This window comes from Muntiacus reevesi, chromosome 4 (assembly GCF_963930625.1).
Source record: "Muntiacus reevesi chromosome 4, mMunRee1.1, whole genome shotgun sequence".
Classification (NCBI taxonomy): Eukaryota; Metazoa; Chordata; class Mammalia; order Artiodactyla; family Cervidae; genus Muntiacus; species Muntiacus reevesi.
In genome coordinates, this window is record NC_089252.1 from 67,638,272 (window position 1) to 67,902,449 (window position 264,178).

Genomic DNA, 264,178 nt, shown 5'->3' on the forward strand with positions numbered 1-264,178 from the left:
CCCCTGACAAACACCACTGTATTAAAACTTTCTGTCTCCAGGTACCTCATACAGGTGGAGTTATACAGTATTTGAATATTAAGTTTTTAATACTTTTCAACAAACCTCAAGGCCATTCTTCAGAGTCTCCTGTTATCCACACCGCTGCACACCTAGAGAAAACCTGGCTGTATGGAAATTCTCCGATCTCAAGAGCTAGAAATCAGTTCTTAGAAATAAAAATCACCATTTCTCTTACAAGAGCAAAATGCGAAGGACTACCCTAGCACCCAAGCACTAGACTGAGACTTCAGAATGGAGTAGGTGGCAGGAGAAAATGAACAGAAAATAGTTTGGACAGAATTGGGGATCATCAATCATTTGTGTTGAATGTTTGGCATGTGAGCTCATATGTATTAAAACATGGGAAAATTTATCCTAAAATTCAGCTGGAAATGAGTTCTGGATTCTTCACTTTCTATTCAACGTTAGTGTAAAAACCTGATTCAGCGTTTTTAAACAGGGCTGTATTGCCAGCGCAGCTGTCTACGGAAACTGCTTTGCTTTGACGCAAGGTCTCTCGTCCTGGGCATTACTGACATCTGGGGCTGCATACTTGTTTTGTTGGGGGGGGGGGTTCCTGGAGGGGGCAGTCCTGTGCATGTAAGATGCTTGGCACCATCTTTGACTTACACCCACTAGATGTCAGTAGCACTTCCTTACCAAGTTCTGACAACCAAAAAAACCCTCAGACACTGCCAAATGCCTTCCAGGGGGCCAAATCATCCCAGAGAACCATGGTTTTAGGAGGATGGAGAAGAAAAAGCACATTTCTTGCTTTGTTGAAGTAACTCAACTGTAAGTCTCTACTTTGACCTGAACTTTGATAAAAATTAGTTATAAATCTGGTTATAGACTAAAACCAGCGAGCACTCTCTTTTTGCACTGACTTCCAATAAAACAGTAGCTCAGATGGTAAAGATTTTGCCTGCAATGAGGGAGACCTGGGTTCAGTCCCTGGATCAGGAAGATGCCTTGTAGGAGGGAATGGCTAACCACTCGAGTATTCTTGCCTGGAGAATCCCATGGACAGGGGAGCCTGGCAGGCTAGTCCATGGGTTGGTGACACGACTGAATGAGTTTCACTCACTCCAAAAATATCAGATTCACTTTCTTTGTGCATGCTCAGTCATGTCCAACTCTTTGTGACCCCACGGACTGTAGCCCACCAGACTCCTCTGTCCATGGGATTCTCTAGGCAAGAATACTCGAGTGGGTAGCCATTCCCTCTTACAGGGGATCTTCCCAACCCGGGGATCAAATCTGAGTCTCCTGCATTGCAGATGGATTCGTCACCACTGTGCTACCTGGGAAGCGCTCACACACTCTTAAGGAAAAAAAAAATATACTGGGAGACTGGGGCTGCACTCATAGCTAGCTGGTCAGGACGGTTTGCACACAGCAGCACGCCTGGGCACTTTCTACCCCGAGTTACAGGCCGACTCGTCCTATACCAATCACATTTCTGAAAGCTTATTAATGCATTTCTCCCATTACCAGATCCATAGCTACATATTAACAGCAGATAGATTTTAGAGGTGTCAGATATATAGCTGGTGGCTATATATACACCTGGTGGCTCAGCTGGTAAAGAATCCACCTACAATGCAGGAGACCTGGGTTCGATTCCTGGGTTGGGAAGATCCCTTGGAGGAGGGAAAGGCTCCCCACTCCAGTGTTCTGGCCTAGAGAATTCCAGGGTCTTGAAGAGTCCATGGAATAGTCCATGGGGTCGAAAGAGTTGGACACCACTGAGTGACTGTCACTTTCAAATGCACAGCAGGTGCTCAAATATTTACTAGGTAAAAAAAAGATAATCAGAACCAGATTCAAAGAGACCAATCTGGAAAAAAAAAATTGTAACCTGAAAACCAACTCACTTCTGAAGTTTTCAGAGTATGTAAAACTGAGGTGTTTGTGATGTTAATTCTATGATCGTGTTGCTTTTCAGCTTGTTTTCCCGTGAGCGCCTTCATCCCGTCAGATGAGTGCTAGCACGCAGCCAGGTGCCATTCTCCACTGGCATCCCATGTTCCAGCTAAACCAAGCCAGGTGGGCAGATATAAACGCTATATTTAGTCTGGAACGCAGAGGCAACATTGTAACTTTGTACGGAAAGGAAAACTTCAGAACTAAAACCACTGAAAGAAAAGCTACATCCAAGTTTTTTTTTTTTTTGATTGTGAGAATGCACAGATTTTGGGGGAGAAGATCTTTTATGGGAATTTTAGGAGAGAATGAATTTTTTTTTCTTTTTACATTTATCAAACAAACCATGGTTTAAAAAGCTCTAGTGATAACACCCTAATGCTACTTACTTCACACATAGCCCTAGCATTGCCTTGCTCTTTGGCTTCCCTCTGCTGTTCTGGTCCTCTACCCCAATGAGTCTCAGGCCCATTTAGCTCTAGACAAAGTTTAAGCATCACCTCTTCTAGGAAGCCTTCTGCGATTACACCTTATGTGCGCCGTCACCCCCATTCCCTACCTCCCATCAACACCTTGTGTGTTATTCTCTACAAGAGCACTAATCACACTGCATCATGGTTATTTGCTCTACTTTGCATCACTGAAGGCAAATACTCAGATATCTTTTGCATGAATGAATGTAGGTAAATCTGAGATACTGAAATTCTTACACATATAAAGATTTCTTGTATTTTCTTGTTCTACTTTTGATTACTATCATAAGAATAATTTAAACCCAGCTAGAAGAATTTAGACACAGCTATTTAAGTAACTAGTAAATCTTTAAATAAGCGATGTCTTTCTACATTTGGCAATTTCATATTAAAGACATCTATAAAGTTACCTAGTATGAAATAATTAGAGATGTGCCATAGATGTAGCAATTTGTTACAGGAATATTCAGCAAAGGTCTACAACCCAGGATTATGCTGCACACATACCAAGGAATATTTCGCTGCCATGAGATGTCATCCTATAGAAAAACAAACAGAGAATATTTTCAAAATGTAAAGTTAAAATACATGCACAGAACAGATGCATTCAAAACCTTAGTTTTGAATTCTAAACTTTTCATTCTCTGGTTAATAAAACTGAATGTTCCTTTTTGGAGAAGGAAATGGCAACCCACTCCAGTACTGTTGCCTGGAGAATCCCATGGACAGAGGAGCCTGGTGGGTTACATACAGTCCATGGGGTCGCAAAGGGTCGGACACGACTGAGTGACTAACACAACAACAACAATGTTCCTTTATAGTTTCCAGCATTAAGTCAAATTGATTATCTTAGCAACCCACAAAATAGCAACACAGACCATCTCAAGTGGTGCTATTAAGAGGTAATTTCTTTTGCAAATTTTCCAAATATTCCACAATAGCAATGGACAACTTTTTAACTGACAAGGTTTTTTAAAGCTTAACTCTGGACCTTGCATTTGCATGGCTATAAAACTATACTGATTAACTACAATAAAATGAACTAAAACAATACAGGAAGCAAAGATGTCAAAGGTTAAGGGAAAAAAAAAACCCTTATGGGGGGAGGGATAAATTAGGAGTTTGGGATTAGGAGATAAAAACTATTTATAAAATATTATATATATATATACACCATATGGCACAGGGAACTATATTCAATATCTTGTAATAACTTATAATGAAACAGAGTATGGTAAAGAAATATGTATTATAACTTAACACTTTGCTGTACACCAGAATCTTACACACATTGTAAATCATCTATACTTCAATAAAAAATAGTTTCAGAACAAAAAATAAACCCTCATATATTCTGGAGTAATATTACCAATTCTCATTTCTATTTACTGTAAATGTTATCTAAATTAACAATAAGAAACACTTGAATTTACAAATAGATCTGGCCTGAAGATTTGTTTTCTTCTGTTAGATATAACTCGGTGAAAAGCTGTTTTGACCTAAGTTTATAATAAAATGTGAAGGAATAGAGTGAATTTACTCCAAATTTGAAACCTCAGATACAAACCGTATCTTACTTGAAAATGTCAGAAGTCTATTAAAGATTTTGAAAAGCCACAAGAAACAAACATGTTTTAAAACATGGAATTACATGCTTTTTAAATTGGTTTTCAGCAGCGTGGGTAAATGAATGACACTGATGCTTAGGGGAGAAAATTAGAAAGAAAAAAAAATTAACCAGTAGCTTTTTATCACCATTCTTTAATAGCTGACATATTAATATGTTTCTGATGAACAAATTAAAGGTATTGTAAATAGCAATCTGAATAGTCAACAGTAACTTTCTTATAGTCTTATCAACTGAAATAATAGAACTTTAAACATGACTTAGCTTTCACCGTATCACATTAAACCATAATCTTCTGTTACCCATTCATCTCGTGAGTGCCTGCCTTTACGCGCCAGGTGTTTGATCTAAGTTTTCAAGTAGAGTTATTATTCAGGCTGTGTCACTCTATTTAGTTGTCAACAGTAGTTAGAGCATGACCTTAAAGAGGTCAAAATTAAATTAATATTTCGATCCAAAATGATTATAAAACATACCAAGGTCATGAAACATAAAACATTACTGAGACAAGTTCAATGCTTAAAATACCTTTTCTTATTAAGGATAAGCTATAATATATACATGCATTTAGAGCTATATACATTGGATTGTGGTTGCTACTCCTGACAAATCCTTTCCCTTCAGATGCACTTATAAATTCATGAGAACACCACTGATATAGGACTTCCTAAAAGTTTTTAAAAACCTAGTTAGGAGATAAGTGACTTGTCACACAGTAAGACAGAAAAACAACCGATATACATCGTTAATTTTTTCAAGTAATGTTATGTACAGTTTTATTGCCAGTATATGCACAACAGTAAGCATAAAACTATAAATACACAATGTAATTAACAGTAGAAAACAAAATTGTTACAGGTAAGGGGGGGTGATGTAGAGAAACTATTTTCCTGCTGCTAGAACAAAAACAAAGGAAGGTAAAAGCCTATGACAAATCATCCATTCAGTACTCTTGTCTTAAATTCTTTACATACATTTCTACATTTTTTTTTCAATTAAACAAAGAAAGTACAGATAACTCTGTTAACAATAGCAAATTGCTTCCCTAATAGCCATTTGCCTTTCCAGTCAAATTCACTTTATGTTAAGATTAAAAAAAAAAAAAAGTCAAGGTAAGAAATCATTAGTATCCTGGTTCCATAAGATCTAATCTGCCTTTCACCAAAACCAGTAATTTTTGAAAGTTGGCTGCACGTGAAAATAAGAGGTGTAGCAAAAGGTGATTAAAAAATTTGTTAAAAAGTAACAGAAGATCACCCTTTTAGTAGTTTTCCAAAAGATGCTATATAGGTAGCAGCTCAGTTAAAAGTATTAGCCCTGAAGAGGTAGAGAATTTGAGCCCATTACATGAAGATAATAATAGCCTTGGCACCATCTTCTCTCTCATCAGGATCAATGTTTTCAAGTAAGACAATTTCATGGCAAAAGGAAACCAGGTTCCACCATTTAAAGAAAAGGTGCTGGTTGACTCCCATGTCGTAAGTTTGTTTCATTAAATGAGAAACAGAAGACGGTCAAGGACACACATGCACTTGCTTTCTTTTTGTCTGTTTCCATTATCAAGTTTATTCATAAGTGAATTTGATATTAATAAATAAAAAAAGCATCATTCACAACCAAGATAAACAAACCAAAAAACCCTGCAATGAAACCTTCTACTTGAATAAGTAACAAGAAAAACACAGGCTGATGATTTGGTGCAGCTTTCTTAAGGGATCAGAGAGGGGACATGGTTTTAAATAAACGTGGCAAGGTCAACAACCAACGAACGATACCAGCTTTACAGAACTGGCTGGTTCTGTAACGTTTCTTTGAGGTCTTAGTTTTAAACTACAGATCACCCCAAAGAAGTTGCAACTAATGACATGTATCACCATCACACCAACAGAGTCCAGCTGGAGTTCAAATTAGTCCTGCTTTGTTTCACATCATTTCAATATTTCTAGCATAGGACATGATACGGAACAAAACTCAAAAGTAGCAATAAAAATATTATTCTGCATTTGAATAAAGGCCAAAAAAATGTTTTAGACTGTTAAACTTTAAAGCTTTAAGCATTCCTGTTTAACCAGCATTAAAAAAAAAAAATTTATACAGTCGTAACACTGGCAAAGGTTAATGGAAAGACAAAGAAGTACAAACATGTGAAATGATGAATTAGATTAAAAATTACTTTGTATTGATCAACTGATGTTAATACTGCTTCTTCTTGAATTTGGAATAACTATTGTAAAAGTTACATGCAGACTGAGGACAGTCCTCTGTTACGGAAAATACAAAACAAAACAAAAAACTGAAACTGGGAAACAATGGTAAGTTTCAAAAGCTGTATTTGAAAATTTCCTTTCATTGATGAGGGTGGTCTGTCTGTCCTTTCTTTGAGAGACCTGGTTCACTTCTGTCAGCTTCACTAACTTTGTCCGGAAACATCAGTAGTGGGGTCAACTCCTCCAGAACCTGTCTGTGCACGTTTGATGTAAAGATTCAGTAGCTTCATCTGCAGATTCAAGCCAAACACATGTCATTTAGGCAAGCTGCTCTAAATTATCCTGAGATGCTCATTAAAAAAAATTATACACATATGTGAGCTTTAAAAGGTATTTTAGACTGAGGGGTTACTATAATGCAGCAGTTATTGTTGATAATTAAGAATTTAAAAAAAATTTAAGTCTTATTTTTGTTTATGACTGAGTATTCTAGCATGCCTTTTCAAAAACTGTTAGAGTAATTAACATATAAAACTTAAAGAAGTCACCATTAGGACAAAAATGGTAAACATTTGGGCATTATGTGCTATACAATATATGCTGCCTTACATTGTATCTTTTTATCTTCACAACATTTTAGAGATGAGGAAATCAAGATTCCAGATGTACCATCCCTGCCTAAGGTCAAAAGGGTAGAGAGAAGTGGGCCAGGAGATGAAATTAGGCTCTTGGGTTCCAGAACCCAAGATCAAGACAACTATGTCACTACTCTCCTAACAGGAATATTTTTTATTTCTCTGTCATTTTGCAGTCTGTACTGTATGAGATCATATTATTATAGTTTGGAATCAAAGCACATCCAATTCTGTTTTCTATTTTTTTTTTAACCTAATGTTATTCTCAAATATTTTTCCCACCTTCTTATTGTCTTCACATGCAACATTACTACGGGCTGCCTAGCATGCTGATAAAGTGATGAATTTTAATTCTTCTACAGATAACTCTGGATTATCAGGACCTAACTTGTCACAAAACTCAGAAAACTTTTCCCTCTGAAAACCACACAGTTGTTCAAAATTTGCTTTTCTTAACATTTACTCTTTGACCCAATGGTTTAACCTAGCATCCATGGCATTCAGCGACTCACTGAACCCTGTGAAACTAGGTGTAAAATTTTCTGTATGAGTTTATTTTTCTTGAGATGAGATTACACCCGAAGCTCAAAGTGGTCTGTAATACAGAAAAGGTTAGGAATCACTGCTTTAATCTATCTATAACTTGTATAGGTTTTAATGTAAGGTATACACTTGAGTTCTTTTTCTTTTATATGTATTTCTTATTCCCTTTTGCTAAATACTTAAAAAATAATTTTGATTATAGTAATGACAATTGTTAGGATTTGTGGAAACTTTTTAAATGAAGGTGAGTGTCCCGCTAACTGGTTCATAAACCATAATTCAACAATCATAGTTTATCCTCACCCTTTAGAACAGATTTAAGGTTTTGATGATACCAAAGAAATGAAGAAAACAAGACTAATGTTTTTTACATCTTAAGGACTAACTGTAAAATTTATTTTAACATATCAAATAAAAATTAAACATTTATGGTGATCATAATAAGAGCAGAAAGAGAATGAGAACAAATATTTGATTATCATAATTCACAGGGGAGAATTTTCTAAATGTTCTCGTGTTCCATAATTTGGTACATGTAAGTCCATGAATATATAACCACAATTTATTCTTTTTTTCAGCTGTACTATGTGGCGTGTAGGATCTTAGTCGCCCAACCAGGGATAGAACCTGTGTCCCCCTAGAGTGGAAGCACAGAACCTTAACCACAGGACAACCAGGGAATTTCCAACTACTATTTATCATTTTCTCTCTTTTCTGTTTATTTTTAAACAGCCACAGGGGTAAGAACTGAGTGTGAGAGTGGCAGAGCGAGTTGGTGATCAGGAATAACTGGAAGCAGTAGACATTTTTTCACAGCAGTCTACCAACCATCCTACCAAACCGCTGACTTCACTTGAGTGACAGAAGTCAAAGTACAGATAGCTAAACTGCAAATGGTAAGAGGAATTAGGTTGGACGGTTAAGGCCTAATTAAAAGTCAAGTAACAAATTACCCTTCAACACACACAAAGAAGTCTATTTTGAAGAACGACCCATGGCCACCATCTTTGGGAGAGAGCAGCCCGACTTACTTTACTGCCAGTGAGCTGACTGAGATGTGGTTTTAGTTCATCACCAATTACTGCATGAACAGCCACCAGGCAGAAGACACAAGCTTTCCGAACACTGCTCTCCGAATTATCATAACCCTGGGAAGAAATCCTTGTTAGTACTCCTGCGGGATCTTAGAAAAGCACCGTTGCACAGAAACAGAAGTGCAACTCAGAGAGGAGATGTCACATGTGCTGACGAGAGAGCGTTTTACTGATTGGGTAAAGTTAATATCTCACCTTTTTAGGCAGAGACGTCCCTTCCCCTCCTCCCTTTCCCCTTAAGCACCCCCATTCCACTGTCAGCCTGTTTTATCAGGGTCTTTCTTATTCAGCCTGGTAAGCTACAATCTCTAGCTGCAAAAGTCTCTGAATTAACCTGCCTAAAGCCTTCAGCTTTTGGGTATTTAGCAGCTCCTCACGAATGAATAAAACCAAACCTCCCTGGCCTGGCAGTCAGGGTGCTCCTCTAATCCAGGCTGAGTTAGATTAACATCTGGACCATCCCTACCATTACTCTAAGTTATTTATCCAACAAACATTTATTCATGTCCACTACTATATGTGTGACACATAACTATTATGTATATTCTGTTCTTAGCACCAAAGCACAGATAAAGAAAGAAGACATTTGGATCTTATCTTCAAGGACCTCACAACTTAGTAGCTGCAGCTTAGAACAGTCACAAACCTAATACTATAGATGCACAAAGAAATGAATGATGGCATCTTACACACACACTATTTAATATCGGTCATTAAAATTATACTATAGCATATTATTTATTAGATTGGAATAGGAAAAGGTTCCATTCTATAGAAAAGGTTCATAGTCTTTGATTAACTTAAGCAAAGCATGTCACAAAATAAGATCCCATTTTTCTTAAAGAGTTTTTCATATGTCTGGGTTTGTATGCATAGACAAAACCACATTACATGCTCAGTTACTACACTAAACAGTAAGTTTTGTGTTATGTGTATGCTACCCCCCGACCCCTACACACACACACACACACACACACACACACACAGCTAGCTATGGGAAGTCTTCACACACACACACACACACACACACACACACAGCTAGCTATGGGAAGTCTATGGGAAGTCTACACACACACACACACACACACACACACACACACACACACACACACACACACACACACACACACACACACAGCTAGCTATGGGAAGTCTATGGGAAGTCTACACACACACACACACACACACACACACACACACACACACACACACACACACACACACACACACACACACACACACACACACACACACACACACACACACAGCTAGCTATGGGAAGTCTTTTGCTCTGAACACCTAAGACAGCAGGAAGGTTTGGTCATGACACTGGTGTTGCCTGGAAAGTGCCTAAAATAACTGAATCCCCAGTGTATCAACACAACTTCTTTCTGAACCAAGTTTTACTGCTTACCTGTATTAGGCCTGGCATGATCTCTGGCAAAAGCAGGTTAAGGGTTTCCTTGGACACTCTCTCGATCACTTTTGTTTGCATTTTGATGGCAGCCAGGTTGATGGGGTAGTCTGCAGTCTGGATGATGGGACACAGCACTTTGATGCACTGCTCTGGGCTGATAGAAGTGGCCAACACTGATGCGGCCTCCTCAGCAGATCTCACCACCTAGGACAGAGGGCAATGCTGAGCAGGGAAATGACTCTGTAAAATGTATGCTGTGTCCTCGATGTGCACATTTCATGAAATACATAATACAACATGGGATCTGGAGTTTTCTTTGAAAACATGAAAGTAAATAAATGGATACATGGGGCTTTATCATGTCATTCTTCCTTCTTCTGTGTTCTCTCTCTTTTTAAAAAATAATCAGCATGTATTTATTGGGTAACATTTTGCTCAGTGCTGTAATATAGAATGTATGGGGATACCAAAAAGCATCTGCAATCAAAAGGTTTCTAGATATAAAATTTGTAAGAATTTTGTGAGTTTGGGGACCATGTCTTTATTTTTCTGTATTCTCTTAATGCTGGCATGGTTTAACGATTAAAGCAGTCTGACCACGATATTGTGGTCGAGTTCGCAGGGGAGCAGGGGCTCTGTCCACCTAGACTATCCTGTCACTGGAGTCCTTAGCATCAGCCATGAGAGACCCTGCTCACTGTTAGGACCCTCAACTCCAGGATGGCTCATGTCCCTTTTATCACATTATTACAAAATAAAAATCATTTCATTAATATGTTATCAAGTTAACAATCTAGTTCCCCTACTGCTCATAATGATTTTCCTTCCTTCTATACTGGACTTGGGGAGGTAAGATGCTGGTTTTGCAAGAAAAAGTTATCTATATTTTTATTGGAATCTGTAATCTCTAAAGATGCTCTTGAAAAGATGTAAAGATTACTGCCCCTGTGGCTATTTTTGGTGTTGTCTCACTCATACTCTCCAGCTGAGAGGTTTGGGAAGGAGCAGTGGGAAATCCGCTGGAAGTCAGAAGCTGCTGTTTGGTTGCTAAGTGGAGTCTGTCTCCTGCGGACCCGTGGACTGCAGCCCACCAGGCCCCTCTGTCCATGGGGTTTCCCAGCAAGAATGCTGGAGTGGGTTACCATTTTCTCCTCCAGGGGGTCTTCCTGACCCAAGATCAAACCCATGTTTCCTGCACTGGCAGGCAGGTTCTTTACCACTGAGCCACCAGGGAAGCCCCTGGGAAGTCAGAAGATCAAGGGCTAATTTTGGCTGGAATAGCTGAAGGGTATCAATTTTATCTTTTGTAAAAATTGGTATGCTGCCTTATTTGGCTCAGATGGTAGATAACTAAACTACAAATATTATGTAGTTGTTTTTTTTTTAAGGCTTCAGTAAGATGCTACAGATGTACCATTCAAACACCATCTGGATTTTTTACAACTGGATTAAAAATCCAGGTAGATTTAAAAGTTATGGCGCGTAATACTATATGATTCAGTCATAGCTTCTGAAAGGTGAATAAGCCAGATGGTTTTGATTTCTTCATAGCATCACCAAGATCTTCTTATTGTCATGTATGTGAAATGTGGTGTTTCACTTGGTTTTAGCTGCATTTCCCTAAAGATGAATGAGGCTGAGAATCTTCTCATGTGCTTATTGGCAATTCGTATATCTTCTGTGAAGAAGTGTCAACTGATCTTCTGCTCACTTAAAAACCGAGTTATTTATCTTTTGATTGTTGAGGTATAAGAGTTCTTCATATATTACGGTTGTTATCAGACATGATTGCAAAAATGTTCTCCTATGTTGTGGGCTGTCTTTTTACTTTCTTGAGAGTGTCCTTTGAAGCGCAAAGGTTTTTAATTTTGATAAAAGTTCAATTTACACTTTTTCCCTTGTTATCTCTGCTTTTGGCATTATGTCTAAGAAACTACTGCCTAATCCAAGGTAACAAAGTTTGATACCTATGCTTTCTTCTGGGAGTTTTACAGTTTTGGTTCTTATGCTGAGCTTTAATCTATTCTGTCTCATTGCTGTTTTAACTTTCTTTTTTTGACTTGTCTTTTGCTTATGTCTTAGAGACACCTAATGCTCTCTCTTAGAATTGCAGTCCCTATTTGAAACTGGCTTTTCTAATTATTTCTAAGATTTTAATAAAAGTCCTTATGATTGTCTCATTAATGCCACTGGTTATGGTGGGGATATCCTAACAATGAAGTAATGAGAGGTTTACAGGACTTTTTCAGGAAAGGTGTCCTCAGTGTTTTATTGAATAAACTCTTAACAGATACCCAGCTCTTAAAGGCAATTTACCGCTTTAAAATAACAATGATTCTTACTTCCATTAGTTACTAAAAAAAACAAATCCTATCAGTAAATGGAAAGTGAAGTTAAGACTGGGAAACTCTAAGTAGAAATCTAAAAGTGAATGAAAGGAGAAAATGAAATCAGATAAATTATATCCTGGAGTTAGCCTATTTTGGATAAAATGCCATGATATCAACATAACTAATTTAACAGAAAAGAACATATTTTTGCCTTTCAATCAGATACTACCTTGAACATGAAGTGGTCGTTAAGAAAACGCTTGCCAAGGGCACTTTCCGAACACATTTATATGTTTCATACAATAATATCAAAAGTATTGAGAACAAAATAATAATTTATTTGTTAGATAACTCACCTCCTTATGAGGGTCTTTATGTGCTTCCAGTGTTTTCATGACAGTCAATTCTGCATAGTTTTTAAATCTTGCTGGTTGATGCCTTAGGATTTCTCTTAAAACTTTCAATGCCAAAGCCCTGATTGTAGGCTAAAAAGAAACATTTTAATGTTGTAATGCAAGAAAAGTTATGACCAACCTAGACAGCATATTAAAAAGCAGAGACATTACTTTCCCAACAAAGGTCTGTCTAGTCAAGGCTATGGTTTTTCCAGTAGTCATGGATGGATGTAAGAATTGGACTATGAAGAAAGCTGAGCGCCGAGAATTGATACTTTTGAACTGTGGTGTTGGAGAAGACTCTTGAGAGTCCTTTGGACTGCAAGGAGATCCAACCAATCCATCCTAAAGGAAATCAGTCCTGAATATTCATTGGAAGGACTGATGCTGAAGCTTAAACTCCAATATTTTGGCCACGTGATCGAAGAGCTGACTCACTAGAAAACACCCTGATGCTGGGGAAGACTGAAGGTGGGAGAAGAAGGGGACGACAGAGGATGAGATGGTTGGATGGCATCAGACTCAATGGACATGAGTTTGAGTGGACTCTGGCAGTTGGTGACGGATAGGGAGGCCTGGCGTGCTGCAGTCCATGGGGTTGCAAAGAGTCACACATGACTCAGCGACTGAACTGAATGCAAGGGTCTTAATAAAGGTTGAGGGAACTGTAGAGAACTGCATAAAATATGTGGTATATTACGTAATCAAGCTTTCACATCTCCAGCTGAAAACTTACACTTCTCAAAGAAATAAAGAACCACTATTTCTATTAAAAATTTTTTTTTACTTCTGAACAACTGATTCAAATATGCAAAAAAAGTTGCACATTTCAATCAAAATTTATGTCAGCAATGTTTTATTTTTCCTGCGGTCAATTGCTCAGAATCATTGATCTACTTGGTTGAGAAGAAAAAGTATTTTATGGTGAAAATTTCATGCAGACTGAAGCAGCAGCAAAGACTCATTTCCCCAATTGCCAGATATGTGTAATGTTTGATTAATAGGCAATGACAGGCAACCCAAGACACAAAAATAGGCTATTGTTTATATGCTCTGCCACTTACCTCTTTATCCCCAAGGGTTTCAAGCAATAAAAGTAATATTGTTTTGAAGTGTTCATCCCAAACACTGAAAGATTCTTCCTGTGTCAGTTTCATGAGTTCATACAGGGCGATTTTTCTTTCTTCTACGCGTTCATTATGGTTAGACAACTCCTTCAACAACTCTGCAACCAGGTCAGAATGGTCTAGGGAAAGATCTGTCATAAGGACATGATGTTAATTCTTTGACTTTAGAGGGCAACTTTCACAAGGATAGGGATGATAACTTTATAACATCATGAGACACAGACAGAAAGTTAGTTATAAAAACAGCAAAGAAAAATGACCAAGATTCTTTTCCACTTGTCATCCCCAAAACCTCAACACTAGCTTAAAACTGGTTATGATAAAAATTCATGAGAGAGAGAACTGTATAATGAACCCCCATATATAACGAAACCTCAATTGCATAACGAACCCCCATCACCAGACTTAAAAATTAAGATTTTCCCATTCTCACATCATCTTTGCCCCCACCCCCACTTAGTTTTCTCAAGTATTTCTAGCAAATCCCAAACGCGTCATTTCATCCTTACTCACTTCAGCATGCATGTCTATGCTGTCATGCCAAGGGGCTCACAGGGTTTGGGCACTCCATTTTTAGCGATACCAATAGTGATCCCTGGATTTAACTAGTAACAACTTGATCCCACCACTGGGATCTTCTCTGTCAATCTTTGAACTAAAGATTTCACTCACTGATGGGGCTAAATTACTTTATTAGGAGTTAAAAATGTGTTGGAATTTTTCTGAGAGTGAGTTTGTCAACTAGTGCTATTTTGATTACCCTGAAAAGGAGTTTAATATTTCCCCTTAAATTTCAGAGTCAAGAGTTTGGGCCCAGTGGTTATCAGAGAGTATTCATTTGTTTCTGTTTTTTAAAAGTGTAATTATGAACTCATTAATTTTATGGATGTTAAAGGGCACCCTGCTGATTTTTCAACAGTCATCAGATAATGCTTTGTGTCATCTTTGTAGGAAAGACGATTCAATCCAAAAGTTCACTTCAGAACATTACAAAACACCAGAGTTCTTCCTAAATTCTTTTGATGATAAAAGACATGTTAAATTCAGGTTTTAAGGGACTTGGACAGGCATTTGTGTGAGCAGAGCTTGTGCCACAGACTCCTTTTCCTTCTAACCTCATCTCTGGAATAAAATAACCACAGACCATGGTGCCTGAGCCTAGAAGGTCCACCTGGGGTCACTGCCTCTCCAGGAAAGACGGCTGTCAGTGTGGAGCTGTATGCTCTGTGGCTCTGCTCCGCATGAGCATTCTGGTCTTCAGGAGAGGGTCATAGCCAACAAAAGGAAAGGTTCAAGAGGAAAGTGCACGTTTCCCAAAAGTGAACCTGGAGGTTGTAGTTTGCCAGATGACTCACTACTGGTCCATAAAAATACACACTGCTGTGCACATCCTGCTGGTGAATAGCCACAGACCTAGAGATACCAACGACCTGACCTTACAGATCTCAGGGAATCAACGACTACAGAAAGAAAAGCTCTAGTTCACTTAAGAGGATTCAGAAATCTGAAGAAAGAAAACCAAGCTGAACTACCAAAACAGATGAATTTTTTCCCCCCTTTGGGCTGTACCCCATGGCATGGAAACCTTAGTGCTCAACCAGGCGTTGAACCCATGGAAGCGCCGAGTCTTGATCACTGAACCTCCACAGAAGTTCCCAGATGACTTCTATTGGAATAAAGCTAACAATGATAGGGAAGGGAAACTGAACCAAATAAAATGACAACACTTACTGACTATAAAAAAGGAAATGTGTTAGGACAACTTTTGTGGAACTATAATAAGAACACTAAGAACCTCTGATCCCTAAACACTCATATATGACAGCACAAAATGTGACTATTGAAATTATAACTTGAGGTAATCTGGAAAGAATGAGTACTGAGGAGAACCAAATTAGGGTTTTGGAAAATTGAGAAGAATTTTTAAGAAATGCAGAGCAAAATCATGAAAAATAAGAAATTTCAGTTTAAAGATCTTAATTTGGAGAATAAAAGTAAACTTATAATAAATTCATCTGTTATAGACCAACAATAGAACAATGTTGCTGGTTTAACAAGAACTACTGCAGCAGGATAAATCTCTACAAACTCCTCAAGAATCACTCCTGAGAAGGTACATTATCAGAAAATCATTCTGATTAAGAGTGTATTTTATTTCAGTTGAATAAAGGGAAATCTCAAGAAAATGCTTTGTTTCAAAGGAACTTTCTCTTCTTCATGAATATAGGCTTTGTAATGACTCTAGAAGATAATTAGAAACAACTTGTCATATATAATGATCTGGACAGATGACTGACAGGAAAATAATTTCTGCCAAAGAAAGCACAAACTATTTGTTGATAAAGTATAGTCAACTGTATTTCCTCTTCTAACACAGAGAGGCATTGTGGCTTTGTGAAAAGAACAGAGGCTCGGGAGTCTCACCAAGCCTCTCTCTCTCTCAGCCTTTGTGGGACAGGAGCACACTCTTAATTACTGTGGAGGCTGGGTTTTCTTGATCAGTAGAACGGGAAAACGGCACCCACCTCCTAGGGTCAGAATGAGAGTCTGGGTTTAAAACATGAGTTTCTCTTGAATAACAGTATTATCCTCATCAGAGATAGTATATATTCTGGAATATTACAGTCCCTGGTGAATTTTACAAAGGTCATAATTAGAAGTGGCTATGAGTGGGTTTGACTTGTTATTTTGATAAATCTATCACTAATGTATGCATCTGTGACATGTACAGAAACATCTGAGTAAGAGAGATACTTAATAACAGTATCTCAGAGTTTTAAAACAAATTTTCTTTCGTAGAAACTCCCACTTGAAGAAAACAGTAATCTCCTAAAAAACGTCCGTCTAGTCAAGGCTATGGTTTTTCCAGTGGTCATGTATGGATGTGAGAGTTGGACTATAAAGAAAGCTGAGTGCAGAAGAATTGATGCTTTTGAACTGTGGTGTTGGAGAAGACTCTTGAGAGTCCCTTGGACTGCAAGGAGATCCATCCCGTCCATCCTAAAGGAGATCAGTCCTGGGTGTTCTTTGGAAGGACTGATGTTGAAGCTGAAACTCCAATACTTTGGCCACCTGATGCAAAGAGCTGACTCACTGGAAAAGACCCTGATGCTGGGAAAGATTGAGGGCAGGAGGAGAAGGGGACGACAGAGAATGAGATGGTTGGATGGCATCACCGACTCAATGGACATGGGTTTAGGTGGACTCTGGGAGTTGGTGATGGACAGGGAGGCCTGGCGTGCTGCAGTTCATGAGGTCGCAAAGAGTCGGACACAACTGAGCGACCGGACTGAACTGAACAAAAGTTTTAGATTGTAAAAACCAAAAGAAGAGGAGAAATTTTACTTGGGGCCAGGGTATAAAAGAAAAATCAAAACAGCAAAATTGAGGTCAATATATTAAACAGGATAATGTTAGCAACATTCACAATAATGTCAAAGTCACCTCAGATTTTAAAAAGAAAACAGACAATAAGTGAAAATAATTGTTGCACAAAGTCTGAAGAAACTATTTTGATTTAATAGGAGGCTTATCCATCTTTGAAGAGTGTTTACTCAACATAAAAGGTCTGGCTTGTTTCAGAAGTCAATCAAGTATTATGCTGTGAAGAAATAATGTTCTCAAGTTCAGAACTATTCAACCCAGTTTAGGTTTCAGCTAATTTTCAGAGATATTTTCCTTTAACAAATAGGAAATAAAAGATCTTTAGTAAAGGAGAAGGAAATTAGAGTAGGGGTTATCTTGCTATATTGTCACAGTTTTGGCTTTGTGATGTGATATTTGTGATATATCGAATCTCTCTCTTTTTTTTTTTTTTGCATTTTTAAAAATATTTATTTTTAATTGAAGGATAATTGTTTTACAATAGTATGTTGGTGTCTGCCATACATCATAGGTAATCGTTTTTGTTTCAATAAAATCTAAGATGTGTTTTACCCTACAGGTCGAATCTCTTTTAACATGAGAAGTTGGTAAAAACACAATTCCTCAATCGCATAAAATGAAGATATTTTTTCATTCATCAAAATTACAGGCCTGGGGACACATTCATGGGCAGAGTAAGGAGGGTTTCCACATGAGGATGGGAAAGGTAGGGTTTCAGAGTTCAGCCAGAATAAGAAGCGAGTCCCGTGTAGTGGCAACCAGGTGTGATCTGCCAAGAGCCCAAGCAGAAGGGCACTGGGTATCAGTGTCCATGTGGAAAGGGGAGCCCAGCGGGCTGAGGCATGCATGTGTGCAAGTGAGGAGGTGGTGGTAGGGATGGAGAACTGGTTGCACACAGGAGCGGGGATCAAATAAGCAAATACAGTAAAGATAATGGACGTCAGGTTTCTCATAGGGGTTATCAATATGTAAAGAGAGAAACTAAAATTAATCTCATGGTGCTAGACTGGAATTGGAGTTATTGGTACAAACACACAGCTTTTGACAGATACAGAAATAGATATATATCAATGCATACATACTCCTTAGCTCTAGTCACTTAGAGGAAGTTTACCAAGTGTCCAAACTTTAGTCTTAAAAGATCATTTCCTATTAAAAGAAACTAAGGATTGATCCTTGGAGAAATGGTTGGTTACAGAACCGAAGCAAGGACAGTATAAGATTATGCTGTGTCAGAACGTAAGGATGGGGACCTGTTAAAAGGACACAAAGCCAGCTTAAATGGGATCCTGGTGGTCAAATCAAGGACCACTTGAGCATCAAAACAAATGATGATAATTAAACATTATAACCCACTGAATACAATATGAAATTATGTGTCTATACATAAATTATATGTCTATACTTATAGTTATAAGAAGGTCATGTTGCATTTAGTCTTCATGTCTCCTTCAGTGTTCAGTCTTTTCTTGGCTTTCATGACCGTGGCACTTTTAAAAATTAAAGGCCAGTTATTTTGTAGCATTTCCCTCAATTTAGGTTTGTTTGATATTTTCTTATAATCAGATTTAGATTATATGCTCTTGGCATCAGTATCACAGAGGAGATACTGCATCTGTTGACTAACACACAATTTCACTTTGCCCCAAGGTTGGTGATATAACTTTGATCGCTTAATTATGGTGCTGCTCCTAGGCTTCTCCACTGTGGAGTTACCCATTTTGGAATTAGTAGGGTTTTTTTGGAAAGATACTTTAAAACTGTAAATATCCTGTTTCTGATTTGTTGCTGTTCATTCATTCAGTGTGGTCCAACTTTTTACAACTCCATGGACTGCAGCACTCCAGGCTTCCCTGTCCTTCACCATCTCCCAGAGTTTGCTCAAACTCATGTCCATTGAGTCCATGTTGCCATCCAACCATCTCATCCCCTGCCATTCCCTTCTCCTCCTGCCCTCAATCTTTTCCAGCATCAGGGTCTTTTCCAGTGAGTTGGCTCTTCACATCAGGAGGCCAAAATATTGGAGCTTCAGCATCAGTCTTTCCAAAGAATATTCAGGGTTGATTTTCTTTAGGGTTGACAGGGCTTGATCCTTCTCAAGAAGAATGAACTGTATTCACAACTTTTAAGCTTTTGCCTGTTTTGAAATAATACTTAAAAAACAAACAAACAAAAAAAAACCCTACACACAGACACACAGATGGCAGACGAAGCAAGTCATGTCAGTTGTGACCACTGTGCATAAAAAACAATTAAAGTTGTTAAAGCTAGGTCTCAATCACCAGGCTGCTGGTATGACTCACGGATCCAAGGACACTTTGCTGCTGTGTCCAGTTTATTCACACACTCCTGTTATGCTGCTATTGTGACTAAACCTCAAGAGCATAGTCAACTACATATGACAGATTAAAACAGACCAAAGTGCATAATGGTCACAATTTTATAGACTCTTATGTAATTTAGAGAATTTGGCACATTGTCATAATTTTGCCTTTGTGATATTTGTGATATATTAAGTCACTCAATATGACATGTTGGTAAAAACATGATTTATCGACTGCATTAGTGAAGAAATACAGAAGTAAAGAGATTTTTCTACTCTTCCAAATCACAAAAATTTAAAAAAAAATTGAGAGCTAATTTTTCAGTCTTCCTAACAATTAAAGAAATGCTCATTAGGATATCTATTTTATACCTATCACAATGACAAAACATAAAAACACTTAAACATTCTGGGTTGCTGAGGAAATCTGTACTATTTAAATTTGCCATGTGTTTTGAGTTGGTAACTGGTAGTAACTCTGAAAACTTAAGACTTACATATCCTTTAATTGAGCAATTCTATCTCTAGAACTCTCTTAAAATTATCTGCATATGTGCACAAAAGTTTATGCAAAAATAAGTTCACTAACAGCAACACTGAGGGAATAAAGGAATACCAGAAACTATTAATACCTAATTATGAAATCATGAGGCAGTGTTGAGGGGGAGACTTTCAAGTTTATCTACATATAGTTACATATTACTAAAGATTACTTAAGCCTTTAGTTCAAAAAAGTAATGAATCATGTAATTTACAGAGGAAATGTGCAATTCCTTATTAAAAACAAAGAAAATACTATTTGCACTGTTTTACACTTTATAATCAGTTTCTACATATCTTATCCAAACCTCACAGCATACTATGATCAGAAGGGCAGGTAAGACGGCATCTCCAACCATGACAGGTGAAGTTCAGGAAGGTCAACCAACCTCCCAGGTGATGCAGCTTATTTAGTAAGTGTTAAGAGCTTAGACCCAGACTTCCCTGGTGGCTCAGATGATAAAGAATCTGCCTGCAACGCAGGAGACCTGGGTTCAATCCCTGGGTTGCGAAGATCCCCTGGAGAAGGAAATGGCAACCCACTCCAGTATTCTTGTCTGGAGAATTCCATGGACAGAGGAGACTGGTGGGCTACAGTCCACGGGGTCACAGAGTTAGACACGACTGAGCGACTAACATACACACACACACAGAGCTTAGACCTAAGCCAACTCGAAATCTTAATTGTACCTTTTCCCATATTCAATCCTTGAATTAAAGAGTTTGTAACTTCACACTAAAGAATGGGTATCCCTTTAAAGGGTTTTGTCACTCTGTATAAAAATTAATAACTAAATGAAAATGTAACTGGTTTCAGTTGTTCCTGGGAAAACTAAAGTTTTCTTGATTTCAAGGATGATCTTAGGATGATTAATCTGTCTTTTATTCTGGAGGAGAAAACTACTAAACCAACAGAAATGAGCTTCTAGAAGATGGCAGAGAACATTCTCACTCTCAAAGAGGCTTACTTTTTAGAGAATTACACAAAAAGAACATGTATCTTCTTTTGCATCACTGATTACCAGTCCTCTGAACACAGACAGGACATACCGTCAGGAAACTGGTCAGCATCATCATCAAACATGGCCTCCTTGAGGGCAGACTTGTTGAAGGGACTGATGCTATCTGAATAGTTATACGGATTATAGTCTCGGGAGCGTGGAGAGGAGTGAGCAGGCATCGAATGGAGCAGTGAAGCCTTATTATCAAGGGCTGTTTGGCTTGAGTCAGTAGCATCACCTCCTGCTCTTGGGTCAGACATCCCAGGACCACCACACATCTATTAATGGGAAGAAGAAGGCACAGCAAATTAAATCATTTCAAATATCTGTTTGAAAGTCTAGAGAGGTACTTCCCTATTGCTTGAAAGTCTATTTTGAAGAGATAACAAAAATCAGCTGAAAAAAATTAAGTAATGAAATCCACATGATGATGAGCTAAAACTTGCGTTCACAAAATCAAAGTTTACTAGAAAAGATGTAAAGAAACCACAGCTGTAAGGGTGAGTAAGAACCATGAAAGAATGCTGTCTCTAATGATTCCTACAGTTTCCTTATCAAGGACAGGATCAAATATGTACAATGTCATCAGCAATGCCAGTAAAAGATCCAAAACAACTTTCATTAGAAACACAGAACTAAAAGCTCCCAGATTTCATTATCAAGGCTGTAAATTCTATAATGACAGTATATTAATAAAGTATAAGAAAACAAAATTTTAAAAGGCCTACTTAAGGAAAAAAAGGCCACAGAGGGCAGCATAACTTTTGGAAGGCTGCACGATGGAGTTTGGGTACATTAACATAACCTATCAAAATACCGGTTACCACCATCAACATCACTGTTACCACCATCTACTGACAACCATGTGCTATGCCAGTAGCAAGGTGTTTTACAAATATTCTTCAAATGTTTACTGTACATGGAATACTTTACATATTCCATGCCAGGCATCATTACTGGCATTGAGAATATATTAGTTAACAAATGAGAGAATGCTGTCTATCCTCACGAAGCTGACATTGTAGTTGAGGGACAGAGACATTAGGAAAACATAATGAGTGAGTTACGTAGGAGGTGAATCTCACATGGCAGGCGAGTGCAGCATTAAAGGGATCTGAGGGCCAAAGCTGCAGATGAGTCAATGTGGCTGGAGCAAGACTCACTGGGAAGTCACTGCAGCAAAGATCTGGGGGAAACGAGGAAACTGGCCGTGGGTATCTGGAATAAGAATGTTTAGGGCAGAGGGGGCAGCCAAGACAAAGGCACTAAGGCAAAAAGCATGCCCTGTACGTTCAAGGAACAGCAAGGAGGAGTGTGGCTAGAGCAGAAGCGAGCAGTAGGGGATGAGGCTGGAGAGGTAACAAGGGAAAAAGTTCTACTGTGTAGACTGCGGCTTGTATTTGAAGAGAGACGAAACAGATCTCCTGATGGACTGAGTAGGGAGGATGAGAAACGGAGACAAGATGAGGACAACTGTTCTGTCCAAGGTTTTTGGCTAAGCAACTAGCACTGTATCAACTGAGAGAGAAAAGAACAGTTTGGGGAAAGATCTGGAGTTCAAACAGGAAGCTAGATGTATGAAATCTGGAACTCAGAAGAGAGGTCTGAGCTGGATGGAATCACATGATTTATTATATGCATAATAATTTTTAAGGTATGCAGTAACATCCCTATTTTCCTTAGGCAGACATGAGGTTTACAAATGATAATCTGACTAGTGAGTACATGGCAAACTTACTCACTCCTGCCAAAATCCACTACTTGACACTGCAGTGATGCTTCCTAACTTCTTAATGCTATCACACTCAACTTGTGAGGCAGGGAACCTCAAATACCAGTAGTAAGCAGGGGTTTGGCATTCTGTTTATTAGGCCCATCTGCTATGTAGGCACGGGGAGAAAAACAATAGCAGGAAAGACGTCAGGAGGCAGAGTAGGGAGCCCTTTAGAGATCTGCTAAAGTACTGCAGTGTTCTACAATTGTGCAAACACTGAGAAACCACAGATTCCACAGGAAATGGTGGGATAGCTTGTTCTTAGAAAAGTCTAAGATGTCAGAGAAAAGTCGAAGAAAAAGTAGAGTAAAAAAATCAACAGCTCTTTATATAGTGGCAGAAATAACAAACTGAACAATAATATTCACAAATGTTAGAAAGATGGGTCGTAACATTCTTAACTGGAACCACATAAACTAATGAAAATATCACCACACTGAACAGGAATTTTAAAGAGCCTGAACACTTTATTTTGTCCTACAAGAGCCATGGGATCTGGCCAATGTTCTAGGCCTCCGTTCTTTCATAACGCACATGCTTTCATAACTTCACTGGCTTTCGTCCTGGTTCTCAGTAGGACAAAGCCTGCTCCCACTAAGTGTCTCTGTGCCTGCTATTTCCTTAATGGAATTCTCTCCTAGACCTCGTATGGCTCGATTAGGGTCTCAATGCAAATGTCATCTTTCCTATAGCATTAATCTGTATCCAAAACTCCACAAGGAACTTGAAGGCAGCATCTGTGCCTTGTAAATCTAAGACTCTGTTAGAACAGAGACTGGAGTATGGTAGGTACTCAGTAAATACTGAGTAATTGACTCCTGGAAGTTTATATCTGAAAGTGACAGAAAGCAAAGTTTAAAAACAAAATTAAAAAATCTTAATGAAAACATGTGCAATGTAAGAATATTCAAATACTCACTGAATCACCATCATCTTTTTTAGAATCTCTTTTCAATGGTTCATTCATATCTTCTTGACTACGGAAGCTGAAATTCTGAATTGCTTCAGTGACACCTCTAAGAGAGCTATAAATATCTTCAGAGTTCATATTTTCTGTGTCATAATCAAAAGCACTATGAAAAAGACAACAATTAATTTTTGTTTATGTGCAGTTTTAAAATACAAATACATCTGAGGAAATGGCACACGATATTTATAAAGACAGAGTTAGAGAATGCATATGTTCTAAAGCATAATTAGCAAAACAAAACCTGACAGCTACAAATGGCTAAAGAGCATGTTCCCCTGTTTGCTCATCAAGGGCAGTTTATAGTGACTCTGGAAGGCACAGCCCTTGACAACTGGTTTTTCTTTTCACCTTAAGAACTTTTTTTACATTTTTAAATAGCTGAGAAAAAAATCAAAACACATCTCACGACACAGGAAAATTATATGAAACTCAAATTGTGTGTGTGTGTGCATGCTCAGCTGTGCCCAACTCTTTGCAACCTCATGGACTGTAGCTCGCCAGGCTCCTCTGTCCATGGAATTTTCCAGGCAAGAATACTGGGGTGGATTGCCATTTCCTCCTGCAGGGGATCGTCCTGAAATTGTTTCGGAACATAGCAAGGCTGATTTATTTAGCTATTGTCTATGGTTATTTCACCCTACAACAGCAGAGTTGAATAAACCTGACAATGACCACCCTGCCTGCAAAGCCTAAAATATTTACCATATGACTCTTTACAGAGTTTGCTAACCCCTGTGGGTTAAGTCACAATAACGGTAATGCTGGAAGAGGAGATAAATACATTTTACACAAATATGTAAGACGATTGAGAATTTTTAACATAGAATATAAGTTTTACTGATATGAATTCTTTTTTTTTGGCCACATCATGAGGCATGCAGGATCTTACTTCCCTGACCCCAAGGATAGAACCAGTGCCCCTTGCAGTGGAAGCAAAGAGCCCCAAGCACTTGGCCGCCAGGGAAGTCCCACTGAAATATGAATTCTATGATCAGATTCTAAAATTCAACTCAGTCTGGAATTTAGCCATCATAATTATCACATATGCATAGGCATGGAAAAAATATGATGGTAAGTTTACAATATATAATAAAACATCTTATGTAATTGTAATGAATATGATGAAGAATATGCTATTTGGCTAATAACAAAAATCAAGCTGATAAGGACAATAATGGCTACTAAGTCATTTTTTTAAAGACCAGGAGAAGGGAAAAAAATGTTATTCCATTAATGAGTTAACTTATAACTTCTCTGAAGTATAGCTCATGTGGGGAGTGGTCAAGTGTGTGAAAATTTCACACGTTTCATGAAGGATCAATCTCAAGATCACATTTTTTCCCTAAGAAGTATACATATTGCCAATTTTATATTTAACCCTTCCCTATTTTTCTTTATTTTTACTTTTTTTTTTTTGGTCTATAAACTTAATTTTGTTTTCTATTTTTAAGAGGTGGTTGGCCCATATTAGATTTAAATTTTCATTATAACTTATCTCATCGTTTATATCAACCATTATAACTGAAAGACACAACTGGAAATTAATGGATTTACACAGCTTATCTGAGAAACAGTAACTATGTTATTTAATGTTTAATTACTGCTTGCTTTTCTCCAAAAGCTGTGTCCAAAGTTTTCCTGTCACTTACAAGAAAAAGAATTTCATATCCTATATATTATGATCATCTAAAGGGTTCATTTTGAAATAAACCTAACATTGTTTTAATTTGCTAAGTTCCTATGTGTCCAAGACATTTTAGTTAAGTAGTAATCAACTGGATTTATATTAATGTCAGCTTTTCTAAGAATGGGAATCTGCAGATACAAACCATGATGGAAAACAATCCTTTTATTACCTTGGAGATAAAGTATTCTGTGATGTATTGGTAGGAGAAGTAAGAGGACTGGACCAGTTGGCTGGTGACCGTGGTGTTGGTCTTGTCAAAGGACTTCCCATGGAACCCTGATGGACAAAAGTCAAATAAACATTAACATATGACAGGCTCTTAGGGAGGCCGTTCAGTCAAGATGTTGAGCACATGAAACAGTCAGATTTATACTAACAGGTCATTATTTTGTGTATTTTAAAAAATACTTTGTCTATGTAGTGAGACATGTGGGATCTTAATTCCCCAACCAGGACCAAACCCACACCCCTGCACTGGAAGCACAGAATCTTAACCAATGGACCACCAGGGAAGTTCCCAGATCATTATTTTACTTTTCTCTTTCTTTTTTAAAATTTATTATTAAAATTTATTTAGCTGCAGTGGGCTTTAATTGTGGCATGCAGACTCAGTTCCTCCAGGGTATGTGGGATCCCATGTTCCCTGACCAGGGATTGAACTCATGTCCCCTGCATTGCAAGGCAGATTATTAACCACTGGAACACCAAGGAAGTCCCCACTAGGTCGTTATTTTAAAATACTGATGTACTTATCTCTAGTTTCTGTGGGGAAAAACTTTCTTTCTATTCAGCAATCTAGCTCTTTTAAGTTTTTTTGGTTGTTGTTGTTCTCCTCACCTACTTCTTTCTCCTAAATATTACCACAACAATCTTTTTTCCTCAATAATTAAACAAGATTCCAAATTATCAATCTTAAATTAGCTTCCTGCCCTAAGCCAGTTCCTTCCTCCAATCATTACAATCACTTAAATTTTGTTCCTCCTTCAGTCTGATTTACAAATGACTTTTACAAAGACATCAAAGAAGTAAAATCTGGTCATATTAGCAATTTGCCTATCTCTCAAGATAATAATAAAACAATGTCTTCTCCTTTTATTTTTTTAATTTTTAGTTGTTACCCCACATAGCTTGTGGGATCTTAGTTTCCTGACCAGAAAGTCAACCCACGGCCCTGGCAGTGGAAGTGCAGAATCTTAACCACTGCACCACCAGGGAATTCCGCCTTTCCATTAAAAAAATAATTGACTGGTCCCAAGAAACGGTTCTCACATTGTTTTATGCTTACACTTTACCTTACTCCTGCCGTAAGTGCATCTGCTTTCTCCCTTATGCGTTATCAAAGGTACTGCCCTCTTTGTCTTTTTAAAACCCAAGTTCAATTCTTTGGCATATTATGCAACTAGTTCAATACCATTTAGATATAACACTAACGCTTCACTTACTCAGATCTTACTTCTCCAAAACAAACTCTTGTATTATTCAAGCACCTATAGACTGACAAGCCTGCACTACCCTCCTTGGGCCTGTCATTCCTGGAATAAGTCATCCTTTCTGGTTCTCCAATAAGGACTGGTTCATCTAAAGAGCATGTTCTCATTCTCATAGCTTGCAAGGCTGATGCCCTCATCTAAGTTCTGCTATATTTCACTTTCCTTGTTCATACCGTGGTTACCATTCACCACCACCCTAATGCACACCAAATAATAATAAAAAATTAAAGGCCTAAGGGCTATGTTTTCCAGGACAATATTTAATTCTGCTCAGGAAATGCTGCCTAATGCAGATGTAAAATTACATATTAGGATCAAAGTTTACTTCATGCAAAAAAGAAAGCAATTACTGTTGTTAACCATCCATCACATTAAACAATGGCCAAAAAAAAAAAAACAAGTGAAAAAAGACCTGGGTTCCATTGCCAGTGTTTCGAAGGTGATTATGGAGAAGTTTGGTAGCACCATCCTGAAAAGTTTTTGGTAAAGCTCCTAATAACATTGTAAACTCTGGGGTATTGAGTTCAAATAAGGAAATCAGGACTGACTGCGCTGCCTAGAAAACAAAGACATACAAGAAGCAGATGAATATATTTTGGTTACTCAAAGGAGACCATTTTCTTCATTCAACATTTCTGTTCAATAGTGCCAGACCAGCTTTCCTAGGGAAAAAGACGTTCCTATATGCTTTCAAATTTCTTTGCTGAAACAATAAAAATTTTTTTTGACTTACCTTTTTTGAAAGTAAGAAGGGATTATGAAAAGTATAACAAATATGGCCAACCAAGGGCAATGGTCTTGGCACCCTTATTGAAAATCAATTGGCCATAGACACAGGTTTCCTCTGGACTCTCAATTCTATTCCATTGAACTTTACGTCTATCCTTAAGCCAATACCACACTGCCTTAATTACCACTACTTTGTATGGTCTGGGTTTGTAAGATAAAACTGCCCTCATAGAATGAGTTGGAAAGTGTTCCTACCTCTTATGGTTTTTATTTTATTTTCTTCCTCTTACGGTTTTTAAAGAAGAGCTTGAGAAGAATTGATATTAACGTTTCGTAGAACTCACCAGTTAGACCATCTGAGCTTGGCTTTTCTTTGTGGGTGGTTTTTTGATTACTAAATTAATCTCTTAACTTGTTCTATTGACTTTTACAGTTAGTTTCATTAGTTTGTGTCTATCTAGGGATTTGCCCATTTCATCCAAGTTTACTACTTCCTGGCATACAATATTGAAGCATTTCTTTATAATCATCTTTATTTCTGTAAGGTCAGTAATAAACTTCTCTCTTTCATTTCTAATTCTAGTAATTTCAGCCTTCTCTTCTTTTTTCTATCAAACTACAAGTTTGTCAATTTTGTTGATCTTTCCAAAAAACACAACTTTTGGTTTCACTAATTTCCTCTATCACTTTTCTACTCTCTATTTTATTAATTTATGCTTAATCTTTTTTGTTTGTTTGTTTGGTCTGATTTTTAAAACTGAAGTACAGTTGCTATACAATGTAAGTTACAGGTGTACACTATAGTGACTCATACATTATAACTCATTTATACTTAATATTTCTCTTGTACAATATATCGTGACTGATTTTATACTTAAATGCTTGTACCTCATCATTCTCCACTCCCATATTAGTCCTCTCCTGCTGGTAACACTAGATTGTTCTCTATATCTGTGAATGGGGTTCGTTCTTATTACATTCACTAGTTTGTTAAATTTTTTAGATTCCACATATAAGTGATATCATACAGTATTTGTCATTGTCTGATTTATTTCACTGAGCATAAAGGTCAACCATGTTGCTGCAAATGGCGAAACTGCTTATTTTTACAGCTTAGTAGTATTCCATGGTGTGGGTGTATACTTATCAGCTCCTCTTTGTCCATTTGTCTGCTGATGGACACATGTTGCTACCATCTATACCTTGGCAACTGTAAACAATGGTGCTATGAACATCACTGGAGTACGTGCATCTTTTCAAATTAATGTTCTTGCTTTTTTTTTTTTTTTTTTTTAAAAGATATATACCCAGGAATGGAATTGCTGGGTCATATGGTAGCTCTATTTTTAGTTCTTTGAAACTAGGACCTGTTTTCACAGTGATTGTACCAATTTACATTTCCAACACCAGTGTATGAGGGTTCCCTTTTCTCCACATCCTTGCTAATACTTGCTATCTGTGTTCTTTTTGATGACAGCCATTCTGACCGGTGTGAGGTAGTATCTCTCTGTGGTTTTCATTTGTATTCCCTTGATGATTAGTGATTTTCAGCATCTTTTCATGTGCCTGTTGGCCATCTGCATTTTCTCTTTGAAAAATAGTCTATTCAGTTTTTCTATTTTTCAATTAGGCTGGTTTTTTTTTTTTTTTTTAATGTTGAGTTGTACAAGTTGTTTATATATGCTGGATATTTATCCCTTATCAGTCATTTGCAAATATTTTCTCAAATTAAATAGGCTGTCTTTCTGTTTTGTTTATGGTTTTCTTTGCTCTGCAAAAGCTTTTTTTAATTAGGTCCCATTTGTTTATTTTTGCTTTTATATCCTTTGCTTTGGGAGATGGAACCAAAAAACACTACTGCGATTTATGTCAGAGAGTGTTCTGCCTATGTTTTCCTCTAGGATACTAACAGTGTTTGGTCTTACATCTAAGTCTTTAATCCATTTTGAGTTTATTTTTGTATACGGTGTTAGAGGACACTCTAATTTCATTCTTTTACATGTAGCTGTCCAGTTTTCCCAGCACCAGTTATTGAAGAGATTATTTTTTCCTCACTGTATATCCCTGGTTACTTTATCATAGGTTAACTGACCATTTGTGTACGGGCTTATTTCTGGGCTCTCAGAATTCTGTTCCATTGATCTGTGTGTCTAATTTTGTGTCCATACCTTGTTGTTTTGATTACTTTGGTTTTGTCAGTACAGCCAGATACAGGATGTAAGAAATGAGTGATTAGGGTTGAAGAGGAACCTCAGGAAGATGGTGATGAGAACAGAGGGTCTAGAAAGGGACACCCCAGAAAAGAAAGAACCAGTGTTTTTGAGCATATGGAAAATCTCAGCCATGAGCATGTGGCAGAGATGTTGAACCTATTAACACTTAAAAAACATGTTGGGGGGAGAAACAGGACAATGAAAAACAAGGCAAATTATTAACACTAGGACAAATAAAGTTTCCATAAGGAGGGAGGCAGTAATTAACCACTTGGTGAAGGAATTAATACTTTCACAGTCAAAATTAAATCTTTTCTATTGATTACCAACAACTGATTCATAAGTATTTTGAAGGTTATGGGGAAAGACATAGGATAGGATACTGGAAACTAAAATCTTCATTTACAAAGGCAGACAGACAGATACACAATGACTGAATCTATCAATAGGTCAGTAAATAATGCCTAAAACTAATACATCAAGAAACAGTATAAACTCTTATTATTATTATTTTTTTTAAAGATCTTTATATCACCAGGTAAGTAACTCTATGCTAACTGGTAACATCCTGAAAACATTAGCTTCCTTAACTGGCAATCTAAAATGACTGCTTTGTTTTTCTAATTTATCTTCTGAATCTTAAACTAAAACATACCTTCCGAACATCAGAACTCTTGGGTTCTGTTGTCCAAGTGATGACCCGAGACACTGCCAGACGAGTTTCACTGGAATTTACAAAATCTCCTGGATCCATCTGTTTGGCCAGAGTTTCTATGTATTTGAGGATAGCAACCTTCACCTACATAGGGATGCACAAAGAGAGATGACAATCAGCTGGGCATCATCAGGCAATAAGAACATTTCAGAAACAGTTAGGTAATAGTTTGTTTGTTTTTTTTTTCTTACAAATACAAAATGAAAAAGCATCAACAGCAAAAGAAAAGTTATACATACAACCACCTACCTATCAGAGGTACAAGTATATGATAATGTGGCTTTTTTCCCACACACAGCAGACTTTATAAATTTCATTACCCGTCTTTGAAGAACTGCTGACACTCTCTTGATAAGATTAGACACTTCTTTAGTCTGCCTTCAGAGCTTATAGCTGACTCTTGTCTAGATCTCCCCAGGAACCAGTCTTTATACATCGAAGGACAATTTGCCTCTTGGGGAAATGAACCAAAGAGCTTTGGAAATAAGCTATTATACATCCCGTGGGTAATCAAGTGAATAATCAAAGTGGGCAATACAGATAAATATACATAAGGCTCCAATGAGACCAGGATTCTTAATAGGTCCATCAACTGCTAGAACCACCTCTCAAAATAAATGTGACAAAAAAGCTTTACAGAAGGACCACTGGGGAAGAGACAATAATTATTTGCATAAAAGAAGTATAATATATGAGTTTTAAAAGTCTTACTATTCTCCTAGAAATTCCTGATATGTGGGTGGCGTGGTAGGTAGGAGTGTGGTAGGATGCAGGCTTCAAAATCAGCAAGAGGTGGGGCAAAGCATACATGCTTCTCTCTTAGATGCAGCCTTCTCTATCCTTAGAGTAAGCCATTATTAAATAATCTCCCCTTTCTTGGTATGGCAGGGTAGAAAAAGTTAGAGAGCCACTGTTTTTAAAGTCACGTCTAACATTCTAGATTTCTAAATAATGATTCTCTAAGACTTTATCAGTGTACTTTAGAAATGCCAGCTGGCAGAGTGCACAGTCTTGGATACAGCAGACTCTAAACACATACTAAATGCTGATTTGCAGACTTAGAAAAAGGAAGGTTTAAATGTATGATTAAAATAGCAACTTTGAAAAAATATTGTCAAAGATTAAGGTAATCAGGTATTCTGTACTCCTTCATCCCCAATTACTGATCTTATTATTGATCATTTCTCTCACTCAGTCCAAATAAGGTCTCTGGGAAGTACTATGTCAAGTTAATATATAGAAGTGATAAGTTAAACTTCTATTTTTTTCCCCCACAGCACTAAGTTAAACTTCTGACTCTTGAATATCTTCCCCTCTCTGCTTCCAGTTTAAAGAAGATAGAAGGCATCAATTTATTGTCTTCATTTCATAATAAATGATTTTAAGAAGTAACTATAACTTTAAGAATTTTTTTTTTTTTTTTAAAGAGTTAGCCCATCACCATCCTGAGTAAATCATATAGTGAAGAGGGAAAGAGATGTATGGCTAATTCTGAGTAGCAGGCCCAACTAAATTATGGCAGCACATAACATTCTGGATTTTTAAGCCACATCACCTTCTATTGGTGAGACCAGCCAAAAGAAAGCTAAAGTAAATCAAAGAATAAACAATGCATTTTGTTTTTTGAATATATTTATTTGCACTATGTGAGATTTAATTACTACCATGTCTTGGCAATTTATAGAGGCATGTAAAGTTTCTAAAGAGTTTCATAGAATAGGTGTGTTTACTATACAAATAAGCAAAACAACCATAATACATATATAATCATTTGAAAATTTATATTTTGGTAGTATATTTCAAAAGGTTATAAACATAGTATTTTTAATAACATAAACATGCATTCTTCAGAGAGGAAAAACAATATAGTTGATAATGTGTGTATAATTCTAAACATATTTCTGAAACTCAGGAAAAAAAAAAGTCAAAAAGTTCCACGTATTTAAAAAATATTACTCAAATAAAATCATCCTGTATATCATCTTTGTCTATTTTAATGCTTCCATTTTGACATCTGGCTACATGACAGTTTGTGGGAAATATAAAATATTATCTGAAAGATCCAGCACTTTTTAAAGAATTTTGATAAATCTCATACTCAAGTTATTTGTGTTTTTCTATAATCTGTTAAATTTTTAATTCTTAATCCTGTCAACCATCTGAAAGTTACTTTTATTTTCAGCATAAGGTACAGCTCCAATAGAATTCCTTTTTGCTATCATAAGACATCAGTTTGTGGGTTGAAGAGTGATTTTCCCCTACAGCTTTATATGTATGTGTGTGTATAATATATGAAAGCCACACATATGTCTGTATTATAGATTATGACATATACATATATAATACATTTACATAGATTGTTTCTCTGAAAGTCATATACACATACACATACCCTCATAAATATGAGGTAAATATTCTTTACCTCAGTCGGTAAAGAATCTGCCTGCAATGCAGGAGACTGAGGTTTGATCCCTGGGTTGGAAAAATCCCCTGGAGAAGGAAATGGCAACCCACTCCAGTATTCTTGTCTGGGAAACCCCATGGACAGAAGAGCCTGGCGGGCTATAGTTCATGGGGTCACAGAGTTGGACGCGACTTAGCGACTAAACCATCACCACGTACATATGTGTATGTATGCATGTATGCCTTTCAGAGAAACAGTCTGTTGATTCCAGTCTTCAGTATGACATTTCCTAACAGGGAAACTAATTTTATACTTCCCGTTGTCTTTCTCTTCAGGTCTTTAGCAGCTCATATTTTGAAAACTAATGATTCAGACCTCCATTTCTACTGGCCCATGTAACAACTCTATATATGTTTTCAATAGCATTTGAATACCCACCACCAATACCTAAATCATAATTCTTTCCACAGTTTACAGTTCATCATGTATTATAAATATTAATGACAGAAAATTATAAGAAATACGTAGCACAACGGCTTGGACAAATAACAAGTTTAAATAATATCCATCAATAATATCAAGTAAATTATTCTCCTTCTGCAGGTCACTTTTAAAAATCAAAACAGATGGAACCTCTTTCACAAAGCAGCTCTGAGAAAATAACATATGTTGAGTACATGTTAACTCTGGTAAGAAATATAATTGTGACTTTAAGGCAAAATCATATTCAGAAACTTAAAAGGAAAATCAGTCCAAGGCAATAATGCTTATAGAAACATTTCGTGCAGAACAGAGCAGAAAATACAAGGCTTGTAAATGTACATATGCTTGTTATTTCCCTGACATTAATCTCATTTAAGAAAACTTAATAAAACCATTTTTAGTAAAGAATTCAGGGGTGCATATTATATTTTCTTCTATGTTAAATAATTATTTTTAACAAAAAATTGGTATCTACCTAATTTCCACATAAATTATTAGAAAACGTGTGCTAATAACAATTGAGAAAGCTAATCCCAAATCTAAAGCTTATGCACACATCAGAAATATCACATTGTAAGAAGAAAAAAAAGCTACTGTTTCAATTAAGAAGAACTGGAGAACAGTTCTGAGATTAAACTTAAAAAAATTTTTGTTAATTGAAATACATAGGCAAAACTGATATTCTGCCCAGAATACCTATTCAAACTCCTAAACTTTGAAGGAAAAAAAAAAGGACTGGGAAATCACAAACATAAAATGAGAAAAGACTTTATAGAGAGAGTTTTGCACAACAGCTTAGGGTTAGACAGCCATACTTGTGTTGCTTTCTAACTATGAGTTCCCAGTAAGCTTCTCCGGAAGATAATCTGGCACCGAATAACAATTGAAATCAAATCCGTGCATGCTTTAGAGGCTTATAATGGTTAGTAATTGAATATATAGATGCATACAAACATTATCGGAAACACTGCAGAGTTTGAAAAGAGAGTTAAGAAAAGAAATAATGCAGATTAAAACAAAACCAATAAAACCTTGGAGCTCCAAAAAGAGTGAAGCTGGTCCCGAAGTGCTGGCTTGACTGTCTGAAAGTTTATAAAAACAGAATCCACTGATTGAACAGCTTCTCATGTGACAGAAATACAAACATTAACTTTATGAATAAAATACTTGAATTCCTTACAATGTCTTCAAAAGACCTCAAATTTTTACCTTCAAGCTTGGTGTCTGGGTCTGATCAACTGTAAATCTCATTAGAATATTGAACTGAAGATCATTTGGAAAAGATTCTCTGAAATAAGGAAAGAACAAAGCAAAAAATTAAAAATTAAGTCACCAAGTAAGCTTTTAGCAAACTTAACAGATTATGTTTGATACCAAAACATAATGTCATTTAGAAAGCATGCATGAAGCAGTATCTACATGTGGTATAGTCTATGTGGTAAAGAATATAATAAAAGCTATTCCCAGAAGAACCAGAACGTTTGAATTTATACCCTGCAAGTATAAATTTAACCCCCTGTAGGGGGTTAAAAAGCAACACTAGAGCAAATAATGATCTCTTGCCTCGGTTACAGATTTAATCAGAAAATGTATTCAGGGAAAAGTTCAACAGTATCAGAGATGTTTCCATACCTAATATCTGAATTCTAGACTCACCTCAACTTAGTAAATGGATATTTGAAATAAGTCACTTCAACAATCTACACAAGAAAGTAGAAATGTACCATTGGTTCAAAATCTTCTGAAAAAAGAATGCATAATAAAACATTCTTTTTAAATTTAGCAAATATTTTTATCTTTATATCAGATTGAATAAAATCCTTAACTTTGCAGTTACATCTTAATTACAATAAATTACTACCTTGAATTACTCAACCGTTGTTAATGAAATTTTTTATAGATTAAATGCAATGTTTGAACTAAGAACCTATGTTGTATCAAATTATACCATGTAAATGACATCATTAACAATTTTCAAATGGAGCTCATGCAGTCTTGATGGTTTGAAAGGACTCAGAAATCTGAACTTTCAATACAAAAACTAAGTATTCTTAATTACTACTGGGTAAACTTGAAATATATGAAGAAAAATCTTACCTTGTAACATCGAGGGCTTTCTGAACTTTTGCTTGAACAGACCCAAGCAAATCAGCACCCATTTTTTTAAGTAGTTGCGTCAGCAGTACAAACAACCAATCCTGAAGGTCGTCTTTGTGGACTTGTATGAAGTCCACTAGGGTCTCCAAAAACATGCTGAATACCTACAGTGGGTAAATGGGGGGAGGAGAAGAAAAAGGAGGAAATATTGACCTCTATGATCAATTCAAAACTGAAAGAGAAAGGAATACAGGAATCAGAGGCACAGCGATTGGCAGCCAAGCGGAAAAACAACCTCTCTCGCTTTTCATTGGACTCTGTGATACAAGAGTACATTTTAACTGTTATCCAACTTCTGCTGAAGTTCGACAATTAGCTATTCCATGCAGCATCACTTGGTAAAGAAACTTTGGCCATAATGGCTGGCACACCTAAGGTTGTCAATGATGCCACAGCTTAAACTGAAATTCGTTTTATCTGAATTTAGGGCAAGAAACTACCTATAGTCTCACCAGCCCCCAGCTCTCTGAAGTGTCAGTGAGTTAATCAGAGGAAGACTATGCTGACAGCTACCTTAATATATAAGATGATTTTTAACATAATGGGCTAATTGGAGACTTCTTAGTTCTCACAATGTTAGTGGCCACAAAATTCTTTGGTATAAGATGTTAAAAACTGCCCCAAAAGTAATTTTAAATGACCTGTGTGCTCAGTTGCTCAGTCATGTCTGACTCTGCGACCCTGTGGACTGTAGCCCTCCAGGCTCCTCTGTCCATGGGATTCTCTAGGCAAGGATACTGGAGTGCGTTGCCATTTCCTCCTCCAGGGGATCGTCCCAACTCAGGGACAGAACCCACGTCTCTTACGTCTCCTGCATCAGGCAGGTGGGTTCTTTACCACTAGTGCCACCTGGGAAGGCTTAAATGACCTGGGACACCTGCGCCTAAATAAATAAAATCAGGACACAAACCTACATCTACATTTTAATGATTTCTACAAAGAACCAGATGGCATGCTATTAGTCTCCATTTCTCCATTTTATACTTGTCTCCAATATTAATCTACTAGTTTTAAACTCCTTATAAGATTCAAGAAAAATTAAAGGGGAGGGAAGCTAAAATTCCTAAGTGATTTATCTCATTAAAAATACGACAAGTGACAAACAATAAGGTTATATCTCTTCAATAAATTCAATATCATACTGGACAATTTATTTCAACATAAAGAGGGAAAAGTTCTTAAGACAACATCAGTCATGTTGTGTTAGGAGACAATTTATAATCCCAATGGATTATAAAATCTATGGCTTAAAAAAGTTAGGTCCAATGTAACTATGCTAATTTAAAACTAAGAGTTTTGCTCTCAATATATATTTTACTTCTTCTACTTTGCTTTATGTAGTTATACACGAATTCCTGTTTTTTCACTGTTAGAAATGAAAGGCTTTTTATCTATCAGAATTATAACTAAGCTTTTTAACATCTGAATTTGAGTTAGAAAAAGATGTGATTGTGTGTATGTGCTCAGTTGTGTCTGATTCTTTGCAACGTCATGGAATGAATGTAGCCCAGCCAGGCCTGTATGTCTATGGAATTTTCCAGGTAAGAATACTGGAGCAGGTTGCCATTTTCCTACTCAAGTGGATTGTTCTGACCCAGGGATCGAACCTGCATCTCTTGGATCTTCTGCACTGGCGGGCAGATTCTTTACCACTGTGCCACCTGGGAAGCCCAGAAAAAATACACTTTGCTCAAGACGCTATTTGTAAAAGCAGAAAGTATGACTGCTTAAAATTTCTGTTACTTCTGATCTGAAGGCAGTAAGTACATGTGCCTCAACACTGTTCTTAATCACAATGCAGATTCATTAACTCCAGTCCTACCCTACCAGAACCACTTGGACACAGCTTTACCGAACTGTCTCTGGCTCCCTCCTCAGGGCCTGAGGAACTTCAACAGACCTACTCAGTGACAAATACATGTATCTAACCTAGTACTCACCCTGACTAGCAAATCTGTCCAGTGACGTCCTGGATTTAGCCAGTACCTGCCTTAAGTCAAACGTTAAATATTCAGGAATTTTGTGAGATGGTTGGTGGCTTGAAATCAGTCATTTGGGACTATTTACACCTCAGGAATTATAACAAACATGACAAATCAGGGCTTCCTGCTACTCCCTTAAACCTGGTGTACCAGCACAACACTCTCTAATTCTCTGGTTCACTTTCACTCTTACTGTTTCAACTATCGCCTATTTTCCTTAAGATTCCAACTTTAAGCTTTCACTATACCAAAATCCATTTTGAAAATCAAAGGCATTAGAAAGCCTAAGTCAACTCTCTCATTTTATCTGATTCTCAGAAAACTGAGAACTAGAAAATTAAGGGACTTACTTGCTCAAGGTTTCCACAGCTCATCAATGGCAAAGTCACTTGGCTTTTAATTGTGTTCAATGCACTCTATTACTGGACAACTTCCTCATCTACTTGACCGCCATTCATGATAAAATTCTCCACTGACTTTCCCCTCATTTTGATGTCTTCTATAGCTATCCTTATAATAACTCTTTCTCCAAGGAAGAGCCAATTTTATTTCCAAGACTAGTCTTTCTATCTGTATTCTTGCTCTCTAAAGTATGGTCTCCTCTATCTTTACTCTTCTATTCTCAACCTGAATTATTTGTTTACTGATGCAGAAGACACTGTCTCAAGAATTTCTCCTTCAATTTCCAGCCTATTGCACCCATCAATTACCTTCCAATCAAGAAATGTCATAGCTTTTTCATGAGCTTAGTATGCCTGGCCATTCCATAGTTTGACATTGTTTTTCCTCTTCTTATCTCCCTTTTATCATTGTTACCAGGCATTTTCCTTTTCTATCCTGAATGTGGGGAGATCTCTTAGATCTTCATCCTGATTCTGTTTTCATTGAAATTATGACTTCCTTGACAGAGCCTCTCTGATCTAGCCTTTTAGGCCGCATAATAACCTCTATAATAGCTCTCACTTTTGGCCTTACTCAAATCTGTCGATCACAACACCACTGTAGGCACCAGGCCTTCCTGACCTCAAGTCTGGATTTCTCTAACAGGCCAGAAAGCAGATATTCTAGGCTTTGCAGGTCATGTGATGTGGGTCGCACTCTTCAACTCTGTCATCACAGCATAGCCACAGACACTATGCAGACAAGTGAACACAGTCTGTTTCAATAAAATTTTATTTACAAAACAGCAGACCAACTCAGACTTCTTTCTGTCAGACAGTGACATCACTCTTTTGACAGAAACAAGATTCTTTAATGTCCCTTCACTGTCTATAGAAGAATGTCTCAAATGCTTAGACGAGGCTCTAACTCTTCAGGCTGATGTTGGACTATTTAGCAACATAAAGTCTTCATCCCTAAACACATATCACGCACACTCCTGATTTCCTACCACACTCTCTAATCCCTCTGTTTACATAAAGTACATGACTCCTGACAAAGCTTACCACTCAAGTCCCAGCCAAAGAGCTTCTTGGATATCTTTAGATAATAGCCACTGTCCATCCCTGTTTAAAACTGGTACTTGGGCTACCTTTATGGTGCTCTTTAACTTTTTCTGTATTTATGTTATTTTCCTATCTGGAATATATAGCATTTGAGAACAATGGCTCTATTTCAGTCTTATGTCACCAGTTAGAACCAAATCTAAAGTTATCAGAGTTTGAGGATGCAATTAAAAAGTTGTCTGATGAAACTGTAGGAAAAGTTCTCTTAAAAGTAAGAATTTTCTTTTAGTTGAGTAAAATGTACCTTGGTAACCAACCCCTTTTCTCAATGCAAGGGAAGATACGGATGACCTTCCTTTCAATACAGCCAAGGTTTTCTTCACTGTAAACTTTCTGACATCTCCCACTTCTCTGACTCAGGGTAGTCATTTGTAGGAGGCCCTTTCTTCTCATCCTGACATAATCCAAAGTTTATGTTCCTGTCAAGATCTGAACTGCTATTTTCTGTAGGAAGACGTGTCTGAGTCTCCTAAGTAGAAACTTCTTTTGATGAGATAAAATGTGAGTATAGCTGAATAAAACTGTAAATGTGTACTTATAGTACTTTACATATAGAATTATACTATTATTTTTCAAAAGGCTTATATTCTATCAACAGTACTTCCTAAATGATACACATATGCATATATATACACATACATATATATATATATATATCTTCATCCAAAATATACATTGGAAGTTTGCATAAAATTTCATGTGACTGCTGTATCATAAAGAGTTCACTGTCAGACAGATGTTGCTATTCTCCAATTTCCTTATCTATGATTAAAGGAGAAAGAGAAAAGTGGATATGCTAATAAAACGTTGGGCTAAAAATCTGATTTCAGAAGAGAAAGCTGAGATCACTGCTCCTTAAACTGCTCTGTTTCCTTTAATGGGATACCATTAGCAGAATAGTAAAAGTACATATGAGGAGGTTAGAACTCAATTTAAAAAACTGATTGTGAAACTTGGGAATAATTCAATGAAATCAACCTTCAACAGACTCAATGCATAATCCTACATATTTTACAACTCTAGTTCATTGGGAAAAGCACTGTAATATTCGTGTTATTACAATTGAGGCAGACTTTTCTTCACCTTGCTATATCAGGTGTATCAGTTGCTCAGTTGTGTCCACTCTTTGTGACCCCATGGACTATAGCCTTTGGGGCTCCCCTGTCCATGGGATTCTCCAGGCAAGAATACTGAAGTGGGTTGCCATTTCCTTCTTCAGGGGATCTTCCCAACCCAGGAATCAAATCTGGGTCTCCTGCGTTGCAGGCAGATTCTTTACCACTGAGCCCCAGGGAAGCCCCCATATCTTAGGTGTGCCAGTCATCAAATATAGAACAGAAGAACATAATCAAATTAGATTAATTAGTAGATTAAAAAGCACATCTCCAAACAGAATGACAGTTTGCGTAACTGCAAATAGCATTTCGTGGATTGCAAAGGTTCCAACACTGCATGAACTCTTTGGGAGAGAAAATAGAGAAAAAGGGTTAATTTCACAGTCATGCAGTAAAGTTAGGTTTCCAACAAATATTGAACCAACTTACTCTCTATTGAGAGTTCCAACACAGGGGACAGCATGCAAAAGGAAAAAAAGAAAAAAAAGAAAAACACACAAATTAGTCGCCATCAATGCCAAGTTCCTGTATGGAAGAAAAACACTTAGAAAATAAAAATGACAAATGTTTTCCAAAGTTTTATGATAAACTCAAAAGAGCTTTTAACACAAGAGCTAAATGAATGGTATGGGAGAAGAGTATGTGGTTTTCCTGTATTTCTCTCTCACTTTCTTGCCAAGAAAAGTTACAAACAAAAAAAAAAGAAAAACTCCCTTCTTTTCAGACCCTACTATCCTTGAGGTTCAACTTCTGGAAAGAATCTAAGACTAACAGACACCTGCCAACATTTCTGAACAGTGCCAACATTTGCTTCCAAAGCATGGTATCTAAGAATTTTTCGTTTATTTTTTCCCCCTCTTGAGAAGCAATGTATTCACAAGTTAAATTATTTCTGTGAAGGACTGGAGCAATTACTATTGTATGGAGGTTAAAAATACTACAACTTTTAGTTTTCCCCAGGTACGATGCATGTTTGGTCTCTTGATTCTAAGACCTGTAGGCAGGTAAGACTACACAGACCATAATATGTCAAATCAAAGCATGTTCTTCAGTAAAGGTAGCACTCCTCAAGTAGTTCCTTCTGAGTCGACTGTCAGAATCACAGGGGATAAGCTTTCTGACACACCTTACATTTGGAGGAAAAAGTGTGTCTAGAGCAATCAAAATAAAAATCTGCCCTGAATTCCTTAATTTTTCAAACTTACTTATTTTTAAAAAAGCATATGTAGTGCTTATTGTGTTGTAAGGACTTTACATACATTAACTCATTTAATCATCACTGCAATCTTATTAACTCTATTTTACAGATTAAGCAATGCACACACTGCTAAAAAGTAATGGAGGTGGGATTTGAACCAAAGCAATCTAGCTCCACTACTCATATTTGTCATCACTGTGTTATACTGTCTCTCTCAGGAAAATATTAAGAGGCTTTAAACTACACATTTGCAGCTTTATAATCTAAATTACTGTCATACAGACACCATGACTGAATCAGTAGTATATGAAAATTTAAAAAGTTTATCAAGTTATGAACATCAAGTAATTTCAGCTTGTACACTGTAAATGTCAACCACATTACTCATGTCACAGAAAAAAAATCCAGCATCTATTTCAACTGTACTCAAAAAGAGCTCTTTTCCAGCCCTTCCTTTCTGGGATGTCTTTACTGTATAGTGGAGTTCACCTGATATTTCAGCTGGACTCAGATACTTAATAACACAAGAAAGAGAAACATTCTAGGGGTTGGAGGTGATCCTGGATGAAAGGAGATGGGGCTGCTGCTCACACCCTGGTTCTCTAAGTCTCCTATTTCTGCTGGGGACAGCAAGTGGTCTACTGCTACTTTTCAGATGCTATTAAAATAGATTGAAATGTTGAATTCAACTTAAAAGGACACGGGAAAGTCCACTCAACCAATCTCATGATAGGAAGTGTCTCCGAAACCCTATGGCCCATGCTGGGGCAAGGTTTCAGATGGTTTCTGCCCTGTGAGCTCTCAGGATGGCTGAGGTTACAGATAAGTGATTCCAATTCAGAGTGGAGAGCATATTTGAGGAAAGAAAGAGAAGTGGCTTTGATGATCTGTTTCGAGGCTATGAGGAAAAGTGCAGGGCACATTTGGGGAAATGAACATGGTTTTCAGGCTGGATGGAGAGTGAAAAGGGAATAACAAGCAAAAATGACAGGCTTTGTTTGAATATTTTCTTGAGGGTAATGAGTAGTCACTGAAGAGTTTTAAGTCAGGAGAGATTTACCTTTCAGAAAGATTATTCAAAGGTGCAGAAAGAGAATTTAGGGATAGGAGGTGGGGAGGAGGTACAGCAGGCAAAAGACAATTGTGCCAGGAATGAGTAGTGAGAATGGAAATATTTAGAAGGTTGAACCAACCAGGACTGAGTAAATTTCTAGAATGATGCCCAGTGAGGGGATGGTGGCTTCATCTAATGAGATAACGTGACACAAGAGAAAAAGTAGTTTTAAGGTTTAAGATGAGCCAAAGGCATGTAAGTGAAGGAGAAAAATATGGGCTGGAAGTACCATTTGAGAGTCATCAGGATAAAGTGGGTGACAAGCTTCAAATAAGGTACAGAGTGAAAAAGGAGGGCCTAGGGCAATGCTCTGAGCTACAGCGACACTAATAAAACAGAGACAGGTGTCTGAAAAGAGAGGCTGTCTGTTGCGAGGAAGACTGGATTAGACAAAACAGAAAACAACCCTTCTCCTCCTCTTCCACACCACATTCCTTAGAGTGTCAGAAAAGATAAACTGAGTACACTTACAACAAGGCTGAAAATAAAAAGGGATGTCAAAGAGCAAGTTGAAATTTATGAAAAATTCCTGGAAGACCAAGCCGATGAGGGTATATTAGCAAAAAAAAATAGAGTACAAGTTTATGTGGCTGCTAACAGCTTCAAGGTAAGACCTCCTGCCATTTCCATAGGAGAAAAGGTAGAAAGAATGGGCTTATGTGAAATTAATTTTGCTGATGTGGAGGCAGGAAATGGAGTTTCTGTTGCATGGCTTCTATTTTCTTGGTAAGCCAAGAGGCCAGGACAAATGCTCAGGATAGGAGATGGGTGGAGAGGGGAACAGGGCTGGAGTTAAATTTAAGGAGAGACTATTTGACAAAGTCTCTACGGCGGACAGAAGAGAAAAGCAAGAGGTACAAGAAAGGCAGGACAGAGCTTTTAGAGCAAAATCACAGATCAGAAATGGACAGCATATATAGGAATAAAGGTTGATTTAACCCACCAGGGACCGGTACACTGTTTCCCCTCCACAGTCTTGACTTCAACCAGTGGCATGACTATGAGCAGAGGTTCTTGAACACGTTTTTATTTTAGTGTCAATCATTAAAGTTGATTGTATACAACAGGGGTTGGGAGACTATAATCTGCAAGCTAAGAATGGGTTTTACATTTTAAAATAGCTTTTTTTAAAATCAAAAGAAAAGGCTATTTAGTGACCCAAGTTAATTTTATGCAAATTAATATTTCAATGTCATAAGTAAAGTTTTATGGACTAGCCATGGTCACTCGTTTAGATTCTGTCGATAGATGTCTTTGTGCTATAATGGCAGAGCTGTAACAGAGATCATTATGGCCCACAAAGCTGAAAATATATACTGTCTGGCCCTTTATAGGGAGGGGGAAAGAAAAAAAAACAACTCTTGATAGACAGCAGTTGGGAAACTAAAACTAAAATTTTACTTCGAAGGAAAAGAAAACATCAAGAATAGCTACTTGATTCAAATAACTGGACTATTAGTACTTTATAAAATTAAAAAGGAGGGCTACCTACTACTTGAACAATATAAAAATATGCAAAAACTCAAATCAAACCCTGATATTTTTAAATCCCCACTATATGGTGATCTAGCCAGTCTATTCTTAATTAATTACATTATTGGCAGTCTCTGATGGACAATCACCAAATAAAAGCTGAGCAAAAGGAGTTAACAAAAATCTTCCCTTTATATCTGTATTCAGTGAAATAACTTAAAAAAAAAAAAAAAACAAAGCCAGATGGATCAATAAGAATTGTATGCTGTCATAAAACCCCACAGGAAAAAAAAACAGAAAGTCTCCTTCCTGACACCTCTAGGGAAGATCGTGGCTGATTCTCCATATTTACTAAGGGAGGCCAAACACCTATGTTTTCACCAACATCAAACTCAGCTTTCCTATTTGATCTTCAAGAGACTTTAATTTTAAAATTTACTTCATTTAAAAAATTTTTTCTTCAAGAGACTTTTTAAAAAAAGTCTCTTTATTACTGTTAAATCCTAGGATCCAACTAAACTGCATTCTGTCCTAACAAAAAATAAAAAACTATGACTTCAAGAAATAATAATGGCCTCACTCTCATACCTTCCAGTACAGATGAATTATACTACTTATTGGAAGATGTTTTAAAACTCTATTTTTAAAAGTTGTATAGATTATTAACAAAATATTATTTAATAAAACAAGTCCACCCAGATCCTGTCTTGTTCTTTGACTCATACTGCTAACAAAAAAAATGTCAACAGTTAATTTGTTTAGGATTTATAGAAATTCTTCCATTATAATGATTCCTACAGTAATTAGTAGTAGTAATATCAGTATAAAATGGTGTAGTTATCTACATGTTCATTTGAAAATTATATAAACTTAGTGTGCTTTTTGTCTTTAATGGGATCTTGAATTCCTGGATAAAATAAATATACCTTCAGATAAAAGGATAATTTTTGGAAGTTATTGCTTTAAAGTTAAGACAGTTTATTTTCCTTAGCCATATTTTAGTTTATGAAAAGAGTGGGATTTTAGTATCTTTAAGTAGTGTCACAAGTAATGAAAACACTGAAAACAGAAAAAAATGAGGAGAAAGAAAATGTGCAACAATAAAGTGAAGACAATAAAAAAAATGAAGCAAAATTCATTAATATTTTTATGATTTCCCTTCCACATCTCCCTCTCACTTAGGTTAGAAATTCTCATGTAGACACCTGGTGTCCTAAAGGAAGATATTGAATAAAATTTCACCACTGTCAAACACACTGCTGAAAATAGAACAAATGAGTACATTTTACAACAAAACTTTACACTTTAAAACAAAAATTCCACAGTACACATGCAGCCTATACATAAGTACTTACATAAGATTTTAATCAGCATTAAAAGCTGAACAAAGTTCTAAAGATTTTTATGAACTCTTTCAACATATGTAATGTTTCTCTTTTATTACTCACAAACTGCAGGTGAAACCGTATTTTGTGCTTTTGTGGTTTTTTTTTTTTTTGCTTTTTGTTTTTTAATGGCAGTTCTTGTCTACAAAATTGCTCTTTTAAGAATATATTTATGTTAAAAGAGAAGAAAACAATAAAAAGTTAGAAACTTTTTCCAACTTATCCCAATTATTTCTTTTACAAATAGTAATATGTTTTTAGTAATACAAATACTCACCCTGACTAATTGTAGAAGAGTTGTGCATGTGACTATATCTTCTTCAGTTTACAGCCTTACATAATCTCTCTCTCTTTTGGAGAAGCTTAAATAGTTATCAGAGAGCAACTTCTAAATTATGTATGATATCAAATACTCAATTTCAATTATGTTGAAAAGATCATTGCCACTTTAGGGTAATAAATAAATAAAAATGGCTTATAGTTTTTTGTTATTATTTACTTCATTTTGGGGGCAATACAATAATGACACCTTATAGGAGTAATCTTAAATACTAAAACATACCTTGCCATGAGGATCAGCAAACATTCTTGTGAAAATTTCACATAATCTTTTCAGTTCAACTCGACTGTCAAAATAATAAAGTGGCTAATTAATACAATGCTGTAGAAAGAAGTCATTTAAGTGACTTACATATATATTTGAGCTTCTTTTTTTTTAAGCCAAAAAAAAAAAAATCAGCTCTCAAAATTGAGAAATTTGTAGGATTTACTAGTCAGGGCTAAATACAATTTATCAAAAGCAACAATAACTCTGTAGTAACATACACAATATTTTAAAGGTTGAAAGTTATATGAAACTAAATACAACTGTACTTTATTAATGTAGCACAGCAGAGTAAACTATACAGATGATGTTCTCAGCACATGAATCTTACCCTTTTAAATGCTTTTCTGTTTTCTTAAATTTTGCCACCTGAGGGCTAAAATCTTTCTAAACTACGACTACTTCCTTGCCATTTAAAATGATACACTGAACCTAACACTAATCTAATCTTGGTGGGGTTGGAAACAACATTATGATGATTTATTGTAGTGATTCATGAACTGTAATATGTAATATTCATGAACTGTAATAATATGTAATATGAAATTTAAATATATTAGGAAGTACATAGATAAACACTTATTGTAAATTATATAGTTCTAACACCTCCTAAAATCAAACCCTAATTTCAGGTATTAAGGCAGGAAGTAGCCCTCTATTTTCCACCATACTGAAACTTACGAATTTTCTGAAACTAAGTTCTTAAAGGGATAGACTGTAGAGATTTAAAACACTACACAGATAAAAACGATAGACTTTAGAGGGGAAAAGCAAGCAAAAGCCAGTAGGACAGGAAACCGAATCAAACCCAATTAAAAATCAATATAAACTTAAAAAAAAATTATTTTATTTAATTATTTATTGGTGACATCTCATGACATGTGGGATATTAGTTCCTTAACTAGGGATCAAACCCGTGCCCCCTGTAGAGGAAGCATGAAATCTTAACCACTGGACCACCAGGGAAGTCCCTAAACTTCAGTTCTCAAGAGAAATTCACTCCAAATCCATTTCATACTATACCAAAATTCAAATATCACATGAACACCACAAGTATACCTTCATTTTCAAGTGAGCATAAATATTCTTTCATCTCAATGAAAAACTTATCAGGAACGAATTTTAATGAATGAGTCAACTTTAATATTATGTTATACTTTACTATTTATTTTCATTTAATTAACATTTTTATTTAATAACTACTTATGAAAAAAGTTTCCTTTAATAATGTTTCTTTAAATAGAGCAAGATAGTTATAATTTAAAAAATAACAATAGTATGGATGGTCCTAAAAAAGGATTAAGGCTTGGGATAATATTCTGATGCCACTTTTTGAATTCAGGACATATATGAGCCCACACTAGTATCTTTAAAATTATGAAAAAGTCAAGTAAAAAAATGCTAACTCCAGGGCCTTCCCTGGTGGCTCAGTGGTAAACAATCTGCCTGTTAATGCAGGAGAGACGATCCTCAGTCCAGGAAGATCGCACATGCCATGAAGCAACCAAGCCCCTGCACCGTAACTGTTGAGCCCGTGTTTCAGAGCCTGGAAACCACAACTATTGAAGCCCACGCACCACAGCGACTGAAGCCTGAGTGCCCTAGAGCCCATGCTCTGCAACAAGAGAAGCCAGCGCAATGAGAAGCCTGTGCACTGCAACCAGAGAGCAGCCACGCTCGCCACAACTACAGCAAAGCCTGTGCAGCTCTGAAGACCCAGCACGGTACCCCCCATCAAAAAAAAAGCGCTAAACAGACACGATAATTATTTTGAAGACAATATAACTCACCTTAGCGTTCTCTGATTTTTCAGTAAGTTCTGCAGACCCAGGAGGCCTTCTTTCCTCTCTGACCAGTTGGAACTAGCACATCTGTTGAGGACTTCTGCCACATCTTCTGTCTGCCTCATGTATGTAGGAATACTACCATTCCGAGAGCTGTAGGAGCGTTCTGAACAAGCACTGGATGCATCACTGTTGGCATCATCATCTGAATGCATCCCATATGATTCGTATCTTCTTCGAGCAGGTTTTTTCTGTTATACATAAAGACTCTCATTAGTGGTAGCTAAAATAACATGCCGGTATTTCACGATTTCTACTGACCAGAAAAGGACTGGTTTTTGCATAAAAATCATTGTAAAGCATGCTGCTAACCATTGTAATAATAAAATGTCGAATTTTAGTTTTTTTCAGAAAACATGTTTTAGGAGTTAGTAGGAGATGAAATATTCTTTAACTATGGGGAGTGGTAGAAGCAGAATAAGACTACTATATGGAAGTCAGATATGTAAAGTGGGGAGTGCTAAAAACATGAGGTTCTTACTTTTCTTTTTTCTTTTTGTGGAAAACCAAGACCTACTACTAGAGTGTAAACGAACAGGCTCTGTACTAAAATTCTGAGTTGTTACAAGAAATTAAAACCTTTTTAAAGGATGAGAATGTGTCAGAAAAACATGTTTCCTGTGTAAAGTTCTATTTTTTCTGTCTCTCTACCTCCCCTTTCCTCTGTTCTTTCATTTCCATTATCACTTCTTTGCCACTCTTCCTTCACTTGCACCCATCCCTGATGTTTCTTCGAGAAGAGAATCACAGAGAATGACGACAGCCCCTTTGGCTTACTCTCACTCTGGGGAAGCAAGCTCCCGAAGGGCTCTCCATGCCTTCCCCAATGTGCCTAAACTACCTCTTTCAATATATGTAAGAAAGTACTACTTTGATTTCTTCACATCTGAGGTTATTATTTAATAAATAAAACTGCTAATTTTACCTTGAATATTAAAAAATGAAATGAGACAGAATAGATTATTTGAGATTTCCCTGAAAGAATTAGAAATAAATCTTTATGTAATCTGATACTTGAATTCAGGCTGGTGAGAGGTGAAGATGTTTCTATGAAACACTGCAGAACAATAATTTTACATAGCGGTGACTTAAACTGTTCAAGTTTAAAGTCTAAAAGAAATATAACCTGAACTTAATTAAAAATAGTTTTTCAATGACTTCCCATCATTAAATTGATCTGATTTGGAGGCACCAACTTAATTTAGAATGGCAAAAACATGATACTTTTTGTATTAGACTCCAAGTCTTGTTATAGACATAGTGTCAATGACATCATTGCATTTGTACAAAGTAGTCAGGCTAAAAGGATGAGAACCCCCACAGGACACTATTTAAGCACTATCTCCCTACTGCTAATCATATAATCATATGTACAGAAAACTGATGTATGTCTAAGGGTTTTATTACTTCCACTTGAATTTTTCATAGAAGACTATCATCTGTTAAACTGATGAAGGAAAGAAAAAGACGTTATGGTACCACAAGATGTCAGAAAACAGCAATGTCTATACCTTAGTCCGCATGTCTCCTAAGAGCTGAGAGCAGTAGATTTTTAAAGAGAAAAATTGAAAATAATGAAGAACATTTTGCTAAACAGCACAGTGAAGTAGGCATAAACAATGCCCATAATCAGAACCATTAAGCTTTTAAATATATAGATACATAAGAACTGCTTATTAGCAGGCTATATCTTTAATCTTGTCAATATCCTTTAGTCCAAAGAAAAATACTTAAGTTACAGAAATATTCACATAATCAATTTTCCCAAAGAAACTCAAGTCTTCTTCCTATTTGGATCCTTTTGTCATTCCTAAAGTTAATTTTATTTCTATGATTTTCCCTAGGTCCAACCAGGCTTAATAGTTGGATAGTCTTTTCCTAAAAATTGATAGTTATAATTGGAGTATCTATGTTATGCAAATAATGGAAGTAGACACAAATTATTGGGATTCAGCTTTTAGCACTGGTGGCTAAATATTCCTCATATAAACCAAATACATCTTATTATAAATAATAGGATAAAGATTACTCAAGAGTAATCCAATCAATTCATAAAATTTGTATGAATAGAATTTAACTAGTAACTTAACTAGTATCCTTCACATAAAGGAAACTAGAAAATGTGATTTGAGAAATACACTGATCAAGAAGAATAAATTTAAAACATATGACTAATTTAATACCATCAGAATAAGGTGTGATCAATATATCCCAAGCTCAAGAGAACAAAGTTCTTATTTAGTTAATACACTGATTTATGAAAAAAATCAGATGGCTGAGGTAAAGAGAAAAATTCAGCACACACAGACTGTCAGAGCAGAACTACACATATGATTAAATTTAATACGTTATAGCTATGACCAATGAATATTTTTAAAAACTTGCTTATCAAATATATGTGGCAAATAGTGTATCAGCAATGGTTAAGAGCTGGCATGCAGGTTTAAAAGGCACAATGTATTTTCTTATTTTAAAACAAACATGATGCCTTTGTAAATTCTGTGTAAGAAAATGAGTAGATGCTTCTCAAAAACAGGATTAATATCATAATTCGAGAGAAACTGTCATACTGAATTGACAGGGAAAAAGGCAAAAGCCAATCATCACCACTGTCTCAAATACTTCCTTCATAATTTTAAGGGAGAAAAACTACAGTGATACCTGTACAGCACTCTTCTGACAAAACCATCACGGATCTGTAGATTATGTTTTCAAGCCTCACTGTGTAACATTTCAGGTTTAAAGAGCTAAAAAGATACCTTAAATATAATTTGTTTTGAAATTGTACTTTCTCTCAGCTCAGAAAATACAAATAAATAAAAGACTATATAAACTTTTACTCTAAACTAAAACAACCCCTAAACACGCAAGGTTAAGCTAGCTTTGAAATTATATACTTGCAGTGTACTTATTTATATACTAATCTATCTGCCTTTATTCTCAGTGTACTACAGTGTATAAAAACACCGTGTTAACAATATCAGTATTTACATTCCTGACATTCCATCGTGGGCAATGGCTTAAAAATCTGACCAATTAATAAGGATCAACAATAAATTATACTGCTTTGCTTTTTATATGGACACATTTGATCTTCCTAGATTTAATCCACAAGACTCTTCCACCTCCTTTCCCATACTTGTGGACTGGCTTACTCGAACATTAGTTTCATTAACTGGAACATCTACAGTGATAAGAAAATGGACAAGAGTACCAAGGCATCTGCCACTGCCTCCTCCACGTCGGAACCTGTGTTCAGGACTCGCATGGCACTGACCGAGGATGACAGTCGGCTTGATTGGCTGATCCCATACCCCGGACCTAATTCATCAGAAGAAGGAAAACAGCTTTGAGAGAGCTGTAAATGTAACATGGTCAGGCTGGAAAGTTTGAGATCCTTGAGGAGGGGGAAAAAAAAAAACCAATGGGGCAAAGCATTTTAAAAGCAATATTGTATTCTCTGGGTACATTTAGTTTTGGTTAAATAAAACGGTAAAAGCAATTAAAATCACTGACAATGTGTGGCAAGTGAATTTAATGAACGGTCGCTATGATACATTTATCACCAGAAGACAGAAGAAAGTATGGCTGGTCGACTAAGGGCTTGGAAGTTGGTAGCCCTGTAATTAATCCAGTTTTATCAGTCAGGCAAATTTCATCCATGTGGGTGAGCCACAGGGTGGCCCAGAACAAAGATCAATCCTCCAACCAGTAATGATTAGGGAGCTCAATGAAGCCATGCCAAGAATTTACAAGGAAAAACTCCTCCAATGATTCTCTCTTCTCCTTCAAGATAGGCTGATTCATTCCATAACTAAAAGACATATCATTTGATATTTGTTAAGCACCTACTATTGCCTGACACTCTGAGGTATGTATAGACAAACCACAGTTGGGTTCTTCTCCTCAACTACTTTTTACAATATATCATCATTTACAATTAAAACACTTCATCCACCATTTTGGTTTTTTTTTTTCAAACATATATACAAAGGATGAAGTATGCAACAGAGAACATAAAACAATTCTATTCTATTTTAAAATGATATAACTTAGGTTATACAAAAGAAAAATGTCCATCTCCAGTGAGAAAAATGCTCAAGTAAGATTGCTGAAAGGAAAAAAGTTACTTGGGGAGAAATTAATAACAACAACAACAACAAAACACACAAATGACTTATTCTTCAACAAATTAAATAAAAACAAAATCAATTTTAAAACACGATTATTTAATGGGAACTGAAAAGGACAAAAAACTGAGATGAATGCACAGATGATAGTGAAAATGTACTCATCCTTCACCTGAGACCCCATACACATCGGGGGCGTAGAGGGCACCAGTAGATCTGGAGTGGTGTCTGGAGGCTGGAATAACAGGACCATACAAACCTCATCTATTACCACAGAAAAAGGTACAGTGGCAGCACTAGAGTCAGGCAAGGAGAGTTAGTTAGCAATGGTATTATACTGCTAAATACTTAGGGATCAGAATAGTGCCTTAGATAAGGGCAACTGAACACTGCAGTATCATCCTGGACACACAACAGATCTTACACCTAAGGGGACAGACATAAGCCCACAGGAGACAAAGAGGCAGGTATTCAAATGGAAGGAAATGTCAAAAGTACAAGCATGAAACAGAAAAATGAACACTGTAATTTAAAAAAAAAACCACTATGGTAAATAGTAACCAACAGTAATCTTATCTCCTCCAATCCTGAACTCAGGGAGGCAGTTGTTACTATTCAATTTGACAAATGGCTAAACTAAAGCACAGAGAAAGGTTCATTAATTTGATCAAGGCCACACTCAGTAACTGTAGTTTTTAGGGTCTTTGCTCTTGAACAGTACACATACCAACTTCAAAGATAACATACCTCATTTATATTAACATAAACATTTTTTATAATGGTTTATACAACCTAAGTTCTGAATTCAGTAGATTTAAATATCAAAGCACATTTGAACACCAAAAAGGGAATATTAATAATTTAATTTAAAAAATCTAAATTAATTTAAAAAATATAATTTAATTTAAAAAATGTGTGACTTTTCCCTATATTTATGACACCTCTCTAAATCTAAATTTAGTATATTTTAAAATTTTAGATCTTAAAATCCTTATTTTCATAATGTTATAAAGTCAGTCTTATTCTTAAATACACAAATAAGGGAGGAAAAATTCATTTTATTATTTAATGAAACATATTACCCTTATTTTAAAAGTTACTCTGCTTCAGATATATTAGAACAGTTGAAGTACTTTTATTATATGAATTACTCTTTTCTTTTTCACAGGAATGAATAAGAAAATGATCAAAAAGATTGAAAGGCAGGATTAAAGACAGAATGTTGTATAAAATGTTTAATCAGACCCTGAAAGGTGACCGGTATCATTAGTAAAACATACTAGTATACAGTTGGTTTTAATTTTACCCAACAGAATAATTAATAAAGTGATAAGGAAGAGTTGAACCAATATGGAAATGGTTTAATAGATAAAAAACCTTTTGAAATCAAGTTATCTGTGGCTGAGGATAACACTCACATGCTTGTAATAACGTAGCCTTTCTTTTTCAATCTTAGTTCCAGAAACAGATGGAAACTAAGAGTGCAAGTTTCAGAGTTTATCTTTGCCTAGCTCTGATTTATCTCTGGTGTATCAGGGCCCTGACGCTGGCTTTGTGCTACAACTGAATAAATGGCAAACTATGGGATTCATGTATTGAATGGCCATATTCAAGTCAGAGGCGACAGAAGTTTTCACCAAATGAAGGAAGACAGCAAAATGTAGGCAAATATATCAGAAAATCCTGATCTCTGGGAATGTTATTTTTATCCCTGTTTAATAAATAGGGCCAATCTCCTATCTTTGCAATGCAATATCCACATGTAAGCAAAAGGCTATAAAATTTAATTTTTCTAAAACTGTATGATAAAAAGGTTTAACCACCTCTAAACCAAATAGGATGTTTTATCACAACTGAGAAAACTGCCTCCTTTAATAACAAAATTCAAATGATCTCAATTGCCAAATGGAGACTGAGATAAATCTAGAAGATTAATGACTAAACAATATCTTGCCTCCTAGCACAGCCTGTAAAGTATCTGCCTTCAATGCGGGAGACCTGGGATCAATCCCTGGGTTGGAGAGATCCCCTGGAGAAGAAATGGCAACCCAACTCCAGTTTTTTGCCTGAAGAATCCCATGGACAGAGGAGCCTGGTGGACTACAGTCCATGGGGGACACAACTGAGTGACTAACACTTTCACTTTCTCTTTAAAAATAGGCATATTAACATGTTTATAACTAGAAGTTGGTTATAAATTTCCTCTAATCTCTATTGTACAGGTTTAAAACAGTCTAGAAACATATTTTGTTCTTGCTATCTCATGTTTCTGCTGCTGCTGCTGCTAAGTCACTTCAGTCGTATCTGACTCTGTGCAACCCCACAGGTTCCTCCACCAGGCTCCTCCGTCCATGGGATTTTCCAGGCAAGAGTACTGGAGTGGGTTGCCATTGCCTTCTCCATGCTTTCAACTAATTCTACATTATACAGGGTATTATACCATTTAAAAAAAAGTCGAAGATCCTTGCCACTAACATGTAACACAACTACCTGCAGGTGAGCAAGCACTGTTCAGGGCGAGAGGTGGAAGAGCGGGGGTGGCAGAGACGACAGTCCTGATGAGCACACGCTCACTGTGTGCCAGCACTGCTTGGGGATCGTTTCCGTGGCATCTCTGCTTTACAATGTCTTCAGATCAATGCTAAGAGCTACATGCTGTTGTTATCCTCATTTCACAGATAAGGAAGCCCTGGGACACCACAGCTACAGAGCTGGGATATCAACCAGACCACCCGACCCTAGAACAGACGCTCTTAAGCTACCACAAGCCCACTCCAACTCTTAAGGTGATGTGCTTATTTTACACAAATATAGGATTTATTTCATTTTTAAACAGATATGCATGAGGATTAACCAATATATATGTACCTGTATGTGTGTCTGCACATATACACACATATACACAGATACTCTACAACCTACTGTTGTACATGAACTACATGAACTAAACCTATCTCTGGCAAAGTACAGAAGGAAACTCTTTGGCACCTGGAACTGGAACAGAAACAAGACTTGAGGATACCCCTGTCTGTGTTCCTAGCTCAAAGGGTCAGGAGAGGATAGTTTAGTAGTTGAACCAAATGGCCCAAAAGAAACTTAATTTCTTAGAAATTCTATACCAAAGTGTCTACTGAAGGAAATAATACTTCCAATAGCTAATGAGTGGAACTGTGTTCTATTTAAGTGTCACAAAATCTGAAGTGCAACTCTCTTAAGTGTTACAATAACCTACACTCTATGGAATTAAAAGAAAAAAATATGAAATGACTTTAGGTAAGTGCATAAAAATAAAGCACTAGTTAAAATGCTGAGGACCACAAAGAAATTCTAAAGATTTTCAACATAAAAAAATTCTGCCTCTCCAATTACTCTAAAATACGAAAAGTTTTAAAAGATCATTTAACATTTTATAACTGAGGTAAACATAGTACTACAGTCAAGGGTACAGTACAATCTCTATAATAAGGAACAGAGAGGCTGCACAGCAATGACATGATGAAAGTTAACACACGGGAAATGCTATTAAACTGTAAAATATATAGACATATCAATCCCTTCCATTTTAATAGTTCATGTATTATTTTGCAGCCTTCTTTCCAGCAATCTTAACTTAAATATCTAAGGTGAAGAGCAAATATTTCTGCTGAAAAGCATAAATGTCTTTATTCTTATCAAACTACATAGTCCACATTTCACTTAAGAGTAATTACTTAAATATCATCTTTAAATTTAATAGGGATATTTATTAAGAAAAAATACTGAATTCAATATTATGTAATCTAAATCTGTATGATATTTACTTGACTATGAAGGCAATTTGTTTATCTAATGTCTAATTTGCTTATTTAAAAGAGGTAATTGTCAAAGGAACTTCACAAACATGTAACTTCCCTCTGTCCTTAAAAAGGCAGAAAAGAGAGGCAAAGATCCAGTTGATAAAGCTAAATCCAGGGTCTTTTGAGGTTATCAGATGGTGCGAACACAACAGGGAAGCCCAGACACTCACCAAGGGGCTGGAAAGAGCGCACAGGACTCGTATCCCTGCTGCTCTCCCGGCTGGCTTCCCGGCTGCACCCTTGACTCACGCTTGGCCGAGGAATCCGACTGCTTCGGGCTGGTATGAAGCAACGGCAGCACAGAAGTGGAGTAAACAGGAGAAGGGTTTGTATTTTTGATATTTTGGTTTTATTCTTTTCTTTCTTATAAAGCTAATAAATAACAAGTTCTGCTAAGGATGAGAAGAAATGATTCTTGATGAAGCATTACCAGGAATACCGTTAAAACTCTTACTTATACTCTTCTAGTTTATATGTGATTAGAAGGGCAAACTGTATTTTACTAAAATTCAACAGCTGCAAAGAAAAAAATGGATTTAAAATAGAAGTAATACTTCCAAGATAAGGTATCTAATTTCACTTTTAAACCTATATTTCAATTCTCCTTGAATTTGAAGTTGTTTTCCTCAAACTCAGAAGACCTAAACAAGGTCCTCAACGGTGCCGAGGCCTGAAGCACAAAAGAAATCCAAGGCCCCACGTCTGACACGACAGTCTTACCCACAGAAAGTCGGGACGGACTGGCCTCTCTGCTGCAGCCCTGGCTCCGGGGAATCTTGCTTCTCTTCTGCGCGGAGGCGGAGTTAACCAGGACTCTCTGAACGCCGGAGCTCACCGTGGAGAGGGCTGTTGTGGTCAGAACTCTTCCTGGAGACCCAGACCGGCTGCCAGCTGAACACCAAACACACGTATAAATGTTAACCTGTGAACTCTAAGAGATCTTTGTCGAAAGGATAGAAATTCAAGAAGTACATCTGAGAAACCTGTGATACAATGGCAAGTTCTAAGTTCCAAGGAAATAGATTAAGGAAGCTTTATATATACTGAAAACCTGGAATAAAAAGATATACCATATATATATATACACACGCATACATATATATATATATGTATACACACATACTAGGATTGAATGGTAAATCATGTAAATATATTTTCAGTTTTGGGGAATATAAGATGTTATGTTTAATAAGGAAAACACTATTATGATTTCAGAACATAAATAGTAGAAAAGGTTTCCAAAGAAATAACTTATCTAACAATACATTTCATGTAACTAGAGCTATATGTTAAAAAGCTATTTATTAAAGCTATACATTTATAAGGAAACAATAATTCTATTATTGATAACATTCTTGTTAAGAATATAATAATGAAAATTTGCTTCCTGTTAAAACAGTTTGCCTGTTGAGATGCCTTGAAATGGGCATAACAAAGTTGTCTATCTTGTTACTTACATATATTTTAAAATTTTTACAAGATTAAATTTTATTTATTTATTTTGGCAACACTGAGTGGCATACAGAATCTTCATTCTCCAACCAGGGATCGAACAGTGGAAGTGTGGGGTCTTAGCCATTAGAAAGCCAGGAAAGTCCCAAGATTAAATTTTAAATGTTTACAAAGTTGGGTCAGCTAAAAAAGAAACGGGTTTTGCTATTTGCCTTCAAATAAAAAAGGGGTCTTGGGTGGCCAAAGTCTGGCATGAAGATGTGTACTAAGGGTAGAACAAGATTAATGGGCAAATAAATGTCAAAGAAAGTCGATTCTTTCAAAACTAGTAATTTTCAGTCTTGGAAGAGAGAATATGTGGTCAGGTAGAGAGAGGGAGCTGGATAAAATCTCAGAGACGGGCGTAAGACTTTTAAAAAAAGAAACGTGTTTAAACTAGAACTGCATAATTAGTTTTTAAAGGGGTAAGCTCCTTGTCAATCAGAGCATTTTGTGTCTGCATTGAAAAGGAAAATAAACTAGGTAAGTCCAAGGTATAATTTAACTAGATTCTGGACAGTAGCATTATAAAAGTTAAACCTGCACTTAAATAAAACTTCATGAAAGCAATGTTTCCTCTTTGCTGGGCACTTCTCCACAGTCACTGCTCACCTTGTATCATCTTACCCAGCCATGCCTCACTTCCACAGAGCAAAGATTAAAGACTCAAAGTCAATGGGGTGAAGCGGGGAACATCACTGAGGAAGGAGTGCTGAGTTCAAGGGAGGGAGTGGTGACTTTTTAGGTCAAACCAGTCCTGTCTTGAGGACTGTCCTGGCCATATTTTTGGATTTTTTTTTTAATGGAAGCTCTGACGTTTTCTGATTTTTATCATGTTGTATAGAACGAATAATACATGAATAGGGGCAGATTGGATATGATCCATGGGTTGCTGATCTGCGACCCTTGTTACTGTTTTCTTGGCACTGTGTTCCTGAATACACTTTAAACTCAAGCTTAATTCCTAAACTTTACCAGTATACAATATGAAACGCATCTTCTGCTGTTTATAGCAATACTGTAAAACAAAGCAGTGTTTATGATGAAATTGACAATTTATTATTTGTGTAGAAAGAATTCTAAATTATTGCAGGGAAATTACACAAGTGTACTTTAAAAATGATGGTTCATTTGAATTGTTCCATGACATTTCAGGTGAAGAATCTTTAGATGAGGTTTCTTTCAGTCATAACCTTAGGGATACTCACAAGGCACCTATTTTCTCCATGCAGCATCTAAACTAAACATACACACCAAAAACACCCAAACACCCAACATGCCACAAACTCACAATGCAAGGTAAGCTGATGGAATATTTTATGGGAATGTGACAATATAAAAAGTATAGATAATGAACTGACCACATACAACATGTTATTCTGTTAAAACCAATATAAGTTTAGGAGGTGAAGGTGTTGGTAGGAAACTGGAGAATTCCTTGAGATATGGATCTATTCAGCAGAGAAGAAACATGCAGTATAGAAGCAAGAGTAACCACTCCATCTATTCTAGATTTGTTCAATTTATCAAAACTATGCAAGCTCACTCTCTATATATTTGAATTGATTCATGCCCTGTCCTAGGAAATGCAATTGGCAGTGTTAATCATTTCATGCTCTTCTCCACTACTGCCATGAACAGCATGATAATCCAGTGCTACAACCCATCTTGCAATCATTCATACTTAGAAGAAGAAAATATCACAGCTCTTTCCCCAACAAAAGACCTACAAAGGTTAATTACATCTTCAAGGAAAACCACAGTTGATAAAAAAGAGTATGATGCACCTAGCAATATCATGCTACTAGAAAATATTCTAATTTCCAAAATTTGAAATTGGGTAACTAATTTCTCTTGTGCTGCCTAAAGTTTTCAAATCGTCATTTTGTACTTTTTATGAGATACTTTCAAGGCATTAGTAAAGCTCCCCTGCTTTGGGATGTTTATTGGGATCAACATGGATAATTTTAAAAAACCAGGGTTTTGGTAACAAATAAGGACAGGTCACAGGAAAATCATAATTGGGAAATTTTACCCCAATGATGGCTACAAAATGATAGAATATTAAATGTTAAGAATTTCTGCTGAATAGAACCCATTCTTGATAATGAAAATAGATGATCAAACAACTGATGCACACATAAAGTCTATAGATTCTTACCACCAATGGTATTAGCAGATTGTGATCCTGAACAAGTGTAAAGGCAGAATTAGGGTAAGGGTTATAATCCATGAAGAGGGAAGGAGCAGATTTAAAATGCATGGCAGATGGAAATAAGAAAGCTTTAGTCAGTTTTGAAAATTAAAAATCCTAAAGCAAAAAAAGCAAACTTTAACAAAAGCAGAACACTGAGTAGTTTTTACAGCTGATAACTGAAATCAGACACTAATGTACAAAGCAGATGAAATGAAGGTGTAAAAGTGCAGATTTTTCAGCTTTTCTTCTGATAGGCCTAAAATCTAAATAATTAAATGTTTAAATTTTTGTTATTTAAACATTTAATTTGAAAACATAGGTAAGGAAGAATTACAGCATCTTCTAGCTGAAGAAAAATTACATGAAAAAGCTACAGATTTTATCTTTCTTAAGACACTGAGGGGAAAAAACTGAACAGTAGCAGGGTGGGTGGGGAGACAAAATTTCTGACAGGCTGTACAATCATTTGTACATAATCAGTCACTACCAACAACAAAAGACACACTCTTTAAGTAAATAATTAAGTCTGGAAGTCCCTCCATTGGGTCTGTTTTCAATTTACTTTTGGTTAGCCATTAGAACATACCTGCTTTGACTCAAGAGAATTTTTTTTCCCTTAAATGGTGATATAAAAATATGGAAAGACCATGCAAACCCTAGTGAATTACTTCACAACAAAGTGAAGATGGAGATCACAGTAATATTTCTGTGTAGATGTGTGTAAAGAGACTTGAATCAAATTATATAAAGCTGCAATATCTTTTTTCAAAAGAATTTGAAATGAAACAGTTCTTCAAATAAATATATAAGCAAGCAAATAAAAACCTCACCAGTATGATTTAAAACCCAAGTGATTTTACTGTGGGAAAGTTATCTGATCTTAAAATCTTACTGGGCCTAAAAGTCTATTATTATGTTCTCACACTCTAGAAGAGGATTTGAAGTACCGTGCACAGGGTTTCAATGTCAAAGACCAAATATAAAAAAATTATTGTATATTCTCGATATGATCAGTAGTTATGATATTCTTAAAATGGAGGTCCTTAAGTAGTATATTAAAAAATCATACACAAAGCACTTTGAATCTCTGCCATGAGTTCAGTCTTAGTATTACTTTAGAAGAAAACTCAGTAAAATACCTCACATGAAATTGAGTTTTATCCTTAAGATACCAGATACAGTCTCTGGTTGCTATCTTTACTTTTCCTTATGCTTTAAACTTCCTTCACCATTATTTTTGTTTCCTGAAGGCCATAAGACTAACAAGGTATAGAAAAGTGCACAACAGGAGTATAAAATTCAGTTGACATTGCAGTAAGAAAAACAAGGAGATCAATTTTATCAGCTAAAATATAGAGCATGTACTTTATGCTCAGGCAAATATACTAATTTAATCCTCACAACAATCCTGTTAAGATTATCCTCTTCATTTTACTGTTTATATTAGAAGTACACAGAAATATAACAACTTTAAATAACCTGGAATAGCCATGATCAACTCTGGGAAGTACGGCTCCAGATACCATGATCTAAATCAATACTTCTCAGATTTGACTGTAACAGAAATCACTTAATGATCTTGTTAAAGACTGAATTCAGTACACCTGTGGTGAATTTCTCAGGTGTGCATTTCCCAGGTGATGCTGAGGCTGGTTTGGGCATCACATTTGGGATAGCAAGGCTCTAAACTTCTGTGTTACACTGCTAAAGATTAAGTTACCTTAAACAATTACTCTAAAAATACACAAGATCAGGGAAGAATGTGATGTGATCTACTCCTAATTTGGTTGGGGAAAGAGCCCTTACCCAGAAGGCATTTGCCATTTTTCCTATTTGTAAATAATCCTCAATTTGCAGACCAATTTTACTGGAGCATTCCTGCTTCTTTTTAGGAATGTTGTTGAGTGCTCCAATCTTTACCCTGACTGGATTTTTTGACTGTGGAAAGAAGAGAATCTGCTAGGCTGGACTTGTCTAATCATCTCCTGGCGCCCTCCAAGCCCAGCTCCTTTCCCTAATACCAAGACTCAAGAATCAAGTTAAAAAACAGACAAACTAGGCATCTGTATCCTGAAATATTATCTAAAGAACAGTAGAAGATAGCTACATGTATTTCTTTCTAAAATGGCCAAGTATTGATATCAAGAAGAACCTCCCTAGAAAAAATTCCTGTTCTAAGAAAGATCTCTTTTAAATTAATTATGCCATAAATGTATATACTACTATTTAGGAACATAGAGGAATGGATCCTTCATTTTACCTAGAATTCAAAATTGTGCTTTTTAATAGCTGTGCTTATGAGAAACTCAGCTTCCAGTGAAATTGCAAAAATATAAATCTTAAATTTAACAAGGAATATTAACAAAACTGGTCATTTCAATTTGTTTCCTCTTTATGAATCAGTATATACCTGCCAAAAATGCTGACTGTATTCTAATGGATTTTAGGGAAAGTACAAAGATACTACATATCTGTCCTTGAATAGTATTAGCTAGATGCAACCAGATTTGATGCTAATATAAAGCAATTATTTTGCCCCTAAAAAGCACAATTTTCCACATTTACAAGTTTCTGAGTAGACTGTGAAAACCTTAATGCTAAAAGATTTGTGTTATTTAAAATATCTCCATGCAAAAGTCTGTATAACAGATGAAGTTTCTCTTTCTAAGTGGCAGGGATCAATGATGCAGCCCTAATAACACACCAAAGACAAGACAACACCCACTCCAAAAGTTCGAAAACATGCACAACAACTGACCCAAAACATTGAAAAAAAAATACCTTCATTTTTGTCAGGTGATGATGAACCTAAAGTACAGAACAAGAACTCAGTATGTGGCTTGTCTTTTTGGGAATTAGTTTTGTCTTTTTCCACTGGTCAATCTCCTAATACAGTAACATACAAAGAACACGCTTATCCTAACACAGTAGAAACACGAGAGAACTAATAGGTAATACATACGCTGTGACTGAGACACCATCTTTGTTCGGCTTCTTCCTCGGGAATCTGTCTTGGCATTTCCCATACCAGCAAGTGGTGCTGAAAGCTTTGCTCTCACCCGGCCTAAAGAACAAAATGATTTAGATAACTACAGACATTTTTCTATAATATTTAGTAACGAGGGGAAAAAAAACCTCACTTTAATTTTCTAATAGGGTGTGCTTCTCAAGTATTGTTAAATTCTGTAACACTGTAAAATTCACTTTAGAGTTCCCTTGAAATTTTAAAAATATATACTGTTTTTTATGTGTTGCACCATAAACTAACTTTCCTTTAAGGGTAAGAGTAAAGTCAAGCTAAAAGATCTCCATTCTCGGTTTGATATTATTAGTCCAGTAGTTATAATTAAGATAATTACCACAGGCATGCACTTCTTCAGTTTCCATGAAATTTAATTTATTCTCAAATTCAGCCTATAGTTTAAAATACAAGCCTAAGCTTTGAAACAACAACACAATCTTTTTGACTGAAAACGTACTTCCGAAGGGATTTGCAAGAAGATACAATACTAGCTAAAATATCTTTTTTTTAAATATCTTTTTTATATACTGTGCTAAACATCAGAGTACTACAGATGTACATGGACACGTTTACTATTCTTTCCCCAAGCAATCAACTTCCATTTATAAAATTATTTGAGGAAACAACAATCACAGAGGAGTTGGCACTTTCTCTACACATTTCCTTCTCTACCTCCAATCAGTATTCCTTCCTTCTTTATTACTGTTTCATCCCCCTCCATGAAACCAAGGCGCAGAAATGTTTCTAGAGTTCTTGAACCAAAGGAGAGAATGCTTATTTATCGAAGTGCTTAAGTAAACTGTCATTAGAAAAAACAAAAATATATTACTAGTACTAGGTACCTCAGTGTTCTCGAGCAACAGCCTCAATCACTATCACATTGGAACCCATACCAACGTGGTCGTGAAGAAGGATTCCGAATTGTTTTCATTTAAAAGGAACAACTTGAAGGGCAATCGCGATCTAAAGGCTAGCCTGATACAGCAATATTAATTAAGAAAACATATCTAAAGGTAAGGAAAATTTCAAAATTATGAAATGAGTGAGGGAAGAGAAGAGAATAACTAAGAACAAGGAATAAAATGAAGCAAAATGAGAAGCACAGGTGGTAGATCTTTTCATTCTATCAACTTCTTCAAGGCCCCTAAAAAGCTCATGATTCGGGACTTTCACCCTTTTACAGTCTGCTTAGAATAGAACATGATGTTCTCCTGACTAAGAAGTAAAATAGAAAGAAAATTATTATTTTTGAAATGCAAAATTTATCCGTTATAATAAAGAAATTAGGATAAATTATTAGGATAAATTATTTTTTATATTACCATCTAAATTATAATGATACAGTGCCAGAAACCATTTCTATAAAGTATTCTAAAACTTAAAATATGAAAATATTTCAAATATGTCAGAGTAAACATGAGACCATCAAAATGTCAAATCTACTTGGTTGTATTACAAGAAAATGCCACTCGTAAAATTTAGGAAAAAAATTATGTTTCATATCAGAGGCTTAATTAATAAGATAGCCTTCAAGTAGGATAAATAAAAACACTGAAGTTTTTCCTTTCTCCAAATTGAAAAGTAATAAATATTTTTAAAAAGGTAAATTGGCTCAGTAAAATAAAGTATTATATCTAGCAAGGTTTCTGTATTTCCAAATTCAAATCATATGCAATTCCCCAGGCACTGATTCAAAATCAAAGATACATTTAAAAGCTGACAAAATAAATGCATTTAAATGGGATGATATTTAAACTCCAATGATAAATCAATGGTGTGTGCACTCACAAAGTATAAATGAATTGGCAAAAATTAAAAAACAAAAACACAAAAGAAAAGCATTAATGTCACTACAGAAAAAATGAAACTATGTAACTTTATACTAGGTATTATTAAACATGTGAAGCAATTATGTTTTCTCCAGCATGAGATAATGCAAGATACACAGCAAAACTCCAGGATGAAGAATTAAAAAAAAAATCTGCATGAATAACTAACACAACCAAACACAAAATGTAGAAGCAGCACAGCTGGCAAATTATGGATTTGCAAAGAAAGTAGCCTATTTTAGTTTTTAATGTTTAATTCCTAATAATGAAAATATTAATATTTTTGTGTTACTAACAAAATGTTTAATTCTTACCATCTTCAGATGCTGTTCCTAAATAAGAGAAATAAAACAATAACATTTCAACAAAGTCTGCTAATGTTGATATTAAGACTTTCCTTGTGCCTCCCACCCAAGATGAAAATAAAAGGGCAAAAGAAAAAAGTACCAGACTTCTAGTTTGATAGCCTTAAATTAGCTTTTAAAAGGTTTTGAGATAAAACAAAATTTGAGGTAACCTAAAGATTCACAGCACAAAAAAGTTAAAACTAGACAACTGAAAATAGCAAAATTCTGTAATAAACCAGTTTGTCTGCTGTATTTCATACTGAAAATTTTAAATGAAGAAAAGTAACAAAACTAATTACTCGAGAATGATACAACTCTGTCACTGATCTCTTTGAAACAAATGTTTCAATATATCTTTCCAGTGTAAGAATACTTGCTGAGCATTTTCAAAAGGGAGTCCAAGAAAGAACTAGAAACTGACAAACATGGGAATCAACTCCATGACCTAGGCTGTATTATTTTCATCAAAGCATTGACTGTGACTCTATCAGCTGTTTAGTCAAGCTTCTTTGTACTCCCTAAGATGTTGTAAAAGCTAGCAAAAAGATTATCAAGTGAAGAAAACCCTGGCTAGGGCTCCACATTTTACTGCTAAGGTCTGGGGGTTCACTCCCTGGCTGGGGAACTGAGATCCCACAAGTTGCACAGCACAGTCAAAAAACATCGAGGATGAACCTCAGAACTCACTACTGTTACAGAGCAATGACAGATGTTTCTCTCTGTGTGCGCATATAGATTTTTTTTTTAAACGCAGGACTAAACATCAGTTAGAGTATCACATTATATAACACAGATGATTTCTCAAATAGGCTGATGTTTCTGACCCAAACAAGAAAAATTTTGATCTGGAAAGTGAGCATAATTTGTTTTTCAAGGATCCAGACTCTCAGTGATAGAAGTGATATCACATGGTCTGAAATATAGAAACTATCTCTTGGTGGGTTTTCTTTCATTTAATAATTTCTTAAATTTATGAAATACATTAAACATGAAGAGAAGCACAGAGACCAATTATAAATAACACTCATGTACCCAAGTCAAGATTAAATAAATCATCAGAGTGGAAGATATGCCAGTTTCAGAGTTTATGTAATAATTGATAGAAAAACCACAGCTTTCCATTTTTCCTAGATCTCATACTGTGACTTACAGATTCATGATCTTCTTACAAATTCTTACAAAAAGTTCAAGTTCCTAGATAACACTGTAGTATCTGATGATGTGAAGGGAAAGTATGGATAATACAGTCTAGTACTAGACAAAAATATCATACAGATAAAAATTATCATATTGGATCAAGCAACTAAAGATAAAACTAAATAATGAAATTTAAAAGGTGCAGCTCAAAATAAGTTCAATTTTGATTAAATGTTCATTTGAAATACACTCTTAAAAAGACAGCATCTGTACCTAGCATTTCATTTTCATAGATGACCACTGTTATTGTTGTTTAATTGCTAAGTTGTGTCTGACTCTTTTGCAACCCCATGGACCATAGCCTGCCAGGCTCCTCTGTCCCATGGAATTTCCCCAGGCAAGAATACTGGAATGGGTTGTCAGTTCCTTCTCCAGGGGATCTTCCTGACCCAGGGATCGAACCTGAGTCTCATGTGTCTCCTGTACTGGTGACAGATTCTTTACCACTGAGCCACCAGAGGAGACATGAAACTGTATAATATGTCATCTGTCTCTCTCTATAGCAGAGGTTAGTAAATTAAAGAATCGAATCATGTTACTTATGAAACTCCTTTCTCCTGAATCTAGTATTTCTGAGAAATCCAGAATATTCTAAGGGCTCAGGTTAAAAGAAGTTAAGAAAATTGATTTAACTTATAACAAACAGTAATCTAGTATTTGAATAAACTGAGAAACCCAAAATGGATATGTCTAGCCCCAAATTCAATCAGAGAATTATGGAACCATTTTCACATTAAGACTGCTGCTAAATAAGCAGTCTATTTTCAGAAATTAAGAGAACAAAGATATTCATAGAATCCAAGAACCATAAAATTTTTTAGTAGAATTAGAAAAGGAAGTTCTTACCATCCATCTTGTCAGAAGTATCCTCTTTGATGAAAGAGCAAGCAAAGAACAGAGGAAAACTTGGTATATTAGAAAAAGATTTTATAACCCCTAGAAAACATTATTTTTAAGAAGACAGAATTCATAGCACAGACATGAACCTTTTATTCAATTAAAACACACTAGATTAAATAAGATGAGTTTTCCTTTGTGAGACAAAGATACCCCCCCTCCCAAAAAAAAATGAATTGATAATAAGTCTAATTTTTATTTGCCTAGAGAAGTTAGAGAAGCCCATGTTCCAACCTTGGACGCCTCCATCATCAGACAAACCTCCTGCTTGGGTCTGCTGAGCCTCTCATAATCTAAGACAATTCGCCTCGCTTTCTTTCTTTCTCTATAGACTAGAGCACACCCCCAAATTCCACTCTAAATTTATCTTCCTTCTACTGCCTTGCTGCTTCCCCAGCCCATCCTCTCCCAGTACTTTCGGTCCTGTAAGCTCTGAAGTACGGATAAATCAAACAGCTGTAATTTTCTACCCCACTACACTGAGGTGCCCCAACAGAGACAACTATAAAACCACAAAGCCATGCATAAAGGCACTGCTAGAAACCAGGGTAATCATCAGGCTTGGCCTTGAGTGACTCTGCAGAAAATTATTAACATAGCAGACCTGATACTCTTAAGAAGAGCCTAGTTACAGGGCTGGCCCTTAGCTGGCTGTTGGGAAGTTAGTTCTGGATCCTGATTGTTTCAGTGTTGGGGACAAGGTATTGAATTGCTGTTAAAGGAACATGCCTGAACTGTTTTTGCAGATAATGTGATTATGGGGAATACCTGCTCTCTTTTTGGGAGAACAGATGCTGGTAATTGTGGCTGGGTGTAAGGCAGTGCCCTTTTGCCCTCACCCTGGGCTGAGTCTTAAGGGAGTCTGTCTGGGCAGAAACAACATGCACATATTCTACAGTCACTGCTGGAGGAAGGAGCATGTTTCATACAGCCCGTCATTTTGCCTCTGGGAGGGATAACTCTGAAAGCCCGTGCCTCGATGCCTCCAGAACGCCCAATGGGTTGTCTTCCCTTGCTGACTCTGAGGCGTGTCCTTTTGCTTTAATAAACCTCAGCCATGAGTACAGCCAAGTCGTGTGAGTTCTTCCAGCAGGTCTCTTAAATGTGTGGGTGGTTGCAGAAGGCCAGAAGAGCACCCCACCTCTTATGACCCCTCAACAAGCTGTTCCACACCTCAACTCACCTCTCAGACATCCTGCTTTTTATTAGCACGGTATCCTGACTGTTCCCTCAAACATGAAAACACAGACACCACAAACTCCTGATGACATGGGTTTGCCACGCCCAGCTGCTCCAAAGACATGTGAATCTATCTCCTCCTTCCTCTTCTTCCCCCTGCCTCAGTGACGCTGATGACCCTTCAACATCCAAGGCTAACTCCCTAGCGCTATACACCCTATTCCTTATGCCTCTCACAAGAATTCTGGCCATAAGCAATTTCTTCTCATTCTTGCATTTTAACTTTTTCTTCTCTACTGATCCTACCAACTTAGTATACAAACATGTGTAACTCCCTCAATTTAAAAAAACCAAAAGTTCATTAACCTTTATGGATAATTCCTACAATGTTTTTTCATTTCTTCTCAACTATTAAGCATAGGGATAATTTACGCAGACTCTCCTTCCAACTTCTTCCTCAATCAACAGAAGTCTTACTTCTGTCACATGACACCATTTACTTTTTTTTCCCTTTAGGCAATTTCACAAACCTAGCCATTGAGAACAAATACTCATAAATTTGGCATAGATATATCAAGGTTTCCTTAACAGAAATTCCTGCCTCCCATTCTACCCAACTTCTTCAGGATAAAGTTTTAAAGGGTAAACCTCAAAACACTCATCATATCCCACTGTCAAAAGGATTCAGTACTTTAGTGGAGGAACAGCCCAGTGACAACTGCTTTAAGTAATGTATTGAGTTTAATATTAAAGATTATAATAAGAACAATCTCTAATCATTTCCGGATCTAATCTCAAGCACAGATCTCTCTCCTGAGCTTTCTGCCACTGTATATGTAATTCTTTCTCATACACTATTGTGCCCCAAAACAATTCCATGTTGATGTCTTGGTGATGTCAAACTCAAAATGCATAGAACTCAGCAAGCTTTCAGCTGCTCATCTTTTAGCAACCTACTGATGGACTGAGAGACTATTTCAATACAGAAGCATATCATCTCTGGATCCATAAATGTTCAGCTATAATAAACAAGAATCAAAGTGAAGGAAACGAAGAAAACACAAGTCACATCTGTATAAGAAAGGTGAGTAAGAGGGGAGGAGGGTGTCTAGGAAGGAGGAAGAGAGGAAAGGAGGGAGGGAAGGAAGAAAGGAAGACAGTACAGAAAAGAGAAAAAGACACAGAAATAGAAAGGATGAGAAAATCTATTCTCTAAGCCCTGTAAAGAGCCACAGGCAAGTATCTCATTGTCCCTGAGGGTAAGCCTGGGTCAGAATGAAAAAAAGAGGAGAGAGGGTACCTTTCCCTTCTGTAAGAAAGCAAACATGCCCTTCAAACCTTAAGGAACCAAAGAAACAAATTAAGGAATCTCATGGCACTGTTATGACTTTCTTATGAAAAAAACATTGCAGCAAATGGCTTTCAAATTCATATTAAAACATTTCACATTCAGTATTTTCTTCCTAATACTAAAAAATAAAAGCTATGAAATATGTTTTTATTGTTGACTCACAATGAGTAAATTTTATTATGTTTCCCATTTTTCCCCACTTAAAAAATTAATGTATAATTCATGTACCATAAAATTCACTTTCATAGTACACAATTCAGTGCTTTTAATATATTCACAAGACTGCACAACCCTCATAAATATCCAATTCCAGAACACCTTCATCACCTCAAAAAGAAATCTTACATCCACTGATGTCACCCTCTATTTTTCCCAACTCCCATCACTTAGCAACAACTAATTTATGTTTCCGTGGATTCACCTATTCTAGGCATTTTATGTAAATGGAATCATAAAATGTGCCAGTTTGTACCTAACTTTATAATGCTTTCAAGTTCCATCCATCTTAGAGGATGCACTAGTATTTCATTTTTATGTAATATGACCCTTTTTATGGCTGAGTAACATTCCATTTCATTGTATCTACATATCTGCTTAACCATTTACCAGCTGATGAACATTTGAGTTGTTTCCACTTTAGGACTGTTATGAATAATGTTGCTTGAACATTTATTCATGTATATATTTTAATGAGAACATATGTTTCATATGTCTTGGGTAAACAGCTAGGAGTGGAACTGCTAGGTCACATCATAACTCTATGTTTCACTTTTTGAGAAACTGTGAAGTTGTTCCCAAGATCATTTCACCTATTCTGGATCCTTTGCATTTTCATATGAATTTTAGGAGTAGTTTGTCAATTTCTGTAAAAAGGCAGCTGGACTTTTGAAAGGGATTACATTGAATCCGTAGGTCAATTTCCTATCTTAACAATGAATGTCTTTCCATTTATTTAGATCTTTAAATTCTCTTAACAATGTGTTATAGTTTTCAGTGTACAAATGTGAAAGAAAACACACATATGGCCCTGATTCCTGGCACAGAGCTCCTAACTCCCTTGTAATTTCTTTGGTGGTAGGATGGAGTGCCTTTTGCTCTAATATTTACTGCTGGTGACCTGGTGCATAACCCTGGTCTCCGGCATTGCAGTCAGACGCTTTACCATCTGAGCCACCAGGGAAGCTTGGTATGTGACAGAGCTCCTAAATTCCGTGGAGTTTCCTGGGTGACAGGAGTGTTCTTGTGTTCTTGTGGGCTCCTGGATAGCTTTAGGATGTGGGATGGTCCCAGAAAGAGGAAACCATGGTCTGAAGCCTGGAATTTTCAGCCCATTCTCCATCCTCTGGGAAGGGGCGTGGAGTTGGAGACCATGTAAATGATCAATTAAGACTGTGTGATGAAGCCTCCATAAAGTGCCAAAAGCACAAGATTCAGAGGTTCTGGCTGGTGAACATAGCCATACACTGGCAGAGTGGCACACTGCAACTCCACAGGCAAAGACGCTCTGGGCTTCAGACTTTTCCAGACCTCATCCCCGATATCTCTTCATCCAACTGCTCATTCATATCCTTCAATACCCTCTGTAAAGGAGGGGGACAAGGGCACCTCTGACTTATAGCCATTGGTCAGAAGCACAGGTAACAACCTGGACTTGGCAGTTGATGTCTGAAGTGTGGGTGCGTCAGGGCGGGAGCCTTTAACCTGTGAGGCCTCTGTTAATGTAGATTATGTCACAGGTGAACTGCATTGAAGGATACCCAGCTGTTGTCTGAGAACTGCTTGGTGTGAAATTCCACACATTAGTGTCAGCAGTGTGTGAGAGTAAAGGAGAAACACAGGAGTGGTTATTCCTAGAGAAGTCTTACAGTTCTTCTGTTATATAGATTCCTAAGTATTTTTTCCTTTTTGAGGTTATTGTCATTGGAATTGCTTTCTTTATTTTTAGATTGTTCACTGCTACCATTTAGAAATCCAACTGAGGGCTTCTCCCGTAGCTCAGGCGGTAAAGCGTTCTACCTAGAAATCCAACTGATTTTTGCACATTGATCTTATCTTTTACAACTTTTGCTAAACTCATTAATAAGTTCTAATAGTTTTTTGTGAATTTCTTAGGATTTTCTATATATATGATCATGTTTTCTATACGTAAGATCAAGTTTTACTTCTTTTCCAAACTCGATATTTTTTATTTCTTTTTCTAGCCTAACTGACCTGGCCAGAATTTCTACAGCAATGCTCTTACGAAGGGCAAGAGTGGACATCCTTATATTGTTCCTGATTTTCAGGGAAGCATCCAGTCTTTCATCATGTCATATATGATAGCTGTGGATTTTTCACAGATATCTTTATCAGGCTCAGAAAGTTTCCTTCTATTCTAGTTTATTGAGTATTTTTATCATGAAACGGTGACAGAATTTGTCAAATGCCTTTTCTGCATCTAATGATCATGTGATTTTTGTACTTTGTTCTACTACAAGGTATATTGTATTGATTGATTTTCATATACTGAAATAATAATGCATCTCTAGCAAGGTAATGTTTCAAATACAGAAAAGTTTTATGAAAATTAAAAGTAGTGATCAACCCACTGTTGACATCTTTGTCAACATTTTTGTCCAGTCCTATAAATAAAAATGTTCCTAAGTATTATTCATAATAACAAAAAAAAACAGTAAACAACCAAGATGGCCACCAATAGAAAACTAAATTATGATATATTCAGTCAATATAACATTGTATATAGAAATATAAAGGAACTTTAGCTACATGCAATGATATAGAATCTTTGAAGATCATAAGATATATTAATCTTACAAAAAACCGTATTTGCCCAGTCCTTCATCTATGTATAATTTTAGACAAAATGATGAAATTATCATACATTTTTTGGTAGGATATATCACTTGATCTTTATTAAAAATATGACTTTGTCAGTGACTGCATGGCATATATAAGTGTATACCATAACTTAAACATTTCCCCTTTTAACATATCAAACTTGAATCTAATACATTATTAAAAACATGATAAATGTTCTTTTTATTTCTTGGCATAGTTATCTAAAACCACTGGACTACAGGCTCAAACATTGAACATTTTTTTAAAAAGTTTCATGGGTATCATGAAAATGCCACTCAAATAAAACTGCTCCATGATTATTTCACATCTGTACTTTTAACCACGTTCTTTATGACTAGCAATCATTAACTTAAACTTTCTTGATTTACAGGTCAATTTGCATCTGTTTGATTACAACTGAGGTTCAATATCTGTTCTGGTGTTTTGGTGGCAACTCTGAAATATGATTTTCTTGATATATATAAAAAATTTTTTTCTATAAAAATAAGCTCATCTGTTTTCTCAAGATGTATAAAACTTGGAGACATTTTAGCTTTTTTTGCAGTATGTGGCAAAACCTTTTTCCCTTTCTGTTTTCAGCCACTTGTTTTATATTTTTACACTCAGATTTCAATCTGAGGGACTTTTCCCTTATGGTTTTTTGGCTTTTATGCTTAGAAATGTCTTCTTCAACCTGAGACTAGATGAATACTCAACTATTATGTTTTCATCAAGTTGCTTTATATTTTTGTTCAACTTTTTAGTCACCTGGAATAAACTGTTATACAGTGTAAAATGTGATTCGAACTTAGTTTTGTACCAGATTGCAAGCCATGTGTCTGAACACCATTTAATGAATAACATATGCTTTCCTCACTGGATGCAGCTATGCCACCTTTATCGTGTGCCACATACACACCCAGAACCTCTGCACTTCCTGCGGACTGCCAATGGTTTGCCTGCCTAGTGTTCTACCACTACTACTCAAGAGAAAGAAAAATGAAGCACAAAAGTAAGACAAGTAATACGGCTAACCAACCTGAAACTTTTAAGGTTGGTGGATATAAAAAACAAACTCTGAATGGCTTTGGGGATGTATGTTTTAAGCTTTAATTATGATTAAGCTTTGCAGTTTTCCCACATTCCCAAAAGGCTTTACCTTCTTGGGAAGGGAAAAAGAGATAGGAGAAAGGAATGGAGAAGCTGGGTACTAGGCCAAACTTCCTCAGTAACCAGCAGCTGAAAGTGGCAGTAGTGCAGAACTGTGAAAATTCTACAAGGCAAATCAAGGAATCAAGAACTGTTCCTCTGATCAAGATGATTAGGAAGAGAAGGAGAAATAGGGCATTTTAGACATCTCAGAACTACATTCCAAGGACAGAATCATATAAAGTGTATGGACTACTCATAATTAGAAAGAATGAAATAGAGATGATAAAGATATCACCATGATGAGTTACTGAAATTGATGATGGTTCACTAGTTTCCTGAGACCAGGGAGAAAATGCAGTGCAATTTTCTATAGTGAGCTGTCTTACCTAGCGATGCATAGGAACCTGGATTCAGGGCCCCTGCACCTAGCCGCCCACTTCGCACAGCCTGTCCAGCAGCGTGATGTGCCTTGGCGCCAGCAGCAGCATTCACATCGATGTCACTTCGTGAACGCTGCAGGCTTCCAGGAAGAGAACTGGCTTTGCTGCTGCTTGCTGATACTATGAAAAACAAAGGAAAGGTAACCTGTATTATTTTCATCAATGCAAATGGCATAAAAATTATATAAACTTGAAATCACCACAAGCTAATGAACAATGATCCAAAAAGGAAATAGTGGCCATATTGATACTAGAAAAGTACTTTATTTTCTAGATACTAGAAAAGTACTTTAAAATCAGGATGCCTCAGTTTCAATGTTGTTGCAAGTAAATCTTCTTGGACAATTTTCTCAATATTTCTCTGCCTCATTTCCCCCTTCCAAAAAAATGGGAAAAAATAACCATACTTTGTAAAACTTCCTAGGATTGTTTGGTAAATGAAAAGATGATATTTACAACTGATTCATGAAACTGAAGTGCTACACAAGATATATAGATGACAGCAGAGCTACTGTTTGACCATAAAAATAATGAAAGTAGAACTAGTCTGGGGATAAGATAATTCAGAAAATAATTCAGGTCTGTCACTCTCAGGCAATGCAAATTAACTCATTAAATTTCTGGTGCTTAGTTTTTCAGTTTTAATAACGAGTTTTATAAACTCTGAGTTATGACCCATTCATAAGGCTTTGAAATTAACTGAGTGGGTCAGGATAGCACTTTAAAGAAATGAAATGAAACAGAAAAACAGAGTGTGTCATAAGTAAAGGTAAGCAGACTTCCTGGGACTTCAGATTATACTATACACATATACTGACATATAATATACTACATATTACAGGTATGTTCTAGGTATAAAATTACATACAATACATTGTATGTAGTATATGTATATGGTATACAAACACAGGTAGTAAAGTGTATATGTGTGGTATTTACTATGTAAAATGATTTTCTCCTTGTGGGTCACATTAAAACAGTTTAAAAGCTATTGTTTTTAACTGTTTAGCTTTTAAACAGTTCTAATGTGCTTCAAAAACTTTTAAGGAAAACTTTATTAATTCTTGATGACACTCTGAGTGAGAAAAGCTTTTTACACAGTAACTTTAATTTATAAAGTCACTTTTACTTTATTAAGTAAAATATGCTATGACTCTTAAAAAGGTAATTTACCTCTTCCAGCCACAGCAGATGGGTTTGCTGTAGACCATTTTGCAGAAAAAGGGCGACTGTAAGGTAAAAAGAAATACTTTTAATAATTTATCACTCTTCTGACAACACTTAATGAAATACCACTGAGATTTCTGAAGAGTTGAGAATTTGATTTCAATTTTTCTTTTACAAATCACTTCAGAACAGTTGTTGTCGTGTATGAATGGTATCTAAATTAGCTGTGAAGCAAAAATGAAATAACTAGCACTGAATGAAGATTGTAAGCTCTACAGAATTCACTCCTGTCCTCAGCACACATATTATAACAGGGAACTCAATAATGGCACTCTCCAACAATTTTATTCTGAGGTATTTTACTTAGAAGGAGAGAGAGGGAGTATTATTACCAGTACACAGGGAGCTCAGTGAAATCAAAGCCTCCACCACCTAAGTCATAACAGTTGTGGCCACTGGCAAGTCAAGCAATTACTCTGTAGATATCACACCATCTACAGTGGTGCTATTAAGTGTTACTCTCTGCGGCAAGAGAAACAGAGCTACAAACTACTGCTGAGGGTAATATGTATTAATATGATTAGAATCATTTCAAAAGAATCCACTGCCTCCTTTAATATCTTTTCTGATTATTTACCTTTAACTACAATGGTACTCTGAAGCCCCAAAATAAACATATCTAAGTATGTAGTAGGGTCTGGAAAGTGTATCTATGAATTTTATTTTATTTTATTAATCGTTTATTCATTTGCTTGTCATGCTATGTGGCTTGTGGGATTTTTAAAAAATTTTATATCTTTGGCTGCGCTCGATCGTTGTTGCTATGCTGGCTTCCTCTAGTTGTGGTTCAAGGCATTCTCGTTGTGGAGGCGTCTCTTGCAGAGCTCAGGCTCTAGAGCACGCGGGCTTTAGTAGTCGCGGCTCCTGGGCTGTAGAGCACAGGCTCAGCAGCTGTGGCCCACGGGCTTAGTTGCCCTGTGGCATGTACAATCTCCCCAGACCAGGGATCAAATCTGTATTCTCTGAATTGGCAGGGGGATTCTTAACCACTGGCCCACCAAGAAGTTGGCTTGTGGGATTTTTAGTTCCCAGATCAGGGAATGAACCTGGGTCCATGATAGTGGGTGCATACAGTCCTAACCACTGCACTGTCAGGGAATTCCTTATCTACAAATTTTAAAGGTGAGGGGAAGAGAGGTTAATGTCAGACTACTGAAAATATTCTTAAGTTATTATTGTATGTAAGTTGCTCGGCTGTGTGTCCAGCTCTGTGACCCCACGGACTGCAGCCCACAAGGCTCCTCTGTCCATGGAATTTTCCAGGCAAGAATACTGGAGTGGGTTGCCATTCCCTTCTCCAAGGGATTTTCCTAGCCCAGCGATTGAACCCGGGTCTTCCATATTGCAGCCAATTTTTTACCGTCTGAGTCACCAGGGAAGCCCTAAGTTATTATTATTAAATGGTAAATTTGGCATTTCGTTATCAAACCCAATATTATTTTTATAACTGTCTCCTAAAACCATTATGTTGAGGCAGATTGATTCAAGTTCACAGATTTCAAAGTTGTTTATGTTTAAAGATGTTCGACTAGAGTAAGATAAAATATCTTATTTAGATCTTTGCTACTCAAAGAATGGTCCATAGACAAAAAGTAATGACATCACCTAGGAATGTGTGATGCAAAAAATGCAAAAATCTCAGGTCCCATCCCAGATTTACTGATTCAGATTCTGCATTTTAACAATGATCTTTAGCCAACTCATATACAAAGTCTGAGTAAAGCAAGTAAAAGTAAAGGGGAAAAAAAGCAACAGAGTTCATTCAAGGTGAAGGATTCATCACAAATTTAAAGAGAAGTTTAGGTACAATTACTCCTACAATAATTTTTTAAATCGAACCGTATCTTCTTTTACTCTGAAAACTTGTAAGTCACTGAACTCTTATTTACTACAGTACTCATAAGCTCCTGTGAGTACCTCCTGCGATTGTGCCCCAGACACCTCTCCTGCCCACCCTGGTACCTGTCCTGGACCAGGAAGTTGCCAAGGCAACTAGCAATCTTTCTGGGGGCAAAGACCCTAAAGACACAGCAACTACAGAGAGGCAGACTGATGTTCTGTGAACTGCTCTTCCCTGGAGAAATCTGCAGATATCTGTGGCCACTGCTAGGCATCTTAGCCATCTTATAGGGCTAGAGAAACAAAAAATAGGATATAACTGCCAAGGCAGCAAAGGTTTGAGGTGGCCAGCATAATGATGAGAGGGGAGTCACAGAGAAGTCAGTCAGACACTATAGATAGTTTTGTCCCCTGGAGGGAGTCGCTGAAATCTCAAACTATGCCAGAGGCAAGGAAAGAAAGTAATGGTGTTTTTACCAGTCACACAGTGCTGTGTAAAAGTTCTAAAGACGATTTCTGAATCTCCATTATAATTCTTCCACAGCAGTGCCCGAGAAATGGGCTACTTACTATATGGACTATTTTGGGTGTATTAAAAAAAAGTATACAAATTAGTGCTTTCCAGTCTTTCTCAAAGACATCAACATATTCTAACAAAACATGTCTGAACATGTTCGCACAAACTTTGAATTCCTAAACTCAACCCAAAGAGAAAAAGTTATACAAGCATGTAACCCAACCCCTGAGGCAACAGACTAAAGGAAATAAGCACATTCAGTCACCATTCTTTCAAGGCTTTAAGAAGAAAGCAATCAGATATTCAATCATTCAACTTAAGGAACTCTGTGGAGCTGAAAAGAGGAAGTAATCAGTAATGTTCACTTATGTGACCTTACTTGAGGCTTTCTTGGGAGCTAGATGAGGACCTGTCTGATTGTGGAAGAGATGCTACACTGCCAGAACTCTTTAAGTAAGTCTGAAGACTCTTCTGATATGACGGCTCGAGGGAATTATACAGTGTTTCAGCTTCACCAGGGAAATGGTTTCTAAGGCCCATATATGTCCTGTAAAAAATAAACAACAAAATTTAAGGGTTTTTCCTAAAAAAACAAGAACACGTTAAAGAAATAACTTTGCACGATTACACATTAACTGCAAACTGTGTATATTCAAAAAGAGCAGAAGTTTTTAACACCAAAGGTTTTTAATACAGCCACAATGTGCCACGTGAATACTTTCTAAATTAAACAAGTTTTTGGAGGAAGACAACAGGCTTTTGAGAAAAGGAGATCTCAGTTCAAAACCTGACTATAATCTTTACAATTTAGGTGGCCTTGTGCAAACTTCCAGATCTCGAAACTTCAGTTACCAAAGGAGATAGCACCTTCGTTGGATCATTTCAAGGATTAGAAAAGAACATATACCTACTGCCCTAGAAAGTATCAGGTACATAACAAATGCTCAGTAAATTAGTTATTTTTATTCACAACAAAAGTGAATATGTTATGATGTAATACAAATACTGATGGATATATAAACAACAAGGCTAAATGAACTGTTAAGACAACCAGTACAGGTTTAATGGAGAAAAATCAATCTCCATTTCACTAAAGAGCGAATCAAATACAATACCTGGGACACTTTCAATATTTTCATTCTCCCACTATAATTTCTGTTGGAAAAAAGACCAAAGTATGTTTAAATCACCACAAAAATACCTTATAGACTTACTTTCTTGCCTCCACTCTGGCCTCAGCATCAGCATCATGAATTCCCTTTTTAATAGTTTCAACCAAGACAGCTGCATGCCTATAAAATAAAGTACCTTTAGATTCATGTATAAAACTATCTATTTCACCACAAATGATACTGCCTATATACTATAAATTACACATCAATCACAAATAGGCAAAGGAGAGAATAAAGGTAACTAGTATATAATAATGAATCTAAGATAGTAAGATTTCCTAATAATCCACCTGACATATTTTGCTCATGTATGGTTTCCTTCTGACAAGTCAAACATTATAAACCTGAACATAATTATTTTTATATGGAGTCCAGATAAACAGTACTAAAATTTTAAATTTCTCATGAATTAAAGAAAATCTTTTGTGCATTTCCTCACTAACCTACCTGTGTAGAAATGTGGTAATACTACAATCAGTTACAATCTAACCAAACTGGATAGCAGCTGCCATGAAAGAACTTAAAGAAAACTTGGAATTATATCATGCCTGCAGTAAACAACATATTCTATTTTTTAAAAGTGGGTTGTGAATAGATTTAATGCTTTCCATAAGAATGGAAAATCAGCAATGTATTCAACATAAATACATGTATATCCCAAGCTTCATATGTGAAACAAATGAGAAATACAGCCATACAAATAGCCAGTGACTGACTAGCTGCCCATATTTTCCTTTTTCTCACTGCAGAGCTTCATTAAACATTGCCCAGGATATACATACCTAATGACACCTGACAGCTGGTGTGGAGAAATCTGCCAACAAACCTCTCTCACGTTTTTTATCTCTTTGCTCTGAAAAGAAGTGCCTTTCTTCTATCCTAAATCATTCATTACTTGATTAATTGCACCTTGGGAAACCTATCTTATATGACTATAGAGATACATTTTAAAATACTTGCCCAATTTAACCTGGAATTTCTTATATAACCTGGAATTTCTTATATAACCTGGAATTTCTTGTCCATTTACCTAAGAGACCCTCATTCATCACACAAAGAAGAAAATCACAGATGCGATGAGTAAGAGGAACACCTCATCTTTAAAGGAAAATAAGTACAAATAACTTTTAAAGGAAAATGAGAAAAAAAATAAAGGAAAATGAGAAATAATGCAAAACCAATACCATCAATTTCTAAAGAACTGATGACAAAGGGGAGGGGAGAGTGGTGGAAGCGGAAGAGTCCATGCATACCTTTCCAATGAGTGAGTCTGCCACTCCTGTAACAATAAATCTAAAAATTCAAATGAACGCCTGAAAAATAAAAATTAACTATTAACTAAATGTTGCAACATTAATACTCAGTTATATAACTTTACAACTAAATGTTAATTAATACTTTCTTCTATAATACTGCATTCTGTCTTCTGAATTAAAGTATAAGACATATTTTTAGATATCTTTACTCTCAAATACTTAATTTTTTTTAAGACTCCAACTATTCCTATGCTTAATAGTTCAAAAAGACCTTAATCTTAACTTGAAAATGTTTGTCAGATATAAAATTTAACTTAATTTAAAAGATACTTAAATTTTAAAGACACCTACTATGCACTGGAAACTGCAGACACAGAATGGTGACCAAGAAAGCCATGATGTCAACTCAAACACTACATACAAAGCAACACATTAATCCTTACCCTCGCAATCTACTCGTGGAGTCCATACAGTACAGATCACGAAATAACACGGAGGTTAAATTAATTTGCCCACAGTGACAGAGCTGGGACTTAAACCCAGACATTCTAACTCTAGCGATCACAGCTTGAAGCAGTTGACATCACCTCCCTCATACACATCCAATAATCACGTCTCAATTCCGTCTGAAATCTCTAGAATTTACTGAATAAAACCTCCTTCAGTCAATCATCACAAATACAGTTCCAGTTTTGCACCGTCTCTTCCATGAGATGTAAGAAGTCCCACTTAACTAAACCAATGCTTCTCATTGTCCCTTTATAATCACTGTTCACAGCTGGAATAGAAACTAGGATGGATGACATTACTTCTCACCAAAAACTGCTTATGAAACAATATCGGAATTTCTCTTTCAGTTGTTCAAAGCCCTCTATACCCTGACTTCTACCTATTCCCTTCTTCCCTGTACTGAAACCTCCCATTTATCACATCTTCTGGCCTCAGTGGCCTCTTCAATGGCTCTGCAGCCTGCAGCATAGCTTTCCATCTCTGCCTACACCCCACTTGCCTCCCTTACAGGTACTGAAATGCTCCCCGTTTCCAGGATAATTCTATGATGCATTTCCTGACTTCCTCTTCTCTGTTACATTCCTAATTTTTCCAATTACCAGTTTATTCAGTGTAAGACAGTGACTGATAAATCTTTTCTGTAAAGGGCCTGAGAGTAAATATTTCAGGCAGCAAATATTTTAGGCTTTGAGAACAACACAGTCTCTATCTCATTTTTTTTCCCCACCTTTTAAACCACCTTTCAAAAATGTTAAGATACAGTCTTAGTTTGTGCCTGTACAAAACTAGACTGTTGGACAGATCTGCCCAATGGACTGTTATTTGCTGACCCTGATATGAGAGAGAGGTAATTAAACAACTGTCCCCAAATTCCAAATCACTTACAGGTAACAATGATGTCTTATTTTTCCAAACATTCAAAGTACTTAAATAAACATACTTATCAAACAAAAAAGGGGAAAGAGTTGTGGGTTTTTTTGTTTTTTTTTTTTACAATTTCCTTAAATATCCAATACACAAATCTTGCTTTTTGTCTTTAATATTAATGGTGCTAGTGGTGATGCCAGTGATATCAAAGACTGTAGAAATAATGAGACAGATATTGAGGCTGACGTTATGGCTGTATACTCTGTGCCAAAGACTATGTTCCTTCTTCTAGTGTCCCTCTCATCTAACCCTCACAGCTCTATGGGGTCCACATCATTAGACCCACAAGCATCATAGACACTGAGGTTTGCGGCAATTAGATGACTGCCCAGGGCAGGAGAGTCAATCAAAGCTGTAGGATTCTAGGTGAGGACTGACTCTAGACTCCAAACTCTCCGAAAACCAAAGAAATAGTGGCCCAAATAAACCAAAACGTGGGGGTTTGTTTCCTGGGTTCGGAAGGTCTCTGGGCGAAGGGAACGGCTACCCACTCCAGTATTCTGGCCTGGAGAATTCCATGGACTGTATTGTCCATTGGGTCGCAAAGCGTCAGACACGACTGAGCGACTTTCACAGACACACTTTAATACAAAAAGGCCAAGAAATGTGGATAGTCATAAGAAGCACTTTGTTCCTTTTTTCCTTACATAAAATAAAAAACTTTAATAAGGTTTCTAGAAGGCAAGAAATTGATGACAACTAAATTTTGTACACAACTAAGAATCAGACATAATGCAATATTCAACATAAAGCTATACTAAGTTTTTTCAAAACTTACCTCCTTACAGGAACTGATTTCGATGTGCAATTGCTTGTTATTAAAGGTATAAGTCTGGGTACATGAGTATGCTGAAAAAGACAGTTTAGAAGAGGTTGAGAAATACCATGTACCTTACATAATCTCTTCCTCTACTTGCTTTGCATTCAAGTATTTAGCTATATTAGAAAAGAACAAAAATAACCATAAAATCAGATTTTGAAAGAAATTAAGACCAGTCAAAAGGTTTTCCCAAATTAAATAGTAACGATACAATTTCAGAGGGGCAGATGTGGGTGTAATATTAAATAATAAGGACAAGTTAATTGATAACTACAGAGAACTGTTAGGACAGTGCACTCTGGGGGGAACCAGACACATACTGGTCTTATTTTTTGATGTATCACAGCTACTGTGGGAGAGCACAGTAACTGCTATGTCATCAAAGCGGGTCATCAGAGCGAATATGCATAATTATTAAGAATGCACTTTGAAATGGTGATTTTAACTGAACTTTCATCCTGGCTGAACCACAGCTCTCTAGATTTCAGGTATATAATCTTCTGATTTCTATTAGTAATTCTTATATTCTTCTTTAGTGAGAGTGTTTGTGTGTTAGTCGCTCAGTTGTGTCTGACTCTCTGTGACCCCATGGACTGTAGCCCACCAGGCTCCTCTGTTACTGGGATTATTCTCCAGGCAAGAATACTGGAGTGGGTTGCCATTCCCTTCTCCAGGGGATCTTCCCGACCCTGGGATCGAACCAGGGTCTTCTGTATTACGGGCAGATTCTTTACTACCTGAGCCACCTCTTCTTTAGTAAAGCAAACACTAAAAACTTCACAAGGGACATTAACATAAAACAGTAACCTAAGGATACATATTTGACGCTTTAAATCTATTTTTCTTCTGAACTGATGGTACAGGCCGGGTTACCTAGGAAGCAGGCTGTGAGATGGAGTTCAGCCTTTTTAATGTTAAGCAGTGCTTTGGGGATCAACACTGGTGGAAGTGAGAAGGAAGCAGGAATAGGCAAAGGAGAAACCAATCTGTGATACAGTCCAAGGACGTCTTTACCCAAAGTCACTGGGGCGCTCTGGAAGATAGTCTCAAAATGGCCTAAGATGGCCAAAACTCTACTCTTCCGCGTCCATCAGTTTACTGGGTATGGGCCACAACCAGAAAGGGGCAAGACTTCAGGAAAGGCAGATCTCTGCAAGCTGAGGAAGGCCTTGAAGAGGCTGCAGCTGAAGGCTGTCAGCCCACAGTGCTTCCACACTTGTGAGGAAACAAGTCTTCGAGTGAAGGAAAAAGTGAGTGGCCACAAAGAACTCAACCAATGCAGAGGGAAAACTTTTTTCACCTCTGACAGAGGGAAGCCACCCACAGACCTGAAGTTGTTCAAGATGAGGATAATGTAACACAGTGCTGATCTGCATATTATCCAACTGCTATATCCAGTATGGAAGGGCTCTGTGGACTTGCTCCCCTAGCACCATGGACTGGTTTTGTAGATGACAATTTTCCCATGAACAGGTTGGGTGGTGCGGTAGGGAGGGCAATGGTGGGGGGGGTGTATGTGTGATGGTTTTGGAATGATTTGAGCGCATTACATTTATCATGTACTTTCTATTTGAGCACCCAGAAGAACTCATCCCCAAACATTACTGAGGAGTTAAAGAAAGCCCAAGGGGACTTTCTAGCCACAACATACCACATAGCAGGTCTCACCTACCTTCTTCCTCCTCTCTCTCATGATCTCAAAATCCTACTGCTGCTGATTAACTCTTAAACATCACAGTGGCAGAGATGGGGCTAGCGACTAACCTATTGCTACACCATATTCAGGGGAGCTATTCCAAAGGAAAATAAGTGATCCTCACAATTACAGATGATGCATTCAATCAAATACAAAATCAGAACAACTTAGAAGCAGTCCCCTGGGAAACAAACAAAAATATAGAAAACAGGAAATAATGTAAAACAACAACAACTTGATTTGTATTTTCTGAGACAATGGGACATGTTATTGTCTCAATAACATGAGACAAGCTCATGAAAAATGAGCAATTTGAAAACAACACATAAAGTATAAACAAATCTAAAAATGGCAAATTGGGTACTGTCAAGTGTAAGTAGATTTTAAAGGATTTTTCCTGAGAACATATACAACTGAAAGACAGGAAACAAACAGAAGCAATAAATAAATGATACACAAAAACTAACATAAATTTGAAGAAACTTCATTTCAGTCAGAAATCTTGCTCCTCTTTATAAAGACAGCATAAACGAAAGATGATCAACTCCTAGAACTGCTGTGAGGGAACTCCTAACAGAGAGAATCTTCTACAAAGCTTCCTAAGGCGGAGGTGGTGCTGTTTTTAAATAAAAGAATCAAATAACGTCTCACTATAAAAATAATAGAGTTAAGAAAACAATTCTTTGTGAAAAGGAGATAATTCTGAGAGAAAACAAATGTGAACCTGAAGTCCAATTTTTGAATCCTTATATAATGGCAAAGCAAAGCCATTTGGAAATATGAAAAGATAAATATCTATGAAAACTGAGAACACACTAAAATCAAGCAAATATTTTTAATGGTTAAGAGTCCTAATAAAGACTGGGCAGGAATAAAAGCAGAAAAAAAACCTCACCATAGTCAACTTTAGTTGCTGGAAGTTAATTTAGTGGTTAAGAGGAAAAAAATGACATGAATAAGATAAAAATATATACTTTTTAAATTTTTTTTTAAATATATACTTTTTAAAAGGCTGGGGGATTAAAAGAGAATTTATTCTTGACACTGTCAAAGAACAAGAAACTTCTAAGAAAATAAGACTTTTAAAAAAAATGAGACCATAAAGAACTGGAATATTATGAACAAACTAGATTTAGCAATGAATAAAACACTCTATAAATAAATTCCATATTTTGCAAATACTAAAAAAGACTACCTATCTAAATATATGATGTACTTGGATACTAACAAAATTCAGGTTATTCAATGAAGAAGAAATTGTACTACCAAATTCTCTGATCGGAATGTAATGAAATTACAAAACAATAAGAACAAAAGAACCATCTGAAAGTGCAAACAATATCCTTATGTAATTCAATGAGAAAGTTGAAATGGAAATTACAAATGACTGAGAAATATAAAATAGAGTGTGGTAAATCTAAATCGTTGGATGCTGCTAATGCCAAACTCAGAACAAAACATTATGATAAGACAGTCTTATGCTATTAAACAATAAAAACTATGACAAACTGAGAATATACCACAAAAATCGAGGGAAAAAAAGAAATAAGCCATAGCAAGTCAAATAAAGGAATTAAGAAACACAAATATAGGAATTAAACAACTAGAAAAAAAAATCAAAGAACCCCACTGGTACCAATGTAACAAATTTGAAGCTTATAAAAAAATCTCTTAACAATACCTCTAGCAAGTATTTTCTTTTCTTTTTTGTAAAAAAAAGAACATATAACAATATAATACAAAATGGTAATATAACCATGGTAGAAGAAACTTTTTGTAAATTAACAGTATACATCTTCATGTCAAACAGTCTTCTTAAAGTATTAGCCAACTGCATCTAGCAGTATCATAATGTAAAATGGCCAAGCAGAATCCATTTCATGAATGTACAATGGATAAATGAAGAGAGACAATTATTTCTAAAAGGATAGCTGACAAGATTCCACATCTACTACTGACCAAAATTTGGCAAAATATAAACTGGAGGAAATTCTCAGGCCTAATTCACAATATCCAAAAACTCATCCCAGAGGTCATATTTAAGGCACTCCTATTAAACTCAGAGAAAAAAATTAAGATTTCAATCATTTCCACTAGTTTTGAACTCTGCTGTGAAGGTGCCAGGTTTAGTGAGGCTCATAAAAACATTAAAACAGAAGGTAAGGGACATTTTCAGAGACAGATTCACAGATCTCTTCACAGGCCCTAGATCTCACTGCTGAAAACGCCTGGTACAGCAGCATTAGAGAAGCACCATGTAACAGGAGAGGACAGATTGACCAAAGAAACAGAAAAGGCATTTAAAAACAGGCCCGTTCACTTATGGAAATTTACTACAAGAAAACAGTGGTAGTTTAAGAAACGACTGAACTATAACTTTACTACACACCACTGGGTCAACTGGTTTTGTATTTGGGGGAAAAAGAAGTCAGATACCCGTATTTTACACACAAAAAAAATTAAGTTAGATCTGAACCTAAGAAACAAAATCATAAAAGGTTTAAAAACTGATTATTTTTATAACTGAGAAATGGGGAAGGTTGTTTTAACTAAAACAAAACCTACAAAAATAACATTGTCTCAAAACAGAAAAATTTCCGATTTCTAAATATATCAAATGATAGCTTAAACAATATCTGAAGAAATGACAAACTGGTAGAATATATTTACAAATAAAATTAATATACAGTTGTCCTTCAGTGTCCATGGGGGTGGTTTTGGGACCCTTTGAGGATACCAAAATTTGGGGATATGCAAATCCCTTACATAAAATGGTACAGTATTTGCATAAAACCTACACTTTTTTTTCCTGTGTATTTTGTCATTTCTAGATTACTTAGTTAATATAATGTAAACGATATACACATAGTTGTAATTACTATAAATGTTATAGAAACAGATGTCAGCAGAAGGCAATGCAAATTTTGCTTCTTGAAACACACTAGAATTCTTCCCCCCTCAAAATATTTCTGATTTGAGGTTGGTTGAATCCACAGATGCAAAACCCATAGATAAGGAGGCCTTAGGAAAAAAGCGAGGAAAAAATGCAGACTACAAACTGGCAATCCTTAGAAAAACTATTAAAGGAAAAAAATACCTAATGTTTTCTAATAATCCAAGAAACGCAAAGTGTAATATGAAATAATATTTCAATTATTAAATTTTAAAACCTTTAAGATACTAATAATACAAAGTGTTGGTAAAGGATGGAGAAGAAGAATTTCATAAACTTCATGGAGAAAAATGGTGAGGACAGCTTAATATTATGCCCTTTAACTGAGAACTGACTTAGACATTAAAAAGAATGAAACAAGAGAAGCTGCCTGAGTACATGAAGTTTAAAAAGCAAGAGTAAAAAAACATTATTTTTACATATATATAAAATATAAATGCTACACTTACATTCTGTAGTAAATATAGTTTGTATAGGCACAAAATAGAGGTTTGGAAAAGTACATACTGAATGGCTAGAGTGGTGAGTTGTAGAAGAGCAAAATTTAAAAATTAAAGTGGGGAAGTTTTATGTTTTTAACTCTTCTTCTGGCACCTTCAAGAGGTGGATGATGAGAAATATTAAGAATCTGCTGTCATCGTTTACCACTGCTTGTAACATTTTTACTGTTTAACATTTGCCTGTTACTTCCTGTAACATGATTCACACACACACTCACACATGCACATGCATATTGTGCCTATTATATTCTGTATACAAACATCTTTCCTTTGTAATCCTCTTTACTATTTAAATTTCATTAATTCCTGTGTATTACTTTTATTATCAGAAAAATTATTCGAAAGTAATTTTTTTCTTGGGGTTTAAAAAAATTCCAATGATTTATTTAAGTACACTGAAAGAGAGAGACAGAGATAGACAAATGGACAGGCAGACACAAAGAGGAAGACAGAAAAAAAAAAAAAAGAAAGGAAAAGAACCTACCCGAATTATGAATCTGATTGCTGCACATCCAGAAGTCGCCATGACTTTTGCACTATTGGGGACGAGATTAAAAAGCGTAGGTACAATGGCTTCAGCGCCATGATCAAACTTGTTTCCCAAAACTGTCGAAAGATGGCTATAAAGGAAGACAAAAAAATACTGTTTTAGAAAAATAGTTTAACATTAAATATAGGTAGGACCATATAATTTTAAAATATTCTTTTACTGAATTAACTTAAAATCTTTATTTTAACCAGTTCTAATATGGCAGAAAAACAAGAGAGAGAAAGGGAAGTGCAGGTATTACATATTTCTTTCTTTTCCCTGACCTTTTACTGTCTAGTGCAAAGTTGGATTTTGGCATTTTAAGCATCTCTCTGCAATAGAGAAGCCATCTGATCTCAGAATTTAAGCATTAACACGACAGGTAAAACATTCAGCTCTGCCTGTCCTTATGTCTAGTCTTTATCCATCAGCTATTTTCATTCTGATGCCACAGTATCAATCTTATATTCAACATATTGTACAAACAAGTAAAATTTTACCCAAATCAGTATTCTGCCATTTATATTAACGGTACCACTACTATTTCAGTCACAAATACTTCCTCACACCTTTGGTGTAGGATTTCAGAATTCTCGATTGAAGACAGAACTCTACCATACACTGGTTACCAGCTTCCCTGGTAAACAATGGTGGTTCAGACGGTAAAGGATCTGCCTGCAATGCAGGATACCCAGGGTCAGTCCCTGGGTTGGGAAGTTCCTCTGAAGAAGGAAATGGCAACCCACTCCAGTATTCTTGCCTGGGGAAACTCCATGAACAGAGGAGCCTGGTGAGCTACAGTCCAGGGGGTCATAAAGAGCTGGACACAACTGAGCAACTAACACACGTTGACTGGAGCTTCCCAGGTGGCACTAGTGGTGAAGAACCTGCCTGCCACTGCAGGAGACGTAAGAGACAGAGGTTTGATCCCTGGGTAGGGAAAATCCTCTGGAGGAGGGCATAGCAACCCACTCTAGTATTCTTGCCTGGAGAATCCCATAGACAGAGGAGCCTGGCGGGCTACAGTCCACAGGATTGCACAGAGTTAGACAGGACTGAAGTAACTTAGCGCGCACACACGCACTGGTTAGTTGGGTGACTCTGAACAAACGTGTCTTCTCTTTCCAAATTTGCAGTTAAACAACTAATTCAGCCTAATTAATTTAATATGGTTTAGTATGATTTTGGGTAAAACACTTAGGAAGAATGCTGTAAATATATTTCTGACAAGGTGCAGAACTGGTTAATTTCTATATAGTTATACTTTATTTAGAACACAGTTAGCTCCAAAATATCAGATTCCTGATTCAAAGCGATACTCAGACCTACTTACTAGTGTTCAGTCATACATTCAGTTTTCCCTTGTGAAACTCAACTGAGATGCAGGGCAGGCTACCTGTGCCCTGATGTTGCTGTCGTCCTTTAAAGTGTGAGCCTTTTGTTCTGGTCAGCAGGTGATGTCCTTTGGAAGCAGCCTGGTCTTTCCAAGCTTATTAGGAGGGTAGCCTGAGAGTACTCAGCTTCCAGAGTAGCCTGAGCAGTACGATTCCTACACAACAGCCTTTCTGGGGTCTCAAATGCATGCCCTGGGTGTCTGACAAGGTCGCGCCAGTCTGGCTCCTCAAAACTTGAACCTGCCCCAGCCCATGCAAGTTCTGGGAGTTGTTTACCTCATAGCTTCCAGCAGCAGGTCTTTCCTGTCCCCAGGGAGTTGTACCTTTCACATGCACAGATTAGTATTCAACTAGACTCATGGATCCCCTATGCAGACTTCTATAGCTCTTTCTCTGTGTAGCTCTCTTCTCCCCAGTATTCTGCACTGAAAAGTTTAGTCACTTCAGCTTTCAGAACCTCCCATCTCTTCTCTTGTTTCTTCTTCAGCTCAGTGAGACTGTCTTGCTCTGCCTGGGTTCTCCCTCCCCCTCCATGGTTCAGAAATGCATCCAGGTCAAAACTGTGCTGATGGTACTGTTAAATTGATTTGTTTCAAGAATTACAGTCCTGCCTGTCTGCTGTCCATTATCTGTACACAGTTGTCTTATACACTTTCTCCAGTTTTCTTCAAGGGGGCTAATCCTATACCAGCTATTGCATCATGACAAAAAGCAGAATTCTCATCATGGAGTATTTTTCAAGGTTACAATTTGCAGATTTTTGTTTTGTTTTGCTATCAAGAGATATCAAGATATCAAAATTCATTGATATCAAGATATCAATTATTTTGGTATATTAACTTGTATCTAGCAACCATGCCATATAGTTCCTTAACTATAATCATTTATTAATTCTTTTCTTTTTCTGCATGGATAATTATATCATCTGTTAATAAGGGCAGTTTTGTTCCTTTTCTTGCAATCCTCATAGTTTTTATTTCCTGAGTTTTTTAGTTTATTTTTTTCTGTTCTGACTAGGACATCTAATATGATCCAGATTATAAATACTAATAGTATGTATCTAAGTGCTCCCTCTCTTCAAAGGAAGGCTTATACAACAATATATACAACAAATTTTTTTTGGTCAGGAGCAGCCATAAAAGGAGTTCAAGGGTTCTAACATCCTTAAAATGTAGAAAAATATAAACATACTGAATAGGTTTAGACTTTGATAAGTTAATGATGTACGTTACAATTCGAGGACAATTGCTAAAATGTCAGAAATAAAAAGCTTAATATCCAAATTAGCAAATAGAACGTTATATAAGAGCCAGTTCTTGGACCCATTCATTTTTTTCTTACACTCAGAGTTAGTGACCAAAAACCTACCAGTACACTTCTGACATATAAACACACTGCAAAGTTGGTATAAAGTACTATTAATAAAGGTTTTTTTTTTCAAATTGCACAAATTTAACCCTTGTGCATATGATTTTTGGATCATGCTTTAGGGGGGTTATCCTACTAGTGCTTTACTGAATGAGCAACTCAATCAATGAGCACGAAATTCATTCATAAAAAATACTTATCACAAAAAGAATATACTTACGCTACAGTAATGCAAGCTTCTCTAACCACTTGGGATCTAAGATCCTTAGCTGAAAGTTTAAGTGCTCCATCCAACAAGCGTAAATGCTGGAAAAAGCAATCATATTGTGCAGCTCCAGCAACAAGCAATGACCGAATTTTCTTTAGCTGAAATAAAGAAAATTTTCATTACTGACATTAAAAAGTAAAGCAGTGTAAAAAAACAAACAACTGCCTAAACATTATTTGAACAAAAATTTTTACATTTTCCTTAGATTTTATAACTATATTAAGACATTTTAACAGCATTAAACATAAAAAAACATGTGAAGAAACAAACAAACCAGCTCTCTGGAAAAGAACATTACAGATTTAGTTATATGTATAAGAGACATATATAATGTTTGACTATATAAATAAATCTTAAAGTTTTAAGGGAGTCTATTTAAAATTGTGACAAAAGACACACTCAGGTGCAAGTCTGAGTTCACACACAGAAGTTTAAAGTTTACCTAAATAATACCCATTATTGTGTAGAATCTCATATTAATTTTGGAGAAGGCAATGGCAACCCACTCCCGTTCTCTTGCCTGGAAAATCCCATGGACGGAGGAGCCTGGTGGGCTGCAGTCCATGGGGTCGCTAAGAGTCGGAAACGACTGAGCAACTTCACTTTCACTTTTCACTTTCATGAACTGGAGAAGGAAATGGCAACCCATTCCAGGATCCTTGCCTGGAGAATCCCAGGGACAGGGGAGCCTGGTGGACTGCCATCTATGGGGTGGCAGAGAGTCAGACACGACTGAAGTGACTTAGCAGCAGCAGCATATTAATTTCTGAGGTCTTCTAAATTTTTAAAGATATCTTTAAAAGTTAAAAAAGATGAACTAAAGATGGAAAATATAAAAATAAAATATTGTGGATATTAAAAAAATAGTTGAAAGAATATTATATAAACTTCTTAAGTGTATATAAGGAAGGGAAACTATTGCAAGCAAAAATCAGGAGGCATCTAAATGAGTAACTAAAAAAATCACAATATGGTAGGAAAAAATTATCTGCAACACAACAGTACAATACACAAGGAATGGCAGTAAAGTAAAAAAAAAAAGACAACCAAATATTACATTGGTTAAAATAAATACAAGGAAATGTGTTCAACCTTACTAGTGATAAGCAAATGCAAATTACAACAAAGACACACCATTTTCCTTCATTAGATCGGCAAAAGTTAAGACTCAATAACACCCAGTACCAGACAGAAAACAGATATTCTTACTGTTAAGTAGATCATGAATGACTAATATCTTTGTTCAAAATATTTTGGCAATGTCTATTGAAATAAAACTCAATCTATTCTTTACCTGTCAACCTCATTTATAAAAATTTAACTTACAAAAATAAAACCACCACAGTTATAAATACATGCAAGGATGTTTATTGCAATATTGTTAATATAGCACAAAACAGAACAAGTCCATCTTACTTTCTAGAAACATACAGCCCACCAAAACTGAATGAATAATTAACAGGCAATCTGAACAATCTGATCACTGATCATGAAAAATTTACAGAATCTGCAATAAAAAAAAGTTCCCTGCAAATAGAAGTCCATGACAAGATGGTTTCACTGAGGATTTCTACCAAACATACAAAAAAGAACTTACACCAAGCCTTCTCAAACTCTTCCAAAAAGAGTGACTTACCTAGTGGAATGGCTAAGATGCTGCACTCCCAATGCAGGGGGCCAGAGTTCAATCCCTGGTCAGGCAACTAGGTCCCACATGCCACAACTAAGATTCCCCATGCCACAACTAAGACTTGGTGCAGTCAAATAAATAAATAAAACAAAAAGAAAAATTTGTCCAAAAGACTAAAGTAGAGGGAACCATCCCAAAGTGATGAAGCCACCATCACCCTAACACCAAAACCAAACATGCTACCAAAAAAGAAAATTACAGGCCAATATCTTTGATGAATACAAATGAAAAAATCCTCAACAAAATACTAGCAAACTGAATCCAATTACATATAAAAAGGATCATACACCTTGATCAAACTGGATTCATCCCAGGGTCACAAGGATGGTTCAATATGTGCAAATCAAACAATGTGACATAGCACATCAATAAAAGAAACCACATGATCATCTCAACAGATGCAGAAAAAACATCTGATAAAATTCAACAACCATTTATGATAAAAACTCTTACCAAAGTGGGTATAAAAGAAACATATCTCAACATATCTCAATAAAAGCTATTTATGACAAACTCACAGCCAATGCTTTATGACAAATCCAAACCCAACACTCAATGGTAAAAAGCAGAAAACACTGCCATTAAAATCTGAAACAAGACAAAGATGCCCACTCTACCACTTCTGTTCAACACAGTATTTATTAGCACTCTTAGTAACATGAATCAGGCAAGAAAAAGAAATAACAGGTATCCAAATTGGAAGGGAAGAGATAAAATTGCCATCGCATGCAGGTAATATGATTTTATAGAAAACCCTAGAGATGCCACAATAAACTGATTAGAACTACTAAATGTATTCAGCAAAGCAGCAGGATGCAAGATTAACATACAGAAACCTGTTGTGTTTCTTTATACTAACAATGAAATATCAGAAAGTTAAAAAAAAGACTTTAAAAATTGCATCCATGATGGCTCAGACAGGAAAGGATCTGCCTATGTTTGATCACTGGGTTGGGAAGATCCCCTGGAGAAGGAAATGGCAACCCACTCCAGTACTCTTGCCAGAAGAATTTCATGGACAGAAGAGCCTGGCAGGCTAAAGTCCATGAGGTCACAAAGAATTGGATATAACTGAGGGACTAACACTTTCATTACATGTATATATATTACATACACACACACCTAGGAATAAACCTGACCAAGGAGGTAAAAGACATTCACTGAGAACCGTAACACACTGATAAAGGAAACCGTAGATGAATCAAAGAAATGAAAAGCTATCCCATGCTCTTGGACTGGAAGAATGAATATCGTTAAATGGCCATACTACAAAAGCAATCTACAGATTTAATGCCATTCCTACCAATTTAGATTCCTACCAACAGTGCCCAAGGGTTCCCTCTACCCCACAGCTATGTAACCCAAAGGAAAGCCAGGGCACTGGGGCATTAGTGAAGCTCAACAAGTAACAGAGGTGAAGACACTAACAAATGGATGAGATAGACTCTTCCTGAACAGCAAAACAGAAAAAAATGCACCCTGAAAAAGGCCTATTATCTCAATTTGTTTTCCAGACTGAAATACTACTTATCAGACTCTATTTCAAAAGCAAATACCAGATAGTACTACTACTAAATTTCCAAGTTTTTGAAAAAGAACACTGGGGGGAAAAAAACAGAGAGAGAAGAAAATAAAAAATAGAACACTTACTGCATTGGCACGTTGATCCCAGTCATGTTTGTCATCTGACAAAATTTCCCTGATTTTATTTAATGTTTCTTCAAGTTCTCGACTAGAATAGATCTTCAAGAAAAGATGCAAAATGATAACATTAATATTTCTTGCCACAACAAAACAATGCCCTGATGTTTAAAACAATCATTTAAGTAACAATATTTTTCCCTTTTTAGCACCATTTTTTAAATGAAGAATGGAAATACATTATAAACAATAATAAAATAAAATGCTTTGTCTTCCTTACCAGTTACGTAGGTAAGGGTATTTTCTCCACTCATAAGTAACTTCAAATATACTCTTAAAATGCTTTGTCATTTAAAAACAAAATACAAATATCCTACAGATTAGGAAAAATAGGGATGATTCCTCAAAATGACTTCAGGTATATAAAAAATCTATTACATTCATAGAGAGTGAAAAAGTTCACTTAAAGCTCAACATTCAGAAAACTAAGATCATGGCATCCAGTCCCATCACTTCATGGCAAATAGACGGGGAAACAGTCTTTAGACAGACTTTATTTTGGGGGGGCTCCAAAATCACTGCAGATGGTGACTGCAGCCAGGAAACTAAAAGACGCTTGCTCCTTGGAAGAAAAGCTATGACCAACCTAGACAGCATATTAAAAAGCAGAGACATTACTTTGTCAACAAAGGTCTGTCTAGTCAAGGCTATGGTTTTTCCAGTGGTCATGGATGGATGTGAAAGTTGGACTATGAAGAAAGCTCAGCACCAAAGAATTGATGTTTTTGAACTGTGGTATTGGAGAAGACTCTTGAGAGTCCCTTGGATTGCAAGGAGATGCAACCAGTCAATCCTAAAGGAAATCAGTCCTGAATATTCATTGGAAGCACTGATGCTGAAGCTGAAACTCCAACACTCTGGTCACCAGATGTGAAGAACTGACTCATTGGAAAAGACTCTGATGCTGGTAAAGATTGAAGGCAGAAGGAGAAGCGGATGACAGAGGATGAGATGACAGACGATTGTTGGATGGCATCACCGACTCAATGGACGTGAGTTTGAATAAACTCCAGGAGTTGGTGATGGACAGGGAGGCCTGGTGTGCTGCAGTCCATGGGGTCGCAAAGAGTCAGACATGACTGAGCGACTGAACCGAACTGAACTAAATTGCATTCATATATTGATACGTATTTGTTTTAGGTTAATACCTCCTCCACCCCTGTCCATGCTGGACAGCAGCCAGGAGAGATGCTGACTTTTTTTCCCTCTGGAGCTAACCGCCAAACACCTTTCACTCACTTAACAAGTGTTCACAAAACAAGGATGCAATATTCTAGGCATAAAGGACCCTATGGTTAGCAAAAAATAGGCATGGTTTTTGCCTCAGCAGCATATAATCTAGTCAAGAGAGAAAAGAATTAATCAAATGATATAAAATATGAAATTACAAATAGAAAGTACCACCAAGGAGAACTACACAGTTATGAAAGTACATATGAGAGGGAAGTGAACTAGTGAGGAAAGTCAAACTTGAACTGAGGCAGGTATCATCAGACAAAACAGATCGGTGAACGGCATGTGCAAAGGCCCCGAAAGAAACTGAAAGAAGGGTGAGTACAGCAGTAAAGAGTGCAGAGGGAACCAGGCAAAGAGCCAGTGACCAGGCCTAAGTCAGTCACACACAGGAGTTCTCCACATCACTCAAGGCTCAGAGGTGGGCATGTGACCCAAGTCAATTCGATGAGCGTGAAACACAAGTTTTACATGGTCAACCAGGAAAAGAGGAGAGTGTAGCAAGGATGTGAGGCTCAGACAGCTGCAGGCATACTGCTGACCACAAGGGAAGACAATGTAGAAGGACCCAGAAATAAGGCCTAACAAAAAACAGGGCTCTGGGTACCATCTGAGTGGTATATATGGATACCTCAAAATGGCCCTGCTTGTATTTTTCACTTTTAGCAGCCATTAAATTCCCCTTTCACTTAAAACAGAAACTTGCCAGAAACAAGAGTACAAAGGGGAGCAAGGCAGGAGACAAGGTTGACGAGGTCAGAGGGGGACCAGATAACACTCTGTTAGAGAAGGATCACTGGAGTGTCTAAGCCTTTCCTGCCTCCTGCGTTCCCTGCTAAGTTAGGAGTCAGTAGGAATAATTTCTAGGTGTCTGACTCTTGTAACTGATTAAGTAATGGTTTCCACAGCAAACACTGAAAGAGTACATTTGAAAGGAGAAGATCATGAATCCAGTTGTGCACAGGTTGAATCTGAGATGCCTCAGAGACATCTAAAAGGAAATGTCAAAGAAACACTCAGTGGAAAAATTACTTTCACAATAGAGATGTCTGGCTGAGAGATAAAAACCTAAGCATTATCTATGTAAAGGCAGGAACTAAAGCCATAGATTTGAAGGAAGCGACTTAGTAAAATGGATACTAAGAAGAGAGGCCTAAAACTAACCCTTAAGAAATCTCAAATATTCAACAGTCAAATAAAGAAGGATGTAGCTATAAAGGAGAAATAGATGACGCAGACAAAAAAAATAGGAGGGAAAAATGAAAGAACACTGTTCACAAGCACCTTTAAAAAAAAACAGTGGATATACTGAGACACTGTAATATAATATGACTCAACGATATGGATTTAATTTTATGTCAGCCTCACTGAAAAATCACTTGAACATCCAATTCTACCAATAAATACTAACTTGATAATAGTAAGTCAAGTATTTTATTTATGCAGTCAATTCAGGAAAAAAAGGATTTGAAAAAAGGGACAAAAACAACTGATTATAACAGGGAATATGCAAGGGGAATGCCACATTACTGGTACCCTTACCTGAACAGAAGGGACATCTGTAAAAGCTTTTATAAAATCATCTTCATCAACTGCTCCGGCACCTCCTTCCTTAGAAGCACCTGATAATTAAAAAGAAAAAAAAAATTTTTTAAGTTTACTTTTAAGCATTTTAGCACCATGAATGCCATGAAAAAATTAACTCTTTTGATATGAAAAAGGCATAATTTTGAGACATTCCATTTCATAAGAAGATATTAAAAACTCTTCAACTTCTCAGAAAAGAGAAGGTACTTAGTAGTAATTGATTAATTATAAGGTACTAGACGAGGCTGGTAATAGAATCCAAACTATACGAACAGAACCCTCTCACCCTTCATTCAATGATACAGCAAGGACACACAAGAACTACAGGTAAAAGGATAAACATTTAAAAAGAGGAACAGTTTAAGTGACAATGTCACTATCAATGGCAAGTAAGTGAGGCAGAGGATCCATATGTGCTGCAGTGTCAGGAAAGCAAATGTGAAAAAAAATGAGGGTCTTCAAATGAACTTCAAACAAAGTAAACTGAATAGGCAGTACTTATTTAAAAGCCACTAGTTAAACTAAAAAGAAATACAAAAAGGCAAAATGGTTGCCTGAGGAAGCCTTACAAATAACTGAGAAAAGAAGTGAAGTTAAAGGCAAAGAAATACCCACTAGAATGCAGAGTTCCAAAGAACAGCAAGGAGAAGTAAGAAAGCCTCCCTCAGTGATCAATACAAAGAAATAGAGGAAAACAATAAAATGGGAAAGACTAGAGATCTCTTCAAGTTCAGAGATACCAAGGGAACATTTCATGCAAAGATGGACACAATAAGGGACAGAAGTGGTATGGACCTAACAGAAGCAGAGATACTAAGAAGGGGTGGCAAAAATACACAGAAGAACTGTACAAAAAAAGATGTTCAAGACCCAGGTAACCACAAGGATGTGATCACTCACCCAGGGTCAGACATCCTGGAATGTGAAGTCAAGTGGGCCTTAGGAAGCATCACTACTAATAAAGTTAGTGGAGGTGATGGAATTCCAGCGGAGCTATTTAGAAACCTAAAAGATGATGCTGTTACAGTGCTGCACTCACTATGCCAGCAAATTTGGAAAACTCAGCAGTGGCCACAGGATTGGAAAAGGCCAATTTTCATTCCAATCCCAAAGAAAGGCAATGCCAAAGAATGTTCAAACTACCACACAATTGCACTCATCTCACACACTAGCAAAGTAATGCTCAAAATTCTCCAAGTCAGGCTTCAACAGTACGTGAACCATGAACTTCCAGATGTTCAGGCTGGATTTAGAAAAGGCAGAGGAATCAGAGATCAGATTGCCAACATCCGCTGGATCAGAGAAAAAGGAAGAGAATTTCAGAAAAACATCTACTTCTGTTTTATTCACTAGACCAAACCCTAGATGGTGTGGATCACAACAAACTGTGGAAAATTCTTCAAGAGATGGGAATATCAGACCACCTAACCTGCCTCCTGAGAAATATGTATGCAGGACAAGAAGCAAGTTAGAACTGGACATGGAACAACAGACTGGTTCCAAATTGGGAAAGGAGTGCGTCAAGTCTGTATATTGTCACACTGCTCATTTAACTTCTATGCAGAGTACATCATGCAAAATGCCGGGCTGCATGAAGCACAAACTGGAATCAAGATTGTTGGGAGAAACATCAATAACCTCAGATATGCGGATTACACCACCCTTATGGCAGAAAGCGAAGAACTAAAGAGCCTCTTGATGAAAGTGAAAGAGGAGAGTGAAAAAGCTGGCTGAAAACTCAACATTCAGAACATGGCATCCAGTCCCATCACTCCATGGCAAACAGATGGGTAATCAGTGGAAACAGTGACAGACTTTATTTTCTTGGGCTCCAAAATCACTGCAGATGGTGACTGCAGCCATGAAATTAAAAGATGCTTGCTCCTTGGAAGAAAAGCTATAACCAACCCAGACAACATACTAAAAAGCAGAGATTATTTTGCCAACAAAGGTCCATCTAGTCAAAGCTATGGTTTTTCCAGTAGTCATGTATGGATGTGAGAGTTGGACCATAAGGAAAGCTGAGTGCTGAAGATTTGATGCTTCTGAACTGTGGTGTTGGAGAAGACTCTTGAGAGTCCCTTGGACTGCAAGGAGATCCAACCAGTCAATCCTAAAGGAAATCAGTCCTGAATATTCATGGGAAGGACTGATGCTGAAGCTGAAACTCCAATACTCTGGCCACCTGACTTGAAGAACTGATTCACTGGAAAAGACCCTGATGCTGGGAAAGATTGAAGGCAGGAGGACAAGGGGACAACACAGGATGAGATGGTTGGGTGGCAACACCAACTCGATAGACATGGGTTTAAATAAGCTCGAGAGCTGGTGATGGACAGGGAAGCCTGGCGTGCTGCAGTCCATGAGATCGCAAAGAGTCGGACACGACTGAGCAACTGAATAACTGAACTGAACTGAATTAACCTACTGTCTCATAACTCTTTTATATTCTGTGATACTGGGCCTAGAATCAAGCAAAACACTTTTTTCTGCTAATTCTAATGGTTTAGAATGGTTTCTTATTAAACTGTGTCAATGCAGGTATTGAAAGACCAGAAGCTGAAGGGAGAAGGAACCTGTTCCTTCCTAAGTGTTTCCTATTCTTGTCAGCAAAACCCTAGCAACCCTGGTGGGACACTCACTTCAGTAGCAGTTGCAGGCCGCAGTTTGTCTAACAGTCACTGAACCAGCTCATCACGCCTCTCAGAGACACAGGACGGCTACACCTGTCCCTCAGTGGTCTGAGTCACAGCTCGGCAGTGCCTCTCCTCCAAGCCGCTACAGTTTAATCATTTTTACCTCCTCATTTTATTCTTCCAGCTTCAGGGGTAGGAGCTATGTACTGTGATTAACTATCTCCATGATACTTTAGTGTTTCCTTTTTGCATTCTTAATCCATCGATATTCATTTAACAAATTATATTAAATTCTCTCTGTGAAAATAACTTGTGGATTCTGTCTTCTGACTGAACCTTGGCTGGTAACACTACTTATTATTTATTTCTTCATGGTAAAAACCCAACACATGAAATGACTTTCAAATACATAAGGTATATATTCCAACGGAAAATTATTTAAAAATCTCTGATTAAAAAATTAAATAGAAAATATCTCTCCAATGAAGTTTATCATCTACCAAAGGAAATATTAGTATTTCAAAAGTATATTTTAAAAAATAATATCATTCAAATAAAAAAAAACACTCAGGATTTCCAAAGGTATGTTAAAAAGTGCCTTATCTTAAAAAAAAAAAAACTCTGAAGATTTTTAAGCGTTTTAACAGCAACAAGAGATGGACCACAGAACAGAATAACATAAAGTTTAAGGCAATATAAAACTGCAAATTAAAAGTAATGACAGCTGAATAAACTAAAAGAGAAATAAATGCATGCTTACCATTGGAAATTCAATTACAAGAGAAAATAAACTATATAATTTCTTAGATGTTAAAAAGTTCAAGAAAATAAAATCCTCAACACATGCCCATAATTAGTACAATTAAGTAACTGATTACCTGAAGATAATTAACAAAACCAAAGAAACAAAAAGTATGATACCAACCATATTATTTTAATATCTTACAACATGCATTCATTTACAAATCTCTTAATATGGCAGGGAAAATTGTTTCTGACAATGGATCCCTTGATAGTAGTGCACAGACATGAACTTCTACAATTTTTTCTCAAAAAAAATTTTTGGCCATGCCAAAAGGCATGATAGATCTTACTTTCCCAAACAGAAATTGAAGCCATGTCCTCTGCAGTGGAAGCACAGACCTCTAACCAAAGGACTGCCAGGGAATTTCCCGCCAATCTATCACAGTTGTCTGTCTAAGTCACTGGACAGAAATGTCTTTAGGGACTTGTCCTTGTCCAGTGATGGATATTCAAGGTGGTGGAGTAGAAGGATGTGCAGAGTAACAGGCAAATTTAACCTTTAGAGGACAAAATGAAGCAGGGCAAAGGCTAACAGAGTTTTACCAAGAGAATGAGCTGGACATGGGAAACACTCTATTCCAACAACACAAGAGATGACTCTACACATAGACATCACCAGATGGTCAATACCGATATCAGATTGATTATATTCTTTGCAGCCAAAGATGGAGAAGCTATATACAGTCAGCAAAAACAAGACTGGGAACTGACTGCGGCTCAGATCATTAACTCTTTATTACCAAATTCAGACTTAAGTTCAAGAAAGTAGGGAAAACCACTAGGTCATTTAGGTATGACCTAAATCAAATCCCTTACAAGTATACAGTGGAAGTGAGAAATACATTCAAGAGATTAGATCTGACAGACTGTCTGAAGAACTATGGACGGATGGTTCCTAACACTATACAGGAGGCAGGGATCAAAACCAACCCCAATAAAAAGAAATGCAAAAAGTCAAAATGGTTGTCTGAGGAGGCTTTACAAATAGCTGAGAAAGGAAGAGAAGCGAAAGGCAAAGGAGAAAAGGAAAGATATACCCATCTGAATGCAGAGTTCCAAAGAACAGCAAGGAGAGATAAGAAAGTCTTCCTCAGTGATCAATGCAAAGAAATAGAAGAAAATAACAGAATGGGAAAGACTAGAGATCTCTTCAAGAAAATTAGAGATACCAAGGTAACATTTCATGCAAAAATGGACAAAACAAGGAACAGAAATGGTATGGACCAAACACAAGCAGAAGATATTAAGAAGAGGTGGCAAGAATACACAGAAGAACTATATTAAAAAGATCTTAAAAAAAAAAAAAAGATCTTAATGACGTGGATAACCAAGATGGTGTGATAAATCACGTATAGACAGATATCCTGGAGTGTGAAGTGGGCCTTAGGAAGCATCACAACGACCAAAGCTAGTGGATGTGATAGAATTATAGCTGAGTTATTTGAAATCCTAAAAGATGTTGCTGTTAAAGTGCTGTACTCAGTATGCCAGCAAATTTAGAAAACACAGCAGTGGCCACAGGACTGGAAAAGATAAGTTTTCATCCCAATTCCAAAGAAGGGCAAGGCCAAAGAATGTTTAAACTACCACACAATTGCACTCGTTTCACATGATAGCAAGGTAATGCTCAAAATCCTTCAAGCTAGGCTTCAACAGTATGTGAATCAAGAACTTCCAGATGTCCAAACTGGATTTAGAAAAGGCAGAAGAACCAGAGTTCAAATTGCCAACATCCACTGGATCACGGAAAAAGCAAGAGAATTCCAGAAAAACATCTACTTCCGCTTCCTTGACTATGCTAGATGGTGTGGATCACAACAAACTGTGGAAAATTCTTCAAGAGATGGGAATACCAACCACCTTACCTGCCTTCTGAACAATCTGTATGCTGGTCAAGAAGCAACAGTTAGAACTGGACATGGAACAACAGACTGGTTCCAAATTGGGAATGCAGTACGTGAAGGCTGTATACTATAACCCTGCTTATTTAACTTCTATGCAGAGTACATCATGCAAAATGCTGTGCTGCATGAAGCATAAGCTGGAATCAAGATTGCTGGGAGAAATATCAATAACCTCAGACATGCAGATTACACCACCCTTATGGCAGAAAGTGAAGAGGAACTAAAGAGCCTCTTGATGAAAGTGAAAGAGGAGAGTGAAAAAGCTGGCTTAAAAGTCAACATTCAAAAAATGAAGATTATGGCATCTAGTCCCATCACTTCATGGCAAATAGATGGGGAAACAATGGAAATAGTGATAGACTTTATTTTCTTGGGCTCCAAAATCACTGTAGATGGTGACTGCAGCCATGAAATTAAAAGATGTTTGCTCCTTGGAAGAAAAGCTATGACAAACCTAGACAGTATAATAAAAAGCAGACATTAGTTTGCAGACAAAGGTCCATATAGTCAAAGCTATCATTTTTCCAGTAGTCATGTACAGATGTGAGAGCTGGACCATAAAGGTGGCTGAGACCTCAAGAATTGATGCTTTTCAACTGTGGAGTTGGAGAAGACTCTTGAGAATCCCCTGGACTGCAAGGAGATCAAACCAGTCATTCCTAAAGGAAATCAACCCTGAATATTCAGTGGAAGGACTGACAATGAAGCTAAAGCTCTGATACTTTGGCCACCTGATGCAAACAGCCAACTCATTAGAAAAGACCCTGCTGGGAAAGACTGAAGGCAGGAGGAGAAGGGACGAGGACAAGATGGTTTGATGGCATCACCAACTCAATGGACATGAGTTTCAGCAAACTCCAGGAGATGGTGAAGGACAAAGAAACCTGCTCTGCTGCAGTCTGTGGGAATGCAAACGGTCTCAACTGAGCAACTGAACAACAACCTTATCCAGTAGTTCCTAAGCATTCAACACAGTTTTCATAACAATTTTCTTTCCACAATTATTAATATATTTTGTCCCTTTATATATTAATACCATTTCTTGCAAAATACTTTGTTACAATATTAAGAGCAAGCAAGCAACCATTAGGGATGTCTGAGAACCAACATCTGACTCCTGGAAAGTACACATCTCAACTGGTACAGGAGACCCACACAGAAATACCACACAAGTGCCAGTTAACCTTAGTGTGCTCAAGACTGGAAAACAGAAAGTTCCACAGACAAATGGAGATGTGAAGGGGGAGCTCAGTATGAAGAGTCACTACAGTGTATATGCAACTTCCTCAAGTGTCATATGAACAGCAGAACGCTAATGCCCATACACCAGCCCGCCAGCCACAACCCTTGCCAAAGGCCTCAAGGGAATGCAGAGAAGCTGACTAAACCCTGATAAGCCCAGTGCCAATGACTAAAGACATACACAGAAGAGTCTGAGCTTCAAAGTCACAATTTACTCCAATCATAATGTCTTGATTATGCAGTAAATTCTGTCTTACTAGAGTAGGGCCAAATAAGCTAGTGGACAACAGAGGGGGAGCAGAAATTAAATGGCTTTTAGAAGTCCTACAGAAAAGGGACTTCTCTGGTGGTCCAATGGCTAAGTGTCTGTGCTCCCAATGCAGGGGGCCCAGGTTTGATCCCTGGTCGGGGAACTAGATTCCACATGCTGTAAGAAAGAGTTCACATGCTACAGCCAGAAAATCCCATGTGCTGCAATTAAGACAAATAAATAAATTTTTAAAAAGAAGTCCTACAGAGATACAGAGACAAATCAGCCTTAGAACTGTCTCAGATATGACAGTTAGGTCTCTAAACCTGGTCACGAATACTACCAAATTTGCTAAGGACCTGCATAGTTTGAAGAGTTGACCCTAATCTACCTTACTCTTACCTCTGAGAATCACTGTGGTTAAGCAGAAGTGCTGCTAACAGTGTGAAGATCGAGGCCATGCTGAGCTCTGCATTCTAACCTTTCTTATACCTCACATGTCTTACAAGGACACCTTTTTATAAACCTGGTTTGCCTAATGTTTTCCTTCACCTTCATTTTGACTGTTGGCCTACAAAGTATTATAGGAAAAGGATCTCTACATAGGAAATAAACTGTTGAATCAACTGTTTCATTTCACATTCATCATTCCATTTTCTGATACAACTTTAAGAAGTTCACCTAAACATACTACAGAATCCCTTTAGCACCAGCAAGGAAATGAACTACACAGAAGAAAGTAAAAAAGAGTAATGGGCTTTGATGTCAAATATTACTGCAAGAAAAGGAGAATGGGCATGCACACCAAGAGGAGACGTATTTAGATAAATTAAGTTTGAAAGCAGGAACACAGGTAGAGGTTGGGCTGAAGGGACAAACAAAGCTGGCTTCGAACTTGACTAAAGCTCTTTCAAATATAAATGGGTTAACAATCACACCATAAGATGCTAACGAGGTGAAACAGAACAGAGGAGCTTTGCCCAGCTGTCTGGTGGTGGTGGTGGTGGTTTGGTCACTAAGTCGTGTCCAACTCTTGTGACCCCATGGACCGTAGCCTGCCAGGCTCCTCTGTCCATGGGCTTCTCCAGGCAAGAGTACTGGAGTGGGTTGCCATTTCCTTCTCCAGGGGATCTTCTCGACCCGGGAATCGAACCCAGGTCTCCTGCACTGTAGGCAGATTCTTTACCAACTGACCTACAAGGGAAGCCCGCAGAGTTGTTTAACCACTTTAAAACAGAGGTCAGTAATTTTTTTCTGTAAAGGACTAGAGAGTAAATATTTTAGACTCTGCGGGCCATGTGGTTTCTGTTGCAATTTCTCAACTCTGGCATTATAGCCTAAAAGCAGCCACAGACAATATGTAAATAATGAACAAGGCTGTATTCCAATAAAGCTCTACTTGTGGACACTGCAATTTGAATTTGATACAGTTTTCACGTTTCATACAATATTCTTCTTCTTTTGAATATTATTAATCATTTAAAGATACAGAAAACATTCTTAGCTCACGGGTGAAATAAAGAGAGACAGCTGGCTGGACCTGGCCTGGGTACTACAGTCTGCTGACCCCTGCTCCAGAATCCACTCTAAGCTGGTAATCGCCTGCACGGGGAGGCACAGGGAGGGAAGGGGGCTAGGAGCACTGTCACTCAGGAGACAGACGGCCTCACCTGCGCCAGATTGGCTAGAGCAGGCACTCTCAGAAACCCTCAACTGCTACTTCTAGACGTTCACGTACAAAGAGAAAACTCCATTCCTGCCAGTCTTTAACTAAGCATAAAAAGGTGAATGAAGCCGAGGGTAAAGTAGTATGTTTTAGATACAGGAGCAAGGAGAGCAAAGTCTTAGAGGTGGAGAGAGGCAGTTCTTCCCATGCGCCAATGAAGCAACTAGCACTGAAGAGAAAGATAAATGCAGGAACCTTGACAAAATTAATAGAACATCCATAATTTCTCAAGAGAATTACGCTACTGAAACAACTATGGGTGCTTTTGAAGCATGCTATGAAAAGACAGAAGAACTTTCTGGATCCTCAACTTTTAAGGGAAGTAGGCTGAAAAAAATACTCAACTGAAAGCAGAAGACACTGGTAGGCAAAAGAAGAAAAGATCTTGGGAGGCAGAGCCTAAGATCCAGGGCGCAACCAACAAGAGGAAAACAATGGTCTAGAGAAGCACACCCAAAGAGAGAATGAAACCTCCCTGACAGAACACTTATGACGCCTGAAGTAAGGGAACCTGACAGCAGACTCCCGTACGACTTCAAAATGCTATAAATCAGTGACTTATGAAGTTTCTGTTCCTCCCCTTTTTAAAACGAGAGTGTCTACTATGGTTTTTCCATGCTGGTACCACCATTATATGCTGACCATGTGGGGTGTAAGTAGATGTCTTTTTAGTTCAGAGGCCTTAGGATGGAGAGGACCCACCCAGCAGCTCACATGCATCTGGACCTGATGCAGATCACAAGATGATGGACTTTAAGCCTAATGGTATAATCAGGATGAGACTTTTAGGAAACGTCCACGAGTACCGTTTTGTATGTGGGAGACATATGAATTACTGTGGTCAGAGGGCAAGCTGCAGGAGACTGCACAAAGAGCTATAAAAGCTGCTTTCGTTGCTGAAACTGCACATTTTACAATACAGTTTTGCAGCTTTCCCTACTGAAAAGTGAAGTTCCCAGGAAAGAGGTGGAGAGGCGTAACTGAGAATTCTAGTTGAGACAAGACCTAGGATAGGCTGAAGGGGTCCCTATCTGGTGATTCTCTCGTGTGTAGCATAAATTTCCTCTGAAGAAAGCTTCTGGAGTCTCCAATTTGGACCTGAAGGACCAATTCAATTGAAGGACCAAGTTCAAGCAATCAACTGACAATCAAAGTTCAAATATGGTGAATCCTTGAACAAAACAGAATTGAACTGCACGGGTCCACTTACATATGGTTTTTTACAATTTATTTTTTTAAAAACACTGAATTCTACACTTTGTTTTATTTACTTATTTTTTTGGCTGCATGGCATGCAGGATCTTAGTTTCCCAACCAGGGACTGAACTTGTACCCCTGGCAGTGAAAGCATAAAGTACTAATCACTGAACCATGAAGGAATTACCCTAGGATTTTTTAAGATAAATAATGCAGTACCACATAATGCATGGTTTGCCAAATCCATGGATGTAGAATTGCAAATAGGGAGGACTGGCTAGGGGATCTGAGTATCCGAGGACTTGGGTATTTGCGGTGGGTCCTGGAACCAATGCTCATAGTTACTGGGGGATGACAGTACACAAGAGGGTAAACCATTAAGAACTAAGTCACAGAGAACAAAGAATGGAATTTTAGAAGTTTAGATATGAAAACTGTCTAGTTACAAACTACAGAATATTAATATATGTGGGAATAATATTTAAAGAAATAATATGGATAGAATCACAAAGATGCCAATCAACAAAAGATAACAGGAATAAACAGGTTATTTGGGGGGAGGAGAATGCAGTAATACAACTATTTAAATTAAAATAAAACAAAGCCAACTCTGACTGAAAGATTAAACAAAAGAAATATTTAGAGAACTAGAAGATACACCTGAATAAACTACTCAGAATGTGGCAGAGAGAAATAAGGAAATGGAAGTATATGAAAAGATATGGAGGACAGCATGAGAAGTTCTAATCTCTATCTAATCAGACTGCCTCAAAGAGAGAGAGAACGGAAATGTTCACAAAAAGATAATGGCTGTGAACTTTCAAGATTCATGAAAACCAGGAATCTATAGACTCAGGATGCACAACATAACCCAAATGAGATAATTAAAATGAAACCCACACCTAGAACTCTGTGGTGTAACTGCATAACACCAGTCAGTCACCAAAGAAAGAAGAGATCACCTAGAACGGAATAACAGACTTCTCCAAAGCAACAGTGGGAGCCAGAGAGAATACATTAATATCCTCAAAAGTTTCAAAAGAAAAAACTGTAAATCTAATTGTGTACTTAGGAAAATTAATCTTTAAATATGAATACAAGTGGAAAAAAGTTAATGCACTGAAAATGAAGAAAACAAAACTACCTAAAAATGGTCTGATTGTCTAAATCAGAGGTTGGCAAACATTTTCTGAACAGGGCCAGATAAAAAATATTTTACGCCTCACGGTGTGTGGTGCAATTACTCAACTCTTCACAAATGAATGAGTGTGGCTACATTTCAATAAACCTTTATTTCTTAAATCAGACAGCAAGGCCATATTTGGCTGCTGGCTATCATTTGCCAGACTCTGGGGCAGATAGAAAGCTCAAAACAATATATAGCAAAATCATTTAAAAATTAAAATTTACCTAGGTGGCTAGTTGTAAAATCAAAATGTAATTAATTTAGTTTCCATGCTTCAAGCAACAAAGTTAGAAATTTTAAATTAAAAACTACTATGCTGAGGAACCTTGAGGGCAATTACACCGAGTGACAAATACTATGATCTCGCTATTTGTGAACTAAAAAAAAAAAAAAAAAAAAAGCACAAATACAGAGACCAGACTGGTGGTTGCTAGAGGCAAGGGGTAGATGAAATAGGTGAAGGGAGTAAAAAGATACAAACTTCCAATTATAAAATAAATTAAGTCATGGTATGTAAAGTACAGTATGGTCACTACAGTTAATATTATATCACATATTTAAAAGTTGTGGGACTTCCCAGGTGGTCTAGTGGCTAAGACTCCGAGCTCCCAATACGGGGGCCCAGGTTCAATCCCTGGTCAGGGAACTAGACCACACACACTGCAAGACCTAGTGCAGTAAAATAAATAAAACTAAGTTAAAAAGAAAAAGTTGCTGAGGGAGTAAATATCAAAAGTTCTTATCATAAGAAAAAAACATTCTGCAATTATGTATGGTAAAGGATGTTAAATCGACTTATTATGGTGATCATTTTGCAATATATACAAATCTTGAATCATTATGCTATACAACTAAAACTAATCTTATATGTCAATTATACCTCTATTTTTTAAAAAAGAAAATGCACTGACTCTGTAGATGAATCTGGGGAGAACTTAACATCTTTGTAATACTGTTTTCCTATCCAGGAATGTAGCATGTCCATTTATCCATGCCTTTTAAAATTTCTTTCAATAAAGTTTTATAATTTAACAAAATATTATGTTTTTACCATAAAAGAAAAACATTTTCAGGTATCTAGAAATAAACCAAACCAAACAAACAAACAAACAAAATAAAAAAACTTTGAGGGAAATAAAGATAAAATTTTAATAAGACATTAAGGAATCCTAAAATTAGAGGACAGATACTCTCTGTTCATGGACAGAAAATCTCAGTATCATAAACATGTCCAGCCCTCCCAAAGTACTGCCATGATCAAGCCTCAAACAGGATTTTTTGTGGAAACTGTCAAGCTGATTCTAAAATCTATTTGGAAGACCAATGGGCCAAAAACTGTTGAAATAACCCTTGTAAGTAAAAGGTAGAAGTTACCTGCCCAACCAGAAATCAAGACTTACAAAACTAAGATGAAGATGACAATTAGGTTTTAGTGCAGGGATAGACCAACTAATCAAACGACAAAATACACACCTCAAAAGTAGATCCACAAATGTATAAAAAAAAATTGAAAGATGACAAATGATTCAGATTAACAGGGAAAGTAATTCAATAATAATGTCCTCAAATTCAACAAAAGACTGAGATAACGGATTACCTATTTTTAAAAAGTTATTTCCTTTTGAAGGGAAATTTTAAAACTTTCTAAAAAAGCAATCTTAAAACTTAACAGTAGACATTCTGATTCACACAGTAAAATGGTAGTCATCCAATTTCAAAGCAAATGTTCTACGAAATACTCCAAAACACAATGACCAAAAAAAAAAAAACAAATAAAACTGCCCAGAGCACATAACTTGTTATACACGTTCTCACTTCAAACTTCAACTGTCTCTTTATAGATAAATGGGGAATATAAACATCCTACAACCAGCAATGTCAACTACAGGAGCCCGTGCTGGACAGAAAATTCCAAGGAATTTGTATGGAAGAGGAGGATCCTGTCAGTGGAGCATGCAGGTATCAAGTATGCGTCCTTGTAGAACCAGGGATAAGCAGCACCTAGACGAGGGAGGTATCCCTTCAAAGCCTGGTGGATAAAGGAAGGGAAGATAAATGTTCTCCTGAAACAAGATGGTGTCATAGAATCAGAAGCATAATAGAAACCCCCCTTGTATTAATTAGAAAAGAAGTTGCATTTCACTATACCAACAGAAGAGGGCATTCCTGAACTAAGAAACACTATATTTTTCTTTCAGGCGCCACAGAATCACTTGTTATTTGAAAATATTCTTAGGATATTTGAAGAAATTTGAGTATAGAGCAGAAATGCTTAAAAGGAGGTGTATAATTTAAAAGAATAAATTTATAGAAAATAAAAGGGCTCAAAGGAACAAGTTAAATATCACCACAAAGAAATCAGACAAATCCACAATATGGAAAAATCTTAAAAGACAACTGGCTTAGACTCTTTTTTAAAAAAGTCAATGTTGGGGTATAAAAATTGGTAAAGGAATTGTTTTATACATAATACTATGAAATATTCCGGCATATGATAATGGTATTATGGTTATAAAGAAGACATTTTTAAGAATTAGAAGTTTCATATTAAGTACTTATGGCTGAAATGTTGTAATGTCAACAATTTACTTTCCAACTATTAAGTTTTGAAAAAAGTATGTGTGGGAATATATCTATATGGAGATGATTAAAACAAATATGGTGAAATGCTAGCTGTTAAATCTGGATGACGATTATTTGCTGTATGCCAACTTTGCCATAGCTAAAAATTTTTCACAAATAGCTACATAAATTCTAGCTCACTAAAAAGCTACAGTAAGTATAGATTAACATCAGGGAAAAAGGAAAGAAACTACAGGAATCAAAACCACACAGTTAGTAGTTATCTCAATTCAATGGAGTAAAGAATGTTTCATCTAATTGCAAAGACAATAACTTGCCCATGCTTGAGGAAAAAATTAAAATGAATATACTGTCACCTTATACAAAAGAATTTCATATATACTGAACAAACTAACATAAAATAATTTTATGTTTTAGAATAAATTAGACTATTTGTATAAACTTTGGGACTGGTCAAAATAGTCTTTATACAATATAGGAAATGTGAAAGTAAAAAAAAGGACAGATATTTTACCTTCCAAAACAAAATTTTAAAATTTTGATATAAAAATGCCACAGACAAAAGAGAGACTGAGGAAATATTGGTGACTTATAATAAGAGCATAAAAGGCCTAATATTTTAAAAATTGTAACAAATTGTTGAGAAGATAAAAGAGTCCAATTGTTAAAAATAAAATAATAAATTATAACTCACACAGAGGATATGCTAATTGCCATTAATAAATTCAAATATTCCAAATTTAACTGGAACATAAACTCTAGGAGGACAGGTCTTGGTTCCATTCCCTGATGTCTCCTAGAGGTTACACAAGTAGCAGCAGACTGCAAAAGTTCTCAGTAAACACTTGCTCACTGCTGCCCGGGTGGACAGGTAGACGCGAATTAAAGAAAGAGGGACCAGGCGACATTCGCCAAATGTCATTCACCAAAATGACCATTAATGAAGCTGCTATACTCAATGCAGGAGAAGGTAAAATAATGTCTTTATTAAAATGAAAAACAAGCAACCTCATTGAAAGGAGTCTAGAAGGAAATGGTAACCTAGAGTATTCTCTTCAGAAGACACTGGCAGGCTACAGTCCGTGGGGTCGCAAAAGGGTTGGACATGACTTAGCGATTAACAACAACAAACAAAACAATTCTACAGATTAGAAGTACCAGAAGGTTCAAATATATAAGTACATGGAGACCTGCATTCTTAATAATGGCATTAAGTTGTGAACAATGTGAATGACATTGACACTGAAAAGGTTTATTAAATCATGGTATATCAATAATGTGGGATACTCTACATTATTAAAAAAATGTGATAGCTCTCATTCTTGATGTTTATAAACGAAAATATGTTTTGTGGTGGGAAAAAAAGCAAGTTGCAAAGTAACAGCACGTTTAATGTGAGCAAAAATAAAATCTAATCTGAACACCTACACAAATAAACATGGAATAAGATATGGAAGGAATATCATAGATAATACTGGCTACTTAGGACAAAGAGATTAGAGAGGCAAGACATTATGAATTTTTTTTTTCTAAACATTTCTCTAATGTTAGACTTGTTAACAATCAGTAAATGTTTCATGGGCATCCCTGGTGGCTCAGCAGTAAACAATCTGCCTTTAATGCAGGAGATGCAGGTTCAGTCCCTGGGTCAGGAAGATCCCCTAGAGAAGGAAATGCAACCCACTACAGTACTCCTGCCTGGGAAATCCCATGGACAGGGGAGCCCAGCAGGCTCTACCTTCCACGGGGTGGCAAAGAGTCGGACATGACTCGGCAACCAAACAATAACAACATGCCTTTTAGGTAAAAAAAAAAAAAAAGAAAGAAAAAAATCAAACAATGCATTGCATTACTAAGAAACACAGAAACTGATTCCAAACAGGAAAAATGTCTGTGCATAACACAGATAACTACTAATAACCTATGGTAGAGCACAGGGAAATTGACTCGGTATTCTGTGGTGACCTAGATGGGAAGAAAACCCAGAAAAGAGGAGACACACATATACGTATGGCTGAGTCACTTTGCTGAAAGCAGAAACCAATACAACATTGTAAAGCAAACATCCTCTAATAAAAATTAATTCTAAAAAAAGAAATTTAAAATTTTAATTAAAAAATTAAGTGTACAACATGGTCATCATAGAAATAATGCTTATCAATTCAATAATATAATGTGATAAATATAAGCTTGGAATTCTAAGCTATTACTATTGAAAACTTTTACTTTATATGGACCAAGTATAACAAGTCTAACTAATGGAAAAAGTCCCTCCCATGTGTGATCTATGTTAATGATACTGCAATCTTTTCTGAGACAAATTTTGAAATCAATTTGCCTACCTATATGACACTATAGTTTTCTAACATTTAAATCTCAAGTCAAAAAGTACAGGCAAATGAAGTGTGGAAAGGCCAAAACACTAACAAGCATTAACACTAGTTGGTGGGATAATGAGCATGGACAGATATTGTCATTTCTTTCCCATTTTTTTTTTCTTTAGCATTCTGATGGTTTGCTCAGTGGCTGATGTGAAGCCCTACACATAGTAGGCTCTACACAAAGATGTAGCTAAGAACAGTAACTTATCTGTGAAGAGAGTGGGTTTTCAATATGCCTACTAATTTCAATCAAAATAGTCTGGCTGTATATACTACTTCCTCCCTTCTCTTAAAACTTTCTGAATGCTTCATAAAATAAATTTTGCACAATGAAATTTTTTTCAAGTTTTGCACAACAGGTAAAATGAAACAGGTCAGAGAAAATAACTGTAGTAAAACACATATATTTTTAGACATACCAGGCAATTAGGCAGCTTATTGATTTATATTTAACTACTTACCAGTTAATTATTCAAATCATATTTATCTTAAAACCAAAGTTAAGAGAGAGCGCACTAGGGCATCTTATGAATAAATGAGAGGGGATTCACAGCAATTTAAGACAGAATCAATCCCTAAATTTCAAATGTAATAGTGTTTTGCTACATGGGATAAAAATAAGAAATACGTATCTCATGTAGTATGAAGGAGGAGATGACCCAGAGATGATCCAAAGAGCCCTTGACAGTGGGCCGAACACTGGGCTCTTGTCTTGTCTCTGCTAATAACTAACTGGTCTTGGATATATCATTTACTTTCTGAGTCTCTTCATCTGAACTGGGGTTGTACCATCTTTTAAGATAACTTCAGGGCTAAAATCTTCTGGGTAGTCATTCCCAGTCATTAAGGGGAAGAAAAGAGGAAGAAAGCAAGCAAAACAAAATAAGAAAACAGAAAAGTTACTTGGCTTTATATAATTTCAAAAACAAGAGACTAAGGTTTACAAATTAAAAATTCAGATTTCAAGATTAAACAAATTCTATGAGATTTGTTTTATTAATTATATACCAATTTTCACAATCTTGATTTTGTTTAAAAGGGAAAACAACTCTGCTGTTTGCATGACAAGAATAAATGTGAATGATTAGCATAATCTGTAGAAAATAGATATTTGGACATAAATAATAAAACAAGTAAGACAGGTAATACTCAGTGACAAATTACTAACCTCAAAATCTGGTATGAATTATAAACAAAATCACTAACCTCAAAATCTGGTATGAATTATAAATAAGAGCAATTATATCATCATCTAACTCTATTTTTATTTTTTAAAAAGCCAAAATAATTGGTACAGGAATAGGGACATTTTAACTAAGAAGATAAGGTTTAAAAAGGCAATTGTAGGGATCGGGATGGGGAATACATGTAAATCCATGGCTGATTCATGTCAATGCATGACAAAAACCGCTACGATACTGTAAAGTAATTAGCCTCCAACTAATAAAAAAAATGGAAAAAAAAAAGCAATTGTAAAGAGGAAAACACTAAAAAAAAAAGCATTTCCATTTATAATGAAAAATTACTAGTTTGCTTATTTCCAAATATTCTACTTTGTTGGGAATCACACTAGTTGAGGCTTAAAATGACTGATTTGTGGATGCTGAAAATAGTGATGATTCCCATAGATTTTAACTTCAGAGCTTTAGGATCTAAAGTTTAGTGAGTTCAGTACTGATGGCAATATAACAAAATGATTTTTGTGCTTTACCCACTTATTAAAAGCATGACCAGTTCAAGTTGCTTAAATTCTCCAAACTATAGTTTGCTCATCAGTAAAACTGAGATAATAAAGTACCTAACTCAGAGTTTTAATAAAACTTGAGTTTTATTAAATTCAAGGCTTAAATGAAAACATACATAAAAACAGTCCCTAGTATTTTTGAAAAAAATTACTGACTAAAATACTATAGAAATGTAAATATTTGAAATAATCAAGTATATTCACCAATTGTATTGAAGTCATTAAGCCAAAAGAAGGGAAAATGTGTTTATCTAAATTCCTACTATGAAATCACAAATGTTATTCAGAAAATGGACTATTTAAGGGAATTCAATTTATCCTTATTCTAATTTGCAAAGCATAAAGACACTTTTGATATCCACATAACATGGATTTTCATAGCAATGGTATATCAATATGGAGCAACCCATAATCTTTTAAAAAATTCTCCTTGGTTTAGAGGCCACACAGTATGAGAACAGGTTGGCACATTGAGCCAAAGAACAAAACAAAACTAACACTAAAGATTAAACACAGGTCCTACTGACTTTAATTAACTGGATAGGCTACTTTGCTAAAAATAGCGTACATCTCTTTAATCTGGACATATATCTCTGGGAGAAGTAAATTAAACTCCAAAACTTCAAAGTAGATTCAATCAGGGTTCTAAAGAAGCTCACTTTATTTTTATTTTGGAAATCTTAACCTGAAAAGAATTTGTTAAACACAGTGAACTGTGATTGGCTTCTACCACTATTATATACCTCTACCTACTGTACTCTTTCAAATAGGAACTAATCATACCTATTTATTACATATCACAGAGTAGCAAACAAAATGCTTGGACTGAATCACCATTATTCCATATAAAGTTATGAGAAATAAAATGTACAGTCTAGAAAACACAATAGTCATAATAGAGGCAGGACAACCCTCAAGTATTTGAAAGCATATGTTAACAAATAATCCACCTTCTCTGCCTAAGTTACAAGGAGAAGATTTTTAAGTAATATAAAGCAAGAATTAAATTATCCAGATTTGAAATGGCTTATAACTTTTATGAAGGATACTATGCCAAACTGAAAGAGCATAAGCAATCCATGTACCTTTTGATTCAGTAGTTTAAAAATTTATTCCAAGAAATGGCTGGATATGTGCTGAAATATATACATAAGAGAATGATGGCATATGACAGCAGAAAACATGAAAGCAAACCTAGATATTATTTAGCCATGAATAGCTTTAAATTAATAATTTAAGACAATGAGAAAATGGTCAGGGTTAAGTATTAATATAAAGAAAAAAGGTATACAAAACTATGAAGGATGCCATTCCTGTCCTCTTAAAAAAATATCTGTATGTGTAAAAATAATTGGAAAAGTAACCATAAAAATAACTGGAACAAAGTTGATTATGTCTTATGTAGTGGTACTGCAGATGGTTTTTGTTCCAAATTTAATCCATGAATATACACTTAATCAGATGCTGAATAATCAACCACGTATCAGGAATACTGTGAAAGGGACTGCTATACTTAAATAGTAAATTTAACTAAATGACTCCCAAAGTCCCTTCTAACTCAAAGATTCTACAACTCTAAGAAAACTATCTGCGACTGATTTAAAAATCAGTAAGCCCCTGCCAAGAACAAAAAAGTTGAAAGCTGTATTTTCAAAGGACTGACAGCCAAGAATAGCATTAATTTCTGAAGGAATATCAGTATCTTCTGGCTAAGAGCTTTTTTCTTAGATAGAAAAATGGGCAGTGAACCTAAATGAGCTATGGCAAACAAAAGAAACAAACAAACAAAAAATTGCAGAATGAATATGCTATCGCCAAAATAATGAGGAGGAGGAAGAGAGGAATGAAGGAAAAACGAAGGCGTATCCCTTGTTTTTATCAAAAAGGCTGACACCAAAATAGATAGCATACTCTGTATGAGTGATTAATGATGACAATCCTGAAAGCTACCTACATTCTTCTATCTGGTAGGATTACAAATCAGAGAAGGGAGTATGGTGTTAAGAAAGTCTTTGCTTCTTTAAAAAGAAATCTGATTTTATCAATTTGATTAACATCAGAATTAAGTGACTTTTAGTAGGTAAACTACAATCTCAACTTTCATCAAAGAAAAGAAAATAGAACATGAAAATCACAGCTAATTATAAACCACCAGCTCAGAGCCACAAAAATGTTAAATATTTTCACCATGCGTTTTAAATATTAATCCATTTTAAGTCAAGACAATTTCATAAAAAAAAATATCATAATATCACAGATTGGAAACTTATAAGTCAAAATAAAGAAAACATATTCCCCCTGTAATTAGTGAAGGTAGCCATTTGTTACAAAAGTAAGCCACCACAGAATGTCATTAACTTTATACCAGAGATAAGAATCCATAATAAACATCATGTAATAGGATATAATGACTACAGAATGAGAATATACCCCTAAAATTGCAAAACAAAAAGAAAATGATTAAAATACTTAAGTATAAATTACTCAAAATATCCAGAGAAGTTATTTATATGCATGCAAATATACATGTATATACCATACCATTTTTTTTTTGCTAGTATTAAAGATATTTAAAAGATGAAATATTTAGAATAGTTTTACTGTGTTTAGAATATCCTATGACGTAGAAAATAACATTTGGTTGTATAGAAAGATCAAGAAAACACAACTTATAGAACCTGGTCAAAATACAGTTTATTTTTCTTTCCTTTTTGTTTTTAATAAAAGAACTGTAGACAAAAAGAGAAAAAACAAAATCCTGAAGACCATGACTTTCCCACTAGCTATCATAAACAAGGAAAAATCTATTTTCCCAAATTATAATACATAAATTTATTAATTAAAAAAAGAGAAAGTAACTACTGTCTTTTTAGCATTAAATATTTACCCTCTTTCTTATAGAATTCATTTTATTGTAAAAACCTGGCAGAACTAGCACCTTAAAAATACAGCTTTCTAATTAGTGGATGAAAAAACTACTCATAAAAAATTCAAAGATAAAAAAATTATGCTAAAAAGTTTAATATGATCAAAGAATATACTATGTGTTGTATAATTGCCATAAAACCTGGTTTTTCCTATTTATTATTATCTAATCCAGAAAACATTTTTGAGGTAATTTTACTTGACCACCACCCATTTCCTATTGTGACAGATTATTCAATACCCAGTATCTTTAATCATTTCTCCAATGTTAGAGTATTTAAGACTCCTGCCCTAGATGAATATATATGAACAATAGATGAATCAGTACTTTAACAACTAAAGCACCTGAAAATAGCCAAATTCTGAAAAACCTACTTTCTCTTTGAAAACAAAAAGACCCAAACCCCTAACACTCCCTTAAATATCTTTTAATGGCATCTGAAAAATAAATAATCTCAAGAAAACACAAATTCACATATATTCTGACAGGAAATATCAATATACGATATTTTAAATGTTTTCGGAAAGGCAGCACATTCTTCCGAGTGCTGCAACAGATCCTCTAGCTCTGCAATCTTGCTGCAGTCATGAATAAACATATTCCTCTGAAGTTCTAAGTATGTGTGGCCATATCAAGGGCATGAGGCATGCACATCAGATTTGAAATGGATTTACATTACCTCCAACCTTAGGGCCACCTGCTGAACCAGGCTTCCTTGCACTGTTGACAGGATTTCCGGATGTTTTAGGTGCAGGAACCTTGAAGGCCGAAGCAGCTGATGATGGCCTATTTCCATCCACTGATTCTTCATCATCAAAGCTTTTATCTGCACAAAGTGTTAGAAAAATGTAATTTAAGAGAACCAAGCTTTGCTCAATTTTCCTCTTATAAGACTCAAAAATCAAAAAAGGTATGTATAAAGTCATTACTTTCTAAGATAGATAATACAAAATAAAGCTCCTTTGAATAAGCATTTATATACTAACACTATATAAAATAACCCAGTATAATTTAAAATCAGTTTACAATATTATCTTAGTTCTTACCTAGATATATTAAGTCAAAACATAAAACCAAACACATTAACGCTAAGAGTAGTAAGAAGCATTTTTCATTTCTCTGCTACTCATACAAGCATTTTCTGCCAGCTCCTCCCATAGTGCATCTTCCAGCACACCCTGCCTTATTTCTTATACCCAGATTCTGCAACTTACAATCACAGATCCGTTTGCAAATCAGTCGCCTCATTCCTCTGAAAGCTCTTAATTTCCCTCACCCTAGGATGCTCTGGATAGTTCACATGGCCAAATACAATAGATTTGATACTAATCAAAGATTCTATCAAAAATAGACAGCAACAACCACAGAACCACCACTGAGGTTTGTGCCGGCATTTTTCTTTCTCTTCCCTGCCCTAGGTGCTGTAACAGCCAATCAGCTACAAGGTGACATCATCTTATGGCAGCTACTGCCAGATGAAAGGTAAAAATTCTCCATGTATTTAAAAAAATTCTCCACGGAGCTGCAATCCTTAAGTCTAGAACAAAAATTTCAAGGGTGTTCAATACTAAAGGTTTATAAACCTAAATATATTGCCTTCTCTTTAATCCACATGAAAATTTATACAAAGAGAAAATAACCTTTTCTGCAATGTTTGTTCTGCTGGAGTGCTTATTATTGCATCAGTAAAAAACGGAGTATCACAGTGCTCGTTACTGTGCATAATTAACTCTGCAATCTTACAATTTGCTGTTTCTTTAGGCCACAGAAACCAAACTGAACAATTTGTTCTCATCAACGATTCAAAAATATTCTACAAAGCTCCTTTTAGACTATTTATGAATAACTACACTAGTATAACCTCCTCGTATAAAATGATCCCTCCCATCCCCAATCCGCCCTCCAAATCACAAGATGCATGCATTTTACTCGTCTGAGAAGACGGTTTTCTCTAGGACCCTGCACAAACCAACCACGACAAACAAGATGGGTGAGGCAGAGAAGCAGCTTTACCACAGGCTTCAGATCAATATGCCAGAAGCTCTTCCTTTCAGTCTGCATCCCTTACCTACCCAAACACCCAAATCAGGTAAAACAGAATCATCCCTACAAACCACTGCAAGTTCAACTACTAAATGTATTTAAAAAAATACCAGACAACTGTTAAGACGGTTTTATTTACTGGAAAAAAAGAATCAAATAGTTACCCTAAGACAAACCACATTACATTTCAGCAAGTGTTTTTCTTAAACAGTACAACTTGTAGGAAAAACATATATTTTAGTTAAAAAATATATACATATTTTTAGCAATATGCTACTGGGAGCCAGTTTGGATCAATTAAATTTATGGAGACTGCTCTGTTAAAAAACATTAATATAATCTCAAATAAACCTTTTTTTTTTTTTTTTTTACCACCACCCTATTCTTTATAAATGCAGCTAAGAGGGACAGAGTATATATACAAATCTACAGAGCGAGAGGTACTAAAACAGTGAGCAGCCAGGAGTTCCCATGGAAACAGGGCTCTCTGCTCCTACACACACACACAAGAACTGAAATGTGTAAATACTTCTACCACTTAAAAGTAATTAACTCTTAACATTCTAAAACTATTAGGAAATTAATTTTTCCCTTTTTATCAAAACAAGGCAGAGAAAAGTATATAAAGCATACAGCTCAATTAATTTTCACAAAATGAATATGCTACTGTAACCAGTCTCCAGACCAGGAGATCATTACCAACATTCTGTAAGCACCCTCAGTGAATTGCCCCAAAGCCGCTATTTTCTGCCAAAGCTAACTAGTCTAGTCAGTTTTGCCCATTTTTGAACTTTTATACAAAAGGAATCAAATAATAGATACTCTAGTACCTAGGTTCTTTTCACTCAATAAAATGTTTGGAAGACTAATTTTCATTGCTTCAAGTTTTTTAGTGCATGAAATGTGCCATGAGTTATTAATATCCATTCTACTGTCGCAGACATTTGAGCTGTTGCTTAAGATTGTTATAAAATAGTGCTAAGAGGTAAGCAAGCTTAAAGGGTTCTAAAGCTTTCAGCATTAATGTGGAAGTAGTAAACACAGTGATTTATTGTAGGTTGAAGTAAGTCAAAGACGTAACTTTGCAATAGGTTACAAAGATTGTAACCTCTAAGGCAGTGGAACTCAAAATGTTGTCCCAGGCGAGCAGCTGACCATCATTGAGCAATCTGTTAGAAATGCAAATTATGAGGCCCCCACTCAAACCTAGTGAATCAGAAATTCTGGATTAACAAAACCCTCCTGGTGATTCTGATTCAAGATCAAGTTTAAGAACCACACCACTATGGTAGAAACAAGCAAACTATTTCTAAACAGCCATATAGGAAATATTATAGGCTTTGCAAACCTTACATATATGCAGTCTCTCTGTGCAACTATTCAATTATGCCACTACAGTGTTAAAGCAATGATAACATGATATGTAAGCAAGTGAGTATGGCTGTGTTTCAATAACATTTTACGTATAAAAACAGGAGGATGACTGGATTTGGCCTGCAAGCAACAGCTTCCCACCCCTGCTTGAGGGTAACCACTGAAATAAGAGGAAACACATACATAAAAAAACAAACCGAAGGAAAAAAAAACAAGAAAGACCTGATTAACTGAAAAAACAGCAAACGACAAAAGATAAAACAAGAGGATGAAAATAGAAATAAAAGAAAAAGAGGGAAAAATAAAATCAAATATATCAGTAACCACTTTAAAAGTAAATGAACTAAATACTCTAAGTAAAAAACCAAGACTGAATCTGTATTTAAAAACAGGTTGCGTCAATGAGGTTATATTTTACATAAAAGGGTCACAAAAAAGTTAAAAGTAAAATGAAGAATCAGACCATGATAAACACTAACCAAAAGGTTCATGTAGCTATACTAATTTCAAACAAAGCAATTTGAACAAGCAATTACTAGAGACTTTTTAATAATGATGAAGGAGCCCAACCCAATAAGGGTAAAAAATCAGCACCCTATATTTTTATGCACTCATATACATTTCCCTTCAAGAAAACTAGAGATAACAAGGGAACATTTCATGCAAAGACGGGCTCAATAAGGACAGAAATGGTATGGACCTAACAGAAGCAGAAGATATTCAGAAGAGGTGGCAAGAATACACAGAAGAACCATACAAAAAAGATCTTTACAACCCAAACTCAAGTCCATTGAATCAGTATTGCCATACAACCATCTCCTCCTCTGTCGTCCCCTTCTCCTCCCACCTTCAATCTTTCCCAGCATCAGGGTCTTTTCCAGTGAGTCAGCTCTTCACATCAGGGGGCCAAAGTACTGGAGTTTCAGCTTCTACATCAGTCCTTCCAATGAACGTGCAGGACTGATTTTCTTTAGGATGGACAAGTTGGATCTCCTTGCAGTCCAAGGGACTCTCAAGAGTTTTCCCCAACACCACAGTTCAAAAGCATCAATTCTTCGGCGCTCAGCTTCCTTTATAGTCCAACTCACATCCATACATGACCACCGGAAAACCCATAGCCTTGACCAGATGGACCTTTGTTGGCAAAGAAATGTCTCTGCTTTCTAACATGCTATCTAGGTTGGTCATAACTTTCCTTCCAAGGAGTAACCGTCTTTTAATTTCACGGCTGCAGTCGCCATCTGCAGTGATTTTGGAGCCCCCAAAGATCAAGTCTCTCACTGTTTCCATTGTTTTGCCGTCTGTTTGCCATGAAGTGATGTTACTGGATGCCATGATTTTAGTTTTCTAAGAGTTTTTGTGTGTGTGTGTGAAGTCGCTCAGTCGTGTCCAACTCTTTGGGACCCCCATGAACTGTAGCTTACCAGGTTCCTCTGTCCATGGGATTTTCCAGGCAAGAATACTGGAGTGGGTTGCCATTTCCTTCTCCATGAAGTTGAGTTTTAAGCCAGCTGTTTCACTCTCCTCTTTCATTTTCATTAAGAGGCCCTTTAGTTCTTCTTCGATTTATGCCATAAGGGTGGTGTCATCTGCGTATTTGAGGTTATTGATATTTCTCCCAGCAATCTTGATTATAGCTTCTGCTTCACCCAGGCCAGTACTTCTCAGGATGTACTCTGCATATAAGCTAAATAAGCAGGGTGACAATAGATAGCCTTGACGTACTCCTTTCCCAATTTGGAACCAGTTTGTTGTTCCATGTCCAGTTCTAACTATTGCTTCTTGACCTGCTACAGATTTCTCAGGAGGCAGGTCAGGTGATCTGGTATTCCCATCTCTTGAAGAATTTTCCAGTTTGTTGTGATCCATACAGTCAAAGACTTTGGCATAGTCAATAAAACAAAAGCAGATGTTTTTCTGGAACTCTCTTGCTTTTTCGATGATCCAGTGGATGTTGGCAATTTGATCTCTGGTTCCTCTGCCTTTTCCAAATCCAGCTGGAACATCTGGAAGTTCATGGTTCACACACTGTTAAAGCCTGGCTTGGAAAATTCTGAGCATTACTTTGCTAGCATATGAGATGAGTGCAATTGTGCGGTAGTTTGAACATTCTTTGGCATTGCCTTTCTTTGGGATTGGAATGAAAACTGACCTTTTTCAGTCCTGTGGCCACTGTTGAGTTTTCCAAATTTGCTGGCATATTGAGTGCAGCACTTCCACAGCATCATCTTTTAGGATTTGAAATAGCTCAGCTGGAATTCCATCACCTCCACTAGCTTTGTTCGTAGTGATGCTTCCTAAGGCCCACTTGACTTCGCATTCCAGGATGTCTGGCTCTAGGTGAGTGATCACACCATCGTGGTTATCTCTGGGTCATGAAGATCTTTTTATATAGTTCTTCTTTGTATTCTTGCCACCTCTTCCTGATATTCTCTGCTTCTGTTAGGTCCATAGCATTTCTGTCCTTTATTGTGCCCTCTTTGCATGAAATGTTCCCTTAGTATCTCTGATTTTCTTGAAGAGATCTCTCATCTTTCCCATTCTATTATTTTCCTCTATTTCTTTGCACTGATCACTGAGGAAGGCTTTCATTTCTCTCCAGGATGTCTGGTTCTAGGTGAGTGATCACACATCGTGCTTATCTGGGTCATGAATATCTTTTTTGTATATTTCTTCTGTGTATTCTTGCCACGTCTTCTTAATATTTCTGCTTCTGTTAGGTCCATACCATTTCTATCCATTCAGCTTCAGCTTCTTCAGCATTACTGGTTGGGGCCTAGAAGCCTAGACTTGGATTACTGTGCCCATCTTTGCATGAAATGTTCCGTTGGTATCTCTAATTTTCTTGAAGAGATCTCTAGTCTTTCACATTCTATTGTTTTCCTCTATATCTCTGCATGGATCACTGATGAAGACTTTATCTCTCCTTGCTATTCTTTGGAACTCTGCATTCAAATGCGTATATCTTTCCTTTTCTCCTTTGCCTCTTGCTTCTCTTCTTTTCACAGCTATTTTTAAGACCGCCTCAGAAAAGCCTTTTGCCTTTTTGTATTTCTTCTTCTTGGGGATGGTTTCGATCAGTGCCTCCTGTAGGATGTCAGGAACCTCCGTCCATAGTTCTTCAGGCCCTCTGTCAGATCTAATCCCTTGAATCTACTTCTCGCTTCCACTGTATAATCATAAGGGATGTGATTTAGGTCATACCTGAATGGTCTAGTGGTTTTCCCTACTTTCTTCAGTTTAAGTCTGAATTTGGCAATAAGGAGTTCATGATCTGAGCCACAGTCAGCTCCACGTCTTGTTTTTGCTGACTGTATAGAGCTTCTCCATCTTCAGCAGCAAAGAATATAATCAATCTGATTTCAGTACTGACCATCTGGTGATGTCCATGTGTAGGGTCATCTCTTGTGTTGTTGGAAGAGGGTGTTTGCTATGACCTGTGCATTCTCTTGACAAAACTCTGTTAGCCTTTGCCCTACTTCATTTTGCACTTCAAGGCCAAATTTGCCTGTTACTCTAGGTATCTCTTGAGTTCCTACCTTTCCATTCCAGTCCCCTATAACGAAAAGGACATCTTTTTTGGGTGTTAGTTCTAGAAGGTCTTGTAGGTCTTCATAGAACCATTCAACTAAAGCTTCTTCAGCATTACTGATTGGGGAATAGACTTGGATTACTGTGATACTGGATGGTTTGCCTTGGAAACGAATAGATATCATTCTGCTGTTTTTGAGATTGCACCCAAGTACTTCATTTCAGACTCTTTTGTTGATGATGAGGGCTACTCCATTTCTTCTAAGGGATTCCTGCCCACAGTAGTAGATATAATGGTCATCTGAGTGTTACTAGGTTATTTAAAATGAAACACTAAAGGCAAACAACTATAAACACTGGATAAAATGTACATTTAAAAAAGTTTTCTTGGGACTTCTCTGATGGTCCTGTGGTTAAGAACCACTTTCCAATGCAGGGGACACGGGTTCGACCCCTGGTCGGGGAATTAAGATCTCATGTGCCTCGGGGCAACTAAGCCCTTGGGTCACAACTACTGAGCCCAGGCACCACAATTAGAGAGTCCTCGAGCTGCTAGGAAAGATCCCGTATGCCACACTAAGCACCAACACAAACAAAAACAAAACAAATAAAAACAAACACTTATTAAAAAATTAAATTAAAAACTTCTCTAAATAACCTAACAAAGAGTAAGAAATACAAAGACAAAACTTATATTAACAGACTTTTTCCACCAAAAACTGGTGGACCAAATGACCACACTTGCAAGGTTAAAGTGAACCAAAAACAAACCCTTACCCTCTCATAGCCTTTTATTCTTTTCAAACTTTTCTCAAAAGACAGCAATAGAGAAAAAATCAGGAGGACTTCATTAAGGTCAGCTGCTTGGACAGCTGAGACACTCAAGGCCCTTAAACTCAGTAGGCTCACACTAGTAGCACTCCCAAGCAACAGGCAAAGCAAATGCAGAATTTTCCTGGAAGAAAGTCTCTGGCCCACAAATTTATACCAATGGCTCTTTCATGCTGATGTATGGCAGAAACCAACACAACATTGTGAAGCAATTAGTCTCCAATTAAAAGTAGATTAAAAAAATTTTTAAAGTCTCTGGCCTCATATTATTTGCACAAATAAATTTCCAAAGGTCACTTGGCATGACAGGAAATAAGACACCATGAGAAAGAAACAGACAGCAGGAATGGATCCCAGAATTATCAAGATCCTACCTAGCATTCCAAATTCAAAGCTGAGAACTGTTAAGCATAGACTATGAAGTATGGAAGTTTTTACTAGACAAGCTTGAAAATAACTTCAGGGGTCAGAAAAATATTTTACAAAGTGGACACAGATTGAAGGGAAAAAAAAAATGAATAGAACTTCTAAAAATAAAAATGCAATAATTGAAATTTAAATTCAGTAGGCAGGCATAATAGTAGACTAGACAGCTCAAGGGATCATTAATGAACTAAAAGAAAAATCAGAAAAAAAATCACCTAGGATATACATAGTAGGTACTTTAATATTTATTGAATAAACAAAAAAAGAATCAAATACAAAAAGCAACCTATAAATCATGATTATGCTGACAGCTCTGTTCTCACGTCAATGTTTCAAAATGACAACACTATGGTTTGGTGCATAAACTGAAAAGAATGAATATATTAAAAAGAACTAGGAGATAGAAACTAATAAAGTGAGTAGGCTGCAGTGGTAATACACATGATGGAAAAGGAGAGAGGTGATAAGAGTAGGTGATGAGATGAAGATGGAAGAAGAGGAGACTGGGAAGAAGAGGAGACTGGGAAGAAGAGGTGGTGGCAGAAGGGAGGAGGGGGAGAAATAACAGGGAAGGAGAAGAAAGAGAGGGAAGCAGAGGATAAGGAAATGGAGGCGTAGAAAAGAGAAGGAAGGGGATAAGAAAAAGGACAGGGGGAGGGCCAGGCAGAAATTGAGGAGGAGGGAAAAAAGAAGCCCAAGTTCGATTAGGCTTTACCTTTTGTTTCCTGCACTCAACATTTGCAAACAGTCCTCTGCTTGCAGACTGAGGTATTACAGGCCCACAATCTTGTATCTGCATTCCTGAAAGCCAAAAAGCTCTGGAAATGCAGTTTCAGCTCGTTTTGTCTTTTTGAATTGTTTTGGTGGCAAAACGTGAACTGATTTGAACTCAGTTTATAGCAAAATATGATGCGATTTGACGAGACTATTTATTGTCTTTATTTTACTCACTGTGAATTTGCATATATTTGACTGCAAAAAATATTAACGTACTTGATTACAAAGGACAGTCTCAGACCAAGCTAGAGTTGTTATATAAAGATGCATGGTGTATGACCATATTAATTTTTCTATACTCTGATGTATTCTGAATTCCAAAACACAACTGGTCTACAAGGCTTCTGATAAGAAATAGTAAATTCATATTACCATAAGTCCCTTCCCTTTCTCCTTCCAATAAAAGTCATATATTTTATATGGCTATTTAAACATTCTACTTCACTTTTATGGGTACATATATTCCAAAATCTGAAATTTCTGCTTCTGAATCCATATAAAATATGATTAAAAACTTCTCCATTTTACATGGCAAACAAAAGAGCGAGCCAAACCGTTATATCATTTCTCAAAAAAAAAGGAATTAACTGGGTGTGGATTTTCTTCAGTAAACCAACCGGTTCAGTTAAGAACCCACATCACGGATTTTCATGTGCAAAATACACTGTTTCAAATTAAGTAGTTTCTTACACCAAAGTTCCTCTTTTCACTTGAAGTTATATCCTTCCTTATTCTAATTAAAACAATGAGTAAAAGGACTTTGGATTGCTAAACTGTTTTATACTCTTGCATACCAGTTATGACAATGATCATAGCTAAATTAGCAACTGAGATTAAGAAACAATAATCCAAAACATTTTGGTTGTCTACTCTCCTCTCAACTGTTACAACAAGGTACTCTCCTTGACTTCCCTCTGACCTCACAAGTCCCTGTAGCTCAGTATCTTTCTCCACTCAGCAACTAAATGGTGAATATCCTCTTCTCCAGATAGTACGCTTCATGAGTAGTTTCATCCGTTCTCAATAGTTTTAAACATCTTCTGTATATACTGGCAACTCGCAAATGTTTTTTCTTCAACAAATAAAGGCAAGTGGAGAAAAAGAAAAAGATATGAATGGAGGATTAAGAGATCTATTAATAACTGCAATGGTAAACCTTGTTTGAATCCTAATTCAAACCTTCAGATTATCTGAAGAACTAAGGGGAGAATTTGTGACATTGTACAGGAGGCAGTGATCAAGACCCTCCCTAAGAAAAAGAAATACAAAAAGGCAACATGGTTGTCTGAGGAGGCCTTACAAATACCTGAGAAAGGAAGAGAAGGAAAGGTAAAGGAGAAAAGGAAAGATATACCCATTTGAATGCAGAGTTCCAAAGAATAGCAAAGAGAGATATGAAAGTCTTCCTCAGTGATCAATGCAAAGAAATAGAGGAGAACAAGAGAAAGAGAAAGACGAGAGGTCTCTTGAAGAAAATCAGAGATACCAAGGGAACATTTCATGCACGATAAAGGATAGAAATGCTATGGACCTAACAGAAGCAGAGAATATCAAGAAGAGGTGGCAAGAATACAAAGAAGAACTATATAAAAAGATCTTCATGACCCAGAGATAACTACGATGGTGTGATCACTCACCTTGAGCCAGACATCCTGGAATGCGAAGTCAAGTGGGCCTTAGGAAGCATCACTATGAACAAAGCTAGTCAGGGTGATGGAATTCCAGTTGAGCTATTTCAAATCCTAAAAGATGATGCTGTGGAAGTGCTGCACTCAATATGCCAGCAAATTTGGAAAACTCAACAGTGGCCACAGGACTGAAAAAGGTCCGTTTTCATTCCAATCCCAAAGAAAGGCAATGCCAAAGAAGGCTCAAACTACCGCACAACTGCACTCATCTCACATGGTAGTAAAGTAATGCTCAAAGTTCTCCAAGCCAGGCTTTAACAGTGTGTGAACCATAAACTTCCAGATGTTCCAGCTGGATTTGGAAAAGGCAGAGGAACCAGAGATCAAATTGCCAACATCTGCTGGATCATTGAAAAAAGCAAGAGAGTTCCAGAAAAACATCTACCTCTGCTTTATTGACTATGCCAAAGCCTCCAACTGTGTGGCTCACAACAAACTGTGGAAAATTTTTCAAGAGATGGGAATACCAGATCACCTGACCTGCCTCCTGAGAAATCTGTATGCAGGTCAAGAAGCAATAGTTAGAACTGGACATGGAACAACAGACTGGTTCCAAATTGGGAAAGAAGTAGCCAAGGCTGTCTATTGTCTCCCTGCTTATTTAACTTATATGCAGAGTACATCATGAGAAATGCCAGGCTGGACTGGATGAAGCACAAGCTGGAATCAAAATTTCTGGGAGAAATATCAATAATCTCAGATATGCAGATGACACCACCCTTATGGCAGAAAGCAAAGAAATAAAGAGCCTCTTGATGAAAGTGAAAAGAGGAGAGTGAAAAGGTTGGTTTAAAACTCAACATTCAGAAAACTAAGATCATGGCATCCAGTCCCATCACTTCATGGCAAACAGACAGCGAAACAATGGAAACAGTGGGAGACTTGATCTTTGGGGGTTCCAAAATCACTGCAGATGGCGACTGCAGCCATGAAATTAAAAGACACCTGTAGCCTCCAACTAATAAAGAAAAATAAATAAATAAATAAAAGACGCCTGCTCCTTGGAAGAAAAGCTGTGATCAACCTAGAAAGCATGTTAAAAAGCAGAGATATTACTTTGCCAACAAACGTCTGACTAGTCAAAGCTATAGTTTTTCCAGTAGTCATGTATGAATGTGACAGTTGGACTGTAAAGAAAGCTGAGTGTCGAAGAATTGATGCTTTTGAACTGTGGTGTTGGAGAAGACTCTCGAGAGTTCGTTGGACAGCAAGGAGATCAAACGAGTCAATCCTAAAGGAAATGAGTCCTGAATATTCACTGGAAGGACTGATGCTGAAGCTGAAGCTCCAGTACTTTGGCCACCTGATATGAAGAACTGACTCACTGGAAAAGACCCTGATGCTGGGAAAGACTGAAGGCAGGAGGAGAAGGGGATAACAGATGAGATGGTTGGATGGCATCACCGACTGGATGGACATGAGTTTGAGTAAGCTCCAGGAGTTGGTGATGGACAGGGAAGCCTGGCACGCTGCAGTCCACGGGGTTGCAAAGAATTGGACACGATTGAGTAACTGAACTGAACTCAAGTAGTCAAAAGGTATGTATGGAACAATCACAGAAATGTGAACACTGAGTATTTGATACTGTGGGTTAATTATTTTAGATGTGGAAATAGTCTTATAATTGTTTTATAAAAAGATGTTTACTTTATTTTACATATATGAAGGAGTGTGTGTGCAAACAAACACATCCCTGTCCAGCAGGAGAATAAGGCTGAAGCAGATAGTTAGGGATACAGATGAATAAAGATCAGCTATGTACTGATAATTTCTTGAAGCTGGGTAATGGGTGGTGAGGGAGGTTTGTTATAATATATTCTCTATTTATGGGTATGTTTGAAATTTTTCCTTAAAATAATTGTGGTAATTTGAATCATTTTACTCTCTTGCTCAAGACCCTACAATGAAACCCCAATAAAATGATAAGTAACATCATAAGAGCAAAGAAAATGAAGCAGAGCAGAGAGTATGTGAAATCAGCACCTATAGATAGTAACAATTTCCTATAAGATGCAAATAAAAAGGAAGGAAGGCTTTTGAAGAACAGTATCACAGAAAAGCTGCAACTCAGAATTCTATGAAACAGCAGAGAGAACTGATGTACCCGGCAGAATGACAGAGAAGCAACAACTTCTAAGCTATTAAGCACAGGGCTGATTAGCAAGGAACAATTGGAAACCCATGGAATGATTCCATCATTAAGCTCATCCCACCCTCAACTCAGGGAGCTCAACATTTTGCATACAGGTATGCAAGTGCATTCTGTAAAAATGGAACCACCAGAAAACAAAAACTCAGTTTTTTGGACCATTTAAACTTCTGTTTGCCAAAATTAAAATTTAATAGAAGAACTAGATGAGAAAGTCAAGGAAATCTCCCAGAACAGAGAATACAAGGAAAAAACATAAAACTTAAGACAAAACATAAAAGACACAGTGAATCAATCTAGGAGGTTCAATATCTGACTGTAAGCAATTCCATAAAGTGAGACTAAAACTAATCAAGGGGAGAAACTTATTATTATTAAAAAAATATCTAAACAAAATAAGAAGACTTCCTAGGGCTAAAGAAAACCACAAGCTTACAGAAGTAAAATAATCATACTCCAATAAAATTTTTTTAAAAATAAGTAAAATAATCCAACAGGAACAATAAAGAATGCTTTCAATTTAAATTAAAATAAAGTTTAGTTAAATGATTAGAAATTGAAAATCAAAGTGCTTCAAAATAAAATAAACACCAGATTTCAATATTCACAGAAAGATACCATGTTCAACAGCACAGTTAATCTTAAATGGTTAACTCTTAGTTATTAAAAATAAAGTCTGTTCCATACAAAGTTTAAGGGAAGCCAAGAAACTTGGTAGTCTCTTAAAATTTCTAGGTAGATATTAACTCACTAGAGTTAGTCACTCAGTTACATTCAACTCTTTGCGACCCCATGGACTATAGCCCACCAGACTCCTCTGTCCATGGGATTCTCCAGGCAAGAATATTGGAGTGGGTTGCCATTCCTTTCTCCAGGGGATCTTCCCAACCAGGAATTGAACCCAAGTCTCCTGCATTGCAGGCAGATTCTTTATCATCTAAACCACCAGAGAAGCTCTAGTAAATAACTAGTTAAAAGATACTTGAAGACTCTTACCCTCTTCATCAAAGGGATCTTTAAAAATTCAAGACTTTCTACTGGCACAAAAACAGAAATATAGACCAAAGGAACCAGAGAGAAAGCCCAGAGATAAACCCACACACCTATGGACACCTTATTTTTTGACAAAGGAGGCAAGAATATACAATGAGGCAAAGATAGTGTCTTCAATAAGTGTTGTTGTGAAAACTGGACAACTGTATGTAAAAGAATGAAATTAGAACACTTCCTAACACCATGCACAAAGATAAACTCAAAATGTATTAAAGACCTAAATATAAGACCAGAAACTATAAAACTCCTAGAGGAAAACATAGGCAGAACACCCTATGATATAAATCACAATGAAATCCTCTATGACCCACCCCCTAGAGTAAATGGAAGCGAACATCGGTAAACCTATGGCTGATTCATGTTGATATTTGGTAGAAACCAATGCAATACTGTAAAACAATTATCCTTCAATTAAAAATAAATAAAAACAAAAATAAACAAGTAGGACCTAACTAAACTTAAAAGCTTTTGCACAGCAAATGAAACTAAACTATTCACATATAAAGGTGAAAAGACAACCAACCCTCAGAATGGGAAAAAATAACAGCAAATGAAACAACTCACAAAGGATTAATTTCAAAAATATATGAGCATCTCACACAAGTCAACACCAGAAAAACAACCCAATCAAAAAATAGGCAAAAGACCTAGACTGACATTTCTCCAAAGAAGACATACAGATGGCTAATAAACACAGGAAAAGATGCTTAACACCACTCATTATCAGAGAAATGCAAATCAAAACTACAGTGAGATATCACCCCACACGGGTCAGAATGGCTGATCATCAAAAAATCTACAAACAATAAATGCTGGAGAGGTTGCAGAGAAAAGGGAACCCTCTTGCACTGTTGTTGGGAATGCACGTTGATACAGTCACTGTGGAGAACAGTGTGGAGATTCCTTAAAAAACTAGGAACAAAGCCAGGACTATGACCCAGCAATTCCACTAATTCCGAGGAAATCAAAACTGAAAAAGACACATGTAACCCAATGTTCGTTGCAGTTCTATTTGCAATACCTAGGACATGGAAGCAACCTGGATGTCCACTGACAGATGAATGGATAAAGAAGCTGTGCTGCATATATACAATGGACTATTACTCAGCCATAAAGAGGAACGCATATGAGACAGTCCTAATAAGGTGGATGAACCTAGAGCCTATTATACAGAGTGAAGTAAGTCAGAAAGCGAAAAACAATTATCATATACTAACGCATATATATGGAATCTAGAAAGATCAAGAACCTACTTGCAAGTGGCGATGGAGACACAGACACTGAGAACAGACTCACGGACATGGTTCAGCCGGGGCAAGGAGGAGAGGGTGGGGGGTATGGGGAGAGTACCATAGAAACATACATCACCATATGTGAAACAGACAGCCAATAGGAATTTGCTGTGTGACTGGGGAACTCCAGCTGGGGCTCGATGAGAACCTAGAGGGGATGGGGAGGGAGACAGGTGGGGTGCTCAAATGGGAGGGAACGTGGGTAAACCTATGGCTGATTCATGTTGATATTTGGCAGAAATCAATGCAATACTGTAAAACAATTATCCTTCAATTAAAAATAAATGAATTTTAAAAATTCAAGACCTTCAGGAATTCAGTGAAGTAAAAGGACAAACACAATTTAAATCACTATTTGGTATTAATAAAATTAAATAACAACATACTTCATAATAACCGTAATATCAAACTAAATAATAAATGAGGCTCATAGTAAGGATTATTTAAAATCTTTAAAATGTCATCATTTTAGTAAAATTTCACCACAGTTACAGGTTGGTTACAACAGCTGTCAAGAACATCAACTATACATTCTACATGTACAAAGAAAAGATGTAAACCTTTTCATGAAGATTCAGGTTCATGAGCAACATCATGTTTGTGGATATGTTGCTACCGATGTCCAACACTTTGCACCCAGGTGGGCAAACGGGTCTGTTTCAAGAAGATTTTCAGTCTTAGTAACTACTACTTGCCTGCCTTTATTGCTGTTGAATGCCCATTTTTTTTTTCTCCCTTTTAATTTACTTCCTCTTCTCATAGACTTTTTTTTCCCCTTACTGCTTCTAGAAGAAAAGTGTGCCCTTTTGGCCAGTAAGTTAAAGGGCTACTTCTTTCAGTGACTTAAATTATTGATTCAGAGTGTATCACATAGAACAGTCAAGGGTTTGGGAGGAGAGAAATCTATTCAGCATTAATTTCTTGCTATTGTTATCGATACCCCAAACCAGTAGTTACATGTCAGATTAGAATGGTCCCAAAAGGCTAAGGGAAAGCCAAGGTTATATCATCACTTATTTGTCTTTTTTAAAAGATTTATGTTTGGAAGAATAGACTGTTTTGAATTGTTTAAAGTTTAGAAGCAATCTATTTGCAACAAAACCCCATTTCTTTCCAGCCACTCTGTAGCATAACAACAAAAGGCCAAATTCCTCTCGTGAGCTTTTGAGGCAGATTTCAGGGCTCAGTGCCACATAATAATCCTACAGGTTTTTAACTCCATCTGGTTTAACTGCCCAGACCTACTTCACAATCATCTGACTGCTTTGTTTTGTACCCTTGGGTGAGGATAAAGACAACCAAACAAAAAGGCACCTGAAAGCTATTCCCAACAACTCTTCAACTGATAGTCATTACAGTGCTTCTCAAACCTGAATTTGCCTAGAAATGAAACTGTTAATAAAATCTCTCATATGTCCATAAAGTTACATTTTTAACAGATAACAGACTAATAATCAGCACACAGAAAGATAAACTATAAATGAAAAAGTCAAAAGCAAAAAGCTGAAGCACAGGGAACTCTACCCAATACTCTATAATGACCTATAAGGGAAAAGAATCTTAAAAAAGAGTGGATATAAGTATATGTATAACTGATTCACTCTGCTGTACAACAGAAACAAAACATTGTAAATCAACTCTACTGCAATAAAAATTAATTAAAAAAATAAAATTTAAAAAATTATTCCCAAATATCTCTAAAACATGCACCCAACCCAGGGATCAAACCCAGGTCTCCCGCATTGCAGGCAGATTCTTTACCAGTTGAGCCACCAGGGAAGCCCAAGAATACTGGAGTGGGTATCCTATCCCTTCTCCAGGGGATCTTCCCCACCCAGGAATCAAACCAGGGTCTCCTGCATTACAGGCAGATTCTTTACCAGCTGAGCTACCAGGGAAGCCCAAAAGATGCACAGGGGGAAAAACAGTCGCCTAAAGATGCCACAAAGCAATTCACAGTAAAGAAAATATAAACATTCAAATATATGAAGATGATCAATGTTATCACAAAGAAGACAGATTTTTTTTTAAAGGGTGAGATATTTTTTACCTATCTGATATGCAAATTTTTAGAAGATTAACAATCATGAGAACTGAAACGAATGTAAGATAGAAGGCACTGTTGGTGAGAAGTGGTAAAGCCTTTTTTGGAAGAAATTTGTGAGAACTAAAACAACTTGAAGTGAATAAAAACTCTGATCCACAAATTCTACTTCTAGATTGTTTTTAAAAATGTGTGTGCAAAAATATATGTGCACATACACACAAACACACATGATTTGTACAAAGGTGTTCATTTCAGAATCATTTAGAAAAATTATACGTGATTAAGCAATCTGAACTTCCAAAGACAGAGATATTTATGACACACATCCATACTACGGAGTACTAGGCAACAGTGCCAACAAATGAGAACAGTTACTTATGATGACATTTTTAGAAAAATCCACCACTATGCACTATTTAGCAGACACAGTAAACAGCAAAAATATGTTGAGAATGATACCATTCATGTAAACAAAGTCAAAACAAAACTATTTTGATACTTAATATGAAAGTAAGGGAGAGTAAAAGGTATGAAAAACAAACTCCATACTAATAAAAGTGTTCCTCTCTGCTTATCTCTAGGCTTAGGGTTTAGAGGTGGTTGAGAGGTGGCTCTTTATTTACATTATTTGATTTTTGAAAAAGAGAAGATACTAGCGTATTAAAGAATAAAAAACAAAATACGTAGGGAATAGAATAATCTAGTGCTGTATGTATTCTCAAGATACTTAAGTATGATGCATGTATATTACATGTGAGAGAGACTAATACACAGAGGAGTACATATGAAACTCTTAAGAACTATAAACCCCAAGATGACCTGTTACTGTTTAGATTTTTTATTTTTTAATAAACATGTATTACTTTATCACTAAAGTCCAGTAAAAGCATTTTCATTTTAAAGAAGAGAATATGTGAGAAGGTTATTCTCTGAGCTTTATAAGAGGTTGTTACTTTGATTTTTTTAAAAAATCAACACATTCCTAAACGGTCTGAATGTATTTAGTATTATTGAAAAAAGAAAAAGTAAGTAAATATACACTGATAGCTACTGAACCTATAATGTTTAAGAAAGAAAGAAAATCTGGATACAGTCCAAATCAAATGCAACATTTAGAGCTGCTTAGAAAATAAGGTTTAAAAATAACAATCAAATCAACTTGGCAATGCCCTTAAGTATAGGAGAACTTAATTCATTAATTTTGATGGCTTTTGCCTTAAAAACTGGAAGTTAAAATTACATTGTTGTTTTTATTTCTATAAGGACATATAAAAGTTACATAAATTCTTGAAATAAACTATAATATGCAAAATCAGATTTACTATCATATTCCCATTAAAATATATATAATTATTTAAATGATTGTTTACCAACATGACTTTTTTAATATAAGTTTACACCCTATTCCTCAGCATCCCAAGGGGATAAATTCTTTAGACAAAAGTCATTAAACAGTCATAAAAGAAGGCTGAAACTGTTAAAAACTTCCAAATACAACCAGCCTTCCTTAAGAACGTAGTGAAAAATACATGAAACACTTCTGTAGTAACCTCAATTCCCCTTTGTACACATCTCTGGTGTTGATGCGATTATAAAGTATATATACCTCTAAGCATCTTAACAAAAGGTTTAATAATGAAGGAAAAAAAAAAAACTGAGGTACTAAATGTTACAAAGGACAATACCAAAGGCGCATCTGAGGCTCTAGATGATTTGATTCTGGTTTGTTCTGTGCCTGAATCTGGGACTTATAATCTCAACAAGCCTTAGTTTCCTAATCTGTGAAATGGAAATACCGAAACCCTCTGTACGCTTCATTTATTTGTACCTCAGGAGTCAATGGACAATAAGCACACTTATGTGCTCTGGAAAACTAGACAGCACTATAAAAATACATTTTAAAAATTATTCTTATCACAATAAAACACCGGCAAAATCAATTTTTTTTTAATCAAACTTTACCTGTATAGAATTCGTAAAGGACTAAATATTTTCTAGAGAACTACTTACTAGAGATATTGACAAATAACAAGCACATCAATTAAAACAGTGTCTATGGCAAGCCATTTTGCCTCTTTATCTACTTAATCACCACAGAATTCTACTTGTTGTCAAATACAACAGGAATTTTGTCAAGCTAGGTAACTCTGTCAAATCTGTCATTCTTCCAAAGGCCATGTTCTCTCTTCAAAGCTTCTGCATATTTTCCATGCTTCTTTCAATATCCCTTTATATCCACCACCGGAGACTGAGGGTTTGCTTGGTAAGATGCAAGGTAAACTGTCACATTTGCCAGATTCCATACAGACATATCAAGTAGAAAAAGATATCAATGACAAGTACACACACACGTGTACATATGAACATACAAGCAGTGTGTACACACACATACACAAAGTGTCCTTCATTCTTTAGGGAGAAATACATTTCTTATACAGCAAATGACCGTCACTTTAAAAGGAAGTGTACAGCACAAGCAAAAGAAGAAAAATAAATCTTACTCACCATCTCCCATAGCCATTCAGATGGTCCAGGGAGCTCTCTCAAACCGAGAGGTCAAACAGCACAACAAACAAATGCAGCTCGGTGCCTGCGCCACTGGGCTCGGCCTGCAGCCCGCAGACACCCTGCAGACACCCGGAGCACTGTGTGACCCAGGCCGCGCTGCAGCTCTGCACCGCAATAGCCAACAGCTGCTGCTCCGCTTCAAAATAAAAGTCTGGGGTCTTACTGGAAGCCCTCGTCTCTTCAGCAGAGCCTCGCAGAGCTCGACCAAGATTATTCGTTAACTGCATGTAAGAGGTTAGACACAGGTTGTGGTATTTCTCCTTGTGCTGCCTGCCTGAAATTTAATGCAAGAAAAGCTCTGGGAGCCAATAAATGCCATCCCACTGAGGGACTTTTAATGCAGTCATCAAAACACAAGGCATGTGTTCAACAATCATTTTCTGCTTCCCTAAAGATATCCATGTAATCAGTAGCAATCACATGATCTGATGGATTAACTGATTTGTGCCTCTTTTAGAGGTTTTCATCCCTTTGTCGTTACCTTTTAATATTTACAACGGAAGACTGCTAGAAGCACACAAACAGGAATAGCCCAGTTTCCATGATTAACTGCTCTCATTATGCAGGAAGCATTTCTGGCTGCCGTAAACAAATCACGTCAAAGGCAGCCCATCAAAGGCTGCTCTGTGTGCGGACAGCAGGGCCACACGGAACAAAGCTTGCTTCTGGTGGAGACAGGAGCCAGCCAGTGCGCAGCTGCAGAGACCTGGAGCACCCTCCATCCACACTGCACAGCCATCGGCACGCTGTCAAGCTCGAGAAGGCCCTGGGGCTCCTGGTCACAGACAGACACGTTTTCACTCAACCTAAGGAAAGGGCTGCTTTCCTTTTCGCCAAAGGGTATATTATCAACTAGACTGCCAGTTACCTTATTGCCTCATATAGCCAAATATCAAGGCAATTTCAAAGCCTAGTTTCTATGCTTTATTTTATTGCCAATCTTCTAAAACAATTATTTTCCTAGCAACTGTTTTCAAACAGAGAAGCTGGGAGATATTTTACAATGATTACATGCCAGGACTGCATTTGGTCCTACACACACACTTGACAAATCAGAATTATGCAGAGTTTTTTCAGTGAAAAAAAAAAAGAAAAAGACTTGCAGTGACAGCCACCAACACGCCAGTGTTTACATCTCAGTGAGCGTAGGAGCCTGTCTAGAAAGCTCCATGATGACACCAGACCCAGCCATAATCACAGGGCGCCTGCAAGTTTCAGTCTTATCCTTCCTACAGTGCTGCTGTTGCCTTCTTTCAGCCATGATTTGATTAATTTTAAATCCAGTTTCCCTCTAATAGCAGAGTTAATTCCACTGCACTTAAGGATTCTGCCTAACTTACTCTATAATGAAAATTAAAGTCAGATTTGAAATACCCTCAAGACAAAAAAAAAAACCCATGCATTTCTCACTATTCCCAAATTATACGATACACTCAAATCTCTGGTAATAGAATTTACTTTGTGTTCTTGAGTGTGCTGAACTAATGCTCTAGAAAATCAAGTCAAAGAGTGCAAACAAAACTTAAAAGGGTACAGATATGGCAAGCATGAAAGAAATCAGAGCCAAAAGCATGAGATGCAAGGTTATGCATTAGGACGTGCATAAGGGAAAAAGAGGTAGATGGAAGAGGAGATAAAAAAAATAGATGATCTTCCCAAAGAATAAACGTATATAAGGTAGTTTGAGGTCATATCACTACCACTTACCACAAGCTTCTCCAGCCTAAAACCCTTCGTATTCCCAGGAGTCTATCAAGACTCCTCCTAAGGCCTACGAGCCTGTCACACCGTGGTTCCTGCTCACATTTCCCATTAGCTCTCATATAGACGCTCTCGCTTCCAACCTAGTCCTCGCCACACCAGGTTCTACTCAGCCCTGGCCTCCTCCACTCCTTTCTTCATACAGATGAAGATCTTCTCCACCTCTCGGCCTTTACGACCACATTTTCTCTGCCCAAAGCATTTTTTACCACCATGTATCCAATGACCAGCTCATTCTCCTTTATCAGGTCTCAATTCAAATATGTCAATGCTCAGAGAGGCTTGTCCACCCTTCTGTCTAATGTGGCATCACTGAGTTAACATCTCCATACCCTATTTATTTTACCTAATGACTGTGTGGACAACAGACTTTAAACTACAGTGGCTCTTAGACACTTATACCACTTTTACAACAACTCCTCTGGGTTGGTTTTTGTTTGCATTTAGTAAGATGACTTTTTCATCCCCAAACAACCTAAATCAATATAAGAAGTATGGTATTTCATTACAGTTTCAGGCAAAGACACACCAGAAGTTTTTACTTCTCATAACAATTTTCTAGTCACAGAACATCAGATGAAACAAATTCAAATTAAATACCAGGTTTGGCTGAACTCACAGTAATTTGTTTTCCATGTGTACACCAAGTGGGAGAGAGAAGAGGTGGTATCAGTAGCTCTTCATTCTGCTGTGTGCATGAACTACTTCTACAAGTTTCCATGTTGAGCCTTTATTCTGACCTACATGTTTTCCTGTCTGTAACTTTATTTTCAAGTTTTAGTTTGAGTGAACAGTAACAATGAGCCAACAAAGGATTGAAAATTATGTGGGGAAAAATTGTGCAGAAATTAAAAATGGAGTCAAATAAACCTTCATTACATCATTTTAGGTATAATCTTACTTGCTGTTGTTGCTTAGTCACTAAGTCATGTCTGACCCCTTCGCTACCCCATGGACTGTAGCCGGCCAGGTTCCTCTGTCCATGGGATTCTCTGCAGGCAAGAATACTGGAATGGGTTGCCATTTCCTTCTTCAACTTGCTAGTTATAAAAACTGGTTTTCAGCGCTCAATTGACATATTTTTCTACCTGTGAAAATTATTCAGGCATCTTGGGTTGGAATGAAATATACTACAATGTTAGGACAAATTAGGAAACTATTCATTTAATGGCTTTTTCACTTAGCAGCAAGGATTTTAAGGAATAATTTAATTTCAGTAAATTCATTACACAACGAGTAGTTGCATTTTCTTCCATTACCAACTGCAATCACTCTGGATATCCATGTGTTTACTTATTTATGATCTCTCTCTCCCTAGAACGTAGGTTTGTCTAGGCTGAAACTTTAACTGTCTTCTTCACTCTTGGGACAAAATCCATTTACATTTTAAGAAGACCACTCTCAATTCCGGTAGAAAGCAGATTTCAGGGGTTAAACACAGAACTGAAACCTATTGCAGTAGGTTGCAGGTAAAAGCTAAAGGAGATTTACAGGAGGGTTTTAGCAGTGGAGATATGAAAAAAATAAGCAAACTTGACACATATTAGGATTTCAGAGATAGAAATGACTAGTTAGAATGGGAGATCAATGCTAATTATTAATAATTCTAAACAGGAAAGTTTCTAGCTTGAGTTGATGGTGGTGCCATTGACTGAAATGGGTAAACTGGGGAAAGAACAGATTTGAGGGAAAGGAAGAGAACAGGCTTTAACTTTTGGACCTGTTAAGCCTGAGATACCTATCAGGCATCCAAAGGGAAAGGCCACATCAAGGTGACAGGCTCTGAGATGTAGAACACAGAGAGATAAATGAAGGCTAGAACTACACATTTAGGCGTCATCAGCAAATAGTTACCACGTAAAGCCTTTGGGCTGGATTAGATCACTGAGAGAGAATAAAGACAAGGCGAGAGAGGCCTGGGACCTGCCAACATGATAAATGGGCTTTCCTCTTTCAGCCTCTTAATAACAATGCTGTTACAGTTATTTTTCAATGATAGTACAATACTGTCATCAAAATCATCTTGACCAATTTTTACACACCAAAATATATATTATGATTTTTAACGTTCACATTTGACTATACTTTCAATATTCAGATTATAATCTCCAAAACAAAAGGATTCCTGAAGATTTCTCCCCAAAAGACATAAATGCCAGGTACTAACCCTAAATCTCCCTGTTTGTGGAGAGATAATCAAAAGAAAAAGAAATGAGAGCTAAAAGAATAGGAAACAAAAAACCTTCTATCTTTTGAAGGTAACAAAATAACCTCACAAAATACAAGAAGAGCAATACTTTCAAAATAAATCACAATCAAGTAATAAATATGTTAAATTTATAGTATACATTGTATTTTTCTTAAGAGTTGTGACTACATAGTCTGGAATACACAAATGAGAATGTGCTGTAAATTGTACAAAAACACAATTCATTAATTCAAGGAATTTTAACAATTTGCCATCTTTTTGCTCTTTCTGGTTCCTATGGAAATGGACAGAGGTAACTGCTGGAAAAATAGGAACAAAGTACTTAAAACACCTTCTATTCAGAGAGGAAGAGTGGGAAACAGCTGGCAATCAGGGTGAAGACTGGTAGTGCTGAAGTCAATTTATGCTCCTATAACTAAGTTTAGATTAGGGTAGACACAATCTTTTTAACACTAAATTCTTACTACATCTGCCTTAATGCAATACAACAAGGCTTAGTCTTGGTTTAACCTGGAGAAAAATAACTAAATTATTTAGTAACTAGTCGTCCTATCACCTGACTATAACAGTTCATACAACAAATTTTTTCTCCAATACCATATACATGATTAAGCTAAGTACACCATCTTTATAAAATAAACCTATTTTCCCAGGTGCAAAAACTACCTTTGCAAATACTATCTTTGGAAATAGAATATATTATTCACATATACAGTTAATTAACACTTAAGGACTGAAGGTAAATGCTACCCAGTAAGATGAAACACAATTTAGCAATCTTACAAAAAAGAAGAGCAACCACAAAATCAAATAAATACTAGATACCAACACCAAGCCTCCTTGAATTCCAAGGAGGTCTCATTCTAATTAAACAGCCAAAAATGATTATACTGGTGAAGTTCCTATGTCTGTGTTTCTTCACTGGTATCATCACTGATAGTCTAAACACAGGTGTAACACAGTAATCAACCCTACAGTTTCTACTAAAAATCAGTAAGTAAAACAATTACTCTGCTATCATAGGCAAAACATTCTCTAACATAAATCATACCAATGTTTTCTTAGGTCAGTTTCTTAAGGCAATAGAAATAAAAACAAAAATAAACAAATGGGACCTATTCAAACTTACAAGTTTTTGCACAGGAAAGGAAACCATTAAAAAAAAAACACAACAACCCAGAAGACAACCTATGGAATGGGAGAAGATATTTGTAAATGAGGCAATTGACAAGGGCTTAATTTCCAAAATATACAAACAGCTCATACAACTCAATAACAACAAAAATAACCCAACAACTTAACTGAAAAGTGGGCAGAGACCTAATTATATAATACTCCAAAGAAAACACACAGATGGCCAACAGGCACAAGAAAAGGTGTTTAATATCACTAATTATTAGAGAAACGCAAATCAGAATGGCAATCATTAAAGAGTCTACAATGGAAACAACCTACATGTCCCCTGACAGATGAACGGATAAGGAGGACGTGGTACAGATAGACAATGGAGTATGATCCAGCCATAAAGAGAATGAAATAATGCCATTTGAGGAAGTATGAATAAACTAGAGATGATCATACTAAGTGAAGTTAAGTTAGAAAGAGAAAGACAAATGCCATAGGATATCACTTATATGTGGAATCTAAAATATAAAGCAGATGAACCAATCTATGAAACAGAAATGGACCCACAGAGAGAGAACAGACCTGTGGTTGCCAAGGGGAAGGGAAAACAGGGGAGGATGAACTGGGAATTTGGGGTTAGGAGCTGAGAACTATTATATACAGAATGGATAAACAACAAGGTCCTACTGTATAGCATAGGGAACTATATTCAATATCCTGGGACAAACCACAATGGGAAAGAATATAAAGAACGACGTATATATGTATAACTGAGTAACTGCAGAAATCAACACAACACTGTAAATCAACTATACTTCAATTACAAAATAAGTTAAAAAAAATTACTCGAGTATAAAACACATTTTATGTATAGAAGGACACAGAGGACAAGGGGGTCATCGTATCTTCCACACAGAGGATACCAAAAATAAAGTTAAAGAATAATACCATTTTACACATTTAACCCATTATTAAATTTTCACTTATTCCAAAAGAGTCAGAGGACAGGTATTGATCAACAGAATATAAAGACTTTGTTACTGTATCCTAATTAAGTTTTAACCCACAAAGTCAAATCTGCTGACTCAGTGATATAATGGTTGACCTGAAGGCATATTTTTAGTATCCAAAACTCTGCTACCTAATCTCAGAAATGTTTGAGATGCCCAGGCTGGATGCATGAGACAAGTGCTCGGGCCTGGTGCACCGGGAAGACCCAGAGGAGTCGGGTGGAGAGGGAGGTGGGAGTAGGGATCGGGATGGGGAATACATGTAACTCCATGGCTGATTCCTGTCAATGTCTGAGATCTGGATTAACTTAACTATTCTTACCTTTGCAGGCACTCAAAATCATACCGCCGGAATTTTGCACTTCATCAAATTTGGCAAATATCATTTCTAATCTGGGAATAAAGAATAAATTGTTTATTTTACATATACTTTTAATTAGAAACAATTTCCTTCACCACTTCCCTGAGAAAAAACAATCCCAGGGATTCAGTTAGTTGTATACAACTCTCTTTTATAATTAACTCACTTATAGAAAGCAAACACAAAACCCATCTATTCGGTAGAGTCAAATATAGGTAGCACTCTACACATTCACAGGTATAGTTGTAAAAAGTTAACTTTCAAAGAAAGGGGATTACAATGTAAAAATAAATAAGTTACGGGGATATATTGTATAACACAGGGACTAGAATAACCATAAGTGGAATGTAAAAACTGTTCACTGCTATGTTGTACACCCAGAACTTATATAATATTGTACATCTACTATAATTCCACTTTTTTAAAAAAGACAACTTTTACAAAAAGCAGTTTCATAGTTTCATCATAAAATTATCTCTCCAAACCCATCAAAAATACTTTAGTTCAAACCTTACAATGAACCCACTCAGTCACCAAGACATTTTTTTAAAGTACATAAAAATCATACTAAGGAAACTTAAAGCAAACATAAAAACAATGAAATACAAAATGTCAGAAATTAAAGTGATGCTGATGTGACTGATAATCTAATGTTAAATTTTAACTCAATACCAACTCTATTAATTCTCACATTCAGAATAATTACTTTCTACATTTCTGCTATAACTTTTAATTAAAAATGTTTCTTATTAGAAAAGTAATATATACTCATTACAAAAGAAAATTAGGAAACACAAATAGAAACAAAAAACACACAATCCCACCACCCAGAGAATTTATTCTACTGACTGCTTTTCAATTCTTTATATTTATATATAAATTTTCTTTGGGTCAAAATGGGATCATACTGACAGCACTATTTTTTAATTTTCCAATATTATATCATGCTATGATTTATTCTTAAATTTATGACTTAAGAGATCTAAGTAGGTCTTTAACTGCCAAATGTTTTTCTCATATCATGTTTCCTCTCATAATTTCACTTCTAAAACTTTATAAGCCTTAGTCCACATTCTATCATCTTTTACTTGTAAACTGAGGATGAAGATACTGTTTGGTTTAGAAATTTTTTTTTTTCAATTGAAAACCTAGAAATTTATTATAACAGGATTTCTAAACCTTAAACTCATCTCATAGTCACACATCTTAAACCATTAAATTCAATAAATATTCATAAATCTGAAAGTACTTCAGTCAAAAGACACCAAGTCTCTTCAGCCTACTGAGCAGTTATCTTCCAGAGAATTGAGCAGACACTAAACAGGCTGCCCAGACAACATGTGGACAAGATGAGCCAATGAAGGGAAAACAGGAACTGGAAGATTGGAGTTCAGAGTGAATACCACACAGGCCACAAATCTCTTTGGGAAAAAGTCAGAACAAGATGTTAAGAAGCATGAAATTAGCATGCAATTATTCAGTAGCAAAATGGGAGGAGGAAACTAAGGGCTGAAAGTTCTGAGAGATAAGATGGTTGGTAAGGAATTGAGGTGGGAGACATAAAACAGCAAGGAGTGAACATACAGGCAGCTTTAATGGGAAGAGGAAATACTAGCAAATATAATAGCAATAGGGAGAAAGACAGGAATAAATAATGAAAGGCTATTAGAAAATAATAATATAACTATTTAGAAAAACAACCTTATTCAAAATGGAGGCTACATAATCTGATGGAAAATGAGGAAACAATGTAAGGGAAGAAGGAAGAAACTAGGCTCTTTTAAGTAATTCAGGAAGAAAAAAACTAGGCAATGTAACAGAAGGCAAATACAATAGAGGCTGGAATATCCAAAAGCAACTTAGAAGGCCAAAGGATAGAGGTATGTAAAGCTCTGGAAGCTTCTGATTCAGGGTAAGGATAGAGACCAATAAAGCATTAGGATGGAACTGGAAAAGAAACTCTATCTTTAGTCCACATATAAGTTTAGAGTCATAATAATAAATCACAAATACAACATGAAAGAGAGCATTACGTATCTCAGAATATAATCTCTTTTCTGTATCAGCCAATTACTGAGAAAATATTCATACCATACAATTCACCCCTTTAAAGTGTACAATTCAATGGCTTTTAATGTAAAGATAAGAGATGTACACAATCAATTTCAGAATGTCATTATTATCCAAAAAAACAACCCAATACTCATTAGCAGTCACTCTCCCCAATTTTCTCAGTACTATACAACCATTAATCTAACCTCCTTTCTATAGATTTGCCATATCTAGCCATTTCATATAAATGAAATCATCCAATATAGCTGGCTTTTTGCACTAACAATATTTTCAAGGTTCATCTATGTTATAATATTTATCAGTCATTCTTGTTCATGGCCAAGTAGTTCATTGCACAGATATATTCTGTTTTGTTTATCCATCAGCTTACCAACACGTGGAGATGTGAGACATTTTGACTTTTTAGCTATTATGAATGTTTATAATGTTGTTATGAACTTCTGTGCACAAGCTTTTGCGTGGATATATGTTTTCACATCTCTTGGGTATATAGCTGGGAGTAGAACTGCTGGATCATATGGTAATTCTGTTTAACATTTCGAGGAACTACAAACTGTTTTCCAAGGTGACTATACCATTTTACATTCCCACAGACAATGCCTTCTAATTGCCCTACATCCTCAACAACACCTATTATTGTCTATCTTCTAATTTTAGTCATCTTAGTAGTATCACCTTGTATTTCTCTGATGGCTAATGATGCTGAGTATCTTTTCATGTGTTCACTGGCCACTTGTGTATCTTCCTTGACAAAATGTCTATTTAAATCCTTTGCCTGTTTTTAAAATTGGGTCATCTGTCCTTTTACTGTGGAGCTGTAAGAGTTCTTTATTATATACTCTTCATATACTTGGGACATATGTTTTTTATGAGATGTATTATTTGTATATATTTTTCCTATTATGTGGGTCTTTCTTTCGATTTCTTGATGATGTCCCGTGAAGCACGTTTTTAATTTTAATCAAGTACAGCTTATCTTTTTCCTTTGGTTGCTTATCCTTTTGGTGTGACATATAAGAAACCATTGCCTAGCATTTTCTATAAGTTTTATCATTTCACACTTAGTTCTGTGATACATTTTGAGTTAATTTTGGGATGTGGTTTGAGGAAGAAGTTAAACTTTATTTTACTACATGTGGAAATCCGACTCACATCACTACTTATTGAAAAGAGAGCTATTTAAAATCCTAAAAGATGATGCTATGAAAGTGTTGCACTCAATATGCCAGCAAATTTGGAAAACTCGGCAGTGGCCACGGAACTGGAAAAGGTCAGTTTTCATTCCAATCCCTAAGAGAGGTAATGCCAAAGAATGTTCAAACTACTGCACAATTGCACTCATCTCAAATGTTAGCAAAGTAATGCCCAAAATTCTCCAAGGCAGGCTTCAGCAATACATGAACCATGAAATTCCAGATGTTCAAGCTGGTTTTTGAAAAGGCAGAGGAACCAGAGATCAAATTGCCAACATCTGCTGGATCATCGAAAAAGCAAGAGAATTCCAGAAAAACATTTACTTTTGTTTTACTGACTATGCCAAAGCCTTTGACTGTGTGGATCACAATAAACTGGAAAGTTCTGAAGGAGATGGGAATACCAGACCACCTGACCTGCGTTTTGAGAAATCTGTATGCAGGTCAGGAAGCAACAGTTAGAACTGGACATGGAAAAACAGACTGGTTTCAAATAGGAAAACGAGTGTGTCAAGGCTGTATACTGTCATCTTGCTTATTTAACTTACATGCAGAGTACATCATGAGAAACGCTGGGCTGAAGGAAGCACAAGCTGGAATCAAGATTGCTGGGAGAAACATCAATAACCTCAGATATGCAGATGACACCACCCTTGTGGTAGAAAGTGAAGAACTAAAAAGCCTCTTGATGAAAGTGAAAGAGGAAAGTGAAAAAGTTGGCTTAAAGCTCAACATTCAGAAAACTAAGATCATGGCATCTGGTCCCACCACTTCATGGCAAATAGATGGGGAAACAGTGGAAACAGTGGCTGACTTTATTTTTCTGGGCTCCAAAATCACTGCAGATGGTGACTGCAGCCATGAAATTAAAAGACGCTTACTCCTTGGAAGGAAAGTTATGAACAACCTAGACAGCATATTAAAAAGCAGAGATATTACTTTGCCAACAAAGGTCCATATAGCCAAGGCTATGGTTTTTCCAGTAGTCATGGATGGATGTGAGAGTTGAACTATAAGGAAAGCTGAGCGGCGAAGAATTGATGCTTTTGAACTGTGGCATTGAAGAAGACTCTTGAGAGTCCCTTGGACTGCAAGGAGATCCAACCAGTCCATCCTAAAGGAGATCAGTCCTGGGTGTTCATTGGAACGACTGATGTTGAAGCTGAAACTCCAATACTTTGGCAAGTGAAGACTGAATCATTTGAAAAGACCCTTATGCTAGGAAAGATTGAAGGCAGGAGGAGAAGGGGATGACAGAGGATGAGATGGTTGGATGGCATCACCGACTCAATGGACATGAGTTTAGGTAGACTCCAGGAGTTGGTGATGGACAGGGAGGCCTGGCGTGCCACAGTGGGGGGTCGCAAAGAGTCGGACATGACTAAGTAACTGAACTGAATAACCTATGTATCCTTTTATATATTTTGAATATAATGACAGTCCAGAAAATTAAACCTATTTTAAATAAGCACATGAAACTAAAACCTTTAAAACCAGTGACAAAAAAATAAATTTAGTAATACTTACCTAGCAGGGGGAATTCCTCTCTTATAAAGGTCCACTCTCACTTTCTCTCCCACATGTCTATAAATCTCCACCATAGCCAATATTGCAGCATCTCTAACCTGCCAAATAATTCAGAACTTAAAAACAAAAATACAAGATACAATAAAATACTTTACCTCAAGATAACATTACATTCACGGACCAACTTGAAGCTCCAAGTTGGTTTTAATGCCTTTAAACCCCTGGGAGACTACATTAGGTCATTAATAAAAACCAAGAAGATCTGCCAGAAACGTCTAGAGAAACCTTGTAAAAGTTTTACAGAAATCTAAGAAGCATCTAAATAAATGTGACTTTTGAAAAAGCTTCTACTTGTAATAAGATTGTATAAAGAACTGATAATATAAATCATTATCACAGTTAACATATTTTCCTGGAATAAAACTGCCTTTTAGAAACGTGATCTGAACTCAAACAGATAATTATACACCAATGCTCACAGCATTATTATTCACAAAAAGGGGAAATAACCCAAATATCTATCCATGGATGAATAGATAAACAAGATGTGGTGTATATTATTCAGCCTTAAAAAGCAAAAGGAGGAAATCGTGACACATGCTACAACATGGATGAACCTTGAAGACATTATGCTAAGTGAAATATGCCAGATACAGAAGGATAAATACCATTTGGCTCCACATGATGACTGATCAAATTCATACAGAGAGAAAGTAAAACATGGCTGCCGGGAGCTGAGGGACTGGGGGAAATGAGGAGTCACTGTTTGACGGGTACAGAGTTTCAGCTGGGAAGATGGAAAATCTCTGAAGATGGCTGGTGGTGATGGCTGCACAACAATGCCAATGTATTTACTGCCAGTGAACTAACTCTACACTTAAGAATGGTTGAAATGGTAAATTTCATGTTTTGAATATTTTACCACAATGAAGAGAAAAAATAAATGTGGCCTAAACACAGGAATGTGGAAGACAGCTTTTAGTTCCTCTGCACAGCTCACTGCTGAAACGGAAATAAAGAGACAGCAGACCTCTCTACAAACCTCTATAGGAAGAGCGACAGCCTAAAAGCAGGGGAACCTAAATCAGGGTCATTCCAAATCCCCAAGCTGTGCTCAAGAGTTACAGTCAAGATTCAACTCCACCACAAGGGACAAGTTCCAGAGCACATTCCTGTATTATGTCTACAGTATTTGCAGCTCAGGGGATGAAATCTCCAGCAAGTGATACACCGTTGGCACAAGCAGGGTTATGACTGCTGCAAAAATTACTGTTGTGCAGGAATGAAAAGGAAGCTGACAATTGTCCTCACAATTAGCTCATAGGAGGACTACAGAAGGCAATCCAGGTTCTTTGCTACTCAATCTTTCCAACTTAAGAATTATCCTTTAAGTCCCATCTATCCTTAATACTAGCCAAACAGTTAACAAACTTAAGTGACATTGTGAATAAAATATGTTCTTAAAAACTAAATGTGGTGGATTTTGAAAGAAAAAAAAGAAGTGTAATCTTGATTTTACCACCCCCCTTCACCCTCTCTCTTCTTTTTTAAACATGGAATAAGAGCACTAGAAAACAAGAGGAGGCAAAAAAACTGAATGTAAATTTAGTGCTTGAATATAAATAAAATTTTACCTGACTGTTGGAATCTCCAAACAGGATACACAAATGTGGTACCAACTTGCTGAGGACTAGTGGTTGAGCCCCAAAACTAAATATAATTTGAAAAAAAAAAAAGTAAAGAGAATTTGGTTTTAATTACACAGTAAACAAAATACTGTTATACTTTCTTGTCTGTCTTCATTAAGACAAATATGGTGGAGGCATGAGCATACATCATTAAAACATGAAAGGTATGAGACACAAGCAAAAACTAATTCTAAACAATGTGAGATATGTAAAGTTGAATAATCATGACTGACAATGAAAACTGTCAACACATGATCCAACAGAGCAAAATGTTCAACCAATGGCACTCTTAAACCTAGCAACCTATCAATCACTCAGAAAATTTGAACTTTTGTATTAAAATACTGATTTTTTTTTTTTAAGACTCTGGGTCTCACACAAATTTGCATTCCACTAAGATGTTTCTTTATGCTTATTAATATTTTGATGAGGTCATGGGTTGAAAGCAAACGATAAGGGAGCCAAAAACCACAAAAGCTGTGCAGACTGAACGCACTTACAAGCTCTAGATGGCAGAAGGCCCAGAGGAGTAAAGGAAATAAAACAGAGGTGTAGTTAGAGAAAAGGAAGTAACTACGGAAAAAAGTGAAAGCTCCTATATATTACCTATCTCGCTGCACAGAAAGAGAACAAATGCTTTAGTTTACGATTTCTTCAGACTGGAGCTCTGTGGCATCTGCGCTGTCAGATCTCTGCATACTGTTGCCAGCTTCACAGTATGATTACCTGGGGGAGTCTTCCTCAGTCTATGGTTTTGGTAACCACTTGCACTGCTCTAGAAAGCCTAGGGCCAACTGGCAAAAGGGGCTGGGGAAATTGGCTACAACAGCTAAAATACCACAAGAGTTAGAGAAAACTCCAAACTGGGTCCAGAACAGAAGTAGATTCTAAGTTCTACCAGCATATTTGTTACATGACCATCTATTTTGGGCGGCAACTCTTAACATACTAAAGAGAAAAAGAGAAACTTCTCATCAGTGACTGACAATTTTTAATTAACAACATGAGAGATAACTTTCACACAAAAAAATTAGCAGATAAAGCTAGCAAATAAGATAAAAATTCTGGTGCCAGAGATCAGTTAACAACTATTTAAAATCTGTTACTTAAAAAAATAAAAAATAAAATCTGTTACTTCTATAGCTTGCCTTGAGCTTTGTGAAATCAATACAATGTTTTTTCTAGAAAAATGAAAAACATATTCCAATAATCATAAAACTTACATGTTTAATGTTTCAATAAGACACAGACACACGCCTTCTCGAGATCGAAAATTCTTGTGCTTAAAACCAGAAGCCAACTGTTCCCAAATGTACTATTTGAAAGAAAAGTAAACATGTATAACAAAAAATTAAATTACTCATGTTATAATCTTTTATCTACTCTCAACCTTACTACCAGCCTTACTAATAACTAAACTTTCCCATGGACTGTTCACTTCTCTACAAGCTTTTTTAAACCAAATTTGCACTGATGCTGCTCTAACCCATTTTTAATATCTTAGTCATATTTTTTATTCTGATTTTGTATCTTTCACTTTAGACTTCAATTATTCTTGGAAAAATTGTGTCTAATACCTAAAAACCTTAGCCCTTCCAAGGACACATAAATTCTTCTAAGCTTTAGAAACCTTCAGTAACAATGCTACCATTATAAGCCTCAGAGTACTGTCAGCATTTAAAAGGTCCAATGTTGCCTAGCAACTAGTACAGACTGTCACAAGGAACAGGCTTTTTCAACATTTTATAATTCAGGCTGTTTTCCTTTTAACACTGGATACATGTTTCCAAATATAGAAACACATTTGGGCAAATTATTCTATTGCTACCCACCCAGTAATCTTTTTTTTTTTTTGAAAAAGCATAGATAAACCTATACAAACAATCTAAAACAATTACGTGGGTTTGTTATAAGAAGGAATTGAGCTGTGTTTTTCCAAACATATAGCCAACTGTCCCAATCAGTCTTTTCTCCACGCTTTAAGAAAACACCACTCTTACCATTTACTAATGTGTACATACAGACATATACACAAACTCTCACACATACATACATACAAATGCCTCTTCCTGGACTCTATTCTCCGTGGACTCTGTATTCAATTTCTACTAATATTATTTCTCTCTGCCAAATTTTCTGGAGAGTAACTTACAAGTTTCCAAAAAAAAAAACCTCTTAAATGTGAATAACCTGACCTGTTAACACCACGTCTGGAATACTTCTCTATACTTACGTTTATGTCCAAAGAAATAAGGATGCCCTTTATAGTACTCATTATAACAAAAGCATGTCAAAAACAAGTTAAAATTCAAATTGCTAAGCAAGCATCAAAGAATACTCACCAAGTTATAAATAAGGACTTGCACACATATTTATATCTTTATATTCTAGGGTATTAAAAAACTGAGGAAGTCTACTTTTACAACTCAATACTCCAGATTTTTTTAATAAAATATAAATAATACAATTCTTATATTGTACTTTAAATAACATATCTTGTATTTTGTAAACTGGTTTTTTTCCCACTAAAAGTGAGCTACTCTTTAAATATTTGTTTACATGTCAATTTATTCTTTATTCCTCTTTCAAAATACATCTGTAAGAACAATTATTTTCTACCATATTCATAAAACACAGGTACTGTCATCTAGTATATGCCTTATATAACTAGCAACCAGTTGTTACAATAAAAATTTTCTCCCTCTGTCAGTAAGGGTTGCAGAAACTCATATAACACTTACCGAACACCAATATAATTTGCAGGTAGCGAAAACCAGAAAATCCTAACAAATAATATAATCAGTACACTGTCAAATCACTGAAATCTATGAGTTAGCTTTTTGAAAAAGCTTGAGAGTAGAAAATAAGAAAAAGAAAAGCAAAAACTCAAGCAGTTAAATACTGACAACTTTTCTTAAATTTCAATTTATTTAAAGCATTAGCAATAATTCGCTGTTTAAAATTCTAAGTTTAACATCCCTGGGGCTTTACTAACTTGCTGTGATTACCACCTATCTTTACTGTTAGTTAATCATCAATTAGCAAAATCTGAACTTTAAAATGTAGGCCTACCATAGGTGGTGCTACTTGATCCATTAACTTCAGTATCAGAGTCTGAGCTTCATCTCGAACCTTGTCTTTGGCATCTCCCATTCTGTCTACTAAAGCTACAATAACTAGAGAAATGAAGAGAGAAAAGAATAAATATTTATAATTCATCTCCATTTATAAACTGTACTTTATAAAATTACAGACATCAATTATTTTCATAATGAAAAGTTATGAAGCAAACTGTTTCAAGTTCTCTATCCATGAGTCCAATCAAAAATAACCGAGAAGCAGTTTCATAAGAATACATACGGTATGATATCCACTTAATAATGTTCAAAAAACAGGCAAAACTTACTATTATTCTGTCTAGAGATTCATATAGATGGTAAAGCTCTACAGAACAGCAAAGTAATGATTATCCCAAGGTCATGACAATAGTCACCTCTGGTAGATAGTGGGAGGTGTCAACAGGAAATGCAGAAAGCGCTTATAAGGAACTGGTAGAGTTCTAGTTATAAGACCTGGGCATAGGCAGGTGTTGGTTTTACAATTATTCCTTAAATACTTGATATGTGTTCTTCTAGATGTACAATGTATTACTCAAAACGACAAAAACAAAGCCTGGTCCATGAGACTGAGGTCCTTCTCTGGCACTAGTCCATGAAAGAAGGCTGGAAAGGAAGGCTAGAGAGTTTTCACAGAACAGGTTTCCATACCTATAAATCAACAAAGCACTGTGAAGCAATGATATGTGTTGGGGGTTGGGAAGGAGCAAATGGAAAGGTGGCTAGAACTGAAGTGATGGGCTATAAACTCAGCCCGTAGGGTAAAAACACCTCATAGTCAAAATTATCTTTCTGTAATCCCTTAAATCACCACTATCACTGAGTGTAGTGATATCAGGTATGTGACCAAGCTACTTAATTCTGTAGTCTTTATCTCCTCAACCCATAAATGTCTAGAGCAGGACTCACCTCAGATTACTGAGATACATGTAAACAACTTAGAAAGTGAAGGACTCTGGGTAAACATTAAATGGGTCACCTACTGCTCCCATCAGCCGACAGGTTCAAAAGCATGGATATTAACTTCTTTTGCTTTTCCTTTGATCTTACAGCAACAGGTTTCCTTTCACTGAGGCAACAGAGGCTGAGGCCTAACTACTCTAGTCATTTACAGACATACAATTAAATGTGTAGGTAATGTGATGCCAACCTATTCTACAATGTAACACTGTCTACACTGTAACCATCAGAACTGATATAATAATGATCAACAATGGTTAAGGGAAGAAAAAACACATCCTTTCTGAAAGAAAATGAAAAGCCAACCATGCAAAATGGAATGATGACCCAAAAATCTAACCTTAATCAAGGAAATGATTACTTAAGAAAACAAAAGCTTTGCCATAAAAAAAATCATAAGCCTAATCATGAGGCAACTGAAGTATCTGTCAGTTGAAATAATATAAATCCTTCTCATCTTTTTTTTTTTTTTTTCTAATTTTTTTTTTCTTATTTACTTATTTGGCTGTGCTGGGTCTTAGTTGTGGCATGCAGGATTTTTAGTTGTTGCATGGAGCATTTAGTTCCCTAACCAGGGATCGAACCTGGGTCCTCTGCATTGGGAGGGTAGAGTCCTAGCCAATGGACCACTAGGGAAGCCCCGATTCTTCTCATCATGCTTAGATATATATTGTTAACACTAGAGAAGTTCTCCCACATCTATAGAATTGGCTATTGTGGGACTCTGGTTCTGACACCTTCAGACAGCCAGAGACAAAACAAAACATTTAATAAATCTTAGATATTATTATGTACTGTAGCAAGGAGAGCTAGGAAAGCCTTCCTCAGTGATCAATGCAAAGAAATAGAGGAAAACAATAGAACGGGAAAGACTAGAGATCTCTTCAAGAAAACCAGAGATACCAAGGGAACATTTCATGGAAAGATGGGCTCAGTAAAGGACAGAAATGGCACGGACCTAACAGAAGCAGAAGATATTAAGAAGAGGTGGCAAGAATACACAGAAGAACTGTACAAAAAAGATCTTCACAACCCAGATAATCACAGTGGTGATTACCTAGAGCCAGATATCCTGGAATGTGAAGTCAAGTGGGCCTTAGGAAGCATCACTACGAACAAAACTAAAGGAGGTGATGGCATTCCAGCTGAACTATTTCAAATCCTAAAAGATGATGTTATGAAAGTGCCACACTCACTATGTCAGCAAATTTGGAAAACTCAGCAGTGGCCACAGGATTGGAAAAAGTCAGTTTGCATTCCAATCCCAAAGAAAGGCAATTCCAAAGAATGCTCAAACTACTGCACAATTGCACTCATCTAACACGCTAGTAAAGTGATGCTCAAAATACTCCAAGGCAGGCTTCAGCAATACATGAACCATGAAATTCCAGATGTTCAATCTGGTTTTAGAAAAGGCAAAGGAACCAGAGATCAAATTGCCAATATCCTCTGGATCATCAAAAAAGCAAGAGAGTTCCAGAAAACCATCTATTTCTGCTTTATTGACTATGCCAAAGCCTTTGACTGTGGGGATCACAATAAACTGGAAAATTCTTCAAGAGATGGGAATACCAGACCACCTGACCTGCCTCTTGAGAAACCTGTATGCAGGTCTGGAAGCAACAGTTAGAACTGGACATGGAACAACAGACTGGTTCCAAATAGGAAAAGGGGTATGTCAAGGCTGTATATTGTCACAGCTTATTTAACTTATATGCAGAGAACATCATGAGAAACAGTGGGCTGGAGGAAGCACAAGCTGGAATCAAGATTGCCAGGAGAAATATCAACAACCTCAGATATGCAGATGACACTACCCTCATGGCAGAAAGTGAAGAACTAAAGAGCCTCTTGATGAAAGTGAAAGAGGAGAGTGAAAAAGTTGGCTTAAAGCTCAACATTCAGAAAACTAAGATCATGGCATCTGGCCCCACCACTTCATGGCAAATAGATGGGGAAACAGTGGAAAGAGTAGTTGACTTTATTTTTGTGGGTTCCAGAATCACTGCAGATAGTGACTGCAGCCATGAAATTAAAAGATGCTTACTCCTTGGAAGGAAACTTAGACCAATGTAGACAGCACATTAAAAAGCAGAGACGTTACTTTGTCAACAAAGGTCTGTCTAGTCAAGGCTATGGTTTTTCCAGTAGTCATGGATGGATGTGAGAGTTGGACTATAAAGAAAGCTGAGTGCCGAAGAATTGATGCTTTTGAACTGTAGTGTTGGAGAAGACTCTTGAGAGTCCCTTGGACTGCAAGGAGATCCAACCAGTTCATCCTAAAGGAGATCAGTCTTGGGTGTTCATTGGAGGGACAGATGTTGAAGTTGAAACTCCAATTCTTTGGCCACCTGATGCAAAGAGCTGACTCATTGGAAAAGACCCTGATGTTGGGAAAGACTGAGGGCAGGAGAAGGAGATGACAGAGGATGAGATGGTTGGACGGCATCACCGACTCAATGGACATGAATTTGGGTAAACTCCGGGAGTTGGTGATGGACAAGGAGGCCTGGTGTGCTGCAGTTCATGGGGTTGCAAAGAGTCGGACACAACTGAGCAACTGAACTGAAATGAAGCACTGAATTATCCCATTTAATCTTCCTAACAATCCTATGAAATAGAGTAGGTCCACTGGATGAAGAAGGTCCAGAGGCATTTTAAATACCAGGATCAAAGTCACACAATTAGCAAGTAGTGAAAACCAGGATTTAAGCAATCTGCTAGACCATGGTCATAATTAATTCCATTTATTTGTACCTGAGGTGTTGGGTGGGTAGGTGTGTGTGTGTGTGTGTGTGTGTGTGTGTGTGTTAACAACCACATAACAATAATGGGAAAATAAAAATAGACACTTCATTCCTGAGCGCTAGAGTTTAACTCCATAAAGAAAATAAAGGCACTTTCCTGGTGGTCCAGTGGTTAAGACTACTTGTTCACACTGCAGGGTTCTATGCTTGGTGGGAAAACTGAGATCTCCTAAACTGCAGTCAAAAAAAAAAATTGACCCAAACAGGAGCTTACTTCAATTTAAAAACTAAAATTTATAAAATATAAACAACAAAATCAAAAAACCTCACACTACATAAACTTCAGACTTATAGCTATTAACAAAATTTCATAAATTTTTTCCACTAGAATCCCTTTTTAACATATATACTCTTGGAGTCAAATAGAAGAAGATTTATTTCTAGCTCTACTGGTTATTTAATTACATAAGATAGTAAACTTCTCTTAGTTCAGATTTTCTTGTCTGTAAAATAAGGAGGGATCTAGGTCTATACCTCACATGGCGAGTGAGAGAATATGTAAAACTGGTAAAAAAAGCACCTGTGCCAAGATCATAATAAGCGTTCAGAAGGGTTAGCACTGTTCCTTACAGATCTGTATATAATGACCACCAAATTATTTATTATTCAACATGATGAACATGCAATCAATAATCACTGGAATCACTGAAAAACAGAGCTTTTCACTCTGTAAACTCTCAAAAAGAACTTGCTAAACAAATAAATACATCTGTCATAGACTGGAATTTGGACAGTGAAACATGGAAAGAGTTAGTATATTTTATTAGGTAGTATAAACATAGAAGCATAGCTGTTAGTATATTTTATTCTCTTAGCATTATATAAGATGCAAACCATTTACAAGATGCAAAACTGAGGACCATGTACCCTGACTGTTCTAATACTTTCTACAATATCATTTTGGATTAAAACTTATCTGTTTAAGATTTGTAAATATCTTTAAATATCTTTACTGGATTTTGTTTTCATAAAGTTCCCTGGCAGTTCAGTGGTTAGGACTCCCTGCTTTCATTGCCAAGGGACCAGGTTCAATCCCCAGTCGGGGAACTAAGATTCTGCAACCTGCATGGCCAAGGGTGGGAGTGGCGGGTAGGGGACAGACAAAAAACAACCAAGGTTGGTAATCAGTGTTAAATTAAATTGTGTTTGGGGGAGGTTTGAACATTTAATTTTTCCATAAAACATCTAGTCACAAAAGAAAATGTAAATATATTAATGAATTACATTAATAGAGTCCATACACTTTTTGGTACTAAAACTGACCATGGATCCCAATTTTCCTAAAACTTTACTATTAATATAAAAAGATTAAAAATATCTATAACAATAGTTAATAACTGAAGTGTATCAAAAGAAAAACAGTACCACTCATATCAAGTTACATATACCTAAAAGGTTACATTATCAAAAAACCTCCAGCACATAACTTAATTCAATTTCTTTTCAAGGAAAGGCTTCTAAAATGGTTTGGCTAAGATTTACGACAAAGTAAAACAAGGAAGTGTTAGTTGCTTAGTCATGTTCGACGTGGAATTCTCCAGGCAAGAATAGTGGAGTGGGTACTCATTCTCTTCTCGAGGGGCTCTTCCCAACCCAGGGTTCGAACCCGGGTCTCCTTCATTGCAGGCAGATTCTTTAAGTCAACTCCTGGGATTCTTAGTCTAGTACTATCTCTCTTTAAGAGCACAAAGATACACTGCAGCCTATCTTGTAGAGGTAATTTGTCACACAAATTAGAAATAATTATTTGAGGATAATCTTTCATTTATGTAAAGGAGAGAAGCCCAGTAAATGGATAAAAAGTGGGCATTCAATAAATGGTGGCAAAACTGTGATGAAATATTACTATTATATCACACTGACTCTCAAGTAATAACAAGCTCATGTTTCACTAAGAACAATAATGAACACTTAGGGTTTTAAGCAAAAGCAACACTAACAGTAAATGCACAGGGGTAAACAAAAAGAGTAAGAGATTGACAGATAAAAAGCTACACATATTAGACTATGCAGATATGTGGGAAATACATACAAAAAACACTAACCAACAAAAACAACTTAATGTAATTAATTAATTTTTAAGGGTATAGAATCATGAAGTAAAGAAAAATTCAGTACTGGGTGAAATTAATCTGCAAAGCTCCCAGATACTGAAATCAGAAGTAAATCATTAAAAGAGAAAGGAAGGACCCTGGAGAAGAGAGGATTTGAAAGAGAAATAACAGCATAGCAGAGGCATCAACAAGCTAAGCCAGAACTAACAACAGTGAGCAAGTTTTTGATTAACAAAAGTGGAGAGTATTTACTGACGATCACAGATAAATAAGGCTGCTGAGGTGGAGAAGAGTCATATGGGCTGAGAAGACTGAAACTCCAAGGACAGCAAAATCAGAAGTAAGCTTTGAAAACAGGATGGTCCTGGGAGGCAGCAAATGAGGATTCTGGTCCTAATACTTCCACAGTACCTAAATTCAAGCAGTCAGCACATACGTCAAACTCCATCTGGTTATGTGTGAGAAATAAGTGAGCTATGGAATACCTAGAATTACTCTGAATCCTGAAATATTGTCTGCAACAACTTATAGGGCAGGGGTCACAAGTTCAGATGCCTACAGTCAAGGAGGTACCAGAAACACCAAAAATGAACCAGATCTGAGAACTGCAGTATTCCAACCTCTGTGTATTATAACCAAAATTCCAGTTATGAGGAGATAAGAGGAGATGGGAGGAACTTAAGGATTGGAAAGCTCATGACCCAGACAGAGAGGAAGCTACAGCAGAACTTCTGCCAATATTCATATGTGGGAATGGAAAGAAGATCAGGGTTCCTGCATTGGCCAATTTTTCAAGTCAAGCTGCAAATATGAATTTTTATGTAAAACGTCCTAAATGTTAATTCAAAATACTTTAAGATAAAACATAAGCAAGTAACACATGTTAACATCTATCATAGGATTTTAACCAGGAGACTGACAGTTTCAAAAACCATCTTTTCAGAAGCTATTCATACAAAGATTGAATAGGAACCAGGTATTGATTAAAAAGGAAATAGTATAGACAGGGACAGTTACTAAGATACTGTTGAAAGGAGAGGCAGTAAAAATAAAGGCATAAATTGGCAGAATTGAGTAGCATACTGAACATGAAGCTGACAAAAGATAATTTGAAGATAAGGGTGATGATACACTCTGAGGCATTAACTGAATCCATAAAAGAAATCACAAACATCTGAGGTTACCCTTAAATACATTTCTATAAAATAGGACCAAATCCACTCATTGAAGCACTCCAAAAGTCACTTAGGTTGAGAAGGTAAGTCAAAGCCCACTCTGCCATCTAACTACCATACACAAGCGTGATACCAGCACAGCACTCTGGACTGCAAACGCTCCAGAAGTGCTGCTCAGAGTATGGCCGGCAGCCCAGGGCCAGTTTACAAACATCTTGAGGTCAAGACAGTGAGTTTTTCTAAAACAAGGTTTGGAAACAATGTGACCAAAGTAAATTTTACATTTGTTGATGCTCACAATAAAAAATTGAACCTTGTGGTTTTTTTTTCATTTAGTTGTGCTCTAATTTATTTGTATTGTATTTTATAAAATACTGGTCTGCAATAGACTAGCAATCAAAAAACTAGTCCTTCACCACAGATAAGGCTGAAAAGTGATGCTGCAAATTATGTTATAAATTATTAATGTTACAAAAAAATAAAAAGACACAGTAAAAAAATTTGAAGTATGAAGTAAAAATCTGTTAGATGTATATTCAGTAATTTTTTTGCTTTTGTTTTTGTCTTAAAGGAAACATATTTATTTAAATAGGCTTAAAATCTTTTATGTCAAAAAAAAAAATCTTTTATATCTCAGCAAATTAAAATGCTATGTAGTGGATCTCTGAGTTGTATACAATTACACTTGTGCATTTACAGAGAACTAATTTTGTTAAAAAAAAAAACTATGAAAAAGTCAGTGTGTCAAACACTATAATAATTTGTAAATAAAATTAACTTACCCATTGCTACATAGGACTTAAATCGTGTTGATAATCTGTCCACAAAGGCACTTAAAATTTCCAATCCCATTAATGACACCTATAGAAAGAAATTTTAATGAATACAAATTACAGATGCATATTATAATAACAGTATGTAACTGTGACATAAAGTTCTTCATTTACTACCAAGTTAAAAAAAGGACACTGAAATGTTCAGGGTGAACAGTCATGAGCTTAGGGCACACTATTCTTAAATAGCCAGTAACAATAATAATATGCAAATGCAGGAAGATAGTGATATAGCCTATTTGGCAAAATATTAATTACTGGTGAATTAGGTAAAGGGTACACAACAGGAATTCACGGACTATACCTGCAACTTTTCTGTAATATTGAAATGTTTCTTAAATGAAACATTTAAGCAAAACAGCACATTTAATTACAGAGGAATTTCAGCTTCCGTCTAGGATGAAGAAACTGGAAAAAATTATCACTCCCACTGTAAACAAGAAAAAGCCAAATAATCTACAAAACTGTAATTATTCTTGAATCCATTTAGAAAGTTATGGTTGTAGAATAATCATCTAGCTTGAAATCTTAAGGAAAGACAGATGCCAAGGAGAAATATGAGACATAAGCAGTAGGTCACACATGGAAGAGGACGGAAAGAAGACGAAGCCACAATACAAGTGGGTAAAAAGAATTCAGGTATATTCAACTCCACGTTAATACCTGAGTGTGGGTTAGCATGACAATTCAGAAACCTATCAGCTGCAGACACAAGGAGAGTTCACATCAGCTTGCAGGCTTTCTCTACAAACCTCCACTAGACACTCATAATTAAGACTGAGAACTCGGCAGGAGATCAGAGAAAGTCTCTTGGTAGTTACAGGTCTTGGTAGAAAGGAGTAGCTACCTCTGCGAGCAAATCACAAACCTTTTCCAGTTCCTTGTCTTATAAGAAACAAAAATTTGAAGCTACAGATGGAAAGAGGAACACTGTTATCCTCCTGGACAGAGGTAAAAACTAACAACTACTAAGTAAAGAGAAAAGGAAAAAAAAAAAAAAAAGCCTTCTACTTCAAGGGTAGGAGCAGAAAACCATGCTGGGTTCTCATGATTAAAGCTTTCCAGTTGAGGAGGGGCAGGATTTCTGATAAAGCTTTACCTTAAGGATCTAAGACTGAAGCTGGAACAGGAAAACCGAATAGCCCCACTACTCATAAACGAGTCAGCAAGAGAAGAAGCAGCAACCGCAGTTTACCACTGGGGAAAGGAGAAAACCCCTCTATGAAGTACAGGAAAAAAGAGAAAGCCTAAAGTGTATTGCTAAATGATTTACAAGTTGGAATTAAGATTGCAGGAAATTATCAACAGCCTCAGATATGCAGATGATACCACTCTAATGGCAAAAAATGAAGAACTAAAAGAGCCTCTTGATGAGGGTGATAGACAAGAGTGAAAAGTCTGTCTTCAAACTCAACATTCAAAAAACTAAGATCATGACATCTAGTCCCATCACTTCATGACAAATAGAAGAGGAAAAAGTGGAAGCAGTGACAGATTTTATTTTCTTGGACTCCAAATATCACTGCAGATAGTGACTGCAGCCATGAAATTAAAAGATGCTTGCTCCTTGGAAGAAAAGCTATGACAAACCTAGACAGCATATTAAAAAGCAGAGACACCACTTTGCTGACAATGGTCCATATAGGCAAAGCTACGATTTTTCCAGTAGTCATGTACAGATATGAGAGCTGGACCATAAAGAAGGCTGAGGGCTGCAGAATTGATGCTTTCGAATTGTGGTACTGGAGGAGACCCTTGAGAGTCCCTTGGACTGCAAGGAGATTAAACCAGTCCATCCTAAAGGAAATCAGTCCTGAATATCCACTGGAAAAACAGATGCTGAAGCTGAAGCTCTAATACTTTGGCCACCTGATATGAAGAGCCAACTCACTGGAAAAGAACCAAGGCAAAAGAAGGGGGCAGCAGAGGATGAGATGGTTAGATAGCATCACTGATTTAATGTACATGAATGTGAACCAACTCCGGGAGATAGCAGAAGACAGAGGAGCCTGGTATGCTGCAGTCTATGGGGTCACAAAGAGTCAAACACGACTTAGCGACTGAACAACAACAACAAAGTTGGGGGGGGCGTGCAGAAACAATGAGAACCCAACAATTCCACTCCTAGGTATAAACCCAAAGGAATCAAAGCAGGACATAGACGCTGGCATGCCAATGTCATTATACATCATTCATTACAGACCAAAGGTAGAAAGGCCCAAATGGCCATCAGATGGATAAACAAACAAAATGTGGTATATGCATGCAATCAAATACAATTTGGCCATAAACAGTAATGACTGATGGGTTTCAAGGTGACTCAGACAGTAAAGAATCTGCCTGCAATGCAGGAGACGTGGGTTAGGAAGATCCCCTGGAGGGCATGGCAACCCACTTCAGTATTCCTGCCTGGAGAATCCCTAGGGACATGGGAGCCTGGCGAGTTACAGTCCATGGAGTTGCAAAGAGTCGGACATGACTGAGCAACTAAGTACACAGCAAGGTAATGACTAATACAAATTACAATATGGATAAACCTTAAAAACACTCTGATAAGTGAAAAAGTCAGACACAAATGTTGTGTGATTCAATTTCTCAGAAATGTCCAGAACAAACAAATCCAAAGAGAGAGAAAGTAGATTAGTAGTGCTTAGGACTGATGGATGTAGAGGGATAGGGAGGTAACAGGTAAATGGTACAGGGGTTTTTTTTGAAGTAATGAAAATGCTCCAAAATTGACTGTGCTGATGGTCGTGCAAATACACTAAAAAACAATAAGGTGTGCACCTGAAATGAGTGAACTGTATAACATGTGAATTACATCAATAAAGCTATTAAAAACTTAACTGGAAGTGCACAGACACACTCATACACAAAATTTAATAGATGATGAAAGCAGTATCTGAAATCAGCAGGAAAAACATGCACGCTTAGTAAGATCTCACTTAGGAATCTATCCTGAAGATAGATCAGCAAAATTATGAGAAGACACAAAAAGATTATTGCAAGAGACTGGAAACTACCCAAACATTCATCAGTATGAGACAGATTCAAAAAATTATGGTACATCCACACTACAGACAACTATGACACTTTAAAAATAAAATTGAGCCTTGCGGATCCTGCGCCAGAGAAGACGAATGCTGCTGACTTTGTCTTCGTGCAGCCCTTACCACTGTCTGAAGAACTTTCTCTTCCCTAGGCACAATGGCAACTCTTAAGGAAAAACTGATTGCGCCAGTTGCGAAAGAAGAGGGAACAATCCCAAACAATAAGATCACTGTAGTGGGTGTTGGACAAGTTGGTATGGCATGTGCCATCAGCATTCTGGGAAAGTCTCTGACTGATGAGCTTGCTCTTGTGGATGTTTTGGAAGATAAACTCAAAGAAGAAATGATGGACCTGCAGCATGGGAGCTTATTCCTTCAGACACCAATAATTGTGGTAGACAAAGATTACTGTCACTGCCAATTCCAAGATCGTGGTGGTAACTGCAGGAGTTCGCCAGCAAGAGGGGGAGAGTCGCCTGAATTTGGTGCAAAGGAACGTTAACATCTTCAAGTTCATCATTCCTCAGATCGTCAAGTACAGTCCTGACTGCATCATCATTGTGGTTTCCAACCCAATGGATATTCTCACATATGTTACCTGGAAACTAAGTGGATTACCCAAGCACCGTGTGATTGGGAGTGGATGTAATCTGGATTCTGCTAGATTTCGCTATCTTATGGCTGAAAAACTTGGCATTCATCCCAGCAGCTGCCACGGATGGATTTTGGGAGAACATGGCGACTCAAGTGTGGCTGTGTGGAGTGGAGTGAATATGGCAGGCGTTTCTCTCCAGGAACTGAATCCAGAAATGGGAACAGACAATGATAGTGAAAATTGGAAGGAAGTGCGTAAGATGGTGGTTGAGAGTGCCTATGAAGTCATCAAGCTAAAAGGATATACCAACTGGGCTACTGGATTAAGTGTAGCTGATCTTATTGAATCCATGTTGAAAAATCTATCCAGGATTCACCCAGGGTCAACAATGGTGAAGGGCATGTATGGCATTGAGAATGAAGTTTTCCTGAGCCTTCCATGTATCCTCAATGCTCGAGGGTTAACCAGTGTTATCAACCACAAGCTGAAGGATTAAGAGGTTGTCCAACTCAAGAAGAGTGCAGATACTCTCTGGGGCATCCAAAAGGACCTAAAGGACCTGTGACTTCTGGCTGTGAGACTGTGGAAACTTAAAACTACAGTATGAAAAAAAAGAAAAAATAAATAAAAAATAAAAAAACTACAGTATGATTAACCACAAGCCTTTAGTTTGCGTCTATGTACATGGAGCACAGTTCGCTTTTGTCTTCCTAAATCTGTGAATCTGGGCTCCCAGAATCAAAGCCCATGCCTGCTTTAATGCTTGCAAGATGAGTCCTTGAACAAATAAAATAAACCACCTAGTGTAGTGTGGAAAAAATAAAAATAAAAATAAAATTGAGGGCTACCCTACCCTTGCTTTGCAATGAACTCCAAGATACATTAAGTGAAAAAAGCAAGTTGGAGAGACGTATATTTAATATATATTTTAAAAGGGGACTACTAGTTGGGGATGGAAGGGAAGCTCAATAGCAAGGGAATATGTATACTTATCGCTTATTCACGTTGTTATCCAGCAAAAAGTAACACAATGTTGTAGAGCAATTTTCCTCCAATTACAAAAATGTAATTAAAAGAAATTTTTAAAGGAGGGCTACAAATATTAAGGGATATAGTTATGAATGTTTAAAAAAATAACAACAATGAAAGGACAATCAGAAAAAAAATTTTATGGCTGGGAACAGGGTATAAGCCACAGATAAAGAAATCAGACTATTTTGAATATACCTTATTTGCAGCAATAACTAGTTTCATTGAAAATGAAATAAAATAAGTAAACATAACGCTGGTGTTGGTCACTCAGTGATGTCCAACTCTTTTGACACCCCATGAACTCTGTAGCCCACCAGGCTCCTCTCTGTCCATGGGATTCTCCAGGCAAGAACACTGCAGCGGGTTGCCACTGCCTTCTCTAGGGGTCTTCCCGACCCAGGGATCAGCCCCAGGTCTCCCACACTGCAGGCAGATTCTTAACTATCTGAGCCACCAGGGAAGCCCAAGTAAACTGAAATGTATACTCAATTAATAGTATAACCGCACAGAAGACTATTCCAAGTGACTTTAAAATAAAGCAATTTGACTGTCCCTCTCTAGTGGGATATACCCTAAAGACAAAAACAAAACTCTGCAAAAGAGAAACTGTCAATGTTACTTAGAATTTCTGTTGATAAAAGGAGATATAGATGGAACATATATAAAAATAGCAAAAACTGCAGTCTTGAATCTGAATATCAGTATGAACTCAAGAAATATTATTCTTTAAAATTAAATTAAACCTAACCCTCTTCATTGAAAAAAACCTAGAAACAAAGATCAAATGAGTAACAATAAGCTCCATTAGCACCTACGTTGTAGTTCCCACATACCATTTCCCACAAAAAGAACCAAGTAGCTAATTCCAGGGCAGGAGCAGGAATATGATCTCATGATACTGGACGATCATGACTATCAAAGAATCTTAGGGTCATCTGATAGAACAGTTTGGATACTAATAAGAATAATAACTGGGAACTTCCCTGAAGATTCAGTGGTTAAGACTTCACCCTTCCACTGTAGGGAGCATGGGTTCAATCCCTGGTTAAGGAACTTGAAATGTATTAGACATATTTAAATGCAAGACTTCATATGATAACAAAAACTATCTGGCCAACACTGAAGCATGCTAATTATTTTTACCTCATTATTTTGACAACTAGTAAAGAAAGAAAGAATTATACAAACTATACGAAAGGAATGAAACAAGGTTCAGAATTTAGAGTTCCAGAATATCACAATCACTGACGGTAATGCCACTTGTAAAGTCTGAACCACCAGTAACCACACACCGGTAGTGGTCTGAATTGGCAGTGGTAACCTTTACAGCAATATGTACTGGGACAGCCACCTGACTAGCATTATGTCTTTCTAGGTAATCAGGTTGGCATATTTATACACTGAAACATTTTATCTCATTGTAACGACATGCAATTTTCTTTTATAATACAGTGAGAACATACTGGGGATTTTTAAAAATGATGTGGATTGAGTATTATCTATAAACTTTATTTCAGGATTGTAAGGGGCAACATTAAAAGAGGGTGCTGGCAGCTTCCCTGGCAGTCCAGTGGTTAAGACACCATACTTTCATTGCAAGGAGGCATGCATTTGATCCCTGGTCAGGGAACTAAGATCCCACATGCCACGTGGCGCAGCCAAAAAAATAACAAAAAGGGGGGGGGGGCACTAAATTGGACAGGGTTCATAATCACTACCCTACAGAACTCGCATGCACACATACAAGGTGACAACGCAAAAGAACAATGTGAATAGTAAAAAGTTAAAAACCTGGATGTTCTTCCTATGTGGCAGGTAAGAGAAAAAGACAAGATCCATATATACAGACAGACTTCAAACAAAAAAAAAAAATAGTATACTGTAAGAAATTGATGGTTTATAAGATATGCAATCAAGGTTTTGCTAACACTGGAAGGTAGCATCATCCTTTAAATGGTAAAAGAGCTGTGATTTTGGATTCCAAGAAAAGACTTAAAATCCTAGCATGTTACTAGCCCAGCACTACACAGTTTGTAATATAAATGCTATTTAGTGTTTTTTCCATTTTGAGAGTCAACTTATGATCACATTTACAGATAGACAAAATAAGAGAATTAGAGTAGAGATGACAAATGATAGGATGTTGAAGAGGTTTACCAAAGTACAGAAAAGGAAAGGAATATTCTAATGTCCCTTGGTTCAAGTACTCTACCAATTTACCAGGTCTAGGACCTAAGCCAAAATACTTACATCTTTTCTACACAATGAAGAAACAGTACTGGCTTTCTAAGGTCACCTTAAAGATTAAATGAGATAATGGAAATAAAGCACCTGAGACAATGCCTGGTACTCACTAAGGACTCTTTAAATGGTGGTCATCATATTTAACTGCATTTTACAAGGAAGATTTTTATTGCTATAACACCATTTTTACATTTGGGGACTCCTAAAATCACAGGACTTACCAAAATCAAATGCCAGAGCATATATATTTAATATAATGTACATACCTATTCACACATTTTTAAACCTTCAATTAATGATTTCTCCACTCAGATGAAGATCCCAACTGCCCGTTTAACATCTCAACATGGTTGTCAAACAACCTTCTCAAACCTAACTTTTTACTTCCTTCACCTGACTTGTTTTCTCCGTATTCCCCATTTCAGTAAATACCACCCTCTATTAGTGCTTAAGCAATGCAGTGACCCCCAATTCCTCTCTCTCAACCGTCATACTCAATGCTGTTACTTCACCACTAAATCACACCCCAATCTCTCACTTCTCAAGTACTGCCACTGTTACCAAACCAGCCTGAGCCACCAACTCTCCGATTCTTTTGCTGCTTTAACTGTCCATTCCTCACAAAGATGGCAACCCACTCCAGTACTCTTGCCTAGAAAATTCCATGAACTGAGGAGCCTGGTAGGCTACAGTCCATGGGGTCACAAAGAATCGGACATGACTGAGCGACTTCGCTCACTTCACTCACCTCACAAAGCAGCCAACCCTTTAAGTAAAAACCCTCCAAAGATTTAGAATAAAATCCTATACAACTCTTTCTACCTGCCTCCCCAGTTTCACCTCTGTGAACACCTCAACTCACATGGAATCTCTAGCCACACTGGCCTACTTTATGTTCCTCAGCAGAACTAAGTTCTCTGCATCTGTGGTTTCCTCTGCCCAAAGGCATTCTTCACTCCTGTATTTCTTTCCTAAATGTACTCAAATTTCACCTCACTTCCTTTACATCCCAAACAGTCTCATCTTCGCCTCATTCTTTCACATCAGTTGATTCATAAGCACTTGTTACCTGGAACTAATCTGTATACCCATCTGCCTTCCTCTTTCTAATAGGATCTCCATGACAGCAGCAATCTCACTCCTCTGCTTTAAATCACTACGTCAGTGAGGTCTTCAGTGACAATTTAAAATTCACACATCTGCATCCTACCCAATGCTTCTATTCCCTTCACTGCTTTTCTCCAAAGCATTTATCATCATCTAACACAGAAGAGACTCCAGTTATTCATCTTGTTTATTCCTCTGCCCCTACGAGAATCCAAGCACACAAAGGCGAGCACTTCTGTCGTTTTCTCACTCTTGTATCCTAGTGCCAAGAAGAACGTCTGTACATCGTAGGTCCTCATGTAGTAATGTCAGTCCCTCAGTCGTGTCCGACTCTTTGTGACCCCATGAACTATACATATAGCCCACCATGCTCCTCTGTCCATGGGTCTTCAGGCAAGAATAACAGAATGGGCTGCCACCACCTTCTGAATCTCAAGTGCCCAGAAGAGTGTCTGCACACTGTAGGTCTTTAAATAACGCCCAAATGAAGCTGAGTGAAGAAGTCTTTCTAGTCTTGTTCATAGGTGGGTCCTCAAGATCTGGAATAATACTTAGCATTAAGTATACGCACTCAGATTCACTGAAGCAATGACTGTTATTAAAGACACTCAAATTGTGCAGTACTAACAAATCCAAAGCCAAACTTTATTTTGTTCAGCATAATTTGAAATTTAAGTATACTTCTATCTGTGTGTATATTCAAAAAACTAATACACTTTTTTTCAAAAAACTAATACACTTTTTTTCAAAACTAATGACTTTTTTTTCAAATAGTCATTGTACCTTCAGTAAAAAATGATGACTTAGCTTGGTAACTCAGCATATAAATTTCAAAGAAACTAATTAGAATGCCTTCTCGCGAACCATGTCAGAAAAGGTCTTATATTATAGAATTCAGTAGAAAGGAGAGGAACAATGATTCGGCAGGAGAGATCCAAGCTGATGAATTCATGTCCTTGAGAAGACAAGAGGGCATGGATACACACGCCTTCAATACCCATGTGGAGGTAGAAGAGAGAAAGGCGACTTGTTCACCGTGACAGAAAAGGCAGGGCGACAGGGGCACACAAGGAAGTCTGTGGGTGAGGTTACGGGAGTTCTCTTCCCATCTCCAGAACTGTCTCAGGCGGCAGCATCTGCCGAGGAGCATGGAGACAATGTGTAGTACAGACATAAGAACTTGAGTCAGGTCCCTGATGGAGTCTAACTCTGAAGGACCAGTTAAAGGAAAAACAAAGCAATGAGTAGAAGTTCTGTGCAGAGACATCAATGGAAAAGCAGGTATGATACTGTGGCATCACAAAAGCCAAGAATATGTTTCAAGAGATGGGACCGCTCAACTGTCACTCACTGATGGTACCTCTGCGGAGTGAAATGGCCCAAATGCCAATTCAACCACAGGCAACATATGGGTGACACAGGGACCTTCAGGTGGCAATGGGAGTAAGCGTTACCAAAAAGTCACCTTTCTACAACAGCCTAGGCTACAACACAAAAATCAACTCTCTTAAGCGCGTATGCCCTTCTTACAGTGCAAGTAAATGTAGGCCGTTTCTTCCAAAGAAATAAGACTAATCCTCTAAACAGTAATGGTGTATTCTTAAACATTAACTTTCCCCAAAGCTTTTAAAAATAATACAGAAGCAGTATATAATGGAACACTGAGGTGATTAATTCTCAAACTGTTTATTACCCTTGTAAAAAGTCAAATCCTCCCCAAACTCTTAAGTTTCATCATTAAATCTGCATAATAATTTTAGAGTTTCCCTTTCTTCTCTATGATGATAAAGCTTTCAAAGTACTGCCTATTCGCTGTTTTAAGTATCTGTTACTAAGAAGAATCACTTCAACCTCACGATGCTTGCACCAGCATTTTAAAACAACACTGCCACCAGAAGACTAGAAAGCAAAGTTACTGCTAAAAACCACTGTACAGGCTGACTGCATAAAGTTTACCTGGTCTCCCAACGTGGCTACATTACAAACTGCCTACTACCGGCTTTTCTGAAACACTCATTCCTTCTTGTACCTCATCTTTTTATTTTTTTTTTGCCAGTATCAGCTAAATCCGAGTCAGTCCTCAACTGCGGCAAAACAAAATGACACAGAGCGTTCAATTGCTTTCCGTCGACTATACACGAAAAGCAAATAAATAACGCCATGAAGTCAGAATCTTTTCACTAGATTTAACGGGAAACTTAATCAGGCACCTTACTATGCTCTGAAGATGCTTTAGATACGAAAAGCACAACCTTTCAGAAACAGGAAAAAAAAACTATATAAGAAAAAAGAAACCAGGCGATTAAGTAGGATAAAAAGGGTAATTCAAAAGGATTAACTTGACATCTCTTTTGAACTTAAAATCTGAATCTTCCTGTCCTACGTCTCGCCCTGGGTAGCGTTACACAGGTACGTACGAATGTATAATAAAGGGTCTGCTACACTTTTACGTATGTCAATGATCACTGATTTTTTAAAAATAGATGTTGAAACATAATGCCCTAGTGCCAAGGAACTCCGCACGGTGTCACGGAATCGCTGAATTTGCCACTGCTCACAATCGTGGAAAAAGTTGGTCTCGGTGGGAAGGTGGGCTCCCGCTCGCTTTCGGAGAGGCAGGCTCGCCGGTGGGGACAAGTCGGGGGACCCAGAGTCCGCGGGGCGGTTCAGAGGTGCCCGGGGGCCCACCCGGCCGTCCCAGCACGTCCGGGATTAAAGGGCCGGCGGGAGAGGGCGTGCCCCGCCAGGCCGCGCAGCCGCCGCTTACCCGGTAGTTGCTCGAGCCCACCCAGCCGGTGAGAGCGTCGACCGTCTTGCTCAGACGGGCCAGGTCCTCCTCCAGATCCGGGATGGCGCCGGGCGCGCCGAGGTAGAGCAGCAGTTCCTGGCCGACCTGCAGGCGGCCGCCGACGTCCTTCTGCTGCACCTGGGCGCTGAAGTACTCCATGCTGCGGGGCTCCATGGCCGCGGCCGCCCGCCCGCCCGCCCGCTCGTGAGGGGCCAACTTTCGCCGAGCGCCGCCCAGCCGCCAGAGCGGGGCCCCGCGGGAACGAGCGGGACGCGCTCGGTCCGGCCGGAGAGCGGCTCGCGGGGCGCGGCGGGCGGCGGGAGCAGCGCCAGGCGTCCAGCGGCCCCCCAAACTAGTCAAACTCGGCGCCCCCCGCGCCCCAACCCGCTTCAGAGGCCGCGGCCGCCGGCGACGTCAGCGCGCGCGTGACGTCAGCGCGACGCCGGCGAGCGAGTGCCCGCCCGCCTGCCCGCTGGTCCGCACACAAGGTTCGCGGAGGCGGCGGCCGCAGCGGGAGCTGCTGGGGGTCGTGGAGCGTCTGGGGAAGTTGCGGTTGGTCTGGGTTGGCACCCCCAGGAAGCCGACGATTCTCTGCTGTCCGCCACCTCAGCACTCAGTCATCGCCTTGTAAAATCTTACACCCTTTCAAGTTTCCCTCCACTTGAAATCAATACTTGGGAAAGTTTCTTTGACTTGGAATTCCCCCTTCCCTAACCCCACTCCCAGATTTGGTTGTTGTTGTTGTTGTTTTTTTAAGGCTTTGGGCGTTTGAGTTTGTTGTTGGTGGTGATGTTATTTTTGTTGTTGTTGCTTTGTTTGGATTTGGGAGATTTTGTTTTTTTGTAGAATACACTTTCTTATATTAAAAAAATAATAATAATGACCCTTGCTTCCAGCCATCGCCACTCGTTGGGTTGCCATTTGATTATGCTTTAAAAAAAAAAAAAAAGTTTAATTTACACAGACTAAAATGCACAGATTTTAAGTGGTCCATGCGTTTTGGCAAAGGTATGCACCAGTGTGAATAACCACCACCCTAGGAATGATAGAGCACATTTCCATTGCTCCAGGAAGTTCCAGGAACTTCCAAGTCAATAACCACTGCGTTGCCAGGAAATACTAATCAGATTTCTATCACGGTAGCATAGGTTTCTGTATTACTTAATTTCACATGACTTCATACAGTCTGCTTTTACTGAGTTGGACTTTTTCCTTTAGCATGTTTTGAGGTTGATCCAGTGCGGCTGGCGTGTCAGTAGTCCCTTCTTATTGCTGAGCAGCAGTCCTTATATGGAAGCGCCATAGTTTGTCACCCAGTCACCTGTTTATAGACATTTGCACTGTTTCATTTTTCAGTTTTCCGGCTGTAACCAGCTATAACCGCTAGTGTACAAGTCATTGTGCAGAGACAAGGTTTCATTTCTCTTCCGTAAATACCAAGTACTGGAATTACTAGGTCTGTGTGATAAGTGTATGTTTAACTTCAGAGGAAACTGCTGAACTGTTTTCCAAAATGTCTGTATCATATTAAACTCCCATCAGCAGTGCTCAGAAGTACCAGTTGCTCCACATCCTCTACGATATTTAGTATGGTTGGGGTGATTAGTTTTATCCATGATGATGTTATGCAGTCGTTCAGTTGTATCCAACTATTTTCAACCACATAGACTACAGCATGCCAGGTTTCCCTGTCCTTCACTATCTCCCAGAGTTTGCGCAAACGCATATCCATTGAATTGGTGATCCAATCCAAGCATTTCATCCTCTATTGCCCCCCTTTCTCCTCCTGCCCTGAATCTTTCCCAGGATCAGGGTCTTTTCAAATCAGTCAGCTCTTTGAATCAGGTGGCCAACATATGGAAGTCATATTAGTGGGTGTAAACTGGTCTAGAGTACATTCTAAATGTACATGGTATTTAGCTTCCTACTAATTATTTCCAGCCACAATTTAATAATTTTAAATATCTGTCTCTTCTATTACACAGAAACTCCAAGATCATCTGTGTTTTCCCTAGGACGGTGCTGGACAAATAATGGGTACTCAGTCAATTTAAGCTGAATAAGTGAATGAATTTAATGAAATGCTTAAAATGTTCACATTAACAAAATAAGAACAAAAGCAATAATAATACACTCTCCAAATTCAAAGAAACCTTTTCTGTGTTTACTCTGAGGTTTTTTTCCCTATATTACTGTTTCTCTTTGTATCGTGATGTAAAGTTTCTTCCATTTTTAATTAGCTGTAATTTCCCTGCTGCTAAGTCGCTTCGGTCGTGTCCGACTCTGTGCAACCCCATAGATGGCAGCTCACCAGTCTCCCCTGTCCCTGGGATTCTGCAGGCAAGAACACTGGAGTGGGTTGCCATTTCCTTCTCCAATGCATGAAAGTGAAAAGTGAAAGTGAAGTTGCTCAGTCGTGTCCGACTCTTAGCGACCCCATGGACTGCAGCCTACCAGGCTCCTCCGTCCATAGGATTTTCCAGGCAAGAGTACTGGAGTGGGGTGCCATTGCCTTCTCCGGTAATTTCCCTGCAGTTGGGCCTAAATCAACTACTGTAGTAACTGTTCCTTGCTGTCTAAAGGTTCCTTTCCTAAGGGTCGTTGTTGTGTTGTTCAGTCGCTAATTTGTGTCTGACTCTTTGTGACCGAATGAACTGCACCATGCCAGGCTTCGCTATCTCCCAGACTTTGCTCAAATTCATGTCCATTCAGTGATGTTATGTAGCCATCTCACTCTCTGCCACCCCATTCTCCTCCTGCCCTCAACCTTTCCCAGTATCAGGGGTCTTTTCAACTCTTCACCTGATGTGAAGAGTCAACTGACTCTTCACATCAGGGGGCCCAAGCATTATGTCTTCAGCTGTAGCATCAGGCTTTCCAATGAGTATTCAGGGTTGATTTCTTTTGAGATTGCCTTGTTTGATCTCCTTGCAGTTTGAAGGACTTTCAAGAGTCTTCTCTAGTACCACAGTTCTAAAGCATCAATTCTTTGGCACTCAGCCTTCTTTATGGTTCATTTCTCACATCCATACATGACTACTGGAAAAACCATAGCTTTGATCATACCGACCTCTGTCAGCAAAGTGATGTCTCTGCTTTCTAATATATTGTCTAGGTTTGTCATAGCTTTCCTTCCAAGGAGCAAGCATCTTTTAATTTCATGGATGCAGTCATTGTCTGCAGGAAATTTTGGAGCCCAGGAAAATATAATCTGTCACTGCTTCCACTTTTTCCCCTTCTATTTGCCAAGAAGTGATGAGATCAGATGTCATGACCTTAGTTTTTGGAATGTTGAATTTTAAGCCAGTTTTTTCACTCTTGTCTTTCATCCTCATCAAGAGGCTCTTTAGTTCCTCTTCACCTTCTGCCATTAGAGTGGTATCATTTGCACATCTGAGGGGTTGATATTTCTCCAAGCAGTCTTGATTCCAGCTTGTGACTCAGCCAGCCCAGCATTTCACGTGATGTACTCTGCATATAAGTTAAGTAAACAAGGTGACAATATGTATAGCCTTACCATAGTCCTTTCCCAATTTTGAACCAGTCAGTTCCATGTAAGGTTCTAACTGTTGCTTCTTGACCCACATACAGGTTTCTCAGGAGACAGGTAAGGTGGTCTGGGATTCCCATATCTTTAAGAATTTTCCACATTTGTTGTGATCTACACAGTCAAAGGCTTTAGCATAGTCAATAAAACGGAAATCAGTGTTTTTCTGAAATTCCCTCACTTTCTTTCAGTTCAGTTCAGTTCAGTTGCTGAGTCGTGTCCGATGTTTTGGATTGCAGCACACCAGGCCTCCCTGTCCATCACCAACTCCCAGAGCCTACTCGAACTCGTGTCCATTGAGTTACTGATGCCATCCAACCATCTCATCCTCTGTTGTCCCCTTCTTCTGCCTTCAGTCTTTCCCAGCATCAGGGTCTTTTCCAATGTGTTAGTTCTTTGCATCAGGTGACCAAAGTATTGGAGCTTCAGCTTCGGCATTAGTCCTTCCAGTGAATATTCAGGACTGATTTCCTTTAAGACAGACTGATTTGATCTCCTTGCAGGTCAAGTGACTCTTGAGTCTTCTCCAGCACCACAGTTCAAAAGCAATAATTCTTTGGCACTAAGCTTTCTTTATGGTCCAACTCTCACATCCATCCATGACTACTGGAAAAACCATAGCTTTGACTAGACGGACCTTTGTCAGTAAAGTAATGTCTATGCTTTTAATATTCTGTCTAGGTTTGTCATAGCTTTTCTTCCAAAGAGCAAGTGTCTAACTTCATGGCTGCAGTCACCATCTGCAGTGATTTTGGAGACCCCCAAAATAAAATATCTCACTGTTGTCATTGTTTCCCCATCTATTTGCCATGAAGTGATGGGACCAATGTCATGATATTAGATTTTGGAATGTTGAGTTTAAGCCAACTTTTCACTCTCCTCTTTCACTTTCATCGAGGCTCTTTACTGCTTCTTCACTTTCTGCCCTAAGGGTGGTGTTATTTGCATATCTAAGGTTATTGATATTTCTCCCAGCAATCTTGATTCCAGCTTGTGCTTCATCCAGCTTGGCATTTGTACACATGATGTACTCTGCATGGAAGTTAAATAAGCAGGGTGACAATATACACCCTTGACGTACTCCTTTCTTAATTTGGAACCAGTCTGTTGTTTCATGTCCAGTTCTAACTGTTGCTTCTTAACCTGCATACAGATTTCGCAGGAGACAGGTCAGGTGGTCTGGTATTCCCGTCTCTTGAAGAATTTTTCACAGTTTGTTGTGATTCACACAGTCAAAGGCTTTGGCATACTCAATAAAGCAGAAATAGATGTTTTTCTGGAACTGACTTGCTTTTTCAATGATCCAGCAGATGTTGGCAATTTGATCTCTGGTTCCTCTGCCTTACCTAAAACCAGCTTGAACATCTGGAAGTTCATGGTTCATGTATTTCTGAAGCCTGGCTTGGAGAATTTTGAGCATTACTTTACTAGCCTGTGAGATGAGTGCAATTGTGTGGGAGTTTGAACATTCTTTGGCATTGCCTTTCTTTGGGATTGGAATGAAAACTGACCTTTTCCAGTCCTGTGGCCACTGCTAGTTTTCCAAATTTGCTGACATATTGAGTGTAGCACTTTCATAGCATCATCTTTTAAGATTTGAAATAGCTCAACTGGAATTCCATCACCTAGCTTTGTTCATAGTGATGCTTCCTAAGGCCCACTTGACTTCACATTCCAGGATGTCTGGCTCTAGGTGAGTGATCACACCATCATGATTATCTGGGTCGTGAAAGTCTTTTTTATACAATTCTTCTGTGTATTCTTGCCACCTCTTCTTAATATCTTCTGCTTCTGTTAGGCCCATACCATTTCTGTCCTTTATTGAGCCCATCTTTGGATGAAATATTCCATTGTTATCTCTAATTTTCTTGAAGAGATCTCTAGTCTTTCCCATTCTGTTGTTTTTCTCTACTCTTGGCATTGTTCATTTAAGAAGGCCTTCTTCTCTCTCCTTGCTATTCTCTAGAACTCTGCATTCAGTTTGGTATTTCTTTCCCTTTCTCCCTTGCTTTTTGCTTCTCTTCTTTCCTCAGCTATCTGTACAGCCATAAGGGTTGCAGAAGAATATAAAAAGAGGGTCCAATCCACAGAAGTTTATGTTCTGTTCATAATTGCCAGTGACCAGGTATGCCAGTATGTTGAATAGAAAACAAATATATAGGAGCCGTGGATTCCAGGTTCAGCCCTATCTGTCCCTGTGACCAAAAGTGACTGAATTTGTATAGCTTAAGGTCTTTGGGTTATAAGATAACTAAATAGTCTTCATGTTATAAGACAACATGTGTATAGCGTCTGAGTAGGGCTTCCCACGTGGCTCAGTGGTAATGAATCTTCCAGCCAGTGCAGGAGATGCAGGAGACCCTGGTTCGATCCCTAGGTTAGGAAGATTCCCCTGGAGAAGGCAATGGCAAAGCCGTTCCAGTGTTCTTGCCTGGGAAATCCCATGGACAGAGGAGCCTGGTGGGCTACAGTCCATGGGGTTGCAAAAGATTTGGACATGACTAAGTGACTAAAACAGCAACAGCAAGTATCTGAGTAACTCTAGAAGTACCTGTGCAATCTCTAGTTAACACTGGCTACTATTACCTGTGTATATCCTCTGTATGTTTCATTAATTCATCAGCAAATGTCTTCTGAGAGCTTGTTATATGCTACACACTGTATCATAGGCCACAGATGGAAGGTTCATTTAGATATGATCTCTGCCCACAACATACCTATGTAGAGACAAGAAAATCAACATTTCCAGGATGCAAGGATCGGGTAAGCAGAGGGTTTCTGGAAGCCTGGATGAGAGTCTCTCCTTGTCTAGCTGGCACAGAGAATAGGGGTGGGAGAGTTGTAAGTTGGGAAGGTTTCCTTGAAGAGGTTTATATATATAGAAGTTTGAGACTATATAGGATTTGGCAGAGGTTTGAGAATATATAGGATTTAACTAACTAAAGAACCAGCTCTCTCATAAGATCCAGCAGCCCCACTCCTGGGCATATATACTAAACAAAACAATAATTCAAGAAGTCCAAAAAAGAGGTGATATATGTATATGTATAACTGATTCATTTTTCTGTATGGTAGAAACTAACACAACATTCTAAAGCAACTATACTCTGATAAAAATTAGTTTAAAATAAACCATAATTAGAAAAGATACATGCACCCGCTATGTTCACAAGAGCACTATTTACAATAGCCAAGACATGGAAATAACCTAAATGTCCATCAACAAATGAACAGATAAAGAAGATGTGGTGCATATATACAATGGAATATTTCTCAACTATAAAAAGAATGAAATGATGCCATTTGCAGCAATATGGATAGACCTAAACATGATCAAGTAAAGTAAGTCAGAAATAGAAAGACAAATAACATATGATCACTTATAAGTGGAATCTAAAATATGACACAGATGAACATATCTACAAAACAAAAACAGACTTAGAACAGACTTGTGTTTGCTCTGGCACAGCAAAGGGTGAAGGAAAGAAGGACTGAGAGTTTGGGATTAGCAAATGCAAACTGTTACATATAGGATGGATAAACAACAAAGTCCTACTGTATAGCACAGGGAACTATATTTAACATCCTGTGGTAAACCATAGTGGAAAATAATATGAAAAAGAATATGCGTACATGCTAAGTAACAAGCAATATTGCACAGGAACCTGGAATGCTAGGTCCATGGATCAAGGCAAATTGGAAGTGGTCAAACAGGAGATGGCAAGAGTGAATGACCTTTTAGGAATCTGAACTAGAATGGACTGGAATGGGTGAATTTAACTCAGATGATCATGATCATTATAGCTACTACTGTGGGCAAGAATCCCTTAGAAGAAATGGAGTAGCCATTATAGTTAACAAAAGAGTCCAAAATGCAGTACTTGAATGTAATCTCAAAAATGACAGAATGATCTCTGTTCGTTCTGAAGGCAAACCATTCAATATCACAGTAATCCAAGTCTATGCTCCAACCAGTAATGCTGAAGAAGCTGAAGTTGAACGGTTCTATGAAGACCTACAAGACCTTCTAGAACTAACACCCAAAACAGATGTCCTTTTCATTATACCGAACTGGAATGCAAAAGTAAGAAGTCAAGACACACCTTGAGTAGCAGGCAAATTTGGCCTTGGAGTACAGAATGAAGCAGGGCAAAGGCTAATAGAGTTTTGCCAAGAGAACGCACTGGTCATAGCAAACAGCCTCTTCCAACAACACAAGAGAAGACTACACATGGACATCACCAGATAGTCAACACCTAAATCAGATTGATTATATTCTTTGCAGCCAAAGATGGAGAAACTCTATACAGTCAGCAAAAACAAGACTGGGAGCTGACTGTGGCTCAGATCATAAACTCCTTATTGCCAAATTCATACTTAAATTGAAGAAAGTAGGGAAAATCATTAGACCATTCAGGTATGACCTAAATCAAACCCCTAAAATAGATTTAAGGGACAAGATCTGATAGACAGACTGCCTGATGAATTATGGATGGAGGTTCGTGACATTGTATAGGAGACAGGGATCAAGACCATCCCCAAGAAAAGATATGCAAAAAAGCAAAATGGCTGTCTGAGGAGGCCCTACAAATAGCTATGAAAAGAAGAGAAGAGAAAAACAAAGGAGAAAAGGAAAGATATTCCCATTTGAATGCAGTGTACCAAAGGATAGCAAGGAGAGAGAAGAAAGCCTTCCTCAGCGATCAATGCAAAGAAATAGAGGAAAACAATAGAATGGGAAAGACTAGAGATCTCTTCAAGAAAATTAGAGATACCAAGGGAACATTTCATGCAAAGATGGGCTCAATAAAGGACAGAAATGGTATGGACCAAACAGAAGCAGAAGATATTAAGAAGAGGTGGCAAGAATACACAGAAGAACTATACAAAAAAATCTTCATGACCCAGATAATCACGATGGTGTCATCACTCACGTAGAGACAGACATCCTGGAACGTGAAGTCAAGTGGGCCTTAGAAAGTATCACTATGAACAAAGCTAGTGGAGGTGATGGAATTCCAGTTGAGCTATTTCAAATCCTAAAAGATGATGCTATGAAAGTGCTACACTCAATATGTCAGCAAATTTGGAAAACAGCAGTGGCCACAGAACTGGAAAAGGTCAGTTTTCATTCCAATCCCAAAGAAAGGCAATGCCAAAGAATGCTCAAACTACCACACAGTTGCACTCATCTCACACACTAGTAAAGTAATGCTCAAAATTCTCCAAGCCAGGCTTCAGAAATACATAAACTGTGAACTTCCAGATAGTCAAGCTGGTTTTAGGAAAGGCAGAGGAACCAGAGATCAAATTGCCAGCATCTGCTGGATCATTGAAAAAGCAAATCAGTTCCAGAAGAACATTTATTTCTGCTTTATTGAGTATGCCAAAGTCTTTGACTGTGTGAATCACAACAAACTGTGGAAAATTCTTCAAGAGATGGAATACCAGATCACCTGACCTGCCTCCTGAGAAATCTGTTTGCAGGTCAGAAAGCAATAGTTAGAACTGGACATGGAACAACAGACTGTTTCCAAATTGTGAAAGGGTACATCAAGACTGTATATTGTCACCCTGCTTATTTCTATGCAGAGTACATTATGAGAAATGCTGGACTGGAAGAAGCACAAACTGGAATCAAGATTGCTGGGAGAAATATCAATAACCTCAGATATGCAGATACCACCACCCTTATGGCAGAGAGCAAAGAAGAAGTAAAGAGCCTCTTGAGTAAAGAGTAAAATAGTTGGCTTAAAATAGTAAAATAGTTGGCTTAAAGCTCAACATTCAGAAAACTAAGATCATGGCATCTGGTCCCATCACTTCATGGCAAATAGATGGGGAAACAATGGAAACAGTGGCAGATTTTATTTTGGGGGTACTCCAAAATCACTGCAGATGGTGACTGCAGTCATGAAATTAAAAGATGCTTACTCCTTGGAAGAAAAGCTATGACCCATCTAGACAGCATATTGAAAACCAGAGACACTTCTTTGCCAACAAATGTCTGTCTAGTCAATGCTATGGGTTTTCCGGTGGTCATGTATGGAGGTGACAGTTGGACTATAAAAAAGCTGAGTGCCAAAGAATTGATGCTTTTGAATTGTGGTGTTGGAGAAGACTCTTGAGAGTCCCTTGGATCTCTCAAGGAGATCCAACCAGTCCATCCTATAAGAAATCAGTCCTGAATATTCATTAGAAGGACTGATGCTGAAGCTGCAACTCCAATACTTTGGCCACCTGATGGGAAGAACTGACTCATTTTAAAAGACCCTGATGCTGGGAAAGATTGAAGGTGGGAGGAGAAGGGGACGACAGAGGATGAGATGGGTGGATAGCATCACCGACTCAATGGACCTGAGTTTGAGTAAACTCCAGGAGTTGGTGATGGACAAGGAGGCCTGTTGTGCTGCAGTCCATGGGGTTGCAAACAGTCGAAATAACTGACCAACTGAACTGAACTAAGATTCTTTTGTTGTGGGTTACTCTTTTCGACCCTATGGACTATAGCCCTCCAGGCTCCTCTGTCCATGGGATTTTCCAAACAAGAGTACTGGACTGGGTTGCCGTGCCCTCCTGCAGGAGATCTTCCAGACCTAAGGATTGAACCTGCATCTCTGAGGTCTCCTGCATTGTCAACAGGATATGTATATATAGCTAAGATACCTTGTTGTACAGCTGAAATTAAACAACATTGTAAATCAAGTATACTCCAATAAAACTTTTTTTTTAAGAAGTGGGTTTTTTTGAGGCATAACCTGTTTATCTATAAGATGTATACTTGACTATTTAAATTTAACATTTGTTATTATCATTACATACCTCCTACAAAATCTACTTATTTCTCTATTATCACTGTTGTCTGTCCTCCGTTAAACATCCTTAGAACAGAAAGTTCTCAGACCTCCTAGTTCAGCACTTTATCTCAGTCAATTTTCACACACCCGTAGACCAAAAGAAATACCTAACAATTACCATCTCCTGAATACTAAGAACCAAACAACTTAATGAGTATTCACATCCTAACACTTTGGCAGACCCATGAAAAATAATACACATGAGCTGAAAAAAGTGCATTTTCACTTCATTCTTAAATAACACACTAATGAAGTATCTATACCTGTTGACACAGTGCATGACTTCCACAACCTTGTAATCAGACTGGACATGGCCGTTTCCATCCTGTGGTACACTGATTTTCATGCAGTGCTTGCTTTTTATCACAGCAACCACAGAAAACAAAGCCTTGTAAAAAGAAGACATCAATGAAAGAAATGTACCACAAACTAATGTTGAAACTTTGAACTCCTTGAAGCTGGTAGTTCACTCTATGACTGACATATGCTAAATATCACTGTTTCCCTTTAAGGTTAAACTATTTTGGAATGCTCTTTCTTTTATTTTATTTTTTTTTTTCAGCCACTCTGCACCAGCAGGCAGAAACCTAGTTTTCTGACCTGGGATCGAAGCCATGTCCCCTGCATTGGAAGCACAGGAGTCTTAACCACTGGACCACCAGGAAAGTCCCCTGGAATGCTCTTGGTGAGTTTCTGGCAGCACACTGCAATACTTGAGCACACAGTTTAGGAATCTTGGCAGACATATCTGATGATGCTCGAGTTATCAGAGAGACAAAGAGAATAAGAAACAAAAATAGCAGCTCATACAGGAAGAAGGCGTAGGTCCAGCGAGAAATGGATTTCACGAAGGCCATTGCTCAGCTTGACACTTGTTAGGTCTTTTTTAAAAAAATTACTTATTTTTGGCTGTGCTGGTTCTTCCTTGCTGCTCAGGCTTTTCTCTAGTTGCAGTGAGCAGGTGCCAGAATCCAAAATAAAGCAAATTTTACTTTCCTTAAGCGCAATAATGCTTCCCCAGTTGTGGTGTGGGGACTTCTCATTACAGTGGCTGCTCTTGTTAAGAAGCACGGACTCTAGGCTGGATGCATGAGACAAGTGCTCGGGGCTGGTGCACTGGGAAGACCCAGAGGGATCGGGTGGAGAGGGAGGTAGGAGGGGGGATCGGGATGGGGAATACATGTAAATCCATGGCTGATTCATGTCAATGTATGACAAAACCCACTACAATATTGTAAAGTAATTAGCCTCCAACTAATAAAAATAAATGGAAAAAAAATAATAAGCACGGGCTCTAGGGCGCATGGGCTTCAGTAGTTGTGGCCCCCGGGCTCTAGAGCACAGAATTCAGAAGTTGTGGAGCATGGGCTTAGGTGCTCAGTGGTATGTGGGATCTTCCCTGATCAAGGATCAAATCCTGTGTCTATCTGTTGCCAGGCGGATTCTTTGCTACTAAGCCACCAGGGAAGTCTGACACAGAAGTCTTTTAATCCTCCAGGCAACCCTATGTGGAAGATGTTATATCCCCATTTTAAAGACGAGAAAGCTAAGGCTCAAATGTTAAGTCTCCAGCCTCACTCATGAGTTCAGTTTCATGATTTAAACACAGGATGTCTAGCTTCTCCCCAGCAGATAATTTTAAAGGAAAGAAAACAAACAAGCAAAAAAAGTTTGTAATTACCACCAAAATAATAACACTCCTTACACATAACAGTCTTTCTTTGAATATCTATGCAATTCCACTGAGAATCTGCTTTTCTCTGAATTGCTGTTAAAAAGAAAAGGACAAGGAGATGAAGGAAATGGGTAGAAAAATTAAGGGAAAAAACAGCATAAGAAACATCTACATTTTTTTCATAATCAGTCACTAAATGTATCTGGGAGTACAAGTTTATTTTTAACTGGCAACAAGACTGAAATAGATCATATAAATACAGGAGGCTGACTTCCTGACCTATTTGTTCATTATTTGTGATAATAGTGGAAACTTTGAGTCAACTTTGTTCTGACACTGGACTTTATTTTCCACATGGAGACTGACAGACAAATCACCACACTGCTAGTTTAAAACTATACTTCCAGTAAATATCCATCAAGAGGGGCATCGTGTTAGTGATACTAGAGTGTGGGGGTTGGGTGGCTTACCAAAGACAGATCACAATCGCTCCTCAAAGGTTAAAAGGTGTTTAAATGTGTGTTAAAATGAGTGTTCAGGGCAGCTTTATTCATAAGTCCAAGCCGGAAACACCCCAAACATCCACCAACTGGAAAACTGATGCCTGTGGTACATAGCCATACAATGGAATTCTACAAAGCAATAAAAAAGCAAACTACAGATACACTCGCCAATGAGGATGAATCTCAAAAACACCATGCTGAGCACAAGAAATCATATTCAAAAGAATACATACTCTGTGATTCTGTAATCGAAAGTGGTATCCGGCTGCCCATCGCTCAAAAGCCATTGAAGAGGCAAGGCTGGTGGAAAGGAAAGTTCGCTTTGTTTTGAGTGCTGGTAACTTGGGGGTGGGAGGGTAGGGGGCGTTGCGGATGCACGTCCAAAGGCCGACTCCCCTCAACTGGCAACCAGTTGGCAAGAGTTTTTGTAGGCTGAGGGAGAGGGCCGCATGCAAAAACGTACAGTCAGCAGTGACAGGCATCTTGAAATTGGTCATCAGTGGTCTGGTCAGTGTCATCTTGATTGCTTTAGGCAGTTAATCTTCAGTTCTAGGACAGGTTTCCTTCCATTTCTCTGAGGCCAGTTCTCGGAACTGTGCGGCTTCCGTCATGGCTGCTTCGCAGGTGGCGCAGTGGTAAGGAATCCACCTGCCGATGCCGGAGACGCGGGAGACTCAGGGTTGATCCCTGGATGGGGACGGTCCCCCGGAGAAGGAATGGCAACCCACTCCAGTATTCTTGCCTGGGAAACCCCATGGAGAGAGGGCCTGGCTGACCACAGTCCACGGGGTTGCAAAGAATGGGACGCGACTGAGCAAAACTGGGCATGCGCACACGCAAGTCATGGCTGCAGTCTGGTCATCCTGAGTTAACTTCTCCACCCGACTGGGGTTTCAGGATCTATAAGGCAACTCACAGGATATGGTTCACAATATTACCTATAGTCCTTGAGAAGGAACTAAAGGTCCTTGATGAGGCTTAGTGACTAAACCATTACTATTTGGTCTCCTTTGACTCTTTTCCTTTGTTTCTGCATGTTCTCACTTCTCTTATTAAATTTATTCCTTGGCTAAAGTTTTTCCACGGACAAAAGGCATGGGGGACAAGGATCTGCTCTGTTTCAATTCTGATTACAGGAAGTTCTCATACAAGGAAAACTTACCGACGGTGATAAAATTTAGAAGAGTGGTTATCACAAAGAATGGCAGTTAGTGGGTATTGACTAGGAAAGGGCCTGAGAGAACTTTCTGCAGTAATGGACACGTTCTATATCTTGACCTGAGTAGTGATTATTGAAGTGTATGCATAGGTATCAATTCAACAAGCTACACACGTAAGACTAGTACGTGGTGTATTTACTACATTTATGTTAAAACTAATAAAAAATGGTTAAAAAGTTAAGAATCAATTAAAGGAAAATAAGGGATCAAAGATTCATGGTCTATTGCAGTGCTATCCAGTAGAAACATAAAATATATGCAATTAAGTTTCTTCTAGTAGCCACATTTTGAAAAGTAAAAAAAAAAAGAGGTTATACTTAGTAACATATAGAATATATTTCATAATATTTTATTTAATGATATTTTAAAAATAACATTTAATAAAATTATAGGCAATATTTTCACATTTATATTTATATAAATATTTTATCAATATTCAGAAGTTATTTAGACCTGTGATCAAAATGAAAATTATTAATAAAGTATTTTATATATTAGACAGTGCATGCAAGTCTCTTGAAATTAATACCAATTTAGAATTAGAAAACAAGTTATTACATGTATAACTGAATACTTCACTGTATACCTGAAATAACACTGTAAATTAATTATACTTCAACAAAACATTTTAGGTATTTTAAAAAAGCAAAAAATAAAATTATATCATATTTCTAAAAAAAACTGAAGAAAACTCAAGTTCTGATTTCTTAGTTATGTAAACTTAGTCATGTAAACTATCAATTTGTCTGAGCATCAGTGTTTCAGTCTAAATAAAGGAAATTAATGATTGTGGGGAGAGAGACTCCCCTACTTGAGTCTCACATACGTCTTGCTCGGTATGCCAACAAAGACGACCCTGACTGTTACTGACAACAGTTTTTGGTTTCCTTGATCAATAGAAATTGATAAGTGACTTCTCTGGTGGTCCGGTGGTTAAGAATCCTCCTGCCAATGCAATGGACATGGGTTCGATCCCTGTTCTGGGAAGATTCTACATGCCATGGTGCAGCTAAGCCCATGTGCCGCAACTTCTGAAGCCGGAGCACCCTAGAGCCCGTGCTCTGCAACAAGAGAAGCCAGCGCATTGAGAAGCCCATGCACCATAACTGGAGAGTAGCCCCTGCTCGCCGCAACTAGAGAGAGCCGCGTGGAAGACCCAGCATAGCCAAAAACTTAAAAATTAAATTAAAATATAGAAATCGGTAAGAGGCCATATAAGAAATTCAGGCAAGACTTTATTGGTGGCCTCTGTTGCAGCAGGGCAGAGAGTGAAAACAAATAACAGTTTCCTTTGCTTGCTTGCTCACTTTGTTGGGTGCAGCAGGCTGAGCTGGTTTCTTATATGGGGTGAGGATGGGGCAGGTCCGGGGTGGGGCCAGCGGGCGGGTGTGGGTGGTTTGCCCACCGCTTTGGTGGTGGTGTGTGCACCTTCCTAATGTACTGCCTACATGCACAGTACCCTGCTCTTGCTCCTGGCTCTTCAGAAATGGCAGTTGGGGTTTTTGGTCTTTTTGTATCTTGTTGTCCATAATGTGCCCCAGCCACGCATACATGCAGTTATTTTTAGTCCCTCCTAGTGCCTTAAACTGAAGAAAGTAGGGAAAACCACTAGACCATTCAGGTATGACCTAAATCAAATCCCTTATGACTATACAGTGGAAGTAGGAAATAGATTTAAGGGACTAGATCTGATAGACAGAGAGCCTGATGAACTATGGACAGAGGTTCGTGACACTGTACAAGAGACAGGAATCAAGACCATCCCCAAGGAAAAGAAATGCAAAAAGGCAAAATGGTTGTCTGAGGAGGCCTTACAAATAGATGTGAAAAGAAGAAAAGCGAAAAGCAAAGGAGAAAAGGAAAGATATTCCCATTTGAATGCAGAGTTCCAAAGGATAGCCTGGAGAGATAAGAAATACTTCCTCAGTGATCAATGCAAAGAAATAGAGGAAAACAACAGAATGGGAAAGACTAGAGATCTCTTCAAGAAAATTAGAGATATCAAGGGGATAGTTCAGGCAAAGATGGGTTCGATAAAGGACCCAAATGGTATGGACCTAACAGAAGCAGAAGATATTAAGAAGAGGTGGCAAGAATACACAGAAGAACTGTACAAAAAAGATCTTCACGACCCAGATAATCACAATGGTGTGATCACTCACCTAAAGCCAGACATCCTGGAATGTGAAGTCAAGTGGGCCTTAGAAAGCATCACTATGAACAAAGCTAGTGGAGGTGATGGAATTCCAGTTGAGCTATTTCAAATCCTGAAAGATGATGCTGTGAAAGTACTGCACTCAATATGCCAACAAATTTGGAAAACTCAGCAGTGGACACAGGACTGGAAAAGGTCACTTTTCTTTCCAATCCCTAAGAAAGGCAATGCCAAAGAATGCTCAAACTCCTACACAATTGCACTCATCCCACACGCTAGTAAAGTAATGCTCAAAATTCTCCAAGCCAGGCTTCAGCAATACGTGAACCGTGAACTTCCAGATGTTCAAGCTGGTTTTAGAAAAGGCAGAGGAACCAGAGATCAAATTGCCAATATCCGCTGGATCATCGAAAAAGCAAGAGAGTTCCAGAAAAACATCTATTTCTGCTTTATTGACTACGTGAAAGCCTTCGACTGTGTGGATCACAATAAACTGTGGAAAATTCTGAAAGAGATGGGAATACCAGACCACCTGACCTGCCTCTTGAGAAATGTATATGCAGGTCAGGAAGCAACAGTTAGAACTGGACATGGAACAACAGACTGCTTCCAAATAAGAAAAGGAGTACACCAAAGCTGTATATTGTCACCCTGCTTATTTACTTACATGCAGAGTACATCATGAGAAACGCTGGGCTGGAAGAAGCACAAGCTGGAATCAAGATTGCCAGGAGAAATATTAATAACCTCAGATATGCAAATAACACCACCCTTATGGCAGAGAGTGAAGAGGAACTAAAGAGCCTCTTGATGAAAGTGAAAGAGGAGAGTGAAAAAGTTGGCTTAAAGCTTAACAGTCAGAAAACTAAGATCATGGCATCTGGTCCCATCACCTCAAGGGAAATAGATGGGGAGACAGTGGAAACAGTGTCAGACTTAATTTTTTTGGGCTCCAAAATCACTGCAGATGGTGACTGCAGCCATGAAATTAAAAGACGCTTACTCCTTGGAAGGAAAGTTATGATCAACCTAGATAGCATATTAAAAAGCAGAGACATTACTTTGCCAACAAAGGTCCATCTGGTCAAGGCTATGGTTTTTCCAATGGTCATGTATGGATGTGAGAGTTGGACTGTGAGAAAAGCTGAACGCCAAAAAATTGATGCTTTTGAACTGTTGGAGAAGACTCTTGAGAGTCCCTTGGACTGCAAGGAGATCCGACCAGTCCATCCTAAAGGAGGTCAGTCCTGGGTATTCATTGGAAGGACTGATGCTGAAGCTGAAACTCCAGTACTTTGGCCACCTGATTTGAAGAGCTGATACATTGGAAAAGACCCTGATGCTGGGAGGGATTGGGGGCAGGAGGAGAAGGGGACGACAGAGGATGAGATGGCTGAATGGCATCACTGACTCTATGGGCATGAGTTTGAGTAAACTCCGGGAGTTGGTGATGGACAGGGAGGCCTGGCATGCTGCAATTCATGGGGTCGCAAAGAGTTGGACACGACTGAGTGACTGAACTGAATGAACTGAGTGCCTTTGTATTTTGCTTCTCAAGGAGACACTAGTCTGGGTAGGAACACTGAAGTGAGGGTTCCCAGATCCCAGGTTCCAGCTTGCCTCGTGGCCACTCTTCCCCTGGTATGTCTGCAGTGAGCAGCCTGGAGGGGTGAAATAATGTCTCCCTCCAGGACAAAGAACAGGTTACTTAGGGCTTGCTATAAACTGGAGGATTTCCCAGCCTCTATTTCTCTCCTGTGACAGAACCCTGTGAAATCTGGGTGGAGGCAAGCTTATGCTGGTTATTTGCCTTGAGTGGAAAAGGCTTTTGGTTCTGACCCAGGAGTCTTGGGGCTTCCGTTAGCATCTATGAAACAGCAAATGGCTAAGTAATTAGCTTGTAAGTAGAATAAAATCAAATCCCATTTTCAACAATCAAAGGGTTTTTTTTTTTCTTTTTTGGTAAAAATAAAATGAAATCCATTAGGAAGTGAAAGTATTCCATCAAAGAATATGAAAAAGAATATTTATATGTATAACCGAATATATAAATATATATATATAGGTACAACTACTGTACAGAAGAAATTTACACAACACTGTAAATCAACTATACTTCAATAAAATTTTACAAAAAGATTTCATCAGTGTAGTAGATATATTTGAAAAACAATACCAGATGGCATATAATGAACCCCTAGACAAATTAAACAGAAGTATTAAGGAAGTCTGGCTAAAACAATCAGGCAAAACTTCACAGATCGCTCTAGAAATTAATGATGAAATAGACCTACCGGTTGCAGCAATGTTATAAAATTATTTTTGTGAGTAAATATTTTCTCATAAATTTCCAGTATAAGAAATCCAGGGCCTTCCTTGGTGGTCCAGTAGCTAAGGCTCTGCCCTCCCAATGCAGAGGGCATGGTTTCAATCAGTCAGCGAACTAGATTCCGCATGCCATGACTAAGACCTGCTGCAGCCCAAAAAAAGAGTCAAAGGTAGGTTCCCAAAGACTAGAATGCTTTGTTGAAGAATGGGGCTAAAAGTTAAAAGGGTGATCAAGTCCAGATGCATTGCGAATTATAGTGTTTAATCACCCTGCCTATTGGGTAGGCTTTACCCAACTATACTACCAGTGGCTTCAAGCCTCCTAACTTCCCACTATGACACTGGGGTACAGGACTTATTTATGTATTTCTTTAACTAGGAAATACCTTTGGGTTTCCTACCATTTTTAAGAATTTGAGCTACATTCCCATGGGTACCCAACCTCTGGGATCTAAAGCCTAATGATCTGAAGTGGAGCTGATGTACTAAATCGCATCGTAAATGTAATGCATGTGAATCATCCCCAAACCACACATCCCAGTCCGTGGAAAAGCAATCTTTCAGGAAACCAGTCTCTGATGCCAGAAAGGCCGGGGGCTGCTGCTATGAGGGATCATTCAAAGCCAGAGGGAACTTAACACTTCTTGGCGAGAAGAATTTAACTCAAAACTTTCAACTTCAAAAATGTTTATGTTATCATGCTAGATGTAGAAATAGTCATAAATGAGTTGGGTCCAAAGTGGTAAAAATGATTCTCACATGGCAGATTTAAGAGATGCTTCTATAGATAGGAGCAAATGAGGCAAGTGGGGGTTTAGATGTGACCTCAGCAAGGAGAAGCAGAGAAGGGCTCCCAGGGTCAGGGAAGGAATCTGGATGCAGAGGCAGGAAATACCAGGCTGAGCTCAGCAATCATGGCCTGGCCATTTCAGTTGATTCCTGGGACCTATATGGAAGAGTTCCTACCAGAATTTTTAAACCCTAAAAAGGTTTTGTCACATGCGTTCAATAAGGAAAAAAAACAATATCCCACTTTTTCATGGCAGCCAATCTTCCTTTCCATAAGGGTCTGGAAAAACAGAAAATTTTATGTGCAACGAATGATAAGAAATTTTGGTGGTTTGATGTTATCGGGGTGTCCAGTGATGGTTTCCCATCAAACATATCAAAGGTGAGTTAGAATGTGGTAAGAAAGTCATGAAAATATTGCTGGGAGACATTGCTTTAATGTGAAATTTCTTGCTCAGTCCACAAGGATGTACTCAGCCAATATCTTCAAAAATAAATTTTCCATCTTATAAAAGACTTTTTAAATTTTTAAATGTTTTTTGGCCACACCGAGCTGGGCATGTGGGATCTTAGTTCCCCAACCAGGGATCAAATCCACACCCCCTGCATTGGAAGGTCGACTCTTAACCACTGGGTCACCAAGGATGTGTCCTGTTTTAAATTTTTCCGTGACCAAAAAAAAAAAAAATCTACTAACTCTCATTAAATCAATTCCTGCTCAGTTGCTTATGACTGGATATTTTCTTCCAAGTGTCACTTTTTATTTCATTTACCAGTGCATTGTCTGATAAGAAAAAAAAAACACAAAAGTTTTTGTTTTGAAACTTTCGTTTCTGTCTGATTGTCTTTCAGTTCAGTTCAGTTCAGTTCAGTCGCTCAGTCATGTCCGACTCTTTTCGACCCCACGGACTGCCTCACGACAGGCCTCCCTGTCCATCACCAACTCCCAGAGTTCACTCAAATTCATGTCCATTGAGTTGGTGATGTCACCCAGCCATCTCATCCTCTGTCGTCCCCTTCTCCTCCTGCCTTCAGTCTTTCCCAGCATCAGGGTCTTTTCAAATGAGTCAGTTCTTCCCATCAGGTGGCCAAAGTACTGGAGTTTCAGCTCCAGCATCAGTCCTTCCAATGAACACCCAGGACTGATCTCCTTTAGGATGGACTGGTTGGATCTCCTTGCAGTCCAAGGGACTCTCAAGAGTCTTCTCCAACACCACAGTTCAAAAGTATCAATTCCTCTATTGTCTTTATTCATTATTTATTGCTGAGCAGCAAATTACTTCAATTTAATGGTATTAAAAAAAAAAAAAAAAAACAGTATAGGACTTCCCTGGTGGCGCAGTAGATGAGAATCCACCTGCCAACGCAGGGGACAGGTTTGAACCCTGGTTGGGGAAGAATCCACATGCCACAGAGCAACTAAGTCCGTTCGCCCACAACTGTTGAACTCGAATGCTGCAACTGCTGAAACCTGCACCCCTAGAGCCTGTTCTCTGCAACAAGAGAACCTACCACGATGAGAAGCCTGCACACTGCAACAAAGAGTAGCCCCCACTCATTGCAACTAGAGAAAGCCCATGCAAAACAACAAAGACCCAGCACAACCAAAAAATATGTATGTGTGTACATACATACAGGGGACTTCCTTGGTGGTCCAGTGGCTAAGACTCCTCGCTCCTAAGGCAGGGGTCTGGGTTCCATCCCTGGTCAAAGAACTAAGATCCCACAAGCTGCATGGCACCGCCTAAAACAAACAAACAAAAAAATCAGTATATATTCATAATCCCACGGATTTGGGTGACCAGCAATTTGAGAGCAACATAGCTGGATGTTTCCTCACGGAGGGCATAGTAACCCATGCCAGTTTTCTTGCCTGGAGAATCGCATGGACAGGAGCCTCGCCAGCCCCAGTCCATGGGGTTGCACAGACTTGGACAGGACTGAAGCGACTTAGCGTGCACAGGCGCTGTCATCTGAAGTCTTGACTGGGTTGGAGAATCTCCCTTCCAGGTGGCTCACTCCAATGGTTGTGGGCAGGAGGCCTCAGCTCCTCACCTCTTTAATTTTTCCAGAGGTCTGCTTGATCTTTGTAACATGGCAGCAGACTTTTCCCCGTGTGAGTGATCCAAGACCAAACAGAAATTGGCAATGTCTTTTATAGCCTCATCTCAGAAGTCACACACCGTGGTTGCTCCAGTAGTCATTGTTTATAAGGATCAGGGTGGGAGGGAACAATACTACTGCGTGAAAACTGGAGGCAGGAATGGGGATTTATTATGAAAGCTGATAACACACTATCTTTCATTGTGATGTTTGAAAAATGCTGATAATTGCATTTTCAAATGGGAACAGGAATCAAAAGTTAAAAGGATTAAGTTTTTAATAGTTAGTTTGAAACAGTGAGAACAGAAGAAATTCAGAAAAACCTGAAATTATTGAGGTTACTGACAGTGAGAACTATCCCAATTTTCCTGTTTTGATAGTGATATATTCCAATCATCATTTTAACAAGCTGAAGTCCATTTGAAATGTATACAGGATGTAATCAGATGTTTAATACAAATTTCTATTATTGTACAAGTGTGAATGAGTCTAAAGATTGGTATCTGATTTTTGAGAAAAACTGGGTAATAATTGCCTGAAACCATTATATTTGAAGTGACTTAAAATCAAATTTGTGGGGCTTCCCTCGTGGCTCAGTGATTAAGACTCTGTCCCTGATCATGGAATTTCCACATGCTGTGAGGTGTGGTTAAAGAAAAAAAATTTGAAAAAAAAAATCAAATTTGCAAACTTAAGAAAAACTGTAACCACATTTTAAAATTATAAACAGAGAAGTCCTGACTACAGTATTACAATAAAATTCACAGATCAATTAAAAATTTCGTAAAGCTTCAAGATTGGTTTTTTAAATTACCTTGGAAACTGACATTTATTTTTAAAATATGGGAACTTCCCTGGGAATCCAGTGGCTAAGACTCTGTGCTTCCAGTGCAGTGTGTGCAGGTTCAGTGCCTGGTCAGAGAACTAAGATCCCATATGCTTCTAGGCCAAAAAAGAAAAAGAAAAATTGGCAACAAGTTATGTGATTTGTCATAGTTGTCGTGTCCGAATCTTTGCAACCCTGTGGACTGTAGCACACAGGCTTCCCTGTCCTTCACTATCTCCCAGAATAGATATTTCCAAATCTGTTTAGGTCAAAAAGAGATTGCCAATCTGAAAAATATGTTCTTATAAAAATAGCACAGTCAATAAACAAACGAGTGATTTTTTTAAAAGTCATATGTAATCCAGTTCTTTTTCGTGTAACTGGATGAATGCATGGTTGACTAGAAAATTTTTATTATGTTTATAATGGTGATGTCTGTGAAGATGTATGTTGATAAACTGATGAAAATATTTTCAACCAAATAGAAAAGGATTTTAGCACACAGCATTTTCTGGAATTAAAAGTATGGGAATAGGCAGAGATGAAACATACCATGGACAGAACTCCAGAAGTGATAATTCACATCAAGGCCCTGCTTCAAGAACACGTTTTGCAAATAATCTGTTTTTGTTGTTTTTTTTTTAAGAGGGCTAGTAAAGAAGTAAACATTGCTTTTAAAAGAAATTAGTGGTTTGATCATTTCTTCTTTTGAGTAAAAATTATATTTAATATGTTGATTTTGAAAACTTGCTTTACTATGCAGATACATACTGACTTAGAAAGAGCAGCTGGTCACAGGTTTCTCACTTAATTTTGAACTGTTATTTTTTTACTTATATAAAAAAGAAAGTAAATGCTATGACAAAGAGTAAAATTTGGATTAAATGAATGAATTCTTTATAAGACCATCTTATCAATCACAAAGTTGAATCGTTTGCATTTTAAAAGCTAAACTCTCAAATGACAATTACAAAGTAAAGCTAATATTTTGACTGCATGTGACAAGACTCCTGGGGTGAAAATAAAGTCTGAGTTAGAGGAGAGTTCAGGCTTCCCTGGTGGCTCAGCGGTAACAAAATCTACCTGCCAATGCAGGAGACATGGGTTCAATGGATCCCTGATCCAGGAAGATCCCCTAGAGAAGGAAAAGGCAACCCACTCCAGTATTCTTTCCTGGGAAATCCCATGGCTGGAGGAGCCTGGCGGGCTGCAGTCCGTGGGGCTGCAAAAGAGTTGGACGTGACTGAGCGACTAAACAACATCAGAGGAGAGTCCGTGGTGGAACTATGGGTTGTTTGAGAATTCTGGTTCATTTATATTAGATTTCAAATATTGGCAGTCAACTAAGAATCATCAGTAAGCTTTTCCAGTCACTGAAAAAGTCTTTTGACAAGTATCCTGAGAAAAGAAGGGAACGGGAATGACCAATCCCCCCACCGTCTTTGTTTTGGCTGAGACTCAGGGCATGCAGTCCCCAACCAGGGACTGAAACTACATCCCCTTCTGTGGAAGGAAACAGTCTTAACCACTGGACCTCCTGGGAAGCCTGGGGAGCAGGAATGGTTAGAAATGAGTTCTGTCTGCCAATAAACCAAAGCAATTCAATCCTGTGATGCACAGTGGTAGGCAGCTATACATTTTTTCTGCCTAGCACCCTTTTCCATCCACCCTTGGGTTGCAACCAATTTTCCTTTGGCTAACAGGAGAAACAGACCAACTGCTTTGGTTTGCCTTAACTCAGTTTTAGCACTTAAAGTTCTATGCATAGGAAACTTTATAGTCCTGGGTAAACAGGAAGCATCGGTCATCCTGGGAGTGTGAGATGTGGAGTGGTGACAGGCTCGTTTCTTCCCAGATGTAGGCGTGGCACTTGATCAAGGCCTGATCACTTAGGGCATCCTAACCACGTGGTCACAGTGATTGAATGAGAAATGGATTTGAGCAAAGTTGGTCTGTCTCTCCCAGAGGGAATAGGGAAAATGAGCTCTTTTCAACTTGTACCATTTACCATGATCGCCATCTGGATTGCCTTATGGAAGGATCCTTCCTAGAAGTGGAGAGCCAGGGACCTGATCATCTGACCCCTGAAAACAGTCACTGATAAAGCAGCTGCCACCCTGGACTTTAAACTTACTAAGCTATAAATTCCCTTCTCTGCTCTAGCTTGTTTAAGTTGATTTTCTCTTGCTTACAACCCTAAGAATCCAACAACCTGTCAGCACGAAGGCATATTTATTAAAATTTTAATCAACAGGAGTCTGAAAATGTAGTTTTCCACCTCTTTGTCAGCTTGCAGTGCATCTCTACTTAATCATTATCCCACATAACACTTAAAGCAGATAAAATACACACACACACACACACACACACACACACACACACATCTCCATACATTTAACTGTTTAGATTCTAGAAATATTGTGACACCAACAGCAAAAAGAAATTGCCTAGTCTGAGCTGTCAGGTCTGTGTTATTTAGTCTAATTATCCCAAATTGATGCAATAGCTTTCATCAATTAACCAAGGAAACGAGTAGGAAAAGTCCTTTGAAAACTTTCCTGATTAGCAAGAAGTGTGAAATGTTTCTGAAGTTAAAATAAGCATGGCCAGGTTATAGATTAGAATGTAAAGCTGACATAAAATTTTAAGAGCCTAGAATTCAAAGACATTTCTTACTTGTGCTTCATTGTTTTAGTTTATAAATATCCCAGGGCATATGTTCTTTCTTTCTTTCTTTTTTTTTTAGTACTTAGGAAAGGTATTTCTGTACAAAACTTAGCAAAGTCTCACAGTGGAAATAGAGACCTATTAAAAACTTTGAAAACAAGCAGAGACATGACCAGAGCTACTAACAGCAATAGGTAAGATGGTCTGTAAAAAGAGGAGGTTACAGGTGAGACCCCTTAGGAGTTCAGTGCAATTGTCTAGACAAGTAATAATCACAGTCTCAGTAAAGATAAATGATTTCCTGTTCTGGTTTCCACCTGACCCATGCAAGCGCCAACCGTAAAAGGGAAAGGACATACTAAATATTAAACAGTCAACATTCATAAAATGCTTCATTTAGCAAACACCCAGACTGCATTTATCAAGAGCCAGACACTATTCTCAGCACTTTACAAATATTAGCTCATTTCACTCTCATTACAAATTTACGAGGTAGTGGGACTTCCCTGATGGTCCAGTGGCTAAGACTTTGTGCTTCCAATGCAGAGGGTCTGGGTTCAATCCCGGATCTGGAAACTAAGACCCCACGTGCCGCATGATGCAGCCAAAAAATAAATGAACAAGTAGAAATGAGACTTATGCACCTTGCTCACCCCGGGCAGATCCCAGGGACCTACCGCCCAGAGCCGCCAGTCTACATGTTCCAGTGTTACATGGGAGGAGCAGAAAGAACAGTGAGCTACAGAGGTGTCTTGAGGGTAGGAATGAAGGACAACTTAGCAGTGAACTGCTCATGTCTGACAAGCCAAGTATCAGACGCCTAGGTGATGGAGAGGATTAGGGATCCTACCAAATTCTCCAGAAGGCAGGAATTGGGATGAAAACTTAAGGAGAAAAGGGTAGCAGGGATCACACAATTTGACCAAGATTAAATTTCCACCACTCCAAGTGGAACAGAGGCTTACAAGAACAATTATAAGGGATTTTATACAGGATGTAGGGACTTCCCTGATGGTCCAGTGATTGAGAGTCTGCATTTTCACTGCAGCGGGTCTCAGGTTTGGTCACTGTCAGGGAAATGAGAACCCACAGGCCATGTGGTGTGGCCAAAAAGTAAACAAATAAATAGAAAGAATATTAAAAGAATGAATGTAGTATCTTTGCATATCTGAACACGTTGCCTAAGATTTGTATCCACAAAGCACAGAAGCACAGAGGTTACTGACCTGCATCCTATTATATGCCCATAGGATAGAGTGGTGGAATGAAGAAATTACAATGGGAGAGATTCAGTCTTTGAGAAGACAACGGATCCTCTCAGGGGCTCTGTTAACACTATGGCTTGCTGTACCTTGTCAACCTCACATGCTCAGCTTCCCATACTGTTTCTCCCCAGTTAATATGCTCTCTGCTTCCAACTTTTTGTTTGGAAATCTTATGTGTCCTCCAAATCCCAACACATGAAACCATGAAGCTGTGAGCACTCCTTCCCGATATCTCTGAGATTTCATCATGTATACATAGAGGGTGTGTGTGTGTGTGTGTGTGTGTGTGTGTGTGTCCTAAGCCACCTCAGTCCTGTCTGACTCTTTGTGACCCCTTGGGCTGCAGCCCACCAGGCTCCTCTGTCCATGGGATTCTCCAGGCAAGAATACTGGAGTGGGTTGCCATGACCTCCTCTGGGGATCTTCCCAACCCAGGGATTGAATTCATGACTCTTTTATCTCCTGCATTGGCAGATAGGTTCTTTACCATTTGCATTACCTGGGAAGCCCATATATGGAGGATATTCCATATTTTCTGCATGAATAAAAAAGCATTTGACCTCATCTTATATTTCTGTCTCTCCATGTCTCACCTCCCTAACTAGTTTTTACTTTTTGTGAGGGTCTGGACCGTATTATATACATCATCATAATTGTTTCTTTTTTAAGAGTTATTCTCTATTTTATTTATTCTTTGTATTCTTTTGTTGAAATATAACTGATTATAATATTATATGTTACAGGTGTACGGGTATATAGTGATTCATAATTGTAAAGGTTATACTCCACTCACAGTAATTGTAAAATATTGGCTATATTCCCTGTGTTGTACAATACATCCTTGTATCTTACTTTTTACATGATCGTTTGTACCTCTTAATCCTTCACCCCTATATACCCACCTCTTCCCATTACTAGCTTGTTCTCTATACCTATGAGTCTGCTTTTTTGTAGTATTTTTTTAGATTTAAGATATAAGTGGTATCATACAGTATTTGTCTTTCTCTGACACTTCACTTTCAGCATTTTTTCATAACAGCATCAAATACATAAAAGGTATTCACTGTATATACGAAAAAATTAATTCCCAGGGTGCCTGTGCAATAAAATAGAATACCTAGCACCTTAGATTGGGTTCTTGCAGAAGCCAGCGGAGCCACAGATTCAAGCTGAAGTTCTTCTGGCACAGGTTAATAAGGGAGGAGGGGACACAGACAATTTTTGATGAATTCCTGGACATGGTCTGAGCGGGTATCGAGCTCTGGAGCATAAACTGCACCTTGAGTTCCTGCAGCCTTGAGCTTAGAGAGCTGGGCTTCATCCACCCTCACCAGTCAGTGGCTGCCTACTAGCCACCTTGGGGGATGGGCACTCCCAGGCATCTGGAACCTTCCAACTGGAGGTGGCTCCAGTAGCCCAGGGGCAATTCTTTGAAGAAAGTTGCTGGTATAACCCCGGGAGTTTCTAAGGGTTTCTGAGCAGTGTATCTCTGTGTTCATTGCACCTGGGAACAAAGAGGTCATAGAGGGCATCTTTGATTCATTTTGAACATTATGTTCCTGTTCATCCTTGTTGTTTTTTTTTCTGGTTCATTGATTTTTTTTTTTCCTGGTCTGTTTGCTAATCTATATCGTACCTCCTTGTATTTGTTTATATAAAACAATAAAAAGAATTTTAACTATTCTTAAACACAAGCAAATACCAGATAGTCCAAAGATTTATATCTAAAAAAGGAAACCATAGAAGTCCTGGAGGAAGGCTCCCAGCTACTTTGGGAAGTAGGGACTTGAGAAGGTCGAATTACTCTACAGAGGAAATGGAAAGAATTTGTTTTTTTATTATTATTATTTTTTTTTCCTTCTGGGAGGGCAAGCACAGAGGAGAGAGGAGTAAGGCAGAAACAACAGATGGAACCAAAAGACTGCCGGGAACCAGAGTGCCTGATGTTTGATTTTAAGATGCTGTGTGGCTCTGTCCCGCTAAGCGGTTGTTATAGACAGCTCCAAATCTTGGGTAAATAGGAGCTGCTTCTGGCATAGAAACTAAGCGATGGATCGAAGAGGAGAGATGAAAGAACAGCCTGGAACTGCATGGTGGAGAACAAGGGTTCAGTGTCGGCAGCGCACACCAGCCAGGCCAAGAGACCAGAACTCCACAGGGAATTGCAGCTGTCTTGACCGAGGTACTGAATTTCCTTTTCCTGGAGGCATGGAATATGACCAAACCAATCTTCTCTAGATCCTTCTGATAAGTGAACTGCACTGAGGAAGCTAACAGCCCTTCAAAGTGTCTTTACAAAGTGCTTTTATAAAATAACATCCAATCATAATATGGGAGAAGTTACGTAAGTTGTGTGAAAATTACGGAATAAGGCAGAATCAGAACCCGAGAAGTTCCCAGTCCAGGCTTCTGTTCCATATTTTTGTCCCCAAGCATCAGCTTGCAACGACAGGGCCAAAGATGCTGACTGCATCTGGTGCTTCCTGAAAAGCTTCACAGTGAAACCGGGAATCTCAAAAATGGGCTCATTTAAACCCCCTCTGTGTCACTCCTGCCTGAAAAGTCACAGACTTGGGGAATAAGATAAATATACAGTCCCCATGACAAATTTCAAGTTTTGGCCAAATCAGTAAAATGAGTGTGTACCCTCCCAAGGGGGGACTATGGTGACAACCAGCTCTTAAGAGTGCATAGATAAGCAGAGGTTGGGACCAGTCGGGGAGGGAGATGGTTGATTCAGGAAGTGATCCCTGTAAGGATGATGAGAGAGTTGAAAAGTGAGACCGGGAAGGAAAGAGAGCCAGGAAAGGAGACGTTAATGAGTGAGTTACTACAGTGGGTAATCAGGACTCTATCCTTGTGCAGAATACTTAGAATCGTCTCACAGAGAGGCAAGGAAGATGGGATATTTATTGACCAATTCCTGGACCTCTTTGGTTGAAGGTTGCTCTTGGGTTTTTTGTTTATTTGTTTGTTTGTTTTTCTTAATTTGACTGTACCAGATCTTAGTTGGGGGACGCACGATCCTTGATCTTTGGTATAGCATGTGGGATCTTTAGCTGTGGTGTGTGGAATCTAGTTCCCTAACCAGAGATCAAACCCGAGCCCCTGCATTGGGAGCATGGTGTCTTAACCACTGGACCACCAGAGAAGTCCCCGTCTTAGGGTCTTAATTCCCCAGCATTCCCTCATTGCCAGGGGAATGATCTGGGAGAGAAATATGTGACTTCAATTGTCTGCAGGTAGGGACAGTGAGAGTTTTGAATGTCCTGTCTCTGGTCTATTAGTTATGTGACTTTTCTTCTCTGTGCTTCAATTTACTCACCTACAGAAGCATGTTGATAACAATTGAAACTTACAGGGCTTTCATAAGCGTTAAATGACAAAAGCTATATATGTAAAATCCTTAGAAATTCTCAGGAGCCAATTTAGTAATACAATTCAATGTTAAATACATGTTAAATCTGCCACGTTCATTAAACTAATTTGTTAACTGAATTATAGCTATTCTCTCTTATTCTTTGGAAAGATAATAACTTATTTGCATTACTTGCCTTTTTTCTAAGCAATCTAATGTTTTTTTCTTTAAAAGATTTTCAACTTCATTCATGCTTCTAATTGTGAATTTTATAATATTCACAATGAATAGTTATAAATGTGGGTATCCATGAAGCAGATGACAGATAAAGTAATTTCTACACAGCTTGAACTGCAGATCAAGTTTTATGTACAGTCAGGTTTTTCTTTTATGTTTTGGTTTATTTTCTAATGCTATTTCTGCTAAAGGAAATGACCTAAGCTTTGCTCCAGATCACGGGGACTGGCACTGTGTGTTGGGTATCACTGTCAGCTACTGCTAAATATTATGATCGAAGGTGAAACTTGAAATTAGAGCAGTTTTTTTTTTTTTTTACAGATACCATTTCCAGCATTATGCAAAGTCAACGAACATATACCCAAAACTAGAGAAGAAAATATTTCAACTTGGGAGACAGAAAAAATATGGATTCCTGGGAACTTCCTGGCGATCTAGTGGTTAGGACTCAGCACTTTCACTGCTGGGGCCTGGGTTTGATCCCTCCCTCGTGGCTCAGATGGTAAAGAATCTGCTTGCAAAGCAAGGGACCCGGGTTCAATCCCTGGGAGACCTGAGTTTGATCCCTGGGTTAGGAAGATCCCCTTGAGAAGGGAATGGCAACCCACTCCAGTATTCTTGCCTGGAGAATTTCATGCACAGAGGAGACTGGTGAGCTACAGTCCATGGGGTCGCAAAGAGTCAGACACAAGTGAGCAGCTAACGTTGTGGGGAACTAAGATCCCACAAGTCAAACCACACAGTGTGGCCAAAAAAAAAAAAAAAAAGAAAGGATTCCTAGTCTACTTCTTGGCTGGTTTTTGTCTTGGATTTCTTTGTGTTCAGGTACAATGTTTAGACGTTGTTTACAACCACACTATGCCATCTGTTTATGTCCATGATATGCACTGAAAGTCACCCATTGTCGAGAAAGGCTGAAATGCTCAGGGATTGATCGCCTCAGTTTCACCATCTTGAGAAATTGCATCCTCAATATTAAAGGTTATGTCAGCTGGGTGAGAGCTAGTGAAGAGGGTAAATACATCCCTGATGTGTGCTGCTCAAGCAAGCCACTTGAAAACTGGCTTTAAAAATGACATACAGAAATGTATTCAGATGATCCCTCCTTAAATAGACCAACGAGAACAGGAAAGGTGCTTCTCCCCTAAACAAGAAAGATGTTTCTGTAGAGAAGCTCCATTATAGTTGTTGCTTGTTTTTTTTTTCTTTTTGCCTGAGGTGCAGCTTGAGGGATCTCAGTCCCCCGACCAGGAATTAAACCTGGGGCCTGGCAGTGAAAGCATTGAGTCCTAACCGCTGGACCGCTAGAGTATTCCTTTTTTTCCCCTTTTAAATAGACAAGATTTAGAGCAGTGTTAGGTTCGCAGCAAAACTGAATAGAAGGTACAGAGATTTTTCCACGTACCCCTGGCCTCCACATACACACAACCTTCCCTACTATCAATGTCCCCCACCACCAGAGTTGTACCTCTGTTACCATCTATGAATCTGCATTAACATCTTTTATATCATAGTTTATGCTGGGATTTACTCTTGATGCTGAGTATTCTGGTATTCTGTGCCATAGAATACCTGGCATGTGGGCTTCCCAGGTGGCCCTGGCGCTAAAGAATCCGCCTGCTAATGCAGGAGACATAAGAGACGTGGGTTCGATCCCTGGGTTGGGAAGACCCCCTGAAGGACAGCAAGGCAACCCACTCCAGTATTCTTGCCTGGGAAATCCCATGGACAGAGGAGCCTGCTGGGCTACAGTCCATGGGGTCACAAAGAGTCGGACACGATTGAAATGACTTAGTAAGCACACATGCATAATGACATGTATCTACCATTATAATATGGTACAGAAGATTCACTGCCCTAGAAACCCTGCATGCTCTACCATCTCTCCCTTGCCCCAACCCCTGGCAACCACTGATATTTTACTGTCTCCATTGTTCTTGCTCGTCCAGAATGTTAGAATCATACAGCCTTTTCAAACTGCCTTCTTTCCCTTGGTAACATGCATTTAAGGGTCCTCCATGTCTTTTCATAGCTTGATAGCTCATTTCTTCTTAGTGTTGAGTAGTAGCCACTGTCTGGATATACCATGGTTTATTACCCATTCACCTACAGAAGGACATCTTAATTGCTTGGAAGTTTTGGCAATTATGAATAAAGTTGCTTTAAAGATCTGTGTGTAGGTTTTTGGGTAGAAGTAAGTTTTCAACTCATTTGGGTAAATACCAAGCTGGATCATTTGGTAACAGTGTATTTAGTTTCATAAGAAGTCTCCAGGTGATTCCTTAAAAAACTGGAAATAGAACTGCCATATGACCCAGCAATCCCACTCCTGGCATACACACCGAGGAAACCAGAACTGAAAGAGACACGTGCACCCCAGTGTTCATCGCAGCACTGTTTATAATAGCCAGGACATGGAAGCAACCTAGATGCCCATCAGCAGATGAATGGATAAGAAAGCTGTGGTACATATACACCATGGAATATTACTCAGCCATTAAAAGGAATTCATTTGAATCAGTTCTAATGAGATGGATGAAGCTGGAGCCCATTATACAGAGTAAGGTAAACCAGAAAGAAAAACACCAATACAATATACTAACGCATATATATGGAATTTAGAAAGATGGTAATGATAACCCTATATGTAAGACAGAAAAAGAGACACAGATGTATAGGACAGACTTTTGGACTCTGTGGGAGAAGGCGAGGGTGGGATGATCTGAGAGAATAGCATTGAAACATGTATATTATCAACTGTGAAACAGATCACCAGTCCAGGTTTGATGCATGAGACAAGTGCTCAGGGCTGGTGCACTAGGAAGACCCAGAGGGATGGAATGGGGAGGGAGGTGGGAGTGGGGTTCAGGATGGGGAACACATGTAAATCCATGGCTGATTCATGTCAATGTATGGCAAAAAGCACTACAATATTGTAAAGTAATTAGCCTCCACCTAATAAAAATAAACGAAAAAAAAAAAGTAATGAAAAAAAAAGAAGTCTCCAGGCTGTCTTCAAAAGAGATTGTACCATTTTGCAACCCCACTAGCAACGAATGATAGTTCCTGTTGCCCCACATTCTCACAAGCATTTAGTGCTGTCAGTGTTTGGGGTTTTAGGTGTGTTGTGTGAGCTCACACTTATTTTAATTTGCATTTCCCTAATGACATACAATGTGGAACATCTTTTTGTATGTTTATTTGCCATCTGTGAGGTATCTGGTGAGCTTTCTATTCCAATCTTTGGCTTATTTTAAAATCAGGCTGTTTCCTTATTATTGCATTTTAAGAAATCTTTGTGTATTTTGCATAACAGTCCTCTATTAGGCAAGTCTTTTGCAAGTATTTTCTCCCAGTCTATGGCTTGTCTCTCATTCTCTTGGCAGTTTCTTCCACAGAGCAGAGCGTAGTTTTTAATTTTAATGAGGTCCAATTTATCAATTATTTCTTTCATGGATTGTGTCTCTGGTATTGCTTCTAAAAAAGTCATCACCATGCTTGAGGTCATTCAGATTTTCTCCTATGCTACCCTCTAGGAGTTTGACATCAATAGTTTTGCATTTTACATTTAGTTCTATGATCCATTTTGATTTATTATTTTTGACACAGTTCTAAGTTCTGTGTCTGGAAACTTTTCTGTTTTTGCATGTGGATACCTCGCTGCTTGTCACCGTTTGTTGAAAAAGGTGATCTTTTCTCCATTGTATTGTCTTTGTTCTTTTGTCAAAGATGAGCTGACTCTATTTGTATGAATCTATTTTTGAACTCTCAATTCTATTCCATTGATCTGTTCATTTATTCTTTCATAATGCAGTCCTCTGACTTTGTGCTTTTCCTTTAATATTGTGTTGGTTGTTTTGAGTCTTTTGCTTCTTTATATAAACTTTAGAATCACTTCATTGATATCCACAAAATAATTTGCTGAGATTTTGATTGAGACTGTGTTGAACCCACAGATCAAATTGGGCTGAACTAACTTCTGGCACGCTGCAGTCGACAGGGTCACAAAGAGTCGGACACAACTAAGTGACTGAACAAAAATAAACATCTTGACAATTTGAGTCTTCCTAATGATGAACATGAAATATCTCTACATTTATTTAGTTCTTTTTTGATTTCTTTTATCAGAGATTTATAATTTTTCTCATATACATCTTGTTGCTGATCTTTTTAAAGTATGTACTTGAAGATATACATACTAGTTGCACTTTTGTTCAGTCACTAAGTTGTATCTGACTCTCTGTGACCCCATGGACTGCAGTATGCCAGGCTTCCCTGTCCTCCAGTCTCTCCTGGAGTTCGCTCAAATTCATGTCCACTGAGGCAGTGATGGTATCCAACCATCTCATCCTCTGTCATCCCCTTCTCCTCCCACCTTCAATCTTTCCCAGCATAGGGTCTTTTCCAATGAGTCAGTTCTTCGCATCAGGTGGCCGAAGGACTGGAGTTTCAGTTTCAGCATCAGTCCTTCCAATGAATACTCAGGACTAATTTCTTTTAGGATTGACTGGTTTGATCTCCTTGCAGTCCAAGGGACTCTCAAGAGTCTTCTATAGCACAATTCAAAATCTTTGGCACTCAGCCTTCTTATGGTCCAACTCTCACATATGTACATGACTACCAAAAAAACCATAGCTTTGACTAAATGGACCTTTGTCGACAAAGTGAAATGTCTCTGCTTTTTAATATGTTGTCTAGGTTGCTCATAACTTTCCTTCCAAGGAGCAAGGGTTTTGTAACTTCATGGAGGCAGTCACTGTCTGCAGGAAATTTTAGAGCCCAGGAAACTAAAATCTGTCCCTTTTCCCTTCTTCTATTTGCCATGAAATGAGGGGACCAGATGCCATTATCTTAGTTTTTTGAATGTTGAATTTTGAACCGATTTTTTCACTCTCCTGTTTAACTCTCATCAGGAGGTTCTTTAGTTCCTCTTCAGTTTCTGCCATTAGAATGGTATTATCTGCATATCTGAGGTTATTGATATTTCTTCTGGCAATCTTGATTCCAGCTTGTGATTCATCCAGCCTGGCATTTCGCATGATGTACTCTGCATATAAGTTACAGGTTTTTTTATTATTTTTTTCATTTATTTTTATTAGTTGGAGGCTAATTACTTGCATATAAGTTAAATATGTAGGGTGACGATATACAGCCTGGACGTACTCCTTTCTCAATTTTGAGCCAGTGAGTTGTTTCACGTCCCGTTCTATCTGTTGCTTCTTGACCTACATACAGATTTCTCAGTAGACAGGAAAGGTGGTCTGGTAGTTCCATTTCTTTAAGACTTTTTCAGTTTGTTGTGATCCAAACAGTCAAAGGTTTTATCACAGTCAATGAACAAGAAGTAGATGTTTTTCTGGAATTCTCTTGCCTTTTCCATGATCCAGTGAATGTTAGCAATTCGATCTCTGGTTCCTCTACCTCTTCTAAATCCAGCTTGTACATCTGGAAGTTCTCTATTCATGTTCTGCTGAAGCCTAGCTTGAAGGACTTTGAGCATTACCTTGTTAGTATGTGAATTAGGCACAATCATGTGGTAGTTTGAACATTCTCATTCCTTGGCCCTTCTTTGGGATTGTGGCAAAAACTGACCTTTTCCAGTCCTGGGGACACTGTTGAGCTTTCCAAATTTGCTGGCATATTTAGTGCAGCACTTTAACAGCATCAACTTTTAGGATTTGAAATAGCTCAGCTGGAATTCCATCACATCCACTAGTTTTGTCTTTAGTAGTGCTTCCTAAGGCCAACTTGACTTCACACTCCAGGATGTCTGGCTCTAGGTGAGTGACCACACCATCATGGTTATCCAGGTCATTGAGACATTTTTGGTATAGTTCTGTGTATTCTTGCCATCACTTCTTAACCTCTTCTGCTTCTGTTAGATTCATACCGTTTCTGTCCTTTATTGTGCCCATCTTTGCATGAAAACTTCCCTTGATCTCTCCAGTTTTCTTGAAGAAATCTCTAGTCTTTCCCATTCTGTCGTTTCCCCTATTTCTTTGCATTGTTCATTTAAAAAAGCCTTCTTGTCTCTCCTTGCTATTCTCTGGAACTCTGCATTCAGTTATGTATATCTTTCCCTTTCTCCCTTGCCTTTGTAAAGCCATTTGTAAAGCCTCCTCAGACAACCACTTTGCCTCTTGCAGTTTTGTCATATTTACGTTTTTTTCCAACTATTACATTGTTTTTATTACTATATTTATATTATGTGGCAAAAAAACACACAAAAAAACCCAAGTCTGTTTCAGAACATTTCCAATCAACGTCAATTAAGTGGTGAAAAATAACTACAAATTATAACAACTTTTGATCAATACCAACATGAAAGAAAAAGTTCTTTGGATATGGTTCCATCCCCAATAAGAATATAGCACAATGACTAGCACAAATTATATCCACATTGACACTTAAAGTGGGTCACAATTTTGAATCTCTTTCATGAAGCTAGCACATTAGATAAAATAGTTTTTTTAACCCTTTTAAGAAGGGTCATTGATCTGTTCCAAATTAAAGGAGACTGAAGAGACATGACAGTTAAAAGCAATGCATAATCCTGGATTGGACCCTGGACTAGGGGGAAAACAGCTATAAAGGTCAATACTGGGACTATGCATGAATTTTAATATGGATTAGCTAGTAGCATTGGATCAATGTTTCACTTCTTGATTTTGATTATTCATATGTCCTTGTACTTTGGAAATACACACTGAAATATTTAGAAATGAAGGCCTGATATTTTCAGGTTTCTTTCCTTTTTTGTTAAACTATAGTGCATGTTGTACATGTATACGTGAAAAAGTGTACTTTTTTTTTATACAGAGGGAGATAATGAGAAATCTAATACAGGAAAATGAAAACAAACTGGGTAAACAGTACATAAACAATCTTTGTACTCATCTTGAAACTTCCCTGTAAGTTAAAAATCATAACAAAATTAAAAGTCACCAAGCCAATAAAAATGCTCTAAAATTAAGTCTAAAAAGTTTAAAAATCATGTAATTGACATAGTTTCCTGACTTCACTCTAATATTTCAGACTTTTTAAAAAGCCAATTCAATGCAGTATTTGGCCTAGAAATTTAAACATAAGTAAAAAACAGCTTAAAATATTACATAATATTCTATTAATACATGACTGCTAGACAGAAAATATAAAATTGAAGAGAAACACTTAATCTTAGATTTTTATAGTCTTTTGTTTCACTATCTGTGAAGTTAATGCACATGATAAGATAATAGTTTAAGTAGATTTTTTTTTCTTCAGTGAAAGAGACCTGAGAGAAGATACGCTTCTTTGCCTTCATGAGAAGTGGGAAGTGTTTAGAGGTCCAAGGACATTATGTAAACAAATTACTCTCAAATGGTTTGGAAAATGATAATATGAGATGGGACTTCCCTGGTGATCCAGTGTTTAAGCCTCTGAACTTTCAAAGTAGGGGGTGCAGATTTAATCCCTGATCAGGGAACTAGATCCCACATGTCCAAAAAATAAATAATAATAATGATAAGAGAAGCTAAAAAAGTAAAAGTGGCTTAAGGTTAACAGAAGTGGGATTGAGATGAAGCCTGTATGGGAGTCCTTTGCACCCTTTTCTTTCTCTCTTTCTTTTTCTTTTTGACTGAAACTTTTCTGTAAGTTTGAAACTATTTTGATATAAAAGATTACAGGAAAAAAAAATTCCCAAACACATATTATGAGTCATCAGATTGTCCTTCTTATAGCCCTTCTGGTCTGTTCCATATTGCACAATCTGCTTTCTGAGGCAGCTGTCGGCATGGGCACATGTCTGGATCCACCCCATTTGGCCTTCTATCCTTCTGGCGTCTGCATCTCAAGCCCTGGGACTATTTGCCAGTGAGCCTGACTCAGACTAGGACATCACTACCCTGAGCAACTCGGCCAAGACTGGTCCAACTGGTTAGGGTCCTCTGACCGTGTATATAGTTAGGCAGGCAAGTAGCACCAACAGCACATATTCAATCAGTAAGTTATGTCTGACTCTTTGCAACCCCACTCTTCGCAAGCCACCAGGCTCCTCTGCCCATGGAATTCTCCAGGCAAGAATACTGGAGTGGGTTGCCATTCCCTTCTCCAGGGGATCTTCCCAGCCCAGGAATCGAACCCACGTTTCCTACATTGTCAGGCGGATTCTTTACCACTGAGCCACTTGGGAGGCCCCACAGGCCCATTATAAAATATATGCTGTTTAGCTGAAGCTCTAAAAATGAAACAAAATCAAGTTTGCTTCAGCAACAGGAGACCAGTGTGCTGTTTTCTGTCTGCTGATAGATCCTGAGCAGCTGAGAGCACTGATCCTTGCCGTGGATGCCTGAAGCCTGGCTGGCATGAGGCACTATGTCCCCTTCCTCCCCGACCCTGATCTCTGACTACAGTTTTTATTTTCATGATTTCCTTCAGTATAAAATCAAGGTCAGGGAGCATATTCTTCCCCACAAAGTTGGTGATTAAAGCAGTGTGTGGACTGACATTCAGTCTAACCTTTTTATTTGCATATCCTTTCTTGCTTCCTATAGAGCTGGTGTGTCATCAGCTGATAAGAAAGCACATTTTCTGGTATGAAAGTACATTTTCCACGCTCTCAATATTATTGTAAATATTAGGTAACATTCATTAAAGGGGAATTTACTGTATTGGATTTAGGATATTTAGTATATCACAAGTGGGATAGCTATGAAGGATGTAAATTGTACTTAACAGAGGATTTGAAAGGAAGACATATTCATATGGTGATGCATGCTTGGTGAAAATTTTTTTGTGAATAACTTGGAGGGGGGAAAGAGTGCATTGACTCAGTGGAATCAGATAAATACATTTTGATCAGCAAGGGCACAAGCACTGATAATGAGGAAGAGGTAGTTCAGTTTCTGCACTTTTTTAGTTAAAAAGTGAAGTGAGACAGAACTGAGGTTGTACCAAGGGGAACAGAGAGCTTGACTGAGAACAGGCTGCATAAACTTATGAGTGCACACTAGGGCCTGGCCTCTATGCTAATTTCATTATAATGAGCAAAACCACATGGAAGCATTGATAGCATCAAGAGCCATTTGGACACTTGGAAGGTCTGTTGGGCATAACATTTAGAGGGAGCTTCAGGAAAAGATAAAAAATTATATCATCTGGGAAGGGCATAGATTTTAATTAATTAATTTACTTACTGTATTTCATCAGTCTTATCTAAGTCATATGGAGAAAAAAAGTTCTTTCCAGAGAGCCTGTTTCCCACAATGCACAAGGGTGGGTGAGGAGGAGATACGGGTGTGGTTGACTTTCCCAATTCCCCCTGTTTTCCAGGAGCTCAGGTAAAGTTAAAAACTGGCAGTGTCTTTGGAACAATTTCATCCCTTTCACTTCATCCTCAAATAAGAACATGGAGACTTCTTGGTGAGGAGTTCTTTTTTTTTTCTTTTTTGGCTGTGCTGGGTCTTCATTGCTACAAGTGGGCTTTTTCTAGGTGTGGCAAGTGGGGGCTACACTCTAGATGTGTTGGAGGGGCTTCTTATTGCAGTGGCTTCTCTTGTTGAGGAACAAAGGCTCTAAAGCGAGTGGGCTTCAGTAGTTGCGGCACACAGGCTTTGTTCCTCCATGGCATGTGTAATCTTCCTGGACCAGGGATCAAACCCATGTCTTCTGCAATGGAGGGTGGATTCTTATCCACTGTGCCACCAATGAAGTCCTAGATGAGGAATTCTAATGCCCCAATTTATTGCAGCCTATCCTAGGACACTCAGAAACTCAGAACTGGTTCTGAAGCTCTGGGTCATGGATCAGGTAGGAAACTGGAGAATGGAGCAAGACACAGGGAAACCAACAAAGGGGAAGGGAATAGCATACCATTAATGTCTCCTGAATATTTCTTAGCACTCAAGTACAGATTGCAGGGTGACAATATTGTCATCCTGCTTGTTTAACTCACAAGCAGAGGACATCATGCAAAATGCCAGGCTGAATTAATCACAAGCTGGAATCAAGATGGCCAGGAGAAATGTCAACAACATCAGATATGCAGATGACACCACTCTAATGGCAGAAAGTGTAAAGGAACTAAGGAGCCTCTTGATGAGGGTGGAAGAGGAGAGTGAAAAAGCTGGTTTGAAACTCAATATTAAAAAAAAAAAAAGAAGATAACGGCATCCAGTCCCATTACTTCATGGCAAATAGAGGGAAAAAAGTGGAAAGAGTGACAGATTTATTTTGGGGGGGAGTGCTCCAAAATCACTGCAGATAGTGACTGCAGCCCTGAAATTAAAAAACCCTTGATCCTTGGAAGGAAAGCTATGACCAACCTACACATCATATTGAAAAGCAGAGACATCACTTTGCAAACAAAGGTCCATCTAGTCAAAGCTATGGCTTTCCAGTAGTCATGTATGGATGTGGGAGTTGGACCATAAGGAAAGCTGAGCACTGAAGAATTGATGCTTTTGAATTGTGGTGCTGACAAAAACTCTTGAGAATCCCTTGGACTTCCAGGAGATCAAAGCAGTCAATACCAAAGGAAATCAACCTTGAATATTCATTGGACAGACTGATGCTGAAGCTGAAGCTCCAATCCTTAGGCCACCTGATGCGAAGAGCTGACTCATTGAAAAAGACCCTGATGCTGGAAAAGACTGAGGGCAGGAGGAGAAGAGAGCAGCAGAGAATGAGATGATTAGACAGCATCATCAACTCAATGGACATGAGTTTGAACAAACTCCAGGAGATGGTGAAGTCTCCAGCAAAGCCTGACGTGCTGCAGTCCATGGGGTTGCAAAGAGTCGGACATGACTTAGCGACTGAACTACAGATTGCAGAAATTTTAGAGACACTTGACTTTCTGGAGAATCAGACAGCCCTTGTATACAAGGAGAAAAAGGATTCCTTGGTGAGCATAGATATTAAATAAAAGAAATACACTGTACCTGTGAATTCCGAGGTATCATGGACACAGCTCACACCTATAATTTCTCCCACTGGTAAAGCAACAACGTGAAAATCAACCAAGGACCAAGGATCTATGAATCCCCACGGCCTTGCCTATCTTGCTTCCCAGGGCTACTGCGTGGAGAAAACTTGGAAATGGAGACAACAAACTCTCTCTTCTCATAGATACAAAAAAAATTTTCCCTTGGTCATGCCATGTGGCATGTGGGATCTTATTTCCCTGACCAGGGATCAAACCCACTCCCCGTGCATTGGAAGCACAGAGTCTAAACCACTGGACCACCAGGGAAGTTCCTCTCACCTCACAGTTTTTCAGGACTGGTTTTTTTTAATTAAACTTTTAATTTTGTACAGAATTATAGTTGATTAGTAATGCTGTGATAGTTTCAGGGGGATAGCAAAGGGACTCACCCATACATACACATGTATCTATTCTCCCACAAATTCCCCTCCCATCCAGGCTGCCACTCAACATTGAGCAGAGTTCCCTGGGGGAAGGGACAGTTAAGGAGTTTGGGATGGTCAGGTACACACTGCTATGTTTAAAATGGAAAACCAACAAGGACCTACTGTATAGCAGAGGACTGTTTTTTTTTGATATGCACGTGAGAGGAGCCAGTCACTCCTCCCTGGTCCAGAGGAAGTCGGAGATGAAGGTGAGATGCCTCAAACTTAAAACAGAATGTTCTCTTGGAACATGGGTTTGCAATAATAAACAGAACAAGAAGTCTTTGAGCACTTTTCCCTCATATATGCCAAGAGCACTTTTCCCTCCTGCTCTTACATAATTTTGACCAACTCAAGAGCTAAATATCTGTGAGAATGCATACATGATGGCAATTTATTTTCTATGTCCAACAGTGTCATTTAATAAAATAAATGTTGCCAACAGTTCATTCTGCTAGTTCTCCAAGCCTAATGTTTGACATGAACTTTGTTAGCTGGACATCCTTGCTTTTAGATGATAATTTGATTTACTCCTATTTTGTTACTCAAACTGCAACTTTGAATGATGTTTTCCTGTCTCCTTCCCTATGTTTGTAACAAGACCCATTAGCTACATTGCTCTGAAATTAGTTAGTAATGATGGCAACTCTGCAAATATACCCCAAACCACTGAACCATACACTTTAAATGGGTGACTTTTACAGTATGTAAATTACATCTCATTAAAACTGTTCTTTTTTTTTAAGTGCGAACTCCCAATGTTCATTGGAACACTGTTTACAATAGCCAAGGTATGGAAGCAACCTAAATTTCCATCAGCAGAAATGGATAAAAAAGATATAGTACATATACATATTGGAATATCACTCAGCCATTAAAAAAAATAAAATAATGCCATTTACAGCAACATGGACGGACCTAGAGATTGTCATACTGAGTGAAGTGAGTCAGATAAAGACAAACATCACATGACATCACTTATATGGGAAATCTAAAAAAAAAATGATACAAAAGAACTTATTTATAAAATAAACTCACAGAATGAGAGGAATGAACTTATGGTTCCCAGGGGAGGGGTGGGGGAGGGGCAGTTAGTGAGTTTGAGATTGACGTGTACACACTGCTATATTTAAAATAAATAACCAGCACTTCCCTGATAATCCAGTGGTTAAGACTCTGCACTGTCAATGCAGGGGGTGCAGGTTTGATCCCTGGTCTGGTCAAGAAGCTAAGATGCTTCCACATGCCTGGAAGCCAAAAAACCAAAACATAAAACAGAGGCAATATTGTAACAAATTCAATAAAGACTTAAAAAATGGTCCACATCAAATTATCTTTTAAAAAAAGAAAAGAAAATGGACAACCAACAAGGACCTACTGTATAGCACAGGGAACTCTGCTCGATATTATATAACAATCTAAATGGGAAAAGAATTTGAAAAAAGAATAGATACATGTATAACTGAATTACTTTGCTGTGCACACCAAACTAACTTTTTGTTTAATATTGCAATTAAAGAGCAGAAAGAGACTTGTTTATCGAACATAACTCACATGGGTAAAAGAATTATGATTAGATATTATCCCTGCCCATCTTTATTGTCTTAAAGAGAGGTTTTATATGGGGTTGGAGCAGCCGTTTCTTTGAAGCAGGTGACTTGCTGAGAGGGAAAATCTCCCTTTCCCTAACACTATCTCTAAAAAAAGGTAGAGGATCAAATTCTGCTTGTACATCTTACAAGTAGAAAGCTGAGATTATTTTTAGAAGACTGAAACCAATGTGGTATTATCTGAATGTTGGACATTATGATTTTTATAGAGCAATGATTCCCAACCTTGGCAGTACATTGGAATCACCCGAGGAGTTTTAACAATACAACAACCGGGTCACACTTGAAGAGAGTCTGATTTACGTGGTCTGAGGTGTGGCTGGGGTTTGGAATTTTAAAAGCTTCGCTAGTGATTCTAATGTGTAGACAAGCTTGAGATACACTGCCATGGAGAAAAAGGAGTAGCAGAATATCTGACTGGTTTATTAGTCCCTTGGTGCTCTGAAATTTCCAGTTACTGCTCATTTTTAAAAGCTTAAATTTATGCCTAAGTCAGACAAGTGATGTTGGTAAGTGCCTAGAACAGCTAAGTTATTCTTAGTGGTTGTATTTAGGTTACTAATTTTAAAGTCTTTATTGAATTTGTTACAATATTGCCTCTGTTTTATTTTCATTACTAATTGTAAGCTTCCAATAACCATCTCTCAATTACTGATGTAATGACTTGGGGATATGGAACAACACAGTAGAGAGCATCAAAGATAAAACTTATTTCTTTGAAAAATTTCTCACCTCTATTGCTCTTTCTTTCCAGAACTATTTGCTAGACATTAGACTCTCTGGATTAGTTCCACTCATTGATTTTCATATCCTTTTTTCCTTTTATTTCAAATATCTTTTATTTTGATTCTACTTTCTAGGAGAATTCCTCTATTTTATTTTCCAAACTATCTATTGAATTTTAAAATGCTGGTTGTTATATTTTTATTTCCAAGAACTTTTTCTAAATCTCTTACTGTACTCTTAAGAAATCTGTTCTTGTGTCATAGCTGTAACTTCTGTTATCTCTCTAAAGGTTCTTACAGATTTTTTCCTGCTTCCTGCATATTCTATTTACCTGAACTTCCTTTTTTTCATCTCTGTCTTTCATGATAGAATGTGTCCCTAACTGTTTATTTAGTAGAAGGATAACAAAAATATATTGGAAGCTCTGTATGTATGGATCGGATCACTAGGGGGTGATCAGGCAAGAACAAGGATGTTTGACTTGTACTTCACCAAATGTCAGGATCTTTAGGTTTGTTCTTCTTGACTAGGTCCATTTTCTTAGAGAAATCCTTCAACCTCCTGCCTAGGATGCAGGTATGGGTTGAATTGTGTTCCCCAAAAAGATATGTTGCAGTCCTCACCTCCAGTACTTCAGAATGTGACTTTATTTGGAAATAGGGTTGTAATTTATTAAGATGAGGTCATTCTGGTGTAGGGTGAGCCTTTAATCCAATATGATGGTGTCCTTATAAGAAGAGATAAACACACACAGGGAAAGAACCACCATGTGAGGACAGAGGGAGAGACTGCAGTGACACATCTATGTACCAAGGAATACCTCGGTTTATCAGAAACTAGAAGAGATGGGGAAGAATCCTAGGAGCTTTGGAGAGAGTGTGACCCTGCCAACACCTTGATTTCCAACTTCTAGTTCCTTAACTGTTAGACAATAAAGTGAAAGTGAAAGTGTTAGTCACTCATTCTTGTGACCCCATGGTCTGTAGATCACCAGGCTCCTCTGTCCATGGGATTTCCCAGACAAGAATACTGGCGTGGTAGCCATTCCATTCTCCAGGGGATCTTCCCGACCCAGGGGTCAAACCCAAGTCTCCTACATTGCAGGCAGATTCTTTACCTTCTGAACCACCAGAGATGTTGTTTTAAACCGGCTAATTTGCAGTGCTTTGCAGTGCCGGAGGAATTAATATAGATGCCTAAGCCTGGTTTTCACAAAACAGCAGGGAAAGAATGCTGCTGATCCCATTTGGTATCTAGACCATAATTAACCCCCCTCTTCTCACTACGGCGCTTTACCCCTGCCCTCAGCTCTGCCTCATATCCTCTTTGGTTCAATTTTTTCAGTATCTGAGCCTCCAGTATTATGCTATTGTGGAGGAAGGATAGCCTTCTGGAGGCACCAGGCGGGGCAAGTAACTTTCTGTTCTTCAACTGCTGTTTTAACTGCTCCTTCTTCATATAATCAGCCAAACCTCCCACACGCTCATCCTGCCTTTAGAAGTACTGGGTCCTTCTTTTATATATGTAATTATATTTATTTATTTTGGGCTGTGCTGGGTCTTCGTTGCTGCATGAGCTTTTCTCTAGATGCAGTGATGATCGGCGGCCACGGTGGCTTCTCTTGTTGCAGTCCAGGGGCTCTAGGCTCGGTAGTTGTGGCTCACAGGCTCTAGAGCGCAGGCGCAGAAGCTGTGGTGCAGGGGCTTTTACCCCATGGCATATGGGATCTTCTGGATCAGGCGTTGAACCCCTGTCTCCTGCATTGGCAGACAGATTGTTTACCACGGAGCCACTAGGGAAACCCTTGGTTCTTCCTTTTTAAGGTCTTCTTTTTACTTATTTTTTTGAAAGATTTTTTTTTTTTAAGTGGACCATTTTTAAAGTCTTTGTTGAATTTGTTACATTATTGTTTCTGTTTTCTGTTTAGGTTTTTCTGGTTGTGAGGTATGTGGGATCTGAGCTCCCCCATCAAGGAGTGAATCTGCATCCCCTGCATTGGAAGGTGAAGTCTTAACCACTCGAGCACCAGGGAAGTCCCAGTACTTATTTCTTACTTATTCTGAGTTCAAGTCTTTATGGAGGGTTTTGCCCTTCAGTGAAGTTTGTTCTAAATTGCTCCCCCCACAACTGAAAAGTAAGTAGGCTTTCAGCTTTTTCAGTGCTGTTAAGTCTGGATTTTTGGTTACCAATATTTTGGCTTCTGTTTTTTATTCTTATGAGTCTATATCTTTAAAAAAAAAATCATATATGATAATTTTGGTGAGGATTTGGGAAGGAGCAGATGAATGTATGTACTCAATCAAGCATGGTCAGCTAGAAATCCAACCATATAATTTTTTAGAGGATCTAGTTGTGAGTTAAGTAGAAAGAAAAGAGAACTTGTTCAACTTGATAAAACCTACAGCTAATAAAATATTTAATTATATATAATGTTTAATGGCAAAATTATTGAATGCTTTCTCCCCTAAGATCAGGAACAAAACAACTATGTTTATTGTCACTTTTACTCATCACTGGAGATTGCTAGCCAGTGCAATAAAGTAAGTTTCGCTTTTTGGAACTTTCTGGAAAAGAAAATTTTTTTCTGAATGCTTTCATATTAGTTGACTCTGTGGATGTGGAACCCATGGATACAGAACTTGTGGATACAGAGGGTCAACTGTAGTTAACTGTATGTCAAATGTACCTCAATAAAGCTGTCAAAAATTCAACTCAAAGAAAGACAAATGTCATATTATATGTGGAATAAAAGAAAAATGATACACATGAACTTATTTACAAAACAGAAAGAGATCCAAAGACATAGAAAACAAACTTATGGTTACCAAAGAGGAAAGGGTGATGAGGGAGGGATAAATTAGGAGTTGGGATTAGCAGACACAGACTACTGTGTATAACATAGTTAAACAACAAAGACGTACTGTATAGCACAAGGAGTTATACTCAATGTCTTGTAATAACCTCTAATGGAAAAGCATCTGAAAAAAGAATATATACCACACTTATGGCAGAAAGTGAAGAAGAACTAAAGAGCCTCTTGCTGAAAGTGAAAGAGGAGAGTGAAAAAGTTGCCTTAAAACTCAGCATTCAGAAAACTAAGATCACGGCATCTGGTCCCATCATTTTATGGCAAATAGATGGGGAAACAGTGGAAACAGTGGCAGACTATTTTTTGGGGCTCCAAAATCACTGTAGATGGTGACTGCAGCCATGAAATTAAAAAATGTTGCTCCTTGGAAGAAAAATTATGACCAACCTAGACAGCATATTAAAAAACAGAGACATTACTTTGCCAGCAAATGTCCATCTAGTCAAAGCTATGGTTTTTCCAGTAGTCATGGATGGATGTGAGAGTTGGACTATAAAGAAAGCCGAGTGTCGGAGAATTGATACTTTTGAACTCTGGTGTTGGAGAAGACTCTTGAGAGTCTCTTGGACTGCAAGGAGATTCAACCAGTCCATCCTAAAGGAAATCAGTCCTGAATATTCATTGGAAGGACTGATGCTGAAGCTGAAACTTTGGCCACCTGATGCGAAGAATTGACTTGTTTGAATAGACCCTGATGCTGGGAAAGATTGAATGTGGGAGGAGAAGGGGACGACAGAGGATGAGATGGTTGGATGGCATCACCGACTCAATGGACATGAGTTTGGGTAAACTCCGGGAGTTGGTGATGGACAGGGAGGCCTGGCATGCTGCAGTCCATGGGGTCGCAAAGAGTCAGTTGGACATGACTGAGCTGAACTGAACTGAACTGAATTTTAGGGTTGGCCAAAAATTCTCTGTCCCTGGGATTCTCCAGGCAAGAACACTGGAGTGGGCTGCCATTTCCTTCTCCAAAGCATGCATGCATGCAAAGTCGATTTAGTCGTGTCTGACTCTGTGCGACCCCACGTACAGCAGCCCACCAGGCTCCCCTGTCCATGGGATTATCTAGGTGAGAATACTGGAGTGGGTTGCCATTTCCTTCTCCAATATACACACACACACACACACATATACACACATACAGCTGAGTCACTTTGTTGTACACTTGAAACTAAGACAACACTGTAAATTAACTATACTTCACTTTTTTTCAAGTGATGCAATAGAAAAGTTGGACTCTTGTCATTTTGGTGTGGTTTCTGGATGGAGCAGAGAAATAGATGTGGTTCATCCATCATGTTTACCTGAAAATCCAATCACATAACTTTTTTTTTCAATCATATAACTTTTTAAAGAATCCTGCTTTCATTTCAAAAACTTTTTTTTGTGATTTTCTTGGTCTATTTCTATCACTCATGAATACTCCCATTCATTTATGCTTCATTTTGTTCCCAGCCCAACCAAGTTCTGGGTTGGGTCCTAGGGATGGGCTTCAATGCAATGAATTACGGAAGGTACCTGGAATGTTATTGCCTGAGGATTAACTGCATAGTTAAATCAGGTACAGATCTGTCCCTGAAGCAAGAGAATAGACCAATCAATGTTTCAGGTTCTTTTCTTCTCAATACAAACATTGATTGCTTATGTTATAAATGGTGACTCTTAAAAATGAAGGAGGTAATAAATTAGATAGTATGTTTTGGCATTTATAGTTTCGTATATGCCCTCTCCCTCCTCACCCCTTCATCCAAGCGTAATCCAAGTCTTAATAGTATCTGAAAAAGACCTTGACTCTACAGGTTCCTGAGATGGGTGGAGTGAGCATGAATGATGTACACCTGTAAGGTATGCCCATCACATGTGTGGGCATGTCAGAGGAACACCCATGTCGTGATTGGTGAATCTAGATGGGAATTCTTCTCCTCAGCAGTGCTTTAATCATGCATTACTTCTTTTTAATAAAAGGAGTCTCTGGTTTTACCAGTTATATTTTCCTTACAACACATTAGGTAAATAATGGTTTTCATTTTAAATGTTTTTGTTCTCACAGTGAATGGGAAAGTCCCAGGATGATCAGGAATTTTTCTTGAGTATAAATCTGAAACAGAATCTCCCAGATCTCAAAGACCTTTCAGATAGAAATCAGAAGGCTCCAGTCTGGAATAGCACCTTTCAAATCAGGTAAAGCCATTTACTATATTGTTAAAGGGAAAAAAAAGGAAGAAAATTGGGGGAAATGAGCCCCTTGAGGGTAATGTCTGTGTTTTATTACTTCTGTACTCATATTGCCTAGCACAATAGGTAGACATCTGTTGGGCATCTATCATTTGGGATGTAATTTGCATTCCTCTCCTCGAACTCTGATACCAGACTGCTTCTTTCCTGTGGGGAAGTCCTATCACATGGGTCTGCTGAGATTGTCCGTGTTCACTCCCCCCACAGGTGACCAGGTCTGGCCATTCGTTTCCCTGGGAACGTTAATTGATTTAGACGAACAGTTCCCTGAACTAACACAGGCCAAATGCAGTTTTCTTTTTTTTTTTTTTTTTAATATTATTTTATTAGTTGGAGGCCAATCACTTCACAACATTTCAGTGGGTTTTGTCATACATTGACATGAATCAGCCATATAGTTACACGTATTCCCCATCCCGATCCCCCCTCCCACCTCCCTCTCCACCCGACTCCTCTGGGTCCTCCCAGTGCACCAGGCCCGAGCACTTGACTCAAATGCAGTTTTCAATTAAGACTTCTTTTGCCTGCTCTTTGGAGAGATTTCTCTGAGATACAGATACTGCTTTTTTATATAAAAATTTTTTTGAATTCGCTTTTTATTTGCTTATTTATTTACTTGACTGTGTGTTGCAGCACGCAGGATCTTTCATTGCAGCTGAAGGAAAGTTACACCGCTCAAAATAGCCTGGAGTTAAAACTCCCCTCTGGGTCCTCCCCACCATTCTATGCAAAACAAAGAACTCTCTCACCAGAAGAAAAAAATTAAGGTTGATTCCGCCCAGCTCCCAGCCAGTCCAGCCTCTGGCTGAGCTCCAGAATTCCTTGCCCCAGCCATTTAAGAGATAACTACTCTGAACAACCTTGTAGAAGAACAGGACCCCTTAAGACAGTAGCTCTCCACATACATGTCTCTATATACTTACTCTTTTCTTGGGTTAGTGGAGCAGCTCACTAATCTGACTGCTGCCCCTTCTCGCCTCATTAAAGGTGATCTGTTCCTGTAAAGTGCCGGTCTCGGTCTTTTTCTGAACTGACTCCCTTACCCTACAACAGGTCTTGGGCTTCTCTAACTGCTGCATGGCGACTCCACAGCACATGGGCCCACTAGCTGTGGCATGCGGGCTTAGTTGCTCCTTAACACATGAGATCTAGTTCCCCAATCAGGGATCAAACCTGCGTCCGCTGCATTGGAAGGTGGCTTCTTAACCACTGGACCACCAGGGAAGTCTCATGAGATACAGACATAACCTTTGATCGTAGGAGAAAAACATAAGCCCCTGTAACAGTGTTTGAACCCCTAATCCAGCTACGGCAGAAAGTAGACCCAATCCTTTACAGTTTGAGTAACTTGAGTTGGGTTTCCGTGACTCACCACCAAAGGAATTCCAACTAATGCAATCATGATTTAATGGCGCCCTCTAAAATATTACTTTTTAAAGTAAATATGAAGGTCAACAGTCTCCCAACTCAAATGAAAACAAAATACAGGAAACTAAAATTTAACCCCATGTTGGGAGAGAATGGTTTGCAACTAGGATCAACTTTCAAATAGTAAAATCTTTCAGACGATGAATAGCAGTAGTGAGGAAGTCTAAACATTTCTGTTGAGGGACTTCCCTGGTGGTCCAGTGGATAAGACTCCATGCTCCCCATGCAGGGGGCCTGGGTTGGATCCCTGGTTGGGGAACTAAGATCCCACATCCGCAACTAAGCTTGTGTGCCACAACTAGAGAAGCCCACATACTACAATGAAGACCCAGTGCAACCAAAACAAATGATAGAAAATGAAAATATAAAGCAGAAGCAATATTGTCACAAATTCAATAAAGACTTAAAAAAAACAGGTTGAGCCGTAAATTCGAACATGGACACACATACACACCACACACACATGCTTATACATATGCATGCTGCTCTTTAGCTACAGAACACAGCCTTTTTTTTTTTTAATTTTTTAAAATTTTTTTAATTTTTTTAAATTTATTTAAGCCGTTTTTATAAAGTAAATATATAGTCTCTCCACCTACAGCAGCACGGACAAGTTTTACCTTCGTCATACTGAGCACTCTAGCAAAAGTAGAGGCTTTCACATCTCCATTTCAAAAGGAGCTCTTTGGTTTACATTTACTTTTAAATGACGGTATTAAACTGGTGGTGAAATTTATCACTTATTTTTAATTTTCTACATTCTTTTAATTTTAAGGGAGTTTCTGGTGTTGACATTTTACCAGTTTGAGTGAAGCATGGAAACCGTACTGTCTTTTCCCCTTATCTATCCCCATTTATAATTGTCTAAATGTTTCCTCTCTTCATATTGAGATACGTCAGACAATGTTATCATTTTTGCTTCAAACAAACATCATTTTAAAAACTCAAGAAGAAAAGTCAATTGTATTTATCAGTATTTTTACTCTATTCATTATCCTTCCTTCTCCCTTCCTCAGGTCACAAGATTCCTCCTTTTATAAGTTTCATGGACTTCCCTGGATGCCCAGTGGTTAAGACTCAGCTTCCAATGCAGGGGGTGTAGGTTTGATCCCTGGTCTGGGAACTAAGATCCCACATGCCACTCAGGGCAGCCAAAAAACAAAACAAGAAAAAAAACCACTACCTATCTCCTTGTGTAAGTTTCCTTCTTTTTAAAGAATTTCCATGAATTATCTTTTCAGGTTTAGTCTGATGGTGACAAATTCTTTTAGTTTTTCTCCATGAGAATCTCTTGATATCCTCTTCTACCTGAAGAATATTTTCACTGAATGTAGAATTTTTTGGATTCTCAGTTCTTTTCTTTTAATGCTTCAAAAATGTTGAGCCACTTCCTTTTGGCCTCCATGATTTATGATGAGAAATCTGACATCATTCAAATTGTTTTTACTCTACTTACTTGTAGGCATCACTTCTCTCTCTCTTTTTATCTGTCTTTAGCTTTCAGAAGTTGGTTAGGATCAATCTTGGCATGTATTTCTTTGGGCTTATCCTGTTTGGGATTCAACAGCTTCTTGAATCTATGGGTTAATATCTTCTGCCAAGTTCAGAACACTTTCAGCCACTATTCTGCCGAGCTGTTTTTCAATCTCACACTCCTTTCCTTCTCTGGAAAGACTCGCTAAGATCTCACATATACCCGAGGTTCTCTTCATTTTTTTTTTCTTTCAGTTTATTTTCTTTATGTAGTTCAAATTGAATAAGTCTTATTGATCTCACTTCAAACTCACTGATTTATTCTCCTGTCTGCTATTGAGCTCTTCCAGGGAGTTCTTATATTTTATTATATTTCTCAGTTCTAAAATTTTCTTTTGGCTCTTCTTTATAGTTTCCATTTCTTTGCTGCAATTTCCCATTTTTTCACTTGTCTAAAGCATGTTCAAAATTTTTCATTGCAGCATTTTTTTATGATGGACTCTAAAACCCCTGTGGGCTAGTTCCAACATCTGTTTTATCTTGGTCTTGCCATCTGTTTGACCATCTTTTCTCATTCTAGTGGAGATTTTCCTGATTCATGGGAGTAGGGTTTCTTTTTCTAAATTAGTTCCAGACATATTGGCCATTATATTACGAAATTGTGCGTCTTATTGAAACCTTCAGTTTTAGCAGGTTTCCTCTGACACCACACTTTTGGACGGAGTGGGATGCTGTCTTTGACTGCCAGGTGGGAGTGGAAGCCAAGTTCTCTGCATGAAACTATGGAGGATGGAGGGCTTTTCCACTGGATGGTTAGGATGAAAGTCCCGGCTCCTCACTTGACCTTCTTTGACATCACTCCTGTGTGGTGAGAGGCAGGGAGGAGGGTGCCTCATTCCAGCGAGATGAGGATGGAAGTCTAGGCTCTCCACTCAACCTCTGTTGACAAGGGCGGGGATGGGGCCTGTTATTCCTGAGGCATTTGACTGCAGTAGGGCCATTATTGTCTACAAGTTTTCAGTCTTACTAGACTGCTCCTTTCCTGTCCTTTGGCTAAAAAGAATGAATTTTTCTTAGACCTTTTTTTTTCTTTTGGTCGACATGGCATTTCTAGGTTGGTAGCTTCTCCAGAACCCAGTTGAGAATATGAGAGAAAAAGAAAATCTAGGGAATTCAATACATAGCAATCCTTGAGTCCTGAGGTCCCTAACCATTCTGTTTTCTTTGCTCCATCTTTCAAAGCTGTCTTCATTTGTTTTAAATATAATATCCAAAGTTTTTAAGAAGTCCAAGTCAGTCAATCCTAAAGGAAATCAACCCTGAATATTCATTGGAAGGACTGAGGCAGAAGTTAAAGTTCCAATACTTTGGCCAACGAATGCAAAGAGCCGACACTGGAAAAGACCCTGGTGCTGGGAAAGATTGAGGGCAGGAGGAGAAGGAGGCAGCAGAGGATGAGATGGGTTGCAAAGAATCAGACACAACTTAGCGACTGAACCACAACAATTCATTTAATGTATATATTCATCAGCCCCATGCCAGTGGATGGCAAATAGCAAGTACTCAATAAAACAATGAGCTTTTATTGTTTACAATGACATGAAATAAATATCTGCTGGATAGACTGTCCCAACCCATGGTTAGCAGGCTGTAGCTTCTCTTTTCAATGTTTTGTGTTATCCAGTATATTCCAGGAGAAGGTATGTCAAGTCTATTCCTGAATTAACCTACACTTGAACCCAATTTCTCTGTTGCATGGCACCTTAATGTCTCAATCCTCAGTACCAAAGTCAGGTCTTTTTCTGCTGGTCACCACTGCTTATTGTAATTGTTTCTGGTAGTTGCAGCTCTCCACTACCTCAAGTGTTCACAAAGGTCTCCTTTTTTACCCCCAAACACTCCACGTAGCAGGTTTACTGAAAGTTTTAACACAAGTGAATGTTAGTACAGAGAAAGTGAAACTTTGAAACTGTATATCAGGGGACTTCCCTGGTGGTCCAGTGGTTCAGATTCTGCCTTCCAATGCAGGGGACATAGGTTCAATCCCTGGTCAGGGAACTAAGATTCCACATTCTGTGGAGCACCTAAGCCTGGGTGCTATAACTAGAGAAAGACTAGGTGTTGAAATAAAGACCCAGCACAGTCAAAAAAAAAAAAAAAAACCTGTATACCAATCATTACTACTCCTAAATCAGCCATGCTGCAAAATCTTGGTTTTTTGTATCAACTAACAGCCCTTAAAAGACTCTTTACAGCTTTTACAACCTACAAAGCAAAAGACAAAAATTACAGCTATAAATTTTAAAACAATATTTTCTCTTTCCCTAAAACCTTAGGAACAGTGTTCCCACAATACTATCTACAACGGAGTATTAAAACCATCTTTTAAAATGATACTTCTTTTCCTGTGTCTTTCCACCAAGGATTCAAACATATTAAGGCTCTAATTTATATAAATAACCCTATGTGTGCATGCGTGCTCAGTCACTCAGTTGTGTTCAACTCTTTGCAGCCCCATGACTGTAGCTTGCCAGGCTCCTCTGTCCATAGCATTTCCCAGGCAAGAATATTGGAGTGGGTTGCCATTTTCTCCTCCAGAGGATCTAGGGATTGAAGCCCCATCTCCTATATTGTCAAGAGGATTCTTTACTACTGAGCCACTTTGGAAGCCCTCCATACTCTCCATATTAAGATACATATTTTTATGTGACCAAGAAATATTCACAAAATATGATTTTTTAAAAGTTAATAAATTTCAAAAAATAGAAATGATAAAGGTAACGTTAGGTTTTGAAAATATTATTTTTACCTAATATAATTAAATTATAAATTAATAATATGATTACACCGGTAAATCATAAACATTTTAACCATTTTTTGGATTAAAGAGGAAATTGAAAGTGAAATTGTAACTGAATTTCATATAGGAAAACATCTGAGATACATACAAAAGTACTAAGTTCTAATGCATTAATTTTTTAAAAAGCAAGACTAACAGTAAAATAATTAAATTGTTCAAATTAAGAAATTAGAAAAACACAAGAAAATAATCTTAGCATTATAAAAATTAATGAATTAAATATAAAAGCAAAATTAACAAATTTTTAAAGTGGCAGATCTGAGAAATAAATCCCAAACAGAATTTTTCAAAAAAAAGCAAGATTAATAAACTGTTTTTTAAACTTAGTTGAAGTTATAAGAATAAAATCATAAATACATAAAATAAGAATTTATAAGAAAGTTGAATATGCAGGAAAAGTTAGTAGATTAAGGTGAAACTATCTTGTGAGACTCTTATGAGACTATCTTATCACTAGAAAAGAAATTTGAGAACCTGGTTCAAATGAGGGATTGTCAAAACTGACCTTAGAATGGATATAAAATATAAATAGACTGAGTACCATAGAAAAATGGGGGGAAATATTAAAGAGTTACTCCCCCCAAACCACGCTGGCACAAACATTTTCACTGAGAACTTCTACCAAACCTTAAGAAATAATGACTCTTTACTCCTGTGTTGTAAAGCATGTAATGAAAAGACTTCATAATGTTTAATGAAGTGAATATAACCACAAAGATATTACCAAAAACTAAAGCTTAATATAACTTACAAATATTTATATAAAAAGCAGAGACTTCACTTTGCCAACAAAGGTCCATATAGTCAAAGCTATGGTTTTTCTAGTAGTCATGTATGGATGTGAGAGTTGGAAAGAAGACTGAGAGCCAAAGAAATCATGCTTTTGAACTGTGGTGCTGGAGAAGACTCTTGAGAATCCCTTGGACAGCAAGGAAGTCAATCCTAAAGGAAATCAACCCTGAATGTTCATTGGAAGGACTAATGCTGAAGCTGAAGCTCCAATACTTTGGTCACCAGATGCAAAGAACTGACTCATTGGAAAAGACCCTGATGCTGGGAAAGATTGAAGGCAGGAGGAGAAAGCGACAACAGAGGATGAGATGGTGGGATGGCATCACTGACTTACTGGACGAGTTTGAGTAAACTCAGGGAGATAGTGAAGGACAGGGAAGCCTGGCATGATGCAGTTCATGGGGCTGCAAAGAGTCGGACATGACTTAGTGACGAAGAATAACAACAAAACAGAATTAATGCATGCATGCTAAGTCACTTCAGTTGTGTCCGACTCTTTGCGAACCCACGGACTATAGCCTGTTAGGCTCCTCTGTCCATGGGATTCTCCAGGCAAGAATACTGGAGTGGGCTGCCGTTTCCCTCTTCAAACAGAATTAAGGAGTACATTAAAAGAATAATACAGGAACTTCCCTGGTTAAGACTCTGCACTCCCAATGCAGGGGGCATGGGTCCAATCCCTGGTTGGGGAATTAAGATCCTGCATACTGCACAGCACGGTCTATTATTACTTAATTAAAAATAATAATAAATAAAAATAGAAAAAATGATACAGCTTCATTAAGTGGTATTTACTCCAGGAATGCAAGGATTGTTCAATAATTCACCACTTAACTAGAGGAAAAGCAAAATCATATTATCTCCACAGGTCCTGAAAAACATTAATGAAGTCCAACATTTATTTTTTATAGTATCTAGACAGGAATAATAAGATAGGTTTTTTAATAAATTATATTGAGATAACTGGTTATTCATCTGAAAATAAAAGAACTGCATTATTTCTTTTCAATTTGTACCCAAATTTCAAATGCATTAGATTAAATGTTTAAAAAAAAAGGAAAACTTATAAAAGTATCAGAAGAAAATGTGGGAGAATTTTCAAAACAATTTGAACCAGGGAAGAACTTGCCCAGTAATACATAAAAATCAAGAACAATAAAGTAACAGATTTATATATTGAACTACCTAAAAAAAAAGAATTCTGCATAGCACTGAAACCTCAAAAAGAAAGGAAAAGGATAACTAATAAACTTGGAAATAATATTTACATCACAGAGAGTTAATTTTCCTAATATATAGAGTGCCTACAAATTAATAATAAATAGCAAAATCCATGCCTGGAAAATCCCATGGATGGAGGAGCCTGTTAGGCTGCAGTCCATGGGGTCACGAAGGGTCGGACACGACTGAGCGACTTCCCTTTCACTTTTCACTTTCATGCATTGGAGAAGGAAATGGTAACCCACTCCAGTGTTCTTGCCTGGAGAATCCCAGGGATGGAGGAGCCTGGTGGGCTGCCATCTATGGGATCGCACAGAATCAGACACAACTGAAGCGACTTAGCTGCAGCAGCAAAATCCAATAGAAAAGTGGAAAAGAACATAAATAGTGCCCAGAAAAGGAAATACCAATGGCTCTGAAATATATAAATACATGCATAATGTCATTCACTGTAAAAGATACCATTTTTTTACATGTCAGATTGGCAAATATAAGACAAATAACTACACATCATGTTGGGGAGGGTTAGACAAACAGCCATTTCCACATATTTTCCATGGCAGTGAAAACTGATTTAACTTCTGTGGAAAGCACTTCAGCAAAATCTGGCAAAATACATGTACCTTTTGACCCAGAAATTCCTCTAATGCAAATTTTTCCTATAACAACATTCGTAATTTATGATATTTCACACAAAACAGGATTCACTATAGCATTCCCACATGCACTTAGTACTTAGACTTTGGAAACAACCTCAGCACGCGCCTTGTACTCAGTCGTGTTCAACTCTTTGTGACCCCATGAACTACAACCTGCCAGGCTCCTCTGTCGATGGGATTTTCCAGACAAGACTACTGGAGCGGGTTGCCATTTCCTTCTCCAGGGGATCTTCCCCACCCAGGGATCGAACCTGCATCTCCTGTGTCTCCTGCATTCCAGATGGATTCTTTACCCGCTGAGCCATTAGGGAAGCCCTACATCTACATGTTCATAATTAGAGGACCAATTTCCTAATTACAACAGAATATTGAACAGCTTCCACAAGTGACACACCATTGTTTACTGGCCAGGCCCCATCTCCAATATATATTTTCAAATACATATGCAAAACAGTGACAGTGATACCATTTGTTTATATTAAACAAAGATAACCCCACAAACATGCTATTTCATACATCTAATTTGTATGTACATATGATATATATGGGCTTCCCTGGTGGCTCAGATGGTAAAGAATTCACCTCAATGTAGGAGACTCAGGTATATTTTTATTTTATATTTCTGTTAGTTTATCCAAAACACTGGCAACCCTGGTCACCGCTTATGAGTGAACTGGATGCCTGGAGGAAAGATGCAGGAAGGAAGCTTACTTTTCACTTTATCCTCTTGACTTATGTCATGTTCCCTAGATGCAGAAATAGGGATTCTTGAATATGTGCTTTCAAGGAAAGGGCAGGGATCAAAAGCTAAGCAAGAGGGCTTTCCCTGGTGGTCCAGGGGTTAAGAATCTGCCTTGCGGGCCTTCCTCGGTGGTCCAGTGGCTAAGACTCCACGTTCCCAATGCAGAGGGTCTGGGTTTGATCCCCGGTCTGGGAACTAAGTCCCATATGCTGCAACTAAAGATTCTACACACAGTAGCTAAGGCCTGAGACAGCCAAATAAATAAGTAAAAATAAATATTAAAAAAAAAATGAATCTGCCTTGCAATGCCAGGGATACAGACAGATCCCACAAACCATGGAGCAACTAAGCCCCTATGCCACAACTACTGAGCCTGTGCTCCAGAGGCTGCGAGCTGCAACGACTGAAGCACATGCAATCTAGAGCCGGTGCTCCACAATAAGAGAAGCCGCTGCAATGAGAAACCTGTGTACCACAACTAGAGAATAGCCCCGGCTTGCCGCAACGAGAGAAAGCCCACTCATAGCAACGAGGATCCAACACGGCCAAACATAAAATAAATAAGTAAACATTTTTTTGAAAACGTAAAAAAAAAAAAAAAAAACTAAGCAAGAATGTGTCTTACCTGGAGTCTCGCTTCTGCCTGACACCTTGAGGAACTCTGAAATGTGAACTGTACCCTGAGACAGAAGGTCCGGGCTGTTGTACCTTTATCAGTCAGTCTCAGGCTCTGAGCTGCCTTCAGGAGGAGGGTGTATCCTCTCAGGAGAAGGGGCTTCTATTGGCTAAAGGTAAATCAGCCCTGAATACTCATTGGAGGGACTGATGCTGAAGCTCAAGCTCCAATATTTTGGCCATCTGATGTGAAGTCACCTCACTGGGAACGACCCTGATGCTGGGAAATATTGAGGGCAGAAGGAGAGGGGGCGACAGAGGATGAAATGGTTGGATGGCATCACTGACTCAACGGACATGAGTTTGAGCAAACTTGAGGAGATAGTGAAGGACAGGGAAGCCTGTCTTGCTTCAGTCCATGGGCGGCAGAGTCAGACATGACTTAGCAACTGGACAACAACAACAAGAATTCTCCAGGAAAGGGGCCACTCTGAGGAATTAGCAATCAATTTTTCGAGCAGCCAAGGAACTAAATTAGAAAAAGGGATGTAGACCCTATAGGTGTCTACTACAAACTCACTGTACTGCCTGAAATCTATCTGTCAATATTTAAAAAAAAAACAATTAAAAAATCAATATTACAGAATGGTCTCTTTTTTGTTGTTTGTCTAGATTCTAAATCCAGCACAGATGCCAAATGTTAAACAATAAAAGTTAGCTTTCAAAATACTTAGCAAGATTCCAGTTTCGGACAACATTAGTCAATTTTTCCTCCAGTATTGGAACAGATTGGGTTTTTCTGGACAAGCACCACATGAAATAGTTGGCTTGCATTTAGGTGACCTCCTGTTTGAAAAATCCACAATTTTAAACATTGGACTCATTCATTGACCAGAGTCTCCAGGACACAAAGAGGAACTGAGGGAAGAATAGATTTTTATCTCCTTTCCCAGGCTCATCCCAGGACGAAGGGTAAGGGGACCAAGCATATCATTTGTCTCTATCCTTTATTTGTCCATACCAAATATAGTTATAAATGTTGTGTATGGTGGTGTACAGAAAAAATTTTCCAGAAATTGGACAGAGGGCAAAAACATGATTAGGGGAACCTTTTTTCCTGGCTGCAGGGCATACGGGATCTTAGTTCCCCAGCCAGGGACCAAACCTGCACATCCTGCAGTGGAAGTGAAGAGTCTCAACCACTGGACCACCAAGGAAGTCCCCATATTAGGGCATTTTCTCATAAACTCTCCTGAGATCATGTCTCTCAGAAACTGTAACTTTGCTTGGCTAGCAACTGATTAGGGCCTAGCTATCTCACAACACTGTCAAGTTAGATGTTGACCTGCAAAAACTGGTATGGTATGATATTTTCCCCCTATCTGACAGAAGACAATCCAAAGGCTTTGATTTTATTGCCTTGTAGGAGATAAACCAGTTTCATATCTAGCTCAGCACTCTGATCTCAGCATTGCTTTCCCACTGACATTTATACCCCCGGTTCTCACGTGGGCATGCATGTGCTAAGTTGCTTCGTTCACGTCCGACTCTTTGCGACCCCATGGACTGTAGCCTACCAGGCTCCTCTCTTCATGGGATTCTCCAGGCAAGAATACTGGAGTGGGTTGCCTTTCCCTTCTGCAGGGGATCTTCCCAACCCAAGGGATGGGACCCCTGTCTCTTGCGTCTCATGCATGGCAGGTGGGTTCTTTACCAAAGTGCCACCTGGGAAGCCCCCCAGGTTCTCATATTTTCATTCAACTATTTTCTGTCTTCTGGTTCCTTCATTAGTGAGTTAAATAAAACTTTGCCATGTGCTATTTATATGAGGATCATGCTTTGTAAATAATTTGAGAAAACATATTTTTTTCAGTGTAAATTAACATAGTGTAAAATTATATGGTTAAATACACATATAATGTAGCTTGTTGTGAAAAAATGCATTGAGTGACAGTGGACTAATATATTGAATCCCAATGGAATAAAATGCTACCAGATTCATTATACACTGTCTTCTCTATTGAGGGCAGGATTGTATATGTGTTTAAATCTGGGTTTTTGACTATTAGCCTGGCTGCTGAAGGACTTGACATACTGACATAGGTGACGCTTTGAAAAATGGCTTCACCAGGAAAGAGAATAAAAATAAAAAATATTTATATATTTTTCCTGGTGTATTTTCTCTTGAAATATCCTTGGGAGAGCTCTGGGACTAGGGTTGCCATATTTAGCAAATAAAAATACAAGACATCTGGTTAAATTTGAACTTCAGATAAACAAGTAATAATTTTTAAATATGTCCCAAATATTGCAAGCATTTTCTCTGAAGAGCAGAGCCTAGAGCATCTCAAAGTTCAGGGGATGTAAGAAACACATGGCGCACACCTCAAGGAAACCAGAATTGAAAGAGACATATGTACCCAGTGTCCATTGCAACACTACTTACAATAGCTAGGACGTGGAAGCAACCTAGATGTCCATCGGCAGATTAATGTATAAGGAAGTTGTAGTACATAAACACAATGGAACGTTATTCAGCTATAAAAAGGCTGAGTCAGTTCTAATGGGTTGTTTGAAACCGGAGCCTATTATGCAGAGTGAAGTCAGTCAGAAAGAGAAACACAAATACTGTATATTAATGCATATATATGGAATTTAGAACGAGAGTAACAATGATCCTGCATGCAGGGCAGTGAAGGAGACACAGATGTAAAGAACAGACTTTGGATGCAGTGGGAGAAGGCAAGGGTGGGATGATTTGAGAGAATAGCATGGAAATATTCACATTACCATATGTAAAATAGACGATCAGTGCAAGTTCAATGCATGAAGCTGGGCACCCAAAGTCGGTGCTCTGGGACAATCCAGAGGGATAGAGTGGGGAGGGAGGGGAGAGGGGGGTCCAGGATGGGGAGGGGGAACACATGTATACTTGTGGCCAATTCATGTTGATGTATGGCAAAAATCATCACAACATAGTAACTATCCTCCAATCAAAATATATTAATTAACTGAGAAAAGAAGCAGCACATGGGGGAAGCAAGTGGTTGCTAGTCGTGCCAGGAATGCAAAGGATCGTGGGTAACGTTGGAGTCCTATGCTGGGGCATCCCAAAGGCCAAGCCCAGCAAGTAGAATCCTGTTGTCAATTCCAAGGAGTGGAAGTTGAAACCTTAGGTCAGGAGCTTGGCAGCCCTGTAGTAGGGCAAGCAGCTAGAGTCAGGAATGGGGCCAATCAGGAGAACTGACAAAGCTACTCTGAAGGGTAATGTGTTACAGAGGGGTTTTATCGCCCAAGGACTCTAGAGAGTGATCCAGAGGAGTGAGCTGACTTGCCATATTTTAAAATTCAGACTCAAAGAGAACATTTTTAAAAAATTATTTATTTGGTGGTACTGAGTCTTCGTTGCGTCATCAGGGATCTTTATTTGCAGCTCGTGGACTCTCTTAGCTGTGACGTGTGGAATCTAGTTCCCTGACCAGGGATCAAACCTGGGTCTCCTGCATTGGGAGCTCAGAATCTTACACATTAGATCACCAGGCTTTCCTGGTGATATTTCCCCATATATTTTTTTAAACATTTATTTGTTTGATTGCATTGGTTCTTAGTTGCCGCAGGCAGGATCTTCGTTGCATCTTGTGGGATCTTTCATTGCAGCATGCAAACTCTCTACCTGTGGCTCTCAAACCCAGTAGTTATGGCACACAGGCTTAGTTGCCCTGTGGCATGCGGGATCTTAGTTCCCCAACCAGGGATAGAACCCATGTCCCCTGCATTACGAGGTGGATTCCTAACCACTGGACCACCAGAGAAGTCCCATATTTTAAAAATTGTGGTATAATGTATATAACATAAAATTTATATGATGCCAACCATTTTTAAGCATACAACTCAGTAGCAATAAGTACTTTCACAGTGTTGTACACCACCACGAGTATCTATTTCCAGAACTGTTTCACCTTCCCAAAGAGAAACTCTCTCTCAATAAACAAAAATTCCCCTGTCTCTGGTAACCTCTATTACACTTTCTGTCTCTATGAATTTGTTTATTCTAGGTATCTCATATAAGTACAATGTTTGCTCTTTTGTGTCTGGCTTATCTCATTGAGTATAATGTTTTCAAGTTTTATCCATGTTGTAGCATATATTAGAATTTCATTTCTTTTTAAGGCTGAATGATATTGCATTGTATCTATATATACAGACCACATTTTGTTTATCCATAAAGAGGACATATATATGTGGACATTTCATTTTTTTCGATTTGCCTATAAACAGTTGTTCATTGCTACATAAAAAAATCACACCATAGTTAAATGTATTAAAATAGCAACTTCAGGGATTTCCCCAGTGGTCAAGACTCCACAGCAAGGAACATGGGTTCCACCTTTGGTCAGGAAACTGAGATCCTGCATGCAATGTGGCCAAAAAAAAGAATAAAATAGTATTTTGAAATTGTGTTTTGTACTTCTCAAATTGATCTACAGAGTCTACAATACAATCTCTATCAAAATTATAACTGCTTTTCTCTCTCTCTCTCTCTCTCTCTCTCTTTTTTTTTTTTTTTTTTTGCAGAAATGGACAAGCTGATTCTAAAATCCATACAAAATTTCAAGGAACTGAGAACAGGCAAAAGAATCTTAGAAAACAAAAATAAAGTTGGAGGACTCACACGTCCCAATTTAAAAACTTACTGCAAAACAATAGTAGCCAAGACAGTGTGGTATTGGCATAAGGGCAGACATAGCAAACAAGAGAATAGAAATGAGATTCCAGAAATAAATATATAAGTCACTGGTCGATTGAAATTTGACAAGAATGCCAAAACCATTCAAGGGAAGAAACAATAGCAGTTTCAACAATTGGTCCTGAGACACCTGGACATCCACGTGCAAAAGATTAAAGTTAGATCTCTATCTCACATCACATACAAAATTAATTCAAAATGGATCAAAGACCTAATGTAAGAGCTATAACTATAATACTCCAAGAAGAAAACAGTAGTAAATTTTCATGACCTCAGATTTAGCAATAGATTCTTAGATATGACTCAAAAAGAATGAACAACAAAGGGAAAAAATAGATATCACTAAAATTAATAAATTATAGTGTCAAATTTCAGATGACATTACCAAGAAAGTGAAAAGACAACCCATAGGATGGGAGAATGTATTTGCAGATCCTATGTCTAATTAGGGATTTATATCTAGAATATATAAAGAACTCTTAAAAGTCAATGATAAAGAAATATAACCCAATTTTTAAAAAGAGCAATGAGTCTAAATAGACATTTTCCTAAAGAATATATATATAAATGGCCAATAAGCACCTATATTAATGACAATATAGTTAGTCATCAGTGAAATGCAAATCAAAACCACAAAATACCACATCACACCCACTAGGATAGATATAATAAAAAAAGTCAGAAAATAATATGTTGGTGGCAGAAACTGGTCACAAAATATTACAAATTTATGATGCCACTTATATGAAATGCCCAGAATTTGGCAAATCTACAGAGACAGAAGGTAGATTATTGATTGTTTGGTCTAGGAAGAAAGGCTGGATAGGAGATCATAGCTAAAAGGTACAGAGTTTCTTTCAGGGGTGATGAAAATGTTGTAAGATTAACCTTTATGATGGTTACAAATATCTGTAAATATACTAAAAACCATTGAATTGTACACTTCAAATATGCAAATGTTATGGTATTTCAATTATGTATTCATAAAGCTGTTATGTTTAAAAGGTCATGTGTTATATGACTCCATGTACATGGAATGTCAAGATGGGTAAATCTATAGAGATGGTAAGTAGATTAATGTTTGCCAGAGATCAAGGGAAGAGGGAACAAGGAATAATTGTTAAAAAATATGGAATTTCTTTTTGAGGTGATTTAAGTATTTTGGAATTAAAGAGTGGGGATGGTTACACAAATTGTGAATATGTTCAAGACCACTGAGTTGTATATTTTTTTTAAGATTTTTTTTTATAAGGACCATTTTTAAAGTGTTTATTGAATTTGTTACAATAAAGAAAGTTTCTGTTTTATGTTTTGGTTTTTTGGCTACAAGGCATGCAGGATATTAGCTCCTGGACCAGGGATCAAACCCTTATCCTCTGCATTGGAATGCAAAGTCTTAACCATTGGACCACCAGGCAAGTCCCTAAACTTTAAAATAGTGAATTTTATGTCACAGGAATTTTATCTCAATAAAAAAATTGTAGTTTGTTTGGTTTGTCTGTTTTAGACACAGAAAGACTGGTGATTGCATGCATTTCTATTTAAAGAGCTAATGGTAAAGAAGCCGCCTGCCAATGCAGGAGGTGCAAGAGACACAGGTTTGATTCCTGGGTCGGGAAGATCCCCTGGAGGCGGGCATGGCAACCCACTCCAGTATTCTTGCCTGGAGAATCCCATGGACAGAGGAGCCTGGTGGGCTATACTCCATAGGGTCACACAGAGTCTGACATGACTGAAGTGACTTAGTACACACACTATTTAAGATAAGCTCATTGAGTAATTGATCCATTCACTAAATTGAAACATATTATCTCAGAAACTTTAAGTAAATCAATCTAGTTTTCTAACTTTCCACAGCTCTGACTTACACGGACTATAATTTGCATTACTCTGTGTTCTTTAAATGACCATGCTTACTTATGGGAAGAATAAGAAACCCAAGAACCATTCTAGGTTCATGGTTTTAATTACTGTAATTACAAGAGTCTGAGACAGTTTTGAGGACTTTCCTGGCAGCTCAGAAGGTTAAAAAAAAAAAAAAGCAGGACCAAGTCTGCTTGCAGTGCAGGAGACCCGGGTTTGATCCCTGGGCTGGGAAGATCCCTGCAGAAGGGAATGGCAACCCACTCCAGTACTCTTGCCTGGAGAATCCCAAGGACAGAGGAGTCAGATGGGCTACAGTCCATGGGGTTGCAAAGAGTTGGACACGACTGAGCGACTAATTTTGACAAAAAGCATTTACTGAACGTTAAAGTAGGTTTTAATTTTAGCCCACTTATAACTTTAGCTATAGTTTTCAGATTTAATATTTGGCCTAGATATCTAGTTACTTTTCTACAAATGTATGCTTACAAAAAAGAAAGAACAAATTATAGTCACTTCTGTTTTTGGAGTTCTTCCTGGGTCCGCATAATGACAAAGTTCTTTATTTAGTCCAAAGAAGATCAACATGGAGTGATTCAATACCAAATTGATCTTGAATTACAAGTATTGTCATAGTTACATTATAGCTAACATTATAGAGTAACAGCATACCCTGGTTTTGTATGAGATGTTATACAAATAACTTTTTTGTTACTTTTTCCTTAACTAAAGCTTATTGCCTCAGAAGTATGTCTATTGAAACTTACATTACCAAATGTTTGATCAACTATTACTATTTTACACATTTTTAGGTCTTTTTCTAAAACTGAAATATAGTTGATTTACAAAGTTGTGTCAGCTTCAGGAGTTCAGCAAAGTGATTCATATCTATATCTATTCTATCCATAAGAGGTTAGGGAAAAATTTGAACAAACTTTTTGACCAACCTAATATCTAGATATATATGTGTATGTTTTTCTGGCTGTGCTGTGTGGTTTGCAGGATTTTAGTTTCCCAACCAGGACCAAGTCTGGGCCTATGGCAGTGAAAGAGCCAGAGTCTTAACCACTGGACCACCAGGGAAGTTCCTTTTGATTTACATTAAAAAAAATAATTTATGTATTTATTTTGTGGTTGTGGTTGGTCTTCATTGCTGTGTGTGGGCTTCCTCTGATTATAGCAGGTGGGGGCCACTCTTCATTGCAACATCCCTCTTGTGGAGCACAGGTTCTAGGTGCTTGAACTTAGTTGCCCTGAGGCATGTAGGATCTTCTCAGACCAGGGACTGAACCCGCGTACCCTGCATTGGCAGGTGGATTCTTTCCCACTGTTCCACTAGGGAAGTCCCCTATACATTTTTAAAAGTATCACTGGTATCTGAGGCTGGGAAGATTCTTAACATTTTGAGTAAGAAATGAATTTGCTAATTTAAAAAATGATAATGTCCACTGTATCACTATTTTATGTAAAAAGTCACTGTATGCGATCTACATTTCTATCAATAGGTATTATGTTTGACTTATTTATACAAGGATATACTCTGGCCATAGATTTATATTCATTATCATGAACAGATGTCCAAAATATATTACTGATGAAAAAAGTGAAAATGAGTGAAAGTCACTCAGTCGTGTCCAACTCTTTTCGAACCCATGGAGTGTACAGTCGATGGAATTCTCCAGGCCAGAATACTGGAGTGGGTAGCTGTTCCCTTCTCCAGTGTATCTTCCAAACCCAGGGATCAAACCCATGTCTCCTGCATTGTGGGTGGATTCTTTACCAGCTGAGCCACAAGGGAAGTCCAATGAAAAAAGCAGGTTATCAGTCAGTATTTGTCAACTAATCCCATTAAAATTCTACAGAGTTTTTACTTTCCAATATTTTCTGAATTCTTCCAATAAGTAGTAAACTACTTTCTATCTGAAAAAAAGATGCCTTTTTTTATCTTATCCTCTTTAACTAGTAGATGGCATTCATATTCTGGGACTCCTCTGAGCTTACCCACTATGCTTCCCTGCGAGGAAGCTGAAGTAGTATCTCCTTCCTCCATGGCAGCTTTAGAGATGCCAAGGTCGGACTTCCCTGGTGGTTCAGTGGTCATGAGTCTGCGCTTTCACTGGTTCGATTCCTGGTAGGAGAACTAAGGTCCTGCATGCCAAATGGGGTGGCCAAAAAAAAAAGAGTCAGGCCCAAGGTCACACCAGAGAAGGGCAATGATGATCAATTTCAAGGTCAGCTAGCCTGTTGCTAATTGATTAATTCTTACTAGTTCTTATTAATTAACTCTTAATTAGCTCATTCAGGGTTCTTAGGTAGAGGATTGCTACCATGTTTCAGAATTAAGTTTGGCTGACACATTCTCAGGAGCTTTAAACAGCTAAACTAGGTCACCCCACTGACCTCATGGAACCCTATGCCCCCCTCAGCCTTGGGGACTCTCTTTATCCCCCAACATCACTGTCTGCTAAACCAGCCCATCCCACCCCTCCTATTCTCCCTCCAGGAGAATCCTGCATAAGCTTCCTTCAAGGAGGTTTCAGCACCAGTGTTAGCCTTTAGTAATAGAATCCTGCATAGGCTTCCTACAAGGAGGTTTTAGCACCAGTGTAGGCCTTGAATAATAGAATCCTGCATAGGCTTCCTTCAAGGAGGATTTAGCACCAGTATTGGCCTTTAGTAATAGAATCCTGCATAGGATTCCTTCAAGGAGGCTTTAGTAACAGTATGTGGAGGCGGGGGGTTGGGGAGGACAGCAGACAATTGTTTCCATTCATGGTACATATCAGGGACACCAGAACCATGTATTAAATGCATGTGGTCACCTGGATAAAAAGTTCTTTTCACCTGGCTATTCTCAAGAGGAGAAAGTCCCATCCCTATGATGGTGTTCTGTAAACTTCAGGATGATAGAGGTAAAAGGTAAGAGGCAAGGACACGGTTGAGCTTGACTTAGCTGTATTAGTCCCTCACCCTGGGGTGTGGGGGGTGCAGAAACAGAAAAAAAAAAAAGGCTACAGTAGGGAGCAGATCAGATTCAGAAATGCCATTTGTCCAAGAATTGTGTGCAGGTCATCTTATCAGGGAGCGGCTGCTGCGTGGGTGCAGGAGGGCCGAAAGGAGCTACTCCACGTTCAAGGTCAGGAGGGGCGGCCATGAGGAGATATCCCTCATCCAAGGTAAGAGAAACCCGAGTAAGACAGTAGGTGTTTCGAGAAGGCATCAGAGGGCAGACACACCGAAACCATAATCACAGAAAACTAGCCAATCTGATCACAGGACCACAGTCTTGTCTAACTCAATGAAACTAAGCCATGCCGTGTGGGGCCACCCAAGACGATCGGGTCATGGTGGAGAGGTTTGACAGAATTTGGTCCACTGGAGAAGGGAATGGCAAACCACTTCAGAATTCTTGCCTGGAGAACCCCATGAACAGTATGAGAAGGCAAAATGATAGGATACTGAAAGAGGAACTCCCCAGGTCGGTAGGTGCCCAATATTTGACTGGAGATCAGTGGAGAAATAACTCCAGAAAGAATGAAGGGATGGAGCCAAAGCAAAAACAATACCCAGTTGTGGATGTGACTGGTGATAGAAGCAAAGTCCAATGCTGTAAAGAGCAGTATTGCATAGAAACCTGAAATGTTAGGTCCATGAATCAAGGCAAATTGGAAGTGGTCAAACAGGAGATGGCAAGAGTAAATGTCGACATTCTAGGAATCAGCGAACTAAAATGGACTGGAATGGGTAAATTTAACTCAGATGACCATTATATCTACTACTGTGGGCAGGAATTCCTTAAAGGAAATGGAGTAGCCATCATAGTCAACAAAAGAGTCCGAAATGCAGTACGTGGACGCAATCTCAAAAACAACAGAATGATCTCTGTTTGTTTCCAAGGCAAACCATTCAACATCATGGTAATCCAAGCCTATGCCGCAACAAGTAACGCTGAAGAAGCTGAAGTTGAACGGTTCTATGAAGACCTACAGGACCTTCTAACTAACACCCAAAACAGATATCCTTTTCATCATACCGGACTGGAATGCAAAAGTAGGAAGTCAAGAAACAGCTGGAGTAGCAGGCAAAGTTGGCCTTGGAGTATGGAATGAAGCAGGGCAAAGGCTAATAGAGTTTTGCCAAGAGAACGCACTGGTCATAGCAAACACCCTCTTCCGACAATACAAGAGAAGACTCTACACATGGACATCACCAGATGGTCAACATCTAAATCAAATTGATTATATTCTTTGCAGCCAAAGATGGAGAAGCTCTATAGAGTCAGCAAAAACAAGACCAGGAGCAAACTGTGGCTCAGATCATGAACTCCTTATTGCCAAATTCAGACTTAAAATGAAGAAAGTAGGGATAACCACTAGACCATTCAGGTATGACCTAAATCAAATCCCTTATGACTATACACTGGAAGTGAGAAATAGATTTAAGGGGTTAGATCTGATAGACAGAGAGCCTGATGAACTATGGACGGAAGTTTGTGACATTGTACCGGAGACAGGGATCAAGACCATACCCATGGAAAAGAAATGCAAAAAGGCAAAATGGTTGTCTGAGGAGGTCTTACAAATAGCTGTGAAATGAAGAGAAGCGAAAAGCAAAGGAGAAAAGGAAAAATATTCCCATTTGAATGCAGAGTTCCAAAGAATAGACAGGAGAGATAAGAAAGCCTTCCTCAGTGATCAATGCAAAGAAATAGAGGAAAACAACAGAATGGGAAAGACTAGAGATCTCTTCAAGAAAATTAGAGATATCAAGGGAACATTTCAGGCAAAGATGGGTTCGATAAAGGACCGAAATGGTATGGACCTAACAGAAGCAGAAGATACTAAGAAGAGGTGGCCAGAATACACAGAAGAACTGTACAAAAAAGATCTTCACGACCCAGATAATCACAGTGGTGTGATCCCTAACCTAGAGCCAGACATCCTGGAATGTGAAGTCAAGTGAGTCTTAGAAAGCATCACTACGAAAAAAGCTAGTGGCTGTGAAGGAATTCCAGTTGAACTATTTCAAATCCTGAAAGATGATGCTGTTAAAGTGCTGCACTCAATATGCCAGCAAATTTGGAAAACTCAGCAGTGGACACAAGACTGAAAAAGGTCAGTTTTTATTCCAATCCCAAAGAAAGGCAATGCCAAAGAATGCTCAAACTACCACACAATTGCACTCATCTCACACACTAGTAAAGTAATGCTCAAAATTCTCCAAGTTAGGCTTCAGCAATATGTGAACCAAGAACTTCCAGATATTCAAGCTGGTTTTAGAAAAGGCAGAGGAACCAGAGATCAAATTGCCAATATCCGCTAGATCATCGAAAAAGCAAGAGAGTTCCAGAAAAACATCTACTTCTGCTTTATTGACTACGCCAAAGCCTTTGACTGTTTGGATCACAATAAACTGTGGAAAATTCTGAAAGAGATGGGAATACCAGACCACCTAACATGTCTCTTGAGAAACCTGTATGCAGGTCAGGAAGCAACAGTTAGAACTGGACATGGAACAACAGACTGGTTCCAAATAGGAAAAGGAGTACGTCAAGGCTGTATATTGTCACCCTGCTTATTTAACTTATATGCAGAGTACCTCATGAGAAACGCTGGGCTGGAAGAAGCACAAGCTGGAATCAAGATTGCCGGGAGAAATATCAATAACCTCAGATATGCAGATGACACCACCCTTGTGGCAGAAAGTGAAGAGGAACTAAAGAGCCTCTTGATGAAGATGAAAGAGGAGAGTGAAAAAGTTGGCTTAAGGCTTAACAGTCAGAAAACTAAGATCATGGCATCTGGTCCCATCACCTCATGGGAAATAGATGGGGAGACAGTGGAAACAGTGTCAGACTTTATTTTTTTGGACTCCAAAGTCACTGCAGATGGTGACTGCAACCATGAAATTAAAAGATGCTTACTCCTTGGAAGGAAAGTTATGATCAACCTAGATAGCATATTAAAAAGCAGAGACATTACTTTACCAACAAAGGTCCGTCTGGTCAAGGCTATGGTTTTTCCAGTGGTCATGTATGGATGTAAGATTTGGACTGTGAAGAAAGCTGAGTGCCAAAAACTTGATGTTTTTGAACTGTGGTGTTGGAGAAGACTCTGGAGAGTCCCTTGGACTGCAAGGAGATCCAACCAGTCCATCCTGAAGGAGATAAGTCCTGCGTGTTCACTGGAAGGACTGAAGCTGAAGCTGAAATACTCCAATACTTTGGCCACCTCATGCGAAGAGTTGACTCGTTGGAAAAGACCCTGATGCTGGGAGGGATTGGGGGCAGGAGGAGAAGGGGATGACAGAGGATGAGATGGCTGGATGGCATCACCGACTCGATGGGCATGAGTTTGAGTAAACTCCGGGAGTTTGAGATGGACAGGGAGGTCTGGTGTGCTGAGATTCATGGGGTCGCAAAGAGTCAGACACAACTGAGCGACTGAACTGAACTGAACTGAACATCTTATCACTGTTCTTATCCATTGTGGTACCCCCTGCTGCTCATTTTCAATAAATGTCTATGAAACGTAAATGGAGGTGGGACGGTCCTGGTGATCCAGTGGTTAAGACTCCTTGCTTTCAACGTAGGGGGCACAGGTTCCATCCCTGCTCAGGGAACTAAGATCTGGCATTTCACATCACACAGTCAAAAAATAAAAATAAGTGGGGGTAACATTGACAGGGACTTAACATGTGTTTCACATATTTGGATGTGTACTACAGTTAGATCTTGATATACTGAATGTTTGCAAAAAGGGCTCTACTGTTACCAAGTCAGATTCAAATCTGTAAACAGATTGGCCAAATTCCTATTTATTAATATTAAGAGGAAAATTGCATCCTACAGAGAACACCAAAGTCCATAATTCTGCAATGGAAATCAGTATTTATAAAAGGAAAAAAAATGTTTAGTGATCAGAAGACATGAGAAAAGTGTAAAGTTTTATTGTCTCAAACAAGCCAAGCCTGCGCATATTTCACAAAGCTTTGTTACAAAGTGGAATTTGGGTTACAAAGCTGAAAATTAATGCAACTGAGTCCTAGATTATAAAATTGAGGCAAATCTCAAACGATCTATTTATAAGCAGTGTGTGAGTGTGATTTTTCACACTCACTCTGAGGCAGGCTGAAATGAGCAGTGTCTCACTTCAGCTCCTCTGGTTGGCCCACCCACGTATGTTCCCAGGACTGTACCTGCCATGTGACCGATCATACACTCCTTTCCTATTGCCTTTCCCGGTTAACCTGATATACAGCTCCAGGATAGTGCAAAGCAGACTCCTTTCAACTTGGTGATTAAGAGCATTTGAAGTTTTTGTTACTTTCAGTTTGTTTCTGGTCATGGGCTCCCTCTTGTGGTTCATTGGGTAGGCCTATGCTATACAAGATCTAAGAAATTTTATTGCCATTTTTGCGGCTGCAAGATTACTTGGGTCCTGGTAGAAAAAACGATTACAGCTGAATGGATTGATAATTTTTAAGGAAGCATTGCGAAGACCTAAGTTAACTTATTTCATCCAGAATGGTACTATTATACACTCAGTGTGGGGCTTCCCTGGTGGGTCAGTGTAAAGAATCCACCTGCCAACTGGGAGACACAGTTTCCATCACTGGTCTGGGAAGATGTCACAGGAAACTAAGCCCATGTACCAGGACTGTTGAGCCCACGAGCTGCAACTGCTGAAACCAGCACACATAGATTCCATGTTCCGCAACAAGAGAAGCCACTGGGAAAGAAGCCCGAACAACAAAGAATAGCCCCCGCTCGTGGCAACTAAGAGAAAGCCCGCACAGTAATGAAGACCCAGCACAGCCATAAATAAACAAAATACCCAGTATGTAGAAAATTATACCAATTGAATACAGAAAAAGCTAACTTATTTATTCTCGCAAAAATAATAACCAGCGTTTTTTGAGTGCTTAGGCTTCCCGGTGGCTCCGCGGTAAAGAATCCACCTGCAGTCCAGGAGCTGCAGGAGACGTGGGTTCGATCTCTGGGTCAGGAAGATCCCCTGGAGGAGAGCATGGAAACTCAATCCAGTTTTTTCGCCTGGGAAATCCCATGGACAGAGGAGCCTGGTAGGTTACAGTCCATAGAATCACAGAGAGTCAGACACGACTGAAGGGACTTAGCACTGAGTGTTTACTAAGTTTCGGGTACTGCTATAAACATTTTATGTAGAGAATTGTGTAACTTTATTACAGGAAATTTTAAGCTTAAGAAATAAACAGCATGAAAAAATCGCTATGTATGCATTGCACACTTTTTTCTATTGTTCTTTTTCTAATTGGAGTATAGTTGAGTTACAACGGTGTGTTAATCTTTGCTGTATGGCAAGGGTACTCATATATACATTCTTTTTAAAAATCTTCTTTTTCATTATGGTTTAATCCTAGGATGCTGAATAATAACCCTAGGATACTGAATATATGTATATAGTAAGACCTTGTTGTGTGTCCATTCTAAATGTAAATAGTTTGTGTCTACCAACCCCAAACTCCCAACCCATCATTCTCACTCCCCCAACTCTTGGCAACCACAAGGCTGTTCTCTCTGTGACTCTATTTCTGTTTTGTAGATAGGTTCGTTTGATGTAGCACCCACTTTAAATCATTATCATCAACATTTTAACATTTTGCCCTATATGTTTTATCTACCACCACTGTTTGCCTCCCTCAAATTTTTTTCTGAAGTATTTAAAGTCAAAGCCATTCGTAACTATCTTAGATATATTACTGATTTTAAAAATATGTTAGCTATTTTAGTCCTTAAAAGCAGATCATCTTATTACTCTCATTTTCCGTATGTATAAACTGAGGCAAATGTGACTGGATGCTTTAAACCCTGGGGTCTGACTACCAGCCTCCTGGGGCTCTTTGCCTTGCCTCCTGATTTCTATTCTCTGTGTAAGTTCCCCCACATGTTACACCAGGGTGGATCTGTGAGACCCATGGCATACAGTGGAAGAGATGCTATGTCACTTCCGAGATTGGATTGTGCCTTCTGTCCTGGGTGACTCTCCCTTTGTTGGATTACCTGCCTCTAGGGGAAGCCAGCTGTTAGGTCCAGCAGTTCCGGGCAGGGTCCCACATGGTGAGGAATGCAGGCCTCCAGCCAGCAGCCAGCCCAGGGCTCAGGTTTGCCAACAATGGCATGAGATAACTGGAAGGCAGACTCTCCAGCCCTCTTTGAGTCTTGAAATGATCACAGTCAGAGTTAACAGTGTGACTGCAACCTCAAGAGGGACCCTGAGCCAGGACCATCCATTTAAGCCACTCCCAGATTTCTGACCCACAGAAATTATGAGAAAATAAATGTTTATTGTTGAAGCTGTCAGGTTTTGAGTAACTTGTTATGTAGTGCTAGATTATCAACACAGTCTGTGTTCTCAATCACTGTTGTATTCTGCCCCCCAAATACAAGTCTGTGATAGCTTTTGCTTTGCCACTACTGTGATACTTAAATGACAATGCTGAGGCAATAAACTGAAAGGATATATTTAGGGAGTTTAATATCATGCATACATTTCACTGTTACTCTAATCTGTCAGTGGTGAATATAATAATTAAAGGACTAGTTAATTAAACCAAATACTGCAACCATGAAATTAGAAGATGATTGCTTCTTGGAAGGAAAGCTATGACAAACCTAGACAGAGTATTAAAAAGCAAAGACATCACTTTGCTGACAAAGGCTCATATAGTCCAGGCTATGGTCTTTCCAGGAGTCATGAACAGATGTGAGAGTTGGGCCATAAAGAAGGCAGAACGCCTTTTGAATTATGGTGTTGGAGAAGACTCTGGAGAGTCCCTTGGACAGCAAGGAGATCAAACCAGTCAATACTAAAGGAAAGCAACCTTGAATGCTCACTGAAATGACTGATGCTGAAGCTAAAGTTCCAATATTTTGGCCACCTGCTGCAAACAGCCAACTCATTAGAAAAGACTCTGATGCTGGGAAAGATTGAAAGGCAGAAGGAGAAGAGGGTGATAGAGGATGAGATGGTTGAATGGCATCACCAATTCAATGAATGTGAACTTGGGCAGACTCTCGGAGATGGTGAGGGACAGGGAGGCCTGGCATGCTGCAGTCCAGGGGGTCACAAAAAGCTGGACATGACTTGGCGACTGAACAACAACAATCCCACTGTTCATCTCATTTTCAATTTACTTCATACTTTCAAAAAAATGACTACAAAGGAGATCCCCTGACAGTCCAGTGGTTAGGGCTCCATGCTTCCACTGCATGGGGCCCAGGCTCAGGGAACTGAGGTCTTGCAAGCTGTGTGGCAAAAAAAAAAAAAAAAAAAAAGACTGCAGAGTATTTTCTATTAGTTATCACACCAATATCCTATTAATTGCAATTTGACTATTTCCAGGTTGTCTCTCTCTTTTTTGTGTGTGTGTGCAACTATAAATGATGCTTCATTAAACACCTGTATACATTCTATCTTGATGAACTTTGGCAGGTATGACCTTATGGAATATTTTTAGCAGTGAGCTTGACAGACCAAGCATATGTGCATTCTCCACTGACAGTGACCCTAAATCACATACACAAAAGTCCAACTAGTTATAATACCACCATTCTATGTGAATATCCCCGCCTTCCCACACTTTTGTTAGAACTAGATACCATTAAACTTATCAATTTTACCAATCCAAAAGGTGTTAAATATCTTCCATTGTTTAGATTTGCATTTCTTTAACTGTGGCTGAAGTTAAGCCTTTCTTTATGAGTTTATTGATCGTTAGTATTTCTTTTTCTCTGAACTATCTGCCGTATAAGAACTCTTTGCAATTTGGACATTAGCTTGTCAAATATGTTGCTAATATTTTTCTCAGTCATTTGACCTTTGACTTTGTTTATGATTTATGGTTTTTGGACTTTAGGTACTACTTAGTAAGGCTTTCTTTATTCTACAATAGCAAATATATGTTCCCGTGCTTTCTTCTAGAAGTTTCTGTTTTTCATTGGTTGCATAACATTTTTGCTCCCCCTGGAACTTATTTTGGGTTAAAGAATGAAATAAGGATTCAGTATTTCTCCCCTCAATATATATAGTAATCTAGTTGTTTTGATGCAATATATATAATTTCTCATTCCTCATCAATTTGACATGATACCTTTATGACAAACTAACTCTCCATGTGTATTTGGATCTATTCTGCACCCTTTATTCTGTTCCATGGATCTGCCTATTTCTTTGCAAGTTTTTAAGTACTTTCATTATTATAGTTTCAATTTGTGGTTGGACCAGTTCCCATCCATATTTTGTTTTGAATGTTCCTGGTTCCCATGAATTATAGAATTATTTTTCAAGATTAAAAAAATCCATTGTATTTTAATTGGGATTGGATTGAATTTACATGACAATTTAGGAAGAATTTCTATATTTAACATATTTAGTCCCTTGATCCAAAAAATGTTATGTCTTTCAATTTACTTATCTTCTTTTATGTCCCCAAATAGAATTTTGAAGTTTTCTTCATTCAAGTGTATACACTTTTTATTTGTGAATGCTAAGACAGTTGATCAGTTTCTAGTTTTTAAAATGGCTTCTTCCACTAAATTTTCTCAGAGTTATTGATTAGGGATATATTGCTCAATTTTATACACAAAGTGTATAACCTTCCATTTTCATGAATTCTACAGTTGCTTCTAATAGTCTTTAGTAATTCTCTAGGTTTTTTTTTTCCTTCTAGATATATATTGTAAACTCTGTTTTTTTAAAATATTTATTTGTTTGGTTGCACTGGGCCTTAGTTGTGGCATTCAGGATGTAGGTCTCTGACCAGGGATTGAATCTGCACCCTTCCCGTCCCCAGCGCCCCCACACAGGGAGCATGAAGTCATAACCACTGGACCATCAGGGAAGTCTCCACAACACTATTGGTGTCCCACCCAGATTCCCTTTACAAGCCCAGCACACCCATCCCCCAGGAGCTGTGAACACTGATTACGAACTACTGACAGTTGGCCCCTTCTGTGGAGAACTGGGGATTCCCAGGTGGCTTAATGGGTAAATAACCTGTCTGCCAATGCAGGAAACACAGGTTTGATCCCTGAGTCAGGAAGAGCCCCCAGGGGAGGGCTTGGCAACCCACTCCAGTACTCTTGCTTGGAAAATTCCATGGATAGAGGAGCCTGACAAACTACAGTGCATAGAGTCACAAAGGGTTGGACACAACTGGAGCGATTTAGCATGCACGCTGGAGAATTGCCCTTGGATGGATGAGAATTGAGTTGCCTGGGAGATAACATTCCCTTCCACCTCAACCAAGCAGCTCGTAGTCAATAACTAATGACTTTAATTTGGGTGAAAAATATAAGCTTACTCCCTTGTTTCAAAATGGTACCAACTCTGTGTTGCCATTCATGCTCCAGAGCTCTTCAGGGCAGGCTGAGTCTAGACTTCAGCTGAGACCACATCCCTCCTGAGTTCTTCTCCCTGCCTTACCCTGCTCCCCACATTACCTTTCTCCAAAAAGCATGCCTTCAATAAATAACATGCTTGTGCATCCCTGTCTCAGGCTTTTCTTCTAGAAAACTTTACTGAAGACCATATACAATTCTATGGATTAAACAAATATTTATTAAACCAATATTAACGGGCATTTGTAATGAGCTAGAACTTCTAGACAGGTATCTGAACAGACCAAGTTCCCTGTCTCGTGGAGCTTACGTTTTAGTGGGAGACATTGAGAGTGAACAAGTAAACAAAGATAAATATATAACAAGGAGAATCAGGGTGTGTGTGATTGGGTAGGAGCACCATTTTTAAAAGCACAGTAAGAGAAGTTGTATCAGCTATTTTACTTTTGGTACAAGTAAACAGAAAACCCAACTCAGTGTGGTTGAAGCAAAAAAGGAAATTTATTATACCACATAACAAAAATTCTAGAGGCACGAGGGCTTCAAAGTTAGTAAAATAAAGACATCACCAAGGAACCAGGTTCTTTCTGTATTCTTGCTATGCCATCCTTAGTGTATCACTTCTGACCTGCCCACCAAAGAAACAAACAAGGACTTCCTTGGTGGTCCAGTGGTTAAGACAGCTTTCCAGTGCAGAGAATAGGGGTTCAATCCTTAGTTAGGGAGCTAAGATACCACATGCCTAGTGGCCAAAAAACACCAAACATTAAAAAAAAAAAGAAACAACACTGTAACAAATTCAATAAAGACTTTTAAAAAATTGTTTTAAAAAATGAAACAAAGATCCTGAGGCAGAGTAAAGTGTTCATACTCCAAAAATACTTTGGAGACAAATTTAGCATGAAGTTTTCAGGACTTACTTATCTAATAGGTATAAAAGAGAGAAAACAGCCTTCTGAAGACAGGGTCCCTTGTCTCTCAAGAGCAAGGGCAGGACCTATAAAGGCAGAAGTCACAAGATTTCACAGAGAATAATGATTTCTTGGTTTCAACAACTCCTTTGATTGCAAGTTCTAAGTTGGTTAGTTACAACAGAGCTTGGCACAGCTGACTTATGCCCCACGTCAGTTTGTTGAGTCTAGATAGTACAGTCACAAATTCCTCACAAGGTAGCTTTTCTACTGATTGACTAGTTTTCTGGAAAAGAGTTGCTCTGGTTCCTTCTTCTGGGGAAGCAGTTGCTCTGATTCCTTGCTAATATTACAGGCTCAGGGTCATGCAGTGAGCAAGTCTGAATATATACATTCAAGATTCAGGAAAAAAATTTTTTTAAATCCCTTTCCTCATGGTCACAAAATGGCTGCAGCAGTTCCAGAGGTCAGATCCAGGCATACAGTATTAAAAGACTGTCTTAGTCATGTTGCAGCACAGCAATTTATCAAGCCTTCAATAACTTGTTTTAGTAGTATACTAGATAAAATGTGCTGAATTCACAATGCAATACTCATTTACCTCCAAGCAATGAAGCAGAAAAATACTGGTCAGAATGAGAATCATGGTGACTCATAGTTTTAAAAAGGGCAGGTTGAATCATGAAAGGACCAGAGATTCTAAATAAATTGCCCAAAGAAATACCCAATTCTGTTTGCATCGGATTACCTTCTTGACTAAGTAAATGTTTTTTGGAGCTGTTGATTACATATTGAAAAATCCCTGAACTCAAAGACTTCTTGTATGCCTGAACATTTTAAAGAGCTATACTTCTCTGCACTGCCTCCCTTAACCAATCCATGTCAAGTTCGAACTATACTACCTAAGGAGGAAGCTGGGCTTTCAACAAGCAAACTTCTGGAAAAAAAAGAGGAGATAATAAAGGCCAGAATCCCCATCTCTTCTAGGAAAAATACTGGATTTTATTTCAAACCATTGGTGATGCATTCACTGTTTATAGCCTGGGAAATCTGTCCTGAGTCCACTGCAATACAGGAATTAGGGGCATCTGGGGAGCTAATTTCAACCTACCACCACTGTACTTTCCTTGAAATGTAAAAAAAAGTTGGGGGGCGGGGAAGGGAGTGGAGAAAACTTGAGGGGATAGTCAGTCTGGAAAAGGGCTGAAGGAAAGAGCGGAGGTCTAAGGATCACACAGACAGACCAAGCCAGTTTCACAATCTTACCTGGGGCCAGGTCGAAATGGTTTACTTCAAAGCTCCTGTAACTGGTTGAACTACCTCTTCTCTGTCTTAACTCCAAAATTTCTTTGGCTATAAACTTCATTCATAATTACCATGTGGCTTGTCATTAACTAATTCAATTCTTAAACTTCTTAAAAGTTTCTTACCACCTCTACCTTCCTAGTTTGGTTCATGTTTTTGTCTCCTTTTCACAGAAACAACACTATTTTTCCAAAAGATGTAAGAGCTTTCCAGTCCAGTTCCAATTCTGGTGAACTAGTTATGGAGACTTCCCTGGTGGTTCAAACACTAAAGAATCCCTCTGCAGTGCAGGAGACCTGTGTTCAGTCCCTGGGTTGGGAGGATCCCTTGGAGAAGGGCATGGCTACGTACTCCAGTGTTCTTGCCTGGAGAATCCACATGGACAGAGGAGCCTGGCGGGCTACAGTCCATAGGGTCTCAAAGAGTCGGACACCACTGAGTGAGTAAGCACAGCACAGAACAGTTATGGAGACTGTACAACTGGCAGAGCAGAAGAAATAGCTGGCCTAACATTTATTCATTCAAGAAATGTTCATTGAGTGCCTGCTGTGTGTCAGCAGGGAATGAGATGAAGAAGACAGCCTTTTCTTTAAAGAGTTTACTGATTATTCTTTATAGATACTGGCTTCCCAGGTGGTGCTAGTGGTAAAGAACCTGCTTGCCAATGTAGGGGATGTAAGAGATGTGGGTTTGATCCCTGGGTGGGGAAGATCCCCTGGAGTTGGCCATGGCAACCCACTCCAGTATTCTTTCCTGGAGCATCCCATGGACAGAGGAGCCTGGCAGGCTACAGTCTATAGGGTCGCAAAGTGTCGGACATGACTGAGCTATTTAGCACACCTGGGAATTTATAGATACTAAATCATTTAGGTTGACACCATTTCATAGTCAGTATCCATCCATTAATAAGCTTCATTGTTTGGGGGCTAGAATTCAAAAGAAGAAACATCATGTCAGCTCTTCAGCTTTGCAGGAGAACGTGATACCTTTTCCCAAGGTATTTGTCATCGTACAGATGGGGCACAGCAGCATGAGGCTTGGGTCTGAATGGATAGCCATCAGGCTCATACCCTGAAGAAGTCCCTATACATATCCTTGCTTGACTCAGTCTCCCACCAAATAACTTAAAAACTTCAGTTCATATGTGGGCACTTTCATTCATTATTTTATTTATTCATCTAAAAATATCTACTAAGCACCATTTGTAGATGGATGAGAACTATCAGGATTGTTCCCAAGAGAGAGACCTTTGGGAAACTGATCATCTCATTTCTGGTTCCTCCACAGGCTGACTGGCTTTAGCTCGACAGGCTCTTTGCAATAAATGTCATCTCCTCAGTTTCCTGCAAATGAGGACTACGGTTGTAGAGAGGAAAATGGGGTGTATCTAATGAAATCTTGAAAATAGGAGGACAATATATCTATCACAACCAGAAAGACATTGATAAGGAAGAAATGATATGCTGGTTGTTGTGTATTTTCAGGTATTGTCCCTTTTTAAAAATATTTATTTGGCTGCACCGGGTCTTAGTTGTGGCAGTTGGGATCTTCAGTCTTCATTGCAGTATGTGGGGTCTAGTTCTATGAAACGCTGTAACAGAAATGAAGAGTGCCTTTGATGGGCCCATTAGTGGACTGGACAGGTCTGAGGAAAGACTCTGAACTTCAAAGAAAGTGAAAGCAGAAGTCGTCTAGTTGTATCCAACTCTTTGCAATCCCAAGGACTATACAGTCCATGCAAGTCTCCAGGCCAGAATATCGGAGTTGGTAGCCTTTCCCTTCTCCAGGGGATCTTCCCAAACCAGGTATCGAACCCAGGTCTCCCGCACTGCAGGTGGATTCTTTACCAGCTGAGCCACAACGGAAGCCCATGACCTAGTTCCTTGACCAAGCATTAAATCTAGGCCCTCCTCCATTGGGAGCATGGCATCTTGGCCATTGGACCATCAGGGAAGTCCCTCGGGTATTACCTCTTGACTGTGATGTTCCTGGTGTCCTCCATAGACCATTTTCCTTGATTACCACACCCCAAGACTGAAGCTACCAGGTGCTATGGAGACTTTCTGCCATATCATCCTTCTATCTCTCCTTATCTCTCCTTTGACGATCAATCATCTTCCTCACTCCTGCTGACCACCATCCGAAAGACACAGATGGCCAAACTGTGCATGGTAACCACTTGGTATCCAAGCTCAGACAAAAAAAAAAAAAAAAAAAAAGGATTTATTCACTTAATTGTTTTCTTTTTAGGTTGTAAGAGTGAATCTTTATCAATTCAATTAATTATTGAGCATCTTGATGTATAAGACAAAATGCTCTGCCTTTAGAACCAGTTTTACTGTTAAAAGCATCTCTTCAGAACATTTACTCCTGTATGTGTGGGAGGGTAGCAAGCATCGAAGATGGCCTTCCAGTAATGTTCACCTCCAGGTATTCCCACCTTTGTGTTGCCCCCTCCCGTAGTGTATCAGGGTTGGTCTGAATATGGCAGAAATGATGGTATGTGACTCCCAAGGCTCAGTCATAAAAAAAAACCAAACATGGTGACTCTGCCTGGCCACCCATAGGAACTGTAAGATAATCAATTTAATTGTTTCAAACCACTAAATTTGGGGGTAATTTGTTATGCAGCAATAGTTACATCAATATGGTATGTGAGGCCAGGATTAATCCATCTGAAGCTTTAAAACAGGGTTTAGTGGACTGACATGATTTGTCATAATAGAATAACAAGTTGATAACTGCTTATCACAAAAGTAGTTTAGCAAACTATAGCTTTGAAAAGGTAATTTACCTCTTAATGCTAAAGATATCATGAAAAAATGATTTTTTCTCATAATAATCAACATATAGGAAGTACATAATGAAATTATATATGCCAATTTTATTGCCAGTTTCAGGAAAAATTACCTGAAGGTTTTAGAAATTGTAATTAATGGATCCTGCTTTAAAGGATTTTAAAAAGATTTTTAAAGCAGTTAATAGTAAATATGAAAAACCATCAAAAAAGAAAATTTAAGAAAAGTGATTTTTAATTTTTCGAGATTTAAGAATCTATTTTCTTCTCTTAATAATAGCTGTCATTTTAATTAAGTCCTTAAAATAGTCTTGTGAGGAAAGTATTTCTATGCTCAAATTTTAGCTGAAGAAACTGAGGCTTCGACAACTTAAATAAAACCTGTTTAAAGTCACCTAGATAGTAGGTAACTGAGTCAGTATTTGAACCCAATTTTGCCTGTCTCCTAATCCTATACTTTTTTGGATTATAATGGACATTTTTCTATGATTAGGTTTAAGGTTCAATATGTGTTGAATATCATCTAGGCTACCACTACATATGGAAAATGAGTACCCTTAATTTCTTATAATTTGGGTTTTTAAGAAAGTCTTTACTCTTAAATGAAAAGAAAGGGTTGGTCTTTTCAATTATTCAAAATGTCTGCATTTTTAATCCATTCCTTCCACTGGTTAATTGCTTATTTTCTTGTTCACTATGGACAACTGCAAAATTCGTAAGAATTTGTTACATAGAGAGGAATTACCCCCTAATTAACATTTAGTTGATAGATTCTCTTATACAACACATATAACAAATGACCTATAATATAACTTGCACATAACAAGAAATTATTTCCCAGCTAACATTTAGTTGATATGGTCGTGCTATCTGCTTTTTTTGGTAGCAGATGTGATCTTCGATGCTTGGTAATCCATGCACAAGGAAACCTCAGAAGTGGCCGCCTTAACCATGACATATTCATGTAAAGTAACTAACTTTCTCTTGCTTCTTTAGTTTTTCTACTCTGAATATAATAAAACAATGTCCATTCTGTAAGTATTTCTGTGAGTAAAATTGTCTATTTAATAAATATAGCAAGATCATAGCATATATTTTGTGATTCTGTTTCTAGAGAGATCTTCTCCTCTTTCGATATGATGAAAACACCCGGAAGATGATGTGCTTTGCTGAAATGTTTTGGCTTGTGCTCACGAATTGGCCTTTACTTTCTCTCAGTGTGTGGCACAGTCTTCTGTATATTTTCCCCACACTGCTTTCTCTAGGAAGAGTACATATTTCTGTTTTTTTTACATTAATCACAAGTAAGTACTTTGAAGTACAATATTATAACATGTTACTATAGTTTAGAGAAATAAATGCATTTTCACAGTGTTTGAGACCATAAAATGTAACTTAACGGTTTTGTGTTGAATAATTAGAATATTCATTTAACATGAAACTTTTTTTTCTTCCTTCCTGCATAATTGATGCCTTCTACACTAACCCATCTCTTTCTGCCAGCCTCATTAGAGGTGCGCGTTTGCTCGACACACAGATCCTTGTGCTTGGCCTCCCATCTCCCTGTAGACTTTGGTTCATCAATGACTCCTTTCACTCCTTTGGCCTGCTTCTCTCTCTCTCTGCTAACTTTTGACCTGCTGCTTATAGTTGAGCTCAAAATTCCCAGCCTGATATCAAAACCAAAGCCCTCCCCAAAAATTAACCCAAGGAGATATAAAAAAACACATTAACAAGTCAATAACTAACAGAAGAAATTGAAAAAAAAACCATTAAAGGAAAAAAATAATTAATTGATCATTAATGACAGTAACTACATTTAGCAGCCTTGCTAAACAATTTACTATATTTAAGTGTCATGCTGAACAGTTAATATAAATTATCTTATGTAATCCTCAACAACAGTATGAGTTAGATATCAACACCATTTTACAGAAAGGGAAATTGAGGTTCAAAGAAGTAATGTTTGTGCACTTCAGAGCCTGCACACCACAACCAGAGAGTCTGTGCACCCCAGTGAAGACTCCGTGTGCCACAACCAAGATCCAAACCAGCCATCCAAGGCAGAGAGGGATGGATTAGTGTAGAAGGTATCAAGTATGCAGGAAGGAAGAAAAAAAGAGTTTCATGTTAAATGAACATTCTAATTATTCAACACAAAACCGTTAAGTTACATTTTATGGTCTCAAAGAGGTAACGTTGCCCAGTGTTATATCACTTTATGTATCTCAGTTACTGTGAAAGAGCTGGAGTAGGACCCAAGTTTGTTGGATTCTCTTAACTGTATTTCTTCAATTGGTCAGTCAATTTAATGAAAGATAACTTAGCACCTTTGTGTGTCTTTTGAACATTTGTTGCTCTTGTTCAGTTGCTCAGCTGTATCTGACTCTTGCAATCCCATGTCCTTCACCATCTCCCAGAGCTTGCCCAAACTTATGTCCATTGAGTTGGTGATGCCATCCAACCATCTCATCCTCTGTTGCCCCCTTCTCCTCTTGCCCTCAATCTTTCTCAGCCTCAGGGTCTTTTCCAGTGAGTTGGCTCTTCACATCAGGTGACCAAAGTATTGGAGCTTCAGCTTCAGCATCATCCTTCCAATGAATATTCAGGGTTGATTTCCTTTAGGACTGACTGGTTTGATCTCCTTGCTGTCCAGGGAACTCAAGAGTCATCTCCAGCACCACATTTTGAAAGCATCAATTCTCTGGTGCTCTGCCTCCTTTATAGTCCAACTCTTATATCTGTACACAACTACAGGGAAAACCATAGCTTTGACTATACAGACCTTTGTCGGTAAAGTGATGTCTCTGCTTTTTAATATGCTGTCTAGGCTGGTCATAGCTTTTCTTCCAAGAGCAAGCGTCTTTTAATTTCATGGCTGAAGTCACCATCCGCAGTGATTTTGGAGCCCAAGAAAATAAAGTCTGTCACCGTTTTCATTTTTTTCCACATCTGTTTGCCACGTAGTGATGGACTGGATGCCATGATCTTAGTTTTTTGAAGTCTGAGTTTTAAGGCAGCTTTTTCCACTCTCCTTTTTCCACCTTCATCAAGAGGTTCTTAAATTCCTCTTGATTTTCTGCCATAAGGGTGGTGTCATTTGCATATCTAAGGTTGTTGTTGATATTTCTCCTGGCAATCTTGGTTCCAGCTTGAGCTTCATCCAACCTGGCATTTTGCATGATGTACTCTGCAGATGACACCACTCTTATGGCAGAAAGTGAAGAGGAACTAAAAAGCCTCTTGATGAAAGTGAAAGAGGAGAGTGAAAAAGTTGGCTTAAAGCTCAGCATTCAAAAAACTAAGATCATGGCATCTGGTCCCATCACCTCATGGGAAATAGATGGGGAGACAGTGGAAACAGTGTCAGACTTTATTTTTGGGGGGCTCCAAATTCACTGCAGATGGTGACTGCAGCCATGAAATTAAAAGATGCTTACTCCTTGGAAGGAAAGTTATGATCAACCTAGATAGCATATTAAAAAGCAGAGACATTACTTTACCAACAAAGGTCCGTCTGGTCAAGGCTATGGTTTTTCCAGTGGTCATGTATGGATGTAAGAGTTGGACTGTGAAGAAAGCTGAGCATTGAAAAATTGATGTTTTTGAACTGTGGTGTTGGAGAAGACTCTTGAGAGTCCCTTGGACTGCAAGGAGATCCAACCAGTCCATCCTGAAGGAGATCAGTCCTGGGTGTTCATTGGAATGACTGATGCTGAAGCTGAAACTCCACTACCTTGGCCACCTCATGCGAAGAGTTGACTCATTGGAAAAGACCCTGATGCTGGGAGGGATTGGGGGCAGGAGGAGAAGGGGATGACAGAGGATGAGATGGCTGGATGACATCACTGACTCGATGGGCATGAGTTTGAGTAAACTCCGGGAGTTGGTGATGGACAGGGAGGCCTGGAGTGCTTCGATTCATGGGGTCGCAAATAGTCGGACATGACTGAGCGACTGAACTGAACTGAACTGAACTCTGCATATAGGTTAAATAAGCAGGGTGACAGTATACAGCATGAACGTGCTCCTTTCCCAATTTTGAACCAGTCCATTGTTCCATGTCTGGTTCTAACTGTTGCTTCTTGACCTGCATATAGGTTTCTCAGGAGGCAGGTAAGGTGGTTCTATATTCCCATCTCTTGAAGAATTTTCCACAGTTTGTTGTGGAAACCAGTTCCACACAGTCAAAGGCTTTAGTGTAAAGAAGCAGAAGTAGATGTTTTTCTGGAATTCTCTTGCTCTTTCTATGATCTAATGGATGTTGGCAATTTGATCTCCAGTTCCTCTGCCTTTTCTAAATCCAGTTTGTACCTCTGAAAGTTCTCTTGTGAACATAGAAGATAAATACATTTCTAATTTTCTTCGGAAAACTAGTTTATTCATCCAAACCTATACTATACATAGATGCAAAAATTATAAAATTTAACAAATTAAATATATTAAATTTATATTATTAATTTAATAACAATGATCACATTAAGTGATTGTGTGTGCATGCTAAGTCACTCAGTCATGTCTGACTCTTTTCGACCCTGTGGACCATAGCCTGCCAGACTCCTCTGTCCATTGGATTCTCTAGGCAAGAATACTGGAGTAGGTTGCCATGCCCTCCTCCAGGGGATCTTCCCAATCCAGGGATCCAACCCACGTCTCTGGAGTCTCCTGCATTGGCAGGCGAGTTCTTTACCACTAGTGCCACCCGGGAAGTCTATTTTAGGCATGTGGGTGTGCATGCTAAGTTGCTTCAGCTGCATCCGATTCTTTGTAACCCTATGGACTTCAGCCTCCAGGGATGTCTATGGGATTTCCCAGGCAAGAATACTGGAGTGGGTTGCCATGCTCCTCTGCAGGTGATCTTCCCAATCCAGGGATCGAACCCATGTCTCTTAAGTTTCCTGCTTTGGCAGGAGGATTCTATACCACTAGCACCACCTGCGAAGCCCATATATGTATATAAATCACGTACCTGTCCTATCACATAATCGGTCACTCCCATCAACATTCATATAGCTTCATTTGAAAGCATACCCAGAGGCTCACACTTAATGCACAAAACTCCCTGTTGATATGCAAATGCCCTTCCTCTTTTCCTTACCAGGGAGGTGCTACTCTTGCCGTTTTCATTTTTCATCCTCACATACCCCACCATGGACCTCACATAGACCAGGCTTTCGCTGCACCAAAATATGACCCTTGCCTGGACGATACCAAATGCAACCACCAAATTTTCATTCTCTTTGTTTAAACGGAAGTATAGCTGCTTTACAATGCTGTGTTAGTTTCTGTGAGCAATGAGATTCAGTTACACACACACATTCTTTTTCATCACGTTTCATTCGAACTAATAGCACTTGGCACATCTGATCATTCTCTCCTTTTTCAACTGCTTTGTCCACTTGGCCTCCAGGCCACGACTCTCAGTGTTCTGTGGCTCCAGCTGCTCCTTTTGTCTCTCTGCTCACTCCCCTACATCCTCTTCCTGAGCTCTAAACATTGGACGGACCCTGGCTCAGGTACTAGAGGTCTTCTTTCCTCTGTCTACCTCACGGTCTTCTCCAGTACTGCTTTTCTTTTTTTTTCTTTAACCTTTCCTTTTTAAATTAATTTTTGTTTTATTGAAATAAACATGTATACACTTAGAAAAGTCAAATAGTACTTGTGAGATAATGGAAAATATGTATCTTGGTGTCTGCCCCCATTTCCTGACATGGAATTCCTAAAACTGCTGTAATTTCCTAAGTGGTAAGAACACTAGGAAATCCTAAAGGATTCATTGAAAGGACTGATGCTGAAGCTGAAGCTCCAATACTTTCGCCACCTGATGCAAAGAGTTGACTCATTTGAAAAGACCCTGATGCTGGGAAAGATTGAAGGTGGGAGGAGAAGGGGACGACAGAGGAGGAGATGGTTGGATGGCATCAGCGACTCAAAGGACATGAGTTTGAGCAAGCTTCGGGAGTTGGTGATGGACAGGGAAGCCTGGCGTGCTACAGTCCATGGGGTCACAAAGAGTTGGACATGACTGAGCAACTGAACTAAAGAAGACTAGAAGCATCGCTTTTAAGTTTTGGTTTTGAATTTTTTGGCCTCACAGCATCTTTGTTTCGTTTTGTGGGATCTTTTGTTGCAGCACACAGACTTTCTAGTTGCAGCAAGCAGTCTTAGTTGGGCTGTGGCATGTGGGATCTTAGTTCCCTGACCAGGGATCAGATCCATGTCCCCTTCATTGGAAGGCAGATCCTTCAGGATCCAAAACTTGTAATTTCCAGCCTCACCCCTCAGCCTCCAGAGAGGAGAACATAGCTAAAAACAATTACTTATTGATTATGCCTGCAATATACATCAAGGCTGTATACTGTCACCCAGCTTATTTAACTTTACATCAAGTGAAATGCTGGACTGGATGAAGCACAAGCTGGAATTAAGATTGCCGTGAGAAATGTCAATAGCTTCAGATATGCAGATGACACCACACTTATGGCAGAAAATGAAGAACTGAAGAGCCTCTTGATGAAAGTGAAAGAGGAAGGTGAAAAAGTTGGCTTTAAGCTCAACATTCAGAAAACTAACATCATGGCATCTGGTCCCATCACTTCATGGCAAATAGATGGGGAAACAATGGAAACAGTGAGAGACTTTATTTTCTTGGGCTCCAAAATCACTGTAGATGGTGACTGTAGCCATGAAATTAAAAGATGCTTGCTCCTTGGGAGAAAAGCTATGACCAACTTAGATAGCATATTAAAATACAGAGACATTATTTTACCAACAAATGTCCATCTAGTCAAAGCTATGGTTTTTCCAGTAGTCATGGATAGATGAGAGAGGTGGACTATAAAGAAAGCTGAGTGCTGAAGAATTGATGCTTTTGAACTGTGGTGTTGGTGAAGACTCTTGAGAGTCCCTTGGACTGCAAGGAGATCCAACCAGTCCATCCTGAAGGAAATCAGTCCTGAATATTCAGTGGAAGGACTGATGCTAAAGCTGAAATTCCAATATTTTGGTCACCTGATATGAAGAACTGACTCATTAGAAAAGATCCTGATGCTGGGAAAGATTGAAGGCAGGAGGAGAAGGGGATGACAGAGAATGAGATGGTTGGATGGCATCAGCGACTCAAAGGATATGAGTTTGAGCAAGCTTCGGGAGTTGGTGATGGACAGGGACGCCTGGTGTGCTGCAGTCCATGGGGTCACAAAGAATTGGACACGACTGAGCAACTGAAGTGACTAACTGATGCCTACTTGAGGAAACCTCCATAAAATCCTGACAGTATGGGATTCAGAGAGCTTCCAGGTTGGCAAACACATGTATACCTGAAGAATGACACATACCAACTCCGTGAAGACAGAAGGCGCTGTGCTCTGGACCCTCGCAGACCACATGTATAGTTCTTCATCTACCTGTTCATCTGTATCCTTCATATATCCTTTAATAAACTGGTAAAATTGTCTCCCTGATTTCTGGGACTCGCTGTGTCAAATTAATCGAACCCAAGGAGGGGACCATTGGAATCTCTGATCTATAGCTGGTTGGTCTGAAGCACAGGTGACTATGTGGGCTTGCCCTGGTGCCTGATGTGTGGGGGTAGTGAAACAGTTAGGTGGTGTGATTTGGTTGTTAAGCAAGCCTGCTTGGTTTTGTGATTAAGCAAACATGCTTTCTTGAGTAACCCTTAACTCACAGGGGTCTCCCAGACTTTTTTCTATTTACAATCCCCTAGTGGGATTAACCAGAGAAGGCAATGGCAACCCACTCCAGTACTCTTGCCTGGAAAATCCCAAGGATGAAGGAACCTTGTAGGCTGCAGTCCAAGGGGTTGCTAAGAGTCGGACACAACTGAGCAACTTCACTTTCTTTCCACTTTCACGCATTGGAGAAGGCAATGGCAATCCACTCCAGTGTTCTTGCCTGGAGAATCCCAGGGACGGGGGAGCCTGGTGAGCTGCCGTCTATGGGGTCGCACAGAGTCGGACATGACTGAAGCGACTTAGCAGCAGCAGCAGCAGCAGCAGTGGGATTGACTGTTTAATCACCTACTTTGTCCCTTTTCTCTATCCCTATCAGTGGGAGCAGTCTTATGGGACTGAGCCCTTGATATGTAGGATCTGACACTATCTTCAGGGAGATAGTGTTAGACCTAAGCTGGAGGACATACAGCTGTTGAAGACTGGCTTGTGGTGGGGAAAAGAACTCATGTATGTGAGGATCACAAGTGTCAGAAGTGAAGCGTTCTCTCTGAAGGTAAAGTGACACAAAGAATAAGGACACAGTAGGGAAGGACTGGGTTTTTCCCTACATAGGAAAGACAACAATGCCCGAGTTTTTCCTTTTCAATACTACAAAAGCTTACAACAAAAATACAGCTCTTTTCCCATCTCTCTCTAGTTCCTTCATTCCTCTTCTCTAGAAGCAACTAATTTTTACTCCTTGGGCTGTCTTCTCTGGCATTTATGTCTGTACTTATTTGTAAGAACATGCACATTCCACTTTAATTTTTTAAAGACTTTTGTTAAGATTAAAAAAAAAAATTTTATGTGACTTTAAAAAAGACATTTTTAAAGTCTTTATTGAATTTGTTACAATATTACTTTTAAGTTCTGTTTTTTTGGCCGAGTGGCATGTGGGATCTCAGCTCCCCAACCAGGGGTCAAACCTGTCCCATCTGCATTGGAAGCAGAGTCGTAACCATTGGACTTCCAGGGAAGTCCCTGCGTGCTACTTTAGATATTATCTACCAACTTCCATCTATTATGGTACATGCAAATTTATTCTCTGATAGTGTTATTCCCTTTCTTACTATCCTTCATCTTCTGAATATAGTTACAATATTTGGTCAAATCAATATTCAGCGTTTACATTATTCAGTCCAGTTCAGTTCAGTGGCTCAGTTGTGTCTGACTCTTTTATGATTAGGTTTTTAACATATCTTCCAGTTTATCTGTTTGTAAACTCATACATTTGTCTTAAATTCGGTTTATATAGTATTTTTCTCTTGTCAAATTTTATTTGGTTCTTTTATAAACGTTGTTTGTAACTTTTTAGAGTTTCCTGTTGAAAATTTCCAGTGTGGCTTTTGCATTCTTTAGCAGGCATCCTTGTTTAGGATGTACACTTGTTTCACTATTTGTGTTTTTTGTCATTTTTATTTTTGTCTTCATTTTAATATTTATTTTTATGTATGTATGTATTTGTCTGTGCCGGGTCTTAGTTGTGGCATTTGGGATCTTTAGCTGTGGCATTTCGGATCTAGCTCCCTAACCAGGAATCGAACCCACATCCCCTGCATTTGGAGCGAGGAGTCTCAGCCACTGGACCACTAGGGATGTCCCATTTGTGTTTGATAATTCCAATATTTGGACGCCTCTAGGGTTGTGTCTGATGTCAGCTATTTCTGTTGGTTCTTGTTCATTTTATCTTGACTCCTTTCGTGTCCAGTTATATTTGATTGCGTGCTGAACAATGTATTTCAAAAATTAGTTATAGAAATAACATGAGGATTATGTTGTCTCTCTGAGAGGATTTTCACTTGCTTCTCCCAGGCTCCTGGTACCCCTAGTAACCTGGGATCACTCTAATCTGACTTTAAAACGTTCGATTTGGTGTGTGTGCGCTCAGTCACTCGGTCATGTCCAACTCTCTGCAATCCCGTGGGCTGTAGCCCTCCAGGCTCCTCTGCCCACGGAATTCTCCGGGCAAGAATACTGGAGTGGGTTGCCATTTCCTTTGATTGGAGGGCCACCCATAATTAGAAGCTCATGACAAGCTGTTTGATGGCTGGTTTACCGTCAATTTACTCTGACCTCTAGGGTGCAATCCTTTGAGGTCTTAATCCAAAGCAGGAGATTGTTTACTGGGGTTCCTCACCCTCAATGGGTGGCCTCTAGTTCTGGGAAGCTTTCAAAAATGCAAAAACTTAGCCACTCCTTTAGACGAACAAATGCCTACAATGTAAGT

At 38.0% G+C, this 264,178-nt stretch overlaps 1 protein-coding gene and 1 pseudogene across 5 annotated transcripts; one reads left to right on the plus strand and one right to left on the minus strand.

Annotated features, from left to right (window-relative positions):
* Positions 1-4,194: 4,194 nt before the first annotated feature.
* On the minus strand, positions 4,195-172,269 carry CLASP2 (cytoplasmic linker associated protein 2). Of its 5 annotated transcripts, XM_065932944.1 has the most exons (38): positions 172,045-172,269; positions 161,199-161,277; positions 153,377-153,480; positions 151,528-151,619; positions 150,251-150,326; positions 148,617-148,714; positions 143,785-143,855; positions 118,258-118,404; positions 96,955-97,034; positions 94,129-94,221; positions 90,741-90,886; positions 87,714-87,849; positions 82,039-82,109; positions 79,821-79,880; positions 78,610-78,687; positions 77,775-77,942; positions 74,986-75,041; positions 73,759-73,932; positions 62,523-62,624; positions 62,342-62,368; positions 56,593-56,763; positions 56,043-56,150; positions 51,121-51,227; positions 47,853-48,097; positions 46,021-46,084; positions 35,627-35,790; positions 34,739-34,817; positions 34,561-34,611; positions 30,583-30,726; positions 27,398-27,541; positions 25,665-25,771; positions 23,758-23,911; positions 21,114-21,342; positions 13,754-13,947; positions 12,651-12,779; positions 9,962-10,168; positions 8,485-8,601; positions 4,195-6,565 (listed from the first exon to the last, which is right to left on the minus strand). In XM_065932944.1, the coding sequence occupies exons 1-38, from the start codon at positions 172,237-172,239 to the stop codon at positions 6,479-6,481; spliced, it is 4,554 nt and encodes a 1,517-aa protein (XP_065789016.1). In that variant the 5' UTR covers positions 172,240-172,269; the 3' UTR covers positions 4,195-6,478. The 5 variants fall into 5 exon arrangements, with proteins under 5 accessions (XP_065789016.1, XP_065789017.1, XP_065789019.1 ...); XM_065932945.1 differs by lacking the exon at positions 62,342-62,368 and having other exon boundaries at positions 172,045-172,267; XM_065932947.1 differs by lacking the exons at positions 56,043-56,150; positions 62,342-62,368 and having other exon boundaries at positions 172,045-172,267.
* Positions 164,427-165,450, plus strand: LOC136167728 (L-lactate dehydrogenase B chain-like; annotated as a pseudogene).
* Positions 172,270-264,178: the final 91,909 nt, after the last annotated feature.

What these genes read in the sequence shown, in the direction of transcription:
- CLASP2 (XM_065932944.1), bottom strand. Translation starts at nt 172,239, where the DNA reads ATGGAGCCCCGCAGCATGGAGTACTTCAGCGCCCAGGTGCAGCAGAAG. An exon ending in GAAGCTTGCATTACTGTAGC is followed by an intron (nt 87,850 to 90,740) that starts GTAAGTATATTC and finishes CTTCCTTTATAG; the next exon opens with CCATCTTTCGACAGTTTTGG. An exon ending in ATAAAGACCCTCATAAGGAG is followed by an intron (nt 10,169 to 12,650) that starts GTGAGTTATCTA and finishes CCTCTGTCCTAG; the next exon opens with GTGGTGAGATCTGCTGAGGA.